General features: G+C 47.9%; 1 protein-coding gene, 1 non-coding gene and 1 pseudogene across 7 annotated transcripts; 2 read left to right on the top strand and 1 right to left on the bottom strand.

Annotated features, from left to right (window-relative positions):
* Positions 1 to 44,653: 44,653 nt before the first annotated feature.
* On the top strand, positions 44,654 to 234,788 carry ARNT2 (aryl hydrocarbon receptor nuclear translocator 2). Of its 6 annotated transcripts, none has more exons than XM_047795780.1 (19): positions 44,654 to 44,856; positions 89,559 to 89,673; positions 97,090 to 97,137; positions 111,131 to 111,344; positions 115,632 to 115,845; positions 151,882 to 151,984; positions 157,153 to 157,218; positions 157,833 to 157,918; positions 188,745 to 188,821; positions 190,423 to 190,557; positions 192,889 to 192,963; positions 199,192 to 199,343; positions 208,865 to 208,937; positions 210,269 to 210,392; positions 214,101 to 214,200; positions 217,070 to 217,208; positions 217,926 to 218,091; positions 231,246 to 231,411; positions 232,961 to 234,788. In XM_047795780.1, the coding sequence occupies exons 1-19, from the start codon at positions 44,826 to 44,828 to the stop codon at positions 233,223 to 233,225; spliced, it is 2,349 nt and encodes a 782-aa protein (XP_047651736.1). In that variant the 5' UTR covers positions 44,654 to 44,825; the 3' UTR covers positions 233,226 to 234,788. The 6 variants fall into 6 exon arrangements, with proteins under 6 accessions (XP_047651736.1, XP_047651739.1, XP_047651738.1 ...); XM_047795783.1 differs by having other exon boundaries at positions 231,246 to 231,382; XM_047795782.1 differs by having other exon boundaries at positions 44,771 to 44,856; positions 217,941 to 218,091.
* Positions 161,208 to 161,314, bottom strand: LOC125137075 (U6 spliceosomal RNA). The gene has a single exon (XR_007137381.1). It is a non-coding gene; the product is annotated as a U6 spliceosomal RNA (small nuclear RNA).
* A 37,828-nt stretch (positions 234,789 to 272,616) lies between the features above and the next one.
* LOC125135638 (40S ribosomal protein S24-like) lies at positions 272,617 to 273,361 on the top strand (annotated as a pseudogene).
* Positions 273,362 to 288,358: the final 14,997 nt, after the last annotated feature.

The following is a 288,358-nucleotide window of genomic DNA, read 5'->3' on the forward strand; positions in this document are numbered from 1 at the left end:
CACAACAGGAAAAAAAATCAGTGTTGGTTCAGAAATGTAGCAGAAATGCCCCATTGGTCTCATCCTCTCTCCGCAGGCTTTTCTCTGTCTATGCCACCCTCACCTGCACTGGCCCACAGAACACTTGGAGATTCCTGAATGACCAGAACATGACCCACATCCTCGCCCCCTCATATTTCCAAATTTGGTTCAAGTATTCCTTCCTAGTTGAATCCTTTCCTGACCAACCCCTAGTATAACTTCCCACCCCTGTTGGGTATCCCATTGTATTCAAGAAATGCTTTGCTATAGCTTAGAACACATCTGATTACAATTGTGAAAATAGCTACACATTCTCCCTCTCTCTGTATCCAGAGAGAGGATACAGTCATCCCTGTGTGATGACTTTGACTTTACATCTTTCTTCAAGAGCATGATTCTTCCTCCATCCCTTGAATAGGAACTGTGCCCACGGACAGTGGCGAACCTGATATAAGCAGAGACATGACATGGTCTTCCACCTTGGACATATCCTCCTGACCCCCTTCAAATCCTGAAACCCCCCATGAGAAGCAACCCAGGTCTGCCTGCTGGATGATGAGCCATCTTGTAGAGGTGATCCTGCTGGTGTTGCTGGGCTACTTTAGGAGAAGTTGGCCTCCTGCTGATCTGGCAGCTGGTGGCAGACACATGAGCAAGTCTAGCTGAGAACAGCTGAGCCAGCCCACACCACCAGAACCCCAGTGGAAACCAGCAAAATCATGAACTAATTGAACAGTGGTTGTTTTCAGTCACTACATTTCTGGGTCATTTGCTAACTGATACACCTGTCAACTTGGCTGTTTCTCTTGCCTGACAGTGAGGAAGCTTTTCTTAGTCATTTCTGAATCAAGAGCATCTGTCATAGGGTCTATCATGTAGACATTATCCAGTAAATCTATGTGGACAGAAGGGATGAAGGGATGATGTATACTGTGTGTGTAAGTGTGAATTTGTGCAGAACTTGTTATTTATTTATTGCTTTTTAGGGCCTCACCCGAGGCATATGGAGGTTCCCAGGCTAGGGGTTAAATTGGAACTACAGCCGCTGGCTTATACAGCCACAGCAACTCGGGATCCAAGTCGCATCTGCAACCTACACCACAGCCCAAGGCAACGCTGAATCCTCAACCCACTGAGCGAGGCCAGGGATTAAACCCACATCCTCATGGTTCCTAGTTGGATTCGTTTCTGCAGCGCCATGATGGGAACTCCCTGAGCTGAGGCTTTCACAGCAGACCCTGAGAGCCAGGCCCTTTGGGCAGCATCTGCCTTGCAGAGCTCAGCTTCTCCTTGAAATGAGGTAGGGCAGGAAGAAAATATAGGCTTTCTGTGCAGTTTAATGTTTCCACAAATTATCTCTCTGTGCGTGTTCAATGGCCCCAAAGAACAATCCCTTCAAGCTTCTTAGAAGTTACTAGATGATGGAAACAGAATCTTTAACTGCATTGGTATCTGTACAGAAGGACTCAAAGAGCAGAGGCAGCAGTACAAGGAAGTGGTGACATAAGCAGGTGGGGAGAGGAATAACCCCATTCTTTCTTGGTGGCATCCTCACCATCAAACCCCGACGCCTTGGAAGTCACTGGAAGGATTTTATCCTCAGACCTCCACAAAGAGCACCTTTCAGAGTCCCCCAGGAGTCCCCCAGGCAGTAATGCCTTAGGGTTCCAGTCTCAGCTGCAAATGATGTTAAAAATATAAAAGCCCCCAGAGCTGTCAAGATAGGAAGTAAAAAACGATAAAATGAAACAGATTTTCTTTTACCGCTGAGTGTTTTTAAGGGCTTTGTTTACAGTGGGTTCACAGTGAATAGAGGATTCTTAGACAAAACTTGGGAGACTCCTTGATAATAGTATATATAGGAGTTCCCTTCAGGGCTCGGTGGGTTAAAAACCCAACTAGTATCCATGAAGGTGCAGGTTTGATTCCTGGCCTCAATCAGTGGGTTAAGGATTGAGTGATGATATGAGCTGTGGTATAGGTCGAAGACAAGGCTTGGATCTGGTGTTGCCGTGGCTGTGGTGTAGGCCAGCAGCTGTAGCTCCTATTCAGCCCCTAGCCTGGGAACCTCCATATGCTGCGAATGCAACCCTAAAAAGACAAAACAATAATTTAATATATATATATGCATAAATACACACACACGCACACACACACATATATATTATATTCACAGAAATGGAAGCTCCCTGAGGACAGAATTGTCAGTTCAGTTTCTTAGTATATCCTTGGTATCTGGAACTGTGCCCAGCACCTAGAAAGTGCTAAAAAATGTGTGTTGAATGAATGAATATGAGTGTCAGGCTGGTTAACTTTGTACTGATCTCTTAATTTAGATTTGCAGCAACATGGATGGACCTAGGATATATCATACTAAATGAAGCAAGTCAGAGAAAGTTAAATATTATATGAGATCACTTATATGTGGCATCTAAAAAATAATACAAGTGAATCTGTATACGAAACAGACTCACAGACACAGGAAACAAACTTAGGGTTACCAAAGGGGAAAGGGAGCCATGAGGGATAAATTAGGGGTATGGAATTAATATATACACACTACTATATATAAAAGACACAAGCAAGAATGATTTACTATGTAGCATAGTGAACTAGATTCCGTATCTTATAGTTAACCTATAATGCAAAATAATCTGGAAAAAAAAAGCAAAACTAAATCACTTTGTTGTACCCTAAGACTGACACAATATTGAAAATCAACTGTACTGCAATTAAGAAAAGATCATACACAACTCTGTAATCTACCAAACTTTCATTTCAACCTGGAGCATTCCTTTTAGCATTTATTGTAAGGCAGGGCAGGTCTGCTAGTGATTAATTCCTTTTTCATTTTTTGCTGGGATTGTAATAATTTAAAGGATAGTTTTTATTTGAAGAAGAGTTTTGCTGGACATAGAATATTTGTCTGGCAGTTTGGTCTTTTCTTTCAGCACTTTAAATGAGTTATCATCCTTCCTTCTGGCCTTCGTAGTTTCTAATGAAAAATGGGCGATTAAAGTTATTGAGGATCCCTTGTCCATGACGAGTTGCTTCTCTCAGAGGGGTTTTATGGTTTCAGATCTTACATTCAAGTCTTTAACCCATTTCGACTTGATTTTTTGGTCTATGGTAAGAGATGGTGGTCTGTTTTCATTCTTTTGCATGTGGCTGTCCAGTTCTCCCACCACCATTTATTGAAGAGACTTTCCTTTCTCTATTGTATGTTCTTGGTTCACTGGTTCTAGTTAGTGGTCCATAAAGTGAGTTTATTTCTGGGCTCTCACTTCTGTTCCACTGATCAGTGTATCTATTTTATTGCCAATACGATGCTGTTTTATGGGGTGTTGTTGTTGGTGGTGGTTTTTTTCTTTTTAGGGCCATACCCATGGCATATGGAAGTTCCTAGGGGTTGAATCGGAACTGTAGCTGCCAGCCTATGCCATAGCCACAGCAACATGGAATTCAAGCCTTGTCTGTGACTTATACCACAGCTCGTGGCACTGCCAGACTTCCAACCCACTGAGTGAGGCCAGGGATCAAACCTGCATCCCCATGGATACTAGTTGGATTCGTTTCCACTGCACCACAATGGAAACCCCCTAATACCATGCTGTTTTGATTACTGTAGCTTTGAGGTATAACTTGAAATCAGGGAATGTGAGATTTCCAGCTTTGTTCTTTTTTTCTCAGAATTGTTTTTGCTGTTCAGGGTCTTTTGTGGTTCCATACAAATTTTAGGATTTTTTTGTTTTTTTTTCTCTGAAAATTGTTACAGGGATTTGATTAGGGATTGCACTGAATCTGTAGATTGCTTCAATTAACATGGATATTTAAACAATGTTAATCTTTCCAATCCAAGAGCATCAATATCTTCCCATTTCTGTGTCTTCTTCAATTTATTTCAGCAACATCTTATAGTTTTCAGTGTACAAGTAGTCTTTTACCTCCTTGGTTAAATTTATTCCTAGATATTTTACTCTTTTCGTTGTGATTATAAGTGGGATTGTTTTCTTAATTTATCTTTCTGAAGTTTATGTTTAATAAATAGAAATGCACAGATTTTTGTATATTACTTTTGTACACTGCAACTTTATTGTATTCATTTATTATTTTTAATAAGTTTTGGCAGAGGCTTTAGGGTTTTCTAAATACATACAATCATATCATCTGCAAATAGAGACAATTTTCTCAAAGTTTTGTGCACTTTTTTTTTTGGTTTTTTTTTTTTAGGGCTGCACCTGTGGCATATGGAGTTTCCCAAGCTAGGAGTCGAACTGGGGCTACAGCTGCCAGCTTACATCACAGCCACAGCAGTGCCAGATTTTGAGCTACATCTGTGACCTATGCCACAGCTTGTGGCAACTCTGGATCCTTAACCCACTGTGCAAGGCCAAGAATCGAACCCACATCCTGATGGATATTAGTTGGGTTTGTAGCCCACTGAGCAACAAGAACTCCAGTTTTGTGTACTTTTGTCTTCATTTCAAGTAGAAGGGCTCCTTTCAACAGATCTTGTAAGTCATGTTTATGGGTAAAAAATTCCCTCAGCTTTTGTTTTTCTGGAAAAGCCTTTATTTCTCCCAGAACAACTTTGCTGAATACAGTAGTCTTGGCTGATAGTTTTTATCTTTCAATATTTTGAGTATGTCATTCGACTCTCCTGGCCTGCAATTTCTGCTGAGAAATCTACTGAGGGGCTCATGGGCATTCCTTTGTGTTTCCTTTACTGCCCTTTTTTCCCTGACTGCCTTTGAAGTTCTTTCTTTATTATTGACTTTTGATGATTTTAATATAATGTGTCTTGGAGAAGGTCTTTTTACACTGAGATAATTAGGTATTCTATTAGTTTTATGGATGTGTATGGGATGCTTTCAGCTATTATTTCTTTAAATGAGTTCTCTGCTCCCTTCTCCTTCTCTTCTCCTGGGATACCCATTATCCTTTTGGATGAAGTCGGATAATTCTTCTAGCGTTTCTTCATTTTAAAAACATTTTATTCTCTCTCCTTTTTTTGTTTTGTTTCCTTTTGTCTTTTTAGGGCTGCACTCGAGGCATATGGAGGTTCCCAGGCTAGGGGTCTCATCGGAGCTACAGCTGCCAGCCTATGCCACAGCCACAGCAACGCCAGATCCAAGCTGCATCTGTGACCTACACCACAGCTCATGGCAATACTGGATCTTTAACCCATTGAGCGAGGCCAAGAATTGAACCCGCAACCTCATGGTTCCCAGTCGGATTTGTTTCCGCTATATTTGTTTCGGGCTATATCTGAGAATTGGCACTTAACTGAGCTGACTCTGGCTCTATCTGAGAATCAGCACCCCCACTGCCTCTGCTAGAGGTGTTGCTGGTGCCTTGCTGCTGCTGGTGTCCCTGCCAGGGGCACCAGGATGGTGGCTGCCTCACTGTGTCCTGGGTTGCAGGCAGCTGTTACAGGGGTGGAGAGGTAGCAGAGGTGGTAGGCATCTCCACCACACCTGGGGTTCTTGAGCTTGTGGATGTCACTGCTGTGAGCTCGAGGGCTGAAGCCGAAGTGCTGCTGCAGGTGGAGGGACCAGGATTTCTGCTGCCCAGTTCCCTGTGGCCATGTGTACTCACAGTGACCACTATGGAGACACAAATATACTTTCAGTAATATCACCAAATTTCAGAGTCTGGCCCTATTCTTGCTGGCTCAGAAACACCTGGAATGGACCAGATACAGACAAACATGAATGTAACTGAGGTCACCGGGGAAGCATGTGGATAAACCTGGTTGGACTAGATGTTCACATTGTCACATTGAACAATGTATTCTGACCCAACAAATGAAATGTGTAAAGCATGTTACCGGAACACTACTCTTTTAACTGTGTTACTTGGAAAGTAAACTCTTTCCAAGGAGTGTGCAGGTGTAGATAACCTTAAGGTATTCCATGTCCACATGCTCACGTCCCACTTCTCTCCTAGAAACTTATCTGCCCGAGAACTTTCCTACCTTCCCAATACCTCTTTTCCATCTTAAAAAAGAAAGGTTTATTCATTACCCAGCCCAATTCTTACCATGGCACTTGTTCAGCAGAATTAGAGATTAACAAATTGTCTTCAAGTGATTTCACTAATTTATACTTCCACCTAAGAACTGGTCTTGCCAGTCTTTAAAAAATTTTTAACATGATAGGTATGACATGATAACACAATATCATTGTTTTAATATGTATGTCCCTGATTATCTGAGATACTCAGAAAATTTTCACGTCTGCTGACATTCAGTTTTCTTCTGTAAAATTCTTTTTATATTATTGGCCCAATTTTCTTCTGGATTGATGCTGTTCTCTCTTCGACAGTAAGAATTCCTTCTTGTTAGTATTCCTTTGTTGATTACACATATTTGAACATCTGCTCCTAGCATTTGTGATGTCTTTCTTTGCTCATGGAAGATTTTGATGTTCTAAAGTTTTAATGGACTCAAGTTTACCAGAGTTTTCCTTTCTGGTTTATGCTATTTAGTCCTTAGAAATTATTTCCCATACATGGGGAACAAATATATTCCCCTTTATTTATGCCTGAAAATTTTTTGCTTGTTTTTCATATCATTAGGTCTTTACTCTTCCTATCTTTGAGTGTGATGTGAGAGAGAAAAGATAATTGGATTACAGTAGTCTCATCATCAATTTAGTGGTCCTTCTTTTCCTCACTGATTTGTCATGAATCCTCTATCACAAATCTAGTTTTTCTATCCTGTGGGTCTAGTTCTAAGTTTTCTCTCTCTCTCTCTTTTTTTTTTTGTCATTTTGCCTTTTCTAGGGCCACACCCACGGCATATGGAGGTTCCCAGGCTAAGGGTCTAATCAGAGCTGTACCCTCTGGCCTACACCTCAGCCACAGCAAACAGGATCTGAGCCGAGTCTGCGACCTACGCCACAGCCCATGGCAATGCCGGATCCTTAACCCACTGAGCAAGGCCAGGGATCAAACCTGCAACCTCATGGTTCCTAGTCAGATTCGTTAACCACTGAGCCACGATGGGAACTCCCCTTCTAAGTTTTCTATTCTGTTTAATTTGTCTACTCCTATTCCAATACTATAATTTCTTCATTATTGAAGCTTAAAATAAATTTTGACTTTGAGTTGGGCATATCAAAACATCTTTTTTCTCTAAAATTTTTGAGGATCATTTGGTCCTTTGTTTTTCCATATACATATTTTTCCCCTTTTTAAAGTTTTATTGAAGTATACTTGCTTTACAATGTTGTGACAATTCCTGCTGTACCACACAATGATTCAGTTTACACATATACACATCCATTCCTTTTCAGATTCTTGTCTCATACAGATTATCACAGAATATTGGGTAGAGTTCCCTGTGCTATATAGCGGGTTCCCCATTCATATGTGTATATATATATATATATATATATATATATATATATATATATTTTTTTTTTTTTTTAAGAGTTAGTTTTTTTAGAGTTACTGAAACAGCTCTACTGGAATTCTGATTGGTACTGCTTTGAGTTTCCAGATGAATCTGAGCAAATGTGTCATCTTTAAATCATTGAACTTAAGGAGTTCCTGCCGTGGTGCAGCGGAAACAAATCTGACTAGGAACTATGAGGTTTCGGGTTCAATCCCTCGCCTCGCTCAATGGGTTAAGAATCTGGTGTTGCTGTGAGCTGTCGTGTAGGCTGCAGACGAGGCTCAGATCTGGCGTTGCTGTGGCTGTGGCATAGGCCGGCAACTGTAACTCCGATTAGACTCCTAGCCTGGGAACCTCCATATGCCAAGAGTGTAGCCTTAAAAAGCAAAAATAAATAAATAAATAAATAATTGAACTTTTTCCCACCCAAGGATAAGATCTAATTCTCTATTTACTAAGAATATCTTTAACATTTTCCAATGAAGATAGAGTTTTCTAAAAGGTCTTAAGCATCTTTATATCTAAAGAAGAGTTTCTTTTTGCTATAATCAAAAGTTCTTAGGTTTGTTTCTTTGTGCCAGTTTTTAAAAAATGATCACAGGACTTCCCATCGTGGCTCAGTGGTTAATGAATCTGACTATGAGCCATGAGTTTGCGGGGTTGATCTGGCCTTGCTCAGTGGGTTAAGGATCCAGGGTTGCCGTGAGCTGTGGTGTAGGTCTCAGATGCAGCTCAGATCCTGAATTGCTGTAGCTCTGGCGTAGGCCGGCGGCTACAGCTCCGATTGGACCCCTAGCCTGGGAACCTCCATATGCCAAGGGAGCAGCCCTAGAAAAGACAAAAAAAAAAAATCACAAATTCTTCTGCATACCTCCTGTTATGAGGTGGAGTCAGATTCCTTTTGTCTTGACTCTGGGATGAGTTATGCCTTGCTTGTAACCAATAGGTTATGGCAAAAGTGACACCATGTGACTTCTGGGGCTGAGTCAGAAAAGGCCATGGGGCTTCCTCCTGGTTTTCTTGGAATGCTCATTTTCTGAAGGCTGCCTCCTGAGATGTTCTATCTCAGAATCTAGCCACTATGCCGTGAGAAGTGCAAACCTCATGGAGAAGCCATTTAGGTGCTCCAGTCCACAGTCCCAGCTGAACCTGTCCCCCAACCATCTCAGCCCAGACATATGAGTGAAGAGACCACCTTGAAAATACATCCTCCTGATCCAGCTCTTCTAGCCACTCAGGTCACCTTCTGCTGATTGAGACTTCACGGTCAAGTCCCCAGACTTCATGGAGCAGAGAAAAACAATCCTCTCTGAGCCCTTTCCAAAAGTCTGACCCCCAGAATCCATAAGCATAAAAAAGTTTTGTTCTTTTACATGACTCAGTTTGGATGATTTGTTTTACAGCTTCAAGAGACAGAGCAAATGGTCAGGCAGCTTAATTTTATATGCTTACCTTGAATTCAGCAATGGCGCCTTAATACAGTCTCGCAGTTGGTTTGGGTGTCTGTCATCAGAAGTCAGAATGCTTTTTCTCAAAGAATCAGACAGGAAGTATTTCAGGCTTATAGGCCATGTTGTTGTTATTACCACCACTTGGATCTGCTGTTGTAGTGTGAAAGCAGACAGTATGTACAGTGGGCATGGCTGCGGTCCAATCGACCTTCACACAAACAGGTGCTGGCCAGGGACTGTCATTTGACAGCCCGGTTCTGTGTCCATAATCATTTGTTGGTGATTAATGACAGCACCGTTTCTTCCTTTCCAGTACTCAGTCTGAAATTAAGGCATCCATCCTGATTGAGGGCCAAAATTTGTCCTTGGGGGATAAAAAGAATCTAGACACAATAATAATTTGGGGCCTTTTAAAGATCCACAGTACAGGAGTTCCGGCTGTGGCACAGTAGCATCAACAGGGGCTCTGCGGTGCTCGGATGCAGGTTTGATCCCTGACCCAGCACAGTGCCTGAAGGATCCAGTGTTGCTGCAGCATAGTTAGCAAATGCAGCTCAGATCTGATCCCTGGCCTGGGAACTTCATATGCCACAGGGTGGCAAGAAAAGAAAAGAAAGAAAGAAAAAAGAAATAGAAAAAAGATCCACAGGAGGGGGAGGGAGTGGGATGGGCTGGGAATTTGGGGTGAATAGATGCAAACTACTGCCTTTGGAATGGATAAGCAATGGGATCCTGCTGTATAGCACTGGGAACTATGTCTAGTCACTTATGATGGAGCATGATAATGTGAGAAAAAAGAATGTATACATGTATGTGTGACTGGGTCACCTTGCTGTGCAGTAGAAAATTGACAGAACACTGTAAACCAGCTATAATGGAAAAAATAAAAATCATTATAAAATTAAAAAAGAATAGAAAAAGAAAAAAGATCTGCAGTACATAAGCAGATATTCAATTTTCTATGATATAAAAACATGAGTGGTTATTATAGGAAAAGAAAGGTCTTCAGAAGCTCCTTAGGAAAACAATAAAAAAGGAAAAATTTTAGGAATCACTGCTGTAAGGCTAAAAATCTCCAGTGCAATATTGATAGGCTAAGAAAAGCAAGCCACTCTGCCTTGTTACTAATGTTAAACAGGAAGCTTTCATTTGGCCATAGTGGACTCACTAATAGCACACAAACTCCAATAAAGAACAACTATAAAAATGGTATAAAATAATAATATTTTTACAAACCGTTTCAAGGCACGAGAGAACTATCAAGGCAGTGAGGATGTGGAATTGGGGTACTCAGAGAGGTGACATACAGCTGAACTATCTATAGCTCATGTTTTCCCACTGAGTCCTAAGCAACAGCCATGGTAAGAAGCAGAGCTGTGCTGTCAGCACTCACCAAGGGCCGAGGAGACAAAGATAGGAGTCCTTCCAGGGCCAGTAAACATCTCAGACTTTCAGCTGGGATGCTGAAGGACCATACTGTAGGAAAAAGGGCAAACTGGAAACAGACCAGACTAAACAAAGACTGAAACACAGGAATTCCGTCTGTGGTGCAGTGGGTTAAGGATCTGCAGTTGTCTTTGCGGTGGCTTGGGTCACTGCTGAGACACAGGTTGGATCCCCTGGCCCTGTGCAGTGAGTTAAAGATCTAGCATTGCCACAGCCGTGGCATAGGTCACAGCTGTGGCTGGGTTTGCATCCCTGACTGGGGAACTTCATATGCCACAAGCTTGGCCATTTAAAAAAAAAAAAAAAAAGACTGAGAGCTTCTAATTGTAGGGAAACAGCTCTGCCCTGTGCCCTGTAACCTTGCCTGCTTCCACAAAAGCCATCAATATGAGGCTCAACACCAGAGTGGTCCAAGCCTTGGCCAATGACCTTGTGCTCCTCCCAGGACCACATAACATGGGCAGGCTGGTGAGGGGCTGTCACGAGGCTTTTCCCATTTTCCTCTCTGTCGTCTGGGAGACTGGGAGACCACAGGCCGGGTCTCATTGGTCTCTCTGATTCTGAGGACACACATAGCACTTTCCGCCTCTTCCTTTGGGCACAGCTGCAGGCTATAAACTGCCATGCCGCAGGACGGGCTTGGCTCTTCGGCAACGAAGCCCCCCACATGCTGCCTGTCATCTGGTCCCAGAGGGATGCAGGGAACTGACAGATGCAGTCCTGCTCTGAGTAATAAACTAGCTCATCCACTTGGATAGTGTTAAGTCTTCTTATTGCTATGTAACTAATTACCGCAAATCTGGCTTGAAGCAACACAGACTTGTTTTCTCAAAGTGTTTGTGGGGCTGGACTCTGGCACATCTAAACTAGGTCCTCTGCCCAGGGCCTCACAAGGCTGAAATCAGGGTGTTAGCCAGGTTAATTCTTATCTAGAAGCCTCAGAAGGGAGATACCCATTTCCAAGTTCCCTCAGGTTGTTGGCAGAAATCATTTTATTGCAGCCGTGTGACTGAGGTCCCTCTTTCTTGATAGCTGTCAGCCAGACACTGCTCTTAGCCCCTGGGGGCCAGTCTCTGGTTCCTGTCACATGACCCTCTCTGCTGGACCTCTAACACTTCCAATGTCAGATTGGAAAGAAAGTCATTTCTGGAAGGGCCCAGACCTTTGAAGGTATCACCTGATTAGATAAGACCCTCTCAGACAATCTTCCTTTTAACTCAAAAGTCAACACAGTAACCTTTGGAAGGAGAGAATCTGTTACATTCCTAGGTTCTGCCCACACAAAGTATGTTCTCTGATCACAGTAGGATGAGATGGCAAACCAATGACTACTGGGAAATTCACAAATACGTGTTAATTTAACAGTGCACCCCTAAATAACCAATACCCGAAGGAAGAAATCAAAAGGGAAGTCAGAGAATACTTTTGAGGTGAATGAAAATGAAAATACAGCATACCAAAACATACAGGGTGCAGTTAAAGAAATGCTTGGATGGAGATTAGTAGCTGTAAATGCCTATAGCTTAAAAAAAAAAAAAATTAGACGGGGATTCTCAAAACAGCAATCTAACATCTCACCTTAAAACACAGGAAAAAGTAGAGGAAACTAAACTGAAAATATGAATAGCAAGAAAGATAATAAAGATGGGAGGAAATAAATGAAATGGAAAATAGGAAAACAACAGAGAGGATCAATAGAACTGAAAGGTGTTTTTTTGGTTTTTTTTGAAAAGCTCAACAAAGCTTTAGGTAGACTGACCAAAGGAAAAAGAAAGATGACTCAAATAAATAAGAAATAAAAGAGGGGACCTTACTACCAACTGTAAAGAAATAAAAAAGATTACATGAATTATTATGAACAATTGTATGCCCCCCAGATTAGATAACCTAGGTGAAGTGAATAAATAACTAGAAAAATATAAACTATCAAAATTCACTCAAAAGAAAAACTCTGAATTAACCTGTAACAAGTAAAGAGATTAAAGTCGTAATAATAATTTAAAAAAAGCTTTCCACAAGGAAAAGCTCAGAACCGGATGGCTTCGCTTGTGAACCCTACCAAACATTTAAAGAAGAATTAATACCAACCCTTCGTGTCTTATTCAAAAATAGAAGAAGGAGGAACAGTTCTTAACTGAGGTACCTGATTACCCTGATACCCAAATCAGACAAAGACCTCACAAGAAAAAAAATTATAGACCAATATCCATTATGAATATAGATGCAAAAGTCCTTCTCAAAATATTAACACATTGAATCCAGCAACAAACATATAAAACATGATCTACTTGGGTTTGTCTTAGGAATTTAAGGTTGTTTCAACTTATGAAAATCAATGAATGTAAGAAGGCATATTAATAGAAGATGAAAAATAGATGATTATCTCAACTGATGCAGAAGAAAGCATTTGACAAACGTGAACACTCAACAAACGAGAGGTAGAAGGGAACTTAACCTGATAAAGGGCATCTATGGAAAACACCCATAGTGAACATCATCCTTAATGCTGAAAAGTCGAAAGCTTTCCTCATGATGTTAGGAGCAAGGCAAAGATGGCTTTTGCCATTTCTACTTAACATTGTACTGGAGGTTTGAGCAGAGCAATTAGGCAAGGGAAAGAAATAAAGGGCATCCTGATTGGAAAGGAAGACAAGAAGTCTCTGTTAGCAAATGGTATGATCTTTCATATAGAAAATCCTAAAGAATCCACAAAAAATACTCTTAGAGCTAACAAATTCAGAAAGATTGCAGAATACAAAATCAATATACGTCTAAACACTTGCGGTTTGGAGGGCTGAAAATTTCTGATTTCACATGTGCTACAAACCTACAGTAATCAAGACAATTTTGTGTTGGCATAAGGATAGACCTATAGGTCAAGAGTAGAGAACTGAGAGTTCAGAAATAAACCCATACATTTTTGGTCAATTAAATTTTGACAAGGGTGCTATCTTGGGGTTCTTCAGAGCAAAGAACTGATAGGAGATAGATAGATAGATGATAGATAGATAGATAGATAGATAGATAGATAGATAGATAGATAGATAGGGATTTATTAGAAGGAGTTGGTCCTACAATTATGGAGGTTGACAAACCCCAAAGTCTGCAGGGTGAATCAGCAAGCTGCAGACCAAGGAAAGCTGATGGTGGAGGTCCTGTCTGAAGGCCAGCAGGCTAAAGAACAAGGAAGAGCTGGTATTTCAACAGGAGTCCAAAGGTGGGACAAAACCAATGTCCTCATTCAAAAAAAAAAAAAAAAAGGCCATCATTAATAAGTCCACAAATAACAAGTGCTGAAGGGGATATGGAGAAAAGGGAACCCTCCAACACTGTTGGTGGGAATGTAAGCTGGTACAGCTACTATGGAGAACAGTATGGAGGTACCTTAGAAATCTATACATAAAACTACCATATGATCCAACAATCCCACTCTTGGGCATATATCTGGACAAAACTTTCCCTAAAAAAGACACACGCACCTGCATGTTCACTGTAGCTCTGTTCACAATAGCCAAGAGCTGGAAACAACCCAAATGTCAATCGACAGATTAGGAAGATGTGGTATATATACACAATGGAATACAACTCGGCCATAAAAAAGAATGACATAATGCCATTTGCAGCAACATGGATGGAACTGAAGACTCTCATACTAAGTGAGATAAGTCAGAAAGAGAAAGGTAAATACCATATGATATCACTTAACTGGAATTTAATATACAGCACAAATGAACGTTTCCACAGAAAACAAAATCATAGACTTGGAGAATAGACTATTGGCTGCTCTGGGGGAGAGGGAGGGAGTGGGAGGGATCGGGAGCTTGGGGCTAATGGATGCAAACTATTGCTCTTGGAATGGATTTACAAGGAGATCTGCTGTGTAGCACTGAGAACTATGTCTAGATACATCGCAATACAACAATGGGAGGAAAGAGTATGTATACGTGTATGTGTAACTTGGTCCCTATGCTGTACAGCAGAAAAAAAAATAAAAAGATAATAAAATTAAAAAATAGGCAAGAGGAACGTTCTCTCTCTTGGGAGAGGGTGAGCCTTTCTTTGTTCTACTTGGACCTTCAATGAATCAGATGGATGAGAGCAGTCAGCCAGAGGAAATGTTAATCTCATCCAAAAACACCCTCCCAGGAACACCCCTAATAATATTTGATCAAATAACTGGGCACCCCGTCAAGTTGACACATAAACCATCACATGTGCCAAGAAAATTCAATGAGGAATGAATAATCTTTTTGACAAATAATGCTGGGACAATTGGCTATCTACCCACTAAAGTATGTGCTTCATGGCATTCAATTAATGTAATGGATATAATCTATTTACTTTCCTATTTATTTATGTATCTGTTTTCTTAAGTTACATTTTTCTAGAAAGTTTTATTATCTAATCCATGTTTCATTGGCTAAAAAATTTAGATTATCTATATTATAATCTAATCTTATGGTTCCAACTGTCTTATTGTTCTTCATTGCATTTATTTGTGTCGGTTTTTTTCCTTTTCATGTTGTTCAATCTTTCCAATAGTTTGCCTTGTTTCAAAGAACCAAGTTTTGGCTTTGCTGACCCTCTTCCTTTTTTCTATTTAATTTACTCTTTCTTTCTATTATCTTTGGGCTTATTTTGTTGTCATTGCTGCTGTTGTTCTCTGGCTTTATTTGGATGCTTAGTTCATTAATATGAGGGACATTTCCCCCCAACAATTTCATTTCAGGCTATAAAATTTCCTCTAAATACTTTAGTCACATCCCAGAAATACAGCTCTAATTATTGTCCAGTGTTTGTTATCCATTATTTTAAAATGGATTTTCAAATTTTCAATGTTTATTTCTTTTAACCTTGGAAATGTGGATATAACATACATACAGAAAAATGCCAAGGATATTGACAAATTAGCACAAAACTACCAGCCAGGTCAAGACTTAGGACTTGGCCACTTCCCCAAAAGCTCTCCTCAGGTCACTTCTCAATCCCAGCTCTTCTGTCCTCCCCAAAGAGAACCATGATCTTGACCTCTAGCACTGCAATTTAGCGTTTAGCCTGTTTTCCGACTTTATGTAAATGGAATTATTCAATATGCACTATTTTGTAGCTATTGTCTGTGAATTTAATACATAGTTCAGGTTTGTATATTTCTGAATTTTATATAAATGGAATCATACAGTATGTATTTTTTTTGGTATCTATTGTATTTTGGTCCACATTATGTGGGATTCATACACATTATGGCACTTGCCTATAACTCGTTTTCATTTCTTTCTCTTTTTTTCTTCTCTTTTTTGGCCACCCCACAGCATATGGAATTCCCAGGCCAGGGATCAGATGTGAGCCACAGTTGAAACTTATATATACCACAGCTGCAGCAGATCCTTAACCCACTGTGCTGGCCTGGGTATCGAACTTGCATCCCTGGACTCCAAAGATGCCACCGATCCTGTTGTGCCACAGCAAGAATTCCATTCATTTTTATTTCTGTTTAGTATTCTGTTATATGGAAACAGTGCTTTTTTTTAAATCAGTTCTAGCCTTGTTGGACATTAAGTTGTCTTCAGCTTGGTTATTAGCTCTTGCTAAAACTGCTAGTATGAACATTCTTGTCCATGCCTTTCAGTGTAAACCGAATCCCTGCCAATAGCTGACTTTGATCCTCTCTCCTTACTTGCTAGGAATGAGAGGGATGAAGTTAACACTTACTTGAACTGACCAACACATAGATGATTGAAGCCACTCTAAATGGCAGCCTTCTGGGTCCACAAAAACTAAAATAATGGGCCACACGAAGAAGTGGTTGAAGTATCTGGAATCAGGGCTTTGGACCACGTCCCCTCAGCTCCAGAGCAGTGAATAGCCTTGGCAGTCTTTCGGCCACACTGGGACTGGATCCCCATCAACACTGTGCAGCATCAACAGGCTGGGTACACCTGTGGGGTATCTCTCCAGAACAAGGGTCTTCTTTGTGAAAAGAAATACATCTCCTGTTTCTGATAGGAGGCTGGAGTTTGAACTTTAACTTTTGGCCTGGTTTTGAGGGGCTGCAATGAACAAAGAAGGAAGGGGTACTTCTTTTGTTGTTTGCTTGTTTTGTTTCATTTCTAGGGCCATACTTGCAGCACATGGAGGTTCCCAAGCCAGGGGTCGAATCAGAGCTGCAGTTGCCAACCTATACCACAGCCACAGCAGTGTGGAATCTGAGCCAGGTCTGTAATCTACAGCACAGCTCATGGCAACACTGGATCCTTAACCCACTGAGCGAGGCCAGGGATGGAACCCATATCCTCTTGGATACTAGTCGGGTTCTTTACCACTGAGCCACAACAGGAAGTCTGGAAAGGGTACTCCTTTTTCCCAGTTCTCACCTACAGGATGTTATTCTTAACATCTGGGTGTGTTGGAAGGTGGATGGGCTGGCAAAAAAAGCATTGGTAGTAAAAATTGCTCTCATGAGCTATAGCTTGTCACACCTCTGCCAGAAGTGAGGAGTCTAGGAGTCACCTGGAGAAGGGATCATGATGCTACTCTGTGTATCCAGGTCCCAGACTTTATCTTTTTTTTGCCAAATTAAAAAAAAAAAAAAAAGGGTGCTCCTCCTGATTACACCAGTAAAGCATTTTCTTTTTATTTCCTACACTTCTGCAGACTCCCTTGTTAGAAATCTGGCTCAGTCCTGACTAGCATATCAAATGTGTCCAGCTAACAGAAATCTAAAAGACATGAGGAAAGAAAGAAAAACGTACCTCTGAAACAATCTCTCTAAAAAGGCACTTTCTAAATATCTTCAGCTTGGAATTCCTGCTGTGGTACAGTGGGTTGAGAATCTGGCTACAGTGGCTCTGGTCGCCGTGGAGGTGCTGATTCAATCCCTGGCCCAGCACAGCGGGTTAAAGGATCTAATATTTCCACAGCTGTGGCGTAGGTCACAGCTATGGCTTGGATTCAGTCCTTGGCTTGGGAACTTCCCTGTGCTGTGGGCGCAGCCATAAAAAGGAAAAAAAAAAAATCTTCAGCGTCACTCGTTTTCTGAAAGAGAGATTTTCATGGTATAATTCGTAGGCGATTCTCCATGTCAGCAGCCAGGCATTCTTGCAATTGGTTGCTTTTAGGTTGTTAAATCAGTTGCCTGCGTCCTACCGTAATTATCAGAAGATGTGGGACAAAAGCAAAAATCAAATGTTATTTAATAGTTTGGAGCCCGTGATGGCTAATTTTATGTGTTAATTTGGTTAGGCTGTGGTGTCTATATATTTGGTCAAGTAGCAGTCTAATGTTGCTGTGAAGGTATTTTTTAGATGTGATTAGCCTGTAAATTATGCAGATTACGCTCCCTAATGTGGGTGAGCCTCATGCAATCAGTCAAAGACCTTAAGAGAAAAAGACTGAGGTCACCCAGGAAAGAGGGGATGCCGCTGGCAGACAACCTTCAGAGTGGAGACTTCAGCATCAACACATCCTTAGGTCTCCAGCCTGCAGCCCACCCAGCAAATTTTGGACTTGCCGGCCTCCACAATCACACAAGCCAGTTCTTTAAAATAAATCTCTCATATGTGGTCCACAAAGCCTAAGCCATCTTCTCTCTGGCTCCCTACAGAAAATATTGGCTGACTCCTGAATAGTGTACATCTCTCATTCCCAGGAAGGCAAGGACCATTAGCGATTCATTCTCCTCCTGACCCTCTCATCTGTGTTTATTTTGTTGCTACGTCTGAGCTGATGCCGGGACCATGGAACACTGCTATGTCAGCAGCAATATCATACCAGGGTTCCTTGAAACCTTAGTGATCCCTCAGAACCCAACTGGAGGCCGCAGTTCTAGGAGCTTCCTGCAGGAGCATGACTAGCTAGCAATTCACAACAAACTAGAGAAACCAGAAGAGAAATGGCGACAGTACCTAGAGCCAAACGCAGTGACAGAACATCATGAATGGCCTACCTCTCAGGCTTAGGTTCTCCTTGGCAGGATGGAGTGTCAATTCAAGAGTAATGGGGAGTTCTCTCATGGTCTAGTGGTTAGGACCCAGCACTTTGACTGCTGCAGCCCAGGTTCAGTCCCTGGTCTGGGAACTGAGATTCCACATGATGCTGCTGCACACCATAGCTTAAATAATAATAATAATAACAATTACAGATGTATCCCAACTCCTTGGGTGAGATTTGGGTTAAGATCTTTCTCCAGTAATAGGAACCAGGCAGATAGCATGGTTTCCCTGGAAAAGAGAATCAGACAGAAGAAAAACATGAAATGATGTATGAGCTACTCAGCATGTTCCCAACCCCAGAGGAACGAATGCATACACAAATGAAAGAAAGAGCGAAAGAAAGCATAAATATGGAAAACACAGATATATGAATCTTTTTTTTACTTTTTGTGGGTTTTTTTTTTGGTTTTTTGTTTTTTTTTTTTACTAAAGTATAGTTGATTTACAATGTTGTGCCAGTTTCTGCAGTACAGCAAAGTTTTACCTTGAGGGTTTTTTTTTTTTTTTTTTTTCAGGGCTGCACCTGCAGCATATGGAAGTTCCCAGGCTAGGGGTTGAATCAGAGTGGCAGCTGCTGGCCTATGCCACAGCCATAGCAATCCTATGTTAATATCAAGGAGAAGCAGTTAGGCTGTGTCTTTGTCCAATATAAAAATTACATCATGGGGATTCTCTTATGGCACAGTGGCTTAAGGATCCAGCATCCAGCTTGGGTCTCACTACTGTGCTGCAGGTTTGATCTCTGGCCCAGGAATTTTCATAAAAGTAAAAAATGAAATAAAATTTAAAAATTACAGGAGTTCCCGTTGTGGCGCAGTGGTTAACGAATCCGACTAGGAACCATGAGGTTGCGGGTTCGGTCCCTGACCTTGCTCAATGGGTTAAGGATCCGGCATTGCCGTGAGCTGTGGTGTAGGTCGCAGATGCGGCTTGGATCCTGTGTTGCTGTGGCTCTGGCGTAGGCTGGTGACTGCAGCTCTGATTAGACCCCTAGCCTGGGAACCTCCATATGCTGCGGGAGCAGCCCTAGAAAAGGCAAAAAGACAAAAAAAAATTACATAATGCTGAGCATTCATAATGAAAATTTTTAATTTGGAACTTAATTTCTGCTAGTATTCAAGACTCAGAGAAATTGTAAAAGAAAGAAGGGAATATTAATGGCCACTACTGATAGTATAAGCTGCTATGTTTGTTCCCCCTTTAGAAACTTCCCACTATTTCTCCCTCAGCTTCCTCGTATTCTGTCAAAGCACACTCAAATTTTTGGTATTTTAAACTTTAAGCACTGAGTCCACAAATACAACTCTGTTATTAGAAGTGTATCATTCTAATGACAGTGTACAAAATATAGTCATTTTTTTTTCCTATTCTCATCATGCCCCAAAGCCTATTCACTAAAAAATTTCCTCGCTGAATAACTGAGAAACTATGGTAATAAGCAGAAAGACACACACACACACACACACACACACACACAATCTTATCTGAGAATGAAGAACACAAGACATAAATGTTTCTCCAAAATAAAACCAGACATTTTGGGCACAGGTTTAGGAAAGATATGAGAGTGACCCTCCATTCATTGTATATAAACAAAGACACATTTGGGGGCACAACTTAGTATGTGGTAGATTCAACCCTGCAGGTACAGTTTTGAATACACAAGTGATGTGGTAAGGAGAGCAGAAAATAACTTTAGAAAATGCCCTGAAGTTTAGAAGAACCTTTTGTGAGTGACATATTTGCTAATTTGTGGGTTCATAGCAAAATGAAGGTCTGATGACATGACATGATGCATCTTTAGATGCCTCTTTCCCAAAGCCAGCCTGCCACATCCCTCTGGGCAGCCTTCCCCAGCTGAGCTGGGCTATCTCCTGCATCGCTTGGTTACCCATCAAATGCATCCAACCTGTGTCACTAACAATCCTCCACAATAAAGATTCATTCATTTGTTTATAGCAGAGTGTGGCTTTATTTTGAATTGGACCATTGATTAATCCCATCCAGCTACTGTTACTGATAAGATCATTTTCCTTTTTTTTTCTTTTTTTTTTTGCCATTTCTTGGGCTGCTCCAGTGGCATATGGAGGTTCTCAGGCTAGGGGTCTAATCAGAGCTATAGTTGCCCTCCGACGCCAGAACTACAGCAACTCAGGATCTGAGCCGAGTCTGCGACCTACACCACAGCTCATGGCAACGCCGGATCGTTAACCCACTGAGCAAGGTCAGGGACCGAACCCGCAACCTCATGGTTCCTAGTCAGATTTGTTAACCACTGTGCCACGAGGGGAACTCCAAGATCATTTTCTTTCCTCACCCCTTCTGAGACCATCTTTACACATGGGCTGAAGACTTAACATTTCCTCTGCCAGCCAAATCTATTTTCCTTGGGAGTCACAGATTCTCACTTTGTTTCAGGCCTATTATGGACCAAATGTTTGTGCCCCCCAGAATTCTTATGTTGAAATCCTACCCCCACCCAATGTGATGGTATTAGCAGCTGGTACCTTTGGGAGGCAGTTAAGCTTAGAGGCGGTCATGAGGGTGGAGCCCTCATGAATGGGGTTAGTGCCCTCGTAAGAGTCATGAGAGCACTTACTTCTCTCTGCTCACTGCCATGTGAGGATACAAAGAGAAGCCACTGCCTGCAGCTGGAAGAGGGCTGTCACCACGTTCATCCCCAATCTCAGACTCCCAGCCTCCAGAACAGTGAGAAGTAAATTTCTGGGTTTCTTTTCTTTTCTTTTCTTTTCTTTAAATTTCTGGACCTTGGTTCATATTCATTGTTTTGGTCCTTACTTTTTTTGGGGGGGGGCAGTCACACCCATGCCATGTGGAATTCCCGGGCCAGGGATTGAACCCCAGCCACAGCAGTGATAATGCCAAATCCTTAACTGCTAAGATACCAGGGAAAGCTGTAAGTTTCTGTTTTTTAAGCTACTCAGTCTACAGTATTTTTTGTTATAGCCATCTGGACAGATGAAGGTAAAGCTCTGCAAAAAAGTTCCCTCCCATTTGTCCCAACTGCATATCTGGTCTCCCAGAAAATAGCCAGCCTGTGTCACATCCACCAGGGCTTCTCAGAAGAGGAGGTGGCTAGGAAGTAGGGGCAGTGGTGGGGGGGATTAGTTTGTACTTCTTACTTGGTATCTATGATATGCATCCACATGCATAACTTCTTCACTCTCATTGCTGAATATTCATGTATCACAAACTAATTATCTATTTGCCTATTCATCTATTAGGTATTTCTGGGTTTTAGGTGTTATATATAATGTTACTAGGAATGCTTATATATCCTCCCAGTGCACTCCTATAAAGATTTCTCCAGGTTACATACCTTTGAGTGAAGTTGCTGGGTTGTAAGTCATGCACATTTTCAGCTTTGCTGGATACTGCTGAACTGCTTTTGGAATGGTTTGCTTCATGGTCTCAAGCAAGGTGGCTGCAACAGTTCCAGACATCACGTCCAAATGCTACAAAAGCCACAAGAAAAAATATAGTCTCTTCTGGTTCCTCTTCTTAGGAATGAAAGACTCTTTCTCGGAGACCTTACAGCAGACTTTACCTTAGTTCTTTTTTGTTTTGTTTTGTCTTTTTGCCTTTTCTAGGGCCGTTTCCCGTGGCATATTGGAGGTTCCTAGGCTAGGGGTCTAATCGGAGCTGTAGCCACCGTCCTACGCCACAGCCACAGCAACATGGGATCTGAGCCACGTCTGCCACCTACACCACAGCTCACGGCAACACTGGATGCTTAACCCACTGAGCAAGGCCAGGGATCAAACCTGAAACCTCATGGTTCCTAGTCAGATTCATTAACCACTGAGCCACGACGGGAACTCCCACCTTGGTTCTAATAAACTGGTATTAATCACATTTCCTGTTTCTAAACCAAGCATTGGCTAATGGAACCCATTAGGCCAGAGCTTCTTAACCTCTGCATTATTATTGTCATTTGGGGCCAGACTCTTCTTTGTTGTGAGAGGTCTTATAGGATGTTTAGCAGAACTCTCTGGCCCCTTCCCATCAGATGCCAGTAGCACCTTCCCAGATACAACAACCAAAAATGTGGCCAAGGTATTGCTGAATGTCCCCTGGGGGTGGGGGTGGGGGCAAAAGAGCCTCTGGTCGCGAAGCCCTGGCTTAACTTGGAGTGGGATTGGTGCTGGGAGTTCAGCTACCGTGACCACCCTGGCCACTCGTCTTTACTTCTTCTCTCACATCTTCCTCCACCACAGGTCCTGGTGGCCAAGAGGAGCAGTGGAAGATGCTGTGGCATCTTCCCCATAGCCAAAGACCCCCTAGAATGGGAAGGGTTGCATAAAATCTAGGAGCCCAGGAAGCAACTTTCCTGTCCATTTTCTTCAAGGCCAGCTATCTTGGAAGAAGCACAAAGCTCATAGTGAGATATTGTCTTCCTCCAGATCTAGGTTTTTTCTTTATTTAGGAAGAAGTTCAAACCTACTCAGGATTTGGAAGGAAAATGCTCCCACCAGCATCTTCCGGTCTCCCAATCTGGTCTATGGTGCTAAAATCGGAGGAGCAAATAGTAGAAGGAATACGTCTTCCATCCTGCCCTGGCTCTAAAACAGCTTTTTGTGTTTTCTATAAATGTATTCACTCTATTCATTGGATGGCCATGGATACCGATAGCAAAGGCATTTTTATTAAGTTCTAATTCCAAAAGCTTAATCACATTTTGGCGGCTTTTCTCTATGACACAGAAGCGAAAGCTCTGTCCTCCCGATCTTGCCCCCATCCCCAGGTCTGAGGATGAGGCGTGTCTTATGTAACATCTCAGCAGTGAAGAAAGGAGAAATCAGTGTCCTGACCCTCGGTCAGCTCTGCTTCCACTCTTTGTGCCGACTCCTCAGCAGACACTCTCCATGGATCAGTATCTCCCTCTGAATTAGGAAAACAGTAAGGGAGAGGACCAGTGAAACATAATTCCTGAATAGACTATGGAAAAGAACCTCCTGCATGGTGGAGGGATGCTGGGGCTGCAATGGGCAGAGGAGGCCTGGGCAGAGAAGCAGGGAGGCTGGCAGACAGTGGAGGAATCAGAGCGGAGCCTCAGGCTTACAGAGACGTCGGCAGAGACCCAGAGGGTGCAGCTGCTCAGGCCATGCCGAGTGCTAAGACCAGAAGGATGCCTGGGATGGGGAATGGCACAGGAGGCCAGACCAGAGATGGTGGAGGGACAGAGCTGGGCCAGGTCACTATATTCCTGTGGAAGCAACAAGAAATAAAGGGAAGAGAGGGCTACCCATGAGAACAGGGGCAGCAGGAAGAATATAAAGAAGCAATAGGCTGGCGTGCTGCACAGCGGGATGCTAAAATCCCCTCGGACTGGCTTGTGAGAGCTCCTTGCTAAGTGTTCAGGACATTTGTGAGCCTGTTGACCTCACGTGCCTAAGGAGCAGCTAAAATGTTGAAGCTGGGCTTTACCAACAGGCTCCTTCCGGTCTTGCCTAACACACCTCTTGGGCCAGTGACCAGACAAGGATGTTATTTTGCATAAACTCTTCGGATTGCTGTTTCCTTTAGGGTCTCAGGGATCCAGCCAGGGTTTTTTATTATAAACAGATAAGTCATCTAAACCCATAACCAAGGCTGGGGTGCTGTCAGAATCCCTCATCATCCCCCGCCAACATCACCAAGAGTAAGCTTCAAACTTTGATGAATACCGCCAACCAGCTTTACCCAATGTTTTTATTTGTGTGTTTATTTAATTTTTTTTTTTTTTTTGCTTTTTGCTTTTTAGGGCCACACCCATGGCATATGGAGGTTCCCAGGCTAGGGGTCAAATTGGAGCTGTAGCTGCTGATCTAACACCACAGCCATACCAATGCGGGATCCAAGCCGCGTCTGCAACCTACACCACAGCTCATGGCAACACCAGATCCTTAACCCACCAAGCAAGGACAGGGATCAAACCAAATCCTCATGGATACTAGTAGGGTTTGCTACCACTGAGCCACAATGGGAACCCCTCTTTTTTTTTTTTTTTTTTTTTTAAACCATGGCACTTGCAGCACATGGAAGTTCCCAGGCTAGGGGTCGAATTGGAGCTGCAGCTGCTGGCCTAGGCCATGGCCACAGCAACACTGGATCCAAAGTGATCTGTGTGACCTATGCTGCAGCTTATGGCAATGCTGGATCCTTAACACACTGAGCAAGGCCAAGGGTCAAATCTGCATCCTCATGGAGACTATGTCGGGTCCTTAACCCACTTAGCTGCAATGGAATCTCCTATCCAGTGTTTTTGTTTTAATGAAGGTTGTAGCAGTAATGTGAATAGATATCAAATAAGACCACCCTGGGTCAGTCTGGCATACCCCAGCCCCAACCACAGTGCCTCACCACAGAAATTTCAACAGAATAAAATTATCTCATATGTCAAAATAAATATACAATTCTGATGTTCACGTATACCACTGTGTATTTAAAAGGAAAAGTTTGGGGAGTTCCTGTCGTAGCTCAGTGGTTAACAAACCCAACTAGTATCCATGAGGATGCAGGTTTGATCCCTGGCCTCGCTCAGTGGGTTAAGGACCCGGTGTTGCTGTGAGCTGTGGTGTAGGTCACAGATGCAGCTTGGATCCCATGTGGCTGTGGCTGTGGCTGTGGCGTAGGCTGGTGGCTTTAGCTCTGATTCAACCCCTAACTGGGAACATCCATATGCTGCAGGTGTGGCCCTAAAAAGACCAAATAACAAAAACAAAAAGAGAGAGAGAGAACATTTCTCTTTATCTTGGTCCAGAAAACACTAAAAAAAAAAAAAAAAAGTACAGATAGAAGGGGATCCCTGGCTTTATAGAAAGATCAAGTCCAAGGAATGAATGCCGGCTATTGGAAAGCGTGTCAGAGGAGGAAATTTTCACTTAAAAATGTGGCAAAGCAAATCGAGGTGTGATTTAATACCTTTTCATTTAAGCTTGACTGCAATCAGTTTATTGAAAACACTTGTCTTGTGTGAGCTTTTGGCTTAGACTACTTCCTTATTACACACCCACATCCTGTAGGCATGTGCATCTATATTTTCAAGAGTCTCCAGCTGAGATGCAGTATTTCCTCCCATTATGATTGCAGACAACAGATCACACAGTAGTGTGACTTCAGGACCTATGACCTCATCCCCACAGACGTCTACCTCTTTTCACAGTTACTGCAGGATCATGTAAGTATTTCATGTGTTAGGGAAGCACAGGTGTATACTAAGTGTCACAAATCTCCCCCTCCCCCTTTTTTGGCCATACCTGCTGCATGCACAAGTTCCGGAACCAGGAATCAACCCTGAACCACAGCAGTGACAATGCTGTATTCTTAACCCCTAGACCAACAAGGAACTCCCTCCTGTCTTACTATTTTGAGAGCTGAATTTCAATATAATTAGTTTCCTTAAAAAACAAAAAACAAGCAAACAAACAAACAAAACAGTGAGGAAGTTCCCACTGTGGCTCAGCAGTAACGAGCCCAACTAGTATCCACGAAGATGCTGGTTCGATCCCTGGCCTCGCTCAGTGTTAAGGATTCGGTGTTGCCATGAACTGTGGTGTAGGTTGCAGATGCGGCTCGGATCCTGAGTTGCTGTGGCTGTGGTGTAGGCCAGCAGCTGTAGCTCTGATTAGACCCCTAGCCTGGGAAATTCCACGTGCCAAAGGTTCGGCCCTAAAAAGCAAAACAAACAAACAAACAAACAAAAAACCAATGGGATACCACTTCATACCAAATAATATGATGATAATGATGATGATGGTGATAATAATGAAAAATAGGAGATGTTAATTAGGATGAGAAGGAAGGGCAAGACTCCATCCATTCTTGTATGTGTTATGTGCCTGTAAGATGATGCAGCTACTGTGGAAAAGTGCTTGTCACTTCCCCAAGAAGCTAAACATAGATTTACTATATAACCCAGCAATAAGAAAGAAAATGTAATTTAATCTTGAAAGACAAGTCCCATTCTTTGCACTTCTGAAGAAGTGGACTGCTGCTTTAAGAAGCCACGGCAGTGCTGTTCTTCCAAATGTTGCTCAAACAGAAACGAACAGCTTGGCACGGTCTCATTTGCTGTCTGTTAATAATAATGCCACAAACTGCAGAAGAACACTGTGCAAAGGCCCTGGCTGCACAGAGAAGTGGGCACTGGACGTAGCTTTGGAAAATGTGCACTCACATCTGGCCCTGTTATTTAAGAGTTGTGTGGCCTTAGAGAAGTTATTTTACCCCCCTGGGCTTTTGTTTCATCCTCTGTGTGATGAAAGCTTGTGGGGTTTTTATAAGAAGTAGATGGTATAACTTAAATGAACGCTTTCCGATAGGTGAGTGGCTCCTTGTCTCTGCGTTCAGGTGGTGCTTCTTAGTCACAAGTCTGTTTCTGATGCCGCTGCATCCTCATTATATTTTGCCTGATTATTTCCCCCTCCAGCGCATGAGGTGTTTGAGTAGGGGAACTGCTTATTCACCTCTGCTTTTCCTGTACACAAAACACTCCAATCATAGTAGTGCCTCCGGTTGATTGTTCAACGAATGAAGAATCAGTGAACAGGTGGGTGGGGTCATGTCACACACTTCAGCATGTACACGGAGCTGAGTCATGTGTGGGGATGAATGAGGTCCGGTACAGGCATTAGTCATCTCCTCCCTAAACCCAGGATCTTCACCTCAGCCAGTCCTTCACAGAATTCCAAACTTGCTGCCCACCCCCCCCGGCACATCTGTCTCCTTTAAATCCAGACAACAGCGGCCACCTAGCACAGGCTTCCAGAGCAGCATGGCAGCTGCAGGACACCCTGCTGGCGAAGGGGGCATTCTCGGGGAAAATGGGTCATGCCCTGGGCAAGGCAGCTGCATGGTGTCAATCGTCAGGTTGGGACATAAATGGGGAATGCAGCCTTTGCCCTCAAGCTTACTGTCCAGTGAGTGGAAAAAGCTCAAGTTGCACAGACGGCAATGGGGATGGTGAAACATCACCAGGACTGCAAGAGCAGTGCCGCTAAGTGCTTGGCGGAGGTGGACAAGGTGTGACTTCTTGGGAAGGGAGGGAAGAGATGGAAATAAACGGAGCCATGAAGGAATATTTCAACCAGGGTAGGAACTGGAAGGAACCTCAAGGGTGAAGGAGTCTAAGAGATAATCAAACAGCAACCAAGGAGACTGAGAACAAGATCAAGGGAGGTGCCGGAATTCACAGAGGCAAGCAGTTCAGATGACAGGCTGGGACTGAACTTGCCCTGATGTTTTCCTTTGGTGATGTGCAAAGGAACGCCATCATCTTCAGAGGAGGTGGGCCGTTCCCTCCGTGGCTCAGCGGTTAGCAAACCCAACTAGGATCCATGAGGATGAGGGTTCGATCCCTAGCCTCGATCAGTGGGTTAAGGACCCAGCATTGTCGTGAGCTGTGGTGTAGGTCACAGATGGCGCTCAGATCTGGCGTGGCTGTGGTGTAGGCTAGTGGCTACAGCTCCTATTTGACCCCTAGCCTGGGAACCTCCGTATGCCACAGGGGCGGCCCTAAAAAGCAAAATAAAGGGGGGGGGGCGGCTCTGCAAAGCTACTCAGTGCTCATCCCTGGGGTCCATCTTTAAAGAACTGTTTACATTTTATCCCATAATGACCATCTCATTCTTGTTCTGGCTAGTCAACATCTGTGGATTAGTTTACCAAGTGCCAGGCCATGTGTTACCTCTACTTTGTCAACGGACTCCCATAGTAGTGCAGTGACCTGGGTGTCATTATTCCCATTTTATGTACGAAGAAACTGAGGCTTGGAAAGGTTAAGCAAATTGCTTAGGGTGACTCAGCGACTAAGTGGCCGATCCCGGTCTGTGTGATCCTATCACCTGTGTTTGTCATCACTCTGTGTCTGTCCTCTGTGTGTTCTGTCTCTTACCTGTCTTCTCAGTTGTCATCAACATAGCATCTGATGTGTCACATTTTTTCTGCCTCCGTGAGAAAATGACCTGTGATTGCAGATGGCCTAAATAGGTTGGGAAGCAGCAGCTGAGAGTGGTAAATCCATGTGAATTTCTGGGAAATGCCTGGTGCAAAATACAAGCAAGCCCCACCTAGAAAATTCCCACCAGGTTTCTGCTCACTTTCTGCCTTTTGGGTCCAGAGTTCTTGCAATCTGCATGACAACTGTTTTCAATACAAAACTCCTCACAATAGCATTATAGCGCCAGTGGTGGATGCTGTTGAAAGCAGAAGAGCATGTACGCTTAGCATAGAAGGTCAAAAGGAAGTCTCTAAGTAGGAAAATATGTGTGCTTAAACTTTTGACTTATTTGAATATGAAGATAAATTTAAGTACTCTTTTGGTGTCAACAACTCCAACCTCATCAATTAGGAACAACGATAGTAAACGCATCTGACAGCGTTTACGCTATTCTTTTTTTTTTTTTTGTCTAATTATAAAGCATGGGGCTGAAATCATTTGTTTTCATTTACCCAATTTCCTATTGTCAAGTGCTATGTCTATGCTTGATGTGATTATGTTAATGTGCTAATTAAGTTCGATGTCCTTTATTGTACATTCTGCTTCCAGCAAAATAAGAAAGTTATTCTAGAAGTATGTTTTCTTTGATTGTGTTCTGGGATAAATAGGGTACATGCCTTGTGAGAACAGGAAATGTTGCCTTTTGGGTTGAGCTGCTTAGATACAACTTAATTTGAATAATGGAACATATCTGTGAGATGCAAGAAGCAATAAAAAAGAGCAGTCAAGCTGTTTTTTGTGCCTTGCCTTCACCACTTGAGCTGCAATAATGGTGATTGTGCTGCCGCGTGGGTCACAATGTTTTGAAGGGGACACTGTGGGGAACACAAGCCAAGAATATTCTGCTTATGTTCCCCCAAAGCCACCTTAAATTTGAATTTATATCTTGTTCTGTGTTTTTCCTGACTCAATTTACACTGACATTTTCATTATCTTGCTTGTTGATATGGCCTCTAATTTTCATTTTGAATTGTGTGTGTGTGTGTGTGTGTGTGTGTCTTTTTAGGGCTGTACCTTTGACATATGGAGGTTCCCAGGCTAGGGGTCCAATAGGAGTTGTAGCCTGCTTACCCACAGCCACAGCAATGCCAGATCCAAGCCGCGTCTTCGGCCTACACCACAGCTCACGGCAATGCCGGATCCTTAACCCACTGAGGCAGGCCAGGAATCGAACCTGATACCTCATGGTTCCCAATCAGATGTGTTTCTGCTGCACTACAACGGGAACTCCCATAAACACCATCAATTAATTTGTAAAAGACATCATTGATTTCTGTACCACAGCAAAAACACACATGCACAAGAAACAGTGCAATTAAACCGACGAGATACTTTCTTAGCATTTAAATTTGTATTTCATATCATTGAGAGAGATCATTTAGTTTAGACAGAGACTTTTTAGAAAATCATACATCACTCTTATGCATACATTAGTTACTCTTTTCCTAAAACTTGGTCACATTCAGAGTCCTTTTCTGAATTGCTTTCAGCTGAGTCAGTGTCCATGTTTTTCTTTATAATGCAATCCTCTGGACCATCGGCAGCGTGGGAGATGAAGCATTTCTTACAAGAATGGCCCACTGTTGTCTACTGTCTTCAGGACATCCTGCAAGTCTTGATGCTATGCTTTCTTGTTCTTACCAGAAAGATTTAAACAAAAGGTTTTTTGTCCCAGTTGTATGTGGTTAGAGAGTAACAATTGTGTGGATGTGACATGGACTGTGAAACTCCACAGACTGCGAGACAAATCTCAGTTTCAGAAACATGCATTCTAGGATCCATGAGATACTGTAGCAGAACTTTCCTCTCAGGGTGGTTGTGAGAAAAAATTCAAATGTAACCCTAGCATAGTGCCTGGCACCTATTAAACACTCAATAAAAGATAGCTATTAGTAATGCTGCTATAATGTTTTGTGATGGTTCTGTACATGTAAATTATCAAATAATTAAGGTAATAAATTATACCTAGGCTTCAGTTCTAAGAATATTTTAAGAATATGTGTATGTTTGGTCTCAAATAAATGGAAAATTGAGGCCAACGTTTATATGAAGTTATGTAGATAATTTATTTGTACTAGAGCCCAACTTAGAATAAAGATTCAGTTATTCATGATTAATTAAGTTCACCCCATGAGCAATGAGTTCATTATACAACTTCATTATGACACAGTCACTTTTGCAGCCAGTCCAGACATAGAGATATGATCTATGGATCAAGCGCTAAAGAACTAGAGTTCCTGCTGTGGCACAACAGGATCAGGGATGTCTCTGGAGCGCTGGGACACAAGTTTAATCCCTGGCCCAGCACAGGGGGTTAAGGATCCAGCATTGCTACAGCTTTGCAGGTTGCTGCTGCACCTCAGATCTGATCCTTGGCCTGGGAACTCCATGTGCTGCAAGGTGGCCAGAAAAGAAAAAGAAAGGAAAAAAAAATCTAAAGAACTAAAACACAGACTTTAAAAAATGTATTACAATTGAGTTACAATGTTCTATCAATTCCTGCTATACAGAAAAGTGATCCAGTTATACATATCATATATACATATACATACACATTCAGACTTATGTTTTAAAAACAAGTAGAAACATTTTACCACGACACACCTGCTACAATGGTAAAAACCCAAAGCGCTAACAACACCAAGTGCTGGCAAGGATGTGGAACAATGGGAACTCTCAGCTGCTGGTGGACTGCAGCGTGGCACAGCCACGTTAGAACAGTGTGGCAGTTTCTTCCTAACTTAAAGATGCTTGTGCTATCTCTTACCATATTGATCCAACAATGGAGCCTCTTGGTCTTTACCCAAAGGTATTGGAAACCATGTTTATACAAAAGCCTGCACACGGATATTTGTAGTGGTTTTATTCATATTTGCCAAAACTTGGAAGCAACCGAAATGTCCTTCAGCAGACTAATAAATATATAAACTGCAGTACATCATGGAATATTACGGAATATTATGGATAAAATGATGGAATATTATGCAGTGCTAAAAGAAAAAAAAAAAAAGAGCTATCATGGGAGTTCCTGTTGAGGCACAGTGGAAACGAATCTGACTAGGAACCATGAGGTTTCGGGTTCAATCCCTGGCCTCACTCAGTGGGTTAAGGATCCAGCGTTGCCATGAGCTGTAGTGTAGGTCGCAGACGCAGATTGGATCCTGCGTTACTGTGACTGTGGCATAGGCCAGCAGCTACAGCTCCGATTGGACCCCTAGCCTGGGAACCTCCATATGCTGCGGGTGCGGCCCTAAAAAGACAAAAAAAAGAAAAAAAAAGCTATCAAGTCATCTAAAGACTGGAGGAAACCTATTACTACGTGAAAGCCAATCTGAAAAGGCTGCACGCAGTTGTCTCTCAGTGTCTGCAGGGACGGGTTCTATGATGCCCCTTGGATACCAAAATCTACAGATGCTCAAGTCCTTAATATAAAATAAAGCAGTATTTGCATATAACCGACACACATCCTCCTATATACTTTAACTTATCTCTAGCTTACATGTAATACCTAGTACAATGCAAATCCTATGGAAATAGTTGTCAGTCAAGCAGCTTTCTGGAATTTTTTTTCCCAAATATTTTCCATCGGAGGTTGGCTGAATCCATGGCTGCAGAACCCATGGATATGGCAAGCCGACCGTATCATATGATTCTAACTACGTGATGTTCTGCAAAAGGCAAAGCTATGGAGAGAGTAAACTAATCAATCATTGTCAGAGTTCTGGGCAAGGGGTTGAGGGTTACAGCCAAAAACTAGTTAAAACAGTCTCCATAAGGGGATGCCTGCCTTGGCCCACTCCCTTGCGCTAATTGGTTTTTGATTTCTTCCTTGCTTCATTGCTTTCTTTTACTAGTGATTACTTTCTAGTTAGAGTTACATTGTGCACCTGGTCTTTTCTTTCCCTTTGAAATACTCCCTAAGGCTCCCTTCCTTTGTGAGCAAACTTCAATCCAGAGAGAAAGTCAAGGTGTGCTAACCCCAGAGACCCCCAGAAGCCATCACTGGACCACCTGATGCCGGCCTTGACCACTTTGAAATGATCTATGGAGGGAGAAGAATGCAGGCACCCTAATCCTTATCAACTGCCCTGTTTTTCAAGCTAAAGAGGGCATTAGCCTGCTATGGCCTCCTTTGCCTGGCGAAGCACTAGAACTGTTCTTTCTGCTTCACCCCCAAATCTGTTTCTGAGGCTTCGCTGGTGCAGGTGTACAGAAGCAGGGTTTTGGCTACAAGAGGATGGAGAGATGAATAGGTGAAGCACCGGAGATTTTTAGGATAGAGAAATGACCCTGTATGATACTATAACTCTAAGATCAATGCTGTTATATATTTGATAAAACCCATAGATGTAGTACACCATCAAGAGAGAACCACGATGTCAACTACGGACTTTGGGCGATTATGAGGTGTCAGTGTAGGTAACAAAGACACCGATGGGTGCATGGCACTGATAGCAGGGAGGCTGTGCTTATGTGGGCACGTGTCTGTGGGGATGCTCTGTGCTTTCTGCTCAGTTTTTCTGTGACTCCTAAACTGTTCCAACAAAATAAAGTCTACTAAAGAAAGGAGTTCCTGTCATGGCTCGGTGGTTAACCAAACGGACTGGTATCCATGAGGACGTGGGTTCGATCCCTGGCCTTGCTCAGTGGGTTAAGGATCCGGTGTTGCCGTGAGCTGTGCTGTAGGTCCCAGACGCGGCTCAGATCCTGCATTACTGTGACTGTGGTGTAGGCCAGCAGCTCCGATTCAGCTCCCAGCATGGGAACCTCCATATGCTGGGGGCGCAGCACTAAAATGACAAAAAGCAAATAAATGAATAAATAAAGTCTACTAAAGAAAAAAATGGAAACATTTCTAGATCAAAGGAGACTAAAGGGACACAGTAACACGTGATCCCGGACTGGACTCTTAAGCCAGAATTTCTTTTTTTTTTTCTATATGGAACACTTTTTAGGTAATTGGAAAAAAATGAAGTATGTAGCTTAGATAATTATGTCTCATCAGTGATAATTCCTTGATTTTAATATTTATAATGTGGCTATGTAAGGGAGAGCCCTTGTTCTTAGGAAATACACACTCAAGTATTTAGCATAAAGGGTTATATACTATCTCCAAGTATTCTTACATGATTCAGAAAAAAATAGTACCAAAAAAGTGCTGTGAAATGTTAACAACCCAGGTGAAAGGTATAGGACAGTTCTTTCTTATATTTTACCATGAGCCTAAAATGATTTCAAAATGAAAGAGTATAGAAAATTGGGAAAATAAATCCCTTCAAAGGAAGTAAAAAGGACGTAAATATTATTAATCCCATCTTGGACCAATTCTAAATTCTAAATCCCCCCTTTCTGACTTTTTCATTTTTGATGGGCCCATTCTTAGAACTGTTACCACAGTGTTTGTTTCTTTCTTCCTGCCTCTTTGTGTTTTGGACCCAGCATTACTGCACATAAGCAATGCCCTGTGTGGGCAGAGTGTAGATACCTGCCACAGTCTAAGGGTAGCTCAGAATCCCATCGTGTACCAGAGTTCATGTGGAGCAGCAGAAACGAATCCTACTAGGAACCATGAGGTTGTGGGTTCAATCCCTGGCTTAGCCCAGTGGGTTAAGGATCTGGCGTTGCCATGAGTTATGGTGTAGGTTGCAGACGTGGCTCAGATCTGGCATTGCTCTGGCTGTGGTGTAGGCCGGCAGCTGCAGCTCCTTTAGACCTCTAGCCCAGGATATATGCTGCAAGTGCGGCCCCAAAAAGCAAAAAAAAAAAAAAAAAAAGGATCCTACCTGTGCCTTGGTGGCTGAGTTGCCTTACTTTTGTCGGGAATTGTAGTTATTTCTCAGTCATTTATTGAGAGCAATATAAGAGATCTATGGGATAATATTGATTCCCTAATGCTTGTATTTTATTGGCTCTAGATAGCTAGCTAGCTAGCTGACCAAATAATCCTGTTACGTCAGCAAATGCCAGGGGACTGTAGGGACAAAAGCAGAATGGTTCTCACAATGAATATAAGGATTGTCAGTATTACTTTTCCATTCAAAGATAATATAAGACAAATAGGACTTGATGAATGAATAGTCCATTTAAGTTATACTGTTAGAAGCTCAAGCGATGAAATGGAGACCACATGAGGCTCTGTGCTTTCTCCTAAGAATTTCCCTGCTCATTTTTCCCTCCGTCCTGCAAGGTGTTATAAATGCTCGGTGACATGAGGATGAGGAGACCCAGCCCTACCCTTGCTGTCATCCTATGATGTCATCCTGATTTGTCTCTGTAACGGCATGGGTAAGATTGAGAAATCTGTGCTTCAGGAAGTGTGCCATTATCAGTCTCATCACTGTCTTATCAAGCCCACAGGAACAGTGGGGAGAAACCCACATTCTGATTGGTCAAGAAAGGAAAGCTTGTTCCCACTTTCAGTTCTCTAGGGAAGTTGGAAATCTGAAGCCAGGAATCGAGGTGGGCTCTGAATTAGCTGAGAGAGGGATGGTCCCAGCTCTTTGGGAGATAGAAGAACCTGGAACTGTGGACTTTAAGGAGGAGAGGAGGCTAGAGCACTGGTGGTGAGGGGTGTGCACATGGAGTGGAGCCAGTCAGGTGGTACCAACGTGCCTCTTTTTGCTTTGTCTGGTTTAGCTTGGTTTTCAGTTGATAGGAAGCTGGTGTTCAGTGCAAGTGGCAGGTGAATTAGCAGCACAGAGAATGGTCAGTTCCTGGAGCACTCAGTTTGAGGGCCAATAGCAGGAGATACTACTGGGGTCTGGCCCAATCCATGGGTAACAGGAAGGGACAGGAGTGGTCCTTTGTAAACGAGGAGAGCTGAAGCCTGCCCTAGAGCCAATGTGGGGTGGCAGCCACGGCACTGGCAGCAGTGCCCAGCAGAACAGGAGTCTAGCAGGGTCACTCGAAGAGACAGGCACTGACCAGGAGAGAAGCCGGGACTCAGATGCTGAAGGGAGGTGGCCACCCAAGGTGGCAAGAGGCAACCAAGACAGATTCATGAGAAATTCAAATTCCTTGGGGACCTGCAGAGATGCCTGGGTGTGGGAGACCTGGTGAAAGACTAGACTTCTTGCTAATGGGGGGTGGTGGTTATGTTGTACTTTGAGGCACAAAAATGGTGTAATAGCGACTGCTTTCCCTTCAAAAGCACCCACTTTGCCCAGGATGCTAAAATGGTACCCATCTGTGCCATCACTAATCTTTACTTGCCTAACAGCTACAATAAGCAAGGAGAACTGGAAAGTTTCAAAGGCTTACCTCAAATTACATACTAGATGGTTTTGAAAGGTCACCTCTAAAATTCTAGGACTGTGTTTAAAACCAGAAGGTAGTCAAAAGACCAAAATCTAACCTCTCAATGAAGGAGACTAAGCATTCTCAAAATAAATGTTCTTAACCAGAAACATCCTTGATTTCCCTCTAACAGTGTGACCTGCAGGAAGGGAAGTCATTGTCACCTGTCCTTTATTTGTGGTAATTTGCATGCTAATGACGGAACAGTTGCAGACCGGTTGGTTGGATAATGAATTTGGTCTAGACGTGTTGTATCAGAGTAACCAGTGTGGACGCCAACAGAATGTCGAAAATCACTTGGAAAGTGAGAGTAATCATTAACCCCATTAATTCACTTGGCATTTTAAAGCAAAAATTACCTCCATAAATACATAACACGGGAAAAGACCAAATGCACATAGCTAGTATTACCTTCTAAAATGTCCAGATTCTGCGAGGTAATTTCCAAACGGATTAATACAAAACAGGAAAGTGGTTATCTATTAAAATCTGAATAATTCCACACATGGAGTATTTCGTCACTAATAAGGCCAAGTCAAAAATGCCCAAGCCTGTGAAATAGAGTTACTGAAATTGTTCTTAGGCACTTGGAGAAAATGAAGATTTACTCTGCATAGAGCGCTGAGCACTGGGTAGAATATAGGTTTTCATACTCATTTCCCTCTTGTTTTCCAAAAGGAACTGAGATCATTTTTACTGTGAGTCAGAACTGTAGCTGTGAATTAAAAATAAACACCCATCCCAGAGGAGTTAAAAGATGGAGGGGTTAGGGTTTCCTACCACTGAAAATGTGTGAGATGTCAGAAGCAACATTTAGGAGTTCCTGTCGTGGCACAGCGGAAGCAAATCCGACTAGGAAACATGAGGTTGCAGGTTCAATCCCTGGCTTCGTTCAGTGGGTTAAGGATCCAGAATTCCTGTGAGTTGTGGTGTAGATGGCAGATTCAGCTCGGATCTGATGTGGCCGTGGCGTAGGCTGGCAGCCGTAGCTCTGATTAGACCCCTAGCTGGGAACTTCCATATGCCGCAGGTGTGGCTCTAAAAAGCAAAAAAAAAAAAAAAAAAAAGAAGAAGAAGAAGCAGCAGCAACATTTAGTTCTGTGTATCCTATCAAGAGGGGTCACAGTGGGTATATGATCAAACACTCACCCCACAAATATTAGAATACTTCATATGGGTCAGGATATGAGCTAACCAGGTACAAAAGGAGGGGGAAAAATGAGGGCAGCATCTCACAGCTTAATGAAACAAACAAACAAAAAGTAAAAAACCAATCCCAATTCAGTGAGACATGTGCTAAAATAAAGGAAAAGGAGGGACATGGAGCCCTTACATGGAAGAAGTCACACAGTCACTGCCTGGGAGGGAGAAGGCAACCAATAAATAGTGACTGCGATTTGGGCAAAGAAAGCATCATGGTGCATGTGTAAGCAATGACAATAGCTGGACTTCACTGGAGCATAGTTGGGGGTGGTGGAGTGAGCATCACGAAAATCATTTCCCAAGGCTCAGCCCTGGAGTTTCCATTGTGGCTCATCGGGTTAAGAACCTAACTAGTATCCATGAGGGTGCGGGTTCGATCCCTGGCCTCGCTCAGTGAGTTAAGGATCCAGCATTGTTGCAAGCTGTGGCATAGGTTGCAGATGTGCCTGGGATCCCATGTTGCTGTGGCTCTGATTCAACCCCTAGCCTGCAAACTTCCATAGGCTACATGTGCTGCTCTAAAAAGACCAAAAAAACCCAGAAAAACCCAAGGCTCAGCCCTGTCCTAATTGAACAGTGCTTCTTTGTGTGCTTGCTAAATCGCTTTCTGCATTTCTCTTTGTTGATTTTTCTCCTGCTTTAGATGCCCCCCACTATGTATCGGCCGTCCATGGAAACATCCTCCTAGCCTTTCCATCCTTCTCTTGGAACCACATCCCCATGTTTTTGAGCACTGCTTCTTTGGGACTCCAGCCACAGGGTTTCATCTGGAGCTGCGTTCTGCTCACATGATCAGGTCCCCTGCCTCAAGATGGGACAGTCATGGTCACCTGCCTCCTGGACATGGCTGGGCTAGAGTAGGCATCTAAGCCAGGGCCAGCCCCAGCCCCTGCCCCTCTGTGTCCATGGGAGCCAAAGATAGCTTCATCTCTACCTGTCAGGAGCTCTGCTCTGCACCACGCGAAGGAAGACAATGTGTAGTGAGAAAGAAGGACCCTATATTTGGGGCATATATGTTGACGATAGTAACATCCTCTCCTTGGATGGATCCCTTAATCATTAAGTAGTATCATTCTTTGTCTTTCTTTATGTCTTTTATTTTAAAGTCTATTTTGTCTGATATGAGTGTTGCAACTCCTGCTTTTCTGTCATGTCTATTGGTGTGAAATATTTTAACAAACAATCCAAAAATTTATATGGAACAACAAAAGACCCAGAATCGCCAAAGCAATCCTGAGAAACAAAAACCAAGCAGGAGGCATAACTCTCCCAGACTTCAAGAAATACTACAAAGCCACAGTCATCAAAACAGTGTGGTACTGGTATCAAAACAGACAGACAGACCAAGGGAACAGAATAGAGAATCCGGAAATAAACCCTGACACCTATGGTCAATTCATCTTCGACAAGGGAGACAAGAACATAAAATGGGAAAAAGAAAGTCTCTTCAGCAAGCATTGCTGGGAAACCCGGACAGCTGCATGCAAAGCAATGAAACTAGAACACACCCTCACACCATGCACAAAAATAAACTCCAAATGGCTGAAAGACTTAAATATATGACAGGACACCATCAAACTCCTGGAAGAAAACATAGGCAAAACACTCTCTGACATCAACATCATGAATATTTTCTCAGGTCAGTCTCCCAAAGCAATAGAAATTAGAGCAAAAATAAACCCATGGGACCTCATCAAACTGAAAAGCTTTTGCACAGCAAAGGAAACCCAAAAGAAAACAAAAAGACAACTTACAGAATGGGAGAAAACAGTTTCAAATGATGCAACCGACAAGGGCTTAATCTCTAGAATATATAAACAACTTATACAATCCAACAGCAAAAAAGCCAATCAATCAATGGAAAAATGGGCAAAAGACCTGAATAGACATTTCTCCAAGGAAGATATACAGATGGCCAACAAACACATGAAAAAATGCTCAGCATCGCTGATTATAAGAGAAATGCAAATCAAAACTACCATGAGATACCACCTCACACCAGTCAGAATGGCCATCATTAATAAATCCACAAATAACAAGTGCTGGAGGGGCTGTGGAGAAAAGGGAACCCTCCTGCACTGTTGGTGGGAATGTAAACTGGTACAGCCACTATGGAGAACAGTTTGGAGATATTTTAGAAATCTATACACAGAACTTCCATATGACCCCACAATCCCACTCTTGGGCATCTATCCGGACAAAACTCTCCTTAAAAGAGACACATGCACCCGCATGTTCATTGCAGCACTATTCACAATAGCCAGGACATGGAAACAACCCAAATATCCATCAACAGATGATTGGATTCGGAAGAGGTGGTATATATACACAATGGACTACTACTCAGCCATAAAAACGAATGACATAATGCCATTTGCAGCAACATGGATGGAAATAGAGACTCTCATACTGAGTGAAATGAGCCAGAAAGACAAAGACAAATACCATATGATATCACTTGTAACTGGAATCTAATATCCAGCACAAATGAACATCTCCTCAGAAAAGAAAATCATGGACTTGGAGAAGAGACTTGTGGCTGCCTGATGGGAGGGGGAGGGAGTGGGAGGGATCGGGAGCTTGGGCTTATCAGACACAACTTGGAATAGATTTACAAGGAGATCCTGCTGAGTAGCATTGAGAACTTTGTCTAGATACTCATGTTGCAACAGAACAAAGGGTGGGGGAAAAAAAAACATAAATGTAATGTATACATGTAAGGATAACTTGATTCCCTTGCTGTACAGTGGGAAAATAAAATAAAATAAAATAAAAATTAAAAAATTAAAAAAAAAAAGAATGACCCACAAGAGGAGGAGAAGAGAAAAATATGCCAAGTGAATCGGGTGATGTTTGGACGCTTGGATCCGGTTTTCCTGATCTAACTCTCTCCCTGCCCTCTGTGTTTCATTCAGTTCTTTCTTTGGATTACTTGGGCTTACATACCACCTCACCAAAAAGCTCTCTCCTTTGAGCCAGTTTGAGCTGAGGAGTTGCTATGGTTTTGAATTCCTTTTTTTTTTTTCTTTTTCTTTTCCAATTTGCCCCATCTCATCCTTGGCTATTGAACCTTACCTCTCTGATAAGAGCAATAACATCAATGAATACATCATACCAACCACATGTCAGAGGATGTTCTAAGCTTTCTGCAAATATTAACTCTAATTCTCTCAAAATTCCTCTGAGGTTAGTACTATTATTATCTTTTATTTCATCAGTGAGGAAACTGAGGTACAGTTTAAACCCACATAGTAGGTAAGTAGAGCTGCTGAGATCTGAACACTGACTGTCTGGCTTTTGAGGCCATCCTTTGAGGGAAGCCTAGAGTCTTCACTGCTAGGCCGCCATTGCTCTACTTGAAGACAAGGTAAATCCAGATACCACCAGCAACTGAGACAGCCAGAAGAAGGGCGGGGGCCAGCATGTGCTGTCCGAGTATCTGAAGATGCTCAGGCCTTAGGACACTGGGTTCTTTTGCATAGAGCAACTCCAGAGAGACAAATATCTCCAGGGATGAAGATTATGCCTGTCCTGTACAACCACTATGGAACACAGTATGGAGGCACCTCAGAAAACTAAATATAGAACTACCATTTGACACAGCAATCCCACTCCTGGGCATATACCTGGACAAAACTTTCATTGAAAAAGATACACGCACCCATATGTTCGTTGCAGCACTATCCACAATAGCCAAGACATGTAAACGACCTAAATGTCCATTGATAGATAGATGAATGGATTAAGAAGATGTGCTACATATACACAATGGACTACTACTCAGCCATAAAAAAGAACAAAATAATGCCATTTGCAGCAACATGGATGGAACTAGAGACTCTAACACTAAATGAAGGAAGTCAGAAAGAGAAAGACAAATACCATATGGTATCGCTTATATGTGGAATCTAAAATATGACACAGATGAACCTATCTACAGAACAGAAACTGACTCACAGACAAGGAGAACAGACTTGTGGTTGCCGAGGGGGAGGGAGTGGGATGGACTGGGAGTTTGGGCTTAGTAGATGCAACTATTGCATTTGGAGTGGGTAAGCAATGAGATCCCACTGTATAGCACAGGGAACTATATCTAGTCACTTATGATGGCACATGATGGAGGATAATGTAAAAAAATAATGTAGATAAATGCATAACTGGGTCACTTTGCTGTACAGCAGAAATTGACAGAACATTGTAAATCAACTATAAGAAACATTTTTTAAAAAAGATTACGCCTGTCCCATTATGGTCCAAACCCACTCAATCACAGCCACGTGCTTTGCCCTTGAGGCCAGATGACTTTGACCCATGCTAAGAGGAAGAGTTGCCAGGTAAGTGAAGCAGAATCTTATGGTCTCACACTATGGCCAAGAATGAACAACAAACCCCAACTCAACATATCTTAGCATTTATCAGGTGTTGTTGCTCTATCCAAAAGCAGGAAAAGCTGAGCTAAAGGCTGTACTGCCTTTGTGACTTCTGTCAGTTCCTTCCTGGGTTCCTGGTAGCGTTTTTTCACACCATGTGTCCATTCCTGATCTCTTGCTCCCTTAAAGTTAAAAGAAGATAACAACTCCTGGGATTGTTACACATTATAAATGGAAGTCGCATCTCTCGTGGCAAAGGGATACGAGGCAGAGGGGAGGTGATGGCTATCCCCCCCCAGGGGATATTTGTACTGTGACTGGCAACCGGAAACATTTCAGGGAGAACCTACCCAGAATCATGTGCTATGGGCCCTGTGGGTCTAAGTTAGTTTTTTGGTTTTTGTTTTTTTTTTTTTTTAAATGCAAGTCTCAGCTTCAAATGCAATAGCCTCCTTTGGAATTTAAAAGAGTTCTAGGTTGTTTAGAGGTTGAGTGGAATTCTGAGCCTGTTAACTGGTCACGGTCTACTAGCTCTCCTAATTAGCACAAGGCTGCTGTATTGTGCAAGCGCCATTCGGTTTTCAGTAATGACTAACCGCTCTGGCTCAGGCTGTTTCCTTGAGAGTGGAGGCTTCCACCCCCATTCCATGTCTCTGGGTAGGTACCTATTTCACACTGAGAGATGAGGACCCAAATCACTCATTCTTCTATTTCTTCACAACACTCTCTCCATCCCACCCCCACCATCCAATCCCAGCACTGTGGGTGACTCAGTTCCAAGTCTTGTCTGGCTACTGAGCTGTGTGACCTTGAAAAAGTCACTTCCCGGAGTTCCCTTTGTGGCTCAGTGGTAATGAACCAGACCAATATCCATGAGGATATGGGTTCGGTCCCTGGCCTCACTCAGTGCGTTAAGGATCTGGCATTGCTGTGAGCTGTGGTATAGGTCACTGATGCAGCTGGGATCTGGCATTGCTGTGGTTGTGGTGTAGGCCAGCAGCTGCAGTTCCCTAGCCTGGGAACTTCCATATGCCTCAGGTTTGGCCCTAAAAAGACCAAAAAAAAAAAGTTGCTTTCCCACTCTAAGCTTCAGTCTCCTTATCTTTGACCTTTGGGGGCTAAATTGGCTGATGTCAAAGCTGGAGTGATTGGGGGAGGAGAAGAAATGTCTCCTCTGTTAAAACTCAGATGTATTTATTACCTGTTGAGAACCACAGCACAACAGACTCCAAGCAGACTACAGCAAGGGTCCCAACCTCTTGTAGGTGTCCACATCCTACCTTTTATTGCCATGGACAAATGCAAGAAGAAGGATTGAAGATATTTGCAGAGTAACATTTTAGAAAAATGACAGAAGGCAACACCACAGTTAAAGATGGGTGTGCATGCATGTATAATGGTCATGTTCACTACAATTTTATCTTTTAGGGAGATTATTAAAAATGTATTTGTTTGAAGGCAATACTCAAATGAGCTACATATGGAGGCTGACTGTGAATGCCAAGGAGGGGAACTTGCTTACCTCTAAAGGGTGTAAAGTTGGAGAGTGGAAAGAGCTTGGTGGGAGCAGGGGTGCGGGGATGCTGGGTGCGATGTGAGGATGTGCTGCCAGAAACAAAACTGCCAGTTGGTGGGAGGGGGTGCAGTTTGCGGGGGCCCAAAAGGGGATTGTTCTGAGTAGCGAAAGCATTTAAGATGGGTTTCTTTTTGGCTGCACCCACAGCATGTGGAAGTTCTGGGCCACGGGATCGAACCCACACCTCAGCAGCAAACCAAGCTGCTGCAGAGAAAATGCCAGATCCTTAACATACTGTGCCAAGCAGGAACTCCACCTGAGATGGATTTCTACCTTGTTTGAGGTGGAGTAAGTGAAGTGAGACTCCTCTTCCACTTACCCTAACGAATCTTCCGTCAAGTATACTGTGTGTTTATTAAGTGCATGTGGGTATTTGAGTGCGTGGACGTGAGCTGGGCTCTCATGTGGTTGATGTTGGGGAAATCAGGAGCAGCCCCTTGAAACAAGCATGGAGTGGTCCCAGCTGATACCTGAGTTGTCCTCTCTCTACCCTAGCCTGACCATCTTGACACCAGATCCACACATGCCTTGGTCCTCCCTTGAAGTGTCTTTCTTTCCCACCTCTTCATATCCTGCTCATTTCTGCAAAGCCTGCTTTGCATTTCCCCACTCACTCTACCCTCTCTCCGCCCTCAGTCGTTCACCAGGGACCACAATGCCTCCTCAGGCAGCTGTGCGCTTCTTGATGCAAATACCTTATTTTGCTCTTCTCGTGGCCACCCCAGACTAGAGAACCACAGATCCCCCGTGGTTCTCTTTCCATGGTGCACCCAATACCTAGCTTTGTGCCTGGTACACAGCAGACATTCAACTTCGTGGAATCGATAAACAAATGAATATCATTAAGCGCCTATTAGTCAAATCAATAGTGACAAATACTCCCCGGAAGACAGTGCTTATTTGAAAATACATCCCAAGCATTTTTTCTCTATGAGTCTCTCCACTCCCTAAAGGCTTCTTTGGAAGGATTTAAGACAAACTGATGTTTTTGGCAAACATGTCTACATTTAGGGGCCATCTTGCCCTTGGCGGCTCTCACCTGGGATGTGTTCATTCTTCCATGGGCCCTTTGCAGGGCGCCACTATAGTGTCGTTTTTTTTCCTAAGAGCCAAGATCTCCCCACAGGCATCCTAGGGTCTGGCAGAGAAACAATCCCTTCGAGCTTAACTTCACCAGGATATGCAGACAAAAGCCATTTAAAGAATCTTATGAGGTGGCTGCATAAATAAGGCTCTTGCAACAACTTCGGGTAATAACCAATGACGGTCACCATGCAAGAAGGAAAGCAGAGGTGACAGCCTTTCTCAAAGCCAAGTCATTCTCTATTTCCCCGGGCCGGTGGCCTCTGCCTGGGTGTTTACGTAGTGTACTTGGAAGCTGTCTGAGGCGGTGGCCTTGGAGGTGTCCGTGGCCTTAGGAGTTCCTGAGCGCGGGGGCCACGGCTCTGGCCCAGGGAGCCCAGCAGCGCAGCCCTGGCATGCTAAGTGGGCAGCACTGGGGCGCCTTTGTTCCTCGCCACCGGCTCTGAGGACCCGCTTCGCTCTGCATCTTAATGGGCTGCGCATCCACGCCGCCCCCCTCCCCGCCCCCGCCCTGGCCCTTCTGGCCTAGGGACAGCGCCCTCCGTGATGCATCCCGGACACCTGGGGTGGGGGACCCAGTCAGTAGGGAAGAGGGGCGCCTCGAGTCCCAGCTGGGGCAGACCAAGCACCTGCGCGGGCTCAAGGGGGCGGACCCCCGACTCGGGGGTCCCGCCACCCACGGCCCCAAGTCTCGCGGTGCTGCGGCCTGGTCCGGGGAGCCGCGAACCCGCGCCCCCCGCCGCGTGACAAAGACAGGAGCGGGAGGAGGCGGCGGCCGGGGAGGGGGCGGAGGCGATAAAGGCGGGGGCGGCGGGCGGCCGCGGCGGCGGGAGAGCGCGGAGGCAGCGCCCGCCAGCGCCGTCCTTTGTGTGGCGGCGGCGGTGGTGGCGGCGGCGCCTGGGCCTGCGCTGGCCGCGCCTGCCCCGGGGGGCGCCGGGCTCCGCGCCGCCCCTCCGCGCCCCGCCCGGCGCGCGCCCAGCCTTCCGAGCAAGATGGCAACCCCGGCGGCGGTCAACCCTCCGGGTGAGTAGCGGCCGCGGGCCCCGCCGCCCGGCGCAGCCCGCAGGCCCCGCCTGGGGCCGGAGCGGGCCGGAGGCGCTGGTCGCGCCAAGCGTCCCTGGGAGCGCGGAGCCGGGTGCTCACCGCCCCCCGGGTTGGGTGGGGGAGCGGCTGTCATTTGGCGCGGCAGCATCAGCACCAGCACCAGCAGCGGCATCTTCATCCAGTCTCTGCCCCATCTCGGTCTCCAAGATGTGCCGGACGCTGGCCGCGCATCCCTGGAAACCAGAAGGGCCGGTCGAGGATCCCCTTAAGTTCCGAAAATAACTACCTTTGCCTTCCCCATCCGACACATTTTTCTCTTCCGGTCCCGGCCCCTGTCGCATCAGGGCGGGTAGGAGGGTGCCGCGCTGACGGAGGGAAAAGTTTGGAGCCAGGATTCAACAGGGTGGATTCTCCCCAATTCTCCCTTGACCGCCTCGCCCCGCCAGCGCAGGTCCTTTGAGCCTTTTTCGACCAGCTACTGTGTACCCTCATCTTTAATACCCACCCACCCACACACACCCGTAGAAACGTGGAGTGGAGAAGCCCGGACCAATTCAGCATCCTCTGCTTTTTAGGGCTGACCTGTTGGCAGGGTGCGATCTATAACAACTGTGCCCATTGGGAATATTTCAGAAATGGGAAGACATCATGATCAAGGGAGAATATTGAATTGTTTGGGGACTGTAGCCGGGAAATTCTATTTTCGTTGCGAAAAGGCCCTACCTTTTGAGTAGGACAACCTGAAGGGTGTCCGAGCATGGAGAGGGAGACACCTAGGCTGACTGATACCAAGTTTTGGGTGTTGTGTAGTGACTGCTGCGGCCATGGCATGGTGCTCGGTCCCTGCGAAGGATACAGGGAGGTCAGGCAGAGGCCAGCCCTCAGGGAGTTCCCGGTACAGGGAGGTGGGGGCGGGGGGGGGGGTGTTGAACACCTACAATGCCTAGCAAAGGAAAAAACATGTATCACAGAGTTAAGAGTGAAGGATCCTTTCCATCTAAAGTGGTAAGGGAGGGCGTTTAGAGATCTGGACTTTTGAAGAATGGAAGATTTGAATACACGGAGCCAGGTGCTGAAGGGGCTTGCAGGAAGAAGGGATGGTGCAGTGATAGTGGACTTCCTCTGAGCATGTGCAGGTGCCAGCCAGGGGTGGGGGCACTGGGGGTTTAAGAGGGAGCAGCGGGATTTCACAAAGAGTGAATTGGCAGTGGCCAGGCTTTAGAGGGCTTTGAAGGACAGGCTAAGGAGTGTGAACTCTCTCCCTCCACAGTAAGAGAGAATTCTCCATGGTGTCAGACAGGGAAGTCACATGATCCCAGCACTTTTGGAAGATTAGCAATGTGAGGTGGCCTAGAACAGGGGAGCAAGACTGGAGGCAGGGAGGCCGGGTTGAAATGAGGCAGGTGCTGGGAAGGCGAGAGTTAGCAGCACCATCTTGGAATAGAGAGAGGAAGGATAGCACCACTGGGCTGGTGGAGGAGCACAGAATTTGCTTAGATTTGGAGTAAGGGTAAAGGAAGAGACCACAGATACACAGAGGTGAGATGTCCGTGGAGACACAGAGGTGCAGAGCCTGAGTTCGGAGGAAGGAGGTTCTGTTGGTCTGAGCAGGGAGTCTTGGAAGAACAGTTGAGTTCTCTGTCCAGAATGCTGAGTGGGAACGTGGCTGGTTTGAAAGCAGTTGTGCCAGTTTGCTTGCACCTGAAGCCTCCCATTGCAACCTGTTCAGCTGCTTAAAAATCAAGAGCAAATTAATCAACTTAAATGTTAGGACATTAAAAAAAAGTAAAAGAAGTTAAACAAAGGTATTTTAGTTTGATATAGGTTTACATTGGGAAGTAGGAATAACATCAGAGGCAATGTCCACTCTCTCTCTCTCTCTCTCTCTCTCTCTCACACACACACACACACACACACACACACACATACACACACATTTAAGGCATTTTGTCCATTACATTGTTCTGTGAACTGAATGGTAGAAATACAGGGCAGCTGCCCAGCTTGGTGGTGCTGAACATTAATGCCTGTGCCTGTGCCTGTGCCTTGGGCTGTAGGACACCTGAATTGTGCAGGTGCAAGGGATTGTTTCTATTATTTGTAAACACCTCGGCCCGCTTGATAGACAGTGATGCCATTTCTTTTCTCTGTTGGCATAGATGCCAGAGATCTTGAGCGTGGTGAGACCTTCTCGAGGGGAAATTCCCTGAGGGGGTCACCTTTCCTCTTTATCCACTGTCTTTCCTTTGATCGGTCCTCTGTGAGAACACTCAGATCCGTGGGGCATGTAGTTCTCACACCATGTCAGTTTCTAACCTCTTTGGTGATAGGATCTAGTTTCAGGGAATTCAGCTAAAAGTTAAAGCCTGGAGAGATTTCAGATTTGACTGGCAGTTTACAATCGAGAGAGAGAGAGGGCTCCCCAGCTTGGTACCGAGTCCACCTCTCACAGGTAGGAGTCAGGCGAGACTTCTTTGAATGCTTCTTCCTCTTCCTCACCCCTCTCCCCACATGTTGTTGCTTTGCAGAGAATAAGAGCTTAGTAAACACAGGCAAATGGGCTGGGAGGCGCCAAGATTTATTTCTGCTGCAAGTCTGTGTCCAGGGAACAGAAGTAACAGGCCATCCCTTCCGTACTCCACCCACTTCCCCCTTTGCACTTTTTTTTTTTTAACCACTGCTCCCCAGCAGGCCCATGTGCAGTGACACCTGTCTCTGCTGCATGGTGGGGGCACTCTGGGGTCTCAGTGATGACAGGTGATGGTGAAATCTTCACACTCTCATGTTCTGAGCCAGGTTCAAACCTCTAACCTGAGTCTTCTAGGTCCTCTGTTTGGGTTTTAGGATTCGACAAGTTACTCAGGAGGAGAGGTCTTTGGAGAAGGAAGGATGCGGATCTCAGATGTTCTCCTCGTGGCATCTGCCACACAGTGGTCCTGGGTCTGGTTCCCACCTCCTGGCGCCTCTGACCCCTTCCTACTTCCAGGCCATTTGCTGTCCCCACCTTGGTTGCTGATACTGTTGTGGTGTATATTTTCACTCTTCTTTCTGGACAGAAACAAATATGTCCTCTAGAGAATGGAGTCCTAGAATCTTCTGTTCCATGTATATGTATTATTTGTTTCCCTTCCTTTCAGTGACATGTAAGCATTTCTGATTTGTATGGAATAGTGAAGTTTGAATTGGTTTCATGCATGAAAGGGTATCTGCAAAAGAAATGGCACAATAGAGAAGGGACTGTTTTCCCAACTCCATTGTTTCCACTTTAATTTTTAAGCATGAAGGAATCAGGTATAAATTCAGACCAGTGATCATTAGAAATTATGCATTATTTGTCCACCCTTGGAAATGAGTAGTTGCAGAGTATTAATAAGGCTTGCATATTTTTGAAATTTCAAAGGTATGTGTTAAGAGATTTCGAATTTCTACTTTTTTCTGAAATCAGTTATTAGATTTGTTTTCCCTCCTGGTTTCTAGTCTTTGGCATTTTAATTTAGAATTGATTGTATAATACAGAAGATTCTTGGCTCAAATTGCCTTAGAGGGAGGGATAGTTGGATCAGTTCAACAAACACATTGAACATTCGTGACGTACTGAACACTTGCAGGGTACGGGGCAGTGTGAAGATACGTCCCTCCACCTCAGGGAGTTCGGAGTCTTAACAGGGGAGGCACCGAAAGACTAAGTTTATAAGAAAAGCTAGAAGGAAATGAACTTGACTAGGTGTGTTTGTGTGGTGATGGGAACCCAAAGGAAGCCTTGTAGGGAGGCAGCTTCTGAAATTGGGCTTTTCAAAAAGAGAGATTTTGGGTTTATAAAAAATCAGCAAGGGGGAGTTTCCATTGTAGCTCAGTGGTAATGAACCCAACTAATATCCGTGAGGAGGCAGGTTCGATCCCTGGCCTTGCTCAGTGGGTTAAGGATCTGGCTTTGCTGTGAGCTGTGGTGTGGGTTGCAGACACAGCTTGGATCCTGAGTTGCTGTGGCTGTGGTGTAGGCTAGGGGCTACTGCTCTGATTTGACCCCTAGCCTGGGAACCTCCATATGCTGTGGGTGTGGCCCAAAAAAAAAAAGAGAGAGAATTAGGAAGGGTCACTTAGAGATGGGGGTGGGTGAGTGGGCAGATTTTTGAAAAATATGGGGAACTGCAAGTGGTTGTGTCCTCAGTGCTCTCGGGTGGGGTTAGAGCTTTGGAGGCTGGGAAGAGCCACGCTGGTTTGAGGACCTGGAGAAGGTCGGTGTGGCTGGAGAACACTGGGTGAGCAGGGGTGACAGTGGAGCAGGAGGCTGGAGAAGGGGTGGGGCATGGATTGGGCCAGGTGCTCCCGTTTGAGTCTAAGAGCAGTGAGCACTCCGGGAGGGTCTTGAGCAGTGGAGGGCTGTGATCCGACCTGCACTGGCTGCCGTCTGGAGAACAGATGCAACGGAGGCTAGGGGAGAAGCAAGAGTCCCATTAGATGTTGCTGATGTGGGCCCTGGCTGGCAGTGGAGATGGAGGTGAGATGTATTGGGGGCCAGGACGCCCTGCTGAGCAGCTCCCGTGGTACCAGTTACATCCTTGGCCATCTTTGCAACTAGGTTGGTGCCTTCTGCTTAGCCGCACATGGCAGCCCTTTTTTGAGGGTAGACACCTAGCTCTCTGGCACCAGGTTGGGAGAAGATGCTAGGGGCTGGGGGGAAGAGTCACGGATGAGTCTTAGCTTTCTGTCCTCACGCCTGAGTGGGTGGAGGTGGTGGGAAGCTAGAGAGACCCTTCCCTCCACTCCCCACCCTGCAGGAGGCACCCACACGGTCCTGGGAAAAAGTGTTGAATGCTGCAGGCTCCGGGGTTGGGAGCCAGGCCCTTTGAAGATAAGCAGAGTCTCTGTGGCTTTCAAGACCATTTTCAGACAAATCCACAAAGAAGCAAAAGTAGGAGTTCCCGTCGTGGCACAGCGGAAACGAATCCAACTAGGAACTATGGGGTTTCGGATTCAATCCCTGGCCCCTCTCAGTGGGTTAAGGATCCGGCATTGCTGTGAGCTGTGGTGTAGGTCACAGATGCGGCTCAGATCTGATGTTGTTGTGGCTGTGGGGTAGGCCAGCCGCTACAGCTTGGATTCGACCCCTAGCCTGGGAACCTCCATATGCCACAGGTGCAGCCCTAAAAAAAAAAAAAAAAAGCAAAAGGAAAAGAAAAGAAACAAACAAAAAGAAAAAGTAGGTAGTTCTTGCTTTTGTCATTGTACAGAAACACGGGGCATCTTTCACTGCTCAGGGTCATGTGAGAGCAGCTGAGCAGAGCTTGGGGGTCTTCTCCTGGCCCCGTCCAAGGAGTTGGCTTCTTTCTTCTCCATAATCGCTCTTCCCCCTGAATCTAACAAGAAAGATGCATGTGGATTATTAAAAAATTTGGAAAACGTATAAAAATGCTAAGATAGTCTACTACCTACTAGCTAACATTTTTTTGCATATGTGGTTACATATTTTTTTCCTAAATATGATGCATATCTATACAAAGTAGCATCATTCTGAAGATAGTATTTTATTTTCATCCCCCACACACCCAAACATGCACCCTTGTAGTGTATCTTTCCAGAGATACTGAAGTATCAGTTTTATGGGCATGTCATTATTTATTAACTCAGTCACTTGTATTTAGGCATGTCATATTTGGTGTGCTGTTCCATTTGTCAGGATTATAGACAACGTTGTAGTGTATAGCCCTGTGTGTGAATATATAATTACCTGATTTTTTTTTCCTTTGGGGTGACTTCCTAGAAGTGGAATTAAATAGTCAAGGGGGTTGATGTGTTCTTATTTTACATTGCGTTCCACAGAGGGTAAGCCAGAGGCTCAGAGAGGTTCAGAGACCTGCCCGGGGTCCCCCGTGCATAAGCGGCAAAGCAGGACATGAGCCCAGATGCCGGTGGTGATCCCTGCTCCGGGCGGTGCCCTGCAGTCCCCGCCATGCTCCCGCCCTGCCTGCTAGGTTCTGTCTGCACCCCGGCCCCCCTGTTCTCCCTCCGCCCCACCCTTACCGATGGCCTTTCCAAACACACGTGCCATTAACTGTCTTGAACACCTTTGCTCCCTGTCTTGTCCACACATCCTCCTTGGATTGAGCTGCACGCCTCTACCCACGGCACCTGGCTGACCCCCCCCCCGCCCCCGCCCCGAGGCTGTGGAATTTAGTCCTGCGTCAGATGCAGATTCAGGAGGTTTTAATAGCTGAGGGTAAACGTGTTTGCTTTTGACTTGGGTTCCTGCTGCTTTTCTTCCACAATTCTAAAAAAATAGACAGCAGCTGCAGGCACCTCTGTACCCAAGCTCAGTTGGAAAGGGAAGGCTTGGGTGTTGGGGGGCCTGGGAGGGGTCTGGGGTGCTGTGTCCAGGGTAGAGAGTGCAGGGGAGATGGCTCAAGCCAAAACCGAGCTCCCTGGGTGGATGCAGGGCTTTCCGGGAGCCAGGTCCATGGAGGACCTTGCTGGTAGCCGAGGGAGGGAGGCTTGCGTAGGCCAGACACTTGTTGGGACCCTGCAGGGACCCACCCTTGGCCATGGGAGGCTCTCTGCCTGTTGAGGAAGGCAGCTTCCTGCTTGGGTTTGCCTGGCCTGCCAAATGCCCTAACAGCAGTTAAGGAGAAAGCCACTAAAATCGATGAATGACTGGGGAGAGGCCAGGAAGGCAACACAGTTGCTCCTTGTAGACGTCAATAGATGAGCTGGGTACCAGACTTTGAGGCAACAGGAAGCCCCATTTACTTCATTCATAGCCATCACCAAACACTCTTCTCTTATCTTGGGGAGACCCTGAGCCGAGTGGCAGAGCGTCTAAGAACCCTGGCATGGGGGTCAGAGATGTGTCCACGTAGGGGTTATCAACTGGGGGACATTCCTGGTTGTCACAACACCAGGGTGGGTGGGAAGGGAGGACGGGGGTGGCATCTTGGAGGTAGAGACCAGGGATGCTGCTAAACGTCCTACGGAGCACAGGGCGGCCTCCACAACAAGAGCGGTCCAGCCCCAACTGTCACCAGGGCCATATTGAGGAATCCCAATTTGAGGGGCCTCACGGCAGTGGCAACTGCGAAAGGAACCCAGGGGTTCTGTGGGGTGCATGGCTTGGCAGAAATGAAGGGACTGGCCCTGTGATGACCACTTCAGACTGAGAAAACACAGTGGCTTTAAAAACAAGATGGTGCTTCTCAGATAATTACGATATCCGTAATGGAAGTTAATTTAAATGTGAAATAACAGAACTGTGCGGATTTTTTTTTATTATTATTTTTAGAACAGCATTGATGTTTCTGTCACATCAGCAAGTTTGAAATGAGGCATAGTCTGGAGTCATTTGCCATAATTTGATATGCTTGATGGATTCCAAGTCCCCCAAAGAATGAGATGAATGAATGTGATCAAGGATCACAGCTGTGTTCTCTCTCTTTGAAAGCGTCTCACACCAGAAAACTTCTAATTCGGTTCAGCCAGCCTTCCCCAGGCACCCTCTGCCCTCCCGCACAAAGGGCACTGTGCCCAGGGCTGGGGGGATAGAAGGAGGCTCCACATGCTTTCAGCCTGTCTCTCCTCCAGGCAGCGATGGGACAGTTGTATGCCAGTGACCGGTCCCTGGCTAGAGGGACAGCTCCCCCCAGGTCCCTCCTGAAGGGCAGAAGGAAAATGCTCTGGGAGTGGTTTAGGGCCACATAGCTCATTTTAGGACTAACGTGTGTGCCTTTTCCTAAAGTCAGTCTCACCGACCACAGGTCTGTATTTCCCACTGCCCACCTGGCATCTCTGTCCACATGTCCCCCCCCCCATATTCTGCAAAGCCAACACCTCCTACCTGTCCCCCTCCTCCAGGTCCCCTGTGGCAGTGAATGGCCCCACTCTCCATTCACTGGCCCAAGCCCCACATTAATTAATTGCTCATCCACCTAATTAAACAAACATTAATTGAATGCCAACTGTGTGCTCACAGCGGTGTGCAAAGCCAGGCGCCGTCCCGGCCTTCACAGAGCTCACTGTGGGGCGAGTCGGTCATTCGTGAAACAGTCTTGTGGGGGACGGTGTCCTTAAAGTGAGTATTCACAAAGAAAGGCATCTTTGTGCCCAGGTGCAACCGGGAGCCATTCAAGTGTGAGCAGGGCCATGATGTGCCGGGAGGTGGGTTTTGAAAAGACCTCTGGCTGTTGCATCAAGCCAGCCAGGAAAGGGCAGCCACCCCACAGTCCAGGGAGGGGACCGTGGAGGCCTGCTCTGGGTGGCAGTGGGCCTGGGGAGAAGCAGGTGGATGCCTGGGGAATTCAGGAGGTATAGCCAGTGGAACCAGATGACGGGTTGGATACAAGTGACAGAGGGTGGGAGTGGCAGGTTGCTGACTCAGTCAGGGGGTGGGGACAGGGCCATTGTTCCAAGATGGGTAACACGGATGAGACCCCGGTATTTGGGGGCACTTTGGTGGACGTGGCAGGGAGATGACGAGCTTGGTCTCAGACATGTTGACTTTAAGGCGTTGTGAATTCAAGGCGTCCAAGTGGGATGGGGCTTTGCCAGCAACCTCGAGCTGCCTCACAGCCCCTAGAGTTGGAACTTGTTTTTTTTCGCTGCAGTTATCCCCAGTGCCTTGAATGAGGCCTGGCACATCCTTGGTGTTCAGTAAATATTATTGACTGAACGGATGGATGAATGAATGTGTCTCTAGGCCCCCCAAGTTGCAGATCAGTAAAAACGAGGGTGACCACCACGAGGTTCTCATTTTACTTTTAGTAAAAATCAGGAAGGTGGCATTTACTTTTTATGCTGACGTAAACTCAGGTTTCCAGGGAAGTTGCAAGAGTAGTACAAGAGAATTCCTTTATGCCTGTCACCCGGATTCCCCAGGTATTAACATCTCCCACATTTGCTTTATCCGTTTCTTCGGTTTTTCTCTCTGTCCCCCTGAACAATTTGAGAATACATGGTGGACACCATACCCCCTTTAATGCTAAGTACTTCAGTGTGTGTCTCCTAAGAATCAGGCCATCCTAGAACTAAAATTTGTGACAAAAATCAGGAAGGTGGCATTAACTGTACTTTGTAAGCTGCAGACCTTATTTGTATTTTACCAATTTTCTTCAGAGCCAGACTATTATTTTCTGGATCTAGGTTTAATTCAGGATGATAAATTATGATGTCTCTTTCATCTCCTTTAATTCCGGAATGATTGCTCTTTTTTTTTTTTCCCTTCCCCTTTTAGGGCCTGAACATTTTTGCAGCATAAGGGCTAGTCACTTTGAAATCTCCCTCAATTTGGTTTTGTTTGACATTGTCTCACGATTACATGGGACTGTAACTTTTAACATTTTTATCAAAACACGGCAAAAGTGATGTGTTATCACGGGGCTGCTTTTAGCAGGCATTACTTAAAAGGGAGTCTCTTAGCTGATGAAGTCCGAGTCCTGTGCAGCCAAGGCCAGGGACAGGTGACTAGCCATCCCACATGCCATTGCGCACGTGTTTGGCACACCTTTTCTTTGGGTTCTGTACACCCTACATAGGCAGCGTCAGATGCTTCTTCTCAAGTACAGGCCCCAGGGTTTGTTGTTGTTGTTTAAAGACTGTAAGGCTGATGCTTTCCTAACTAAATATCAACTTCATTTGACAAATAAAATAATTATAATCGAACTCTGTAAGGATTATCATATCTCTACCAAAGTCAATAGGGAGTTGAAGTGTTTAATTACCAACTTTCCTGACATACAAATTGGAAAGCTTTTCAGGTAAGTTGCTCATGTGGAATGCCTGAAACGTGTTGTAATTAGCAGTCAGATCTTCATTCAAACAGTAATTAGCATGTGGTTTGTCCTGTTTTGGGTTGCTGGTGCCTATCCAGGGTATTTGCGTTCATTTTCGGAAGTGGATTTGCTACTCCTGCGTTTGTTCCACTTAAAAACAAGTTTGCATTTTACTGTGACTTCGTAAAGAAAGACCTAGGGACTTTAAAATCAGATGGGGGGTGTGCATGTATGCATAATTTGCCTGCAGAAACTTGCTGAGGTTTTCTGTAGTCTGAGAACCTCCCTTCCCACCCCTCCCTCTCTCCCTCTCCCTCCTTCTCCCCTCCCTCTCTCCCTCCCTCCCTCATCTCCCCTCCTTCCTCTCCCCTCCCTCCCTCCCTCTTTCCTTCCTTCTGCTCCCTAACTTGTTTTCTCCCTCCACCTCCTCCTCCTCCAGCTTCTCCTATTTGTCCTCCCTCCCTTCCCCACTTCCCTCTCCCTTCCCTCCCTCCCCGCCTTCTTTCATCAAGACCCACAGGAACCAGAACAGGACAGTGGAAATGTTCAGTCCGCCCCAGGAGGTAATGGTGATTCATCTTGCTAGGCAGGTATCTGGAAACCCAGCCTCCTTTTCTGTGTACATGGTGACAGTGTCATCTACCAGGAGCCAGTACAGGCCAGGGCCTCAGTTTTCCCATCTATAAAATGCAGCGATTCCTTTCCTGGGCACTGACTGGGCAGTAGAACCTGTTCTGTGGGCTCAGGATTCAGAGATGAGCAGGACACTGCCCCCGGGGTCAAGGTAGGTCACTAGTGACCATGGCTCCTGGGCTGGCCAGTTACCCTCTCATTGTCACTGCTTCCCTTACGTGTACAGTGGGGTGCCTCACTTGGTCATGGTGAGGGTTAGATGGTTATATTTAGCAATGACTTGGATGGGACTGTAATTGTCTCTGCCAGGGGCAGGGCCACGACGCAGGGTTCAGAAGGGCAGGGCATCTGTCCAGCTGGGCAGGGAAAACTCGGGGAGCAAATTACCAAATGTGTTTATGGAAGAGAGGGAGGCTCTTGTGCAGCAGGCAGTCCGGTGTTGCTGGGGCTCCTCTGCACAGCCGCCCAGGATGGTCCCCTCCCCACCTTGCTGGACTCCAGGCTTTTTCCTCGGGTTGTGCTGTGACTCTCCTTCTCACCACCCCTCCTAGACCTTCTGCCCCAGTCCTGCCCCTCAGTGCACATCAGTACATAATGCCTTGTTACCCACTCCTCCCCTATAGTTGAGGGCGAGGGAAGGTTCCCATTGTCTTAGGAAGCGTCTCCCTCCTGGCGCCCTATGCTCAGGGGAGACAGCAGGTGGGCTGATCCCCCAGCAGAGTCCTGTGGATTGTCTAGGGCTGCTGTGGTCTGGGACACTGTGCCTGGACTCCTGCAAGTTGCCTCTGCAGGTGGCAACTCCTTTCACCTCTTTAACTGACCCCACTGGGCTTCAGGCTGCATCCCAGGACAATTTAGTTTTGTACAACAGGTTAGAAATGCGACTTTTTAATTCAGGTTTATTCATTCATCTCCATTCATCCATTCAACAAATATTCATTAATTGTCCTTTACTAATTGTGGTGCTTCAATGCTGGGAGTATACTGACTAGAAAGAACAGCATAGTCTGTTGTGCCTTTTAAGCATTTGCAGTTTTCTGGGGGTCAGCTTCTGCGCTGGGTCATCCAGGCTGAAAATTCGGGAGCTGAGGACAAACCCTTTCCCAGCGCGCTGGATCGACCAGCCCTCTCTACCACTAGGTGGCGCAGTCACACAGGCGGCTAGGTCACTCAAACTTGACCTGCCTCAGAACAGTGTGGTCCTGTCCCAGAGGCTCTCCTGGAGTGGTCAGGATGGCAGGGGAGGGGTTTGACATTTGCATTTCTGGCAGGTTCGTAGGTGATGCCAATGCTGCTGGACCACCCTTCAGGTCCACAGAAGCAGAGGCAGCTAAGGCAGTATCATTCCCACTGCCAGCTACCTCACCTGTCTCAGGGCTTCTGGGTCCATGAACTTACTGGATCTTTCTGATGGTTTGACTTAATAGCTGCATTTCACAGATGAGGAAATGGGCAGTCGACAGCTAGTGAGTGGCAGGGCTGAGACTGAGCACGGGGTTCTGATCCCAAGTGCGCCCTTTTTCCACTGTCACACTGGCTCTCCCTGGGTGGACTGGGTGAATGAGTGAAACTAGCTTGGGGAGGTGTGAACTATTGGTGTGAACGAGGCATTCCAGGCGCTCTGAGAGTGAGAAGAGTGCTGTATTGAGCCCAATCCTGGCTCTGTCCAGCACTGGCCTGGATCTATACTCTTGGGAACTCCACTTTTTCACTTTGGACTTTTATTTTCTCATCTATAAAATAAAGGATTGGGTCTTGGTGTGGGGACTTACTTCATTTATTGGCTGGGTATTCAGTGGGCCCTTTCAATCAATCTAGAGAATCTGACTTTAGCGCTGCATAAATTTTTAAAATAAATTCTTTCTCTCTAGCCTCTCTTTCTGGAAATTCTGTTAGTTGGATACAGACATCCTGGATTGACCCTTTGTGTCTTCTCTCATTCCCTAGATCCTTGATTGTTTTCATCAGATTTATATTTCTTTTTTTTTTCTTTTTCTTTTTCAGCCACACCCACAGCACATGGAAGTTCCTGGGCCAGGGATCGAATCTGAGCGGAAGTTGCAACCTACACCACAGCTGCAGCAACACCAGGTCTTTAACCCACCACTGTACCACAGTGGGAACTCCTCTCGTTTATATTTCTTTGGAAAACAAATCTGTTGGGTTTTTTTTTTTTTTCCTGTCTTTTTAGGGCTGCACCTGCTGCATGTGGAAGGCTAGGGGTGGAATCAAAGCTGCAGCTGCCTGCCTATGGTGTAGCCACTGAGGTGCTAGATCCGAGCTGCATCTATAGCCTATACTGCAGCTCACAGCAATGCTGGATCCTTAACCTCCTGAGCAAGGCCAGGGATTCAACCTGTGTCCTCATGGATACTGGTAGAGTTCTTTACCGCTGAGCTACAACAGTAACTCCTGGAAAACAAATCTTTAGTCTCATTCCTTGGGGAAAATGCCAGCCTGTTGGCATTAGGGGTTAAGTTCCTTACTGTCTTTAATGGGGTGTCTGGAAGAGGAGAGTGCAAGTCATGGGCTCACTGTGCCGCCTTTAGCTGGAAAACAGTGGCTTTTAAAAGAAACATCTAAAAAAGAGTGTATATGTATGTGTGTGACTGGACCACTTTGCTGTACAGCAGAAACTGACACAACATTGTAAATCAACTACACTTTAATTAACAAGACAGACAAAAAGAAACACCTAAGATTCGCTTTTTCTTTTAAAATAAAAAGATTCTCTAATTGGGTAAAACAACAGAAGCCAAATTATATCATCATATACTTCTATTTTCAACTTGAAAAAAGTGGTTAAAAGGTTTGAAAATGAAAGGATTGGCCGTGATCTTGTTAGGTCAGTGCAGACAAATGACCCTGTCATTTATTGCTTTTGAACCCTAATGCACCAAACAATATTGTGTAACTTGTATGAATTTCTTATGATAACTTGAGTGGAAATGCCATCTTATTGCTTTGTTTTTACCCATCCAATTAAACCTGCCTCATCCCTTCCAGCTGGGCTGTTGGAATATCCAGTCTCATTTTTCCCGGGGAAGATGCACCCTTTGGTTATTTATGACGCCTTGGGCCTTACACAGCTCAGGAAAATTGGAAACAGGCCTCCAGTCATTAGTCAATTGTAATTCCCAGGGAGGTACTCATTACCCAGATCCTCGGGGTCTGATTGAAAGCAGCCTGCCGGCTAGCTGTCATTTAGTCCAAGTGGGCTGTTGGGAAATTACAGCATTGAAAAATAAAGAAAATTAGAAAATTGATGGATGAATTCAGTAGCTACTAAACACAGATGAATAGGGAATTCACGAATTAGAAAGTAGAATGAAAGAAATGACAGAGCCTTCAGCATAGAGACAGTTAGAACATATGAAGGAGTGGCCGTGAAGCATCTGGCTGGGCTTCCTACTCGCTGCGTGCATGAATTGGAATCCCAGTCAGAGAGAGTAGGGAGAAAAGGGCAGTGTTGAAAGAGAAGAGCCTGATACCCTTCCAGAACTAACCAAAGACGTTGAGCCTGAGATTCAGAAGCCATAACACAAACCCGGCAAGATAAGTTTAAAAAAAAAAATCCAAATCTAAACAAAATGTGTTGAAAACAGAGCACACCGAGGACACAGAGGAGATACTATGCACAGTAACAAAAAACAGACAGGTCATCTCCCAGGAGTGGCGGTAATCATTGATCTTTGCACAGTAAGGGGGAGCAGGTTTTACCTGCGTATACCTTGCAGTCGGCCCTCCATAGCCCTGTTCCTGTGATCCATGGATTTAACCAACCGACTGTATAGTTCTATAGTATTTACTATTGAAAAACATCTGCGTATCAGGGGACCCATGCAATTCAAATCTGCATTGTTCGAGGGTCAGCTGTAGATGGATGAGTGATTCTCAACATCAGTAACTCAAGCCAGACGAGGATAGGATAAATTTTCAACAAGCCGGTTGAAAATAATTGTAAGCCTAGAATTCTAAACTTTACAAGATTTGTCTTTTAAGAATGAGAGGAAGATAAAAACATTTCAAGAAAAACAAAAGAGCGAGTTAGAGACTTCATCAAAGAAGCCTCTAAAGGATCTGCTTCTGGGAAGACCATTAAGTGACCCCAAATGGAGGTTCTCAGGCACAAGGAGGAATGCTGAGCAAGGAAAGTAATGAGTACAGAATAAATATAAATATGCATTGACTGTACATAATAACAACATGTGCTTTATGGGGTGACCGGAGGTAGAGCTATGCCATTCATGATCACTAAACTCTAAGTGTGCAAAATAATATTTCTAGAGTAGTAACTAATGCATGTAGAGTATGTCACCTCCAAACTGGCAGAGCAGCAAAGAACAGATGGTGAATATAAGCCCCCTCTCCAATAAAGCAGTAACAAAGGAGGGGAAAAGAAACAGAAAAAGTGGGACAGGAGTTCCCGTCGTGGTCGTGGCGCAGTGGTTAACGAATCCGACTAGGAACCATGAGGTTGCAGGTTTGATCCCTGCCCTTGCTCAGTGGGTTAAGGATCCGGCGTTGCCGCGAGCTGTAGTGTAGGTTGCAGACACGGCTCGGATCCCGCGTTGCTGTGGCTCTGGCGTAGGCCGGTGGCTACAGCTCCGATTCGACCCCTAGCCTGGGAACCTCCATATGCCGCGGGATCGGCCCAAGAAATGACAAAAAGACCAAAAAAAAAAAAAAAGTGGGACACATAGAAGCCAAAAAAAAAGTAGAAATAAATCTGTATATATAAATGCTTCCAATAAATGGATCAGATTTTCTGTATTAGGAAACAAAGATTGTCAAACAATATTTAAATATATTTAGCCATATGTCTTTTACAAGGAACATAGTTAATATATGTAATACAGAGAAGTGGGAAACTTTCCATTGGGAAAGTTTATAGCTGCAACAGGAAATGTTTCCTCCTTCCTTCCTTCCTCTCTTCTTTTTTTTTTTTTGCTTTTTTTAGGGCCACAACAATGGCATATGGAAGTGCCTAGGCTAGAGGTCCAATTGGAACTGTAGCTACAAGCCTATGCCACAGCTCTAGCAACGGGGGATCTGAGCTGTGTCTGTGATCTACACCACAGCTCATCACAGCAACTCTGGATCCGTAACCCACTGAGTGAGGCCAGGGATCAAACCTGCAGCCTCATGGATGCTAGTTGGGTTCGTTACTGCTGAGCCATGACAGGAACTCCCATGAATGTTTTATTTCTTAAGAATGTAAATTTGTATACATTTCATTCCCTTTTGTATGTCATAACATTTTCCATAAATTAAAATTTAAAGGAGTTCCTGTTGTGGCTCAACAGTAATGAATCCGACTAGTATCCATGAGGACACAGGTTTAATCCCTGGCCTTGCTCAGCGGGTTAAGGATCTGGTATTGCCATGAGCTGTGGTGTAGGTTGCAGATGTGGCTTGGATCTGGGATTGCTGTGGCTGTGGTGTAGACTGGCAGCTGAAGCTCCAACTCCTACTTAAGCTCTTAATAGATTTCCTAATGTTGAATTAACTTCATCTTCCTAAATGAAAGGTACGTGGTAACACCGCATGGTTCTCCTAATATTATTGTCGAAAGGTCTGCTGGATTTGATTTGCTAAGATTTTATTTAGGGCTTTTCCATTCATATTAATGAGTATGATTTTTCTGCAAACAGAGGATTTGTAGTATAGTCAGGGAAGCATTGTGCTTGTCAAATAATCCATCATGTATACACATAACAAATATTTATTGTGTGTGTGAGAAAGATGAAGACGAAAGAGGAAGTGGAGGGGGAAAGAAGGTAGGGGAGGAAGGGGAGGAGACGCGCAGAAAATAAAATCACAAAATATTTGTCAGGATTCTTTCATTCTCCAAAGATAGACAGCCCAGTTCAGTGTAGCTTAAACAAACCATACAGGAATTGTTCATAAAATTAGGATAACCAGGTGGGCATTTGGCTTCAGGTAAGTAAAGATCTACAGATGCTAGCTTTGTACCTGCGGCGTTGTGAATCTTCCCTTCGGTCCTTTGGTCCTTGAGCCCTTCCCCCTGGTCCTGGCTTTCATCTCAGGCAGGCTCCCTCCCCCAAGTGGTGGTCCAGTGACATGTCTCATCCATGGAAGCCGGGCACAAGTCAGAGGATATCACTGAGCCAGTGTCTGTCGCCAGGGCATGCACTGTTCTGACTGAGCCGCTCTGGGCATGGTCCCACTTACCTGAGCCCCACGGACGGTGTGTGGGAGACGGGACGTGTCTCAAATAATGTTCTTGGCACTGTCACCAAAGAAAGGGACGGGACAGCCAGTACAGCAGATGAGTATCCCTGGATGATCAGGTGCTTGTGTGTGTCCCAGGTTTTGGTTGTGTCATTTGGCTTGCACACCACTCCCTCGAAGTTCGATTTTGTATCATCTTGCTCCCATTTTTATTGAGATGTTGAGAAGTTTGCCCACCCGGGCAGGACGATTGAGGGGTAAAGTCAGTTTGAGTTGAGGACTCCTCTCTCTCGGGGGAGGGGGGGCTGCTTCTCCAGGACAGCCTCTGCCGCTTCTTTCAAAGCACCCCCATGGGGCAGCATCATTGTCAGTGTCCACTTGGCTTTACTCTGGCATTCTCTTAGCTAATAATCGGGGAAACTCTACCAGAGTGATTGTGCCCTTACTGCATCACTGTCACCTAGAGCATTTTCTTTTCAGTCATCTGAGTCATAATTTTTCTTTGTTTTTTTTGTTGTTGTTGCTCTTTGTTTTTTGGTTTTTGTCTTTTTGCCTTTTCTAGGGCTGCTCCCTCGGCATATGGAGGTTCCCAGGCTAGGGGTCTAATCGGAGCTGTAGCCACCAGCCTAGGCCAGAGCCACAGTAACACGGGATCCAAGCCGAGTCTGCGACCTACACCATAGCTCACAGCAACACCTGATCCTTAACCCACTGAGCAAGGCCAGGGATCGAACCCTCAATCTCATGGTTCCTAGTCGGATTTGTTAACCACTGCGCCACAATGGGAACTCCATTCTTTGGTTTTGACAAAACAGCTTTTACTGTTTTCCTCCCAAACAGCCCCCCCCCCCCAAAAGCCAGTAGAGAATGGATTTCTGTTTTGTTTCGCAAACTCAGGCTTCCAGGTGCAACTGAAACCCTGAATCCTTCCTTCAAAGGTGTAAAAGTGGGGCCCTCTCTATCTATGGTTGCTTCCAAGATTCTGACATGAATTTTGTAAACTTCCTCATGAAAAAATAAATCTTATGTTGTCGCACAAAGTGCTGAAATGGAAGCATCCTGTGAGATAGACGACAAATGAGTTGTTTAAATTAAAAACAAATCATGAAGCTGTTTTTGCAAGGTAACTTGGGATGACAGGCCATATCCAACCTTTCTGTTCCAGGTCTTGGCAGGTTGGCTTTTTGGCTTTGCAGTATGAACAGTCTGCTCCAAGTAGCCTGTTTCTGTCGAGATGAACATAAATGAGATGCTCAAGATGAGGGCAAACAGGGGACTCCAGTGTCTTTAAATAGCTCGAGGCAAGCATGCCCTCCCCAGGAGCCTGAAGTGCCGTGTAATCTTTGACTTCTTAACTGTATAGCAGACGTCCTGTTTTTGCCACCGTGGCTCTCTAGCTGTTTTAAAATTTAAAATCCGAATGGGCATGTTTCTGTTCCACTCTCTTTGATGAAGACGGTGTTTCACTAGCGTTTCCACAGGCCACTCTCCGAGGGTCATGATCCGCGTCTGCTCCCTGTTTCAGGGTCCCGAGTCTGTCCACAAGGCTCGATTGAATTCAGTACTCCTTAGAACTGGAGATTTAAAAAAGAAAAGTATAGCGTTTGTTTGGTGTATGGGTTAAAGAGAAACGATGAAAATGTGATTGATTGCCTAGCTCCTTCTGTGGCTGGGGAGGAAGATTTTTGAGGTCTGTGCTTCTTCTCAAGCTAAATATGGTTTATATTTATTTATTTAGTCTTTTTAGGGCCACACCCGCAGCATGTTCCCAGGCTAGGGGTCAAATTGGAGCTGTAGCCACTGGCCTATGCCACAGCCACAGCCGCAGATCCGAGCTGAGTCTGCGACCTACACCACAGCTGATGGCAGCATCAGATCCTTAACCCACTGAGCAAGGCCAGGGATCGAATTTGCATCCTCATGGATGCTAGTCAGATTCGTTTCTGCTGAGCCACGACGGGAACTCCTGAATATGGTTTATTTGCAGCTCCTCACCTGTACCTTGGTCAGGCTGATGCCCGCATTTTCTCCTCTGAACAGAGCTGGACAAATAGAGTTGGGCTTTAGGATGTCATCATAACAGAATGCATAGACCCGCAATCACAGGAGCCCTAGGCTGCCACCAGAATTCAGTTCCTCTTGACCTTCTTTCCATGGAAGCCAAACCCAGCTTCTTCAGCCCCTTTCTTTCAAGGCTACTACCTAGGAGGGGGCAGGGCCAAAGGAAGGGAAGACTTGCTTCACTCGGGTGTGATCGTCAGTCATTGGGTTGCTTCCTCTTGGTGTCCACAAAGAGGAAAAGGGCGTCACTACTCTTCACCTGGTTAAATTATCTTAGTTTGGAACACGTTTCACAAACAAAGGACTTTCTTTTGGACTAGGTGCTCTCTGCCCACTGTATTAGTTGGCTTAGGGGCCTTAACAAAATACCCTAGACCACATGGCTTCAACAGCAGACATTGATTTTCTCACAGTTTAGAGGCTGGGAAGTCCAAGGTCAAGGTGCCAGCCCTTTGGGTTCTTGATGAGAGCTCACTTTCTGGCTTGTCGAGGGCCACCTTCTTGCCATGTCCTCACATGGTGGAGAGAAGGGGGACACAAGCTCGCTGGTGTCTCTTCTCCTAAGGGCACCCATCCCATCATGAGGCCTTTCCCTCAGCATCTCCCCTAAACCTAATCACCTCCCAAAGGCCAGCTTCCAAATACTCTCACATTTGGGTTTTTGGGCTTCAATGTATGACTTCGGACAGGGTACCATTCCATCCACAGCACGAGCACATTACTTTTTTAAAAACTAATTTTTATTTTTTCCATCATAGTTAATTTAAAGTGTTCTGTCAATTTCTTTCGGTGCAGCAAAGTGACCCAGTCGTATATATACACATTCTTTTCCTCACATTATCCTCCATCATGTTCCATCACAAGTGACTGAATATAGTTCCCTGTGCTAGACAGCAGGATCTCATTGCCTATCCACTCCAAAGGCAATAGTTTGCATCTATCAACCCCACTCAGTTTTGAGTTCACGGGCCGGGACTGATATGCTGCCTGATACATGATGCGGGCCTAGAAAACCTTAGCGGAAGAGAAGCAGGGGAGTTTTGAGTCTCAAGATGGAAAACAAGTGAGGTTCTGCTGGGAGAGAATAGAAGTTATCTTACCAGATGGTTTGGGAAGGAAAAACTGAGTTCAGGGTTAACATATAGAGGTTGAGGTTAACTGGGAAACCTCTGGGCCACACATGCATGCCAAGTAGTTGAAGGTCATATGGTCATCCCTCTTAGCAAGGTAAGGTCATTTGTCTCAACCCTGTAGTCACAGCAGGGATCCCTGTGATAAAGCCGAGGCCTGGCCAGGGGCTTGCTTGGTCCACTCTTGGTGACTTATTCCTTTGTAAGGCATTTAGGCAGACCCGTCCCAGCTTTTGGAAAGTTCTCTGCTACTGCTCAGTTCTACTATAATTCCTCCTTATTCCTCAATCTGTTATCTGGGGATGACAGTCACAGCTATAGCTTCTCTTCCTCCTGCCTGTCCCACCCCAGCCTTGCCTCCTACGGTCTCTCCAGCGTTCGGTGTGAGGTCACCCACCCTCACCAGCTGGCCCTCGCCGTGCTGAGGGGTAGTCTCTGTTTGCCTGGGGTTAGGACAGCGACTTAAACACCACTGGTAGGTGCATAACAAAAACTGGGCTTGTCGAAGGACCGAGTGGAATATTCAGTGTCAGCCAGAGGCCCAAGATTCAGGCGTTTCCTCCAGCCCTGCAGGTGGCAGTGCCATGGAGTCATTCATCCTGCCCACGTCCGCGTATGAACTCCACGGGCACCAGGGGAACTGCTGAGCAGCGTGATCCGTACGCACCTGTGCGTTGCCATTTTGACCCATTACTGTTTCTTGGACCTTAACCCATGAGGCATGAGTACATGGGATGCATCGTTACGGATGGGGGGGTCAGAGCGGCTCCCCCAGCTCCACAGGGGAGCAGCGAAGGCTGCCCTTCTGTGTCCTACGGCGACAAATGGGGAAGTGACACTGAGGGAGGGTCAGGGTCACACGGGGGAGGAACTGACGGAGCTGAGACCACAAGCGTTGTGTTCCATCCCTGACACGTGCCTTCGCCAAGCAGATTCCTTAGTTTAATGGGAGCGAGTTCTGTTCTCCTCCGGAAAGAGATGAAAGGATTCTGAGGAAGCAGAGAACCACTGTTGGTTCAGAGAAAACATCATCCCTTTAATATACATCCCCTCTCCGTCATCTGCTCACATCCACAGCTGGCCTCTGCGTCTAGAAATAGACAGAAATAATGTTGTGATGTGTAATGAGCCGAACCCTCACTATTTATTTGGCGCATACTTCATGCCAGGAAGTGGTTTGGAAAAGATGCAGGCTTTACTTGTCCCCAGAAGGTTCTTTCTTCTCAGAAGGCCTCTCCTGAATTCCAGACCTCCTCCGTGTAGCACAGAAAGCAGAGGAGATGAACTTGACTGACACAGCTTTGCAGAACAAAGAAAGGTGGTGGCCTAATACTGCTCAGCCTCTGCGCAACCAAGAATGCCAGGCCCTTTCTCTGTGCCACCAGGGGTCATGACCACCTTTCTGTCCTAGGATGCAGCAGATACCCTCCTGCACCCCCTGCCCGGCACCCCCTTTTCCCCGGCGCTGCCCCCCCTCGGAGTCACTTCCACAGGACAGCATTGTCCCTGAGAGGAGACAACAGGGCAGCAGGTGAGAGACCGCCAGCCATCATCAGGCTCTTTCCACCCACTCAGAAGGCTTCTCATGCTACTCAGGTGTCTACCCCAGCACGGGAGTTGCGGTTCCTAGTGCCACCATGGCTTCCTGGGCCTTCTGAGGTGATACCATAGCTGCGACTGGGCTTTCTGGGGTTGCCTTCTAAGATGAGTCAACAGGCCGTGTGACGCCCTGTGTGGTCCCGGCTTGAGACCTGTCCCAACTGAGATCTGTGTGGTCTCCCCACTTCCCAGGCCCAGGCAGCCCTTCTCCCCCCACCCCCGCCCCGTTCCCCAGCCGCCATGCCAGCCAGTTTCCTTCCGCACTTCAGATCTAAGGTAAAACCGCAAGAAAATGGAAAGATCAGCTATGCGTCATTTGTATGATCGAACCAGTCAAACCCATAGCAAAGCTCATGAGTCAGAAGCTTTCCCATTAGGAAGCTCCTTGGATGTGTTCCGTCTTGGGTACCCCAGAGCTAGGAAGACAAGCCCAAAGGAGACAAAGCCCAGAGGGACCCTAGAGGCTGCCGTGCAGCCTTAAATATGACATGTACATAGCGTCAGCTCTGCTTCCTGGCTTCTTCATCCCCTCCTCCTATTGTCTCTGAAGGACTGGGGTCTGCCTTATCCTTTAGGGATATTGGATGTGACTTTGGGTTTTTTCTCTGCTCTGGTGGTCTCTTTTGCTTTAGGGACACAGAGAAATAATCCGAATCAGGAGTGTGGGAATGAAGGGCCATAATCTCACCTCCACCAGAAACTGGAAAGCAGTCAGGCAGCCCGTCTAGGCCCAGGGTTGGGGGAAGGGGGCACGGGTGTGCATCTTTTGTCTCTCTCTCTCTCTTTTTTTTTTTTTTTAACAATTTTAAAAACAGTTTATTTATTCTGTAGGAATGTACCCCTTGTCCAAAGTTAACTATGTTTAAAAAAATTTTGGCCAAAAAAATTTACAAAAACCTTTTCAGTTCAACTAATAAAAGTGGTATCAATAAAATATTCCACATCATTAGGCCTGTCTTAAAAAGTTTAGATTCCAAAGTGTTCCTAAGGCACAGTGTTCTGGAAGACAAATGTGCTTCTGTCGGTGCTGCATGTTGTATGAAGCATCCGTGACAGGTGCCTTCCTCCTGATGCTGCAGGGCTATGAGTGTAGAGTCAGACATAGGCCCCCAGGGCAGCACGGAACTCCAGGAGACACTGTACCAGCTGCTAGAACTTGGGCTGCTCCTCTGGATCTAAGGCCCAGCAACAAGCCGTCACCGCAAATAGTTCATCAGGACAGTTGATTGGCTGGGCTGTTCGGTCACCGTTTTTCAGGTATGCGGCCATCTCAAAGGGGTTGATGTCCACGTAGGGTGTTTGACCTAGTGCATCTCTGTCTGGTCAGCTCATCTGTGAGCTCAGTCTACCCTGCTCGGTGTGAGCCCTGCCCTGGGTGGTGCTGTATGGGCATGAATCTCACCTTCTCCAGCCGTAGGCCATGTCCTAGGGGAGTGTCCCACCAGCTGGCACTCTGCCCATCTTCATTCATATCCATCACCAGTATCATGATCCCCACCACCACCCCACCCTGCATGGGGCAGTGGGCAGCAGTCAGGGGAGCCGGCACAGGGGGATTTTCCTGAGGAAAAGCCACCTGTCACCACCATCCCATCCCCCCCCCCAAATAAAGGCAACAAAAAAACCAGAACCTGAACCTTGAATCGTCCTTGCCAAGTCAGCAGCACAAGTCCTGTGATTAGCTAGTCCTCGGTCTGCCATGCACGGTCTCCTCCTGGAGGCCCTGGCTCTCTTCAGAGCAGGTGGGTTGCAGGAACGACAGCCCTGTGACGGGGGTTGAATGGAGCGTCTATGTCGTTCCCGCCCATGTCTTGGTCATGAGAGGACCAGATCTGGCCCCACCTCCTCATCTCCAGGACAGGAGATGCCTCATCTCTGAGGCGCTCCTCCCACCAGCTGCTTCCCTCTGAAAGCCCCTCGCCCTCTCCTTTCCCAGGTAACACTGAGGCTTCATTCTGGATCCTGAAAGCAGCGTGGAGGGCACGCTGCCTGCACTGAGCTTGCCCTGGTCTCTGAGGCCAGCAGTTCTAAGCCTCCTCCCCGAACCCTGTTAGAGGCACAGCCCCCTGCTGGGGGCCTGGGTGGGGACATGTGGAAGCAGCTTGACTGACCTTTCTTGCAGGCCAGGCCCAAAGCCTCTCTGTCACTGCACTTTCTCTTGTCCTCATGCTTGTACATTGTCCCCCACAAGCCTCATGGCTGGGACACTCCCATTTCTTATCATAAGGCCCCCAGCTCTGCAGCCTGTCCAGGCGTTTTCTCATGTCCCAAGGGCTTGTTCCTAGCCGCTTCTGCAGGTTTCTGCCACCTTCCTCATCTGCCTGCACTGCTGTCGCAGTTCTTCCTGGCCCACCAGCCCTCTGGTGCCGAGGGCAGGCTGTGTGTCCCCCATCCTTCTTGAATGATCCCCTGGAGATTGAAGCTTTCTCTGTCCATGCTTGGGGGGCCTGCTGGGGGGGAACATCTGGCAGGAGGCCAAGCAGTAGAAGCTGGCTCTCTGAAGTGACCAGCCACCCCTAGATCTCTGCCTGGACAAGCCCAGGTGTGGCAGCCCCAGTCCCTTTCTCAGGTGGTCTGATGGAACTGACCACAGACCTCATGAGGGTTTGACTTGGTCGAGATCCTAATTCCTGGGAGCTCAGCATCGCAAAGCTATTGGGGTTCTTCTCAATAGGTAAACCTGCGACATCTTTCCCATCTAACTGCTGCTCTTGTAGGGTGTGGAAATACACGCTCACAGCTGTTCACCTCTGTCTCTGGGGGCACAGCAGGAGGGCCATGCCTTGCCCTCCAGTCAGCTAAATTGAGATAGAAGATTCCTCAGCTTCTCCTGGGCCCTTCTCGGGCAGAATATTTAGGCCTATCTGCTTAGACCAGAGCTTGCAAATAATGGCTGATAGACCCCATCTGGCTTGCCTCCTATTTTTCTGTGGCCCACAAGCTAAGAACGTTTTAGGGTTTTTTTTTTTTTGCGCATTTTTTTTTTTTTAGGGCTGCACCTGCGGCATAGGGACGTTGCTAGGCTAAGGATCTAATTGGAGCTGCAGCTGCCAGCCTACGCCACAGCCACAGCAACACCAGATCCAAGCCATGTCTGCGACCTACACCACAGCTCACAGCAATGCCAGATCCTTAATCCACTGAGCGAGGCCAAGGTTCAAACCTGCATCCTCATGGATGCTAGTCGGTTCATTACCACTGAGCAATGATGGGAACTCCCTAGAATGAGTTTTACGTTTTTAAGTGGTTGGGTGAAAACATCCACAGAATATTTCAAGATGTGAAAATTATATGAAATTCAAATGTCAGTTGATAACTTGGCATACAGCCAAACCCACTCATTTCCATACCATCTATGGCTGTTTTGGGACCATAACCACAGATCCCAGGCGTTGCCACAGAAACCATGGCCTACAAAGCCGAAAATGGGTCCCATCACAGAAAAAGTGTGCCGGCCTCTGACCCGGATGGACCAGACTGGGGGCGACTTTCTGTGCGGGCCAGAGTCTCCGAGACACAAAGTGATGTTGCCATGAGCTCTGGGCGCTAGGGTCTTCGTCTGTAGCTGGAGAGTGTGGGTCCCCTGGTGACTGAGGGCCACACCCCAGCAGCTGCCTCCAGGGGCTCACCCATTCCTCCCTTCAAATATCAGGGTCCCAGCAGAAATGGGACCACAGGGAACAAATCCCATTTGGTTTTTGGTACCAAAGAGCACAGGCAGAAGCGATGTGATAGTCCCTTTGAAAACAGATTTTAATGTGTTGCATATAAACATTGTTACCCTTTTGCATAGTTTGTATTTGTAGACTAACTCACTGTTTAAAACTGAACACAAAATGTATTTCTTGAATGACGGATGATTTACATTCATCAAGGAGTATATTCAACAAGCAAACCACTTTGTGTCATAAAACTTTTTCAAGGGAATTTTATATCTCTGGAAGGACACATGATTTCCTTAATTAGTTTTTTTGTGGGCCATGTTTCCATGTTTTTCTTCTCTTTTGAGAAAAGACATTTTATAGAAAGAAGTGCAGCTAAGGAATCAGAAGGGTTTGTGTCTTTTTTGTTCATGTTTGACAAGCTTTCCTGCACGAGAAGGGCTCGCCCTTGCCCCGTTGACAGTGTGACATGGGGCATCCATGGACTTGAGGCTGTGTAACAACATTCTCTTCTGTGTTCCCCTGTGGAAAAGTGACCTCATTGACATGAACCTCCAGGTGGAGCCAAGCAGTCACATGTGACCACACCTGAAAACCTAAAGCTGGAGGCAGAGTCCTCAGGGACAAAACCAGGGCAGAGAGACCTCAGAGAGTGTTTGGGTGATGGTGTACATGGGTGTTCATCTGTGATTTTGCATCAGGGAGAAGCAGAACGTTGGCAGGAATCAGAGATGACCAAGGGCTGAGAAGTGGACCCAGAAAGCAAGAGACAGAGGGAAGGGTCAGGAGGAAACTGACGCAGGGTGCGAGAGCCGGCAGGCTGGAGATGGAGCAGGGGGATGGAGGAAGGCAGGGTGGGGTGGGGGTGGAAGAGAGGGAGAAGGTGGGGTGGGAAGAATGTTCTGGAGCAGGACAGTGGAGGTGAGGAGGGGAAAGATCAAAAGTGTTACCCTCGAGGGAGTTCCCGTCGTGACGCAGTGGTTAACGAATCCGACTAGGAACCATGAGGTTGCGGGTTCGCTCCCTAGCCTCACTCAGAGGGTTAAGGATCCGGCGTTGTCATGAGCTGTGGTGTAGGTTGCAGATGCAGCTCAGATCTGGCGTTGCTGTGACTGTGGTATATGCCAGCAGCTTTAGCTGCGATTGGACCCCTAGCCTGGCAACCTCAATTATGCCACTGGGTGTAGCCCTAAAAAGACAAAAAAAAAAAAAAAAAGGCGTTACCCTCTTGGAGGTTTTTCGTGGCTTTTTCTTAAGTCCTGGGTGCAAGGTGGGAACATCCAAGGCCAAGGCCACCTTCTCATTTATTATTTCCGAGTCCTGCTCCTGTGAGGCCGCACTTGGATTCCACTTCCAGGTGAGCGACTGGGACCCCTGGAGTTTGCACCCGCATTCATGGTCATCAGGGAGCCACATGTCCCTTGATGTCTACAGCAGGTGACCAGCACTGGTCCTCCTGGCCCTCTGTGGCCTCCCTCCTTTTGCCTCCCGGCCATTTGTCTGCGATGCCCCCCCCCTGCCTCCCCGGCTCCCAGCTCTCCCTCTGGGGTTCCCTCCTTCTCTGGGCTAGAAAGCCCAGCAATCCAGAAAACTTGCTCCTTTATACGTTGGTTTCCACTGTTCAGGAGCCCTCAGGGTCCAGGCTTCAGGGCATAGGAGCCCCCAACAAGAGCCACTATCTGCCTCTTGCTTCAGAGGTGGCAGAACCCAGTGCTGCTGAGCCGAGGCCATTCAGTGCTTTGAACGGACCTCCCTTCACGGCGGATCCCTGTCCTCTCTTCCTCCTCTTCCCATGGGTTCCCTTTCCCTCCTGGTGCAAACAGCAGCATCTCCTGTGCACCTCTGACCACATTCATCCCAGGCAGTCTCGGATCAGCTTTCTCCCCTGTCTCCCTCCACATGCAGCAGGCAGTCAGAAGGATACTCTATCCAAGGCCATTACTAGGTTGGACGTGGTGGAGGGTGGACTCCATAGATAGTTTCCAAACTGCCATTGGCCACTTGGTGCTGATTTTGCACCTGAATAATTGAGACCCTTTTATGTGCCCCTTTGGGCCGCCTTCAGAGTAAAATTAATTCATCTGCCCATTCATTCATTCATTCATGTGAAAAGTATGTGTTGAGTGCCCAGGGCATCCTACTATGATGCCCTGCAGACGCAAGCAGCAACGGGCACGCGCTCTCCATCCTCTGTATGGGAAACCTCCACTCACTTCACCCAGTCACCCCCCTCCTTCTTCTTTCCGTCTCCTTGCCCAACTCTCATCATTGTAGAGCTGCCCCCTCCCATCTTTACCGAGGACATGGGTGTGGGGCTTCATCCCGCCTGGGTGAGCCAGCCATGGGTCAAGTCCCAACTTCTCACCAGACAGGCACCCTGTTTCTTGCTGGCTTTCAGGCCAGAGGTGGTGTCTTTGTCTGTTCAGACAGCTGTAACACGAAGACCACAGGCTGTTGGCTTATACCACAAATGTTTATTTCTCACAGTTCTGGAGGCTGGGAAGTCCTCGATCAAGGCGCTGGCAGGTTTGGTGTCTGGTGAGAGTCCTCTTCCTGGTTGGCAGATGCAACCAGGACACCCTCTTGCTGTGTCCTCATGTGGCCAGGAGCAGAGGGGCAGGGAGAGGAAGCACACCTGTCTCTACTGAAAAAGCCCTCCTATCACAAGGGCTCCATCCTTGAGACTTAATCACATCCCAAAGGCCCCACCTCCAAATACCATTCCTTTAGGGGTTAAGATTTCCACATATGAATTTGAGGAGGACACAAATATGTAGTCTGCAACAAGTGGGTAAAGCCCTCTTGCTCAAAAGAGCAGTTGGGATCTGAGCGTTCACCAGGGCTTCCAGGAGCCCCGTCCTAAGGGACCCAGTTCATCTCGAACAGGGCAACAAGGAAAACGTGACAGTCGTGAAAGGAGGTTATGATTGCATGAGAAAAATGAGTAGACTCTGCTCCCTGCCCTCAGGGAATAGAGACTTGTATTCCACTAATAGCAGATTGTAACCACGTGGTCTTGCTTCCACCATGTCTCCCCGAGGGTCTCTGTCACAGTGCCACCTCCTTAGCGCTTGAGTGAAATGTATCAGAAGTCTTGGTTGCCCAGTGGTTCAGAAAGTCTAAATTAGACAGTGGTATTCCCAGGTGACCCACATCCACCAGATTTTTAACCATCCAGTGTCCTGGTGGGGTTGTGTTTGCTTTTCACGGCATGTGGATCCTGGTATCAAAGATGGTAGTTTGCCCCTCTCCCTGGGGCTGGGCCAGCGGTCCTGCAAGTAGAGCACGTGCTGTCTGCCCACCGTTGTGTGCTGTCTGATTTCATCCTTGTCCCCTCTCCCGTCAGAGGTGTCCTTGTTTGGATGACACTGATAAGGCCACAGTGTGTCTGAGATTCCAGCCTGACTCGCTTTATCTATTGCTTATTGGTTCAGCAGTGTTCACCCCAAACGCTCTCATTTACCGCCCCCAAAGCCTCTGGGCCCTTCCGGCTGATTGCTGTCCAGGTTTGGGTGTGCCAACACCGGTAGCTCTCTGAACTTACCTGTGTGTCCCTTTTCACAGAGCCACCTGTCCTTGGTCTGCTGGTCCTCCTTTCCTCACCTTAGCGGCTCCATCTTTCCTTCTCTCTATTCAGAGCTCAGCACTGTGCCTGGCACCTAGTAAGTGCTGGGTAAGTGTGGGGTCATGTCTGAGAGGAGGGCACGGCCAAGAGCAGTTCAGGACCAAGTCAGATTTCTCAGCAGATGAACTGGTCCCCTCCCTGCAGGGAAGTGGGCTTGCCTTCTCCCCTCCCGTCCCCTTCCCCTCCCCCAGGGTAGACTTGCTTAGCTCTGGGTGGCTGCACGACTCTGAGCCCTTTGTTCTCAGCTCCCAAGCAACCTGCTCACAGGGTCCAGTATCTTGTGTCTGGTCTCTTACTTTCGATTCCACCACTTGCCTTGTATTCCTGATCATAAGAGTCTTCTATCCTGAGTTTTAATAGCTTAGCTATGTAGAAAATGGTGGAGTTCCAGTTAAGGATCTGGCATTGTCTCTGTGGTGGCGAGGGTTCGAACCTCAGCCCAGCACAGTGGCTGCCGCTGCTATGGTGTAGGTCACAGCTGTGATTTGGGTTCTATCCCTGGCTGGGTAAGTTCCATATGCCATGGGAGTGGTCTGAAAAAAAGTAAAATAAAAAAAAAAAGAAAATGGTAAGTGGGAAATAAAAATCACAGGTCGCCTTACCATTCAGGTATTAGCTTTGTCCCCTTTTTAGTGTCTTTACCTCAAGACACACACAGAGTCTGTCTCTGCGGTATGTATGTATGTGCATTGAATTAAATCAGGCGGCCCTGATGCTGGATGTCTGGCCGTCAATATTTGGCTGTGATTGAGGCTGGAGCTGAATGTCACCATTGCTAAATGGAAATTGGACCTTTTAACAAAAGTAGGTCTTATGACTATTTTATTATTATTTATTAGTAGTGGTCACATGGTGCAAGTTTGACATCGAGGTCAGAAAGAAGCGTACCTGGGCTCCGTCCGCTGCTGATGTGCTCCTGTGTTCATTGTGCTGCAGCCAGAGATATTAAATAGATGTTTGTTTGCAGTTGAGTTTGGTGGAAGAGCAAGAGATACTGGGGGGACCTCGTCTTTCCCTAGCATTTTCTTCTCATCTTTTTTCTCAACTGCATTTATGTCATTGATGATTTACTATAAATCATCTCAATGTACTTGATTTTGAAGGTTTTCTCCTTTGTGCATTTTTGAGGTAGCAAAGTTGACAGAGTTGGCTCTTAGTTCATCCTTGTACAGATGTGAACATCTCCAAATAAGAATTTTTCTTGAAAGTTACATGGCCTAAACAAGTAGATTTAAAAAATTTAAAATCCTGGTAATTGTTTATTGCTACAAAGGCCAGGACCTATACCAAAAAACTCCACAAAGATATTAATTCCAACATACTCTAATAATCTCTTTTATGCTGCTTTGTATTATTATTATGGCTCTATGGACATCTTGGCTCAAAAACAATATAATGGTCTTTCTAAAGGCAGCAAGCTCATGCGTTGACCCTTAATATTTGCATTATTTCCCCTTCCTTTTGAGTATTTGAAAATTCTTAATAATCGGTTCTGCACATAAAAGTCATAGCTCACCATATGGCAGTGAATTATCACACATTATACTCCTACAGTGATGTATTTCCTAACCATCTGAATGGGAGAATTGAGACATTTATCTTACATCCAAGGAGATGGTCAACGTTAGTTCATCTAGAGTGCCTGTTTATATCTGAATGAGTATTTGAACTTAAATAATAACGTGGCCCGTCTCATCTGTGGTATTGATGATCTAATATAGATGTAGAGACAAGGGTGACCTGTGTGATCACAGGGTCATTGATTACCCACATGTTCGCGGATGCCAGCCACGAGCCTGAGACAGATATTCCACCGCTTGTCCTTTCAAAGGTCAAGGCATTCGTTCAGAAGCCAAGACAAATGGTAGAGCAGGTGTTGTGGCTGAAGCGGCATTTTGGTGGATCCCTGACAAATAGGTTTGCCTATAAGATTTTGGATCCTACTCTACTAATGTGTCCTTAGCATTTTCCGGTAACATTATTCTTTGGCGTTGTGATATTAAATGGCTGAGTGATCTTTGTCTGTGTGGGTATTCCATAATTTATTAGCTTTTCGCTTTGTGTCAGACATTTTTCATGCATTTGGTTTCTGTTCAACTTCAAATAGTGTTTGGACAGTTAACACGCATCTGAGTGATTCATTTTTTTCCTTACCCTCCATATCCTTGGCCACCACGCCAAGGCCTCGGCAATAATCAAGAACCGGCCTCTCCCATTTTACACAGGAAGGTCTCTCACACGTATTTGAAGAGAGTTTCTTTTCGCCTCCTGCCTCAAGGACTGTCCTTCATGCAGACAAGTCTGGCTGGCTGGCAGGTTCCCCTCAGTGTAGTGTTTGAACTCTTCCCATCCCATGACCCTTCTTTCTTGTACGTCCCAATGTGGGGAGTCAGAGCTTTGAGCCCACCTCAGGATCTCCCACCACCAGCCCATTACTCTGCATTTTCTTTTGGAGCTTTTTTTCTTTTTCTTTTTTTTTAGAGCCGCACCTGCGGTATATGGAAGCTCCCAGGCTAGGGGTAGAATCAGAGCTGTAGCTGCCAGCCTACACCACAGCCACAGCAACGTGGGATCCAAGCCATGTCTGGGACCTACACCATAACTCATGACAACGCCAGGTCCTTGACACACTGAGCAAGGCCAGGGATTGAACCTGCATCCTCGTGGATACTAGTCGAATACCCTGCACTTTCTCTTTGAGGTCTGTCCTGCTGCAATGAGCTTCTGATGCTGAAGACTCTGGCCTCTGAGGGCCACACCCTGGGCCTCTAGACCCCTCTTGGGGGCAGCCTGTCTGCTGATAGACGGCAAGCCTTCAACCCCGGTGTTCTGGCCTGCCTTCTGCCTGAATGATGAGACCCACCGTCTGCTGATGGTCTGCGGCTATTGCGTTTGACTCAAGCCTGAGACAAGTTGTGGGTGGAGCCCCCACTGTGGTTAGATATGTGGGTTCTTGTTTGTTATCTCACCGGGGGGGCCCAGGCCACGTGTGGAGTTCACTCTTACTGTCTCCTCCAGAATCATAGCCTAGACAGTAGCCTCCCTACCTTTCTTCCTCTGGAATTACTGGTTGCCCATCTTCTTCCTGGTCTGTAGGTTTTTCCCTTTTCATAAAGTTCCATGCAGGGCTGCAGGGACATCGGCCAGCAGGGTGGGCTTGGATACTAGTGGGCGTATGGGTGCTAACACCCTGGTGGGCTCTGGTGCCGTGTGTTCCAAAGGCCACAGCCCTGCCCACTCGGGCCAGGGAGCAGGGCTCTGCCCACACCAGCATTGTTAGCCGAGGTGGGAGGGTGTCTTCCCAGGCTGCCTTGGGTCTGGCACCGGATCCCTGATGCCAAACCTGCCAGCCGGCTGGGAGTGGCTCAAACCCACAGCCAGGGCTCCGCGTCCAGGCAGGAGACACCAGAGGGTGGAGGCAGGACCTGGCCTCTGCCTCCTTTCCGGGGTCCATTGGTCCTCTCCTCCCATGTGTCCCCGCTTCTGCCTGCTGCAGAGACCCCTGCCCAGCCTGCCTTTGGATGAGAGCTGCCAACCAGAGGCTGCACAGCTGGTTCAAGTCCAGCAAGGACCTGGAGTCAGAATCCCCCGGCTCTCAGTCTCAGGATTTTTCTCTACATTGTGCTACAAACATCCCACCCTAAGGAGGGCCTTTGGGAGTCATGTGCTGGGGGCCTTCCTTCCGGAAGTGGAAGGGACCCTCCCTCATTTGCCCATCAGGAGGAGGCATCCTTTTGGATGGCTCCCTGAACTGTTTTGATAACAGCCTAGGGATTTCAAATGTGTGTTGTGGCTGCCCATGAAATCCAAGTCACCGATGTTTCAGAACCTAAGCAGTTAACATTAGAAATTTTGCTGCAAATAAATTGATCAGTATGCAAGACAGTTGTCACGGCTGAATCATGGTCCACAGTTAAGGTAAACAGATCTGTGATGACATTTTCTGAGCGGAATACAAATGCGGCTCATTTCCTCCCAGAGGTTTCTGACATTTCTTCTGCACGGATAACAGAGTCTCCCAAGAAGGTGCTGGTCACAAGGAAGAAAGATCTTTGTTTAATCCCTCTGAAAAGGTATGGCTGTGATATTTGATGTGCCTTCTGTGAAAAGAATTATTCTGAGAGATGAATAGTGAGGAGAGCGTTTTTCTTAGCTTAGCTACCTCCCCTCATTCCCTCCAAACCATGCAGAGAAGAGACCCTTTTGGGGGCTTTTTTGTTTGTTTTTTTGTTTTTGTTTGTTTTTCTTTATTGGAATGGTTATTAATATTATGTTGTATCATGAAACTTTGCATGTCATTAAGATTTTTAGTGTGACGATGAAGAGATTTCTTTAGATTCCCATGAAACCTTGCCAGGGGTGGGGTGGACAAAACGGTGGTTTTGCATTTTCTCATGTTTTCTTCCTCTGTAATGCTCTCATGTTTCACATTTTTCCAGGTTTTCGCTGCCTCTACTGTATTTTAGGAATTCTACACAATATGTCTGCATGTGAAATGTGAAGTAGTCTTTAGCTAGAGGCTGTATCAGAAGCAGCATAATCTGTATTAGGGTGAAGCTTTCAGAATCCTCGGCTCGTAGTGATGTTGCGGTGAGCTGAAAACCTGCAACTTTGTGTGAGGGCAGGCGGTCCTTCCATCCCTGTGTCTAATGGAAAAGAGCCTTTCCCTGGGGCGGGGGAGATTAACATTTGGGGCGGGGCTGCTGTAGATGAGATATTTCTGTCTATTGGTATATTTGTCATTGGTGATGACCAGGGGTCCTGTGCAAGGATCTATACAAGAGAGCTGTGTGTGAGGTGGGGAATAATTCTGTGTCCTGTTTGGAGGTGCCATGGGGGGTAAAAGGCCAGAAAGCTTCAATGACTGGATGTGAACAAGAGGGTATGCCCCGCAGGGCAGCTGCTCAGAAGTTCTGGCACCATCAAAGGGATACATTTAGGAAAAGCGTATTTTTTCTGTTACACTTCATTCCTCCCTGAAGCATTTCTGCTGTCTGTTGCCAGGATAGCACAGGTGTGGCCTCCTCCAGGAAGCCTTCTCGGATCTCCCCAGTCATGCCCACAACCCAGAGTCCAGTCTCTTTCACAGCACCCAGCTCTTTGTATGAAATTACCTGGCTATGTGTCTCCCTCACACTCCAGGTGGAACCTGTCAGAGGCAGGATGGGTCCTTTCACCTCTGACTGTCCAGCTTCTAGCACAGCTGCTGGCTCAAAATCTGAGCGTGGCAAATGCTGCTTGTAATTGAAACAGGCCCCATTTTCTCACGGCACCTTCTGCAGAAGGAAGGGAGGTGCTGCTTAACCCCATTTTCCAGTTGGAGAATAGATGGAGAGACTGCGTTGTGTAGCGATAAAGACAGAACTAGAACCAGACGCCTACTCAGCGTGCGACCTCCAAATAGGTGGATGGAGGAAGGTGTAAAGGCACACGCCTCTACTTTGTGGCAGAGTCCCTGTGTACCAAGTATGTGCTGTGGGAGATATAAATATGCAACCGACCCAACCATATTTCTCTTCCTTCTCCAGAAATTTTTTGCCCCATGCAGTCTCAGTGTAGGAGGATCAGGTGACCAAGGCTTTTAGAATCTTCCCTTTCTGGGCTCTGCTGGTGACACATCATGTATTTTGAGGCATTGACATCATCTCCTTCCTTCGGAATGCCCTCTTTGTGGCTCCATTGTTCAGGTCCTGCCAGCTTTCACCTGGACCCCTGTGACCTTCATTCATTCACAGAAGTACAGGTACAATGAGAGTGAATCACCAGGGACCAGACCTAGATTGGAGGGAAAGGTCCTGGCCCAGGACAGGCTTCCTTGGAAAAGTGATGCTGGAGCTGAATCTTAAAGGAGTTAACTTGGTGGAGAGAGGGAAGAAAGCTTTCTGGCCACAGAACACAGCATATGCAAAGGCCCTGGGGTGAGAGGGAAGGTGGTGTGTATATAGAGCTGATAGGGCACTGTGGCCAGAGCCAAAGAGGTGGACAGGAAGGGTGGACCCCACAGGAACTCACCACATTTGTGCCAAGAGCAAAGGGAACCTGCTAGTTGGTGGAAGCAAGGGCTGGACCAGTCAGCTCAGGCTCCCCTATGAATAATGGGAGGGGGTTGCCGAGAGACCGGGAGGTCCTATGGTGGGCCAGCCGCAGAACCCAGGGGATGGAGAGACCCTTAGGAGGTGACTTGCTGATTGGATTGGGGAATCATCAGCCAAGAAATGGCATAGATGCCAGTGCCTGAGTGAGGTCACCTGGAGAGAGAATAGATGGAGAAGAGGGAGCTGTGTGAGTGCCCTGAGGTCTGGTAGAGGAGCTGAGATGGGGGGATCGGCCCGGTGTCAGGGAGGACAGGCATGTGGCCCCTCGCGACCCAGGACGGGGAGCTGGTGACAGGGGCCAGAGCTGCATCCACACTGAAGGTCAGGGCAGAGAGGCAACTGTTTGCCTTGATAAGATGAGACCCTGTGATGACGGCCACTCCCCAGTGGGCTGACAGGGACAAAGTCCTGATTGCCCGGGGCTGAAGGGAGAGTGGGAGGTGAGGAGATCCTGAGGTGAGGCCCGAAGGGGAGCAGTGACTCTGCCTTTACTTGTACAGCTGTCACTTCCTCATCTGCTCTTAGGATGGGTGTGCCTGCGGGTAAGTGGTGTTCTGGTCAGTAGGAGGCATCCACGCTCCCGGCGGCACCAGCCTCTCATTTTTAAGTGTGGTCAGCCCTCGACCGCATGGGAACATCAAGGCAAGGACCATGACCTTCGCACTCCTCTCAGTTGAGTTCCTTGCCAGTGACTGCTTGGGTTGCCCAGAGGGAAGCAGAGAGGGCATGGGTGATTCGTCCTGGATGTCCAGGCTCCCTTGCTGGCCCTTGTCAACCCTCTGAAGGCTCCATGGGGATGTGGGTCCCCCGGCTGCGATGGGATGAAGGTGACAGCTTCTGGGCAGGTGCACCTGCTCAGACGAAGCTCTCCTGGGTGACAGCAGGGTGTAGTGAGGAGGGAGCTGTGTCCGCGTCCATCCGGGTGGGAGTGGGGGATGTGTGCATGAAGCTCTGCAGGGACGTGGGTGGGAGTGGCGTTCGGGTGGAGGGTAGAGGCACACTCGGGGCCCATCTGCTGACCCCCTTGGGATATAAGGCGGACCAGCCAGTTTAAAGGCAGAACTCTGCAGAGGGAGGCAGCATGGGGTCAGCACAGGCCGAGAACCATGGCTCAGGCAGCCCCGGGTTGGAGCAACCCCTTTGCCTCCCTATGCGGCAGCATCTCCCTGGGGAATGTTTTAGGAGTGGGGGCTACTGAGGAGTCAGTCATATGGCCACACCCCCTTCTGTGGCCCTCTGTTCCCATTTCCTGCCCTTCTGTGAGACAGACCCTTAAAAATAAAGTCATAGGAGTTCCCATCGTGGCTCAGCAGAAATGAATCTGGCTAGTAACCATTAGAACACAGGTTCAGGAGTTCCCGTCGTGGCGCAGTGGTTAACGAACCCGACTAGGAACCATGAGGTTGTGGGTTCGGTCCCTGCCCTTGCTCAGTGGGTAAAGGATCCGGCGTTGCCGTGAGCTGTGGTGTAGGTTGCAGACGCGGCTTGGATCCCACGTTGCTGTGGCTCTGGCGTAGGCCAGTGGCTACAGCTCCGATTCAACCCCTAGCCTGGGAACCTCCACATGCCGCAGGAGCGGCCCAAAGAAATAGCAAAAAGACAAAAAAAAAAAAAAAAAGAACACAGGTTCGATCCCTGGCCTCACTCAGTGGGTTAAGGATCTGGCGTTGCCATGAGCTGTGGTGTAGGTTGAAGATGTGGCTGGGATCCATGTTGCTGTGGCTGTGGTGTAGGCTTGCAGCTACAGCTCCGATTTGACCCCTAGCCTGGGAACTTCCATATGCCATGAGTGCAGCCCTAAGAAGACAAAAATAAAGACATAGAAGTGACCTAATTCCTTACAATGAAAAAAAAAAAGGTCATCAGGTTTCTATGTGTGTGTGTGTTTAACCTAACACTCAGAAGTACTTGCTGTGTGTCAGGGATCATTCTCAGAGCTTTATAGATACTCGCTTTTTTAATCCTCATAGCAACTTCATGAAGTATTTAGTATTTAGTATTATGCTCATTTTATAGATAAGATGACTGAGGTTATTTGCTCAAAGGTTGTGTAAAAATACGCACACAGGAGTTCCCGTCGTGGCTCAGTGGTTAACGAATCCGACTAGGAACCATGAGGTTGCGGGTTTGATTCCTGGCCTCGCTCGGTGGCTTAAGTATCTGATGTTGCTGTGAGCTGTGGTGTAGGTCACAGATGGGTCTCGGATCTTGCGTGGCTGTGGCTGTGGTGTAGGCCGGCAGCTGTAGCTCCGATTTGACCCCTAGCCTGGGAAGCTCCATATGCCGCAGGTGTGGCCCTAAAAAGACAAAATATAGATAGATAGATAGATAGATAGATAGATAGGTAGATAGATAGATAGATACACACACACACACACATCTCCTTTTAAAAAACATTCTTGGGGAGAACTAAAAGGGGAGAGGGAAAATAACTTCTGCAAGACATCTTTTTTTTTTTTCCTCGTTATAGCTGCACCTGCAGCATGTGGAAGTTCTTGGGCCAGGGGTTGAATCAGAGCTGCAGCTGCAGCCTAGGCCACAACTCGAGGCAACACTGGATCCTTAACCCACTGAGCAAGGCCAGGGATCCAACCCACATCCTCACAGAGACAAGGGTGGGTCCTTAACACTGAGTCACAGCAGGAACTCCTGAAAGGCATCTTAAGTAAGTGATCTTCCTTAATCCCCACAGTAACTATGAACAATCTGGGTATTTTCCTTATTTTATAGCTGAGGAGTCTGAAGCTTAGGGGTGATAAATAGTTTGCCTGTGACCCCAAATCGTGAACATTTCCTGCACATTGCACAACCTCCACCTGGGCCTGTGATTTGCAGTTGCCCCCATCCCCACCCAGGGACGGGGTCCTATGCCTGAGGACTGTGGAGCCGAGGGCCCTGCGGTGGGTGGCCGAGTGGTGAGATCCTGCCCCGCCACTTCATAGCCATGTGGTCAGGCCATGGCACTGACCTCTCTCTGCCCAAATTCCCTGACTGTAAAATGGGTTGGCTTTATGCCAATCTTGTAGACGGGATATAATGCATGCGTGAAGGGCTTGGAACATGGTTAGCACCCAACACAGATCTTATTATCTTTTTTTTTTTTCTTTTTAGGTCTGCACCTGCAGCATATGGAAGTTCCCAGGCTAGGGGTCAAATTGGAGCTGCAGCTGTCAGTTTACACCACAGCCACAGCAATGCCAGATCTGAGCCACGTCTGCAACCTACACCACAGATCACGGCAACGCTGGATCCTTAACCAGCTGATCGAGTCCAGGGATGGAACCTGCATCCTCATGGATACTAGTTGGGTTCATTACCACTGAGCCATGATGGGAACTCCAAATCCTACTACTTTTATACAAAGTAATTTAATTTAATTAATTAATTTATTTATTTGTCTTTTGGGGGCTGCACCCACAGCATGTGGAGGTTCCCAGGCTAGTGGTTGAATCAGAGCTGCAGCCACTGGCCTACGCCACAACCATAGCCATAACAACTCAGGATCCGAGCCACATCTGCGACCTACACCACAGCTCCCAGCAACACCGGATCCTTAACCCACTGAGCGAGGCCAGGGATCGAACCCGCAACCTCATGGTTCCTAGTCAGATTTGTTTCTGCTGTGCCATGACCGGAACTCCCAATACAAAGTATTTTAAATATTTTTATGCAGAATGTTTATCATCGTTATTAAGACAATCCATTCCATTGTTGGACACTCATTATTTTTTTCAATTTTGCTGTGAATTTTATTTTATTTTATTATATTATAATGATTTTTATTTTTTCCACGATAGCTGGTTTACAGTGGTCTGTCAATTTTCTACCTCACAGCAAGGTGACCCAGTCACACGTACATGTATACATTCTATTTTCTCACATTATCATGCTCCATCGCAAGTGACCAGACATAGCTCCCAGTGCTACACAGCAGGATCCCCTTGTGACACTCGTATTATTGTAAAAAGTGCCCCCTTCCTTTATCTCTGTCTCGATCATTCATTGCTTCTATCTCTCCAGGCATACATGCTTTGTACTGTGTCTTACAGTGAAACCCTTTAAAAATATTTATTTCTCTCTTTGTGGTCATTAAATTAGCCCATCATTAGATTGACATCAAATGAACACATGTTCATAGAAACAAAACCTAGTGTAATCAACAACTGAAAGAGCTTTTAAGAGAAAATAAAACCCACCTCTAAGTCCCACAACAGAAATAGCCAAGCTTAACACATTGATGGACCTGTATCTGCCTTCTATCTTTTTCTGTGCATGTAGCGTGCGCGCCCGCACATGCGCACACACACACACACACACACACAGAGCTCTGGGACCCTCTCGTCACATACCACCAGGTCATCCTCCAAAAATGCTGTGTTCGTGTGTACTTCCAAGGGTAGGGCATGACCTCGGCTGCATCGTCACCAGTAGGTAACTGAGCTGATTTCCTCTCTGCCCGGAGCTGTGGTCAGGATTCCACTTTTCTTCCTTTTGGGGTGAAATTCAAAGACCCTGGAGCGAATCCACAACATGCTCACAGGGCTGTCTTCCATCCAAATGTAGGCTTCTGTACTCCCTTTAACACCAGAATCTGCTTTGGGGACCCTCACCTCTGACCTGCTGAGTGACCTTCCTCTGGCCACCTTTTCTGGATGGGTGTCCCAGGAGCTTTGCTAACTTACATTCGAGTCATATGGAAAAGTTGCTAGATTTGGGGAGCAGGCTGTCACTTTTCAAGGGAGGCTGACTGCTGATCACACAGTAGATACGGATGTAGATTACAGAGAAGAGAGACATTGTTTATATTTTTATTTGAGTGTGTTAAGAGGGGCTCCTAAAAGATACTAGAGAAGGAGTTCTTTTCATGGCTCAGTGATTAACGAATCTAACTAGGATCCATGAGGATACAGGTTCAGTCCCTGGCCTCGCTCAGTGGTTCGGGGATCCAGTGTTGCCATGAGCTGTGGTGTAGGTCACAGACATGGCTGGGATCCCCAGTTGCTGTGGCTGGCAGCTGTAGCTCTGATTCAGCCCTTAGCCTGGGGACCTCCATATGCCAAGGGTGTGGCCCTAAAAAGCAAAAAAAAAAAAAAAATTTTTTTTTTAAGATACTAGAGAAAAGCTTAACCTATAAAGTGAATTTTAGTTTCACTGACTGCATCTTTCACTTGGCTTATTTGGTATCTAACACACTATCTTAGTTACCAAAATGGCATTTGGTAAAATGAGATATCTGTTCCTTAAATAGACCAAGGCACAGGGAGAGGAGCAGTTTCCCTTGATGTCATAAAGCATAGTTAGCCTAACCAGCAGGTCATTACAATTAAATTCAAGGACCAAGCAAGTTTGCTTATCATCACCATAATCATGATAATTTTAATCATTTTTGCTCAAGCATGCCTCCCAGGCCCTGTGTTAGGCTCTTCACATCCATTCTCTCTCATCTTAAAAATGATCCTTTAAAGTAGATGATTGCTAGGGAGTGTTTGAGTTGTGATTTGAAACCAAGTAGGTTTCACTGCAAAGCGCTATGGCTTTTCTGTTACCTAATTATGGGTCATTATTACTGAATATTCTGGAAGTTCTGGTCGGTGACACAAGACATGAAGAGAAATTAAACATTTAACTAGTTGAAGTGAGAAAATAGTATCATTATTTGTAGACCATAGAATTTGTAAAATTAGAAAATTCAGGAGAATTAATGGCAAATTATTAGAACAATTTTTTTAATGGTGAAACGATAGAATACATGGTAATAGTCCTAGAAACTCTTTAAACTGGGTATGCAAATTTTGAAAGGAAACTAGATACACAGAACAGCAAGGGTGGGGAAGGCAGCACCTGCCTTAGCTGCGGGTCAAATCAGTTGACCTCAGTTATGACAGAGTTGTCCTAACACAATCGTTGTAGCTGCTAACAAGTTAGGGAATAATCTGGGAAATGCAATGATACAATACACAATGCAATATCACATCATAATAACAATGTATCCAGAACTAAGCAATGTGGGAAATTTGGGGGACCTGTATGATGAAAATGAAAAACTTTATTGAGCTAGAAAGGAAGTCTTGAGTGAATTATAGGCATGTGTCTATTCTTGATCGAAAATTCTCATTATTGGAGTTCCCGTCGTGGCTCAGTGGAAAGGAATCTGACTAGGAACCATGAGGTTTTGGGTTCAGTCCCTGGCTTTGATGAGTGGGTTAGGAATCTGGCGTTGCCATGAGCTGTGATGTAGGTGGCAGACTCAGCTCGGATCCTGCACTGCTGCGGCTGTGGTGTAGGCTGGCAGCTGTAGCTCCAATTGGACCCCTAGCCTGGGAACCTCCATATGCCGCAGGTGTGGCTCTAAAAGCCAAAAAAAAAAAAAAAAAAAAAGAAAGAAAGAAAAGAAAAGAAAAGAAAGAAAAAAGAAAATTCTCATTGTTGCAAAAATGTCATTTTCCCCCCAAATTAATTTGTAGGTTCAAGATAATACAATTAATTCCCGAAGGTTAAATTTTATTTATTTTTCAAATTACTCTAAAATTTAAGTGGAAGAATAAACCAGAAGAAGAACAGAGATAAATCTGAAAGGTAAGAATAGTGTGAGAAACTTGCATCACTACATATGTTATAATGGTGCAGTGTAGATAACTGGGTAGTTGACAAAAAAGATAGTTATTCTAGAAACAGACACATTTTCTATGTTCAGGTAAAATAAAGGGGAGTTCTCTTGTGGCTCAGTGGGTTAAGGATCCAGTCTGGTCACCGCTGTGGTGCAGGTTCCATCCCTGGCCTGGGAACTTCCACATACAGTGAGTGCAACCAAAAAAAAAAAGAAAGAAAGAAAAAAGAAAAAAAAATAGGACAGAAGGAGCATCAAAAAGTTTCAGGGGAAAAGGAAGAACTCCCCAATTAATGAGGTTGCAACAATTCATCTTTTCCTCTGCTGTGAATTGAATTGTATCTCCCCAAACGCCCAATGTGACTTATTCGAAGATAGAGCTTGTAGGAGGTAATTGAGGTTAAACGAGGTGGTGAGAGTAAGGCCCTAGGATCATTGTGGCCTCACAGCAAGGGAACATGTGACAACACAGAGGGAAGATGGATGTCTGTAAGCCAAGAAGAGAATTCTCACCGGCAGCGGGACTGGCTGGCACCTTGACCTTGGGCTTCCCAGGCCCCAGACTGTGAGAAAATTCATTTCTCTTGTTTAGCCCACCCGGTCTATAGTGTTTTGTTATGGCAACCCAAGCCGACCAACCCCTCTTCTTAAAAGTCTGCAGCATAATGCCGTCTCTAGTATTAAAAAATCTTTCAACCTAAAAAGCAAGCAACAGAGCAGGGAAATAGCATGAAGTATTTTCAGAAAACATGACAAAGCTCTAATTTCTTTATTAGAAAAGAGAGAGCAAGAGTTTCTATGGTGGCGCCGTGGAAACGAATCCGACTAGGAACCATGAGGTTGCGGGTTCGATCCCTGGCCTCGCTCAGTGGGTTAAGGATCTGGTGTTGCCGTGAGCTGTGGTGTAGGTCACAGGTGCGGCTTGGATCTGGCATGGCTATGGCTGTGGCTGTGGTGTAGGCCAGCGGCTACAGCTCCGATTAGACGCATAGCCTTGGAACTTCCATATGGTGCAGGTGCGGCTCTATAAAGACAAAAAGACCAAAAAAAAAAAGAAAGAAAGAAAGAAAAGAAAAGAAAAGAGAGATCATGCAAATAAATAAGAACCTCCGAATCTCAGTAGAGAAATGGGTACAAGATACACAAATGCAGATGCCAAGAGAAGAACTAGAACTGGAATGTGTCAGGTGTTCTTAGCAATGCTTCTTGGGTGAGGGTAGTTTGGGACATTGAAGATGGTGAGCCGCCATCTTTCTGTATTTGTGTGGGATGCATTCTGTAGGAGCGATCCCTGGACTTGCTCAGTGGGTTAAGGATCCAGCGTTGCCATGAGCTGTGGTGTAGGTTGCAGACACGGCTCGGATCCCGAGTTGCTGTGACTGTGGCTATGGTGTAGGCCGGCAGCTGTAGCTCTGACTCACCCACTAGCCTGGGAACCTCTATGTGCTGTGGGTGCGTCCCTAAAAAGACAAAATAAAATAAAATCATAAAATACATAAACTAATGTTGCATGGAATATTAGCTGTGGAGATTAACACATTTTAACGAGTTTTCACAAGGAAAGACCATTATGATATGCAGTGTTAATTAAACAAACTGTGACTAACAAACCGTATATTGGGACTTCTCAGTATGTTTTTAGTGGACATCGGCATCTCCGAGAAGGGGGATAGGTATGTGGCTTTTCCCTAACCTGTTGGACCATGAAACCCCATGGTCCTTGGAGAATCTTTAGGGCTTGATGTCCTTTGGGACTTCCTTTGGGAAGTGGTGACTTTCTTTTTTGTCCATGTTTGTGCTGGCAGTGATTCAGCCATTCACTTTGGGGACTTAATGGACTCAACATGCTTTTTTTAGCCTTCATTTCAGAAAAAAAAATTGCAGATTTCTTATCAGAAGCAGGCAGATGATACGGTTATTAAGTCGTTGCTGTTCATGTTGTCTAAATGTCTCAGGTCCACTACATTGATTGTCTAAAGGGGAGAGCATTATTTTAAGAAAGGGACTTTTTTTTTTTTTTCCTGGAGTACCTTCCAGTGTGTACATTGGTTTAAAAAAAATTGTAATAGCTTTCCAATTTTTATGAACACAGTAGAGTAGCTAAATTAAGACTTTGTTTATTAGTACTATAGAATTCTTCTTCAGAAGTTTTGAGTGGAATAGGTCAAGCTGCCCTTGGCGTATGTTTATTAAACACAGTGTCTTTGGACGGAACTGTGGGTCAGCTGTCTGATGCCGCTGCAGGTTCTGAGAGGAGGCAGAGGGCAGTCAGGCTTCAGAGCATCACCAGCATTGCTTCACCAACAGGGGCTCGGGGCTCGCATTTATCCCCACCTGTCTTTCTGAAATATGTTGTCGTAGACTCTTGCTTTCCTTCTGCCCCTGCGGAGGAGAGCGAGCCCTGGGGAAGGCCTTCCCAGGAACAATAAACAGGATCAGAGAGACTGCTGGAGTATTACTCTTGCCGTTTAGTGGTCTGAAGAGAGGGTGCCCTGAGTTCTGGAACTTTCCACAAAGTGAGAAGGAGAAACTCTGTAACTCTGTGGTTTCTTTGAGCCTAGGGATGCTTACCATGGCCTTAAGCAGCGTCCAAAAATTTCCCACTCCTAAGAGATAATATATTATGGTAATGATGCACAGGAAAGGTACTCTCATCTCATGCCAGACCTTCTTTTTGTTTATATTAATACTTCTTCCTGGAAAGGGCCTGCCTGTGGAAAGCCCTTGTCACTGGCTCATGGTGCAGCCTGAGGTGATGCTTTTCAGGGCTTTGGACGTCACTGTCCTTCTCATGAATGGAGGGCCAGGCAGGGGCTCTGTATCCAGGAGTTCTGAGTCCAGATTTAGGGTAGAGAACCATCTTTCCACTTGAACACAGATGCCCGGAGTTCAGACCGATTATCAGCAGCAGCGTGGCCACAGGGTTTGGCTCTCTTGGCTCTCTGGGTTTGCCCCACGTGGACTCCCAGGATTTGGGACCAGCAGTGGTTCTATGCACCTAGATTCTTGGATGTCTTACCTGCCTCCAGGTGACAGGAGACAGGAGTCCTTTATGAAAGCGGCTAAGTTAGTTGCATGAACTCTGTTTTCCCATCTAAACTAAACATGGACATCCTGCCCAGGGATACCCTTTTCCGGAGGAGAAAGGCACCCCCCAGATGGAATGGGCTCACCTGCGTCACGTGACCAGTGATGGGCCCAGGACGCAGGTCCCTGAGCTCTCCTCCCAGGTGGTGCTTTTGGTCCACCGGACAATTTTCTTGCTTGTTCCCAGACTTTTCTGGCATTAACCAAGCCTCTCCCCTTTGCTGAATTCCAGAAATGGCTTCAGACATCCCTGGATCGGTGACATTGCCCGTTGCCCCCATGGCAGCCACTGGACAGGTGAGGATGGCTGGGGCCATGCCTGCCCGAGGAGGAAAACGGCGTTCCGGGTAAGCAATCTCGGCGTTTCCAGGAACTGGGCTTCTCACATGTTGAGCAACACTCTTGACCTGTTAGGAAAATATTGTCTCTCCCCCTCCTGGAGACTAAAAGCTCAGCAGTGCACATCCTGTTTAGATTGTGCAAAATTCCTAACTATGCATGTGATTTGCCTCTAAGTGTTTTCAGGCCTTGGCACCCAGCTGGAGACTTCTGCTTGCTTGTCCTCCTGGTGAGAAGGACTCTGGATCCTGCTGGGCCTCGCTCAGGCCATCTCTCCAAGGGAGGGGACTCACTCTCCCCCCAACCCCAGCCTCTCAGCTGGAGGGCAGCCCTGCAGGTGGAGCGCCAGCTCCTGTAGGCAGCAAGGATCCCTCTGGCGCCTTCTCTCCTTTGCTTGGGCTACCAGTCATCGCTAGGTGGTGTTCAGGAATTCCTTTCCAAAACACTGGCTCTAGCCCATGTTCCTGAAGCTTACATTGTAACCTGCTCTGCAGGCGACGTTGGTAACCATGATGACTTCCGGTAGGACCAGAAACACCATCACTCTTGAGAAGGTGGAATCTGAAAACAGTCATCTACTCATAATGTATAGTGTCTGCAGCAGATCTAAGGAACAAACCATCCAACACAGATCCCTGCAGGAAAAACATAAAGGATATTTTCAGATAGACTCTGTTTAGCCACCCACCCCTTTCCTTAATGAATCAATTTTATTTTCAATGAAATATTTGATATACAAAGTTACTCATGAAGCGGAATCAATTTGTCCTACTAAGGCAATTTCCCATAACACCGGTCTCCCCAGGAAGACAAGGATCCGTCTCATTTGTAAAATGGTCCAGCATTTTAAATCTGAGCATTTCCTCTAAACCAGTGTGATTCTTAAAGGGGGCAGGACAGGGGTGGGGTGGGGGGCAGGTGGGTATGAGGATCTGGAATGGAATAGGGTTGGATGAAAAAGCATCCTCAGCATCATAATTTCAGTTGGTAAAAAGACCGCTGCTGTGTAGAGCAGTCGTCTTCAAAAGAGGGGCTAAGATTTGGGGGATTATTGAGAGGGTCAGCCAGGGTGGTTACCCAGCTTTCTCTTGGTCCCACTCTGTCCCTCCCAGGGTGTGGATGCAGCCAGTTCTCTGTCCACAGCTGCCATCCGTTTTACAGCAGGACCAGCAGAGCTATAAGGAGCAGTGTGATGTCTGGGGACAAAACTCTTCAGATCAGCTTTGTAATAAAGCAGCAGCCTGCCTCTGGGGCTTACTGCAAATCCAGCCTGTCCTACTTTAACCAACTATTCTTGCTAACTAGGTGCTAAGCTCAGTGGACTCCGGGTTGTTAAAAGAATGCACTTGCTGTCAACATATCAACTTACTGTTTTTGAGGTTTTTTTTTTTAAGATTCCAGCTCTTTTAAAAATGTTTAAAATATCCATGCTAACTTCCATTCCCTGGGGCCAGAGTCCTACTGGTTGGCCCATCCTTTTAAGAAGAGGCTGGCTAGGGACTCTTTGATGAAGGAAAGAAGGCTGGGCCAGGGCCAAGGGCAGGCAGAGACAGCCCAGGATTTACAGGACAAGGAGCCCTCTCCTTGGTGCAGGGGAGTTGTCTCTGTCTCCAAGCCTCTGCCAGGGGTTTCTGCTACCCGACCCCTCCCGCAGAGTGTGTGCTGGGTCTGCTGGGGACGGGGCTGCAGTGCACCAAGGCTACTTCCCTCCTTTGCCTTCCTATTCCTGACACGAGCCTGGCATCCAGACCTGACTTCTGCTTGCCCTCTGAGCTGATGGCGGAGGGTGGGCTCAGTCTCTTTTCTGAAGAAGTCCTCCAAGCTGCCCCCTTTCTGACCAGATCACACAGACGCCAAGTAACAACAGAGCTGGAGGGGGACCCAGGGGGGCCGAGACAGAGCCTCAAGTTAGTTCCACTTAAGCTCAGGAGTCACAACAGCAAGAAAAGAAATGAGATTCAAGGGGCCGAACAGCAACTGCCAACACACCACTGGCCCTCTGAGGGCTCCAGCCTCCCAAGGCAGGTCAGGGACCTCCTCCCAAGGCTTGCACTCCATTGTCAGTTCCTGGAGCCTGTGTGTCTGCTTCCTTTTTCCCCATCAGCAGGAGGAGAAAGCAAACCTTGCTTCCCTCTGCTCAGCCCCTACGATTTAGGGGCGCATCCTCTGTGTCTAAGCAGGGAGATCTCCATCTTTACAGGGCCGTCTCCATAGTCCTTTTTGTTTTGTTTGTTTGTTTATTTGTTTGCTTTTTAGGGCCACACCTGCAGCATATGGAAGTTCCCAGGCTGGGGGTCAAATCGGAGCTGCAGCTGCCAGCCTCCACCACAGCCACAGCAACGCCAGATCCTCAACCCACTGAGCGAGGCCAGGGATGGAACCCGCATCCATCGTCATGGATACCAGTCGGGTTCATGGAGCCGTAACAGAAACTCGCTCCATAGTAATGTTTACATCTGATATTTTTACATGTTTTGCTGGAATTCTGTGATGGAGGCCACCGCCGTTCTAGAACAGCCACAACGGTGCTAACATGCTTCTGACCACAGCCCATACACTGAGCACCAAGGAGACCCTGATGATGGACAGTGCATTCAGCAAAAAACAGGCCACCCCAAGGCAGAGCCCCTGCTCCTGCACAGGGCATGTCTGTGCACACGCCCTGGTCACCGCCTCGCTGCTTTTCTTCCTCTCCGCGAGCAAATGTGGGGCGCAGTTGGAGACACATGGAGGGAGAGGAGGAGAGACAAAGTGGGGGTGGAGGGAGAGGGGAAACAGGAGGAGGCACACACCTTCCACCCCCCACCCCCCCAGTCCCTGCCTAGGTCCTCCCACTCTGACCTGGTTATTTTGGCGGAGGGAACGTGTCCCAGCTTCCCAGGATAACCACCCAGGCCGCCCCAGTGTCTCCGAGCCGAGTAGAACTGACCCCTCGTGGGGTTTGGATCCCCGGCCACATGCCTGGCCCGATGCCCTGGATCCTCTGGGCTGAATGTTCTTTCCACTCCCCGGACAGCCTTCCCCAGTTGGCGTCTTAGCCAGCTGCGTGCTCTGCTAGCAGTGGGGACACAAGGTGAAGGTTCAGAAGTTTCAGATTCTTTGAAAAGTGATTCCACATGTGTGAGAGAAAAGAGCAGAAGCAAGTCACCTGGACTGCATCTTTGTCGAGAATGCCCTTATCTCAGGGAGGGAATGGGGGGGGGGCATCCACAGGGCCCATGGGTGCCTTTTTTTCCCTTTTTTTTTTGCCTTTTTAGGGCCGAACCCACAGCATATGGAGGTTCCAAGGCTAGGGGTCGAATCAGACCTGCAGCTGCCAGCCTACACCACAGCCACAGCAACACCAGTTCCGAGCTGCATCTGCGACCTACATCACAGCTCATGGCAGCGCTGGATCTGTAACCCACTGAGTGAGGCCAGGGATTGGACCTGCGTCCTCATGGATGCTAGTCGGGTTCATTAACCGCTGAGCCATGAAGGGAACTCGCACATGGGTGCTTTTACAGTGACTGGGAAGTGGCTGTGATTAGATTAGACAGTGGCTGTGCCCCAGAGCCATCCCTTAAGGAGGGAGGAGGGAGGCTGTGGTACCTGGATATACCAGCACCTTCCCACTGCCTTGGAATCAAATGCTGGGCTTCTCAAATATCATTCTTGAGGCAGACGGTTTCCAAAGTGTGCACAGCCAGCAGACTGGTATCGCCCTCCAGTGTAACCCCACGGCTGCTGGACTGTGGTTAAATACAGTTCACAGCACATAAGCAGGTATTCGGCTAGGTTTGCATTTATGCCGTGATGTCGCTATAGCCCCAGCCGCCTGGTCCAGGCTCTGAAGAAAGGACATTTGCTGGCACCCATGTCACTTCCCTTTTTGTCAGCAGATATTATGAGCTGGCCCGGGGTCACTCCCTTGCTGCTGCTCTAGAGCCAGCCTCACTGGCACGGCCTCACATCCTTTCTCATGAGAACACAAGTGAATCGCTTGGTGACTCATCGTTTGATGATGCATCATTATTATTATGACACAATCACTGTAGGGCAGATTCACATCCCTCACTCTTAACCGGGGCAGGCTCCGAAGTGACTTGCACAGCTTTTTATTCATGTAAATTGACGGGCAAAACGCACTTCAAACCACCGTTGGAGGACTCTTTTGTTATCCACTTATTGTACCGAATTCTTTAAGGTGAATACAATGGGACTTAAAAGTCATATTTTGATTTTTCCTTTTTATTATCCAGATGTTTCAGTGTAGTTGAGACACAGAAAAGACATAAAATAAGAGATGATTTACTCAGAGGTTTTATAGCAGAAGAAATAAACATAGCTATTGCGGTCATGTTCACAGCGGCGCATTTGCCGTGGTGGCAGAAGACCCGGAGGCAGCCTTTTGCAAGCACTCCTCCAAAAGCTCCTTTGTCCTCAGAAGTTGATTTTCTCTGTGTGGCCTGTGAGCAGTGAGCCTGCTTTGGGGGTCAAGTGAGTGACCCTGAGGATTTGAATGGGGGGGGGGCATCCACAGGGCCCATGGGTGTCTCTTATGTCCTGACTTCTCTCCTGAGTCCATCTCCATGTCACACTTTTCAGAAGGACGAGATGTGACTGCAGCTTCTGCACAGCCGGGAAGGCACAGTTTTGTGGTCCCTAATTTTTCACAGACAAATCCTGCTACGTTTTCCACAGCCCCTAGAAAACTCTGGCTCCAGAGCCCAGCCATCCTCTCTTATACCTTCTGCTCAGGTGGGCTGACCTGGTCCCAGCTGGGACCAGTTGCCCTGTGGCTCACCTCCCCATCTGCCTGCTGCATGAGGACCGGGCACAGACCTGAGCTGTCCTTACGGAAACCACGGGGACCAACTATCTGTGTAGTTGGCCCGGGACTTTCCCAGGTTTAACACTGAGGTCCTGTACCTCACGAATCCCTCAGTCGGGGAAAATCAGGACGGTTGGTCACCCTAAATGCCCCAAAGATCATGCAGGCTGAGGAGGAATCGCTGACTAATAAATGGCGTCTCGCAGGAGCCAGATTATCACACTCATATCAATTTGAGCTGAAAGGCATTTTAAAGATAACTGTACATCTCACACCCACTTGAGGTTTTGCTCAAGGCTTGCATAAATCCATTGGAATTTTGAAAATGCGATTTCTTTTTCTTCACATGCAACTGTTGACAGCCCAGGGTATTATTAAGCCTCGTGTCCACAGCAGAGTCGCTCTTACCCATGATGAACACTGGGTGGCAGTGTGGTTCTGCGGCTCCGCAAAGGCCCAGTGCTCCCCGAGCAGATGCTTTGGTGCTTATCTCCCAGGTGTCATTTTCAGGAAAGGTGAGGCAGTGGCTTAGTAACTAAGCAGAAAACTGATGACTTGACTTCATTTAGAAATTCATGTGTTCAGCCCACATCTTCCCACAACACAGACAATTGTGCAGCTGCTGTCTGGTGCCTGGTCGCCCTGTCTGTATTGTAGGAGGTGCATGGTTGTCTCCCAGTAATGGGCGGATGGTCTTTTAACTCTATTTTCCCTTTCTTGTCACTTTTCTTCCCTGCCTCCCCTTCTCTTTGTGCAGAGGTATTTTTGTTATCCTTGTGACCATCTCTCTCAGTTATCTAACTCCATTTGTTCTTTCATTCCCAGCAGCTAGTTCGAGCCCCCATGGAAATCAGGGATCCCAAACTGGCAGTGAATTTCATCAGGTCCTCCCCCACAGACTGATGCCCAGATGAGAACTCTGGCCACACTGCACATAAAACACTTTTAAAAGGATAGCATTTTAAAGAAGAAAGTGTTCTTCTGCCCTGTGTAATACCAGTCCCTAGGTCCCCCATGTTACTCCAAAGCCTAGAGAATATGCTGTATCTTATTAGGGGCTTCTCACAGGTGCTTATGCAGGAACGGTTCTTCCTGTACAGTGTGCGTGGCCTTTCCTGGTGGCCTGGGTGCCCTGTGCCTTCCCCTTGTCACCCATTAGCCAGTGGGGTCCCACCCTTAGAGCTGAGGATGGGGAGCACCCTCCCTATGGAGCCGACAGCCCGGGCATGGGTAGCTCTGGCCCTTGAGCACACCTGCCATTCTTGTGCTGGGGGTTCTGAGAAGGGACTTCTCCACCCTGGCTGCCAGGCAGGCTGGCCTCTCTTCTGCTCAGAGTTCGTGGGAACAGCGCCCCCTCTGTCCATCAGTCGCACGAAGAACAAGATTGGGAACGCCTTGGCTGTGAGACCCGCACTCCCCCTCAATGTCCAGGACAGCCCGGACATCTGTCCTGTTTCTCATTTTGTTCCCAAAGACTCTGGGGACACTTTATCCTAATTAAGTACCCGGTCTGCTCCAGAGTCCCCAAGGGTAAAATTAGTTGACCTTAGCGAGGACTGGGTTTCTGAGAAGGAGAGGCTGGGATATCAGTTAAACAAATATCTACTAAGACTTTTTGTTTTATGTTTATTTTGAGGGGCCCGGTAAGGTAAGCATCTGAGTCTTTCTTTGGTGAGTTTCAATAAGCAGACAGCCACATTGAGCCGCTTAGGCTTCGAACAGCTGTTTTCCCCTCCCACACCCATATACTCGGACCTGGAGTTTATAAGATGATGGCCTGAAATGCCTTTATCACTTGGACTCAACAAGACCAGCCAAATCCTTACATGGGCCACCAGTAGTGTGTCTTCTTTCCCTCATGATCCCTTTATTGTCCTTAAAACGTTCTGGTTTTGACACACACACACACCCCCCCTCCCCGAGCTTTGCTAGGTAATGTAGGAAGGAAGTCTCGGGGTAGAATAAATGAACTGGAGGGGAGCAGATATCCCCAAAGATGATGGGAGATCAGGGGTGTTGACTTTTCCAGCACAGCCTAAGCAACCCATTGGCGGCCCGTGTAGGGTTCTCGAGGGGTCGAGTTGACATTTCTGCACTTCGGCAAAAGTCCCCAACCACATACATAAAGGCACTCGTCTTTTTTTTTTTGTCTTTTTGCCATTTCTTGGGCCGCTCCCACGGCATATGGAGGTTCCCAGGCTAGGGGTCTAATCGGAGCTGTAGCTGTCAGCCTACACCACAGCCACAGCAACGTGGGATCTGAGCCGTGTCTGCGACCTACACCACAGCTCATGGCAACGCCAGATCCTTAACCCACTGAGCAAGGCCAGGGATCGAACCCGCACCCTCATGGTTCCTAGTCGGATTCGTTAACCACTGTGCCACGATGGAACTCCCATAAAGGCATTCGTATTGAAGACCTTTCATGTCATCTTTCTTGTCCCGAAGCTGTCCAGGGACTGTGCAGAGACACTGTGTTTCTGCAGCGCCAGGCGTGGGGACGGTGGGACAGCAGTCTGACGGGATAAAGCCCGCTCTGTGCCAGCGGCTCGTGTTACCAGTTAAATGTTCTACCTGACGTGAATGCTCACTGGTGACCTTGACTTTTCAGAATGGACTTTGATGATGAAGATGGCGAAGGTCCCAGCAAATTTTCAAGGTGAGTTTGTGTTCCTTAGACCTAAACCAATAGCCAGCTATCACCTTACTGGGATATAGAGAGATCGAAATGCCTTTTGTCATTGAAAAACAGCTGTTGCCTGGAGTGGGACTCCCTTCCCTGTCCCTCATTCTTTGTCAGTATTTGGCCCAGAGACAGGGAACTGGTAGTGTACTTGCTATATCCCAGCCTAGATGATCAAGAGTTAAGTAACAAGGTATTAACTCTGCTGGCTTTCTGCATGAAACACGGACTGCCAACTTTAATGGATTCCTTTGTTTTAAATGACAGACCTAGATTTCAAGTTCAGAAAAACAATCAGGATAAAGCTTCTTCTCCTACCACGGAAAATAAGGAGAAATATAAGAAACCTGGGTGGTCCTGTTCTGGATGTAGGTTAGAAAACTGGACCTTGAGTTCTTTAGAGCTGTATCACTTTCTGGCCACATGACAGCATCTCTAAGTAGGCTCTGTGGGCTGTCCGAGGTACAGACCGCCTCACAGAAGGATGCTGGACCATGGATGTTGCTGGTGGTAGAGTATTACGTACTTGAAGGATAAGGCAGGTCCAGCTGCATGGCTCTTTTTGTTTTGTTTGAAGTTAGGGTAGGAAGTTTGGCCATGTCGAGAGAACAGCAAAGATCATTCCATCAGTCTTAGCAAGATTCCCATCCGTACTCAATTTCCTTATGGAAGGGCCTGGCTTGACATTCCTCCCCAGCACCAAAGCCTTGCTAAGTCTTGGTTGTTGATGGATTTGAAAACCTACCCTAGGTGACGGGTCCCTTTCTCTGCATGTGCAGTGCACCTTTTGGATCGTCAGCCTCAGTTATTTTATCAAAGTTTTTAGAGGAACGATGTGCATCTTGAGCCCTGGATGAGCAAACTGGATCCCCCCAGTTTGCTCATCCCCAGGGCAGTTGTTTTGGGTGGGCTTCTTTTTACCCATGTTGTGGGTGTGAATCATGCACCCTCTCCCCAAATCCAAGAGGAACATGCATCTTGTCCCTCTTCCTGGGCTTCCCAGAGCCTCCAAGTCCATAGGAAGTCTGGTCATTTGATACACTTTCCTCTCAGGGAACTTTGCCGCTCAGCCTCCCGCTTCAGCTCGGGCAAGACAGAGAGGAGGGGGAGCACGCTTTGATCTCTAACGACCCTGGAGCTGCCAACCAAAACAAGACACGCGTTTCAACAGCAAAGGCGTGTATTGTTTTTCCCTTGGTGCAGGCAGAGCCCCTCCTTGCATGTCCACCCATCTCTTGGGATAAGTTTTAATAGCAGGGGGTACTTTGTTCCTAAAAGGGAGCTAGCCTCGGGACTTTGGGCACACATCTCCCCATCCTAGTTTGCTCTTGCCTTACACAGCCTCTCTTTTATAAGGAAACAATGACTTCTAATTTCTCTGGGTCAGAATTCCCCTTGAGATAGCATTCTGTGCTGTCGTGACCTCAGGAAATGATGGTTCCTGGGTCTCAGAAGAGGAGGAGGAAGAGAGAGATGAGAAATGACATTTGTTTGACATGGACGATCAGCGTCAGTGATGAAATAACAGTGCAGGGATACAGAGAGCGCATTGTCTTGGGCCCCATCAGTAAAAAGCAGAAACCTTAGACGCTGTGCACCTGTCTCCTGAGCCCATCAGTGAGGCAGGTTTTCAAACCTAGGCTTCTGTGAACCACATCCTTTCCCCCATGTGTTAAAAATCAGAGGAAGAGATGGGATGTGCTTCCAACATACGCTGGTCCTTGTGGAGCTGAGTCCTTGGGAGCCTGGGGCCACTGCAGTCTGTGCTGGTAGAAGAGCTGATGGCCCTGGCAGCCTGTGGGTGTATCCGGGCTGCTCCTGGCCGGAGAGATGACTGAGTCCACCCACCCCCACTTTGCTGGCTGCTCTGGCTGCTGCCCAGAGGAGGGTTGGACGGGCTGCTCCATCCAGGCTGTCTCCTTCCAGGGGTGGGCATGACGCTGTTTCCTGCTCCCCTACTTAACAGTCAGCCAAGGGAGCGCTTGGAGGGAGGCCCTGGAAGGGAGGGTGGCTGAGATGCAGGCATCTCACCAGTGGCGTTGGCTGTCTCAGAATCCGGCCAGGGTGCTCTGCCGTGATTCTGTCCCCTGATGTTTGTGCAGCCAGCTTTCCCAGCTTTTGGTGAGAGCAGTCCCAAGTTCAAAGGCCTGATCTATCCTCAGATGTCACATCTCAGTTCTGTATGGTCACCGTCACACAGGTAAATCATAGCCAGTTTGGCTAGGTTCCTGCCTTAGCACAGCTGGTCTCAGGGAGAACAAAGGGGCAGATATGAAGCTACCCACTGCCTCCTGATTGCACACATGCACACGCACATGCGTGTTTCCAGCTACTGCACACAGGCACACCCACAGACAAGCACACATATTCCTGGGTCCCAGGGCTAGAAGTGCTCTGAGGGCCGCTTCACCACATCCTGGAGGCTCCAGCCTCCCCCACACGCAGTTCATGCCCCGCTGGGAGCAGAGATGCAGGATGTGGCTCTGCTGACTAGCTGGTTCCCTCCTCCCACACAAAGGGACCGACGACTGGGTGGGCAGAAGCCAGACTTTAGGGGGTGAGGATTTGGATGAGGAATTGAGGACCAGTGGGGACAGATCACTGAGCAATTTGGATGTAGATAAAAAGAGGGCATTCGGGATTGCAGGGTGGGAGGGAGTCCCTTTTAAGGGAAGAATGAGTATATCTAGAGATCTGGAAGGTTCTGGAGTGAGGATGAGGAGAGAGGGATCCAGGAGAGTGGGGAAGGGGACGGAAAGACCAAGGGCCTCAAGAGGACCTCCCCTGCTCAGAGGCAGAAGTGGGGGAGTGCAGGTGCAGCTGGGTGTGCCGTCGCTGCCGGTCAGCGGGGAGTTGAGGGTTCATTCTGCTGGCAGATCCTGTCTGGTTAAGCAGGGTGTGGGGCTGGGTGTTTTGGGGACAGAGGCTTAATGGTGTGCCTGACAGACGTTTGGGATGACTGGGTTGAAAGGATGCACAGGCTGTATCCCCCAAACACTAAGACACGGTCTTGGCGTGCAGCTTTGTTCCAGCAGTGCCCAGGCGAATGGAGATGGGAGAATACAGAAGGCGCATGCGCCTAGGGCTGGGGGCTCAGCAGGTGCAGTCGGGGGACGGGTGGTGGGGGTGAGGGGTTGATGTCGAGGAGAGGGCCTTAGAAGATGTCAAGCTCTGCAAAGTCCAACATCCATTCATGATCAAGACCCTCGCCAAAGTGGGTATAGAGGGAACATTCCTGAATATAATCAAAGCCATTTATGATAAACCCACAGCAAATATAATACTCAATGGGGAAAAACTGAAAGCCTTCTCACTCAAATCCGGAACAAGACAGGGATGCCCACTCTCACCACTGCTCTTCAACATAGTTTTGGAAGTCCTAGCCACAGCAATTAGACAAACAAAAGAAATAAAAGGCATCCATATAGGAAGAGAAGAGATAAAACTGTCACTGTATGCAGATGACATGATACTATACATAGAAAACCCTAAGGACTCAACCCCAAAACTACTTGAACTGATTAATAAATTCAGCAAAGTAGCAGGATATAAGATTAACATTCAGAAGTCAGTTGCATTTCTGTATACCAGCAATGAAACATTAGAAAAGGAATACAAAAATACGATACCTTTTAAAATTGCACCTCACAAAATCAAATACCTCGGAATACACCTGACCAAGGAGGTAAAGTACCTATATGCCGAGAACTATAAAACTTTAATCAAAGAAATCAAAGAAGATGTAAAGAAATGGAAAGATATCCCATGTCCCTGGGTTGGGAAAATCAATATTGTAAAAATGGCCATACTACCCAAAGCAATCTACAGATTCAATGCAATCCCTATCAAATTACCCAGGACATTTTTCACAGAAGTAGAACAAACAATCCAAACATTTATATGGAACCACAAAAGACCCAGAATCGCCAAAGCAATCCTGAGAAACAAAAACCAAGCAGGAGGCATAACTCTCCCAGACTTCAAGAAATACTACAAAGCCACAGTCATCAAAACAGTGTGGTACTGGTATCAAAACAGACAGACAGACCAAGGGAACAGAATAGAGAATCCGGAAATAAACCCTGACACCTATGGTCAATTCATCTTTGACAAGGGAGGCAAGAACATCAAATGGGAAAAAGAAAGTCTCTTCAGCAAGCATTGCTGGGAAACCTGGACAGCTGCATGCAAAGCAATGAAACTAGAACACACCCTCACACCATGCACAAAAATAAACTCCAAATGGCTGAAAGACTTAAATATACAACAGGACACCATCAAACTCCTAGAAGAAAACATAGGCAAAACACTCTCTGACATCAACATCATGAATATTTTCTCAGGTCGGTCTCCCAAAGCAATAGAAATTAGAGCAAAAATAAACCCATGGGAACTCATCAAACTGAAAAGCTTTTGCACAGCAAAGGAAACCCAAAAGAAAACAAAAAGACAACTTACAGAATGGGAGAAAATAGTTTCAAATGATGCAACCGACAAGGGCTTAATCTCTAGAATATATAAACAACTTATACAATCCAACAGCAAAAAAGCCAACCAATCAATGGAAAAATGGGCAAAAGACCTGAATAGACATTTCTCCAAGGAAGATATACAGATGGCCAACAAACACATGAAAAAATGCTCAGCATCACTGATTATAAGAGAAATGCAAATCAAAACTACCATGAGATATCACCTCACACCAGTCAAAATGGCCATCATTAATAAATCCACAAATAGCAAGTGCTGGAGGGGCTGTGGAGAAAAGGGAACCCTCCTGCACTGTTGGTGGGAATGGAAACTGGTACAGCCACTATGGAGAACAGTTTGGAGATATTTTAGAAATCTATACACAGAACTTCCATATGACCCCACAATCCCACTCTTGGGCATCTATCCGGACAAAACTCTCCTTAAAAGAGACACATGCACCCGCATGTTCATTGCAGCACTATTCACAATAGCCAGGACATGGAAACAACCCAAATGTCCATCAACAGATGATTGGATTCAGAAGAGGTGGTATATATACACAATGGACTACTACTCAGCCATAAAAAAGAATGACATAATGCCACTTGCAGCAACATGGATGGAACTAGAGAATCTCATACTGAGTGAAACGAGCCAGAAAGACAAAGACAAATACCATATGATATCACTTATAACTGGAATCTAATATCCAGCACAAATGAACATCTCCTCAGAAAAGAAAATCATGGACTTGGAGAAGAGACTTGTGGCTGCCTGATGGGAGGGGGAGGGAGTGGGAGGGATCGGGAGCTTGGGCTTATCAGACACAATTTAGAATAGATTTACAAGGAGATCCTGCTGAATAACATTGAGAACTTTGTCTAGATACTCATGTTGCAACAGAAGAAAGGGTGGGGGAAAAATGTAATTGTAATGTATACATGTAAGAATAACCTGACCCCCTTGCTGTACAGTGGGAAAATAAAAAAAATTATTAAAAAAAAAAAGAAGATGTCAAGCTCTAGGTCCAGCTGCAGAGGGAAGAAAGTGAGACCAGGAGCCAGGAAGGAGTGAGAGTTGATGACAGGGGAGAAAATGAAGGGAAACTACATACTAATACAGCGGGTGCAGCCCACAATTGTGGGCTGCAGGGCTGCAGTTTCTTTTTTTTTTTTTCCATTACAGAACACTAGATTAATGAGCATCCTAGACCATTATCTACTCTTACTTTTTCCTTTGTTTCCTGTCATTTATTTTTTTAATTACTCAATGAATTTTATTACATTTATAGTGGTACCATCATCACAACCCAGTTTTACAGCATTTCCATCCCAAACCCTCAGCGCCTCCCCTCACCTCCCAACCTATCTCCCTTGGAAACCGTAAGTTTTTCAAAGTCTGTGAGTCAGTATCTGTTCTGCAAAGAAGTTCATTGTGTCCTTTTTTTAGATTCCACATGTCAGTGATAGCATTTGATGTTGGTGTATCACTGTCTGACTTCACTTAGGATGATAATTTCTAGGTCCATCCACATTGCTGCAAATGCCGTTATTTCTTTCCTTTTCATGGCTGAGTAATATTCCATTGTGTATATGTACCATATCTTCTTTATCTACTCCTCTGTTAATGGACATTTAGGTTGTTTCCATGTCTTGGCTATTGTATATAGTGCTGCAATGAACACTGGAGTATGTGTATCTTGGAGTCATGGTTTTCTCTGGATAGATGCAGGAGTTGGATTGCTGGATCAAACGGTAATTCTATATTTAGTTTTCTGAGGAATCTCCATACTGTTTTCCACAGTGGTTGCACCAATTTACATTCTGTGGGCTGCAGTTTCAATCGGAGCCTAACATTTGTACATCCCTTCCTCCCCTGGCCAGCCTCCTTGGAATTCCCCCTTGGGTGTCCCAACTTCCCTCCCCGGCACACCTGTAAGCCTCCGCCCCCTACAGGCCAGCAGGGGAATGTTCTGATTTTGTGGGAAATCTGAGGGAGCTGAAGACGCAGAGGTTGCGTTGCGTTCAGTGTTCAGACCGTGGGGGATCGCTGCTCTGGGAGAGGTTGGCCGAGGCTTGGCGGGGAGGGGATGGCTGCTAGAGAAGGGGTGCAGGGACAGGCAGGCTGCCCACCTGGTGCTGAGTCTGCTGAGCGGGATAGTGCTGGTCCTGCTGTCTGCCAGCATCAAGGAGCCTGGATTTTCATGGAGAGAGATGTGTGAGCGTCAGAGGAGGAGACATTTTTGCCAAAGAGCACAGAGAAGCCAGGGTTTGGAGCCGTTTTTCTTGCTAGGCTGGACCTGAAGAGGCAGCGGGGCTCCACCTCATGCTTCTGGGAACTCCAGTTATCAGTGCATGGTGGCAAGCTCTCCACCACTGGGAAAAGTGATTACACACCAGAAAGTGTTCCCTGGAAGGTGGCACTGGGGCCGGACCCGCCTTCCAGGGAGGCTGGAGTGAGCACCCCTTGAGCTGGTCCCTGCTCTGCCTACCCTGGTCTCCCAGGAGGTGACGCCCATTCTTCCCAGCAGATCCTGCTTCCCCACACTCAAAACCCTTTCATTATGCTGAGCTGTTCGAGGTTCTTCCTACTTTAATGGCCACCTGCTTGATCATCTGGTAAGTTCGAGGATTTCTCCCTGTGCCTGCAGCTGAGCTCAGTGGCATCTTGAATACTGTTTCACAAGTAGGACAGCTGACATACCAGAGCTGTCATCAATAGTCCACATTACACACCACGTGCTGCATGTGACCTTACATATATGTCCATTCACCTGTGTGTGTATGTGCATAATGTTCATGAAAACATAAGAAACATGAAAAACAAATATTTTAAGTGTTAGATTTGTAACTTAAGATCAAGGGAGTATTTACTCCCAAACCTTTAATTTTTTGTCACAGCATGCTATCAACCTGATTTTTACCGTGTTCACACTCATTCTGCATCCTCTCTCAGAAGACTCAGGAGGTCTTGCAAGGAGATCTCATACCTGTTACTGTGAATTCAGCCACAGTGCATGGGGGTTGTCTGCGAACCTGGAGTCGAAAGTTTGTCGATGGTTTTGTTGTTGTTGTTGTTGTTGTTGTTTGTCTTTTTGCCTTTTCTAAGGCCGCTCCTGCGGCATATGGAGGTTCCCAGGCTAGGGGTCGAATTGGAGCTGTAGCCACTGGCCTACGCCACAGCCACAGCAACGTGGGATCCGAGCCGCGTCTGCAACCTACACCACAGCTCACAGCAACGCCGGATCCTTAACCCACTGAGCAAGGGCAGGGACCGAACCCCCAACCTCATGGTTCCTAGTCGGATTCATTAACCATTGCGCCACAATGCGAACTCCGGTCAGTAGGTTTTTTAGCCTTATCTTTGAACCTTCCTTCACCTTTCACCTTTCATTCTTCAAGGACCAGCTGACCCTCCCGAGGTCCCATCCATCATCTGTAGGACTCTTACCTATTTCTCTAGGGACAACAGGTCACACCTGATTGCATCAGTCCTGAAGAAGTCTGTATATTTTTCAGGGTTTCACCAGTGACCCTCTAACCTAATCTAAACATGAAGATATCCGTGATAGCAAAGTCTCTGGCTCAGTCATCTCTTTGTAGACATTTTTGGTTGTCATGTCATTGACTTGTGATTTCGAGGCCCCCTCTTTCCTTGGTCAGCAACCCCAGCCCGTTCTGTTTTTCTCCTGCAGAATTAACCATGATTTGAAATGACAGTACCCAGTAACACCAGGACTTTGTGGAGGAGGGGAGGAAATTGTTTCTGGGGTCATCAGTCGTTCTGAGCAGTGTCTCTCTGCAAGCTGCCAGGCCTTTCCTTTCTGCATAGAGCCCTAGGTAGTGGTACCCGCCAGTCTCGCTGGGCATTCCGGCTCTGACTTCAGGACCTGTTAACACCCTGCTGAGGAGCCTAGTAAGTCCTGGTAAGTCAGTTCCTCTCGGAGCCCCAGGGTCCTCTTCCATAAAAGGGCATTGCCAGCACCAGTGCAGTGATGGCTGAGAGAGTACTTGGGAGCTGGGAGCTGTGCAGACGTGGAGGAGGTGGTCCTGCTGGGGACAGGGATCATCAGAGGCTGGTCTGGCTCCCTCCTGGGGCTTTCCCGGACCCCATCTCCCGTGTTTGGCTTGAGTCTTATCTTCAGCCTAAACACATGGGTACCTTGCAGCTGCTTTGCAGAAAGCCACGCCCTGGATGGCTTCTGGGACCGGGGCGCCTCCCTCCTTCCCAAGGAGGAGCATCCTTTGTTTCTTCTGCGGAGGCCTCGGAAACTGGGGAAATCGCCTCCGTGGGTCCCCTCTGCAGGGCCTGTGGCCAGCCTCATTGCGGGGCTGCACAAAATGCACTCCTTAGGCATTTGCAGCCCTCACAGTGCCCTGCCCTGCTGCCCAGGAAGGGCTGGCCAGGACAGGAAGGGTGTTCCCTGAAAGCCTGCAAGATACAGTCTCCTTCCTGGTGTCAGGGAGGAGGGGCTGGGACCTGCCTGAGGGTGACCCTTTCAGAGGCTGCTGCCAGCCAGGAAGGAAGGCTGCCCCCACGCCTGCAAGAACCCCTCCTTGGGCAGGTTGCCCAGCCCAACCCCGGAGGCCAGATGGTCTGTGCCTCTGCAAAGGGCCTCTTCCCATGGTCTGCACCCCCTGCTGGGGAGCCAGACCCTTCTTTGGTCTGAGATGTGTCCCCCACCTTTACTGAATGTGACCTGTGCTGCTGCTTGGCCGTGTGTGTATCCAAGTGGACGGGAGGGGCATTTGCTTGTTTGGGGTCCGTTGTTGGTCTGCGGAGCAGTGTGCTTGTCAGGAGGTGGCCGTGGAAGCTGAGTTGACATCGAGGAACGTGGCCCTGTCCCCACCTGGAGCAGCACCGCTCTGCCAACGGTCCTGTGTCACCTGTGGAGCAACTAAGCTGCCAGTGAAGGGAGGGCTCTGTGTCCGCACTGGCTTTTCAGGGTTGGAACCTGGCGGTGTGAGTGACCGGGCAGAGAGGGAGCTGGTGGTGTCCCTGATGGGGTGTGTGTCAGCCTGCCAGCACCGCCGGGGCTGACAGCTAGTGACGTGGGGCAGCTGGAGGCCTTGAGTTTACCACACTCCTCCTCTCTGCCCAGCTGCCCTGGGGCGTGCAGGGTCTCGGGCCCTCGGGTTCCTGGAGACATCGCAGGACTTCTATCGGGTCTCAGCTTAAACGGCACTTTCTCAGGGCACTCTCCGTGTCACACACACTCACGACACCTGCACCTCACCCTGTAGATGCGCAGGAATGGTGTCCTCACCTCTCACTCTGTTGCCCCTGCTGTGAGTGTCCCGTCCACCTGTGACCAGCACCCAGACTCCTCGGCACCCCGGGTGTCTTGGGCCTGCGGTGACCGGGAGACGCCATCCCACCCCATCAGTCTGCCTGTGTGGGGCTGCTGTTCCCTTCCCACCGGAGATGGGGGACCACTGCCATTGCAGAGTTGAAGGGGATCTTTGTTGAGATTTCTCAAAACTCTCCTTTTTTGGACTTAATCAGGATGACCTTGTGCCTTGCTGCTCTGATTACCCTTAGGAGGTCCCTTTTAGGAGCTGAGTTGGAGGAAAAACCCAAGGCCAAGTGCAGCTACAGCTCCTCCTTCTGGCTCTTGGTTTCCGCAGCCATGTCCCCGGGGCCAGGCTGTGGGCCCTCTTGATCCAGCAGAACTGTCATAACTGACGCTGTGCCCGCGTCCCCAGCAGTGATTGGGGAAGGGGCTCATTTTTTTATGCTGCACATGGGGCCCATGCAACTCCAATGCCAAGTTCAGAGGCTGCCCCTGTAGCTCCGCCAAGCAGACCCCACATTGCCCCTCAGCCTGTGGAGATTGCTTTGGTCCTGGATATAGTCCTCTGTTTTCACAAAATGGCATTTTTTCCTGTTTCTTGCTTCTGTGGTCTTTCAAAATGAAACTGCATATACATATATATTAATAGGGTCAATAGCTGTACTCACTTATTTATCAAATCTTGTTGCTAGGGAACTGGCGGCGCTCCATCATTTGGGCTTCTGTTAGTAGCTCTTTCGGTCTTACTTCACTGGAGCATTTTCTGCACTAGTCAGTCAGTAGAGTCAGTTTTAAACAGTTTCCCTCACGTCTTCTCCAAGCACCTGCTCTCATGAGTTGGGTTTATCGAGCACGGTGATAAGACTGCTCTAGATCCAGGTTTAAGAACTTCACAAAGACTCTTTCCCCCGCCCCATGTTGGTAAAGATGGTCTGTGGCTCTTTTGGAACTAGTATCAGAAGCAGTGTGCCCTGGCCCTGCCTTGGATCAGCCACCATGATAACTAGCATGGGCTTGGGCTCGGCCCTGTAGGTTTAAGGCAGCACTGAAGGGGTGGAAGGGAAGGGCTGGGTTTGCGTTATTAAACATATCCGTCTGAAATACTGTATGATATCACTTATATTGAATCTAATACATGGCACAAAGGAACCTTTCCACAGAAAAACTCACGGCCTTGGAGAACAGACTTGTGTTTGCCAAGGAGGAGGGAGAGGGAGTGGGATGGACTGGGAGTCTGGGGTTAATAGACGCAAACTATCGCATCTGGAGTGGATAAGCACTGAGATCCTGCTGTGTAACACGGGGAACTATATCCAGTGACTTGTGATGGAACATGATGGCAGATAAGGTGAGAAAAAGAATGTATGTCTGTATATGTGTGAATGGGTCACTTTGCTGTACAGTAGAAAATTGACAAAACACGGTAAACCAACTATAATGGAAAAAATAAAAATCATTATAAGAAAATATCCGTCTGGCCGCAGAAGTGCAGACTGAACCGGGTGGGACCGGAAAGGCAGTGGGAGACCGGTGGCACCAAGGTGAGAAGCGGTGCCAGGCAGGGGTATGGCCCAGGAGAAGGTGGATGAGAACCAGGAGAGGCCTAGGAGAAATCGGATCTGGATCCGGACCAGGTGGGAGGGGAAGAAGCAGCTCACTGTGTGCTGTCCTGAGGGTGAGGAGGAGATGCGGGTTCCTGTGCTGTGAGGGCCGTGGAGGAGCCGAGTGGCTGCTGGAACACCACCGAGGGTGGGGGCAGTGGGTGGGGCAGAGTCTGGCCGAGGAAACGGGACTTAGACCACATCAAGCGTGAGATGGGGCGAAGCACGGCCAGGGTCCCCCCTGCAGAGGTGTGCAGGGTGGGTGAAGCGGGCACGCTGCATCTTGCGTCCTCATATATGGTCTTTGAGTGGCCAGAGCTGCTGCCAACACCCTGTAAAGCAGCCCCAGGCGGTGTTCTCTGTACACCACCTCCCCTCCTGTCTGCCTGGGTGAGGTGCTTGCTGGTGGGGTGGGGAACATGCGCCTGAGCAAGCTCACCCAGCCTTTCCAGTGCCTGGTGGGCCAGGGCCTCCAGGCCGCCTGTGACAGGTACATGCGGAGGAGGGCACAGCTGGGGGTGGTGATGAAGACAGGTGCGCAGAAACTCCCTGACCTAATGCCCCCCGTTGCTTGGTCCCGTCTCTGTGATCGCCCTTCTCTTCTCGGTTGCCTTTTTCTCCCCATAGTAAATAAACCCCTGCCCAGTTACCAAGAGCAATTTCCCTAAACGGTGTGTCCTCCCTGGCCCAGGAGCTCTCCCACTGCCTCTGGATGTTTCCTGCACTCTTGAGTCAGCGGAAGGGTCCTCGCCATGTGGGGCGCGGGGGAGAGCACCCTGCCCCGGGAGTCCCCTCGCTGACCCCGGCTGCCCTCCATCCTGCCCCCACAGCAGGACTCACCACCTCGGAACTGCTCCCCAGAAGCCCTCTGAGGGCCGTGGTAGACCCAGGCCCTGTTATCAGCCCGCCTCCACAGTAGCTTTCTCTGCGGTCTGGCAACTCGTCCCACTTCTTGTGCTCGTGGCTCCTTCAATCCCCGGGTCTGCCTCTCCATCCAGGCCTGTCTGCTCCTGGCCACGGAGGAGTCTTCTTCCCAGTTCCAGCTGATCCTCTTCCCCCTCTGCCCCCTGCTGGATCAGGGCCAGCTTCCTCCCAGCTCCGCCCCCGCCCCTTTGAGCTTCCATCGCCCCCAGGAGCACCTTCTCCTCTCCCCTCTTATTCTCTGCGGTGGTTTTTACTTTCCATGTGCCTCTTGGAGGAGCATCTGGGTTCGTTCTGCCTTCCTTCCCACTATGCAAGTGATGTTTTACCTTCCCAGCTAAACGACCGGCTGCCTGAGGACAGGAGTGGGACATTCCTTGTTTCCTTCACCCCCTCCCCTTGCAGGCCTGGCTCAGTGCTTTTTGGCCACACCAGGCTGCCCAGGTCAGCTCACCGCAGCGGGATCCCCCTCAGTCCTGCTTCCCCCCCAGGTTTGTGCATTTGCAGAGGGCCTTAGTGCTGCCACCTGCCTGTGATTAGACAGCCTGTCCTCTGCTCCCAGCCTGGGTGTGAAGCTTCATGAATACATGCAGTGTGAGAGGCAGCCTTGCCAAGGTTGGTTCTGTCTTGCTTTTAGTGTCACCCTCATACTTGGAGCACCTGTGAAACCCTAAATCCTACCACAGATGTGTGATGTATTTTTAGATGGTTCTTTTATCCCGAATAACAGCTTTGTCTCATTGTTGTTGAACTGGGTTGGCTGTTACTCCCTTTCAAGCCCAGAGGTGATAATCCCAAGGCAGAAACATGCTACCACCCCTTTTGCTAGTTTTTCATCTTAACATATCACCAAAGGCTGCCTTTGGAATTCCTGGAAATGCTTGTTTTTCTAATTGGCTCCTGTTGTTTAGTAAGTGGTATGCACCTGTTCTGTCATTCTGCTGTAGAGAATTAATTCACTGGGTATAGAACAAAGCCTTATTCACAACTTTATGTGGAGTAAGTCTGTCTATGGCATGGCTGTCTGCTCAGTGACACAGTGAATGGCAAGGATGGACATGTTTCTCACTGTAGGTCAAAGTAAATCACATATTCAAGCAGATGGTAACTACCTTTGGGGTGCGTGTGTGCGTGCATGTGTGTGTGCGAGCATGCACGCCCAGTGGGCGTGGATTCCTGGGTGCATGAATGGATTCCCTTTGGAGACCTGAAAGATAGTGTCTTATTCTTTATGTTTATTAAAAAGCACTTACAGGAGTTTCCCAGTGGCCTATAGGTTAAGGATCCAGCATGGTCACTGCAGCAGCTCAGGTCACTGCTTTGGCTAGGATTCGATTCCTGGCCTAGGAACATATGCATGCCACAGGCATGGCCAAAAATTTTTTTAAAAATTAAATAAAAAGTACTTAAGTACCTGGGAACAGTGGGAAGCTTTCAGTCCATATTTAGAGGCAAGACGTGAGGTGTCTGTGGAAACCTGTGCCCCCATCACACAGAGCCAGAAGCTCGCTAAGGTGTCCGGGGGCTGGTCTGAGCAGGGTGTGGTTCAGAGCATTGAATTAGCCTGTCTCCTGGTTACTTGATGTTAAGGACGTGCCCTTTTGCCCCATCAGACAGTAACCCCTGGTCTGATCCTTCTCTCTCCCCCCCCGCCCCGTCCTGACCTCGTGCTTTCGGGAAGAGAGAACCACAGTGAGATCGAGAGGCGCCGGCGGAACAAGATGACACAGTACATCACCGAGCTCTCGGACATGGTCCCCACGTGCAGCGCTCTGGCCCGGAAGCCGGACAAGCTCACCATCCTGCGCATGGCCGTCTCGCACATGAAGTCCATGCGGGGCACAGGGAACAAGTCCACAGACGGCGCCTACAAGCCTTCGTTCCTGACGGAGCAGGTACCTCCTCTGTGCTTTGTTCTCCCCCGGCGACAGCATCTTCGGGAGGCGGGAGAATGACGGTGTCCCTGAGATGAGATGAGCCACTCAGGGAAATAGGCTTGAAGGCTGCGGGGGATGGAAACCAAGTGATTTTGCCTCCATGCTTCACTAGGAAACTCTCTTCCAGGGAGTGGGCCTCCGATTTTGCATCTTCTGTTTTTTCTATTTCCCATGTAGTTTCATGAGGCATCACTCAAAAAAAAAAAAAAAAAGAAAGAAAAAAAAAGACATCGAGCATCTGAACAATGTGCTGAGCATGCTGACCCAGGGGAAAGTCAGCAAAACCATTGTTCCTTTGTGCCAGAATAGCGGTGGTGACAATCATGATGAAATTTTGGTAGCTGGCGCAATAATCATAGTGACAGGGATCCAAACAGCCACTCTTAGCCAGCCTTGGTCCTGAGCCCAGTCGAAGTCATATCTTTTTGGGTGGGATTTCATCCATTCCTGATTTCTGGTCTGAGGAAGGAGGCTTGCTTTGGAGATAAGGAAGTGGAGGCTTAGAAAGCATTCAGTCAGCTGCTCGGTGGCGGAGCCAAGGGTTGACACAGGCTGATCAGACGCCAAAGCCATATTTTCAGTCTTCGCATAGTTGCAAAGAGTGAACTCACGAAACGGTTGGGGTATTTTATCCCTTGACCATTCCATGAGCTGGCAGGCCTGTGCCCTGGGTCCTCGTGCCTGTCGGTCGTAGGACAGATACAGGAACGCGCTCAACCGCTGTTTGCTTGTCTGTGGATGAGCACGAGCTTTCTGCCTTCCTGACTCTGAGGGCTTCTGCAGGATTAAAGGAATGAAGGGCTTGGAAGCACTTTGAAATGGTGCACACGGGGGAAGGGAAAGTGATGTTGTCAGGGATGCAGACAGAAAGTGTGAGGTGTCGTTGGGGGCGTCCCAGGAGAGATCCAGCCTCGGGAGGCCATGAGGGCCCCCGCTTGTGCACAGAGAGAGAGGAGCAGTGAGCACAGAGCCTCAGAGGAAGGGCTCATTTGTTCTGCTGGAGCGAGGGATCTATTCGTGTCCTGGGAGGCAGGTTTAGAAAAAGAGCAGGGGAAGAGGACTTAACATTTGCTCCCACGGGCAGACGTCATTCCAGTGCCACCTGTGCCTCACCTCTAGGTGTGAGGCGGTGGGACAGCGCAGTGACCATCCGTGGAAGCCACGGAGCGCAGTGCCCAGCCTCGTTTCCACCTCTGTCAAAGGAAAGCAGGGGCTCCCGCCTCAAGGGGTCGTGGTGACAGGTGAGGGAGGCAGCAGAGCAGGATGTTTAACCCGGGGCTGGGGTCCGAGGAAGGGTGAAGGGCTGGTGGGTGAGCAGGCAGAAATGGACCATGCACCTGCTAATCGCCAGGGTCAGTAAAAAAGCTGTTCTCTACATTTCTTTAATCCTTACAAAAATCCTGCTGGATCAGTATTGGAAATTAATCTCCTTAAATGACTGAGGATTAAGAAAGCAGAGTGAAGAGAGAACGGTTATGCAAGTTACAGGGGTCCTCCCCACATTTCTCTCTGGTTCCTTGGTTTCTTTTCCTTTCTTTCTTTCCTTTTCTTTTTCTTTCTTTTGTGTGTGTGTGTGTGTGTGTGTTTGTGTGTGTGTGTGTGTTTGTGTGTGTGTGTGTGTGTGTGTACATTTTAGGGCTGCACTTCGGCATATGGAGGTTCCCAGGCTAGGGGTTGAATCAGAGCTGCAGGTCTACACCACAGCCACAGCCATGTGGGATCCAAGCTGCGTCTGAGACCTGCAGCACAGCTCAGGCCAGCGCCGGATCCCTGACCCACTGAAGGAGGCCAAGGATGGAACCCGCATCCTCATGGATACTAGTCAGGTTCGTTACTGCTGAAACGTGACGTAAACTCCCCTTGGTAGGTTCTTGATGACAACAACTATGTGTGTTAAGCATCTACTCTGTGCCAAGCGTCTACCCTTACTAAGTCCTTCACATGCAAAATCTAATGTAATCTCACAAAAATCTCACTGGAAAAGAAGGTGTGAAAACATGGAAGTTAAAAGATATTGAGTAAGGAGCCCAAAGTTCTACGCAGTTCTACACAGTGAAGTAGAAGGGCCCTTTTGACTCCACAATCCACCCTTGTTGTCTTCCCCCGGCTCAGCCTTCGGCATGCAGAAGTTCCCGAGCCAGGGATCAAACCTGTGCCACAGCAGTGACAACGCTGGATCCTTAACCCACTAAGCCACCAAAGAACTCCCCACAATCTGTGCTGTTAAGTCTAACGGTTGGTTTAGGCAGAGAGGGGAGGCCAGGCTGGTTCTGGATTCAGGACACAGGACCTTGATAACCAGTGATGTTCTCCCAGAAGATAAAAACCAGGGAGGAGAGTATAGAAAGAGGGGCCGGAGAAGGGTGAGGCTCTGTGCCCTCAGCCTTCCCACAGTCCTTGCAAAAGGCAGAAAACATACATGAAGTTGTGGGCGTCTACTTCCTCTCCTCCAGAGACAGGGCTTCCCTGCTTTCCCAGACAGCCTGTTTGATTTTTTTAGTCCTTTCTATAGGGAAGATCTCAGAGCTGAAAATAAAACTGCTGACCCCATCTTCTGAACTAAGTTAGCATTTTAGAGATGTGGCCCAGCAGAAGTGTCAAGCAAGAGAAATGGCACAGTCAACTTTTCCTTAGCAAAGGCTGGTATAGTCTGCTTCTGCCCTAGCTTCCCAGGCAGAGGATGTTCAAATTCTGACTCATCCATGACGCATCCAAAAACTCAGAGATCCTTGCAGATCTCCCCAGGTTCTGCTCCCCAGCAGTTTCAGGTTCTCTTTCTTTTTTCTTTCTTCTTGTCTTTTTAGGGCTGCACCTGTGGCATATGGGACCTCCCAGGTTAGGAGTCTAATTGGAGCTGTAGCCACTGGCCTACACCACAGCCACAGCAATGCCACATCCGAGCTGCGTCCTCGACCCACCCCACAGCTCACGGCAATGCCAGATCCTTAACCCACTGAGCAAGGCTAGGGATTGAACCCATGTCCTCATGAATACTAGTTGGATTCTTCACTGCTGAGCCACAGCAGGAACTCCAGATCCATGTTTTCTAATCTTTAGGTCCTTGGACTGAGTCCCTTCAGGACTGGTACTGAGGGTGGGGCCAAATGCTTCAGACTCACCTACAGGTGGCCCTCAGTCTGTGTGACAGCGGGGCTGCCACATAAGATGACACATGAACAAAAGATTCCCAGCAAAATATGCTTGCCGACCACTGACCCAAAAGATCCCTTGGTTCTTTGGGGCCTGAGCGCTGAGCTGGGTGGCGTGGTAGCCGTGGCCTCTGGCAAACGTGGAAGAGAGAGTTTCCCAACTCCTGCAGGAATGGAGCCCTTTCATTCAGCGGGGAGGGGCTCCTGAGCTGGAGGGGAGGATGGCAGAGTAGGCAGCCACACTTGAGCTGCCTTCAGGCACTGCCAAGAAAAGACACCTCTTTTTAACAAAGTTGATGTTGCCCCATCGGGATGATGGCAAGGCTTCCTGCCGCCCATTCATTGACCCCAAGCAGCTTCCTTCCTGCCATCACTGACAGCTGTGAGCTCTGTGCATCAGCAGGACTCCAGGGCAGGTGCAGCTCACCTCTCTTCTCACCGTAAAGTGACACGGATAACGCAAGGCGCCCTGTCACCCCCTGGGATTACTCTGAGAGTCTGTTGAGACGTCAGCTGTCAAAGAGTTCCGGAAGCTTGACAGGCATGCAGATGTTAGGTGTTACACTCATCGCCACCACCAGCATTCAGCTCGGAAAGTCCAGGAAGAGAAGAGGACTAAGAAGGCACTGGCAGTGTGGCAAGGGGTGGCTGAAGGGACATCTAATGCCTTTGCGTCTCCGTCTCACTTTCCCATTGTCCTGCCCTTCCTTCCACCAGCACTGGGTGTACCGAGCCCTTCTACTCTAATGCCAAGACTGCAGTTTAAATATATAGGTGAGGCCACCTACACCTGTCTCTGGCAACCCAGCACCTTCTGGTGATCACATCGTGCTCTGTCATTTCCCTGAGCTGGGGCGTTCCTCTCTCCCCTAGAGACGGCTGGCTAAGGCAGGGCCAACAGGGTTGGAATAGCTGTATTTTAGGGCTAGTATAAGGTTTGTGTTCTTTTAAAGCTCATTTTCCAATAACAAGAAAATTTCCCAAGCTTTTTGTGTATCACAGTGAATAGCTGAATAATTGAAGGTTGTTAATAAGACTATATCCCTGGCCTGGATTTGTCCATGCTTGGTCCTAATTGTGATATTTTCCTTCCCAGGAACTGAAGCATCTCATCCTTGAAGCAGCTGATGGATTTCTGTTTGTAGTGGCGGCTGAGACGGGGAGAGTGATTTATGTGTCTGACTCTGTGACCCCCGTGCTGAACCAGCCCCAGTCGGAGTGGTTTGGAAGCACTCTCTATGAACAGGTGCATCCTGACGATGTGGAGAAGCTGAGAGAGCAGCTGTGCACCTCAGAAAACTCAATGACAGGTCAGTGTTGCTCTGTGAAGCTCCTTGACCCTAGAGAGAAATTTTGTAATTAAAACAGATCAGGAATCTGGATCACAAAAAATTGCCTAAATATGAGGGATCTATTTGACTAAGCTGGTGTAATAGCTTTATTTATCCTGTAACATTTTAAAAATTCATTTTTAATGCATTTTTTTTCCTATATTTACCTGCAATTAGGGGATATTGCCACTAGGAGGCATTGTTGACACATTAGTCACAACCACGTGCTCTGTAATGAAGATGATGTTTCAAGTGTGTGATTATTTGTGAACCTGAACATAGGCATTTATTTCCCAGGCCTTACTTACCTGAAATGAAGTTTCTTATTGAAACATTTGAATACAGTCAGCTGTGCTCTAACACAAAATACATGTTATAAAAACCCCTAGAATATACAGAGTCATGAAAAAAACCTACAGGGCTTATAGGGGGGAAATGGGCTGTGAACACAACACTCAAAAATTTGTCAGTGACAGATGAGAACACAAATGGGAATCTGATAAAAATGGGAGCACAGCTTTACACATTAAATGGTTAAGAAGTTTATAAATATTTCCATAAATATGGCACTTGACTTTGAAACTGACTTGAAGTTTCCTTGTGGACGTGAGATTCAGAAGGGCTGGCACTTGCATGTTATTGTGAAATGGTGCAGAGAAGTCATGCAAAATCAGGCAGAAATCAAAAACTGTCACACCAGGTAAGATGGATGTGGCTCGTAGCACACACAGTAAAGTGAGGGAGCTGGTGTGTGCCTGAGTGTGTGCATTTCGTGTGTCCCTGCATGCTTGGTTCAGCTGGGTGTGGTTTACCTGTGTTCACCTAATAGTTTTTTGTTTTTTGGGTTTTTGGTTTTTTTTGTTTTGTTTTGTCTTTTAGGGCCGTACCCACAGCATTAGGGAGATTCCCAGGCTAGAGGTCAAATCAGAGCTACAGCTGCCGGCGTACACCACAGCCACAGCAACTCAGGATTCAAGCCAGATCTGCAACCTACATCACAACTCACAGGAACACCAGATCCTTAACCCACTGAGCCGAGGCCAGGGATCAAACCTGCATCCTCATGGATACTAGTCAGATTCGTTTCTGCTGAGCCATGACAGGAACTCCTCATCCAATATTTCTTATAGACCAAGTCAGGCATAAGGAAGCACAAAATTTGCATTCTTCTCCAATTGTCTCCAGTCTATCAGTGGCATTGGGACATTGGAAGGATGCAAAAGGGACAAGTACATCAGCCAGGAAGTGTGGGTGTGACAGCTGAAATCACCTTCCCTGCAAAGAGCTATCTTTTCGCAGACTTCAGGATTTGAACAGAGGATGTGGGTTTTTGAAACAAGTCAGGAGACCCGCTGGGCAGTTGGTCTGGCGAGTGATGGTCAAGGGCAGGTCAGGCTCTGGCTCCAGCCAAGGGTTTTGCTAGCCAGCTCGCCAGGGCTGGGTGGACACTTCTGTCTGAGGGAAGCTTTCATGTGTCTGCAGCATTTAAAGGGGCAGCGGTAACCCCATTTGGACAGAAATGTCCTTGGAGTGGACATTGGATGGTGGCCCCGGCAGCCAGAGCTAGTGGAGCAGAGAAGTCCTCCAGGCTGCCAGAGAGCCCTTGGGACTAGCCAGGCCCCTGAGCCCTTGTGGCCAGGCTCCTTGTAGGAGGAACGCGGTGGGGTGGAGAAGTGGGTCCTCCCCTGAGGGTGTAGGGGGGAAAGCGAGAGAGTGATGTCCCTCGGCCAGGACATATGACATAAAAGCTTACTGATCCAATGGGGGGAGCTCGGAACAGCCCGTGGCGGCAGGGCTGCCACTAGGACAAACCTCAGGGATTTGCTGCCCATAGGACTGGGTAGGAGCTGGGCTTTGTCACCAGCCAAAGTGTAGACATAATAAAAACTTGTAATAAAAAAATCTCAGGGGAGTTCCCATCGTGACTCAGTAGTTAACGAACCCGATTAGTATCCATGAGGACGAGGGTTCGGTCCCTGGCTTGCTCCGTGGACTAAGGATCCATCGTTGCCATGAGCTGCAGTGTAGGTCGCAGATGCAGCTTGGATCCTGTGTTGTTGTGGCTGTGGTGTAGGCCGGTGGCTAGAGCTCCAGTTTGACCCCTAGCCTGGCAAAAAGACGAAAGACAAAAAACAAAACAAAACCCCTCAGAGATGATTGGATGCTTTCGATTATTGGACGACAGTGTCTCAACCCTTCTGTCCAGAGGCATGTTTGGTTTTAGGCCCAGAGAGCGGTGACATGGCCCACTCGGTGGGGAGCCCAGGTGGGAGGGAGGGCATGGGGGTGGGGCGGGGGGTTGGCGAGGCACTATGTGCTGGGTTGGGATGGTTGAACTAGGGCAGCCTGGTCCACTTGGCCCAGTGGCGCTCCCCTTCTCTGAGCCTCTCTGTCAGCACTGAGTCCGGCCCATCCAGGGGTCCTGCAGGGTGGCCCGTAGGGAGCGTGTGGGGCACCGCGTGAGCACAGAAGGTGGGAACGCACCTAACAGCAGTGGGGCTGGCACCCGCCCATGCTGACCTGGGGATCCCGGAAAAGCGATGCTTGCACAGAGTAACCGGGCTGGTGGTGATGATGGCGTTTTTCTTTGTGGAATTAAAGTTTTCTCCAAGCTGGAGAGGCAGTGACAAAGAGCGGGTCAGAAGACACATAAAATCTCCTTAGAATGGACCCAGGCATCAAGCATCATGCAATGGCGTGGGCCAGGGCAATGATTTGATTTGTCTGTGGGTAAAAACTGGGATGTATTGACGTGAGGAGGGAATAGGTGGAGCCCTCAGCTGGCAGCCGCGTCAAGGCAACAGCAGTGCCGTCGGTAGAGAAGCTACCAGAAGGGCATTGGGAGCCCCATTGTGGTTTTCGCTTTGCAATCATGGCAAGTTCCTTTCTTGGCTGACCCTCATTCCCCTTATCTCAGCCAAGGGAATTTCCTAAGACCCTTCTAGCTCAGATGCTAGCCTTGCCCAGGGCCCCAGTGTAGAATTTAATCCATTGATTTGAGAAATGCTGGGAGGTGGGAGGAGAGGCACAAAAAGCTGGCATCAGGCCCCTGCTGGGTCTGCTTCCTGTGAAGCCTTCTTGTGGGCTGGCACCGCCTGGGGGACAGGGAGGCAGCCTTGGCCCTGGAAACTCGAGAGCGGTGCCGAAAGCACGTTCATTCTCCAGGACTCAGTGGCTGTAGCTTGAGACAGTGTCTTCACTCACAAGAAGAACCCAGCTCTTTTCAAGGACTTATTTTGGTGGGAGGGGAAAAGGGATCTGTCATCTCAAGCTGATGGACTCTGGATATAAACCTGGAAAATCTCCCCACAAGCAATGCCTGGGGAGGACTAAATTTTCCTCCACAGAGGTGAGGGGGACTCAGCAGATTTCAGAGGATCCTAAGGGCTGGTTAGAGAACGCAGGGCGTCCGCCCGCCAGAGACCTCCGTGTTTGTAGGATAGAGCAGCTGTGGAACCAGCCTGGTTCAGGCAGTAGAAAACCCACCTCGGAAGTTCCCATGGTGGCTCAGCGGTAACAAAGCCGACTAGGACCCACAAGGTTGCAGGCTCAATCCCTGGCCTCACTCAGTGGGTTAAGGATTTGGCATTGCTGTGAGCTGTGGTATAGGTTGCAGACTCAGTTCGGATCCTGTGTTGCTGTGGCTGTGGTGTAGGCCGGCAGCTGCAGCTCTGATTCGACCCCTAGCCCGGGAACTTCCATATGCCGCAGGTGCGGCCCTGAAAGGTGAAGAAGGAAAATTCATTGTAAGTGAAGGGAAATTCAAAGTGAGCAAAGTAGGAAATTCATTGGCTCATGTAATTGAAAGGAGTTTTGCTGGCTTCAGGCTCAGAAAGTTCCCTGGTCAAACACTGAACAAAAGTACAGTCAATCCTCGTTATTCGCAGATTCAGTGTTTGTGAATTTTCCTACTAGCAAAATTTCCTTTTCACCCCCAGATCAATATCTGCAGTCTTCGAGGTCATTTGCAGATGTGCACAGAGTGGTCAGAGATGTGAGTTGCTTGATACACACAGACCTGCTGAGGTCACCCAGGATGACACGGTGCCTTCTGGTTGCAGCCTTCAGAACGGGAACCACGTGTTCTTCTTGCAGTATATTTTGTGCCGTGTTGTTCAGTCTCTTCGTGCTTTTTGCGGGTGGTTCTGCTGTTTAAAATGACCCCCTAGAGCAGCGCGGAAGTGCTCTTCAGTGCCAGGCTGTGATGTGACCTACGGAGAGACGATGTGTGTTGGACAGACTTCACTCAGGCGTGACTCATGGTGCTGCTGGCTGTGAGTTCAGTGTTAGTGGATAAATACGTGTTCAATAAGGTGTCTTTTAACAGAAACACACAGCAGCATGATCATGGGTCCATTGGTTGATTGGAACGTTGTGACTAGCGGCTGACGGAGCCTAACCCTGATTTTCCCGTGGGGGCAGTGGGTTCAGCGTGTGCTAATTCGGTAGAAAAGAATTACTGTGAATAATGAGAATCAACTGTGTGTGTTTCTCCATCTCCCACCTTTGTTTTCATTTCGAAGCTTTATCGAGGTATCACTGATATACCAAAAATTTGCACATATTTAATGTATGCAATTTGATGAGTTTGTTTTCCTTTCCTCTCTTTCTTTCTTCCTCTCTTCCTCTCTCTCCTTATCTCTCCTTTCTTTTCTGTAAGAACACTGAACATGACATCTATTCTTTTTGTTATTGTTGTTGTTGTTGTTGTTGCTATTTCTTGGGCGGCTCCCGTGGCATATGGAGGTTCCCAGGCTAGGGGTCGAATCGGAGCTGTAGCCACCGGCCTACGCCAGAGCCACAGCAACGCGGGATCCGAGCCGCATCTGCAACCTACACCACAGCTCACAGCAACGCCGGATCGTTAACCCACTGAGCAAGGGCAGGGACCGAACCCGCAACCTCATGGTTCCTAGTCGGATTCGTTAACCACTGCGCCACAATGGGAACTCCAACATCTATTCTTAACCTGTTTTAAGGGCACCTCCCTGTATGGTTAACTATAGGTTCAGTGTTATAAGCAGGATCCCTAGAATTTCTCTTGGGTAACTGCAACCCTGTACCTGTAACGCACCAACTCCCCACTACCCCCCCCTCCCCGCAGCCCTTGGCAACCACCATTCTCCTCTCACTTTCTGAGTCTGACTACTTTATTTATTTATTTACAGCAGACAAGGCTGTATTATTTGACTAGATTGAGACATACTGGGGATCTCAAGATCTAGTTTGGAATCACCAGGGTTTTTATAGATACAGGTGCTTAGGCTTGAGCACAACAGTTCAGGAAATGGGGCGGGGGCCCAGGAGAATTTTTAAAACCCCCAATAAAAAAATCTGATGTGCAGTGAGATTGATAACCACTGTTTTATGGAGGGTTCCCAGGCTAGAGATTGAATTGGATCTGTAGCCGCCAGCCTCCGTCACAGCCACAGCCACAGCCACACGGGATCCGAGCCATGTCTGTGACCTACACCACAGCTCACCGCACTGCCGGATCCTTAACCTACTGAGTGAGGCCAGGGATTGAACCTGCCTCCTCATGGATACTAGTCAGATTCATTTCCGCTGAGTCACAACGGGAACTCCCCAGAGTTTGACTACTTTAGATTCCTCAGATAAGTGAGATCATGCAGTATTTGTCCTTCTGTGACTGCCTAATTTCACATAGCATGCTGTCATCTAGGTTCATCCATATTGTCACAAATGATAAAACGAACTTCTTTTTTAAGACTGGATAATATTCCATTGTGTAAATGGAGTATATATATATATATATATATATACACACACACACATATGTATATGTATCACATTTTCTTTATCCATTCATCTGTCCGTGGGCATTTGAAATGTTTTTGTATCTTGGTGATTGTCAACAACGCTGCAATGAAAATCGCAGGGCAGGGCAGGAGTTCCCATTGCGGCTCAGCAGTTAACGAACCCAACTAGCATCCATGAGGACTCAGGTTTGATCCCTGGCCTCGCTCATTGGGTTAAGGACCTGGTGTTGCTGTGAGCTGTGGTGTAGGTCACAGACGTGGCTTGGATGTTGTGTTGCTGTGGCTGTGGTATAGACCGGCAGCTGTAGCTCCAATTGGACCCCTAGCCTGGGAACTTCCATATGCTGCGCGTGTGGCCCTAAAAAAAAAGACAAAAAGAAAAAAGAAAAAGAAAAGAAAATGACAGTGCAGATATCTCTGTGAGATCCTGCTGACTACTCTTTTGGATATACGCAATAGCTAGGAGTGGGATACTCCTGGGCAGGATTGATTCTCACACAGGCTCTCCTCATGGGCAACAGAAGTGTTTTAGCATCTCTGGGTTGCTTTGCTACTAGCTTGGCCACAGTAACAGAAACAAAGTGTCTTCCCAGCACTCCCAGCAAATGTCCCAGGACTGGCTCTCTTGCCTCAGCTTGGGCCACCTGCCCTGCTCAGTTCCAGTGGCTAGGGCATCTGAGCCAGTGTTCTCCACCCAAGACACTCAGACTCAAGATCTGGGGAGACAGGCAAACCGCAAGTTTGCTCTGGCTGGGAGAGCCAGCCCTGGGGGTGTTTGGGGTGATCCTTATGGGGAACGATAGGTGCTCTCCCAGGAAGTGGGGAGCATGTTCTCCTCTTACTGGGAGTTCTACGGGCATCTGGGTTACAGGATTCTGAGCTGAAGATGGAGCCGAGATCAGGTACAAAGGAGAGCAGCCATCAGGTAAAATTTGGTGGAAGGAGGGGCTGCAGAAATCATTACTGTGGATCTCTGAGTGACCTGAGCCCCAGCTCACTAAGTGGAAGGAGAGGAAACCAGGAGAGGGTCAGGGCTTTTAGAGGGTACCAGAGTCTCTGACTGTGTGCCCAAGGGGTGGGGTTCAGAGGCAGCACAGCAGCCACCCGGGGCAGTGCAGAGGGAACGAGTCCCCTGTCTTCTGTGGCCTGTCCTAAGATCCATCCCGTGGTGGCCGAACTCTGGAAAGCCTTGATCCTGACGATTGCTGATGCCTTGCCAGTGACCTTGAGCACCGTACTGCGTAGAAAGTGCCCAGTGTCCCTGGCTAGGAAGCAGATGTGGACGCGGATAACCCAAAACAAGGTTCACTTGGCCCATTTCCCCCCTTTGCTTTTCTGCAAGCTCTGTTTCTGCTGGACTCCCTTCTTTCAGAGACTTGGGTCAGCCTGTTGGTTCGGTGTAGGGAAGAACTTTGCGAGAGTCAGAACTTTCCAGGGAGTTCCCGTGAGGCTCAGCGGGTTAAGGGTCTGAGATTGTCACTGCAGTGGCTTGGGTTGCTTCAGTGGCAAGAGTTCAGTCCCTGGCCCAGGAACTTCCACATGCTGCAGGTGAGGCGAAAAAAAAGAAAAGAAAAGAAGAAAGAGTCAGAATAGTCCAAAAGCACAGAGTGTAAGTGAAAGCTACATTCATCTTTCTTCCTCCTTTCCATCCATTTTTCCTTCCTTCCTTCGTTTTTTTCTTTCTTTCCCTTCCTGCTTCCCTCCCTCCCTCTCTTTATTCTATCACTACTTTTAAAAAATTATTTATTCATCCCAACAAATACCTGTTTTGCAAGGTCATCCAGGATGCAGCCTCTCCTTTCCTGGTCAGACAGGAGTTTCCAGCTGTTGTTGAATGAATGGATCCCCCATTTGCTAACTGTTCCAGACCAGATTCTTTGTGATCACTTGAGGACAGCTCCGGCCAGGATGGCCCCTGTGGACTTTGGCCGGAAAGCCCTTGTGCATGATTCTCATGTTCCAATCAGCTGTGATTAAACCTCCCTATCTTCCCAAGTCCAGAGATGCCTTCAGCCTTGGATCACAGGATTTGGCCGGGCCGTGGTCTGGGCACAGACAGCAGCTCACCAGAGAGCTGTGCTCAGCTGACTCTACTCACTGACCTGTCATCACGCAGCTTAAAGATGGTGTGAGAGCTTAAAGATGGTGCGTTTGCTCTGCAGTCTCCATGCTTGTCCCCAGAGGGGACGCCTGCGTGATCCTGGGCCCACTTTGCCTTTGTTGTCTCATCCCACTCCAACAGTGAGATGTTAACAACTCTAAAAAATGCCCTTTTTTTTTTTTTTTTTTTTAAGGACCACACTGGCAGCATGTGGAGGTTCCCAGGGTAGGGGTTGAATTGGAGCTGCAACCGCCAGCTTATGCCACAGCCACAGCAACACCAGATCCAAGCCACATCTGTGACCTATACCGCAGCTCACGTCAATGCCAGATCCTTAACCCATTGAGTGAGGCCAGGGATCAAGCCCACAACCTCATGGTTCCTAGTCGGATTCGTTTCTGCTGTGCCATGACGGAAACTCCAACACCCTTACATTTTTATAGCACTTTTTTACCACTTTAGTGGATATGAACCTGGGCTGCACATTAGAATCAGTCATGTGGGGAGATGTGGCAAATACACCTGCCCAGGATTCGGGGAGGGTGTTGGGTACCGGTACTCTGTGAAAGCTTCCAGGGTGACTCTGATGCACAGGTGATGTTGGGAACCTTCACTCCTCTGGGCTGCATTACAGTTCTGTGTGTGTGTGTGTGTGTGTTGGGGGGGGTGATCCCATTTCACAGGTGAGAAGCGAGAAGCTTCGTGTCACTGAGAGGGTCCCAGGGCCATGCAGATAAGGCCCAGTAGCTGCCATACATGGAGCTCGTCCTCAGTGAAATCCTTCATGCCTGACCTTGGCTCCATCTTCAGCTCAGAATCCTGTAACCCAGATGCCCCCAGCACTCCTGGTAAGAGGAGAACATGCTCCCCATTCTGCGGGAGAGCACCCACAAGGATCACCCCAAACACCCCCGGGGCTGGCTCTCCCCACCAGAGCGAACTTGTGGTTTGTCTGCCCCGCATCCCTTGCCTTATGTCTCCTTTGGGGGCATCTGAATCCTGAGAAGCCTCGAAAGCCTTGGCGTGGCCCGATGTAGCAAGTGCAGTCAGAGTGGCCCCTCCCTGGGCTTTGGGGGCCCTGACTCATGGCGGGTGAATGAAATGCTGTCGGTGGAGTTCAGGGGCACGTGTCTGGTAAATGGTGTCAAAGCCTCAAGACTGAAGTCGGATGCCCCAGGGGTCTCCGGGGCTGCAGTGGTTCTCAAAGTGTGATCCCTGGTCCAGCTGTATGAGCATCACTTGGGAACTTGTTAGAGATGCAGATCCTTGGCTAAACCCTGAGCCTGCTGCATCAGAAGCTGTGGGGGCCAGGTAATCTGTATTTTTCCCCACCTTCCACATCATTCTGATGCCCTCGGAAGTTAGCGAATTACTGGTTTCAGGAAATCATCCTGGAACTTGATATCAGGTTGCCTGGATTGAGCCCACCTCTACTTTGACCTCGTCAGGCTCTTTTATATCTCGAGTTTAATTTTCCCTCCTAGAAAGATGGGGAATACATGGTTTTATGAAATGTCTTCTTAACTGTGAAGCTCAAGACACATGTTTACTTGGAGGGTAAACCCTGATCAGACCTAGCGACTGTGCTTTTGTGCTTTGTGACCTGGCAGCGCCTGCATCTCCTGGGAGCTTCTTTGAAAGGCAGAGTCACAGATCTCACCCTAGGCCTCCTGACTCAGCATCTACATTTTCATGAGCTCCCCCCGGGGGGAGGGAGGGTGGTAGATTGAGAAGCCTTGCACTGAAGACTTTAGCAAGTTGTGGCTGGGGGCTTGTGGCAGCTGGCATCCAGGATATCTTCCAGTGGCTGGGACTGAAGTGGTGGGATTGGCCCCCGAGACTTCTGCTGCCCGGCTGGTATTTGCCCAGCTCTTGGTCCAAGGCCAGGCCTTTGGAGAGAGACATCAGAAGAGCAGCCTTTGGAAGTTTGCTGCCCTCTTCTTGCTGCCAGGCCGGGAGGGTGGGGGGGTGGCGTGCAGGCACAGAACAGCCTGCAGCCCTGGGACCTGGCTCTGTGGTCCACACACCAGAGAGTCTCCACCAGGTTTGCAGGTTGGCAGTTGGCATCCTCCGCTGCAGAACAGGAGGAGAGCAGGGACCTGAGAGGAGGCCCACACGGTGCCCCGTGAGGACCAGGCTAGAGCAGAAGTGAACCCAGTTATGCTTGACGCCACAGAAGACAGCAGGCATGTCGTGGGTGTGCCTGGGAACAGAAGTGACGGTTGTCAGAATTCAGCCTCAGCCCACCAAAGGCAGCTGACCTCCTTCGTAACCCTTTGCAGAGAAGGGCTAGGCAAGAGTTGTGTCGAGCTCAGCCTGCAGTTGGCTGCTTCAGCAAAGATTATCAGGCCTATAATTGGTGCCACAAGGGTCCCAGGAACTATGAAGTCTACCCCTGCAGTATCAGTTCTGGAAAAAACGAGGTCTGTTTCCAAATATCAGTCACGAAGGTAACTTCATGAAAACCATACTTGCAAACATATAGCTTATTTTCTTTGGAATGCCCCAACTTTGTCTTTGGACCAATGCCAGACTCTGAAATCCTAAACACATTCAGCCGTTCATTTCATGCCATATTAGGTAATGTAGATAAATGTGGCAAAAGGAAAAAAACAATCCTGATGTTATCCGCATCAACTATTAACACTATTATTGGGTTTCTGTTGTTGGAAATTGAAATAAAGTGTTTCGGTGGCAAGAAAAGCATGTTTATTTGAGTTAGGCTCCTTAGAAATTGCCCAATTGTGTCGTCAACATTTAGGCCACTGGAAAAAAGCCCTTAGAGATGGGTTGCTAGAAGTGTTTGGTAAAGGCACATGAGAGTGAAATCTGAGAGTCACGGGCTGGTTATTTTCATGTCTTCACCGTGACTTTCCCACTAGAAACTGCAGCCTACTTAGGTCTCATCCCAGATGGTTCTTTGGCGCCAGTTCAGTTCTTTCTCATTGTTAAATATTTATACAACCTGCCTTGTTTTGCTTCGCTACATGCATAGCATGCTGATGCTGCTGGACTGTTTGTATTTTTCTCTCGTACTTTGTGGTGAAAGATATTTCATGAATCCGGACAGATATCCAGCTCAGGCTGCTGGGTTCATTATCATTCTGGTGTCACAGCAGATACAGGAGTTGGAGCAATATTTTCACACACATTGCAGATTCTGGCTGCAGGGCTGGCTTCCTTGCACGCAGAGAGAGCTCACACTGACCTGCGTGTGTGTGTGTGTGTGTGTGTGTGTGTGTGTGTGTGTGTGTGTGTACTAACCAGGGCAGCTGAGGGCTGAAGGTGGGCTGGGCAGAGTGCTGAGCGGAGGCCACTGCGGGTAGTGGAAGGATCCCTGCTCTTGGAGTCAGGCAGACTTGGTGCCAGCACGGGTCATGGCCCTTTACTTTGGGTGGGTGACTTCACCTCCCTGGGCTCAGTTTCCCAACCTATAAATGCAGACAATAATCAGTCCCCTCCAGGACCGCGTGGAAGCATGCAGAACATGACACGTGGGATAGTATTAATAGTGGTGTTTTGGGAACTGGAGAGATTTCACTCAGTTTTAAATCACTGGACATTATATCTAAACACTGATACAGATCCGTGGTTTTCCCAGCTATCCATCTTGCTGGGCTTTTCCCCCTTCTTAGCCCTCTAAAACATGACTTAGGATATTGGCACTGCTGACGAGGGAAGGTGGGGAGACGTTGGCCTTTCTGAGTTGTGCCCAGTTGTCAAAGGATGGCGTCCCCTCTTCCACCCTGTGCTCCACGACATCCATCGCACATTCAGAGGGAGGAGGGGGTGAAGATGCGCTTACTGTCTTTCTCTCTCTGTTCTGTTCATTCATTCATTCGTCTAGCACGTAGTGATGGAGTACTAACTCACTTTGAGCAAGATGCTGTGCTGTGTGTTGGGGATAGTGAGGGACAAAACCCATGCGGTCTGGCTCTCGTGGAGACATCCGTAACACACCACGACAAGTGTTAAGGAAGAAAAGTCCTTGCAGGGCAATGAAAACAAGTAACATAGGATCCGGCTTGTCCTGGGCAGGTTGGAGAGGGCTCTTGTGGGTGAATGATGCTTAGTGAGACCCCGGAAGGGAGTTAAAGGTTGCCTGGTGAAGAGATGGCAGAGGATGAGGGAAGTGGATGCGTATTCCCAGAGCACTAAGTACCCTCTGCAGGCTTTTAACCAGAGGGGTCCCTGGATGTGAGAAGTGCACTCTGTCTCCGGAGTGGGGAGCACATTGCTGCGGCGTCAGACTGGGTGGGGGGAGTCAGGATAGGGAGGGGGTTGGAATTAGCCAGAGGTAGCGATGCAGGCAGGGAGTGGGATGGTGTACTGGTTTCCTCCAGCTGCAGTCACAAATTAGCACAAACCGGTCAGCTTAAAACAGCAGGAATTTGCTGTCACAGTTCTGGGGGGTCAGAAGTCAGGAACGAAGATGTCAGCAGGGTTGATTGCTTCTGTGGGTTCTGGAGAGGCTCCGTTCCAGGCCTCTCTTCGAGCTTCTGGTGGTGGCCAGCAGTCCCTGATGTTGCTCAGCTTCTTGACACAGTGCTTCCAGCTCTGCCTCTGTCATCACTCGGCGTGGGTCTCTCTCTCTACATTTCCCGCTTCTAATAAGGATGCCAGTTGTGTTGGGTAGGGGGCTGCCCTAGCCCAGTACGAGCTCATTTCAACCTGCTTATATCTACAAAGACCCTATTTCCAAAGAAGCTAACATTCATGAGTTCTAGGTAGACACACCTTTGGGGACACACCCCTCAATCCCGTGCAAGTGGTGAGAGGGGACATGGAAGGGAGTGGGAAATTCAAGAGATTCATAGGCAGCAAAACTAACAGGGGCAGTTGGTCCATTCACTCGAGTTCTAGTTCTTTCTCTACCCAAATCACAATTTAAAAGCTGATTATCCAAGGCCTTTGGCGACCCTGTGTTGCTGCCCTGTATTGTCATTAACAAATTTCTCCCACCGAAAGTGAGTTCGGCTGGAAAGCGCGGGAGGCACCCCCTCAGTGGCCCCCGACTTGTCGTGCTGAATCGAGTCACAAAACACATTCCTTCCTTTCATGCATTTGCATCCCCGGTGGACCCCTCTGGACCCATGAGCCTCCTTTCATGATCCGCCATCCTCAGTGTTCACTGCTGGGAAGTAAAGAGACTCCGTGTTGTTTCGTTTGCATCCTTGTGACTCGCCCTATACCAGGAGTCGACAATGTCACAACCCCAGGACTGGGTCTTGCAGCCCTGCGGGTAGGGTGGATTTGACTTGCCCCTTTCCAGTCTTTGCCCCTTCAGGTCTCAGCATCCGGAGAGGCTGAGCTGTGCTCTCTCAGTGCCTCTGCTTCATCCTCCTCCCCCTCCCCTTCATCTCCTTCCAGCTGGACCTGCTGATGCTCACCCCTCATCCACGGGAAGTGGGCTCAGGCCTGCCTGAAGGGGGGGATACAGGGCGCCCCTTCTCCTCTTCCTCTCCATGCATCTCAGGGCCAGAGGGGCCTGGAATTCGGTGTCCCCCCGCCCCATCCCTGCCCCAACACGGACGGCAGTCTCCTTCCTCAGGAGTGCCCCAGAGGTTTTCCCTGCTTCTCACGCTGGCTCCAGCTCCTGGCCTGGGCTCCCTTCTCTCTCCGCCTGCCCTCGTTCTGACTTGACTCACTGTCTGATATCTGAGTCCTGCCCACCCCTCGTCCCTCAATACCCGCCCCCTCTCCCCCCACGCCTTGGGCCAGACTTACCACTTGGTACTTTCTTTCTTCAGGGACAGAAGCAGAGTTGGACCCTGAAACTGGGCAGGGCATCCATTCCCTCATGGGACCCAAGTTCTTTTCTCTTCTTGTCCTTGCCTCCCACGTCTGAGGACCCATCATGCATTGTGCAGAGTGGCAGCTTATTAGGGAAAGGGTCTAAAAGTGACGTGTGCCCGGCTTTGTAAATCTTGAAGAGACCTTCCCAGCAGTGGTGCCAAATGCCTGGTCTTTCCATTCATTATGGACCTCACTTTTCAAGAGAAGTTACAGGTGCACAGACCTCCTGCACGGGGGCTTCCGGAGGAGGGAGGTAGCCAGGGATGCAGGTGAAACAGCCGCCACCGTGAGTCTTGTGTCCAGTGTATTTATATACAACCAAGTGGCTCCGTCCTTTTGGTGTTAGAGAACCAGCTGCCTCCCTCGCTGGGTAAGTCAAGGGAGCCCTCAGCCCCATGCCCTCAGTCAATCAGGAAGCCAAGTTTGAGAAGAAGCGGGTGTGTGGCTGCAATGTCCAGGGGGAGAAGTGAGAGCAGTGAGTCTGTCCTGATAAAGGGAGAGCAGGAGGTTACAGTTCTCCTGAATGGGTCGGCATACGCGTTTTCCATCCCATTATAAAGGTATGTGAATTAGACTAGAGAATTCTAAAACTTTTTTCATTTTTTATAGTTATAGTTGATTTACAGTGTTGTGCCAATTTCTGCTGTAGAGCAAGGTGACTGTCATACGTATATATGTATATACACATACACATATATATACATTCTTTTGTTTCATATTATTTTCTTTTTAAAAATTAATTTTATTTTTTATGTTTTTTTTTCTTTTTCCTTTTAGGGCCACACCTATGGCATTTGGAAGTTCCCAGGGTAGGGGTTAGATTGGAGCTGCAGCTACTGGCCTGTAGCACAGCTGCACCAGATCTGAGCCACATCTGCAACCTACGCTGCAGCTTTCAGCAACACTGGATCCTTAACCCACTGAGCAAGGTCAGGGATCAAACCTGCATCTAATGGATACTACTCGGGTTCTTAACCCACTGAGCCGCAGTGGGAGCTCCTTTATGTATTTTTCTTTATTAAAGTATAGTTGATTTACAGTGTTGTGCTAATTTCTGTTGAACAACATAGTGACCCAGTTATGCATATATATACATTCTTTGTTTCAAACTATTGTCCATCATGTTATATCCCGAGATTGGGTATAGTTCCCTGTGCTATACAGTAGGACCTCATTGCTTAACCACTATAAATGGAATCATTCGGATCTGCCAACCCCAAAATCCCAGTCCATCCCACTCACCCCCCAACTCCTTGGCAAACACAAGTCTCCATATTTGCGAGTCTGTTTCTCCATGTCTGTGAATCTGTTTCTGTTCTGTAGATAGGTTCATTTGTGCCGTATTTTAGATTCCACATATAACTGATATCATATAGTATTTGTCTTTCTCTGTCTGACTTACTTCACTTAGTATGAGAATCTCTAGTTCCATCCATATTGCTGCAAATGCCATTATTTTTTAGGGCTGTGTACTATTCTGTTGTATATATGTACCACATATTCTGAATCCATTCCTCTGCTGGTGGACATTTAGGTTGTTTCCATGTTTTGGCTATTGCAGTAAACATAGGGGTGTATGTATCTTTTTGAATGAATGTTTTTTCCAGATATATGCCCAGGACTGAGGTTGCTGAATCACGTGGTGGTTCTATATTTAGTTTTCTGAGGAACCTCCAGACTGTATTCCATAGTGGTTGTATTAATTTACATTCCTGAACAAAATATTTTAAAATTTGTATGGAAACACAAAAGACCCTGAATAGCCAAAGCAATCCTGAGAAGGAAAAATGGAGCTGGAGGATTCAGGCTCCCCGACTTCAGACTATACTACAAAGCTATAGTAATCAAAACAGTATGGTAATGGCACACAAAAAGAACTATAGATCACTGGAACAGGATAGAAAGCCCAAAATTAAACCCAAGCAGCTATGGTCAACTAAGCTGTGACAAAGGAGGCAAAAATATGCAGTGAGGAAAGATGGTCTCTTCTTCAATAAGTGGTGCTGGGAAAAAATGGACAGCTACATGTGAAAGAATGAGATTAGAACATTCTCCAACACCATACACAAAAATAAACTCAAAATATATTAAAGACCTAACTAAACCTAAGGCCAGAAACTATAAAACTCCTAGAGGAAAACATAAGCAGAATGCCCTTTGACATAAATTGCAATAGCATCTTGTTTGATCCATCTCCTAGAGTAATGACAATAAAAACGAAAACCAATGGAACCTAATTAAACTCAAAAGCTTTTGCCCAGCAAAGGAAAGCATAAGAAAAAAAGAAAGGACAACCCACAGGGTGGGAGAAAATCTTTGTAAACAATATAGACAACAGGGGTTTAATCTCCAAAATGTATAAACAACTTGTACAACTCACCAACAAAAAAACGACCCAATCAAAAAATGGGCAGAAGACGTAAATAGACATTTCTCCAAAGAAGACATATGGGTGACTAATAGGCACACAAAAAGGACGCTCAGCATCATTAATTGTTAGAGAAAGGCACATCAGAGCTACAATGAGGTAACACCTCACACCGTTCAGAATGGCCATCATTAATAAGTCTACAGATAACAAATGCTGGAGAGGGTGTGGAGAGAAGGGAACCGTTCTAAATTGTTTAATAATATTTCCATCATGGCTTATCCTAAGAGATTGTATATAGTTCCCTGTGCTGTGCTGCAGTAGGACCTCATTGACTATCCATTCTAAATGTAATAATTTGCATGCATCAACTCCAAACTCTCAGTCCATCCCACTCCCTCCCCCCTCCCGCTTGGCAACCACAAGTCTGTTGAGAACTCTAAATCTCGCTTCAGATTCATGCAGAGATGTAACCATATAAAAGAACCACTGGTGTGTTTCTCTGTGATGTGAAAATCACCTCTTAAAGATCTGTTCTCTGCCAAGGTGATTTTTGTATCCTGGCTTTTCTTAAGGTGAGGAATATCCAAGTGGCACTTGAAACACGGCATGGATGTAAGTTTTTTAAACACCCAGCCCCTAAAGCAGTGGTTATCAACCTCATTGCACATCACATTTTTTATTGGGGGTTTTAAAAATTCTCCTGGGCTCCCACCCCATTTCCTGAACTATGTTGTGCTCAAGCCTAAGCACCTGTATTTGTAAAAACCCTTGTGATTCCAAACTAGACCTTGAGATCCCCGTATGTCTCAATCTAGTCAAATAATACAGCCTCATCTGCTTTACAGTAGGAGAGAAATTTGCACAAGATCAAAATAACCAAGAGACAGAATGTTAAAAATGTAATCAGTTAGTAACACCGTTGAAAAATGAGCAGCGTCAGCATTTTAGAACCTCTTTGCAAGAGTCTTGATTTCTTAAGGAAGCATCTTCTGTCCTAATATTGATGTTCGAGAAGCAAATAGACATAGACCACTTTTTTCTCCATCTATAATAGGAAACTGTAACAAAAAATAACCTAGAAGTATAGTAGCATTGTTTTCAGGAAGATAAGATGATTTGGAATTACTTTGGGACTTTTGAAAAGACACACGGAGTCATTGCTTCCTGCTGCTATGATTTTAGTTTCAGTAATATTCTCACGTGATAGTCATACTTTGTAATACTTTGGTTAAAAATAACTTAATTGCAAAAATCCCAGCGTGATCAAGGAAATTAAAATAGTTTCCTTTCACTTCACTAAAAATAGACATGTTTCCCTCTGAAATGCTGTGACTCACACCAAATGGTTAAATAAAAATGCTCGTATAGCGCTGATCTTTGCTGTTTATTGCTTTCTCAGTACAAGCTAAGTGAGGAAAACATTTGCAATCGGTTTTTCCCTTTATTTTTGTAGATTCTTTTCTTATCCTCCAGCGAAGGCCTTGTCTGCCAGTTGCTCAAGCAGCAGTTCCTCTCTGGTGATGACATGAATCACCCTCCAGTGAGCTATTTCCAGCGTTGTTCTTTAACCTTGAGTTGAAGGTACAGATTCTGGAGACCTAGAATCTTAAGAGCTCTGCCTTGTGGGGACCTCAGAGGTCACACAGGCGGACTCTTCTCTGGGTCACCCAGCTCCCTCCAGGCTGCACCTGTGAAGTGGGCACCTGGCTCCTTTGGGACTGACCTGATGGCCTCAGCAGCTTTGAACTAAGATCCTGGTGTTCGGGTGAAAGCCCCTCCCATGGTCACCCCTGCGCCCCTCCTAAACAGCATAGCTCATGTGTCTGATGGGACTGGGAGTCTGTGCACGTGCACACATGCGTGTGCACACACACACGGACTTGCCCACAGCCAGGCAGTAGTGAAGAGGCAATCTTGAACAAGGGATGGGTTCTGTATGGGTCTCTGTTTCCTCCCCAGGGCTGGCGTATGGCTGGCACCTAAGACAAGTGCCTGATGTGTGCTACATGCTCAGTCAAAGCTTGTTGCCCTCCTCTCCCTGCAGCCGGCAGCCTTGGACTTAGGTGGAATCCCCAGACATGTACCTCTTGGGGATTTGTGCATGTACCTCTTGGAAGAGCTCCCTAGGGGGACTGGTGACAGAGCAGCAGTAGGTCAGCCTGATGCCACAGGGAGCTTGGGAATATAAATTGCACCAGAGTTTGTCCCACCTGGAGGAAAGCAAGCAGGCTGCCGCGGGTCTCAGACCTTGAGGGATGGGTGTGATTCCCAGGCAACTTTAAGCCAGGTGGCTTCAAAGTGGCTCCAAGGCCTCTGAGAAGATGCACGTGTGAACCATTAATTGAAGCATCTTTGGCAAATAAAGGAGGGATCTGCGGATTGTACAAGAGATCCAGGGGATTTGGCTGGGACATCAGCAGTGGCCAGGACAGCCCTTGAAGTAAGGAAACCCATGGGTGGAGTTGGTGATCCTCAGGCTTGCCCACAAGAGCAGCTGAGGTTTGTCCCAAGACAGCCTGACATGGCTCTGGACACACACACACGCACCTGCTCACTGCCCCAGCCCTCTAGGCCTGGCAACACCCAGGCCCGAGACTGAGGCCAGTTCCCAGAGCTTGACCACTTCATGGATGAAGGGGAGACCTCTTTGTGGGAGACAAATTGCATGTCTTTATTTAATCCAACAGATACTTATTTCGCACGTGTCGCTGGGCTAGAAACTGACAATACAGCAGTGGGTGAAACAAACAGGGTCATCGTGTATGATGGAACTTTTGGTGTGTGTGGGAAAAGAGCACACAGATGCTTATGCAATGAGTGTAGGACTAAAATGGTGCTATGTTCTCAAGGGGAAATAAAGGAGGACATATAAATATAAAATAAAGGGACCCTGAGTCCCACATTACAAGTGGCAGGGAGTGGAGCAGGGAAAAGCCTCTCCAAGGAAATGATTGTTACCTTCAGAACTGAAGGATATTGGCGTTTCCATTGTGGCTCAGCGGTTAATGAAGCTGACTAGCATCCATGAGGACGCGGGTTGGATCCCTGGCCTCGATCAGTGGGTTAAGGATCTGGCATTGCTGTGAGCTGTGGTGTAGGTCGCAGACACAGCTCAGGTCTGGTGTTGCTGTGGCTGTGGTGGAGGCCAGCAGCTGCAGCCCTGATTCAACCCCTACCCTGGGAACTTCTATATGCCGCTAGTACAAACCTAAAAAGAAAAAAAAAAAAAAAGGAGTTATCTGTGTGTGCATGTACCTGTTTCTGGACTCTCTGTGTGGATCTGTTGATCTCTGTGTATTTATGCATGGTGTCCTGATTAACTGCAGCTCTATCATGAGATCAGCCAGTGTTAGTCTTCCAACTCTGTTCTTCTCCAGAGGCCTTTTGGTTCTTCTAGGTCCTTTGCATTTCCATGTGAACTTCAGAGTCATCTTGTCTGATCCTACAAAAGAATGAGATGGGATTTTTTATTTTATTGTATTTTTTTTTTTTAGGGCTGCCCCCACAGCATATGGAGGTTCCCCGGCTAGGAGTCTAATCAGAGCTACAGCTGCCGGCCTACACCACAGCCACAGCAACGCCGGATCCGAGCTGTGTCTGCAACCTACACCACAGCTCATGGCAACGCCGGATCCCCATCCCACTGAGCGAGGCCAGGGATCGAACCCGCAACTTCATGGTTCCTAGTCGGATTCATTTCCACTGCACCACGACGGGAACTCCTGTGATAGGATTTTGATTGAGGTTGCGTTGAATCTATAGATCAGTTTGGGGAGAATTAAGGTCTTAATAATAGTGCGTCTTCTGACCCCAGAGTACTGTACATATGTCTCCATTTATTTACTTCTTCATTAATTTCTTTCAGCATGATTTTATTGCCAGTATACAGATCTTGCACATCTGTCAGATTTATCTCTGAGTATTTTGTATTTTATGCTATTGTAAATGATATTTTTTTCAAGTTCTAACTGACAGAATATAGAAGTAGAATTCTTCTTGTTAGTTGTTTTGATTGTTTCAAAGGGGAAGATAAATCTGGCCCCTGTTACTGTCTTTGTTGGAAGCAGGGATCCTTTCAGTGTTCATTTGAGTGCCTCTCCTGTGTCTCCTCTGTCAGCTCAGTTTTGCAATATCTGTGATAAATCTCCTGACTCTGTTCCCTCAGAATATTAGCTCTTTGCTTATTGCATTCACCTCCTTTTTCTGTGATTTCTGGGAGAATTTCTCAGTGATTTCTAGCTCAGCAATTGAGCTGTCAGCGGTATCCCTTTTCTTTTTCTTTTAAGGGCCACACGCGAGTCATATGGAAGTTCCCAGGCTAGGGGTCGGGCTCTAATCAGAGCTGCAACTGGCCTGTGCCACAGACATAGCTACATGGATTCTGAGCCATACCTGTGGGCTACACTGCAACTTGCAGTAATGCCAGATCCTTAACGCCCTAAGCAAGGCCAGGGATCTAACCCACATTCTCATGGATACTAGTCAAGGTCATAACCCACTGAGCCACAATGGGAACTCCCAGCAGTATCACCTTTTACTGCCTCCATTTGGGTTTTCAATCCTGAAATCATGTTTTTTCACATCAAAACAATTTTTCCTGATCTCAATTTGTTCTTTTATTTATTTATTTTATCTTTTTAGGGCAACACCCATGGCAAATGGAGGTTCCCAGGCTAGGGGTCTAATCGGAGCTGTAGCCGCCGGCCACAGCCACAGCCACAGCAATGCCAGATCCTCAACCCAATGAGTGAGGCCAGGGATTGAACCCACATCCTCATGGTTCCTAGTCGGGTTTGTTAGCCACTGAGCCACAACAGGAACTCCTGTTATCTTTTTTATTTACGTAAAATCTCCTCAGGTGTCACTGCCGAGTCTGTGACCTATACCACATCTCACGGCAACGCTGGATCCTTAACCCACTGAGCGAGGCCAGGCTCGAACCAACACCCTCGTGGTTCCTCGTCGGATTAGCTTCCGCTGTGCCATGACAGGAACTTGCCCTTTCGTGTCTTTAAGTGGACCTTCCCACCTCACCTTTTTATTCATCTTCTGTCCCTAACATTTCAAGACTTGAAATGGTTTCAGTCATTGTATATTTCCTTGAAACTTAGTTTTTCTAGATTGAGGCTCCAGTTGTCTAGGAGAGGCTATGAGGTTGTGCAGGCAGGGGCAGCCGTGTGCACTGGGCATGGCAGCTTCGAGTTGGCAGGGGCATCACCTACTCCTCCAACTAGAAAGCTGCCCCTCAGAGGCAGCCTTTCTTCCTCCTTGTGGGGCAGATTGGCTGCTGTAAGTCAAGGTAATGTGACAGCTCTGTCCTTGGTCGCTCTGTGTCCAGACCCTGGGCCACTTCTCCTCTGCTTCCTGACTCCCTGGTCTCCTTCCTGCTTGCAGATTTGGGGACTTCTGTTAGGGGATTCTTTCCCTTCCTTCTGAGGCAGCCCACTCCTTTGCATTTGCTGAGCCAAAAGGCTGCTCTTATTCATTCCCATCCCATCCTAGATGTGCTATTTCTTGCAGAAATTGTTCTTTTCTCATCCATTCAAGGCCCCTTCTACTGTTTTTCTGCATGGGTGCAGATTTTCCTGGCCACTCTTTGTGTTTCTTTGATCATTTCATTAGCCATTTGCAGGGGAGGCGAGGCACGACCTGAAATTGCCTTCTTGAACTGCATGTCAGCCTGGCCTCTTTCCATACACCAGGCGGCCTTTTTCCAGCAGGGACAGAGAGGAGGGTTAATCATTTACCCCCAGGCAGGCATTTCTGGCATTTTTGTAGCATGATACCCCAAGAGGAATGTATTTCTTTAAATCACACTCCAGCATATTCTAAACAGGATGAAGAATTTGTACTGTTGTCTCAGATTAAATAGCAGAAGAGGTGCCGGCCACAGGGGGGACTGTGGGGTGATGATTTTATAATGAATAGCAGAGCCCCAGGCTGCAGCAGGCAGTGCTCCTGTGATTCCACGTCATATTTGGAATGCGAGTGCTGTAGAAGGTTGTGAGGTTCTGGGGCTTTTCAGAGAGCATGAGGCTGTTGTTCTGGTGGTAGGGGTGGTGTGGCCTGTCACCCATCTTGGAGCTCTCTGCCCCTTGGTATGGATTTGCCCCAAGTGTTCCAGTCCTGGGCTTGTCATTGCACAGAGGGGATGATCCCTTTGATGCTCTAGGCAGACTTTTGCTGCCCTCCTCTTGAAGAGCTGCTGCCTGCTCTTTGCCTAGTTAGCGGCTCATTAGCACCTTCCCCAGATGGTAGGGTGGGGAGACAGAAGGATTGACACGAAAACCAGACTGCTTGGCAAGGAGGCTCCTTCTGAGTGTCTGCAGGCCTGTGAGTCACCATGCTCAGCCCCTTTCACCAGCCTGGTGAGGGGTCCCTGGAAGCCCTTTTGCTTATTGTGTTATTCCACAGCCACAGGCTAGAGTCCCAACCCAAACCCCAGCCACCGGCTTCCTTGGGCAGAAAAGCACACGGGCTCAGAGGAGAGCTGTCTCCCTCAAACCTGTCCCTGCTCCCTGAAAACGCTTCCCCCTGTGGGGCAGCTGGGAGCACCATTCTGCTCAGAGAACACAATTCCCATTGCCAGCAGTCACTTCTTTCCTGTGTTGACTTAGACAAAAAGCACAACCTCAAAGTTGAGAGTTGGTTTTATTCAGGGCACCTTACTGGGGACTAAAGCCTGGGAGACAGGCTCTCAGACAGCAACGAGGAGCTGTTCCAAACAGGTAACAGAGGAGTCAGGAAACAGAGGCGTTTTTGCTAAAACAAACGAACAAACAATAAATATAAATACAAGCCAGATGGTCACCCATGAAGAACTTAACTGTTGGGAGTTGCCGTCGCGGCTCAGTGGTAACAAACCCAACTAGCATCCATGAGGACATGGGTTCAATCCCCAGCCTCACTCAGTGGGTTAAAGACCTGGTGTTGCTGTGAGCTGTGGTGTAGGTCACAGAGGCAGCTCGGATCATGCATTGCTGTGGCTGTGGTGTAGGCCAGCAGCTGAAGCTCTGATTCGACCCCTCGCCTGGGAACCTCCATATGCTGCAGGTGTGGCCCTAAAAAGACGGACAACAAAACTTAGCTGTTACTCACAAAAACCAGACATCTCAAGTTAATTATTTTAATTCTTTTCTGTGTATGGGAAGATGCAAGAGTCTGGGTTTATGGAAATCATTCCTTGGATATGCATCTTAACTACCTAGGGCCAGTATCCTGTTTTTCTCCATCCTGAACGCCCCTCAGGGCACACAGTGGCTGGTGGCTTGATGACAGGCAACCTCTGTTGTGTACTTGAAAGGCAGGCAACCATTTTTTGTCCACACCAGCAGGCTCATTTTGCTGCAGACCACGTGCTCTCCCCAGGTGACTGGGACAGTGACACCTCAAGGCTGGTATCTCTTTCTCTGGGTGTCAGAGGTAGATGCAATGGGTATTAACACTAGTCTTACACGTTTTTGTTTCTGAAATTGAAATTGTTGTTATTCTTACACTTAAAATACAAGTCATATGAGTTTCCCCAGGCAGTTCTGGGGCAGTTGAAAGTTTTGCTTTTGCAATATGACGTGGCCTTTGCAAAGCACATTCTCTGTTGCCAACAATATCAAGGGACGGATGGGTCTGTTGGAAGCACATTTCCTAAACATCTGGAGGCTCTGGCTCTCCTGCCTCTGTGAGAGACAGCGGAATAGCCCCGAAGGCTGGACTCCTCTGTTTGCTCCTGTTCATGCCTTCCTGGCCTTCTGGCCCTGAGGTTGGGCCCTGTCCTCTTGCCTGCTGAGCTCCAGCTGGACAGGACTGTGTCCCGTTCACAGACCCCTCCCTCCACTGTCCCACACCATGCTCTGATCCCTTGGCCAGCTCCCCTCCAGCTCCACCTCCCTGGACCTCCAGGGCTCCTTTCAACACCACCTCTTACAGGAAGCCCCCCTTGATACCCTTTTGTGCTCTCTGACACGAAGCACTCCCTTTTAGCTCTGGGCCGCCTTATTACCTGTCTGGAGTTCTCCTGCAGACCTCAACTGAGCTGGTTGAATAGCTGGGTGAGGACAGGGTCTCGTTCCCCCCTAACTGGGAGCTTTCTCTAACGTGCACTTTGAAGTTTCTTTTGCATAGAGCCGATTAAAAGATCCCTGCTCCCTACCAGCCTTCAGATGTTCCAGAGCTTCTATGTACCCTCTTTTGAAAATATTATTTTGACCAAAAAATATATATATATATCTATTGCTCTGTATGGTTTAGTTCCATCCCAGGGTAACTGGGCTGCCTGTTGTAGTTCATTCTTGTCTAGATTTGCTATAAGCGCACCACCCTGCCCTCCCCTCCCAGCCCAAATCGTGAGCACCGTATGTGACGCGATATGGGGAACCCTGTCCACCACAGCGTCCTGGTGGGTTGATTTTAGCATAGCCTTTAACTCTCACTGGTAAGGAAACATCCCTCTGTGGCTGCCGTGAAATCATGTGTTCTTTCTTTTCTTTCTTTTTTTTTTTTTTTTAATCTCAGCTCTTTCAGTTCCCTTCAAATTTTGTTGTTGTTGTTGTTGTTGCTATTTCTTGGGCGGCTCCCGCGGCATATGGAGGTTCCCAGGCTAGGGGTCGAATCGGAGCTGTAGCCACCGGCCTACGCCAGAGCCACAGCAATGCGAGATCCGAGCCGCGTCTGCAACCTACACCACAGCTCACGGCAACGCTGGATCGTTAACCCACTGAGCAAGGGCAGGGACTGAACCCGCAACCTCATGGTTCCTAGTCGGATTCGTTAACCACTGCGCCACGACGGGAACTCCCATGTGTTCTTTCTTAACAAAACCCCTTCCAGAGTCAAGCGCCAGTGTCCCCAGTGGATAAATAGCTATGAGCTGGCTAGTGGGATACACACAGCCTGCCATTCAATGGATGTCACCAGGCTTTCCCTGCCTGGATAGAAGACCCGGATAAAAGATGTATTCATTGATCAGGCGCCCAGGTTGCTAGGGTAGGGCTCGTGTTTACAGTCTCTGTGTTTTTGAGGAGATGTCAGGAGCTCAGCCTCCAGGGTTCCTACTGACCAAGGAAAACGCTGTTGGGCTTGAGGTGGGCGAGGGAAAGAAGCTCTAGTCCCAAATCCTTAGGGACCTCTCAGGGAAGAGAGCCCGGGGGACATTCACTGGAGCATGAGGACTGCAGTTGGACAGCTGTACAGTCATGACTCTTTAACCTCCCCAGTAGGTTGGGTACCAACCATGTGGGAAGCACTCTGGTCTGAGGGACCCGAAGAGAGGCATGTCACCTGCCCAGGTAGCAGTTATGTTAGGGACAATGGGAGGGAGGACTAAAATCCCAAGGTTCCTCAAGCTTCCCGTATTGCCTGATTATCTAGTCACACATGAGTCTAGGTTCTGCTGGGAAGGGATGTGATGGATGTGGTTAAAGTCCCAAGTTAGCCGACCTTAAAAAATGAAGATTGGAGGTCGCCAGTGGCCTAGCAGGTTAAGGATCCGGCATTGGCACTGCTGTGGCTCAGGAACTTCTGTATGCTGTGGGTGCAACCCCCACCCCCACAAAATGAAGGTTACACGAGTAGGTTTGACCCAATTAGATAAGCCATGTAAAAGCAAATAATTTAGAGTTCCCATCATGGCTCAGTGATTAATGAACCCGACTAGCACCCTGGCCTCGCTCAAGTGGGTTAAGGCTCCAGCGTTGCCGTGAGCTGGGGTGTAGGTTGCAGATGTGGCTCAGATCTGGCGTTGCTATGGCTGTGGTGTAGGCCAGCAGCTCCAGCTCCAATTCAACCTCTAGCCTGGGAACCTCCATATGCCACAGTACAACCCTAAAAAAAAAGACAAAATATAAAATAAAATAAAATAAAATAAAAGCAAATAATTTAATCTGGCTGGTGACAAAAGGGAAAGCCAGAGAGATTGGAAGCACAAAAAGGATTCATTGTGCCACTCCTAGCTTTGATGGTGAGAAATGATCTGGGAATGGCCACTTGAGAGTGAACCCCCCCCAAAAAAAACATAAAGAAAATGGGCATTTCAGTCCAACAGCTGCAAGGAAATGGATCTGCCAGGAACTTGAATGATTCAGAGGTGACTTCTGCCCAAGAATCTCCAGACAAGAGCCCAGCCCAGCCAACACCTTGATTTTGGCCTCGTGGGACCCCAAGCAGAAAACCCAGTCAAGCCCACACAGACTGGGACCTAAAGAACATGAGCTAGTACATGGGTGTTGTTTTAAATCTCTGGGTCTGTGCTAATTTGCTACAGGGCAATAGAAAGCAACACAGGTACTGTTTGGTTGAGGGGGCGGGCGGAGCGGTCCCTGGGCCATGGGGAATCCCCAGAGGAATAACACAGGGTCCCTCCCCCGAGAAGCTCCCAGCCTATCATCACCATTAAATGCTTGCAGGTGGATTTGAAATAGTAGAGCAGTGTTGCAGACAAGATGATCGTGAATGGATTCGTGATGAAGAAAAGCTAAGGAAGAAAGGTCTTCTTTCTCGAGCAAGAGCTTTAGAAGGAGGAGGAAAAGGGAAGCCCTTTCGAGGACATTTCATCTCTAGTTTTCTTCACGGTCATCGCCAAGCGTGTGCAACAAGTCCAACCCCCGAATAGGACTCAGGCAGTGGTCCTGCTGCAGTGGGACCCCGTGCAGCGCAGGCCGGTGCGGCGTGAGCTCAGCCCAGCAGCTCCACTCAGGCCCCTAGAGGGCTTCTTTAGAGTGGAGCTTCCCACACTCCGCCCGCCCGAGCGTTCACTCCTGCTTCCCAAACTCGAAAGAACTTTCACTCTTGTGAACGTGTCCCACTGAGTCAGGGACTGCACTGCTAGCATTCTCTGTTCTTCTCAGGGGCTTCCCTCTTGGAGACCCTGGAGAACCGCCCCCTTGCCCCTGAAGACAAGACAGAGAGGAGCCCAAGGGAGGGGCAGGGGGCCAGGGGGCCTCGAGTCAAGTCAGGTTCCTCACCCTTTATGAGGTGGGACCCATCTCTCACTCCGCTTCCCTCTGCTATCGCCTTTATTTTATTTTATTATTTATTAATTTATTTTTAGGGCCGCACCTGCAGCACATGGAGGTTCCCAGGCTAGGGGTCGAATCAGAGCTGTAGCTGCCGGCCTACACCACAGCCACAGCAACGCAGGATCCAAGCCGCGTCTACGACCTACACCACAGCTCACAGCAATGCCAGATCCTTAACGCACTGAGCGAGGCCACGGACCAAACCTGTGCCCTCATGGGTCCTAAATGGATTCATTTCTGCTGAGCCGCAATGGGGACTCCTGCTATCACCTTTAAAGAGTGACCATATGTATAGAGTCTCTCATCCAAACCTGGGCACTTTGAGCGTGAAAAGAAGCGCTACTAGCAACTATGCTGGGACATTAGGCAAAAGCCAGGACTGGCCCAGGCAAAACCAGCATGTGTGGTCACTCTAACCATGCCTGTCCTGAGGGGTCCTGCTCCTTGCATAACTCCGTCCAGATAAAGATGTAAGCCCATTTCAGCAAGTGTTTTAGGAATGGCTGCGACAGGCTAGCGTAATCTATAGATCTCAACTCAATCAGAAGGAAAAATTGAAAAGCAATAAACACGCAATGAGAATGACAAGAATGGGAGTTCCATTGTGGCTCAGTGGAAACAAATCTGACTGGCATCCATGAGGACACAGGTTCTACCCCTGGCCTCGCTCAGTGGGTTAAGGATCTGGCATTGCCGTGAGCTATGGTGTGGGTCGAAGATGCAGCTCAGATCCAGCATTGCTACGGCTGTGGTATAAGCTGACAGCTATAGCTCTAATTCAACCCCTAACCTGGGAACTTCCGTATGTCACGGGTGCGACCCTAAAAAGACAAAAGAAAAAAAAAAAGAATGACAAGAATGACACCTCTCATTTTCCCAGTCTAGGGTTCTGACCCTGAAGCAGCCACAGGCTGGCGACAGTCCCCTGTGGATGGCTGACCCCCGTCCCTCTCACAGCCCATTTGCTTCTCTCTGGTGGGTGCCGTCTTCTTTTCTGCTGAGGGGAGTGGCCTTCTGGCTCCCTGGAGCCGTCAGTGTTGAGAAGAACATAGGCTCTTGTTCAGATCCTGACTCCCCACTCGCCTGCAATGAGACCCACCTTGGCTGAGTTATTTAGTATCTCTGGGCTTCTGTTTCCTCATGGGACCAATGCAGCCTACCCAGGGGCTAGCACAGAGAGGGTGTTGTTGGGAGTTTCTGCCAGGAATAAAGGGCTACATTGTTTACAAAGATTTAAAAGGGAATACTAAAGCTGACTAAAACTTCATCTGTTTTTTAGTATCACCCTGTACCAGCAGTCCTTGGCAATATCAGTAATAAAATATTTCTTCCCTCTGAGGTCGATGGCTCCAAAGCCCTTCTCCCTTTCCTTGCTCTACCTCGGTAAACCACCATGACCTACTTCCCAGGATTGCAATGTTGATCAAACAAATAATGCAGAGAAAGTGTTTAATAATATTTGATGATAATAACTGGCTGTTAGTAAAATCCTCAGTGAACTACAAGTTAATCCTTTGTCCTTCCTCTTCTGTCAAAGGCAATTGTATTAGTCTGGGCTATTTTGTTGCAAGTGACAGAAACAAAAAGTGAAATAGTTTAGGTATTAAAAAGGCGAACTTATTGGCACCAAAGAGTTGAACACTGTGAAGTTACTCTTCCACTGGTTTATGTTTTCACTGCTTTCCTAGAGTCAGCCTCAATGTCTTAGACCCAGTTCTCCATGAAACTAGAATCATTGCTGCTGAAAAAGTCATGCTCAGATTCCTAAAGAAAAAGAGAGAAGAAGTAGAAATGGTTACAAATTGCCTGTGGACGATTCTGATTGGCCTGGCTGAATCAGTCCTAGTCTTGGGACTGATCACTTTGGATAGAGGAGGAGTGAGGTACAATGATTGGCCCAGCTCAAGTCAGGTTGCCCAGCTCTTAACCAGTCACCGTGGACATAAGGTGAATGAGGTGCTGTGATTGGCCTAGCTTGCGTAGGATGCTCAACTCTCAACCAAAGGGTGAATGAGGTACTGTAATTGGCTCAGCTCTGTCAGGTGCCCGACATTCAACCAGTCACCACAGCCAGGGAGGTGGGATCTTAGAAGATGGCAACTTCCTGCTTGACTTTCATAATGAGGAAATAGAACAAGAGTACCATGGGTTACTCTGGGTGGGTAGAACAACAGATGTCCCTAGTAACTCTGCTGCCCATCCAGATACCTATATTCTGGTTTGAGAAGAAAATAATTTGGTTACAACTTGAAAATTGGTATATTTGTATCCTTAGCTATGTCCAAACACCCACCAGAGATAATGAAATACAAGGAAAATGCCCCCACCCTCAGTAGCAGAGGGCCGGTCCTCTCCCGGGCTCTGTACGTAGCTCACGCTCTGGACTTTTTCTGGAGCAGACCTCGTGCACGCTGCCTGGATTCCTGTGCTGTGGGCGGTGTTTGTTCCTGTGTGCACAGCTGCTGTAATGGCTGGGCTCAGCCTTTTGAGAATGAGAACACATTGTCACTGGAACAGCAATCACAGTCTCTTCCAACCCCTGGGCTCCCATTTCAGGGGCCACACATTTTTGGAACAACATCAAATATTGTCCATCATGGGACCATGGCTTTGTTTTTGTTGCTAATCATTTTCTCTTGTGTTCCTCCTTTTTAAACCAAGATAAGATGTTTCTAGTTTTCTTAAGGATTCTTTTGATGAAATAATTCTAATTTGTATTTGTATTTCTCCTATAGCCTGGGGAGCAGTTTTATGAGCACAAAACCTTCTTTTGTGATCTTATCCAAGACAAACTTCTGATTCTTGTTTTTTAAAAAACTTACTACTGACTAAAAGGATACTTAAAAAATCAGATAACTGAAAACAATTACAGAAGGGCCCCTCTGCCCATAAAAAAAGGGGGTCTGTTGTTGGAGTCTTTATAATCAGTCTTCTTCTAAAGTAGGATCAGCAAATGTTTTTCGTAAAGGGCCAGATAGTAAATGTTCTTGGCCTTGTGGGCCATATAGTCTCTTTCACAACTACTTCATTCTACTGTTGTAGCAGGGAAGTAGCCATAGCCAGTAAATAAGTGAATGACCTTGGCAGTGTTCCAATAAATATTAAAAAACCAGAGTGTGAACCAGCTTTGGGTCATAGGTTAGAGTTGGCCAACTCCTGTCCTAAAGCAGTTTATGCTTTTCAACTATCTCTTAAAAATTATAGTTAAAAACCCTGAGAGAGTTCCCATCATGGCTCAGCAGAAACAAATCCAGCTAGTATCCATGGGGATGCAGGTTCAATCCCTGGCCTCACTCAGTGGATTAAGGATCCGATGTTGCCATGAGTTGTGGAATAGGTCACAGACATGGCTCAGGCCTGGCATTGCTGTGGCTGTGGTGTAGGCCAGCAGCTGAAGCTCCAATTTGACCCCTAGCCTGGGAACTTCCATATACAGCCCTAAAAAGACAAAAAAATAAAAATAAAAAAATAAGTAACCCTGGGATGCATCATAATTCTTCTCCCCATTTTGTAGAATGGAGACACTGAATATTGGTCAACATGTTGACTGCAGGGTTCGCTAGGAGCTGGTATTAAGAGCCTTAAGAATTTTCATTTCATGCATTAACTCTATTTTTTAGGAATCTGTCCTAAGACGGTATGGCTATTTTTTTTCTGCATAGGTATTTACATGGCATTGTTTGCCATAGGAAAAACCTGGAAACAACTTAATGTTTGATGATAAATTGTCTACTCAAAATAATTCACAGAGCCTTTCAAATAATGTTTATAATTAAATCCTTACAAATTTATGTTGTGATATAAAGTGAAAAAAATAGATACCATGAAACCTTGTTTAATTAAAAGAAAAGAGCAGTCATGCATAAAAGATTGTCAGTAAATATGCTTGAATGTTAGTAGTATTTTTGTCTAGAGAGGAAGATTATCTGTGCGTGTGTGTGTGTGCGCACACGCGTGCACGCTAACACACACATTTGATTTTTCTACAAACACCATTTTAGTTTTAGAATTTTTTGAAAGTATTTTAAGGAGAAAAATAAGTAGTTCTTCAACTTTTTATCCTGAGACAATGTTGTGTGCATTATTCTAGAACCTTCCTCAGAGAAGCCAAGGGGCAGGGGAGGCAGAAGCTGGGCTGACTCTAGGAGGGCCTCTCAGACCTGTGCTCTCTAGTCCAGGACAGTCATCTTAGGACTCACAAAGTGGCTGCCCAGAGCCTGCAGTCACTTATACTCCAATTCTCTAAAGGGGTTATTGAGTTCCTATGTGTAAGTCTTCGGATCCACACAGAACCTTCCAAGTAGGCACCTCTGAGCCTGTTGAGACACAGAGACGGGAAGCGACCTGCCTCTCCCTCACAGCCACACATGCAAGAGCCAGGTCTCCCATCCCTGCTGCCCCTCGCACTTTGAAATAACATGCCTCAGGTTCGGAATATGTTATTACATGTTACTACATCAAATCCAGAAAAAAGTCTGCCTCCACAGCTGCTGGTTGTGTTGGAAGATTTCTGGGGCCTCTTTGCAAAACGGGCCATTGTGTAACGGGAGCCCTGCCTGCTCTGATGACAGGACGCCACTGCTCAGAGAGAAGCTCCTGGCTCCTGTACTGAATGAAAAGAGGAAGCGGATGGGGTGGGAGGCTTCGGGCACTGGACTCACTGCATTCAAAGAACTAGTGAAGTGGGAGGGCCAGAGCGAAGGGACAATCAGAGTGAAAGTCGCGGTCCAGAAGGATGGAAGGGGCTTGAATGTAAAATCTCCATGGCAACAGCTATAGATGCATGTGAGTTCCAGAAAATAACTCTAGGGGCGGTGTCTGCCCTGGAGAGGGAGCAATGTGCTCGGAGTTGAGGAGGGCAGGTACTGAGGCAGGGGTGTGGGGCGGGTCCTCCACGCGGATGCTGAGACCATGGAGGATGATTGGTCTTGGAATGAAGAGAAAGACTATGAGTAACGTGCTCAAGTCAAATGAGGAGGAGGAGGAATGACCGGAGGTAAGGAGACTAGAGAGGGTGAGCCTGACGTCATACGTCTGGAAGGAGCTGGGGGTTGTATGAGAGGGGTGCTGGTTTGGAAGGGCCCTGGGGGCCAGGGGAGATGGCGAACCTACCCCTGACCCCGTGGCATATACAGGATGTGGGAGAACAAGCTCCTTCTCCAGAAGAACTTCTGCCGAGGAAGCAGCAGGTCAGCATGGTCTGTTCGTGCAGGAGGTTTGGGGAATTTCTGAAGGGAGTGGAGAATGTAGGAGTTTGTTTATTGCTGAGTGGGCATTGCAGAGGGCGCCCTAGAGGAGATGAAGAAGGAGGAGAGCAGGGGCTTGGATCATGGGTGAGGAGGACAGAGAGGAGAGAGGACCAGGTGGCCAAAGGAGAGCAGGATGGGATCCATGGTGGGACGAGCCCAGTGACAGGACTGCAAAGGAATGAGTCCTCCTGACCCAGTGGGTCAGTTTGGGGGTCGGGAGAGACTCTGCAAAAGGTCTGCATTGGCCTGGTTGGTTGTGCTTTTAGGGATCCACAGGGAACCAGCCCTAGAAAGCCAGACCCATGGTTCTAAGCAGACGCAAAGCTTCCATGGGTCAGGAAAGAAGCTGACGTATTTATAGCAGCTACATCTCCATGCTTGCTTCTCTTCTAGGAAGCCCTTCATAAGGAAACCCTACCCCCAGCTGCCCGTGCAATGGTGACTCCCAGCCCATCACACGGGCACTCACTGCCCAGGGCTAGGCACCTGTCTCCCCTGCTGTTCAATTTGCCAAAAGTCCAATGTCCACAAGCCTTTCAGGAACACACCTACCATATATAAAGCAGGCATGCTTTCCATCCCCGAAGAGCCTCAGAGGGGTCTCATTGTGCCCAAGGAAACCGGAGAAGCACACGGAGAAATAAACGCTGAAGCGGTTGCCTCTCAGGGTCATGACAGCAGACCGTGCAAATGTGTTTTTTCATTTCCTCATGTTCCAGGGCTCCTGTGCTTCGCAGCTGTGATTTATTTTCAGAGCATACTTTGGAATTTGACAGACTCTCTGGCTGGCCTGCTTCACAGCTGAAACTATTTGCCATTTGGTAGATGATAAAGCAAGTGACAATTGACACTAAAAGAGCCATTACAAAGAAGATGTCTGCGCATGAGACAGACAGGTGTCAAACCCGGGACACAAACAGAGGGCAGAGCACCTGCAGACGCCCGGGCAGTGCCATAGCTCCCAGCAGACTGGGTCAGGCCCTTGATGGGGTTGAACTCTGGGCTACGCATCCTGCTTAAGGATGTGAGGGTCCATTGTGGGCATGATGGTGATCACAAGTGGAGATTATGGAGGGCTGTGCACCCTCCAGAGACCTGGTCCACGCGGGGAGTGAAGGCTGCAGGGTCCCAAATGCTGCTGTGGGTTTTAGTGCTGACACTGTGCCAGACGCTTGGGTACAGAGAGAAGGAGCCGGTTTCAAGGACAGCACAGGGGGCCTCAGGAGCGTAGACCACCCTGTGCTGCACAGGCTTTCACCCCCGCCCCCCCCCCTTTGGAGCAGTGAGAGACAGCTTGGATGAGGGGGTGTCTTCTTTGAGACCCTTTTGAAATTTCAAGTAATAGAAAGCCATATGATTTTTTTGCAACAGGGCGGGTTTCTCGCCACTTTTCTTTTCTTTTCTTTTCTTTTCTTTTCTTTGTCTTTTGTCTTTTTAGGGCCACACCCAAGGCATATGGAGATTCCCCAGCTAGGGATCAAATCGGAGCTATAGCTGCCAGTCTACACCACAGTCACAGCAACACGGGATCTGAGCCTCGTCTGCGACCTACACCACAGCTCACAGCAATGCTGGATCCTTGACCCCAGAGCAAGGCCAGGGATCGAACCCGGATCCTCATGGATACTGGTTGAGTTTGTTACTGCTGCACCACAACGGGAACTCCCCATTTTTGTGTTTTAAGTAAAGACTTCCAGTACCAGTGCAGAAGGTGGCTTGAAAGGGCCAAGAGTGTTGCAACCCCCCATCAGGCAAGCGGTGAGGGCATCTAAGATGGATGTGCATTGGCCAGGGGTGCACAGGAGGTAGAGCTGACAGATGTGAGTGATTGAGCAGATATTTGAGTGAGTTTTTCCATATTCTTTATTTAATAAGCATTTATAAAACACTCTCTGTGAGCCATGTTCACTTTATAATAGTAACCTCATTTAATCCTCAGAACCATCTGGGGGACATGCTATTATTATCCTGTTTTACAGATGATGAAGCTGAAGCACAGAGATGTTAGGTAACTTGCCCAGGGCCACACAGTAAATAAGGGATGCAGGACTGAAAGCTAGGTCCATGCTTTTAGCTACAAGATTTCTACGTTGAACGGCTGAGCAGTGGTGGTACCAATGACCAAGGCAGGGACCTTTGGAGAAAGGGCAGCTCTGGGCACTTTGGACAGGAGGACAGATTTGGTTCTGGACCTGTGGAGTGTACGGTGTCCAGGAGATGCCAAGAGACAGTTGGGCAAAGAGGAGCTTCTCAGAGTTCTGGCTGATGGCATCTTGGTGTCATTGGCATACTGGGAGGGTCCTGCGGGAGTGAGAGAGAAAAGGGCCGAGCCCCACCGATAGTGCCAACACCGAGGGGCTGGGCTGGGAGGAAGAGCCACCACGAGAGCCGAGAACCAGCAAAGGAGAGGCAGGAGAAAGTGGTGTCCTGGAGTAAGACTGTTCCCAGAAGGCGGGCCTGGTCAAAGTCAGGGATGAAACTGAGAGGGACTGAATAGTGTGTGTTAAATGTGGCAACACACAGGGACCCTGTGGTCTAGGCTTGAGCAGTGTTGTGAGCTGTGGAGAAAGCAGAGAGCAGGGGCTGAGCCAGCAGGAGGAGCAGGGTGTGCAGACTTGTGTGTGGACAGGACATCCGACTGCAGGTGGCGAGAGGGCCGGAAATTCAGATGTCTTTTTATCCCACCCCCCACTCCCCCAACTCATGATGAAAGAGATTCGGTGGTGTTTGAATATTGGAAGGAGCCAAATCATGAAGGACCCTGTAAGGAGTTCCTATAAGCAGTTCAGCTCTAAGCCAAGAGGGGGCACAGAAGATATGTGTGTCTAGACATCTGTCGGCTGTGTGAAAGATGGGACCGAGGAGAAAGGATGCTGGGAGTGGGAAGTGAGTGAGTCTCCTCTGAGGGATAATGAGCCAGCAGCAATGTACAAGGCAGTTGAGCTGGAGAGGCAGACAGTGCAAGAGGTGAGGGATAGGAAGGTGAGATGACATCTAGGATTCTGACTTCTTTTTCTGTTTGATGGAGATGCGATTGCTTGTATCCGGGGAGCAATGGGTGATGCTGCCTTTGAGGTGTAGAGTCAGCTGCTGGTGGTTTAGTTCTTGGCGCTGGAGGTGTAGATGTAGGGTCATGGCATACAGAGGTGATCATCATAACCTTGGAATGGATAAAATTGCAAAGGGGATGCGTGGGATGAGAAGAGAAGGTGGCTGAGGTCAGAGCCTCTGGGAGATGGAGGGACAGGCAGGAGGAGAGTGGAGAGTGCTTGTTAGAAGCTAAGGGGAGCAGGGGCTTGAGAATCACTGGGCCATTGTGTAAAAGTTCAGCAAAGCAGTCAGATAAGACAAAGGGGCACGTGTTTTGGATTTGGCAATGAGAAAGTTGTTGGCAATGTTGATGAACACCGTTTCCACGAACTAATGGGGGAGAAAATCAAATTGGAGTGACCTGAAGTGATGGAATTGGACAAAACAGAGAAGTCAAGGGTCGACCACTCTTTGAAGAAAACAAGGTCTTTAGAATTGAGAGGATTTCCTTGTTCCGTGTGTTTCCTGCCAAAGAATGTTGGAAATACCAAGAAACAAATGCTGTGCATGGCCCCACTTGTCCTCATTTGCAGAGCTCTCCTCCCACCTGCACCACCCCCCCCCCCCGCCCCCGAAGTCAAAGGCAGAGGCTCAGCAAATGCCCTTCTGTCTCTCTCAGGCCGGATCTTGGACCTGAAGACTGGGACGGTCAAGAAAGAAGGGCAGCAGTCGTCCATGAGGATGTGCATGGGCTCCCGGAGGTCCTTCATCTGCAGGATGAGGTCTGTTTGGGGAGCAGTGGGCTGGGCTGTGGTTGGATGGCCTCTTCTCACCTGCCATTAAGATTCCCAATGGGCTCTGCTAAGATCACACCTTCACTCTGGCGGTGTTGTCCCCTGACTGCAGCACATGAACCTGCAGACTCCTTGGTCCACCTGGGGAGAACCTCCCCCTTCTTTCTCACCTTCCACCTTGTCTCACCTCCCACCATCTTCTACCCATTCCGGGGCTGGCTTCCCCTTGTCCTCTCTGCCTCAACATTCCACCTGTCTTTCAAGGCCCTTTTCAACTCCAGCCTCTCCCAGTTCCTTATTTCTCAATGGATTTTATTTAAGACCTATGGATTGCATACTCACATTTCCTTATGCCAATTCCTACAATTTGAATTGGTCTTCTTTTTTTTTTTTTTTTTTTTTTTTGCTTTTTAGGGCTGTACCTGTGGCATATGGAAGTTCCCAGGCTAGGCATTGGATCAGAGCTGCAGCTTCCAGTCTGTGCTACAACCACAGCAATGCAGGATCCGAGCTGCATCTGCGACATACTCCACAGTTCATGGCACTTAATCCACCTTAATCCACTGAGCAAGGCCAGAGGTCAAATGTGTGTCCTCATGGATACCAGCTGGGTTTGTTACCGCTGAGCCACAATGGGAACTCCTAAATTAGTCTTTAATTACTGTATTGTTGATTGATATTTTAAGTGTGAGTATTTTGGCTCCATAGGTAAATTATAATCCCCTGAGGATGGGGGCTTCGATTTCTCTTTACCTCTTTGAGTCTCCCATGAATCTCGCAGTGTTCTGTGCATATCTGCTTAATGCATGGTTATTGAAGGAATGCAGGAGTGACTGAACTTTGGAGTCCTCAGGGAATTTCTCTGTCCCTGAGTAAAAAAGAACTAGATCTTGAATCCTCGAATCCAAATTGGACTTCCCTATGTCTTCAACCATGTGGCCCCAGAGGGATAGATGGTTTTAGCTGTAAGGCAGTGGGACAGGATGGAGTCAGTTCTGTTTGGGGTGTGGAATTCCTGAGGCAATAACATGAGGCAACACTTATTCTTTTATTCTTTCACTGAGTTATTCAACACATTTCTATTGAGGGTCCGCCTGTGCCAGGTGCTCTTCAGGGTTCTGGGAATTCCACACTGAAGAGAGCAGACAACCTCCCTGACTTGGAGAACTTCATTTTAGGTGGAGAGATGCACGAAAGACAAAAGTACCAAATAAACGCATGGCATGTCAAATGGTAATTAGTGCTACAGAGGAAAGTAAAGCCAATTTAAGGAGTAGGAAGTACTAGGAGTCATTAATGTACATGTCGTTATATGGGGTGGTTGAGGGAAGCCCTCATTGATAAGGTGGCATTTGACTAGAGACCCAAAAGAGGTAAGTGATGAGACCTAGGGTATCTGGAGAGAGAGAACTTTTGGTAGAGAATAGCAAGTGCAAAGGTCCTGAGGCAGGAATGTTCTTGGCCTGTTCAAGGAACAGTAAGGCTGCTACCTCAGGAGCAGGGTGAGTGGGGTGAGGTATGGATGGAATGATAGGAGATGAAGCCGAGAAGTAGAGGGCTTAGGTCAAGTCATCAGCATAAAACCTCAGCTCTTACTCTGAATGAGGTTGGAGTTTGATCATAAGAGTAATGTGTTTTGTTTGTTTGTTTGTTTTGTTTTGTCTTTTTGCCTTTTCTAGGGCCGCTTCCTGCAGCATATGGAGGTTCCCAGGCTAGGGGTCTAATCAGAGCTGTAGCCACCCATCCTACGCCAGAGCCACAGCAACTAGGGATTTGAGCTACGTCTGCGACCTACACCACAGCTCACAGCAACGCCAGATCCTTAACCCATTGAGCAAGGTCAGAGATCGAACCTGCAACCTCATGGTTCCTAGTCAGATTCGTTAACCACTGCGCCATGAAGGGAACTCCAAGAGTAATATGTTTTAAATTACCTTAAAAAGTCACTCTGGCCTTGTGTGGTGAATAAACTTGAAGGGGGAGAAAAAATGAGGAAGTTACTGTTAAAAAAAAAAAAATCCATGTAAGGAGTTCCCACTGTGGCTCAGCAGTAAGGAGTTCAACTAGTATCCATGAGGACGCAGGTTCGATGCCTGGCCTTGCTCAGTGGGTTGAGGATCCAGCATTGCTGTGAGCTGTGGTGTAGGTCACAGATGTGGCTTGGGTCCTGCATTGCTGTGGCTGTGGCCTAAGCTGGCAGCTGCAGCTCCATTTCCACCCCTAGCCTGGGAACTTCCATATGCCACAAGTGCAGGCCTAAAAAAACAAAAAAACAAAAAAATCCAGATGAGAAAATAGTGACGGTGGTGCAAAGTGCTCAGATTTTGGATATACTTCAAAGATAGAGCCAGCCTTCGTGTAGGGTATGAGAGAAAAGGAATTCCAAGGCAAATCTAAAAAGTTTGCCTGCCCAATCAGAGAAGTGGCATCACCATGTAATAAGATGGAGAAGATTGTCAGGGGAGTTGGTTTGGGGGCGGAGGGAATTTCAAGCATTTGAAGAGTGAGAAATGCCTGGCAGACCTGTAAATGGAGACGATGAGTAGGCAGTTGGATGTCTAATTCTGGAATTCAGGGGGCAGATGCGGCCGAAGTTGTGGACGTGAGGACTGACATTGGTGAGACAGTGTCTAACGTGCTGAGCCACGTGAGAGCATCTGGGAAAGGAGTGTGGACACACAAGCGGTCCGAGCTCTGGGCCCAGGCCCCTGCTGCATCTGGGAGATGAGGTGGAGACAGAAGGAGAGGCTGGGCAGGGAGCAGGAGAGGGGGAAGGAGGTTTCTAGCAGGAAGGTGTGACCCAGTGCCAAATGCAGCTGCTGAGACCCAAATACAAGAACTGAGGAGCAAACCCTGGACCTCATAGGGGGAAGCAGCAGCAGCTGAAGCTGCAGGCAGGTGACCAAGGCGGGCTTCCTCTTCTCCTCCAAGGAAGAACCCAGTCTCGCCATCCTGGGCTTACGGCTCCCAGGCTCTCCTCAACCTCCTCTCCCGACAGGTCCACCCAATTCCCCACAATCCTGTTTCACCTTTGGCGTCTCCTGCCCTCTCTGATCATCTTCCCGCCCTGCCAAGCCATCCCCCGCTCCCATCTCAGGGCCTGACTTAGTGGAGCGACTGACCAGTGTCACCTCCCTGCATTTGTTTGCTGCTGGCACTGGGACTTGCCACTTGAGTGTCTTTTGGGGACCATGAAGTTCTAAATAATCGATACTCTAAATTAAGTATATATTTTCACTAATTCAAAGTCACCTTTCAAAGCAACTGTACTTCTTCAATGAAACCTGTTAATACAGACTGGTCCAGCTCAGATCCCCCGTGTTGAGAGGAGACCTGCCTCTCTAACCTCTTACGGGGCCCCGAGAGCCAGCAGAGGATTTGAGTATGGCCATCCTTCCTCCAGGTCAGCTTCTCTCTAGGTGGAGCTTCTGGAACTCTTCCAGAAGACACGGATGGAACCCCCTTCACCACCTGCCTCAGGTCCTAAGGAGGTGCTGGAGTGACAACCCATGAACATCTCCATGCAGCTTAGGCTTGAGTCTGTGCGGAGGCATCAACTCAAAACAAGGGCAAGCTGGGTGGCTTGACTCACATGCATTAGTGTCCACCCAGGGACAAAGTGCCATCAGCCGCCACAGCAAGGGCTCTCCTCAGTGCTTTGGCCAATGGAGTAAATGCATATCCTGGCTTGGTGGGCATTTGGTCTTGTACCTGCAAGATCAGTTCTTTTTTTTTTTTTAATATTGATTTTTTTTTTTTTTTTGGCCACCCCAGGGCATATGGAGCTCCTGGGCCAGGGATCAGATCTGAGCTGCAGCCAGGAACTAAGCCACAGTAATGCCAGATCCGCTGTGCCAGGCCAGGGATCGAACCCGCATCTCAGCACTGCCAAGCCATTGCCGATCTTGTTGCACCACAGCAGGAGCTCCAAGATCCATTCTTAATTGCACCATCTAAGCAGTACTCTTGTGAACACATTTATTGGAAGCATCAGGTACACCATTTCAGTGAGGGGCCTCCAGGGCCCTTATCACTGCCCATCCACCTGATTCAGGCAGTCCCCTCCCTGCCCTGTGCCTCTTGAGGTATGCTCTAGGTAGCTTTCCCCAGCACCAGGCCTACCTACGCTACCTGGGTTTACCTGGAAGGTGAGCAGCACTGCCATCTGCTGAGAGCATGACCTTCTCCTCCAAATAAAGCAGCTTAGATTCAGGCAGACACTGGGCACAATCTGCCAGAGGGCAGAGGACCACGGCAGCATTCCCAGGCAGCAGTGTCTTCGATGGACCCTGCTGTGAAAATATGCTCATGCTGGCAGCTTCCCCAGGTCTCAGAGTCTAATTGGACTCTCATCTTTGCTGTATTGAATATTGAGGGTCTGGCTTACTGTGTAGTTAGGAAATGAAAGCACGTGTAAAGAATGGACGTACTGAGAGCGGAGGTCAGAGCATGGCCACAGGGCAGGCTTTGGCTGTTCAGAGCCTGGGATGCTGAGAAGGTTATGGAAAAGAGAGGCAGAGAAGATGCTGCCAGAGTGGGGAGTGGGGCACCTCACACCCCCTGCCTCCCAGAGAAGGATACACAGAAAGACCTGATCCAAGACTCATCCCTCCCTCTGTGCCCACTCTGTCCTTCGGTCCCCGCAGGCCTGCAGCTGTATGCATGTTCCTAGAGCCAGGATGCTGCATGGGAGGAGGGAGTTTGCACACTGTGAAGTCAAGCCAGAGAAGATGCTTCTGTTCATCAACTGGCAACATCTGTTTTGAGTTGATGCCTCTGCTCAAGCCTGAAGAGACACTGTTGCTGTCATCACCCTCTTCCCTTGTTTCTTGAAAGCCACCCAGTTACACTGAAATGATCTGCAAGACAGAGCATGGCCAGGATCCTCCTGGCATCTTTCTGTAGATCGCCAGCTCCTGGGCTGGGCCCTGTGACAATGTCTGCGTGCTTTGCAAAGTGGGGCACGTGCCTCTTGCCTTCGGTGACAGTCAAAACCCACAGGCATGCAGCCCTGCTACTGCACTTTGGAAAGAAATTGTGCGCACCTGAGTAAGGGTGCACACAGCAGATCAGGCCCTTCTACTTGCCCGCAGCGCTGTGTGTTTTATAACCTTGCCTAGGTCTTCACTCATTCTAATATGTTTATCACATCTTAGGTGTGGAAATGCTCCTTTGGACCACCTTCCTCTAAACAGAATAACCACCATGAGGAAAAGGTTCAGGTCAGTACGTCTTCCTGATGAATGTCCTTGGACGCTGCTGGTGGACTGCGAAAATGCACTAAGCCGAGGAGTAGCTGAACTTGAAGGTGGGGCTGAGTGGAGGGAGGACCCAGAGGCCTGTACATCAGGGTTGCGGTGGCTGAGATGAGAAAGGGAGTTGGGTGGATTTATTTTGGACCTTCAGCCCACGTAGGAGAAAGAACAGGATGGTGGGAAGTTACTATTTTAAAGACACAAGGCCGGAGTTCCCGTCGTGGCTCAGCGGTTAATGAACCCAACTGGAATCCTTGAGGACGAGGGTTCGATCCCTGGCCTCGTTCGAGGGTCAAGGATCCGGCGTTGCCGTGAGCTGTGATGTAGGTCACAGATGCTGCTCGGATCCCGCATTGCCGTAGCTCTGATTCAACCCCTAGCCCGGGAATTTCCATATGCTAAGGGCACAGCCCTAAAAAAGCCAAATAAATAAATATTTTTTAAATTAAAAAAATAAATAAATAAAACCCCAAGGGCGACAAGTGGCTTAGAACCCAGTAGCTTAGATACCAAAGAAGTCATGGACATCCTTGCCCTATCTCCAGGTGCTGAAAGCAAGCTCACAAGCCTTCTTTCTCTAGGAATGGCCTTGGCCCTGTCAAAGAAGGAGAAGCTCAGTATGCTGTGGTCCATTGCACAGGCTACATCAAGGCTTGGCCTCCAGCAGGTAAGTGGCAATTGCATATTCATTTCAAAGGGATTGGATGCTGTTTCACCTCACCATGGTGTCCTGTTGGAAATGCATTCTTTTTTGTTTGTTTGTTTGTTTTTAAGGCCATAGCTAGCGGCATATGGAAGTTCCCAGCCTAGGGGTGGAATCAGAGCTATCGCTGCCAGCCTACACCACAGCCACAGCAACACCAGATCGGAGCCCTGTCTTCAACCTACACCACAGCTCATAGCAATGCCGGCTTCTTAACACACTGAGCAACACCAGGGATCAAAGCCATGTCCTCGCGGATACTAGTCCGGTTCAGTACTGCGGAGCCACAAGAGGAACTCCCAGAAAGGCATTTTTATAAAAAGAGACAGGAAAATATTCTTATTTTCCCTACCACTTAGAATGCAATGAACTTTGTCACTGAAAAAAAGTCCTGCACCTTGAAACAAGGGTTTCTAAAACGAGCAGTCCTACGAAGGGGATAGGAGCCTCAGTGGACCCTTCTATGGTCTGTCACCCAGAGCCCCTGTAAAGTCAGAGTGACATGTGAAATGATAACTGTATTCAGTCAGTAGAGAAATGCAAGTCCAAACCATGATGAAAGGCCTCTCACACTCACTAGAATGGTTAAAATAGACAGTAAAATAAAATAAAATAAAATAAAATAGACAGACAGTAACAAGTGTTGGTGAGGATGCGGAGGAGCAGTTGGAATCCTCATACTTGGCTAATGGGGACATAAAATGGTGCTGTTGCTTTGGAAAACAGTCTGGAGGTTCCTTAAAATGTTAAACACAGAGTTACCATGTGTAACTCAGCAGTTTCACCCCTCGGTATATACTCAAGCGAATTCGAAGCATATGTCCACAAAGAAAATTGTACCTGAATGTTCAAACCAGCATTTTTCACAGTGGCCAAGACGTAGAAACAAGTCACTCGTGTACATCAGTGGATAAATAAAAAGCAGTATCGCCATATGATACAATATTATGCAGCAATAAGAAAGCAATGAAGTATTGGAGTTCCTGCTGTGGTGCAGTGGGTTAAGAGTCTGACTGCAGTGGCTAGGGTCACTGTGGAGGGGCAGGTTCAATCCCCAGCCTGGCACAGTAGGTTAAAGGATCCAGAATTGCTGCTGCACCAGTGGTGTAGGTCGTGGCTGTAGCTCTGATTAAGTCCCTGGCCACAATTTTTCCCTCTCCCGCCTCCATGCCCCCCCCCCCAGCACCTAAAAACCACAGTTCTACTTTTGTTTCAATGAATTTGCCTATTCTGGATATTTCGCATATATGGAGTCATGTAACGTGGTCTTTTGCATCTGGCTCCTGTCACTTAGCATACTTAGCATGATGTTTTCAAGGGTTACCTACATTACAGCAGGAATCAACACTCCATTGCTTTTTTATTTATTTTTTAATTATGGCCATCCTCATGGCACATGAAAGGTCCCAGGCCAGGGACTGTGTGTAAGGTCACTACCCCTAACCCTTGTGCTGTTCAATTTTATGGTTATTATTTTGAACAAACAAAAAATCTGTTAGCTCAATTAAGAATAATAAAAATAAAAGATTTTGTTTTACTTAATTTATTCCTTCTCTGGGGAGCATCCTTTCCTGGTGTAGATTTTGAGTTTTTGATCTATATCATTTTTTTCTTCATGAAGAACTTCTGTAAACATTTCTTATAGGACAGCTGTACTGGTGATGCATTCTTACCATTTTTGTTTTTCAGAGAAAAACCATTATTTCTCTTTCGCACTTGGTGTATTTTTGTTTTGTTTTGTTTTGTTTGCTTTTTAGGGCTGCACCGGCAGCATATGGCTGTTCCCAGGCTAGGGGTCAAATTGGAGCTGCAGCTGCTGGCCTACAGCGTAGCCAGAGCAACATGGGATCCAAGCCATGTCTGTGACCACAGACACTACAGCTCGTGGCAATGCCAGATCCCCGACCCACTGAGTGAGGCCGGGGATCAAACCTGCATCCTTGTGGATACTCATTGGATTCATTTCTGATGTGCCACAATGGGAACTCCCTCTTCTGCAGGTGAAGGATAATTTTACTGGGTATAGAATTTTAGGTTGGTCGTTATTTTCTTTCTGTGCTTTAAGTATTCACTTCACATTCTTCTTGTTTCTGATACGTCCACATAATTCTTATTCTTGCTTTTCTATACACACTGTGAGACTTTTTTCCTCACATCTTTCAAGATTTTTTCCTTTGTCTTTGGTTTTCTGCAGTTTGAATATGATAGTGTAATTTGTTTAGTTTTGTTTTGGGTTATTGTACTGGCTGGTATTTTCTGAGCTTCCTGGGTCTGTAGTTTGGGGTCTGTCATTAATTTTGGGAAATTCTTGGACATGATTTCTTCAAATATTTCTTTCAGTATTCCAATTACCTGTACATCTTTTGAAATTAGGCTAGAGTGTGGGGGTCTTTTTTTTCTTTTTAGGGCCACACAGGCAGCATATGGAAGTTCCCAGGCTAGGGGTCAAGTTGGAGCTGCAGCTGCTGGCCTACACTATAGCCACAGTAACACAGGATCCAAGCTGCATCTGCAACCTACACCACAACTCACAGCAATGCTGGATCCTTAACCCACTGAGCAAGGCCAGGGATTGAATCTGCATTCTCATGGACGCTAGTCGAGCTTGTTTCCAATAAGCCACAACAGGAACATCCTGGGGTTTTCTGTTCTGGGTTTTTTAGTCTTTTTTTTTCTCTTTGCCTTTCAGTTTTGGAAATTTCAGTTGACATATCTTCAAGGTCATTTAGTCTTTCCTTGGCTGTGTCCAGTCTCCTGATGAATCTATTAAAGGCATTTATTTTTGTTAGTAATTTTTTTTATTTCTAGCATTTCCTTTTGATTCTTCCTTAGAGTTTCCATCTCTCTGCTTACACTACCCATCTATTCTTGCTTTTGCCTGCTTCTTCCATTAGTGCTTTTAACATATTAATGATAGTTGTTTTAAATTCTCAGTCTAGTCATTTCAAAATCCATGCCATATCTGAGTCTTGTTCTGATGTTTGTCTCCAAGATGTGTTTTTTTTCTTGCCCTTTAACATGCCTTGTAAATCTTTGTTGAAGTCTACACATGATGTATCAGGCAATAGGAGCTGAGGTAAACAGGCTTTTAGTGTGAGGTTTTTTTGATGTTTTTTTATTAATTAATTTATTTTTCCACTGTACAGCATGGGGGCCAAGTTACATTTACATGTATACATTTTTTCCACCCTTTGTTCTGTTGCAATATAAGTACCTAGACATAGTTCTCAATGCTACTCAGCAGGATCTCATTAAAAATATGGAATGCTTCATGCATTTGCGTGTCATCCTTGCTCAGGGGCCATGATAATCTTCTCTGTATCATTCCAATGTTAGTATATGTGCTGCTGAACCAAGCACTAGTGTGAGGTTTTATGTTAATCTTGTTCAAAGTTGGCTGTGTTTTATTTATATCTTATTTGTAAATATTTTTCTACTTAAACCATAATGCACAAAATTGTCAAGGTAGTGCTTGCTTAAAGGCTGGGACTCAGAAGGCCTTGATAACCTTCACAGGGTCCAGAGCCTGAACCTCAGCTTTGTAGTTCCATAAATAGTCTTGAAGGTATGATAGAACTGATCAGACCCAGGGTTTTCAGGAAGAGTTCTCAGAAGCCAATGTGTTAGGTGCAATTCTTTAATTCCCTGGGATGGCCTCATCACTGGCTTAGATGCCCATGTCCATTGTCCAGGGGAATCTATGAGGTTTCAAAGCACCCGAGACAACAGATTTGTTATTGGAAGGTGTTCAGTGAGAAACGAATAAGAGCAAAGGGACATGGACAGCCTGGAGAGGGATTTCCAGCTGCAGCTCAGTTCACCGAGTACATGTGATGGCCCATTCTTCAGGAAGCACAGGCGTGTTGGTGGGGAACCAACATCAACATGTATGCAGATGACTCCTGGAGAATGTGGGCAGGCAGTGGACCCTGGGGACGGAGGAAAGGTCCCTAACCTGCCCTGAGGTCAGGAGAGGCTTCCTGGATGAGGCCCACAATAGAGCCACTGCTGAATTTAGCCCCTTGAGATGAGAGACCATGCCCCCGATGCTTTCCTCATTGGAACTGAGCATTCTCATTATACCAGGCAAATCCTTCTTCCTGTTTCTGGCCTCAAAGTGCTCTTTTTCTACCACTTTACTTGAGCTCCAACTCTGCATCACAAGAATCTCCAATTCTGTGTCACAAGAAATGCCACCATCTTGGTAAGACTGACTCACTCCTGTTATCCTTGGGATGGGCAAGAGAAAGGAGGCTGAGACTCAAGGTGTGGGCAAGTGGCTGCATGCAGAGAGTCCGCCAGGGTGATTCAGGGCCAGCTTTGCTGGGGCCACATGGAGTTCTGTGCCCGAGAGTACTGAGTGTACAGGGTAAGAGGGGCCATAGGACTTGTTATGCATTAAGTCTTCATCACCCGTCCTTGAAACTTTGCCACATGAGAAATGGTTGAAGGAACCAGGAGTGTTTATCTTGGAAAAAGCAAGACATGATTTCTGTCTTCAAGTATTTGAGGGGGTGTCATATGAAGGAGGGATTATACTTGCTTAGTTCCAGAAGGCACAGTTTGGACCAAAAGAAGCAAGTTACCAAAAGGCAGATTTTAACTTAATAGGGAGAAATGAGCAAAAGCTGTGAATAGGGCTTTAAGTATATATACAAATATGAATACATACACACACTAAGCATGTGGAAAAAATTCAGCCTCCTGTTAATCAGAACTGCCAGTTAAAATAATTTTATTTCATCCTATCAAAGGGCAAAAAAATGAAGCAAATACACAATATTTGTAAGGTTCAGAAAAATGGACACTTTTATCCTCTCCTGATAGGAATATAAGTCAACACAAATAGGAGTTCCCATCATGGCGCAGTGGAAGCAAATCTGAGTAGGAACCATGAGGTTGTGGGTTCAATCCCTGGCCTCACTTATTGAGTTAAAGATCTGGCGTCGCTGTGAGCTTTGGTGTAGGTTGAAGACGCCCAGATCCCTCATTGCTATAGTTGTGGTGTAAGCCGGCAGCTGTAGCTCTGATTCAACCCCTAGCCTGAGAACCTCCATATGCCACTGGTGCAGCCCTAAAAAGACAAAAATAAATAAATAAATCAGTACGAATAACTTGGGAGGAAATATTAAGTGTCTTAAACTGTGCATTCCTTAATATATAGGAATTATACTTCCTGGAAGTTGCTGTAAGGAATTAATTAGAGGAGTTCCCATTGTGGCTCAGCAAGTGAAGAACCCAACTAGTATCGGTCAGGATGTGGGTTCAATTCCTGGCCTCACTCAGTGGTTTAAGGATCTGGTATTGCCATGAGCTGTGGTGTGGGTCACAGATGTGGCTTGGATCCTGTGTTGCTGTGGCTGTGGTATAGGCCGGCAGTGGTAGCTCTAATTAGACCCCTAGCGTGGGTACTTCCATATGCTGCAGGTGTGGCCCTGAAAAAAAAAAGAAAAAACCAGAGATGTGTGTATAATTAAATAGTATTTATTTATTTATTTATTTGTCTTTTTGTCTTTTTAGGGCCGCACCAGCTGCATATGGAGGTTCCCAGGCTAGGGGTCTAATCAGAGCCACAGCTGCCAGTCTACACCACATCCATAGCAATGCCAGACCTAAGCCGCGTCTGGGACCTACACTGCAGCTCATGGCAACACCAGATCCTTAACCCACTGAGCAAGGCCAGGGATTGAACCTGCAACCTCATGGTTCCTAGTGGGATTCATTTCTGCTGCGCCATGACGGGAATTCCTAAACATTATTTACAATTGTGAAAATGAATTATTTGAAATTTCAATAACAAAGAATTGGCTAAAAATAGCATGAAACCTCTGTATGATAGAATATTGGACAACTGATAAATGGGCATGCTTTCAAAAGACTTTTAAGAATGAAGCAAAGTGCAAAGAAGTGTTGGAAAGAAAGACAGGTTATACAACGTAAACGTCATGACCCCAATTGTATTTTTAAATTATAAATGAGCGGTGTATCTGTGCATTGAAAAATTGTACGTAGAATATTAATAATGTAGAATATTATAAAATGTTAATCATTGTTATTTCTGTTTAGTAGATTATTGGTTACCTTTTTCTTCTCTATTCGCTGTTGCCTTTTAAAGTTTTTTTTTTACTGTGCCTGTGATATGCAGAATTTCCTGAGACAGGGATCAAACCTGAGCCACGGCAGGGCCAATGCTGAATCCTTAACTGCAAGGCCACTGGGAAACTGCACGTTTTCCAAATTTTTACATGACTTTCATAATCAGAAAAAATGACATTTTTAGGAAATCAATCTGAATTTTCTAAACAGCATTCCAGACAATTGGATTGAGTGGTTTGCACTGAATTCAGAAATTTGTGCCATTTTTGTTTGGATTTGGGTTTGGTTTGGTTTGGTTTGGTTCTGTTGTTGTACTAGTTGTGACTCTGTGAAGATAGAGGTTCTGGAAAACAAGCCTGTATCCACACATGATGATAATATCGTGCCTCTGGGATCCTGACCTGACGTGCCTTGTTCCCTGGCTATTAATGCTGTTTATTGATGCATAACTCCATTCTTTGCGCATGTATCACAACACATTGATTTGCAGTTACATTTAGATCTCAAGACCAAGTGCATGTTTCATTTTTCTCAATGAAAAAATTCTTAGCTCAGACCTGGCACATAGAATGTATTTCATGCACATCAGATGGATGGATGGATGGATGGATGGATGGATGGATGGAAGAAAGGAAAGAAAGAAGGAGTCTTGCCTACACAAAAGAAATAGTTGACCTGAGGGGATGAGTATGTGAAAGAACTTCTTGCCAGAATTTCCAAAGATGTTTATAGAATCCCCTTTTCCCAGAAATCTTTTGAGATGGTGGAGACAGTCATCTGGCCTAGATGAGGTGGCTGAAATGAGGTCATTGGCACTCTTACCCTATAATAAGGTCATGGAACTGGAGCATTGGGACAGCAACTCCCTTAATGTCTAAATGATGCCTCGTAAATGTTCGCGAGGAATGCTGCCCCTGCTTGCTCTTGGGCTCAAGCTCCTTAGTTATAAACAATGACTTGGTTAGAAAGTATGAAGATGCCTAATCACCAAAGTTGCTAAAAATATCTACAGGCGACCTTGGAAGTCTCTAAAGATGAGACTTTGTACAGCAAACAAGGGCCTCATAAAAAATTCTTTCACAACCTGCTTGCAACACGTGTGCTTATTCCTGAACCGATGAGTTGTGAACTCAAGGTTCGACCTGGTGCCTGCTGACTCTGCACCAGACCATCATGTCGCAAGAAATTCTGTCGTATTCCAGAAGTCCTTTCTAGTATACAGTGGCCTTCCCAATTAGTCTCAGAGCATTTTATACTGTACAGATGTCATTTAAGAAATTTGAAGGTGTGGAGTTTCCATGTGGCTCAGCAGGTTAAGTAAGGAACTGGCATTGTCACTGCAGCAGCTCGGGTCGCTGCTGTGAGGGTTCGACCCCTGGCCCAGGATTTTCCGCATGCCATGGGTGTGACCAAAAATAAACAAAAGTAAAATATTTAGGGGCGTGACTAAAGAGTAAAACAGAGTTCCAAAGTTTCCTTGTCTAAGCCTTCAGTCCAAAGAAGCAGACACTGTGTGTGAAACATAGTAAAGAAGAAATCCCTACAGATGAGGAAGGAATCACCCATGATGGGTTGCATTTTACATTTTGGGAGGTATGTCCGGGGCCCAAGGGAAACTTTGAAATTCTGAAGATGTGACAGTGACCCCACTGTCATCACCCTGGCACCTTGCATGTCACAGACCGGCATTCAGCATTGAGCCAGAAGCCATTTCTTTGACAGAGGCCTCTTTTCCAGTACTCATCATCTGATGTGCTTCATTCATCATCGAACAATCCATGGAAAAATCTCTGATTAACTGGCAGTGTGTCTGCACAGGAGAGCCAAGGTCTGCCCCAGCAGAGGGGGCGCTTGGCCAAGATCCGGTTCCCTCCCACCGGACCATCCTGGTCAGGAAGGGGCTCGGTTCTTGGCACCTCCCGTGCTTTCTCATGGGTGAGGTGATGCTTCTCTTCACCGCTCTGCTAGACTTTCAGTAAGCCTCAGCCACAGCATGCCAGAGGCCTGAGGTTATTTGGGGGTTTTGGCACGAACGAGCAGTGGTCAGGCCAGCGTTGTCACTTCGGCAGACAGCTCAGCCCTGCCAGGAGCTCATCTACAACAGCCTGCGCTTCTTGAAGTTTGACTATTGAACAGAGTATGTGTGTTTTTTTCCTTCATTTGAAAATCTCCAAAAGCTGCATGTCTGTATTGAAGCCATCCACCCACCGCAAGGCAAGGGCTGGATCCCTGCGCTCTCCCGCCCTCAGCCATTCTGTCCTGCCCAGGGTTGCCTGTGCACATTGGACTCGGGCTCCTGCTCAGGACCTCACTCTGACATCCTACTCAGATAGCAAAGCCCTGCACGTAGCTTGTGAGATGGAAAATTGCGGGAGGCAGAGTCTTCTGTCCTCCTCCTCAGGCAGGGCAAAGCCACTCTTCTATTTCCTACAGTAAACACTTTCTGAGCACCTGCCTTTGCTAAGTCCTGAGGACCCCAGGGTGAGTCTTATATAGTGCCCACCCTTAAGGAGCTCACAGTGCAGTGGAGAAGTCGGATAGGCTGCAGGTCATTGCAAAGCCCAGGATCAGGGGTCCCCAGAAACATCCACAGGGGAAGCACGTAGGAGGGAGAACCCACCTGCTAGCACCGTCAAGGTCAGCTTCTCTCTCCAAAGCCTAAAGGGCAAAGAGAGAGTGACATTTAGCGGAAACAGAAGCATAAGGGAGAGGTCAGAGTTCGCTAGTTGAAAAAAATGCCTTGGGAGTTCCTGTTGTGGCTCAGTGGTTAACGCATCTGGCTAGGAACCATGAGGTTGTGGGTTCGATTCCTGGCCTTGCTCAGTGGGTTAAGGATCTGGCGTTGCCATGAGCTGTGGTGTAGGTCACGGACGTGGCTTGGATCCCATATTGCTGTGGCTCTGGTGTAGGGTGGCAGCTATAGCTCCGATTAGTACTCCTAGCCTGGGAACCTCCATATGCCATGAGTACGGCCCTCAAGAGATGAAAAAAAAAAAAAATGCTTTATAGGCATAGGGAGTAGGGTGGATGAGGGCAGAGCTGAACTGATTGCCATTTTCATTTGTGAGTGCTCACTGTGTCCAAAGTCCTTTACCTGCCTTATGCTTCCATTTTCAAAACACCCCCGATGAGGCCCAGGCACTGTGATCACCTCCATTCTACAGATGAGACACAGGAGAGACTTTGTCCAGGCAGCTCACCTCAGAGAGGTCGCTGTGTGGTTGCCCATTGTTGAGAGTTGGAGTTGGTTCCATTTGAGCATGTGGATTCTAGGAGGAGCTTTCAGGCCCTGCAAAAGGGCAGAGAGGACTGTTCTGCTTTGCTCATACCTGACCAGGAGTTCACTTTTCTGCGGATGGGGGTCAGTGGCGGCGTGGGGAGATGACTAAAGTCATAGGCAACCCTGATGGGACACCCTGGCGTTCTGCCACCCTGCTGCCTCCCGGGAGGTATGGAGTTGACATTTGCTCTCTCTTGAGACTTGTCCCCATTCTGTCAAGCCAGAGTAGCTCCAAGCTTATAAGTCAGTCCTGCTGGGGGCCTTGTACATACTCCCTTTTCTTTTTTTGCTTTTTTTTTTAGGGCCACATCCATGGCATATGGAGGTCCCCAGGCTAGGGGTCAAATTGGAGCTGTAGCTGCCGGCCTACACCACAGCCACAGGAACACAGGATCCAAGCTGCATCTGTGACCTACACCACAGCTCACAGCAACACCCGATCCTCAACCCACTGAACGAGGCCAGGGATCAAACCCGCACCCTCATGGATCCTAGTCGGGTGCATTACTGCTGAGCCACAACAGGAACTCCCACAGTCCATTTTCCTTCATGTACAGAGAATTGTAGCTGAGTCAGTTCTACCCTCCATCCCATTTTTGCCCAAAAGTTTCCCACAGTTGCTACTCTGTTAAGGTCGCTCTTCCTGGGTTCCAGTATTGACGTCCCCTTCTCCTATCTCAGACGCTGGTCATTTCCAGAGAGATCTGAGAGGGTCGGGGAGTTCCTCAAGCAGTCTGTTTGCTCTTTGAGCCAAACGCAGTAGGTGTGCTTCTCAGCTCTGCTTCGCAAAGCGGGGGATCCAGCTCATTAAGATCACCCGCAGGAACCCTGCAAGGCAAAATACCTGCAGGACAGCCTTGAGCAAAGTATATTCCAAGATCACGGTCCCCAGGGATACACCATGAAAAAAGCATTTTCTGGTCAATAATTTGGGTGCCCTTCTCTCCCCTAGAGACTCGTCCTCCAAAGTTGCATGTTTTCTGAGAAGCCCTGCGGTGATGAAACCTGTTTATCTTTGTTTAAACTGTTTCCCAAATGCATTTGGCCAGAGAATCTTTTTTTTCCCTGAAACATACTAATTTTCCTCAGAGAACCCTTTGAAAACACGCTGTGAACGAGTGGCCTGAGTGGCACGCAGCACGAAGTGGCTGTTTTATTCCCTTCCCCCACTCCGTGTGCGGTCAAATGGAAAACTGTGTCTTAATTCCCATGGGAAGTTGCGAGTCCCGGGACAGACTCCACCCGGTGTTACTGACAAGCAGCCCGGCTTCCCGTGAGTGTTTGCACAGGGTTAATGCAACCCTTGGTAGGAAGCCTCTCGACCCAATGCCACGTTCTATCCCAAACAGCAGTTTCCAGTTACACTTGCGTGTTGTTGATATTCCTCAGGATTTATTTATACCTGGCATTGGTGAAGAGCGTTTCCAAAGAGAAGGTAATTTAACGTAGTGCAAAATGGGCTTGTGAAACCAATTAGGAAATCATTGAAATCTGTTGGAATGGCTGGAATTATCCTGTTCCTATTAAAAACCACTTTGATAAATGTTGCAGTTCCTGCCAGGAAGCGCTGCCTTCTGACACCGTTCCTCCTGGCCCTGGCATCCAGCCTTGGCCACGCGCCCTTCCACAAAGCAGCATGTTCTCTTCTCTGTTCTAACACTAACCACATGGCACTGTAACGATCTGGTTCTCTCTCTTCCCCTACCAGCCAGTGAACTCCTTGAGGGGAGGACCTGGTCTCATGCAGGCTGAATCCCAAGTCTGTCAGGCATTTAGCAGGTGCTCAGAAAGTACCTCAATCTTGATGGGTTGCATGGCCAAACTCTCACCTGATGTTTGAACCCAAAATGTCAGAGTCAAACAGCACCTTGAGCGTTACCCCGAGCCAGCCCCTCCTCTCTGCAGAGGGAGCTGCTACCCTGGAGGGCCCTGCTCTCTGCTGAACCCAGCATCTCTCCCATGACCTTGATCACAGCCCAAACCCAGCATGGGAAGCCTGCAGCCTGGCGGAGCTCAGCTGCCACAAGAGGCTAATTCAGAAAGGGGATGATTCTGCGTCTTTTGACCAATGCCAGGGACGGCATTTGCAGCATCACAGCAAAAACAAGAGCTGGACGTATTGGGCCCGACAGTGCCAGGCACTGTGCCAAATGCTGGTTCTCTCTTTTCTCATCTGATGCCCACAGAGCCCCATAGAGGACGAGCTGCACTTGTCCCTCTTTCACAGATCATAACGATGACTATTCCCGTTTCCTGATGCTTAGATGCCTCAGGCTCTGTGGTCAGTAAACAGTAGAGTCAGGGTTCCTGAGGTGGGACTCCTCCAGCCACTTCACTGCAGTTCTGGAGCCCGTAATCCCCCGCAGGCCACTCAAGCCCATAGGCTTGTCATCTGTCAGTGTTGGTGCCGTGACCACCATGTTCCCTTTAAAGCGTTCTCTCCTGGAGCCACTTTTGCCACTCATTGAACTCACTGTGAGGCCTTCATAGTGACATCTGTGTCTCTAATTCCCAGAAAGTCTTGTAACCCTCATTTCAAGTATTAAAAGAATGTGGGGGAGTTCCCATTGTGGCTTAGCGGGTTAAGAACCTGACTAGTATCCGTGACGGTCGGGAGAGGCAGGAAGGAGCGGTCAGCCAATCTGTAGCAGAAAGTTATTTTATTCTCCCATCAGAAAGCTGTGCCCTTTGTATCACATCTCTTTGCCATGTCCAGATTCTTACCTGGATGAGCTGCACCAAAACGGGTTCTGAGATGTGCCTTCGAGGGAGTATTCACTAGAACTCAGTTTCCCCAATGGAATGAACAGCCCTGAAACTGGTGACCCATGGGAGGCCTTGGAGGTTTTGGGAAAAAGGGGCTTGAAGTATGGTCCAGGCTGTGCTTTGGCCAGAAGAAAGTAGCCATAGGGTAGACACAGTCAGGGGGAGGCAGGGCCGAAGAAGAAAAAGTGGCAGGAGTACATGCTGGAAGAAGAGATGGCTGAGCACCTGTAATGGGAAGGCCGTGCGAAGGCAGCATCAGGAGGCCCGAGGGCCCGTGATCGTGGGCCCATCGCGGACCAGGGGCCAGTGACCAGGGCTGAGGGAGAAAGGGAGCAGCCTCTCTTGTGGAGGAGTCACAGTCAGGGAGGCGCCACAGAAGCAGCTGGATCACAGAGTCCTTGAGAGGTAGTCGCCCAGGGGTACCAGTCTTCAGTTACAAAGAATACAGTTCCCAGGAAATGTCAGGAACTTATTTGGGAGCTGTTGGGAAAAATGATCAAGGGCACGTGGAGGCTGATCTTCATCGGGGGAGACCTGATATGGAGCAGGAATTAGCCAGATTCTGAGGGTGGTAGGAGGTGACAGCAGAATAGGGACACGGGGCTGCTGGGGGCACAGGCTATGGTGAGTGATGAACTGGCAGAATATAAGTCATGGAGAAACTCTGGGTGCCAGCCAGGTCAGAAGGATGGTGATGGGAAGTCGGTGATGGGAAGTGGGAGCGACCCAGTAGCCCTGGAGCAGGGATGGGTGGCAGGTAGACTGCTGTGGGATGGCAGCCCCCCCTCCCAGATGCCCATTCTGCACAGGAGGATTTGTAGCTTCTAGATGCTGGAAATGGGGGGTGGGGGCTGCAAAGGGAGCCAGCCCATGGAGCATGTCATGTATCTCCAAACTTTTATAACCAAAAGCTAAAAATAGCAGTGCAGCGCCACAGCTAAGCCACAGAGAGGAGGAGAGGCTCAGCGTAATTTCCCTTGCCTTGGAACACAGCCCACTGCTTTCTGCTGAAGTCCGCCTCCTCTGTCAGGGAAGATAACACGGACTCAAGGGTCCCACTGTGGGTGGGGTTGCTGGGGGCCTCATGGCCCATCCTCTCCATACCCGTGGTGAGGTCGAAGGCTAGAGAGGGGCGGCTGCCGTGGCCCCTGCCGTCCCCGCTGCATCTCAGTGTGGCTTTATTGTTGCAGCCCCTTAGCTAACTTTGTTTACAGATTATGATTTGAAATGAAGCTCTGTCTTCTGAGTCCAAGTTTATACAGAAAATATTCATTTACAGCTTTCCCTTTAGGCCAAAGAAGATGCATGTTAATTTTCATGATTTGATGGCTGTTAATTTGAAAAGAAGTGCTGCCTCTCAGCCAGATTTTTGAGAATTAAATTTCCAGCATCGTTGTGCACATTTTCCCCTCAATTTGGTAATCAGAGGCAGAGTTCGAAGATCTGAATCGGAGAACACCACGCTTATGTTTCTGACAGTGTTGGAGAAGCAAACGGAGAACCTTTCCCAGGTAGACGAAGCCTAGCTTTTTAAATGCCTTACATCATGGTCCAGACTTTTTTTTCTACCATCTTTTTATTATTATTACAATAAAAATAGCCCATCTTTATTAAAGAAATTTAGATCTGTAAAATCTTGAAAAACAAAGTAAAATGCTTCTGTAAACCCGTTATTAAAATTTTAATAGGTTATGAAGGAAAAAATAAGTCTCTCTTTCCATCCTTGGTTCTTCCCCCAAAAACCAGTGGATAACACTCCAGTGTCTCTTATTCTAGACATTTTTCTATGCTGAATAAAAGTGGTGAAAGTAGGCATCCTTGTCTTGTTCCAGATTTTAGTGGGAAGGCTTTCAGCTTTTCTCCATTGAGTATTACATTTGCTGTGGGTTTGTCATAAATGGCTTTTATTACATTAAGATATGTTCCCTCTATACCCACTTTGGTAAGAGTTCTTATCATGAATGGATGTTGGACTTTGTCAAATGCTTTTTCTGCATCTATTGAGATGCCCATGTGGTTTTTGACTTTTCTTTTGTTAATGTGGTGTATGATGTTGATTGATTTGCATATGTTGAACCACTCTTGTGAACCTGGGATGGATCCCACTTGGTCATGGGTGTTCGATATTTTTCTATACATTAAAAAAAATGGAGCTCATGTTGTATGTATAATTTGCTACACAGCCTGGGTTATTTTTAGAACTTTTCATGGACATCATCTGGGTTAGTACATACAGCACTACTTCATGCTTTTAAATGGCTGTGTAATATTCCATCCGTTATTTCCACAAGTGGGAACCTTAAGATTGTTTTCAGGTTGGGGCTCTTGCAAAGGGTACCAAAGTGGATGTCTTTGCACGTGATTCTTTACTCATGAGGGCTGGTGTTTCTGCAGAACAATCTGAGAAGTGGAATAGGGACGATGCAAGTACATTTTAATAGATATTATCAAATTCCCTACAAGGCAGGGTGTGTGTCCATTTTCCCATTCTCCTACCAACTCTGAATATTTTTATTCTTTTGTAAGTTTATCCAATCTCTTAGTTTTAGGGGGAAATGAGGCATTTTAAATTGGATTGTCTTCATTAATGAACTTGAGACACTCTCTCCTGGGTGCATCGACTCTGTATTTCACTGTGAGCTGCTTGTTCATGGTATATGCCCATTTTCCTGTGGGATGACTTGTGCTTTTCTTACTTACTTATAGGAGGTCTTTAAGTGTTACAAGTATTCATCCTCTGTCTATTATATATTGCAAATATTCTCTTCTGGCTGCTGTTCATCATCTAATTTTGTTTGCCTTATCTTTCATCCCAGAGAATTTTTGTCTGCTTAAATGAGAGGCTCATCTTTCCTTGATGGTTCAGAGCTGGCCTGACAGAGGACCAGGGCTGGACAGGCATTGAAAGGACAATGCAAAGATGTCCTCAGGGCTTTTCGGCCCACTGCTGCCTCCCCTGCGGCTGTTGTTGCTGGTTGCTTGCTTGTTTGGGCTGTTGTTTGTTTCTTTTTATGCGCTGTAAGGATTCACTGTCCTCTAGTCCACCTGCTGGGGGCTGACACTGTTTCTTTCCATGTGCCTGTTTGTAATTGCTCCTGTCCCATCACAGATTGCTGTTGCACATCCTGCACGGTCTACATAACCAAACTGCACAACGTGTCATATCACGGGTAAAGGGACTATCCTGAGTAAAGGGAATAAAAGTGAGCTGGGAACTGATAGCCCTTCTGGAGAGTCAAGTGTCCAGGCTATAGCGAGTGGCCTTTGGGACAGCTGTCAGGGCTACATAGAGACTTTGTTCTGATTTACTGGGATTGAAAACCTATAATTTGCTGATGGGCGAGGTGCTTTTATCAGCTTTTTTCTTACAAGAGAAATAATTATTTGGAGCCTCTGCCCTGATTGTGTGGACTCGGAGCCTTGGTGTTATACGTGACGGTGCCAGACTCTTTAAGACAAGATGCTTCATCCTCCTGCCCCCTGATGCCCATCATCCCCAGAGACATCTCTCTCCCCAGATTCTTCTGGTCCCAACTCACAGACATGCCCAGTTCTGGTGCATCCTTCTCTACACAGTCTTGGCCAGGACGCCACCAACAACTCTCCAGCCAAGTTATTTGTGTTGAGTTGTATTTTTTGTTATATCTTTCCTGCATCTCTTTGTCTCCTGCTTCTAACAGTGCTGCTGGAAGGCAAGGACCAGGTCATATGCATTTCTGTATTATTTAAGCTGCTGAGTATAGGGCTTAGAACATAGAGGGGGCCTGGTGAGTGTTTGGTGACTAAATTTCTCTTTGCCTCTTCCACTTATGCACCCTGCAGTACCTACCCAGAAGGAACCCAGATTTACCAGTATCACTATTTAAAATTGTTATTTAGGGAGTTCCTGTTGTGGCTCAGTAGTAATGAACCTGACTGGTATCCATGAGGACGAGGGATTGATCCCTGGTCTCAATCAGTGGGTCAAGGATCTGGTGTTGCCATGAACTCTGGTGTAGGTTGCAGACGCGGCTCGGATTTTGTGTTGCTATGGCTGTAGCGTAGGCGGGCAGCTGCAGCTCCAATTCGACCCCTAGCCTGGGAACTTCCATTTGCCTCACATGCATCCCTGAAAAGCAAAAAAATAATAATGATAAAAGAAAAGAAAATTATTCTTTAATCATGAACATCGAAAGAATTTATACCACTTTATAATAAGACACTAAGAGAACAAAAAAGACAAAAGGTTTCATTTTAAGGCCCTTCTTGATGACCTGTTTGGGGTCTGTTTCAGTAGCTAGTGAGAAAGTATGCCGTGATCAGTAGGGACCCTTGTCATGGGCATAAGGGGCTCTCCCAGTTGGTGCGCTATATTTGTCTTATGCCTAACCTACTAAAAAGGCCAAGAATACACACAGAGAGTTCACAGAGGTGTTTTGGTTTGAATTGTGTCCCCCTGCAGAATTCGTGTGTTGAAGCCCTAACCTCTCATGCTTTAGAATGTGACCTTATTTGGAAATAGAGGCCTTGCAGATGTAATTAAGTTAAAATGAGATCATACTGGAGGAGCGTGGGCCCCTAATCCAACATGACTGGTGTCCTTATGAAAGGGTAAACCAGATACAGGATTCGTACAAAGGCACCTCTCCTGGCTAACTTTTGAAAAGGATGGAAATCAAAATTAAACTCTCATTACAGACTATTTTGTAATTAAGAGCCATGGCCTCAATCCATATCAAGGCTTAGGGGATGAGGCCGAAACAGTGTTTAGAGGAAAGCTGTGGCTTGAAATGCTTTTCTTATTAAATGTGGGAAGGCTGGAAATTTAACTTAAGAATCAGGAATTTAACGTATGAAAATAGAACTTATTTAGCTTACGAGCATAGAAAAAGAATAACAAAATACCATGTGCAAACTGAGAGGATAGAAGTCATGAAAAATATAAGTGAGAAAGATTAAATTAGAAAACAAAAGTATTATCCTATTGATAAATAGTTATTCATCAAGACTGGTAAAAGAGAAAAACTCTGACAAGTCTAATCCTAATTTTTTTTTGTAAAAATAAAGAACACGAATGCATGTTAAGAGTGAAGAGATTTATCAGAGAAAGTTTAAAAACTTACAAACATAGTGTGCATAATTTATATTGATGAATGTTAAAATCATTGGGAAGAAAGCTAATTTCTAGGAAAATAGAATCAAGGAGAGGGTATTTTTTTTTTTTAATGAGAGAAGATCAAAACAAGGCAAGAAAATTAAAATCTAACAAAAACTGCTCTCCCATTGGTACGAGGCCTAGAGGTTTTATGGGAAAATTATTTGAAAACTTACAGAGCATAAGAAGAGACAGCAAGTATACTGCCTTGTTTCTTCAACTGTGCACAACTTTGATATAGAAACTGACAAAGGCATTTCAGAAAAGAAAACAGTGAACCCAACTTCATGTATGAGTACACAGATGCTAAATTCAGTGTTAGCAGATCAAAGTAATAGTTAATATACAGGAGTTCCCATCATGGCTCAGTGATTAACGAATCCGACTAGGAACCATGAGGTTGTGGGTTTGATCTCTGGCCTTGCTCAGTGGGTTAAGGATCTGGCATTGCCATGAGCTATGGTGTAAGTCAAAGACACAGCTTGGATCCTGTGTTGCTGTGGCTGTGGTGTAGGCCGGTAGCTGCAACTCTGATAAGACCCCTAGCAAAAAAAAAAAAAAAAGAGAGAGAGAGAGAAAGAAAGAAATGTCTTTGTAAACCAATAATAGAAATATGTTTCCTTAATGCAAATAAAACAAATATCTGAGACCAATAATCGATATCTTACAGAATGGTGGAATGTTAGAAGGGTCCTAATAATTAAAATATGAGAGGATTATGCTCACTGTCACCTCTCTTAATCAACATTGTTTTGGGATCTCTGCTCCAGGCAATAAAATAAGAAGAAATAAAGCATAATTACTTGAAAGGAAGACAAGAAAGAAAAGGATGATAGAATTAACATTACTTGCAGATGATATATATGATTGCCCGAAAAATCAGATTCAACCTACTGAAAAATCTTTTAGAAAAAAGAGTATAAACCCATCTGGGAAATAATAAAAAAGTAGTAACACATTAGAAAATACAATATGAAAAATACCCATGTATATAAATAACAACAACTTAAAATACATGTTAATAGTATTAATATGAAATAAATAAGATTTATTTACTGGGAACTCTATCTAGTCACTTATGATGGAGCATGACAAAGGATAATATGAGAAAAAGAATGTATATATGATATATGTATGTGTGACTAGGTCACCTTGCTGTACAGTAGACAATTGACAGAACTCTGTAAACCAGCTATAATGGAAAAAGTAAAAAATCATTTAAAAAAAGATTTATTTACTTAAACTACAAAGTAATGTTGGGGAATATGAATATAGCTAATGTACCAATTATATATGAATACAGCAAGGTGGAGAGTCCTATGTATTCTTTGATGTGAAGGTTTAGTATTACTAAAGATTTCAGTTTTTTCTAAAACAATATACAGATTTAATACAATTTTAATAATCATCCCAATGGGATTTCTTTTAAATGAAAATTAATTCTGAAATTCATAGGTCAAATAAATATAAAAGTAGCTAATAAAATTTTGATTAACAGAGTACTAGGAGGTAATTGACTTACTATATGTGAAAATATTTTTTAAATGATCCTAAATAATTAAGACGTGATAAATAAACCTTATAACTCCAATACTGAACAGCTATCAGAGACCTGAAATATACCCAAGTATCTTTAGAAGTATGCTGTGTGATGGAGGAAACGTTTTTAGTTAGTGTAAAAGGAAAAAAAAATTAGTATATAGTTTGAGGCCAGCTGAATTATCATTTGGAAAAGCATGAAATATAGCATATAAAAATAAATTTCAGATTTATTAAAGGTAAATATGGGAGTTCCCTGGTGGCTCCGTGGTTAAGGACTTGGCATTGTTATTGCTGTGGTTCTGGTTACTTCTGTGGTATAGGTTTGATCCCTGACCCAGAACTTCCTCATGCCACAGGTACAGCCAAAAATAAAAGGTAAATATGAAACTACAAAAGTACTGTCTGAAAATATGGCTAAAAATCTTACATATTCTTAGGGGAGAAGTTATACTTTTCAAAGAAAGAACACCAAAGGCAAAAACTACAGAGTAAAAGTTAACAGTTTTGATTATCTATATTTTAATAATACTCTCTGTAAAAATAAACAAAACACTTCAGGAGTTCCCATAGTGGGGCTGCAGAAACAAATCCAACTAGTAACCATGAGGTTGTGGGTTTGATCCCTGGCCTCGCTCAGTGGGTTAAGGATCTGATGTTGCCATGAGCTGTGATGTAGGTCACAGATGCAGCTCAGATCCCACGTTGCTGTAGCTGCGGTGTAGGTCAGCAACTGCAGCTCCGATTAGACCCCCAGCCCAGGAACTTCCATATGCCGCAGGGATGCGGCCTTAAAAAGCAAGAAAGCAAAAACAAACAAAAAAACATCTTTACAAATGCTTGGCCCCTCTGGTTTAGACACCATCCCTTCCATGGGGAGGCTGAGTCCAGTGTCCTAAGGAGAACCTTCAGACAGGCACAGAGGACATTCCTTTAAGGAAGTTTGGACTTACTAAAGATTTTCTGGAAATTAAACAAACACATACTTGGATCTTATTAGCAACTAAGGATGACTTGCCCACATTAAGGCCAAAATCAGTTGCAATTTTCCACTTTATTTCTGCAATGCCAAGGGATTATTTTAACCTAATTTTAGTTGGTGGATTAAAATGCATTCTTACAAATGAGGCTGTTTATACATTTAAAGGACTGAGAATTTAGGGCCCCATCAAGTCTCTTCCTCTACACTTCTAAGCTCAGGTACCTTCTAATTGAGACCTTTTATTTTGCTCTATCTTATTGATAGACATAAAACCACCACTATTTTATTATACTCGCAGATCCTGTGGGTTAGGAATTCAGACAGGATGTGGTAAAGATGACCTGTATCTGCTCCATCATGTCTGGGGCCCCTTATTCAAAGCCCAACACTTTTCTACTGTAATTTATGGTCAAAATACCCACAAGGGAATCTAACTTCACTTCTTGATGGAAGGTACATAAAGAGCATGGGTGTGGCTAGTTTATTTTATTTTTTTATTTTATTTTATTTTTGCTTTTTAGGGCCACACCCACGGCCCATGGAAGTTCCCAGGCTGGGGGTCCAGTTGGAACTGCAGCTGCCGGCCTACAGCACAGCCACAGCAGTGCTGCATCTGAGCTGCATCTGTGACCTGCACCACAGCTCACAGCAGTGCCAGATCCTTAACCCACTGAGTGAGGCCAGGAAGCAAACCCACAACTTCATGGTCAGATTCGTTTCCGCTGTGCCACAGCAGGAACTCCTGTGGCTAGTTTTTAAAACCCACAAAAGTTCTCAGTCATCACGGCGGGATAAAGAAGGCACCGACAAATGGATTGTGATATCTCTGGGCAGACGGTCTCAAGTATCAGCCAGTTAAAGCCTTCTCCTGCAGGATCCCTCCAAAGGATAGGACAGAAAAATAGGTTGTCTTGGAGTTCCCTTCTTGGCACAGTGGAAACGAATCTGTCTAGGAACCATGAAGATGTGGGTTCGATCCCTGGCCTTGGTCAGTGGGTTAAGGATCCGGTGTAGCCATGAGCTGTGGTGTAGGTGGCAGACACAGCTCGTACCCTGAGTTGCTGTGGCTGTGGTGTAGGCCTGCAGCTGTAACTCCAATTAGACCCCTAGCATGGGAACCTCCATATGCTGCAGGTACAGCCCTAAAAAGCGGGGGAAAAAAAAAAAAAAGATGTGTTGTCTTTCTCCTTTGCACCAGAGACTTCCCTCAAGGGGTCACCCTGGGCCCAGTTACAGGTAAAGCCCAGAGTCTGGAGGAGATTCCCCCGATCCTGGTTTTCTTCCTTTTCTCTCTCGCTCTCCTTGCTTACCTGCCCCTTCTTCCTTAGCTCACCTCCCATGTAAACTATCCACACTGAAGTCCTGGTCTCAGGCTCTGCTTTGGTTGAGCCTAAACCACAATACCCATTTGTCTAGTTGCTGGAAAAGCTATGGTTTGAAAAACTCAGATCTGAACTCAGTTTAGTCCACAGAACCTGAGAAATGGTGAGTCAAGTGGCCCCTTGAGACTTTTTCCACGGACAGCCAAAACCAGTGGAAAAAGGTGAACTTCCCTCTCAAGTGATCTTTGGAACTCCGATCATTGGCAGCAGATGATGTACCACTCCAATCATTGGCAGGAGATGCTGTACCACTCATGAGCATGGGAGCATGTAGTGGTCTCTCCCAGACTGGATGTGGCCACGTCACCTGAACCACTGTTTGAATGCAGGCTCAGATGGAGGTCCAGCGTGGCTCCTTCCAGTGGCCCTTCTTTCTTGTGTCACTTACTGTCGGTGGCATATACCCCTATGCTAGAGTACTTCCCACTAAGTGAAATTGAAGTGTGTGGATCCTGCCCCCACAAAGATTTAAAAACCATCTCTGCAAACAAGCTTGAATTTATGTCTTTATATTTAAAATGCATTTTTTTCTTTTTGTCTTTTTAGGGCCATACCCACAGCATATGGAGGTTCCCAGGCTAGGGATCAAATTGGAGCTGTAGCCACCGGCCTACACCACAGCCAGGGCAATGCCAGATCCGAGCCATGTCTGCAACCTACACCACAGCTCACGGCAACGTCGGATCCTTAACCCACTGAGCGAGGCCCAGGATCAAACCTTCGTCCTCATTGATGCTAGTCAGATTCATTTCCACTGAGCCATGACCGGAACTCCATAAAATATATTCTTTCTAAGAAGCATATGGTTAGGTCTTGCTTTTTTATCCAATCTGATAAACTTGGCCTTTTGATCGGGGCATTTAAACCATTTATATTTAATGTGATTATTGATATGATTCCTTTATGTTATTTGTTTTTTGTTTTCCTGTTTGTTCTTTGTTCCTTTTTCCTCTTTTCCTGCCTTCATTTGGAATTTTTTATGATTTCATTTTACCTCCTTTCTTAAATTATTGCTGTAACTATTTTGGTACCTTAATGGATGCTGTAGGGATTATGATAATATGCATCTTAACTCATCACAGTCTGTCTTCAAGCAACACTTCCAGGGTTCCTATGTGGTGCAGCAGTTTAAGGACCTGGCATTGTCACTGTAGTGTCTCCAGTTGCTGCTGTGGTGTGGGTTCCATCCCTGGCCCGGGAATTTCCACATGTCATGGATGCAGCCAAAAAAAACAAAAACAAAAACAAAACAAAAAAATATATATATACTACTTCATGTACAGTATAAAAAACTCTCAATAGTGTGCACCCATTTTTCTCCTCAATAAGAAAATAATCTTTTCTATTTACTCATGTAGTTACCATTTCCAGTGGTTTTCATGCTTTTGTGTAGAGCTGTATTTTCAATGGGTGTTGTTTCTCTTCTGCCCTAAAGATGGTTTTAACATTTCTAATAGTGATGGTCAATTGGAGCTGAATTATTTCAGCTTTCGTGTGTGCAAAGCTTGAAAAAGTCTCTATTTCACCTATATTTTTGAAAGATATTTTCACTTAGTATAGAATTCCAGGTAGACAGGTTTTTTTCTTTCAATATATTACTACCCTCTCACTTGCATTGTTTCTGGCAAGAAATCAGCTGCCATATGTCTCCCTATTCCTATGTGTATAAACATGTCTTTTTTTTTTTTCCTTTGGGGTCTTTGAAGATGTTCTCTTTATCACAGGTTGTGAGACACTTATGATGGGTCCTGCTGAAATTTTCACACTTCTCCTGCTTGGGGTTTGTTCGGCCCCTTGTATCTGCAGATTTATACTTTGCATCAAATTTGAAAATTTTTCCATGGTTATTTCTTCAAATATTTTTTCTGTTTCCCTTCTCTCTCTTCTCCTTCAGAGACTCCAATTGCACATGCTGAGGCCACTTCAAATTTCCAACAACTTGTGGAGGCTCTTTTTTTAAAAAAAATTTTATTTTGCTCTGTTGTTAACCTTGGATTATTTCCATTGCTATGTCTTCAGATTCACTAATCTTTTCTTTTTTCTGTTATGCCATTAATGTGATATAGTACACTTTTTATCTCAGATATTATAGGTTTCGTCTATATAAGTTTGATTGAGGTCTTTTTTTATATCTCCCATGGCTCTGTTTAACTGTTTGAACACATACAGTGCAGTTATAACAATTTTAATATCTTTATTTGCTAATTCCAAGATGTTTATCCGTTCTGAGTGAGTTTTGACTGGTTGGGTTTTTTTTTTTTTTTTCTTATTGTGGGTTGTATTTTCCCAATCTATTACATACCTGGTAATTTTTTTAATTGGATGCCAGCCGTTGTGCAATTTAAGTTGCTGGCTTGGAAACTCTCTTTAAGGCAGGAAGTTGGGACAATCACAACGCTTACTTATTTCCTATTTCTCAGGGATTGCTTTTGTTCAATGCCTGATTACCAGGGTCTTGGAAACCATTGTTTATTCTGTTTTGTTTGTTGTTTTCTTTTTTTTTTCCAAGAAGGTAAACTTGATCTCTGTTATTCCATCTTGGCTAGAAGCATACCTTCCACTGTGATTTTTTAAAAAATACAGACTCAAGGGTGCTTTGGTTATGGAGAGCTGTCAGCACAATTCACACCTTGCTTCCTGAACATACTTCTTTTGGTGCCACTACGCCAACTTCTGTGGTCTCCAGAATAGAGGCAGTGAGGGGCCTGAGTAATGACCACGCCTGGTGCTCGTGTCCTAAGTAATTAGTATACTAATAAGTGATTGAGTTTGGCTGCATATAACAGAAAACTCAAGAGAGAGTGCCTTAAACAATTTATTTGATGAATCTTCCTCTCATACAGGAAATCCAAAGGTAGGCAGTCCAGAGTTGGTTTAGGGGCTCTGTGACGTAATTAGGGACCCACTCTCCTTGCGTTCTATTGTGTGGCGGTGGCCTTCCTGCCTTCAAGACAGCTGCTATGTTCCATCATCATGTGTGCATTTAACTGAAAAGGAGCTTTCCGGAAAGCCTCATTCATTGACTTCTGCTTACATCTCATAGACCAGAGCTTGTCCCCTGACCCACCTCTAACTCTCACAGAGAGAAGACACTGCTGCTCTGAATAACGCATTCTTTTAGTATGAAAGGGAAGACAGTGTGTGTGAGTCTGGTCATTAGCTGTCTTCTCCACAGGAGAGAAGAAAAAGGAGCGGGTTTGGGTGGGAAGATTGGAGCAATAGTGAGTTTGAAGAGCCTGTGAGACGGTGGTAGATATTTTTAGTAAACAAGTGGAATCAGGGTCTAGAATTCCAGAAGTCGGCATACACTGAGTCTCCTTAATGTGTGGTCAGCAACATAGGCAATGAGGGAAGGATCAAAAGCAATGAGGGTAGGAGGACCCTCCTCAAACTCTGAAGAATGGCAACACCTAAAGCAGTAGTTCCCAAGCTTGGTCCCTGGCAATGGGAGTCCTTGAGATGGTTTCAGGGGCATCCAAAGTTAAAACTATTTTCTCTTTTTTCCCTTTTTTTTTTTTTTTTTTTGGTCTTTTTGTCTTTTCAGGGCCTCACCCACATCATATGGAGGTTCCCATGCTAGAGGTCTTATCGGAGCTGCAGCTGCCGGCCTACGCCACAGCCACAGCCATGCCAGATCCAAGCCGCGTCTGTGACCTACACCACAGCTCACAGCAACACTGGATCCTTAACCCACCGAGCAAGGCCAGGGATTGAACCTGAAACCTCATGGTTCCTAGTCGGATTTGTTTCCCCTGTGCCATGACGGGAACTCCTAAAACTATTTTCATAAAAGCAAGTTATTTTCCCTTTTCACTGTGTTAGTATTGGGACTAATGGTGCAAAAACATTGGTGGGTGAAAACTGCCATAGCCTTAGCATCTATCAAAGCAGGGGTACCAAACCGTCGTAGTAGTCATTGTATTTTTAGCACCATGCACTTGCAGTAAAAAGTAATTTCGAAATTTAAAAAATGTTGGTTTCATTTGACAGGGTCCTTAGCGAAAAAGTGAAAATGTTAGTAATGTTAATTTTATTAAACTCTGAAATGTAAGTATGTCTAAAATGACCTCTGCTGCAGACCAGAGCGTGGTGCTTGTGTCAAGGAGAAGCATTTGTGCAGTTGTTTGAGCTGTGAGCTGAACTAGCTGCTTTTTTCATAAACACCATTTTTTTAGTTAAAAGAATGACTAACTATGGTTATTCGAACTTGTGTTTTGGTAATATCTTCCTTAAAAAGTTAGAATGAGTACAATTGACAGTACTGGTTGTCAGTGATAAAATTCAAGCTTTCTAGTGAAAATTTGAATTTTGAAAAACTTGTAACCACGACCATAATCACAGCCAATATCTAGAACTGTTCCTGATGACGTACATGGTGATATTGTGTGATTTTTTTTATATTGTATAATGTTATATGTCAGCATTTAAAATATTTATATAGGAGTTCCTGTTGTGGTACAGCGGAGACAAATCTGACTAGGAACTATGAGGTTGCAGGTTCGATTCCTGGCCTCACTCAGTGGGTTAAGGATCCTGCTTGGTGTGGCTATGGTGTAGGCCGGCAGCTGTAGGTCTGACTTGACCCCTAGCCTGGGAACCTCCATATGCCTCAAGTGCAGCCCTAAAAAGCAAAATAATAATAATAATAAAATAAAAATAAAAGATTTATGTAATTTGGTGAACCAGTATTTTCCAAATGACCAATACATGATGTTCGAAATCATGCATGGGTAAAAGATCCAGTCAGTGTGTTGGCTCAATTTATTTTAATATAATAGGGTCTAAAAAATTCATTGATATAGTCAATGGCACTGCAGTTAACCTTTAAGAAGCTACCATTTGTCAAGGTTTAGGAAAATATCAAAGAAGAATATCAATAATTATCTTTAAAAAAACTTCTCCTCCCTCCAACTAGATATCTATGTGAGGATATATTTTCTTCATATGCCTCAAGTAAAACAATGTACTGTAATAGACTTCATGCACAGCAGATAATAGAATCTAGCTGTCTATTGTTAACCAAGGCATTAAAGATATTTGCAAAAACACCAAACAGTAATTCAGGGATAATTTTTTAAAAGTATCTTATTTAGTGGAGACATGTCCACTAACATCAGAAACAAGGCAAGAGTGCACCCTATACCTATTCAACATTGTAATTGGGATGTTAGCCCATGTAATTCAATAAGAAAAATCAGGGGAGTTCCTGATGTGGTGCAGTGGAAATGAATCCGACTGGGAACCATGAGGTTTCGGGTTCGATCCCTGGCCTCGCTCAGTGGGTTAAGATACAAAGATGATTTTCAGACATATAAAATAATGCTCAAACTCACTCATAGTTAGAGAAATGCAAAGTTAGACAACAGTGAAATACCATTTCTAAGCTACCAAACTAACAAAAATTAAATAATATGACAGCCTATTCTGTTGGCCAAGACCAGGGAAACGGGCCTCCCATACCTTGGTGGAGAGGCATATCGGGACACCCCTTCTGGAAGGACATCTAGCAACACTTAACTAAACGACATACACGAACCCTTAGCTTGACACCTGGCAATCCTACTTCTACGATAGGTGTATCTTCTGTGTGTATCTACATCTCCAATTATTTTTTTCTTTATATTTATTTTTTTAATTTTTAAATTTATTTAAATTATTTATTTATTTATTTTGCTTTTTAGGGCTGTTACCCACAGCATATGGAGGTTCCTAGTCTAGGGGTGGAATTGGAGCTGTAGCTGCTGGCCTACGCCAGAGACACAGCCACACCAGATCCGAGCCATGTCTGTGACCTGCACCACAGCTCATGGCAATGCCGGATCCTTAACACACTGAGCAAGGCCAGCAATCAGACCTGCGTCTTCATGGATGCTAGCCAGATTCGTTTCTGCTGAGCCAGGACAGGAACTCCTTTTTTCTTTATCTTTAAAAATTTTTTATTTAATTGAAATCTAGTAAATTCACAATGCTGTGGTGATTTCTGCTGTACCACAAGGTGATTTAATTATACATATATACGTGTGTGTGTGTGTGTATATATATATATGTATGCATATATGCATTCTTTTTCATATTCTTTTCCATTATAGTTTATCACAGGATATTGAATGTAAGTTCCCTGTACACAGTAGGACCTTGTTGTTTACCCAGTCTGTATATAATAGTTTGTCGTAATTAGGTATCTTAATTTTTTAGAGTATAGTTGATTTAGAGTGTTTCTTCAATTTCTTTTGTACAGCAAAGTGACCCAGTCATACACAGTTCCCATGCTGTACGGTAGGACCCCATTGCCCACCCATTCCAAATGTAACAGTTTGCGTCCACCAACCCCAAAACTCCCCATTCATCCCACTCCCTGGCAACCACAAGTCTGCTCTCCATAGTTGTGATCTGTCTCATTTTTGCCATATTTTAGATTCCACATATAAGTGATATCATATGGTATTTGTCTTTGATTTACTTCACTTAGTATGAAACTCTCTAGTTGCATCCATGTTGTTGCAAATGGTATTATCTTGTCCTTTTTATGGCTGAGTAGTATTCCATTATATGCATTTCCACATCTTCTTAATCTGTCGATGGACATTTAGGTTGTTTCCATGTCCTGGCTATTGTGAATAGTGCTGCGGTGAACATGGCAGGGGTGCATGTATCTTTTTGATTAAATGTTTTGTCCAAATGTATGCCCAGGAGTGGGATTGCTGGGTCATATGGTAGTTCCATATTTAGTTTTCTAAGGTACCTCCAGACTGGTTTCCATAGTGGTTGTACCAATTTACATTCCCGCCAATAGTGCAGGAGGGGACCCTTTTCTCCAGACCCTCTCCAGCATTTATTATTTGTTGACTTGTTAATAACAGCCATTCTGGGAGTTCCCGTCATGGCGCAGTGGTTAACGAATCCGCCTAGGAACCATGAGGTTGCGGGTTTGATCCCTGCCCTTGCTAAGTGGGTTAACGCTCTTTGACATAAATCACAGCAACACCTTGTTTGATCCACCTCCTAGAATAAGGTCGGTAAAAACAAAAATAAACCAATGGGACCTAATTAAACTCAAAAGCTTCTGCACAGCATTAAAAAACCCTTTAAAAAAAAAAAAAAAAACAGGAGTTCCCGTCGTGGCTCAGTGGTTAACGAATCTGACTAGGAACTATGAGGTTGTGGGTTCGGTCCCTGCCCTTGCTCAGTGGGTTAACGATCCGGCGTTGCCGTGAGCTGTGGTGTAGGTTGCAGACACGGCTCGGATCCTGCGTTGTTGTAGCTCTGGCGTAGGCCAGTAGCTACAGCTCCGATTCAACCCCTAGCCTGGGAACCTCCATATGCTGCGGGAGCGGCCCAAAGAAATAGCAAAAAGGCAAAAAAAAAAAAAAAAGAGGGAATTCCCGTTGTGGCTCAGTGGTTAGCAAACCCAACTGGCATCCATGAAGACACAGGTTTGATCCCTGGCCTTGTTCAGTGGGTTAAGGATCTGGTGTTGCTGTGAGCTATGGTGTAGGTCGCAGTCGCATCTTGGATTCTGTGTTGCTGTGTCTGTGGTGTAAGTTAGTGGCTACAACTCTGATTCAATCCCTAGTTGGGGAACCTCCTCGGTGCAGCCCTCAAAAGACAGACAGACAGACAGACAGAAAGAAGGAAGGAAGGAAGGAAGGAAGGAAAGAAAAAGAAATAAAGAAAGAAGGAAAGAAAGAAAAGAAAGAGAGACAGAAAGAAGGGAAGGAAGGAAGGAAAGAAGGAAGGAAAGAAAAAGAAAGAAAGAAGGAAGGAAAGAAAGAAAAGAAAGAGAGACAGAAAGAAGGAAGGAAGGAAGGAAGGAAGGAAAGAAAAAGAAAGAAGAAGGAAAGAAAGAAAGAAAGAAAGAAAGAACGATAAGAAGAAAGAAGAAGAAAGCAAGAAGAAAGGAAGGAAGGCAAGGTACTTAGGCAGTGAACTTGAAGGAAGAACAACCCACAGAATGGGAGAAAATCTTTGCAAATGATGCAACAGACAAGGTTCTAATACACCTCCAGTTCTTAAGAAAATACATATGCACAGGATTATTCTATGCAGCCTTGTTTGTAATTGCAAAATATTGGAAACACCTAAACATTCTTATATAGGAAAGTGGTTGTATACAGCCTTGGTCAGTCCACATAATACAGTAGTAAGAGATTATAGGAAAGGATGAGGAAGAGCTCTGTGAATGTTTATGGAGTGAATTCCAGAACATTCTGTTAGGTGAAATAAACAAAGCCCCAAAGAGTATCTACAGTACACGGCTCTCCTAGAAGTAGAGGAGATAAGAAAATACACATGTATATGTTCATTTATGCAAAAGAAATACAGCAAGGATAAAGCAGAAACCTGAGAGGCTGGCTGCCTGCAGGGGGTGGATGTGAAAGGGGCAGAAAGCCGAGGGGAGTGTCAAGAGGGAGGTGGGATGAGGACGGAGTGACATTTCTCTGGCTCTTAGAACCACAGGCAGGATAACACTCCCGTCCCAGTCTGTAGCGACGGGCTGTCACAGTGCTGGTGTGAGTCTATCACTGGGAACCTTTGGTCCGACCTAGTGGGGGAATATTTACGTCGAGTGTTATGCAGTATGAAAGGGAATTGTCTACGTAACAGCTCTTGCCTCGGAGATAACAGAACGGAGTGCTTGTTTTTCTACAACAGTCCTAACCAACTACAGCTGCTTGGGAACCTGTACCCTGAGTGACCCCAGAGGCCAGACTCCCACTGGACCAAACAGCGGATACTTTTCCAACCAAAGAACAAGGAGGATTGTTCTAACCAACTCCTCTCTATCCAGAGCACTGGTTTTCCCCTCACCCTCACCAGTTTCTCCTTTCTAGCCCTCCAAAACCCTGACTTGACCCCAGAAGGGGGAACACTGGTTGTGTTCGCTTGCCTGGCAAGTTAGTAACTTTGGTTTTGGGGAGCTTTATTATTTATTTATTTTTAATGATTCTGCCTCGCATGGTCTTTGATTTTTGGCAATAAATAAGTAAAATATGTACATAATTTGAAATGCCCATATATACTTCTTACTGAAATTTCTCATGCAACCAAATATTTTAGCCAAGTTTTGCAAATGTGTAAATGAATTTCATCTTCCCTAAATTCCCCTGCAGGAGTTCCCGTCGTGGCTCAGTGGTTAACAAACCTGACTAGTATCCAAGAGGATGCGGGTTCAATCCCTGGCGTCTCTCAGTGGGTTAAGGATCCAGCATTGCCATGAGCTGTAGCGCAGATTGCAGACACGGCTCGGATCCTGAGTTATTGTGGCTGTGGTGTAGGCTGGCAGCTATAGCTCCGACTTGACCCCTAGCCTGGGAACCTCCACATGCCATGGGTACGGCCCTAAAAAGACGAAAGACAAAAAAAAAAAATTCCTCTGCATCATCCACACATGCAGATGATAACGTACCCTGAAATTATCAAAAGACACCAAGGAGAAAGAGGGACACAAAATGAGCAAGGAGCTGGCTAATTCATTGGCTAGCTTCCCAGACCCCCCCGTGTACAGCAGCGGATCTGTACTTTTGATTGGGTAAATAAATTCATGGACACTTTTGGCCCTTTTCTAGTCATCTTGGGCATGTTGTTGACAACGCTGGCATTTCTCATTTCAGGAATGACTATACCTGAAGAAGATGCTGATGTGGGACAAGGCAGCAAATACTGCCTTGTGGCAATTGGGAGACTTCAGGTAGGAAAAGGCTCATGGCCCTTTTAGTCTCCAAGGAGGGCTCACTAGTATACACTGCAGCAAGAGCCTGCAGGTTTGGATGCCTGTTTGGATCTCCTGTGTCCTCAGTATTGTTGGGGTCTGTGTCTCGCTGTGTATGAGAAGGATGAGACGGAATCTGGGAGAAGGGGAGCTGTGAGCCATGAGTTCTTGCTTCCTTGAGGACCTGAGTCAGTCCATCCCCCACACAGGGACCAGTTCCTCCAAAGTCAAGTTCTGCTCACATCACAGCCCTGGGGTTTGTTTTTTTTTTTAATGTTATTGGAGTATAGTTGATTTAGTGTTGTGTTGGTTTCAGGTGTACAGCAGAGTGATTCCGTTATCCATATGTATGTGTGTATTCTTTTTCAGATTCTTTTCTGTTACAGGTTATTCCGGTTATTCCAAGATATTGCGTGTAGTTGCCAGTGCTCTACAGGTGGTCCTTATTGTCTCACACCCCTGTTGGATCACTCGAATGTGTCCCCTTGGGCTGCAGGATAAAGCACTTGCTCATCTCACAGCCTCGTCTCCCCCCTCCCCTCTCTCCTGCCCTATTCGCAAACCACATCATTCCCTTTTCCGCAAACCCACCATGCATTTCCCCACCTATGGGGGTGTCCACAGGCTGTTGCTTCTGCCTGGCCTTCCCTAGTTTCCCTTCTCCTTTCAGAAGCCCTTCTCCCGGTTTTTTCCTATTTCCCCCTCCTTCAAGAGCCAGTCAAATGCCTCCTTTGCCTGCCTGGTCAAAAGGAGCCATTCCCTCTTCCCTGCTGAGTGTTGAGGTCACATGTCAGTTACAGCTTTTCACTGTGTGTTTTGTATGGCTAGTGGAATGCAAGCTCCTCCAGGGCAGGGAATCTGCCCTTTTAACTTTGTGAAAATTAGATATGCTAAATAATGTATATAAAGCCCACGGACTCCATGTCCAGCATACACAGTAGCGACTCAGTCTTTCTCCCTGTGGCCTCAAGGGCCTTCCTTGTACTGGTGATGGGGACATGGTAGATGTAGGCAGAGGACACTAAGCTTTCACATCCCCGATGTCCTAAGCCCTGTCATTTGCAGACAAATGAATAAGTCATTCCATTCACATAGAGAAGTATTGGTTATTCCTTGCAAAGGGGAAGAGCGCACACTTGGGTAAATTCAATTCATAGGTGTAGGCTTGCCACATATTTTGACCAGTTCCTTAGACAGGTTTGCCATCCTTAGCAAAGGAAAGATGGGGAAGGGGAGGGTATTAACATTTCTGAGCACCAACCACGTGCCAGACGGTGTGCCAGGGTTTAACGTTCAGTGTTTCTTTGAACCTCACAACCACCCTCTGAGGTTACAGGCGTCCTTATTCCCAGTGACTGATAAGGAAACTGAGACTCAGAAATGTCGTGAAAGTGATCCAGTGTTCCAGTTAGCCCACGGTGTGATCGGGGCAATCTGAGACACTCTAGACTCATTGTACTCATGACCTCGAAGGATCTGTGACCGTAAATGCACATGGATCCTCCCCATCCTGTAACTCAGGTGCCACCTCCGTCTCCATCTCTGTGAACACCACCTCCCTGTGGGTTTCTCCACTGCAGGTGACCAGCTCTCCTGTATGCATGGACATGAGCGGGATGTCAGTGCCCACGGAATTCCTATCCCGGCATAACTCTGACGGGATCATCACATTTGTGGACCCAAGATGCATCAGTGTGATCGGCTACCAACCCCAGGTAGGCAGTTCTGAGCTCACGGCAATGGGTTAGAGACTTCGTGTTACGTAAAATACGCCTACCTCATTTGTTTGAGATACAACAGAATGACCATACAGGGAAACACAGCGTAAAAATCCATCTCCCCACCAGGGCAGAGCAGTGTCCCTCCAAAGCAAGGAAGAATATTGTACGCGACTGAGCCACTTACAATTAACTCTTCATTTTTTTGCCCTAGCCATTCAGTTTATCTAGCTGACTTTTCATAAAGTAGTTAAGATGTTCTATGAAAGGGGCGCTCTCTGATCAATTAATTTTAATTAACAGGAAATAGCCTTCTTGGAAACGTAAAAAGTATATTGATGTGAAAGACTCGGAAAAGTCTTAAAGATGTTCACTGAATTTTGCCGAACCACTTGTTTCTCAGATGCATATGGAACCCCTTTGTACAGCGGGCACATATTCAGATCTTGTCCTCCAGATGTTTTTTTAAATAAGTGGGTAAGAAACACGAAAGTCATGAGACATACCAAAAGACAGGAGAGATTGTTCCAAATTAAAATAAACCTGGAGTTCCCATTGTGGCTCAGAAAGTTAAGAACCCTACTAATATCCATGAGGATGCAGGTTTGATTCCTGGCCTCGCTCAGTGGGTTAAGGACCTGGCGTTGCCGTGAGCTGTGGTGTAGGTCACAGATGCAGCTCAGATCCTGCATTGCTGTGGCTGTAGTGTAGGCCGGCAGCTGCAGCTCCCATTTGACCCCAAGCCTGGGAACATCCATATGCCATGGGTGTGGCTCTAAAAAGAAAAAAAGAAAAGGAAAGAAAAAGAAATAAGATAAAATCAAATAAACCAAAGAGGTAAAATAATAATATGCAGTGTAAGAGCCTTAACCGGGTTCTCAGCCTGAAGACATATAGCTATAAAGGACCTATGGGAGACTATTGAGGAAATGCTAATACATACGGAGTAATGAGTGATTTTATCACATTATTATTGATTTTTTAGTTGTAATACGGTATAAGTTTGTAAAATAATGGCATTTTTATAAGATACGTACTTCAGGGAGAAGTGTCATGATTTCTGCTACTTATTTTCAAATGATTCAAGAAATGTTTAAAAATATGTGTGTGTCTGTAGGTGTGAAAGATCTTTCATTTACATGCTTGTATATTTATATTTACATATGTATGAAAGAAAGAGAAAAATGCTAAGGTGGCAAAATATTGACATGATATTTGGATATAAAGGATGCACAGGTATTTATTATGCTACCCTTTCAGCTTTTCTATAGATCTGAGTTTCTTTCAAAATAAAGGCACTTAAACAAAATGAAAGAAAAAATGATCTTTGTTCTGAGAAACAAAGTTTGAGGTAGGTTGGTATGAGTATTTTAATTACCTGTGTATTTTAGAACTAGGAGCAGACCAAATTGAAATAAAAATAGCCCATTTGTAGAATTCTACATCTCTAGATTCATGCAAACTTGAGATTCTGGGGTGGAGTGAAGGGGAAAATTAATCTATTTCCAAGTTCATGGTACCTTCTGATGGCGGTCTATTTCTAGCCAGATCCATTTATCCTCTGGCACCTGCCGTGAGCGTCTAGATGCTTCTTGGAACACATATAAGCCTTCCTTTCCACAAACAAGTATCACCTCCCGCGGAGGCCTTTTGCTGATTTGGGTTCTGACTGATGACTTAGATGAAATCCTTTGCCATTTAAGACACTTCCAACTGGATCACTTTCCTATAACTCATTCGGAGTTGCCTTTTGACAGTTTATCTTATTCCAGTTGGTTTCATTGCAAAACACACTTTTGTTTGGGGTTAGTGCTAGGTCCTCTGAATAAAACATAGATGAGGGAAGGTAGGCTGTAAACAGCCTTTCAGCACGTACAGTTATTTTATGATAATACCATTTCTCTGGGCACAAGAGAACTACAGTTTCCCCAATTAAACAGTTCTGGTTTTCGTAGACAACACGTCTGTCCCCATGCTAGCATTTGCATTCTTTTTATGCTCATTAAAATATGTTTATTACAGTTGGCCTGTACAGTTTGCCTCTCCAAGGCAAACAAAAATTAAATTGCATCCTGAAGCTGCTGATCTAATGCCTTAGCAAAATTAGAAGTTGGCATTGAAGGTGCCAAAGGAACTGAGGATAGGGGACCAGACGCCTGCTCCATGATGCCTCCAAGGGAACATTTGCATCGACTTATTCCACCTTATGATGGAGTGAGCTAAAGGAGATGGATTGAAGGCGATGCCTGTGTGCACTCTTGTCGAACAGTGAGACAGCAATGATGAAACGTGGGCTTGGGGATTATTAATGCTTGTCTCTTTATTTAGGATCTTCTAGGAAAGGACATTTTGGAGTTCTGCCACTCTGAGGATCAGAGCCATCTGCGGGAGAGCTTCCAGCAGGTACCACCAGTGCTCATTTACAGCTGATGTAGAAGCCGGGTACACACAGATATAGTCCTATGATGTGCTGGGCCGGCTGCAGGGTCCCACCCAAGGCACCAGTCAGGGCGCCTGCCATGAAGGAGCTCGCAGTCCAGCGGGGAAGGCAGACCCTCGGGGAAGAGCTTCTGTGTCATGGGAGAGGAGCAGAGGATGGAGAGGTTACAGTGTGGAGAAGAGGCAGGAACAGTCCTGAGGAGAGGTACCAACCGGGATGGGACTTAAAAGATAAGCAGAGAAGAGATGAAAGAACATTCCAGGCAGAGGGGGCCAGCACCAGAGATCCAAAAGAGCCTGGCCTGTTGGGAGAGTTATAAGTAGTTCCTTAGGGCTGGAGTGACACTGACCAGCTTTTAGCGAGGAGGTGGGTGGTGGTCAAAAATGAGACCAGTGAAGCCAAGTGCTGAAGGGCCTCATGTGCCGCGGCTGAGGAATTTCTCTCTGAGTCTTTTAACTGGGGACTCCTTTGAGGATTTAAAGCAGAGCAGTGTTGGAGTTCCCATCGTGGTGCAGCGGAAACAAATCTGACTAGGAACCATGAGGTCGCGGGTTTGATCCCTGGCCTCGCTCAGTGGGTTAAGGATCAGGCGTTGCCGTGAGCTGTGGTGTAGGTCACAGATGAGGCTCAGATCCCGAGTTGCCGTGGCTGTGGTGTAGGCCGGCGGCTATAGCTCCAATTCGACCCCTAGCCTGGGAACCTCCACATGCTGTCAGTGCAGCCCTAAAAAGAAGAAGAAAAAAAAAAGCAGAGCAGTGTTTTTGAAAAACAAGTTTGGTGGCGTTCCTGTCATTGCCCAGCGGTTAATGAACCCAACTAGTATCCATGAGGACACAGGTTCGATCCCTAGCCTCGCTTGGTGAGTTAAGGATACGGCGTTGCCGTGAGCTGTGGTGTTGGTCACAGATGTGGCTCGGATGGATTCTGTGTTGCTGTGGTGTAGGCCAGCGGCTACAGCTCTGATGTGACCCCTAGCCTGGGAACCTCCATATGCCACGGGTGCGGCCCTAAAAGGACAAAAAAAAAAAAAAGAAAGAAAGAAAAGAAGAAGGCAAAACAATGTTGGCAGCCCAGGTATGCAGAAGAGATAAAGGTGCAAAATAACTGGAACAAGAGACAAATCCGGATGCAGTCAGTCAGGTAAGAGGGGTGCGACCACAGGTGGGGCACGAGCAGGGGACTCCCAAGAGGAGGTCACATGAGAAGGTGGTCATTGGCTTACTGATGCCCTGGATAGGAAAGAGACAGATCGAGAGTGACCATAGGGCCCCGAGAGGAAGGCCACTCTGCCGCCTGCAGCCCAAGCATCACTACGAGCAGCTGCTGTTTATTGAGCACCTACTATGTGCCAGGCGCTATGGAAACCCCTTTTGCACACACTGCTTTCCTGAATCCCCACGACAGTCATGGGAGGTGGGCCTCATTATCATTCTGCTCAGGTGAGTGGCAGGAAGCTCAGTGAGGGAAGAGCACCTTAAGGCCACGTGGGTGTGAGTGGAGAGCCACGGTGCTGAGGGCCTGCCACCTCCTGAGCCCAGGGCCACCTGGGAGGAGAGAGAGCCAGCTCCTCAAGGGGCTCTGGAGACTCGCTTCCACCACTGCAGGGAAAAGAACGTGCAATGTTACAGCACGGGGGCCTTTGAATGACTTCTTAAGGGGAAATAATAGTTTGTCATTCAGCTGGGAGAGTAAATCCTTGACGGTCCGCTTAACACGGGTCTCAGAAGGAGCCTATGTGACAGCCGAGCCCTCCCACTGCAGGCCTGGCTCTGGCCGCACAAAGAGATGTAGTGTGCCAACTGGATGCCACCTGTATGGGAAGGTCGCAGGGCCCTCCTGCACCCTGCTCTGTCCTTCCAGAATGTCACCTGCTCCTGGTTTACTTCCCACCCGCCAAACCCCTTTGTCGGCCCTCCTCTGCTGCCTGCGAGCCCCAGCCGCGATGACCTGGGCTCCGTTCCTGACTGCCTTCCCCTCCTCTCTAAAGTCCCCCAGGCCGTTTCATCCACGGGGTGACTTCAGCCCAGACCATCCCTCAAGCTCCACACCTGCTGACATCCAGGCACCTGTCCCGCACCTGCGCTTAAATGCCCTTAACCTTCCAGCACGGAATGCTCAAGTCCCTTCTCCCAGCCCCCAGCCTCCCTTGTGCCGCTGGCCTTCTGGTTGCAAAGGTCAGAACCCAAGAAACAGTCTTCACTCGTCCTTGATCCCCCACTCCCCACATCCAGCCCATCGAGTCCTCCTGCTACACCTAAAAAGACGTCTGTAACCACTCCCTCCTCCCTCTTCCTCCTGCTCTTCCAGACCGCCCATCTGTACCTCTCCTTTGGACCATTGCAACAGCCTCCTCACTGGTGTCCCTGCTTTCACTCCTGTCCCAGGCCAAACCACTCGGAAAACATAGATTCTGTTATATCTTCACTTTCTGAAGTGCCAATAGGAAGTTCCCATCGTGGTTCAGCGGTCACAAACCCGACTAGGAACCATGAGGTTGCAGGTTTGATCCCTGGCCCCGCTCAGTGGGTTAAAGATCTGGCGTTGCCGTGAGCTGTGATGTAGGTTGCAGACACAGCTTGGATCCTGAGACCGGCAGCTGCAGCTCCTATTTCCACCCCTAGCCTGGGAACTTCCATGTGCTGCAGGTGTGGCCCTAAATGAATAAATAAAGTGCCAGTAGCTTTCCAGTGCATCTAGAAGTAAATCCAAACTCCCTACTCACTATGGCTGAGTGCGCAGCAGGAACCCCGCCCTGCAAGTCCCTCCTCCTTTGCTCACTGCACATGAGCTTGGCTGGCTTCCAGATCCTTGGACACCTCATGGTGTTTCCTGCCTCAGGGCCTTTGCACATGTTCCCTGTGACTGAATACTCTTCCCTCACTCTTCACTTGACTGACACTTCCTCCTTATCTTTTAGGTTTTAACTCCTCTCACCTCAGAGATACCACCAGTGACCACACCAGCTGAGAAAGACCCCCTAACCTCTTCTCGGCCCCTCACTTCTCCTCCACAATTACTCCAGTTTTCAGTTGTCTTATTTGTTTGTCCATTGATTTTCTCTTTGCTGTCTTCTCTACAAAGACATAAGCTCTCTGTGGGTGGACTCTGCATCTGCGCCTTTCATCATCGTCTCCACCCCTGGGTGTGGAGTTTGCTTGAGGGTGGGTGGCTCTTAATCAAGTAGCCTAAATGGATCATCACCCACTGCAGGTGACTTTCATTTTGGAAAGAAAAAAAATGTGAAATCAGAATGGTTAAACATTGCAATCGTGTTATCTCTTAGGCCAGATCTTTGCTAAATATGTGGAAATTATTATATACTTTGCATCATCAAGCATCATCCTGTTTGGACTGGGTTAGCTGGGCTTTCACATGGAAATGAAGCCCTAACAGAGACAGAACTTTCCATCCCTGTTAGGAACCAGCCAGGCCCTTTGTCATACATGATCCTGTGTAATCCTCAAGGCTTCACAGTATATTATCATCCCCACTTTTTTGCAGTGGAAATCAGGACTCAGAGAAGCTCAGTCACCTACTCCAAGTCACACAGCAAGGTGATAACAGCGCTAGGGCAGGAGCCTGCCTCCTTCCAAAGCATCCATCTCTATTGCCACATCCTACACAGAGACCTCTCCCTCTGACAGCACAACTGAGTTTTTAAGCTGCTGGTTGGTTTTGAAAAGAAAGAATTTAATATCTGATCCTGCCTCCATATCTGGCTTGAGTAGCCCTCGCTCTGAGCAGCCACCTTATTCCTCAGGCAGGAGGCAAAGCCAAGGCAGCAACCCCGAGAGCCGGCAGGCAGGCCCAGTCACAAAGCTCAGCAGGCAGCGGCAGCGGCCACACGGATGTCCTGGACTGCGCCGGGCTTGGGCCCCTCACTTGTGTTCTTTGGGCTCCAGCCACCTGCAGCCAGGGTGGGGGACAAATGTTGATAAAGGGAAGTGGCTTATTTTTGCAAAAGCACGGAGGAGGCTGTCAGTTAGGGGTCAGCCCTTGAACTCTGGGTTTAAACAAAAGGATTTGAATGGCCCAGACCTGAGACCTCAGAGTGGGATCGAATTTGTGAGGAATTCGAGGTTCGTGGGGTGACAGCGTGCCAGTCCAGGGGCTGGGAAACCTGAGTCCACCCTTGACTCTGCTCTTGGATTCCCTCTCTGGATCCCAGCTGACCTCAAAGTCCGAAGGATGGGTGGAACCCAGTGAAATTTAAGGCAGGATCCTGCCGCCACATCCCTCTTCTCTCTGCTCAGAAGCCTTCCACGATGATGGTCATGATTTAAGATGTTTTCAGCAAGAGCTGGCTGGGCTGGGTGTGTGCCCGGCCTTCCTGATCTCAGGTGTTAGCGTCACACCTGCTTCTAGCACAGCAGTTGAACTGTCTCCAATTCTGGACAGTGGTACCCACACTGCCTCCGGGCTGAGGGTGGGGGAGACTTGGTGACCAAGGGGTCCCTGCCCCCCAGGCTGCCTGCTGACATCCCACCCAGAATAACCTGCAAGTGCCAACAGTTCAGAGACAGGGACACCGGTCTCCCCAACCCTTGGGATTGGGTCCCCATTCTTTTCTTTTCTTTTCTTTTCTTTTTTTTTTTTTTTTGTCATTTTAGGGCTTGTCACACCTGTGGCATATGAAGGTTCCCAGGCTAGGGGTCAAAGCAGAGCTATAGCCGCCAGCCTACTCCACAGCCACAGCAACACGGGATCTGAGCTGCATCTGCAACCTACACCACAGCTCAACAGCAGTGCCAGATCCTTAACCCTCTGAGCAAGGCCAGGGATCCAACCTGCATCCTCATGGATATTAATTGGGTTTATTTCCACTGAGCCACAACGGGAACTCCAGGTCCATCCTTATCTCTGCTCACACTGTGGTCCATAGTCAGGCAGGCCTGCTGCACTGGGGCCCCTGGGCCTTCTGGTTTTGGCCAGCTCCGGGACTGGGGAGCACAGGCCAGGAGGGGGCGCTCCTGTTCGCCTTGCTTTGTCCTGGAGGCATAATCGTACCCAGGCCCAGACCCACCAGCCGTTGTGGCCTTTGTAGCTGTTCTCCTTTCCTTCATGCTTCAGCAGAACTGCCCCCAGTGCCACCTTCCCCACTCGTGCACGCCCACCCACACGTCTTCAGGTCTCTGCACATGATAGACTGTGTGTGTCTACACAGAGCAAGAGAGCCCACCGTGTGTCCACTGAAATACATTTGTGGCGTGGAAACGAGAGCCGGGTTCCTGGGGCAGCTTTTCCGCCGAAGTTGTCTGATCTTGGACAAGTTATTTCCTTTCTCTGAGACTCAGCATTCTCCTCTGGAAACAGTAAAGCCCACCTCACCAAACTCTGGCAAGGTTTGGGAAACCATACTGCAACATAAAAGTAATAATAGATACATGCATATGAAGAGATAATGCATAGACATTTGTTATTTGATTATATCTCCTCCCAGAGAGTATATTTAATCCAGTTTACATGTTAAACAGAGTTTAAGAATTTTTTATTTTTTATTTTTTTTGCTTTTTAGAGCCGCGTGTGCGGCATATGGAGTTTCCCAGGCCAGGGGTCAAATCGGAGCTACAGCTGCCAGCCACAGCCACAGCCACAGCCACAGCAACAAAGGATCCGAGCTGTGTCTGTGACCTACACCACAGCTTACGGCAACGCCAGATCCTTAACCCACTGGGCAACACCAGGGATCGAACCTGCAACCTCACGGTTCCTAATTGGATTCCTTTCTGCTGCGCCGTGATGGGAATGCCAAGAATTTCTTAATGTGAGGTCTGAAGAAATAAACCCATGGTGACAATGTCACTACCTACCTGAGTGAGCATCATTTCATGAAGGTACCAGCACCAGACCCAGAGTGTCCTGGCAGCCAAGGCAAAAAGGGAAACCCTCAGGTGTATAGAGTTTTCATGATCTGATTTGTAAAAGCTGCAATGTTCGGATATAAACTGGCCACTGACTAGTTGGTTTCTCCCACTGTGGTGGCACAAAATGACCCAAATGCAGGGCCCTGTCTCAGAGGAAGTGGACAGAGGGCGACAGCCCTCTCTCCCTCTTGCGCTCCCTCTGGTCCCGTCCTTGGCCACAGTGCCCCCGTCCTGAGCTCCTGCTGGCCCTCCAGAACCTGTGCTGCCCGGCACCTCACCCCCTCTGTCCTTGCTCCCACTGACTTCCTTCTCCAAATGTTTTCCCAGGTGGTCAAACTGAAAGGCCAAGTGCTGTCGGTCATGTATCGGTTCCGAACCAAGAACCGGGAGTGGGTGCTGATCCGCACCAGCAGCTTCACCTTCCAGAACCCCTACTCTGATGAGATCGAGTACATCATCTGCACCAACACCAATGTCAAGTACGTGCCCCCCCCTCTGTGATTGCAACTTGGGGCTCTTTTCACCCCATGTGGACGTTCTGGCTCTACCTGCAGCTGGAAATCCCTGCAGGGACGAAGGCGCAGGAGGAGGGACACTGTCTCCCCATCACTGCTTCCCTCCCAGGTGCCCCCTCTCATCTCCCTCCAGGTTTGTAAGAACCCAGGGCTGAGCGATGACCCCCACGGCACTCCCTCTCTGTCAGCACAGTCGGTCACATGCTCTGGTGGCCCATGAGCTTTTGTCACCTGCACACAGAGTCCAGCAGGGCAGAGCTGGCTGCTTCCTGTCCGCTCCTTAATGTGCCTGCCGCGTGTGCCTGGTTTCTTGGTCCTGCTAAAGCTGGGGGCAGAGGAGTGAGCTGAGTCTCTTGGCATCTCTAGGGTGTGGCAGGCAGGCGGCGTGGGGGTAGACACCTCAGGGACACGTGGTTTCTCTGTTGCCCAGTCACTGACGCATTCCTGCTGGCTTCACCGCAGCTGTATCCCACGCGGGCTGGCCCGCAGACCTGGGCTCCGGTCTGGCCCCCGCACCCCTTCCTGGCTGTGTGACGTTGACCTGGTGTGCCCCTTCATCCCTTAGCCTTTATTCCTCAGCTGGAAGGGTGACAATGCCGCCTTCTCGGGGTCCCATGAGGGTTAAATGAAGTCCAGCTCCCAGCTATAGACAGGTCATGCCTCCTCTCTGGACTTATCCTCGAGGAAATGCAAGTCCAAAGGACCGACCCAAACAAAATGATGTCCAAGTATCTGGAAGCACATAGAAGCCATGCTGGGTGTGCTGGGGGGACTACAGCCCCGGCAGCTGACAGGGGCATGAGAGGAGCTGACATGATGAGAACGGTCCCCATGTCTCCCTGTACTGGTCAGTGGCACCGCCATCCTCCGTTTTCCCAGGTTCTACACTGAGTCGGTGGCCACCTCTCCCTCCTCATCTGCTGACAGCCCCCAGGGCGCTGACGCCTCCAGGCAGTCACCATGGCCTCCTGGCTTGCCTCAGGGCTCTCAGGGGCCATATCCCAGCTCCCTGGTCCCAGGAAGCAGCCTCTTTTCCAGGCAGCACCACCCTCTATATCTAAGCCTCGGTCCCTGACCCACAAGACACAGAGCTAGACAGATGGGTCCATGCAGGATCCCTCAGAGGGTAGGTGACCTAGGCTTCAATCCCAGCTCCCAAATGGACAAGTCACCTGCCCTTTCTAAGCCTCAGTCACCTCACCTATAAAATGAGAATAACAGGAACCCCACCACCACCAAAATTCTGCCCATAGACGGTGTGTGTAAATCACTCTGGCAGAGCAGCAGGCTCAGTGGTGTGTCTGCGGCAGTCATTGCTGATGCTCTGGCAGCAGTGGCATCACCTCTGCCACCTGCTGCAGCGGCTGGGCACTTTCCTGGCTCGTCTCTACGAGCTGCCCCGGATCTGCTGAGTACATGTTTCTTCTAACTCTGTACACAGCATGTTCCCTTCCAGCAAGTGGAGAAGCCAGGGCCTCCGTGTGAACCTCTCCCTGTTCGCGAGTTCTGTCTCTGTCCCCTCCTCTCCTCCAGTGCTGGTCCCTCTAGGGCCAAGCCCTCCACCTTCTTTCTAGCTCCCAGTACATCCTCTGTCTCCCGTGGCCCAAGTTCTCATCCAGTCCCTTGCCCCAGGCTCCCTCCCACAGCTTGACCCCTGGAAAACCTTGGAAAATCCCTGTCCAGCCAGTGCTTGCTTTCCTCCCAGCTGGCCCTGCCACACGTCTCCGTGGACCATTCACCATTCATCTCTTCTTGACCCCTGACAGCCTGGCTTTGGCACCAAATACCCTAACTTGCTTTCCAGCAGCCACTAGGGACCCGCATCAATAGCTCATCCTCACTCGTCATTCTCTCCAAACTGTCCGACCGGCTCTTCTCTCTTTATATCGTACCCCTTGGCTGGCTTCCTCCTGTGGTTCTTCTTAGACCTCTGCCTTCTAGTAAGAATAGCAGGAGCAAATATAATAAGTTGTTGTAGATCCAGGGATATGAAAGATACCTTTTTTTTTTTTTAACACGATCTGACTTTGTTTAGTCACTACTTGGTAAACTCTGTCAAGTGGAAGGTTTTTCTCTTCTTTGCCTTCCCCCAACAGGGGCAGAAGAAGGAGCAGAGCAGCGCCCCCTAGTGCCAGGCCTGTGTCCCGCCCTAGCCTTGGGAAAGTGATAAAGCTTGAAAAACAAGAGGGAGAGGCAGACAGGCAGGGCTCAGGACTCTGTGACTCCTTCTTGCTCCACAGATGGGCTGTGGGGGTGAGATACAGGCTTGACCTGCAGGGCTCCTAGGATGGAGGTAACAGGTGTGCTTATTGACCTAGAGCCAGGTATGGCCCGTGGGAGCCCCAGGGGACGAGGCCGAAGTCAGCGGAAGAGCAGCAGATCTGCTCGGCATCTGTTTAAGCTACTACTTGTTCACAGGCTCACATTTCCCATCACAACCCCTCTCCAGCCCCATCAGCTCCTGTGCCCGAAGCTGTGGAAATGGACAAGGCCGCCATACATTCCGAGCCATGGGTGCCATCCTAGAACTTTCCCTCTTTTGATGCCAGCATATTGACTGGCTCTTAGTGAGAGCCGCCTCCTCCTATGATCCTGTTCCCTCCTTCTCTTCCATGCATCCCTGTCTGCCTCTTTTCCTTCTTCCCCACACCTGTGCTCTCTTTCCAAGGCCTCCCACAGCCGTGTGTGTGGTGCCTGTTGTCTATTGCCTGTTGCTGAGAGAAGCTTTCAGACTGTGGTGGGAACAGCCCACGCCCTGCTCTCAAACCCACGTCCCGCCTGTTCCTGAAGCCGTTCCTACAGCAGCAAGTGCAGGCCACCCTCTGCGGTGCAGAGGGTGGTCCCCGGCTGGGAATCAGGCAGAGTCCTCTATCTAGAGTTGGATCAGAAGAGCAGACCGAAGCTCCCCTTTTGGGGAGTTTTAGTATTTTTGCATTTTTCACCGTTTCTCGTCACTTCCAACATGACTACGAACATTAGCCATCAAAGTCGCAGGCTTTGTTGCAACTCAGTTCAATGCAGCAGAGAGTCGCTGCACACCTGTGCCAGGTGTCTGAGAAATTCAAGGTCTCTGTTATGGTCACTACCATCCAGGAAGGCTCTGGTGACATGGAGAGTGTGAGGAGTGGCTGGAGGGAGGGACAAATAAAATGCCACCAGGGACCAGGGGAGGCAAGAGAATTAATGCTTCTACCCGAGCATCTGAGAAAGTGTCCTGGTGGGTAGCACTGCAGCAGCCGGTCCCGGAAGGAAATATCCTCCTCTTAAAAGCAGAGGCTTAGGAGTTCCCGTCGTGGCGCAGTGGTTAACGAATCCAACTAGGAACCATGAGGTTGCGGGTTCGGTCCCTGCCCTTGCTCAGTGGATTAACGATTGCCGTGAGCTGTGGTGTAGGTTGCAGACACAGCTTGGATCCCGTGTTGCTGTGGCTCTGGTGTAGGCCGGTGGCTACAAGCTCTGATTCGACCCCTAGCCTGGGAACCTCCATATGCCGTGGGATTGGCCCAAGAAATAGCAAAAAGACAAGAAAAAAAAAAAAAGCAGAGGCTTACATTTCTTGTCCTGAAAGACAGGCAGAATTGACAAAACAGAACACTCTTCCCAGAGGGGTGTTCCTGTGTCTCTTCTGAGGATGATTGCTCCTGGCCGCTCGTTAAGGTTGGATGGGGTGAGAATGGCCTCGTGGCAGAAACCTGAAGTGGTGTCTGCTGGACTGCAAGGTCTCCCATGGGTGAAGATGGTGGAAAGTGTTTATTGTCGACAGCAGGGGGCAGTGACAGCCTGAGGTGAACAGTCCGCCCTGCTTCAGATTGGTGATTAGCCATCGCCAGTGGTAGGCAGGCTCCTTAGGGCAAGATGCTTTCATGCTCTGTGCTTGGGGGGAAAGTTGCAGACAAGCCCAGTTGCACTGAGTCGGGAGCATCCAGGAGGAACTTTCCGTGGAAATAGAGTGTTACTGGTTAGCGTTTGTGCTAAGGTGCTGAAAAGCCCTCTTTCACATCTGCATTTTTTCCTGTTCCATCGATGCAGAAAAAAGGAAGGAAATCCAGAAAATACAGACTCCTGTTTTACACGCTGGCAGCACAACTTTGAAAGGTGCCCAATTCTTGGTGTCTAGGGGTCTCTCTTTCAGGGAGACAAGCCATACGCCCCAGGTTCTGTATTTTCCCATGTCCCACACCTCTTTAAGGAGGGCCGAAGTCACCCTTTGCATTTACTGGGGCCACGCCATTTGTGTGGTACAGCCCATCCCAGGCATTGTGGTTCTTCGTGACCACAACCGAGTGGTGTCGTGCAGGGGTGTGTGTGTGTCCTTGGAGCTCCACCCCGCCCACGGTCACAGTGGGTGTCTCAGAGCCTGCTGTCCGTCCCCACGGATTCCAGGGTGGCTGCCTGGGGCCCAGCCCACCTGGTCCGGAGTTGGCAGGATGTGGGGGCAGGGAGTAAAAGGAAGTGAAGAAGACCTGCAAGGAAGGTCTCATTCATTCTTGGTCTCGGCAGAGCTGAGAGTCAGGAAGGGGCCGAAACAGTCTGTCACCAAACCCCATCCTCAGACTTCACTTGGGTCCTGCCCTCTTGTCCACAACCTGCTAGAGAACCGGGGCCCACAGGTTCTATCTGGGGTTCTCTCTGCACATCTCCGCATCCTCTGCCTCTTCTCTTATGCCCCCATCAAGACCATCTCCATCTCCCAGGTAATCGTCCTGACCAGCTTCCCCTGCCTTCCATCTGGCCTCTATTGAGCCAACCCGTGTGTACCCAGAAGCCATCTCTCTAAAGCCACACTCGTGCTATTCCCTATCCCCAAGCAGACCAGTTCCAAACCCCTTAACAGGCATCCAGAGTCCTACACAAGGGGGGTGCAGGGGGCCCCCTCTTAGTAGGCATGCAGATGGCGTGCTTTCAGTGGTGGGCGGGGATGCAGACGGCACCCTTTCAGTTGTGGGCATTATCAGCCTCATTGTGGTCAGCTGAGCTTGCTGAGCCCCCAGATGCCTCCAAGCTGGATTCCGGTTACTCCCAGGGGTACAATCACACGCTGCCTCTGAATGCCCCCCTAATGGCTGCTCGATCGCTTACTCAGGCTGAGTAAAAACCTCTGTCCTGGGAGCGTCTGAGATAATTGACGGCATCTGCCCTGCATCCTGCACCTCCTGACACAGGGCGGCCACACTGACAGGAAGCCCGGCTTGATGTGTCTGGTTTCTAACCATCAGCTCTTGTCCACCAGCTAATGGGAGGGCAGGGGCAGCAGTCTGCTGTAGTGGGAGCCCGGTTCCCTCATGTGTGCTGTCAGCCAGCTTTCAACTGAGCTGCCGTGTTCCTCCCTCTCTGGAATTTGCAAGCACACCAGGGTTTATTTTTATTCCCATTGCCGTGAAATGTCCGGGAAAGCTCCTTAGGTCTCTTCTCAGGATGGGGCGGCCTGCAGGTCAGCACTTCTTCCACATGCGCTCAGCTACAGAAGCGGAAACCAAAGGCCAGGACAGAGGGTCTGATGTCCGGACCACAAAGGGAGTGAGGTTAGCATCCTGGCGATCTACCAGCCAAGCCTGAGACTTTATTTTCTTTCTACATCCCTGTGCAAGCTGCTTTCTAAAGTCTAAAAGCCCCCAGAGCAACAGAGCTGAGAGCAAAGTCCCATCTCAGACCTGCCCCAGGGTGCACAGCTGGCCAGGTCGGTGGAGAGGGCTAGGTTTCTGCCCCTTCACCCCGAGGCCAGGCACCCGGCACAGCAGCACAACTGCCCCCTCGCCAAGGTTTTGTCTTTGGACTGGACCCCAAGGCTGAGGCACGAGGTAGGAGTGGTCGTTATTTCCCGGAAAAAATACTTGTTGAAGGTTAGGCGCTGGGCAACTTGCGAAAGGGAGAGAGGGTGGCCCATGGCTTCCTGCCACGGAGGGGCATTCACACCTCCAATCCCACAAAAATCTCCAACCACAATTTTTTTCTCCCACCTGGTAACTCAAGGTGATACCTTGGAGGTGGGGAATGATGGTTGCTATTACACTGTGGACAGAGTGCAGGGTTTGCAGACAGACAGACTTGACCTTGAGTCCTACCTATGTGTGCCATACAGAGCACTGTCACCCTGGGCACATCACTGAAACTCCCTAAGCCTCAATTTCTTTATCTGCAAAAAGAGAAGTTTGCAGAGATGTGAGAAACGTTGGTGGCATCCTGGCTCTGAGGATGGTGCTCAGATTTTAGAGGCCCTGAGACCAAAGATGATGCTGCCCTCGAGATGGAAATTGAAATAAAGCAGAACTGAAAATATGGAACATTGTGATTTTTCTGTGAAACATTATATTCCTTAAATTTTTTTGAAATACCAGGTTTCTGGAAAGTTATTTTTAGGCCTTCTGTTTCCTGGTGTTAACACATATGAGCTTGGCCGGCCTCATGGACAAATCATGTGTTGCTGGTCTTAGTCCAGTGTTCGAACCTTGTTCTTCCCACATCATGGCCCTTAATTCCCATACTACAGTTGCTTGCTGGCCTGTCCATCTTCCCCTGGAGGCTGTCACCTCCCTGAGGTCGGGGACCACATGGGTTCTGATCTGTCATGCTCTCCCCGGTACCTGGTATGGAGGTATTTCAGCACATTTCACTGAAGGAATGACTCCTCTGGGCTTAGTTCCAAATTCAGATTCACCAGGTCCTCCAACTGGGGTGCGCTTCTAGGACATTCTCTCTTGTGAGAGACACACACACCAGAGGCACCAGGTGAAAGGCATGGCAGGACCGGTCCATCATGTTCAGATTATGCATCTCTTTGCATGCTAAGAAAAAGAGTTTAGAAGCAGAATTCAACATTGCGTCTCTCCAGGGTGGAGTTGGAACCCACACTGGGAGCTGTGAGAAGATAGATTTGGGCTGTTTGGGGAACAGACTTTTTCTCCTGTTTCTGTCTGCAAATGGAGCCAGCTGCCTGGAAAAGTAGCAAGCTCCCCAGGACATTGGGGGTGGTGGTGGGGGGGGTTGGGCAGAGACCAGCCAGTGACGCATTAGAGGAGATGGAGCAGCAGGATTGATCCAGCAGGGGGCTGCGGACCAGGTCCCTCTGTGCACTCTGTTCCCAGGAGCTGCGAATAGTCAGTGGAAGGAATGCTCCACTCCTCGGAGTTAAAAAATCTCTTCTTGCTCAGTCCTCACCACCGACCAGCCTGGTCGTTGTGTTGACATTTGGGTTTGTCCTGTGAGGACTTCTCTCCACACGCTGCCTTAGATGTGCTTGGGAGGGGCCGGTGTTGAACTTACGGACAGGACCAAGTGGGCTCCCTGGCTCTCTGGCTTCCAGTTGTCTGGCCAGTAGAGGGGACTGGCTGCAGACAGCCAGGGTAGATAGAGGAGGCTGGGAAGGAGTGTGTGGCCGCTTCCCGAGGTTGGGCATGGACTGCGTCGCCATCAAACCAGGCTCCATCTGTCATCAGGCAGCGGATCCCGCTTGCCCCTTCAGCCGTGGGGAACGTGCGGCTCCCCCACTGCTGCTAGCCCAGGGTTCCTCAGCATCCATGCTCTTTCCCTTCCTGCCCACACCTGCTAAGTAACCCCTTCCCTACCCCCGCCTTCATCTCCCCTCCCGAGAGCAGCATCTATTCTCTGCCGCTCCGTAGCCTCTCTGGGCCTCACTTCGCTCACGTGTAAAGGGAGCTGTACGATACCAGCAGGGCTGTGAGCTCACACGATGAGGCTCGCGTGCGTTGCAGGGAGCGCGGACTCCCAGCAGAGGGCAGGACAGAGGCACACTGGATGCTGGCATCCTTCTCACCTTCCTCCTGGCTCGACCACACCGCTCCTCCTGTGTCCCCCAGACTCTGGCCATGATCACAGCGTACAGAACGTTTTGTGCTGAGCTTCTCCACGTGCTCTTAGATCATCTTCAGGTGTTTCTAGATCATCTTCCTGGTAGCCCCTGTGGATGACCGTAGAGGGTTTACTCAGCAAATTAATATACATAGGTGACAAAAGTCACTCCCCTATGATGGCCATAGAGATGTGCGTAGATAGCTCTTCTTTCCTGCCCCTGAATCATTTCCTTAGCACAACCTCCAGCGGCAGGATGGCCACCTGGAAGGGTGTGACCGTCGCCATGCTTCCTATGAGGTCGACAGTGCTTTCCAGGAAGATGGTGTCCACACACGCCTCTCCTGCAGAGTGGGGCCAGAGTAGTTTCGACACCAAGCTACCAGGCTAAGCAGATTTTTACCAACTTAGTAGGTGAAAAATTGTACTTTGAGGTTATTTTAATTTGCACTTATGTTGAATATTTTTATGGTGAAATGTTTCCCTAATGACTTGCTTATTATATGTATATACATATTATATGTATACATATTGCATATTACATGGTTGTTTGTTTATACTTGAATGGTCTCTTCATATCCTCAATTTAAGGATTCATGGGCAGGAGGTCAGATTGAGATGGTTTTTGTCAGTAATTTGCCAGTAATTTTTTTGCCTGCCATTCTTTTTTTTTCTTTTTTTTTTTCTGTCTTTTTAGGGCCGCTCCCGTGGCATACGGAGGTTCCCAGGCTAGAAGTCATATCATAGCTGTAGCCACTGGCCTAACACCACAGCCACAGCAACACCAGATCCGAGCTGCATCTGCAACCTACACCACAGCTCATGGCAACGCTGGATTCTTAACCCACTGAGCAAGGCCAGGGATCGAACCTGCATCCTCATGGATGCTAGTCAGACTCGTTTCCGCTGCACCACAACAGGAACTCCTTGCCTGCCGTTCTTATTGGTATTTAGGGTTGAAGTCATCCTGCCTAATTTTTAGGCTCCAAGCTGCAGGTCTCACTGTACCTTAAAAGTAACCCAGTTTCCATAACTTTAAAACATAAAAAAGTCATCTCCTCAGGGTGTCTTTTCCTTTCCCAAGTCGAGCAGCCTGCTGCCATGCAGAGAGCAGAACAAGGTCAGAAGTATTAGGTCAGATCCTGGCTCTGCTGTGTCGCAGCCACTTACTGGTCAGCCAACTGGAACAACCACTTGGCCTCTTTAAATTCCAGTCTCTTAATTTTAGTGCCGGATAAAGTAACCACTATGAAAATTTAGTGTGAAAGTTGAATGGAATGATGTCACGTCCTGCCAGCTTACAGGAAAGCAAGTGTTAGCTGAAACCGCTAGCATCATTCGGCTTTGCTGAATTTCACCTTCATTTTTTTGTTTGTTTTTTTAATTTTCTAGTGTGATGTCTTTTACCCTGCATAAAGTGAAGTTCTAAGTCAAAACTTATTTCCTAAATATTGACAGCCTAAATTTAAAAAACAAAGCTTAAGAGTCTTGATGTGGGGCATTAAGAGAGAGAAAAAATAGAGCAAAGTTAAATAAATAAAATAAAAAACGGAGACCAATTTAGAGATCCATTTAGTGATCCACTGTGTCTTTGGGGAGCAGGGAGAGTTCTAGCTCAGCCCTGTCTGTCTCCATCACTTCTGTTCTCTGTGACTCTCCGCTGACTTCTTGTTTCCTAGGCAACTTCAGCAGCAGCAGGCAGAGCTGGAAGTGCACCAGAGAGATGGGTTGTCGTCATATGACTTATCGCAGGTGAACTTCTGGAAAACTCTCTCCCAGTCGAAGCTGTCTCCAACCCAAGGCCTGGGGACTAAATTTAACCCTTAGTTAGAGGCCCTCAGCCCAAGAGATGCTGTGGCTCCCTCCCCCCACAGCATAAAGAGCACTTTGGTCCCCAGGTTGGGGGTGGGGGCGGGGGTCTGCTGGGGCTCTTCCATGCAGAACCGAGCCGTGAAGAGTATAAAACATGCTTAGACCAGTGCCTCGCCATGTACTGAGATGCAGAGGCTGCACGGGAACTCGAGGGCCCACCTGCTTAGAGGCCCACCAGTACGACTCTGAACCTTGCCAGGTCCCCCGCCTCCTCACTGTGGCTCCTGCCTTGGTCTGAGTCCCTCTCTTTTTCGGCACACCTCTTCTCCCACTCCACGTGCACAGTCTGGCTCCTTTCCTTCTCCCACCTCCCCAGGTCCCCTGCCCTTCCCCTCTTCCTCTTCTTGCTGCTTTTTTTTTTTTTTTTGGCCTTTTTAGGACCTCACTCACGACATATGGAGGTTCCCAGGCTAGGGGTCCAATCGGAGCTGTAGTTGCCGGCCTCTTCCACAGGCACAGCCACACAGCGTCTGTGACCTACACCACAGCTCATGGCAACGCCCTATCCTTAACCCACTGAGGGAAGCCAGAGATCAAACCTGCGTCCTCATGGTTGCTAGTCAGATTCATTTCCACTGAGCCACAACGGGAACTGCTTCTCACTGCTTCTGGCTATAGAGAAACCGCAGCTTGTGTGGTATTTGGCCTCTCTCTTGGATACTTTTGTGTGTGTGTGTCTTTTTAGAGCCACACTCATAGCATATGATGGTTCCCAGGCTAGGGGTCGAATTGGAGCTACAGCTGCCTCCCACAGCCACAGCCACGTCAGATCTGAGCCTTATCTTCAACCTACACCACAGCTCACAGCAACACCGGGTCCTTAATCCACTGAGCGAAGCCAGGGATCGAACCTGCGTCCTTATGGATGCCAGTCAGGTTCATTACCGCTGAGCCACGATGGGAACTCCTGGCCTTTCTCTTAAGTTAAACTTTATGGTCACCTTTCCTGAGGTTTAGACCAAGTTGATTATTTTATTTCTTTCTCCGCAAGTGATCACGGTGACCCCAGTGACCTTTCTGTGACCTCCCCTTCACACCCCCACCCCATTCTTGACCTTTGTAGGTAGAAAAGCTCCCACCCTACCAAACAGCCAAGGCTGAAATGACAGCAGTTCCAAGGGAGGGGTTCAGGTGGAGGAGACGAGGAACTGCTCTGAGGGTCGGTTCTGTGCCTCACAGGCCAGATGCTGTTGTTTCTCCTGTGCACACAGGTTCCTGTCCCCAACCTACCAGCCGGTGTGCACGAGGCTGGGAAATCTGTGGAAAAGGCAGACGCAATCTTTTCCCAGGAAAGAGACCCGCGGTTTGCTGAGATGTTTGCAGGAATCAGCGCGTGTAAGTTTCTGAAGCGTGCCGAGGTGGTGAGACTCTGGGGCTTCGAGCCGCTCTCTGGCCATCTGGGGGCAGCCACCCCTCAGGGAGAGCCCCACGGAGGGTGGGTTTGCCGTGATGCTGCAGGATATAAAAGGAGCGCCGAATGCAGGGGTCCTGCTGGATCCTCTCTAGTCCCCGCTTTCCTCTCATGTACCCGTTACCTAGGGCAACCAGCCTGGGGCCTCTGACATCTCAGCTTCAAAATTTGAGCAGCTGGAATAAAGGAGCTCTGCTAATCATGGTGCCACTTAGTTCTATCAAGCCAAAGACATGTCCCTGGGAAAAAAAAAAAAAAATCTCAACATAATCGCTAATGGAGAAAGGACCACATTTTACATTTAAAATATGCAGGAAAAGGAAAGGAAAAATTATCCAGTATCCCACCCAGATTTAATATCTTTTCTTTTCTTTTTTTTTTTTTGCTGTTTAAGGTCAGCACCCGCGGCATATTGAGGTTCCCAGGCTAGGGGTTGAGTCAGAGCTACAGCTCCTGGCCTACACCACAGCTCACTGCAATGCTGGATCCTTAACCCACTGAGTGAGGCCAGGGATCGAACCTGCATCCTCATGGATCCTAGTTGGGTTCTTTAACTGCTAAGCCAAGAAGGGAACTCCTCTTTTCACTTTTTAAAGGTTGTCCTTTTTGTCTTTTTCTACACATATGAATTCTTTTTAGGTACATATTTTTTGGTTACCTTTTTCATGTGACATCTTATTATGAACATCTTCTAGATCATGAAATAATCGAAGTCATTTTTATCGCTTCCCTAGCATTCCATTGTATGGGTATTCCACAGTTAATGGTGGTCCCGAGGGTGTCCACCTGTTAGCTTTGCTGTTAGAGAAAAATGCGATTCAAAGTTCAGGTGTCACACGGAACCCACGTGGGTGGCTGCCTCCCTCCCCCACTCAGACAACCACTACGATTAGCAACATATAAACCTTGGAAACATCCTTGTCCGTTCCAAAATTCAGGGCAAAGCGTCCATTTTCACGTGATCCACAAGATACAGTGAAATCAGGGAGAAGCCAGCCGACCCTTGCAACGGAAGCGTGGGAAATGCTGTAACCAAAAGGGAACCCCAGCAGTGTCCTCCTCGTTCTGACGAGCTGGGGACAGAGAGGCCCAGGGCAGCTGGAAGAGAGCAGATCTCCTCCTCCCACTGCCAGCACCAGCAGTGGAGGAAGACCCCCGCCCTCGTTCCCACGGGGCTGTGGACCAGACGCTGAGAATGCAGGGCCGGCACTGGAGCTGCCTGCACGGAGGGCGGTAGGTGCCCACTCAGCACGACGTCCAGCTGCCCACACAACAGACTTGTCAGCACGACAGGGAGGCTCCCTGCTGTTGGTTTGCACTGGCCATCCAGCTGTGCCACCCACCCACATCAGCACTTCCTCGCCCATCACCAAGAAGTGTCATTCCTTCTAACAAGAGGAAGCACCAGCACAGCTCAGGGGCTTCTTCCTCTTCCTCTCAGAGGGGCCTGAAGTAGTTGGCCAGATACCCACAGCATTTCTGGGAAATCCTTTTAGAATTTTAATATTTTACAAACATAGGATACCTTCCCATAGAGATGACAAAAGAGGGGGGAAAAATTAACAGACAAGGGGGAAAAAGGGAAGGAAAATAAGTAACCCGGAATTTTAGCCTCATCTCTTCCCATCCAAGATCCAGGGCCTTATGGTTAGAAATACACACCCAGGAGTTCCCATCATGGCTCAGTGGTTAATAAATCCGACTAGGAACCATGAGGTTGCGGATTCGATCCCTGGCCTCACTCAGTGGGTTAAGGATCTGGCATTGCCGTGAGCTGAGGTGTAGGTCACAGACGCCACCCAGATCCCGTGTTGCTGTGGCTGTGGTGTACGCCGGCAGCTAAGACTCTGATTCGACCCCTAGACTGGGAACCTCCATGTGCCAAGGGTGCGGCCCTAGAAAAGACCAAAAAAAAAAAAAAAGGAAATACACACCGAAGATTTTTTTTTTTTGTCTTTTTAGGGCCACACCTGTGGCACATGGAGGTTCCCAGGCTAGGAGTCCAATCAGAGCCTTAGCTGCCGGCCTACACCACAGCCACAGCAAAGCGGGTTCTGAGCCATGTCTGTGACTTACCCCACAGCACATGGCAACTAGATCCCCAATCCACTGAGGCCAGAGATCGAGCCCGCGTCCTCATGGATACTAGTCGGGTTCCTTGCTGCTGAACCACGATGGGAACTCCTACACCCAAAATTCTGTTCTCTTTCCATCCTGTAAGGATTTCCCAATGAGCACCGCATTACCACAGCAAAAGAAAAGGGACCAGGAAAATGGCTCAGTGCCTTCAGGTTACTAAGACATCATGGAGGTTGTTTTCACCTGGGGGAGATTTGGCACAAGGCCCCTGAAGCCCATGAGCCTGAATGTCCATCACTGCTCATATCCACCCATTGGAAGAGACCCCCCACTGTGCCCATCCCCACCCCCACCCCGCCCCAAGGCAGGTGCAGAGGTGGGCTCTGGGTAGGCACAAAGGAATTACCTTGGGACTCACCTTTATATCCTTTATTCCAGTATTTTTGGGATTGTACGGATAGGATGTGTAGGGATTTTGAGATCCTAGGGAAATGGGACGGTGCTTCGGGGAGCCCTGGGCCCCTCGGTTACCAGAAGTAAGAGCACTCCTGTTCCCATTCCTGTTTCTCAAGCTGCCACCTCTCCCTCATGTAAGATCTAAACAGCCCAGCTGGAATTTAGACTCATTTCTTCAGCCCCTCTCTGGGGGTGAGATGCTGAGCTGAGTTTTCTAGGTATCATTCTGTGGTGGCAGAAGAGCACCCGTTATTACACACCCTAGATGGGCCCAGCTTCTTCACTTGTATGAGGGGCCCAGCCTCACACCCTTGCAGGTTAGGGGCTGTCCAGTCGGTACCTGGCCCATGTCAGCACCTGCTGGTCGAGGGCAGTGGGGACGGGCAGGGGTCTGGACCTCGGGGAGGAGCACTGGGCTTGGATTCAGGTCCCGGGACCATCCTTGCTGGCTCATGACCTTGGACAAACCGAGCCTCAGTTTTCACACCAGCAAGTGACAGCAAACACATAGAGGCTGTTTGCTCTGCTGTTGGCCCCTGTGCTAAGTGCTTTGGTTAACTCCTTGGATTCCCACCACAGCCCTGTGAGGAAGCCGCTGTTATCATCAGCGTCTTTCAGTCGGGGGCCACCAAGGCACAGGGAGGTTAGATAGGATGACCAAAGTCACACCTCCGATCAGTGGGGCAGAGCTGAGTGCTAGAGCATATCCCCTTCGCCATCGCTCTGGTCCTCCTCACGCAGAAACTGAGATGCGCCTTACCTGCCCGGGGGCGAGGTGGACTCCGTAATGTAGAGTCTGAGGAAGAATCCTCGTTAGTTCTGTGCTTCTTCCCAACTCTCCAAAAGGGCTGCCTTCGGGTGGCTTGTGGCCCAGCCGAGGCTTCAGAGAGCACCCTGGGGCCCTCACGAGCAGGGAGGGCCCTGGAGGTGATCATGCAGAGGCCAGGGCGGAGCAGGCTGCATGCGGATGGGCTGCCCTGGCTGTGTAGCCTCCTGCTTTTGCCCACGCCACCTTCGCTCCTGTTCTTGGGACGCCCCACCCTGGGGCCTGTAGGCCAGGAACCCCTCGAACGTAACCCTTGCCCTGCTTTTCCCAGCGGAGAAGAAGATGATGAGCTCAGCCTCTGCAGCAGGATCTCAGCAGATCTATTCCCAAGGGAGCCCATTCCCCGCTGGACACTCGGGGAAGGCCTTCAGGTAGGTGCTGGGGGTGCGGGCAGGGGCAAGAGGACAGTGGACAGACTTCCTGGGGAGACAGCGGGCAGCTCAGCCGCTGTCCCCCGAAGTAGCAGCCCCTGTGGTCTCAGAGTGGCTCTGACCAGCCCTGCGCTGGGCCTCGCTGGACTGCAGGCTGTTATGGGTCTCAGGTAGTGACTCTCTGGTCTGGGGACAGGAGGACAAGTTGGCAGCCCCCAGTGAGCTTCTCCTGAACCATCATCATGGCCGCTCACCCTGCTCTGCTGAGCACTGGCCAAGGCTCCGGACATCCCCCTGCTGCTGTGTTACTCAGCCACTCAGCACACAGTGACTGGTGTAGCTCCGTGCCAGCCCCTGCCCAGGCCCGCGTTCATCAAGTCCTCAGAACACTGGCTGCTCACCCCCTCCCCTTCCCCTAGTCCCCCGGTCCAGACAAAGGGCAGCAGGGGTGGGGCAGAGGTCAGAGGAGAGAAAGGACAGCTCAAGGCAGCCTGGCAGGGGGAGACGGGGGGCAGGGCACACAGGCATCAGGGATGTGCTGAGCAAAGCCCAGGAGGCAGAAGCGACCAGAAGTCTGGAAGAAGCAGAACGAAACCACAGGGGCCCTGAGGACTGTGCTCGTGCTGGCAGTTCGGACTCCATCATTGATGATCCGTGGGAGGAGGAGTCCTGGAGAAAGTTCCAGGTGGCAGGGGTAGAGGGGGCAGGAGTGAGGCTGCAGGCAGGTGCTTAGGACAGAAACAGATGAGTGGGATGGGTTGGAGGGCAGATACGACGAAGAAAAGGCAGGCAGGTGTCCCATGGCTGTGTGTAAGGATGGCTTCAAGCAGGATGCCAGCCCCTGTGCGGAGCCTGGCACAGGGGAGGCACTCCCGACATTACTGGTCTATAGAATTAATGAGTTAATTAACTAGTTAAAGAACGCTGAGGCCTTAAGCCTCTGGGTGGGCAGTTACCAGTAAATCTGAAGGGTCCAAACTGGTTGGAGCAGGAAGAGGTGTGGGATGACTGACAGCCGGAGCCCCCAGGAGCACAGCACGGCTGTAGCTGTGCTGCGTAAGTATGTCCTCCCCCCAGGCCTGCTGTGGTCCCGAGGGACCCCGTGTGTGCTTTAGCCAGGGCGCCTTTCCTGGGGCCCACAACTCCACTGCCAGCTCTCCTCGATCATTGCTGCCAGGGCACTGAGGGCTAAGGGGGTAGAGGAGAGCCCCCCCAACAGGGAACGGTGATGAAAAAGGCCCCCTGAGGTCACACATTCATCGGGAGGGAGACTGGGAAACCCCGTGGTTAAAGGAGGGCGTGATTTCAGGAGGATGGCAGTGGACTTCACCTCTAGGATGGTTAGTGTAGGAAAGTCTCAGCATCCTTGAGTTATCTCTTTTTTTTGGTCTTTTTGCCTTTTCTAGGGCTGCTCCCGTGGCAAATGGAGGTTCCCAGGCCAGGAGTCGAATCGGAGCTGTAGCCACCGGCCTATGCCAGAGCGTAGCAGCCACAGCAAAGATCTGAGCCACATCTGGTACCTACACTACAGCTTACGGCAATGCCGGATCCTTAACCTGCTGAGCGAGGCCAGGGATCAAACCCGCAACCTCATGGTGCCTAGTCGGATTCGTTAACCACTGCGCCACAACCGGAACTCCGAGTTCTCTCTATTTTAAGAGGGACTTACCTGGTAGCGTATTTTATTGTATTGTGATACAATTAGTAAGATTGTATCCATTCGTCTCTACTGATCCATCACCTGCCTTTCTTCAAAACCCAGCTGAAAACCCACCTCCACCAAAGCCTTCCGTGAACAGCCCCCTTCCTCCCGCTTGATCCACTTGTGGATCAAGCGCTCTGCCTGTGCAGAGCTAGTCCTGGGGAGGCAGGAGGGAGGGCCTGGGACGAAATGGCAGTCTTCCTCCACCTCCCCATCTTTCATAAGCTTGTGGTCTAATTGGCGTAGCTGGAAAAACCTCCCGGAAGATGTGCCCAGCAACGCAGCCAGTGCAGGCCTGGGGCAGAGACGGCGTTTAGGGGGACAGGCAAAGAGCATGAGTAATGCATGCAGTGGGTATCTAATAAAAACTTGTTGCACTCAATTAAACATTAACTGAAGGGGACAAAAGAAGCAAACAGCCATATGCTCTGGGGGCAGGACCCAGCCCCATCCATTAGGCTTCCGCTGACAGGTTCTTTTTTTTTTGAAAGCCCTCACTTAGCCTATTTCCTGAATGCTTAAGCTTTGTAGGTGCCCCAAAGGAACAAATTAACCAGAGACAAAGAGTAGGTTAGCACCAAGACTCATTTTTACTTTAAGAAGCTTCTCTTGGAGTTCCCGTTGTGGCTCAGTGGTTAATGAATCCACTAGGAACCATGAGGTTGCGGGTTCGATCCCTGGCCTTACTCAGTGGGTTAAGGATCCAGCATTGCCGTGAGCTGTAGTGTAGGTCACAGACGTGGCTTGGATCCTGCGTTGCTGTGGCTCTGGCAAAGGCCAGCAACTACAGCTCCGATTAGACCCTTGGCCTCGGAACCTCCATATACCAAGGGCACAGCCCTAGAAAAAACAAAAAGACAAAAAAAAAAAAGAAGCTTCTCTCTTCCTGGGCATCATCTGTTGAAAGCAAAAGACACACAGGGGTGGGATTGGGCTGCATAGAGGAGAATGGGGGAGACCATGTGGGGAGCAAGGCAGCAGTGATGAGTAGAGGGAGCTCTGGCGGGGGCGGTGGGAAAGCTGGGGGCTCCCACCCTGGGCCTTTTGTCCAGGGATGCACTGTCCCGGCAGAGAGAGGGCGTGCTTGCTCAGGGAGAGGCGGCCCAAGGCAGGGTGCATGGCAGGTGAGGCATCTCCTGGGAGCAAATACATTTTCTTCTCGTGCAGCTCTTCAGTGGTTCACGTCCCTGGCGTGAATGATATCCAGTCCTCCTCCTCAACGAGCCAGAACATGTCCCAAATCTCCCGGCAGCTGAACCAGAGTCAGGTGGCCTGGACGGGGAGTCGGCCGCCCTTTCCCGGACAGGTATGGGCGTCAGGGGGGGCACTGTCCCCAGGTGCCCAGAGGGTGCAGAGCATCTGGAATATGCCTTCTTGGGATCCCAGCTCTGAGAATGGGTCAGCGCTCAGGAGCTAGAGTGGACCCCTGGACCCCCCAGACCACACAGCCCGGCTCCCAGGAGGACCTGCCACCCTAATGGTGCTGTGAGAACTGGGCCCCCAGCAGTGGTACCCAGTCTGGTTTCGGCAACTTTTTCCCCTGCAGTCAGGGGAGGTCCCAGGGAAGCTGAGGGAGGGGGCGGGCGCACAGAGACCCCCCCCTTCAGGAGCAAGACCCTCACCACTCTGGATCTCCATTTCCCCGGCCCAGGAGCGGACATGCCCAGCTCCCCATAGTCACTGTGAGGAGGCTGTCCACCAAGCTGGGGGAGTTCTTGGTTTCATAGCGCCAAGGTCAAGTGTAACTGGAAGGCAGAGGACCCAAATCCTTGTAGCCCTGGGAGTTAACTTCAATGCCATCTGTCCCAAAGACCTGGGGTCCGCATCCTATGGTTCTTGGGCCCACCCATGTTGGCCTGGTCCTGGGCCTGTGCCTGGCAGGCCAGGAGGGCCACTAGAGTCGCTGTCAGCCCAGAGCAGGACTGCCACTGCCAGCTGTACCTGCAGGTGGCAGTGACCAGCCTGGGCCACGGGGTGGGGCCTGCTGGTGATGCTGGCCGTCTCTGCTTTATCCTGATTATAGCAAATCCCCTCTCAGTCCAGCAAGACTCAGTCTTCCCCGTTTGGAATTGGAACAAGCCACACCTACCCGGCGGACCCTTCCTCCTACAGTCCTCTCTCCAGCCCAGCTACCTCCTCGCCCAGCGGGAACGCCTACTCCAGTCTTGCCAACAGGACTCCAGGGTTCGGTAGGTGGGGAATGAGGGAAAGACTTCCTGGGAGAGCCAGCAAAGATGCTTTCTGAACATCCTGATTTTGGGGGTCTGAGCTCAAGCTCCCAGAATCCTGGGCCCAGGTCTGGAGGTTTCCAAACACCTCTTCTCTCTGGCTGTAAAGAGGCCAGTGGGGTCTCTAAGAGACTGGTTGCTTAGACCCTGGCTTTGTGGATTGTCTTTATCAGGTTCAAGGCCCTGGGGCTCTACTGTGTGGCTGATGTCATCAGAATGTTCTTTTAACCCTTTATGGCCCTTGGCAAGGACTTTGAGGTTGCCCAAGTCAAAAACTCCATGGTCTTGTTTCAAAAAACTAGAGAATTGGAGTTCCCAATGTGGATCCGTGGTAATGAACCGGAGTAGTATCCATGAGGATGCAGGTTCTCGCCATGACCTTGCTCATTGGGTTAAGGATCCAGCGTTGCCGTGAGCTGTGGTGTAGGTCGCAGATGCAGCTCGGATCCCACATGACTGTGGCTGTGGAGTAGGCCAGGGGCTACAGCTCCGATTGGACCCCTAGCCTGGGAACCTCCATATGCTGCAGGGGCAGCCCTTAAAAGACAAATAAACAAACAAACAAACAAAAACTACAGAATTAGAGGCTAGAGGGATGACCAATTGCGTAAAATAATTGTGTAAATAATAAACATTGTAAAGTTCTCTCCCTTTTTTAATACTAAAAGAGGGATCCTGTCCCATATAAGAACATCTCGCCTAGCTTTGTTCAGGCCATAAAGGGTTAAGTAATCACCCCTTCTGGTGCACTTCCCGGGAGCCCTTGCCATTGCTCACTCTGCAGGTGTTTAATGACCCCCCAGCACATCTGCCAGGGCCAGGGTTCCGTATCACACAGCAGGGGCTCAGAAGGGACCGTGACTCTGGCAAAAAGTCTGAGCAGGTGACCCTCTTCCCTCAGCGCCGTTCCCAGGGACAGCCCGTAGTGTGGCTCATAGGGCGTTTCTCTGCAGGATGGCTCCTTCTCAGGCCAGCAAGAAGCTGAGCTCAAGCATCTGAATTTCCATTTCCAAGCAGCCCTTTAGGCTGCTTCAGCCTTAGGAAAAAGGCTGCCCCTTGTCCCTAGCCCATACCGGGAGTTGTCAGCCGCTCCCACCCCCTCTCCGCCCCATCACTAATAGCAGCACTTCTGCCCCCCTCCCAACCCAATGTCTTGGGGCACAGCATTTCCCACACTCCTTATCTGTCACTCCCCCTTGGATTCAGCTGTCCCTTCAGCACTGATCCATGTACTTACAGCAGATTCTCCTCTTCAGCCTCTAAATATCCTTGCCAGACTATTCCGTGACTTAAGAAGCACAGCGCCCTATTGCAGGAAGGAGAAGCCCTGAGGCAGTTGCTTTTAAGTCAGCCAGGAGCTCCACTTAGAAACCAGCCTGAGGTTGGAGTCTCAGCTTGGGGGCGGTGGGGAGCGCCCCCACCTCCCTGCAGTATCTGCTCCCTCGCCTGGATGTGGAGCAAAGTGACCCACCCCCCACCCCCCCACCCTGCCTTCTCCTAAAGGGACACTGGCAAGCAGGTACCTAGCCCTCCCTGGAAGCACAGGACCCACCTGGACCTGACCCTCCAGGGTCACCACACCCTTCTGAGTGCTGAGCCCTGGGGAACAGAGGAGAGGCGATGCAGTTCCACCAGAGATCACAGCACAGACACTGAGGATGGGGAGAACGAAGCAAGGTCTGCTCAAGGCAAGAGAGGGTCTAGCAGGGCCAGGAGAGGCTCAGAGACCTGGCCCTCACCCTACGGAGGCCTGGAAGCATCTCAGTGCGGCTCTAACAAGAAAGGAATGCATGCCACCCCCTGCCCCGACGGCCCCTGCCTGGTCTCCACTTAGCAAATGCCAGGCCCTGAAGTGCAAATGGAAATGGGACACAGGAGGCCACTGCACATCTTGATGACCAAGGACAGGGTCACAGGAAGGAGGCTCCAGGCTTAGCAGCCATTGTTACAGCTACTTCCAGCGTTCTCATGCTCGGAAGATAATAATAATTATGACAACAGCTAACTCTTACCTGACACTTACTATGTACTCAGCACTTTACACATTTGAATTCATTTAAAACTCACTATAGCCCTCAGAGGGAGAAACCAGGATTGTGCCCATTGCACAGATAAATACACTGAGGCCAACAGTGAGGTCAGATAACACACCCAAGGCCCCACAGCTGGCAAGTGGAGCCAGGATCTGTGCTCTCCCCATGACCCTGTACTTGCCATTTTCTCTGATCCATCCTTCAGAGCTTCTTAGAATTAAGCGGGAATTGGCTGTGTCCTGGTTTATATTCATGAGAAAGGGGCTGGCACCCGTTCATTGAGTGCATGGAAAAGACTCTAAAATGGAGAAATTAAGGATTGAGAGGTGTCATGGGGACTTACATTCATTTGTTAACATTACCCAAGCAGTTGGTGCTGGACGAGGATGCCGCTGATATGTGTTCAGAAGCCAGATGGTGGTGGGATGGGCAGGTGACATGGTGCAGACGAGGAGAGAGTGAAGGGAGGCTTGGCTGGGGATGAGGAGGAGGTGCAGGGGCCGGGCAGGATCTTCTGTGACTCAAAGGCTCCCAGTGCAGGCAGGGGATGCCCAGTCCCCATCAGGATGGAGAACCACGGTGTGCACATGGCCTGGAGAGCGGGCGGCACGTGGGATCTGGGGAGTGTGGGTAAAACAAGCAGGGCCTCCCCCCCCCCCGCCGATGGAAGCCTTCAAGGGTGGGGAGGGGGCAAGCCCAGGTGTGGTCAGAGCAGGGAGGGGTGGGATACAGGGAGGAGAACCGACGGGGATGGGTGAGCGGGTGAGCAGAGAGGGAACAGGCGCAGTCTCTGTTAAAGGTCAGTCTCATTAATTATTACATAGATATGAAACGATTAGCAAAACCGGCAGTGTTTGTATTTGCAGCGGACACGCCCTGGCCCAGTGGGGGCAGATCTGAGTGGCTTTCCAGGGCCTCCCTGAGGTCATGGCTGAGACAGCTGTACCCCTAGGTCCTGGGTCCTGAAGGTTCCAAGCACGGCCACACCCCAGGACCTGGCTCAACTAGTTGTCCTTGGCCAGATACCTGAGGCCCAGGAGGTAGCCAGGTCAATCTTGACCTCCCCCTTCTCACTGGCTGGAGCAGACAGAGGTTTGGGCGTGCCTGCTGAGCAGACTGGCTGGACCTCACCCACTGATGGCCGAGGGGGTGACATCAGGGGGCAACAGCTCTTGAACAACGCTTCCCCTTCAGCTGTACGTCTCGGGGTTCGCCTTGTGGATTGAGTTTATACACTGAGCGCTGAGTTCCAGCCCCTTCTGTGAACCCCGTGCTGGTTTGGCTCCAGGAGCTTTCAGGAGTCAACCCAGAGTGTTCCTTCCATGTCAGTTCTATTGAGTTATCTTGAACTACTATTGCGTTCGCGTTTCCAGACTTCGTTTCCATTGCTGTCTGGCTCAGGTTTATTCTCTGGTCTCATTTGAAATGCAGCATCCAGAAGCAGAACTGGGAAGCCACACAACCCAGGGGTTGCAGCACTGACCACTCCAAGCACTCATGTCCTTAACTAGCCAGGCGGGAAAGATGCCGTGTCAGTCAGGGCCCCAGAAAGACACAGGAGCCACCCCAGTGACTGGAATGGAGAAGGTCTGATTTTTCACTAATAAAAGGTGATAAAGGAGGACCCCCAGGAAGACAGAAATAGTGAATGTGGGCGGCAGCTTCCTCCTCGAAGGCTGAGGCAAAGGAAAAGTGGAAGGAACTGAGAACTTGAAGGAGACCCCACCCCACCAAGCCTGACAGTCAACCTTGTTGAAGGTGTGTCCACCACTGGACACACAACCTACTGGGGATAAGCAGACTTGCCAGAGGCTGTGGGCTGCAGCTGGGCTGCAGAAGCAACCTGCCAGCTGGCAGAGAAACTCGCTAGACGGTGCAGGTGAACCAGAACTGCTGGAACCCCCGCGAGGTGACTGGCTGAGGTTTCCCTGAAGAGTTCTGGCAGTGGAGCTGGTTCACAGCCCTCTGGGTAATAGAGGCACTTGCTGAAGAGTGAATGCCAGTGGACCTCCTGCACACCGCTGGCAGACACAGCTAGGCAGAGACGCAGCTTCCTGTGCGATGCCTGGCCTCTCTTTAGCGCCCTCTATGGACAGAGCCTAACACTGCACCAGCTGACAAAGGAGAAATGGTTATACAGGGTCCAGGTCCCTGCGGGCAAGGCGGGGCGAAGAAGGGGGATTTTGATGTAGGTGGCATTCAGGAAGATGTGTGTGATGCAAACCCCTGAACTGATTAGTTCTCTGTTTCAACTGTCTCCAGGTGTCTGCTCATTGATATTACCATGTTTCTTGGAGAAATGCAGGGCGCCAGGCAGACAAGTTGCTCCATGAAAGTGGCTCAAAGGTGCAGTGGCAGGCCAGGCTTTCATTCCCTGACTGGCTCTGAGGGCTGCATATATGCCCTTTCAATGCCGGGGCTGAATGACCTTCTTGTCTTATCACTCTGCTTCCGTATGTGATGACGTGGCAGGCACAAGCGTGTCCATTGCTCCCCATATGCTTTTCCGTTTAGGCAGAGGCAGCTGAAGCATCTCATTCACTTTACATGTAACACAAGTCACAGCAGGTCAATGCAGATCAAGTGGGGTCACAACAGGAAACACCGCCCACTGAAGGTGAGCGTTCTCTCAATAAGCTCAAGAAACACGCCTGTAGCGTAATCACCCTTGAAAGAACCATGTCCATCTCAGGCTGCCCCAGCTGGCCCTGCAGCCTTACTTTGGAGAGGAAGATTGAAAGAATATATCATTCCAGAAATGTCTGAAGATTCTTTCCGTGAAAAATAGGACAGATAATTAGAGATAGAGGAGCAGGGGAGGATAAGCACTGTGAGGGAGGGTTTATGTAATAAATAACTTGAAATCTTGGCAGACACCCTGGCCCTCTTACGCCCCAACTCCTGCCCCCAAAACTCAGTCCTGGGAATTGTAACAGGTAAATTTTAGGGACTTTTAGACCTTTTCACCCCCACACATTAGTGATTGAAAAGACACGATCTTAACTGGAAATCTTGCAAAATGTGTGATCCTTGTTGTGAGCTGCAGTTCTTGGCTGAGAACCACCAGGAGCCTGGAAGGCATTTATAAGAGAAGTTTCCCCTTTGCTCTTTGCTGGCTTTGTTCAGCAGGGCCTCTCGGTTGCCACCCTGTTGACGCTTGGCACCAGGTGATTCTTTGTTCATGTAGGGTGTTTAGCAGCATCTCTGGCCTCTACTTACCAGTGCTCCTCCATCTGTGACAATGACAAATGTCTCTAGACTTTGCCCAGTGTTCCTCGCGGTGGGGGTGGGGTGGAAGGCCAGATCACCCCACTTGAGAACTATTGAGTAAAATCCAATGACATAGGACCCCCGAGCAGGACTTCAAGTGAACCTTGACTCTTAGGGCAATTTCTTCCTTTTTTTTTTTTTTGTCTTTTTAGGCATGCGGAGGTTCCCAGGCTAGGGGTCGAATCGGAGCTCTAGCTGCTGGCCTACACTGTAGCCACAGCAACACAGGATCCGAGCTGAGTTTGCAGCCTACACCACAGTTCATGGCAATGTCAGATCCTTAACCCACCGAGTGAGGCCAGGAATCAAACCTGCATCCTCATAGATGCTAGTCAGATTCGTTTCCGCTGAGCCATGACGGGAACTCCTTAGGGCAATTTCTGAATCAGATGAATCTCACAGAAAAATGTTAGCAAGACTGAAATTATACCATTGAAGCCAATAATTTTTTTTTTTTTTAAGGAAAAGGGCATCCCCTTTCCTCTACAACCTGGGAATCTACAGACTCAAGATTCGACCTTTGGTCCTCAAGCCCACCCAGGTGGCCCATATGGTGGCAGCTCAATAATGCCTTCTGTTTGGACCCCTGGACTGGCACATGGCCCCTGTATCTGGCCAGGACTTATAGCAGCCTAGGCTTTGCTCCGGAAGCCCATAGAACAAAAGGAACACAGCATGACTAGAACCCAGCTCACAATTTGCAGCTGTAACCATGGCTTTGGGAACAATAAAGCCACACAGGATGTTGGTGACCACTGGGGCTTTTTCCAGAAAGAGGTTTTTGGGTACATCGGAGGTGCAGGCTATGGAAATTTCCTCTTCACCATCTGTGTGTAGTGTAGGTCAGCCAGGGCCAGGGTTTATGCTAAGACCCAACATGGCTTTGTCATCCTGAAGAGGTTATGTTGTAGTTATTACTCATTCTTTAATCAGAGAGGTCACTTATGCAATTCCGACGCTAAACAGAGGGCTTTCCCCTATAACTCTCCCACCACGTGGCTGGTGAACTCATCCTACAGATAATCTTTGTATGTAACTTCCTCCAGGGAGATACAAGTTGATTACATCTCACTTCCTTGTCCTTCTAAGCACTCAACAGTTCCAGTTGGGAGTTCCCAATGTGGCTCAGCAGTAACAAACCCAACTAGTATCCATGAGGACACAGGTTCCTTCCCTGGTCTTGCTCAGTGGGTTAAGGATTCGGTGTTGCCATGAGCTGTGGTGTAGGTGGCAGATGTGGCTCAGATCCAGCATTGCTGTGGTTGTGGTGTAGGTCAGCAGCTACAGCTCCAGTTCGACCCCTAGCCTGGGAACTTCCATATGCCACAGGTATAGCCCTGAAGACAAAACAAAACAAAACATTCCAAATGCCTTGTTACTCAGCTGTCTTTCTTAATGGATGGGGCCATAGCAGTCCATTGTATCCCCAGCCTGCTGCACAGTGTCAGGTTCATGGGAAGCATTCAGTATAAACACCATATTTACTGAATGAATGCACATGGGCTTCAGCTTCAGAGGATCTAGGTTCGAGCCCTGGCTTTGGCGTGTATAAGCTAAATGAGTTGGGTGAATTTCTTGACATCTTTGATCCCCAGTTTCCTTTTCTGAAAAACGTGGATAATGGCCTCATCTCAGAGTCAGAGAGAAGAGGAGATGAAATGAAATAATGTCTAGAAAGTGTCTAGCACAATGCCAAGCATACAGACAGTACTCCAAAAATGCTAAATCCCTTCTCTCCTTCCTGAACTTCTTGATACCGTTTCTAAAAGAATCCAGTGAGTTTCTCTCTCTCTCTCTCTCTCTCTCTCTCTCTCTCTCTCTCTCTCTCTCTCTTTTTTTTTTGGCTATTGCACACATTTAAGAAGACATCCTTCCCAGAAGTTTAAGAATCTTTATTCCAAAATCTTGTGTCTGTAATGAATAGAGCCACCCCCAGATACAAACAGAGAGCTAATCTTCCTCTAATTTTCACCCCCGCCCACACTACCTTGTCTCTGGCTGTCACCGAGGAAGAGTGATGAGAGGATGTGTGTTTGTTTCATTACAAATTGACTGTCCCTAAGAAGCCTCAAATGTGAATAGAGAGAAAAGGTTGGGGTCGTAAATCTTTCTTCTCTCCTCTCTCTCTGCCCTTATCCCTTCTTTTATTCCTTCCTTCAGCAGGTAACTTCTGGGTGCCTCCTCTATTCCAGGCGCTATACTCAGAAAGGCCTAGGACAGACATAGATATGCTCCCTGGCCTTAAGTTGCTCACATCTAGGGGTAGGTCAGCATAGTGTGGTGGCCACCATCCCCATCCGGAGAGGCAACGCAAGTGCCGCAGGCAAGCTGAGCATGCATGACCCAGGGAGTCCGTCGTCCAAGGGCACGACCCATCAGGGCCTTGAGTGTGAGTAGAATCCCGCAGGCACAGAGAAGGGGAAGGATGCGCAGGACACGAGGAACACACGAGGCATTCCCATCGCGGCTCAGCAGTTAACGAACCTGACTGGCATCTATGAGGACTGGGGTCTGATCCCTGACCTCACTTAGTGGGCTAAGGATCCAGCGTTGCCGTGAGCTGTGGTGTAGGTTGCAGACACAGCTTGGATCCCACATTGCTGTGGCTGTGGATTAGGCCAGCAATTATAGCTCCGATTAGACTCCTAGCCTGGGAACTTCCATGTGCCACGGATACAGCCCTAAAAAGACAAATAGACAAGAGGAGAGGAAGGAAGGTAGGAAGGAAGGAAGGAAGGAAGAAAGAAAGGAGTTGCCACCGTGGTTCAGTGGTTAATGAATCCAACTAGGAACCATGAGGTTGCGGGTTCGATCCCTGGCCTTGCTCAGTGGGTTAAGGATCCGGCATTGCCATGAGCTGTGGTGTAGGTTGCAGACGTGGCTCAGATCCCAAGTTGCTGTGGCTCTGGTGTAGGCCAGCAGCTAGAGCTCCGATTCGACCCCTAGCCTGGGAACCTCCATGTGCAGCGGGAAGCGGCCCTAGAAAAGGCAAAAAAAGACAAAAAAAGAGAAAGAAAGAAACAAACAAACAAACAAACACATGTACAACGGCACAGAGACCGAACGGTGTGCGGCGTCTGGGGGAAGTTCAAGCCCTGCATGTGACTAGGGCAAGAGGGGCTGGGGTCACCGAGAAAAGAAGTGGGAGGTGGGGTTGATAAAGCAGGAACCAGATGGCGGAGGTTCCAGTGTGTTCACGGATGGGGGGGCCCATGTTGGTTTCTAGGCTGTGGCCACTCTTTTAGGAAGACAAGCCCAGAGGCCATGCGCACGCTGGGGGCAGCGCGGCTCGGAGCACGGGCGGTGGCTGTGGGGATGGAGGGAAGGAGGCAGGTTGGAGGGGGTGTTAGGGGAGCCGAGGACTCAGCAGAACCCCGTGAGCGACTGGACTTGGGGGTGGGTGAGAGCAGAACCAACACGTCTGGACTGGATGAGATGAGATGATTGTTTTAGGCAGGAGGACAAGAAGGTGTCTTTCATAGTATTTAGACACAAGTATTTAGAGTATTTAGACTAAGCCTAGATAGATGCACCCAAAGCTTAGGAGAGAAGCTGGGCTGTGAACACCACCAAAGATGTGGCTCTGTCACCATCAGCCCCTCCTGTCACGCCCCTCAGCACGGCTGGACATCAGTCCCGTCCCCCCCGCCCCGGTCTGTGCTCTTCCTTCTCTAGAATATCGCCAATCCCTCCACTCCTCTCCACTTCACGTTTGGGGCCACGGCTCGGGCCACCGTCATCTCCTGCAAGGATCACTGCTACAGCCTCGTCCCAACTGGGCTCCTTCCTCCCCTCCCCCGTCTTGTCCCCTGGCCTACAGACAGAGTGACTGCCCCACATGTGCAGACACCTGCAGATCTGTGCGTGCACAGCAAAGTGTAAGAGCCTTCAGCACTTCTCTGCTGCCCTTAGAATCCGTCACCCTGGTGATGCCAGACCTGACCTCTGCTTTGCCCTCTGGCCAGGTCACACTCTCTGGGCCCTTAGGCATCCCGAGCCTCCTACAGGTCTGTGGGGGGAACGCGCCCTCCCCGCTGCCAGGTCTTATACAGACCAAGCCTTGTGTCTGAGATGCTTTTCAAGCCCACTTCCAAGCCCTGAGCCTGGTTAATTACTAACCATTCCCCTTCTAGTCTCAAGTGAAGTCTCTGAAAAGTATTTTCTACCTGCCCTAACTAGGTTAGGAATCCCTCCAAAGAGGTTTCATTCGAGCTCTGCTCACCCCTCTTACTGGATGGACATATTGCTCACTCCTCTCTCCCACCCATGCTGGAAGCTTCTGAAGATAGGACCTGCCTTGTCTCCAGTGTGTGTACAGTACTGCACAGAGCCTGGGTCAGAGTAGGAGCTTGGAAATGCCTGCCCAATGCATATATGAATCGCTTGGTTCATGGGAATAGAAGGGTTGCCCCCATCTCGTCCGCTGATAAAAGGGAAGGCCTAACTCAGATCTCTGCTGCCAGCCTGTGTCAAAGGATGAAAGCGTCCATAAGAACCAGGGGCTTCTGACAAGGGGTAGCAGAGGAGATGCTGCTATGATGCTACTGGAGCCAGAATCAAATGCAGTCCGAGGAGTCAACCAGTTTCAAGGAGGTTGTGGTCATGGCTGTTGATACCCAAGAGAGCTTAGCAGTGAGAACTCTGAATTTCTGTGGAGTGGGGCTCGGCTACACGGACCTGGCTATAGAGTGATTGCAGAGGGTTGAGGAGAGAAGGAAGCTTAAGATGCTGTGTGTGTGGAGCCACAGGAAGGAGAGGTAGGCGTGGAGCTTGAGGGGAGTGTGTCAGTCTGCTGACCGCAGACTGGGCAGCTTAAACAACAGCAAGGCTTTCTCACTGTTCCAGAGGCTGGAAGTCTAAGATCAAGGTAGCAGGGTTGGTTTCTTCTGAGGCCTCTCTCCATGGCTTGTAGACAGGCACTTTCTCCCTGTGTGGGCACATGGCCTGCCCTTTGGGTGTGCCGGGGTCCAAGTTTCTTCTTCCTGTAAGAACACCTGTGAGGAGTTCCCGTTGTGGCTCAGCGGGAATGGACTAGACTAGCATCCATGAGAACACTGGTTCAATCCCTGGCCTCACTCAGTGGGTTAAGGATCCAGCATTGCCACAAGCTGCAGTGTAGGCAGTGTAGGTCACTGATGTGGCTCGGATCTGGCATTGCTGTGGCTGTGGTGGAGGCTGGCAGCTGCTCTTCCAATTCAACCCCTAACTGGGAACTTCCATATGCTGCAGGTGCTGCCCTAAAAAGCAAAAAAAAAGGCACTGGTCATACTGGATTTAAGGCTCACCCTTTTGAGCTCATTTCACCCTGACTGCCTCTTTAAAGGCCCCCTCTCCAAATATGCAGTCATTGTCTGAGATACTGACGGTTGGACCTCCAACAGTGAATGAATTTGGGGGCACAATCCAGGCCATAGAGGAAGGAAGGATTGAGGGAATGAACTGATGATGGGCAGGACTCCAGCAGGGAACCCCTCTGGTGCAAGGTCCTGCAGGAGGCTGGAGGACTCCCGAAAGGCAGTCACCCGTCTCTGAGAATAGGAAGACCGTCCCCACAGTCTGCCCGGCCTTGGCCACAGCAAAGGGGCTGTGTCCATCCATCCTGCTTCCTGGCAACAGGTGGCCCAGCTCATGCCCTGCCTCCTGGGCCTCCAGGCCAGGGGGTCTGCCCAGTGGGCCCTCCGTCACTGCTCCAGCAGGGCAGCTACACCTTTGACATGGCCACAGTTCTGAACTAGGCCCACTCTAGATGGTTCCACTCCTAGATCAGGCCGGGGGACGTGGTTGTGAAAGACACCCTCTTGGCCCAGGGAGTGTCATGCAGGATTGTTACGAAAGAGCATTTCAGCAAAGCCAGATGCATTTTTTTAAAGCAGAATCTTATGTGCCTAATAGATGTAAATCCCTCTTGCGCTAAAATAGAGAACCGTATCCTTCCGTGATTTCATAGCGCCCTTTACCACCTGTTATCATTCAGCAGAGCTTGAAAAGCACCAATGGCAAGGCAGTAAAGGGAGTGTGTGTGTTTTATTAAAACCCTTTATGTCTCAGGTAGTGTGTGTGAGAGAGAGGGAATTGATTCTTATCCCTGAACACTTTGCAGTCGTCCCCCCCAAGTTAACCCAGTGCCCACTCATCAGGTAGGAAGTGGGATTGCTGTGGTCAGCGTGGCCGTTGAAAGAGCAAGAGGGGCCAAGATGAGGCCTATCCTGCCACCCAGAGCTTAGCCGTCAGCCCACTGCCTTCAAATGATTAGTTTGGAACAAGGAAAAAATTCCTGTGTTTGTTTTGTTGTTGTTGTTGTTGTTCTTTGTTTGTTTGGGGTTGTGTGTGTGTGTGTGTGTGTGTGTGTGTGTGTGTGTCTTTTTTTGTCTTTTTGCCTTTTCTAGGGCCGCTTCCTGCAGCATATGGAGCTTCCCAGGCGAGGGGTCAAATCAGAGCTGTCGTCGCTGGCCTACACCAGAGCTACAGCAACACTAGATCCTTAACCCTTCTGAGCAAGGCCAGGGATCAAACCCGCAACCTCATGGTTCCCAGTCGGATTTGTTAGCCACTGCGCCACGACGGGAACTCCTGTTGTTGTTGTTTTTAATGCTCCTCAAGATAAACTAAGCTCCTTGGGTTGAATCTTTAAAATGTTTGAGACGAAGCTCTGCTCCTTGTTTCCTAGTTTCTATTTGTCCACCGGGTGTCTTCGGTAAAGTGTAGACGGAAGCAAGGTTGCTCTCGTTTACAAATTAAGTTGCCGATTCCCACAAAGAGACCTATCATCTTGTCTGAGCTGCACTCAAACGCCTTTCGTCCCACGTCAGCTGGTCCTAAGAAACACTCGGCTATGGAGACAGGCAGGAAGGGCCGTGGCTCTTGGCCCCCATGAAGGGCCCTGTGGAATATGACACATGGGGCTTCAGCCAGGCAGTAGGCTGGAGGAGGTCAGGGCCGGCCGAGTGAGGCTCTTCCTCTGGTGGGGTCAGATTCCTTTAAAGAGCAGCCTGTGCAGAGTTCCTTTCATGGCTCAGTGGTTAACAAATCCAACTAGGTTCCATGAGGTTGCGGATTCAATCCTTGCTCAGCAGGTCAGGGGTCCAGCGTTGCCATGAGCTGTGGTGTAGGTTGCAGACACGGCTCCGATCCCGCGTTGCTGTGGCTCTGGTGTAGGCTGGCGGCTACAGCTCCGATTCGACCCCTAGCCTGGGAACCTCCATATGCCACAGGAGCGGCCCAAGAAATGGCAAAAAGACAAAAAAAAAAAAAAAAAAGATACATTCTGGAGTTCCCGTCATGGCTCAGTGGTTAACGAATCCGACTAGGAACCATGAGGTGGCAGGTTTGATCCCTGGCCTTGCTCAGTGGGTTAAGGATCCGGCATTGCCATGAGCTGTGGTGTAGGTCGCAGACACAGCTCGGATCCTGCATTGCTGTGGCTGTGGCGTAGGCCGGCAGCTGTAGCTCCAATTCAACCCCTAGCCTGGGAACTTCCATATGCCACAGCTGTGGCCCTAAAAAAATGCTCAAGGGCGTCTAGACTGCACGACGGCCTCTCCCTTCTTGAGCATGTTGGGGAGCGGGCTTCTCTCAGCCACAGATGTGCCCCATGGATGGACCCTTTAGTAATCACGAGGGCCTGGAAGGCTTGTCAAAGGTCCAGGTCACCTATCAGTCGGTGTGACAAGGAGGGGGACAGCGAACACCGCCAGCTCTGGATGGAATGTGCCTTTCAAAAATGTGGGGCTCTCTGGGCTGCAGTGGTTCTTAGGTCTCAGGGAGCCACGGGATGGCTTTTAAAGAAAGTGTCCTGTACGTCGGCTCTTTCAGCTGAAAGTGGACAAAGTAGCGGGCAGTTCCAGGGGCGGCCCTCGGAAGTCTGGTCGCAGTGGCAAAGCCAGCACCACGGACAGCAGAGCGGTGAGCAGCACTCCCACCAGCAGCCCGGTCAGACTGAAGTGTTCCAGGTAAATCAGCGAGCACCACCTTCTCGTAGGTACCGGCGCCTTCTCTCTGCTTCCTTTCCCCCTCGGTCTCTGCCGCAGCACCAACTGCTGATAGCGATTGTGAGTTCTGGCCCCTCCTGGGGCAGGTCGTAGCCCCGTCTCCAGGGGGTCCAGGCATTAGAAGGCTCAGCTACTTCTCGCGGGTTAAGCACATGTGCTGGGAGGGGCTGCCTGGGTGCCTTGCAGCTCTCCGTTGTGTGAGCCATTCCTGGCCCTTCCCTGGCACCTTGGGCAACGCTGACCTAAGTGTGCAGCAGGAAATGGACACTGCTGGCAGCTCCACGGTGTAGGACTCCGCCCCTTCTAGGTGTTTATGGCTCCGCTTTTCAGCAGAAAACTTCTCACTGCTCAGGAGGAGGCTCCAAATGGGGGATGTTGATGCGCCATCCCTCCCCCCAGGTGTTCATGAGGGAGAAGCACCTTGTAACATGAGCCCAGGCATCTTCTATCATGTTCCAGAGCCAAGCAAAGATGGGGCAGGAGGCACATGGTGGGGGGGGGGTGTCTGAGACTCAAGGGACGGCTTTCCGTTTACCCACTGTCATCCCAAGCCCCTTCCCCATAGGTCAAACAGCATCTTCACAGACACAGGGTCTAGAACCCAAATGTCACTCCAGGTCCCCTGGAGGCAGAATCCTTTTACATATGCAGAGAGGTGCCTCCTCCAGGCCCTTGCCTGACCTCCCCTGACCTATGATTGTTGCCCCTTCCTCCATCCATAAGTATGGGCCCTGGCCCAACCTTCTGCCTCACAGTTGCCACGCAAAGCAGAATTCCCTAATCTGGCTCTTCATGGTCACAATGGTAAAAAGAATTCTTGGTCTGATAAGTTTGTGAAACACTGATTTAACAAAGTTGTCAGTTTCTTGACTGCAGGACTTATCAGAACCTTTATTATACTCATGAGGACTAAAGTTTTCTAGGAAGTAGGCAAGGTACACCTTATTTCCCAAACTTACTTGTCCACAGAATTCGTTCCTCCCAGAGTACCTCATGGGCCAAGAATTTGACACAGCACACTTTGGAAAATTTGCCATCAAGGATTGAAATATTGCTATTCCCATTTTCTGGTTGGGTAGTCTGAGGCCCAGAGAACTGGAAAGACTTGTTTAAAGGGAAGGGTAACCATGCAGGGATGGCCACACAGATCTCCTCGCTGTACGGTGCCCTCCGTCTGCCCCTCCCCACACCACAATGCTGTTGCATTTCCATTAGCGGTTGTGTGTACTTTGTTGGGTGCCAAGCTGGATTATTCCACCACTGGGGCTCTTGTCTACCCAGTAGACAAAGCTTGTGTCCTGCAGTTGTGCTTACCTGCTGGAATGACAGCTCACAGGAGGGGACAACTTCCCAGGGTCTCTGACATCTGAGGACCTCCACAGAGCACCCCTCAGATGGTGGGGGTGTATCCCTGCTCCTGCCCCACCACCAGTTTGAGAGATGACCACAAGGGTGACTGGCAGGCTGGGCTCCTGGGATGCACCAGTGCCCAGGAGGATGAGCCGACTCCTCTGCCTGTTCTTTTCTTCTCTCCTGCAGGACATGCTGCCCATGCCAGGAGATCCAACCCAGGGGACTGGCAACTATAACATCGAAGACTTTGCCGACCTGGGCATGTTCCCACCGTTTTCTGAGTAGCTGCAGGCAGAGCGAGGCTGCCACTGTGTGGTGCCCCCAGGGCTGTGATACCAACACCCACGTGAACGGGGCCCACCCTTGCCCTACTTGCCTAGCCACAGGACCCCTCAGCAGAAGGCATCCCACCCCCTGCATTTCCCTGGCCACAGCATTGCTCAGCTTCTAACCCACAGCCGTGGCTGCTCGGGCCCTGACCAGGAGCCTGGCCGACGGGGATGGTGGTGTTATTTGTATTTTATCTGTATGTGCTTGGGGGGCCAGCCCATTGGGTCCTTAAACTCTCATTATGAATAATCTCATATTAGACAATTTTCACCTGTAAAAATTCAGTTATAGCCCAGAGAGCCCAAGCAGGACCCTCAGGCCTGCCCAGGAAGCTGGAATCTGGTCCCTTCTGTGGACAGACGGGGGCTCAGGCGGTGTTGGGGAAAGAAGCGGGCACGAAGCGCAGCCTTTGCTGTTGGAGCTGGGGGTGAGGAGCCCAGGGATGTCAGGGTGGACGCTGGCTCCTCTGTCCCCTGGCTTAGTCCCGTCTGTCTGTGCGTCCGTTGTACTGTGGGACATGTGTGCTTCGTCAGTGTGCCGTGAATCCCTGTGCCCATGTCTGTCGTGTGGAGCCAGAGTGAGTGTCTAGAATCCCAGGTGTGAGACTAGAGGGACAGCCCGGATATGCAACCCCGTCCAAGCTAAGTGGCCCTGGGGCCAGAGGAAGCTGAGCTCGGGGCCTGGGTGCTGGGCTGATGGGCGGAGCTGAGCATCACCAATGGTCCTGGCCGGGAACCCCTCAACTTGATAGGTCGATTCTTTGGTCCAAGCCCCCTGATGCAGATCGAGTCCTCCTCTGAGAGGCACCGCCCCTTCCTATGAAGGAGACTCCACGAGACCACCCGCCCTTCTCTCACTGGGTCTGAAGAGCCACCCCTCCTGGTTCTCCCAGGGGGTTCTCATCCTTGCCCTGTTGGTGAGAGATGGGCTTTGTCCCTGCCCGACACCCGCAAGGGGGCCCTGTGAGCTGACAGCTACCCCAGTCCGCTGTGGAGCTGTGCGGGGGAGGGCAGGGGGCTTCTTCTGTGCCAGGCACAGTGCTTCCCCAGGACCAGCCGCCAGAGATGGGGAGGAGTGAACCCATGCATGGACCTGGCATCTCTGAGACACCCCGCCAGGCCACCTGAGCCTTCTTTCTTCAACCAGCTGGAGCCGTGGCGTCTCTGAGGCAGAAGACGCAGGCTGCCGTTCTGGTCCCAGTTCTGATTCTAGCCCCATGCTCACCAGGGCCTTGAATTCCTCAGGTGGTCTCAAATGGAGTGAGAGCTAGCTTCTAGCAGCTTCTGCCTGGCTGACCTCTGAGCCCCTGGTCCCTGACCTCTGAGCCCCTGGTCCCTGGCTTGCCGTGTTGCCCTCAGATGTGAGTTTAAGAATCCACCCCCCTGTTTTCGCTTTCCTCTGCCTCCTCCCACGCCCTTTATCCCAAGGAAAGAAATTCCCTGTTCTGCTCTTTTCCTGGCGGCCACCCTCCTGTCCTGCATCCCCATTCCACCTGCTCACCAAGGAGGCGTCCACCATGGGAAAGCCCTCCCTTCGGGCAGACCCCCTCCAGCACCTGGCTGGGAAACAACCCATGGGTCCCCGTCCCCCAGATTCCAGAGGGCCGAGCAGAGTAGTGGTGTTCTAGGCCGCCTGTGTGTGGCATGAGCCCAGCCTGCAGGAAGGAGCCTGTGGGGGGCGGGCGTGGGTGGGTGGGTGGGTGGGAGTGTTTATTTGCTCCGACCCTCTGGAAGCTCAGGCCTGACTGGCCTGCAGAGGGGACCATGTGCCCAGCCTTGCCTGGGGAGCTCTGGCTATAAAAGTCCAACGTGGTTCAGGAGAATTCCTTTGGCCAGTAGCCAGCTTTGTGTGAGCCCAGTTCCTTGGGTCTCAACGCTGACTTGACAGTTTCTAGAGTGGCTCCTCACCCTTTTGTATATAGCTGTGATTGGATCTGGGGTTTAGGCACACATGATGTCGTTTTATCTTCTGGAGCCTTTTGGCTTCTGGAAAAGTGGCAGGTGGCTGAAACTCCACTCAGTCTGACAGCATCAGGCCCTGAGGGGCTTTTCCGGGCTGCCTTGCCCCGGGGCCACCTCTGCTTTGCAGCCTTGAGCTTGCCCCAGGCAGTGGACTTCATTATTTCCAAAAAAAAAAAAAAAAAAAAAAAGGCACAAAAATAGCTTTGGAATCAAAGGCTGGTTTCTCAGTGAAATGAAAATGGACTTTTTTTGTGGGTCTGAGTCTGTGAGTTTGGAAGTTTAGGGGAGGTTATGTTTGTCTTTCTGGTTTGGGAGGGAACTTGGGGATTTTCTTAGGCGCACACACTGGGGTCAGCACACTGCCTGTGAGCCCGCCGCACCCCCGGGCTGTGCTGGGTGCCAAGAGGTTGCAAAAGGACACAGGAGAACAGCCTGGCTCCCGTTGACCTTTCACCTACTTTGCCCAATTACACGAGCTTCTAGGGGGCAGAGCACTCCATTCTCGGTCCTGGAAGGCAGGGAGACGTGGGTGACTGAAAGCCAGCCGTCATGGGGAGCATTGTGACTAAATAACCCCACCTCCACCTTCTGGCTTTGTCCCCCGAGGGCAGGCAGGGAGTCTGACTGCAGTCAGCGCAGTGGCTCCGATTCTTTTTTCTCTCTTCCCCACTCGGCTTTGTGGCTGTGATCCTTAGAAGCTACCGTGTGGCCATTAAGAAAACAGACAGGGTCCCACACCGGAGGGATGCCCTTCCCCCGAAATGTTGAGCCCAATTGGAGTAAGAGTTAAAGCCCCAGAGGGTCTGATCATAACGCTTTGCAAAAGAACCTCCCTGCATCCAGTCATGTGCAGCCAGGAGGCCAGGACACACACGCACCCCGGGTCAGCGGGTTTGGTCTTTAGGAGGTGGAGTCCATGCAGGCCTCTGGCTCTGGGACACTCTTCCTCGGCCACCCCTCATTTCACGTCTCCTAGACCTTCGGCTGGCTTTCCTTAGGCTGAACAAGCAGAGAGCTTTCCACCCAAAACGGCCATGTGGCAGCTGCCGGAACCACGGGTGAGGACGCAAAGGCAGCCACACTGAGGTTCAGCCAGGCCTTGGTTAGTGACCATGACAATGCCTACGGAGGTTCTAAAACACTCTATCTGTAAGTCCCTGCCCACTCGTTTTGTCCTTCGTTTTGGTTTCAGGGAGCGATAAAGCCATCACAGCCGCGTTCTTCTCTGCTTCCCAGCATAGCAAGTGCAGCCCTTTGGTGGTTTCATGAATACTTTTGGCAGGTGGTAGGAGGATGCTGATGGTTGATAGAACTGACATCAGGGAGGGTAAATCCTGGGCTAATAGAGAGACCCTGTCCCCCACACAAGCCCCATGTGACAGTATCAGCGCTCCATCCAGGCTTGACCAAGAAACGAGTCAGACCCCAGGGGACAGGGGCACGAGTGGCGATCCCTTCCCACCAGGTCAGCACTGGGCCAGCGGATGAGCTCTGCCAGGACAGTGACCTCTCATCCCCAGGCCCACCTGCTCCCTCACGGTTATGCCCTGTCACGTAAGCCGATCCACGGTTACCTGAAAGCGCTGGCCAGTGACAAGCCAGGAGGGAAATGCTCCAGTCTTACTAGGAAGTCAGGGTTTGTCATGAGGTCACCATGTCCTGACTTGTCAGAAAGCCCACCCTGTCCACTTCCCTTTTCTGACCAGATCCTCATGGTCATGTGCTAAGGGACCTGGCTGTCCGGCTGCCTGGCGCCTGGGGCCACATGAAGCGGCACCACAACACAGCAGACATATTTTCACGTTTGCACACGTAGGTGTGCCAGGTGTTGGGGTCACAGCCCGTGGGGCACTGAGTGTGCAGGTGGCCAACGGACAGGGCAGCTTGCTTCCCGTAACAGCATCATTTCCCCTCGGAAACCAGAGATTTCGCAGACGCGCTTCCGTGGACAGTTTCAGCACTTCATCCTTTCTCTGTGAACCCCTCTTCTTATGGATGTGAACCGTGCTGTGGATAAATCATCATTTGTATTTCTTGAATGTTCTCTATGACTAACAGTTAAGTCGATTGTGTATATGTGTAACTAATGTAACTGCCTTTTAAAATTTCAGTACAATAAAAATGACTTTGCTCTGAACACTGAAGAGCGCAGCTCTGTAATTGAACCACGTGTAGAATCTTGGAGTTTGGCAGACGTCTCATTGTTCCTCTTCCTAAGGGCAGTGCTGTGTTATAGCCAGGGAGCAGTGTAGAGGACACGCGTGCTAAAGAGGGACACTGCCAGAGCTCTAGCTACCTAAAGTAGAAAAGGAAATTGGAGTTCCCATGGTGGTGCAGTGGAAACGAGCCGACAACTATCCGTGAGGTTGCAGGTTTGATCTCTGGCCTCACTCAGTGGGTCAGGGATCCAGCATTGCAGTGAACTGTGGTGTAGGTCACAGATGTGGCTCGGATCTGGCATTGCTGTGGCTGCGGCATAGGCCAGCAGCTGCAGCTCCAATTCAACCCCCTAGCCTGGAAACTTCCACATGTCACAGATTTGGCACTAAAAAGCAAAAAAAAAAAAGGAAACTAATCTTTCTTGGCTTTGTATGTTAGGCGAGCCTCTCTAGAAGGCTCTTGGCAAATGCTCGTTTTGCTGATCATTATAAACCTATGCTATGTGGATGTTATTCTTGTTTATAGATTAAGAACCTGTGACTCAGAGAAGTTAAGTGACTTGTCTAAGAACACACAGGAAGGAAATAACAGAACCAGGCTTTGATCTCAGGTCTTGTTACAAAATCCTGTAGATACTGTCCTCTTCAAATACTTATTTCTTTCTTAAATTCTTCCAAAATTAAATTACTATTTTAAGGAGTTCCCACTGTGGCTCAGCAGTAATAAACTTGACTAGTATCCACGAGAACATGGGTTCAATCCCTGGCCCTGCTCAGTGGGTTAAGGATCTGATTGCCGTGAGCTGTGGTATATAGATTGCAGACACTTCTCAGATCCTGTGTTGCTATGGCCGTGGTTTAGGCTGGCAGCTGCAGCTCCAATTAGACCCCTAGCCTGGAAAATTCCATATGCTGCGGGTACGGCCCTAAAAAGACAAAAGAAATTATCATTTTAATATGCTCAAACCTCTAATAAATGTTTATTCTAACCTTCTCTGTTAAAAGAAGACCATTTAGATTCTAGCAAAATGGCAGACCAAAATCACTTGGAAATTCTTTTCCATCAAACATTCAGCATTGCTTTTTTTTTTTTTACAGCTTTACTGAACTATTACTTAAATAAACTACATATTTTTAAAAAAATTTTATTGGAGTACAGTTGACTTACAATGTTGTATTTGTTTCAGGTGTACAGCAAAGTAAGCCAGTCACATTTATCCATTTTTTTTCCCATATAGGTTATTACAGAATATTGAGTAGATTTCCCTATGCTATGTGTGTATGTATTATTCTCATCCTTCTAATCTATCCCTTCCCCTAAAAAAACTATACATATTTAAAGTGTACATGGGAGAAAGTGTTACGTCCTTGAGTTAGGCATAGATTTCTTGACTACTAATCCAAACGCAGGACTATAAAAATAATCAAATGACAAATTGGACTTGAAAAATTCAAAGGTCACAAAGGTGTATTCAAATGACAAAACTCACGAAAACTGTTCAATTAAGATGTGGTTTTGCAGGAGTTCCTGTCGTGGCTCAGTGGTTAACGAATCCCACTAGGAACCATGAGGTTGTGGGTTCGATCCCTGGCCTTGCTCAGTGGGTTAAGGATCTGGTGTTGCCGTGAGCTGTGGTTGTAGGTCACAGACGCGGCTCCGATCCGCATTGCTGTGTCTCTGGTGTAGGCCGGTGGCTACAGCTCCAATTAGACCCCTAGCCTGGGAACCTCCATATGCCCCGGGAGCGGCCCTAGAAAAGGCAAAAAGACCAAAAAAAAAATTATATATATATATATGGTTTTTCAGCCCCACCCATGGTATATGGCAGTTCCCAGGCCAGGGATTAAACCCATACCACAGCAGGGACCCAGGCCCCTGTAGTGACAATGACAGATCCTTAACCCGCTGCTCCACAAGGGAAAACCAAGACGGCTTCTGTAAATTACATTTTGCATAAATTATCTTTAAGTTGATGTAAAAGTAATTACAGGAGAGGTTGTTTTTTTTTTTTTTGCATAATTCGACAAGGTGATCCCCAGTTTCCTATGGAAGAAAAAAAATTTTTTTTTATTTGTTTGTTTCTTTCTTTGGTTTTCTTTTTTGGCTGCCCCTCGGACTATGTAATTCCCGGGCAGATCCAAGCTGCAGTCGCCAGGTTTCAAACCTGTGTCCTGGCATTGCAAAGATGCCCCCGATCCTGTTGTGCCTCAGAGGGAACACCTACATTTTGTTTAATGTGATTTTTTTTAAAAAAGAAGAGAAAGAAGGAGGAAGAAGAAGAGAAGGAGGAGAAAGAGGGACCCTTCAACCCATCAGAGCATCTGGAAACACTAATTAAAAGTGTGGGATTGGCATAGAGATAGAAACCTAGATCGATAGAACATCCGAGAGAACCTAGAAATACACACAGGTTCAGAAAGAAGAATATTTGGTCCATGTGCCACCAAAATGAGCCAGAGACTGTTATTTACAAGAGTCAGCATTACAGATCATGGGACCAGACACACTTCCGATAAATGATGCTAGGGAAAGCACAAGGAAAAGAGGTAATTGTACCCTTATCTTACACAATGTGCAAAAAGATACATTCCGCTCAGATGAAAGCATCTGAGTGTTAAAACGAATATATGTAAAATATTCAGAAAAAATCTAGGAAAATATATTTATGAGATCAAATCAGGGAAGGAGTTTTTGAAACCAGATACAAAGACCACAAACCAGAGGAAAAGATTGTTAGGTTTGAAATGACCCAAAAATCATCATCTTAAACAAATGGAGGAGTTCCCTGGTGGCCTAGAGGTTAAGGAATCGGCATTGTCCCAAACCTCCGGCTCAGGGTGGATCCCTGGCCTCAGAGTTTTTGCATGCCGTGGGTGAAGGAAAAAAACAATGGAAAAGATAACCAATAAACTGGTAGAAATATTTGCAATTTATATACCAAAAGAATATTCAGAGCGAATATTCAGATTGTACGAAAGGCTCATAAAAATCAATAAGAAAAATACAACTCAGGAGATAAAAAGTCCAAAGAGTTTGAACCGCCAACTCAAATGGCATTAGGTATATAAGAGAAGCCTGAACCTCACTGGTTATTAAGGGAAATAAAGCAAGATTACATCGGTCACTCTGATTTTTCTGGGTCTGATAACGCAATTGTTATGAGCATATGGGGAAACAGTAACTCTTGCTGGTGGGAACCAGGACATCTGCTCTGGAGAGTGTTAGGCAATATCCCATCACGTCAAAGATATACGAAGCCCGTGACTCAGTGAACCCAGCTCTGTCTGCTCTAGAAAACCTCCCCCATGTGTACCAAGGGGCAGGTGAAAGGGCAGTCTCTGCACTGCTTGTTGTAGTGAAAAAGTGGGAACTGGTGTAACCATTCTTCAGTAGAGAAGTGAATAAACTGATTTAGTCACACGCAAAAACATTTTGCACCCTTTGCAATGATCTTGTTGCAGCATGTCCAAATTCTGACACCATACTATTGAATTTGAGACTGTGTATATTTCTATGACTCAAGGCAATGACATATTCTGTTTGTGTATAGGCAGATATGTAGCAAAAGTGTTAAAAAGGGCATCTCACAGGCTGATGGGTAGAGCTGTGGTTAGAGAAGGGGGGAGGTATAGGAGTGGTTTGTATGGTTGCATGCCTTAAAACAGATTAAGGAAGAAAAAGAGAGAGCGATGTTGATTGAAAATAAAGGGAAGAAAAGGATCTGGAGTTCCTGTTCATGGCACAGGGGAAACAAATCCGACTGGGAACCATGAGGTTGCAGGTTTGATCCCTGGCCTTGCTCAGTGGGTTAAGGATCCGGTGTTGCTGTGAGCTATGGTGTAGGCCGGCAGCTGTAGCTCCGATTTGGCCCCTAGCCTGGGAACCTCCATATGCCACAAGTGTAGCCCTAAAAGGACACAAAAAAAAAAGAAAGAAGAAGAGTTCCCGTCGTGGCGCAGTGGTTAACGAATCCGACTAGGAACCATGAGGTTGCGGGTTCGGTCCCTGCCCTTGCTCAGTGGGTTAACGATCCGGCATTGCTGTGAGCTGTGGTGTAGGTTGCAGACGCGGCTCAGATCTCACGTTGCTGTAGCTCTGGCGTAGGCCAGAGGCTACAGCTCCGATCTGACCCCTAGCCTGGGAACCTCCATATGCCGCGGGGGCGGCCCAAGAAATAGCAAAAAGACAAAAAATAAATAAATAAATAAACTTGATTTAAGAAAAAAAAAGAAGAAGAAGAAGAAAAGTGTCTGAAGCATTTATGGCAAAATGTTAAAACAGCTGTTTCATCTTGGTGATGAGCATATAAGAATATGTTATTCTTTACTCAAATTTGCTATATAGTGAATATTTAATAATGAAACAGAAATCACTAAATGAAAATACAGCTACTTAACCTCACTACTAAAGTCAGGGAAATGCAAATTAAAGTAATAATGGGAGTCCTCCCATCATGGCTCAACGGTTAATGAACCCAACTAGGATCCATGAAGACACGAGTTCAATCCCTGGCTTTGCTCAGTGGGTAAGGATCCAGTGTTGTCATGAGCTGTGGTGTAGGTCGCAGACTCGGCTCAATCTGATGTTGCTGTGGCTGTCGAGTAGGCCGGAGGCTACAGCTCCGATTTGACCCCTAGCCTGGGAACCTCCATGTGCTGCGGGTGTGCCCTAAAAAGCAAAATAAATAAATAAATAAATAAATAAATCTTTTTCTATTTCATTGATTTTTTTAAAAAAAAAGCAATCATCAGAAAAACATAAATAATTTTAATCCATTCTGATAAAAAAATCATTAGCAATAGCTCATTGTGTAGGTTTGCTTGCGAGTACATGATTGTGTGTGTGTGTGCGTGTGTGTGTACATGTACAGGTAGAACATGTAAAAATAGTCCCATTAGGCTGTATTTGGAGGGGAAAGGATGGTCACAGGACTTGTAGAAGTGAAGAGACTTAGCAAAAATGAAAATAAATACATTACGTATAGCTGGGAAATTGTTCTGATCCTTCTCCATTTATATAAAATTCTGTGTGCATTTATATGCAGAAGAGATTATGAAAATGCAGTAACCTAGCTCAACATGACAGAATCTAAGGTGAATTTACCCTTTATCCTTGTAATTTGTACTATTATTTGTTCTGCAACGAATATACAGTACTTATAAAATCATGAAAAATAATCAAAAGCAAATTACCTTTCAGAATAAGAAATAAATGACTAACCACACCTCCTCGAAATCATGAAATGCTGAGGAATTCAGATGCTAAGTGGCGCAAAGGAGCAGCATGTGCTTGTGCTGTGGTTAGAAAGCCACAGCTGGGCACACCTGTGACGGACCGGAAGCGGAGAGACATGCCAGGCAGGAACAGGGAGCAGAAATAGTGAATAAAGCCCAAAGAGTGACCAGGACCTGGGCTGGTACCCCGCCTGTAGCCTATCTTGAATCTCCCCCCAATAGACAATTGAACAAAAATATACTCTATCTAGACAGAGCAGTAGTAATCCTCTTCCTGATGTTACGAAGGCTCATTGTTTTGAAAGTAGAGAGTAGAGGCAAGTATGAGGAATGGATGATTTTATTCCACTTCTTGCTGTTAATGATGGGATCCAGGGAACAGGGAGAGGAGAAAGGGAGCCAGGGTGTGAGGTGCAGGGAGGGCCCACTCAGGATTCCAGGCTGGAATAAAGCCACAGAGGCACCAGCCTGTGATCTTGTGGTGCCCCTACACATCCATCCCTCACCGCTTAACCTCGCCTCCTAACAGCTCCTCACCTTCCACCAAGAAGAAAATAAGATTGACTTCCCTGTTGTGATTTTGAAACCTAACGGTTGTGAACTTGCTTCTCCCACAAACCCTCTCTAACGATTATGTGGTCCCTGCCACTTGCCAGGCGGAGCACTGGGGCTGCATAGCAAAGACCTGGCCCCGACTCCAGGAGAGAGAGACAAGCAAACAGAATATGACTTTCCAGGAGCTCCCATTGTGGCTCAGAAGTTAACAAACACGACCACTATCCACGAGCCCGCGGGTTCAACCCTAGCCTTGTTCAGTGGGCTAAGGATCTGGGGTTGCCATGAGTTGTGGTACAGGTGGCAGACATGGCTCATATCCCACGTTGCTGTGGTGCTACAGCTCCCATTCAACTCCTAGCCTGGGAACCTCCATGTGCCTCGAGTATGGCCCTAAAAAGACCAAAAAAAAAAAAGACATGCCAGAATGTGCTAAGGGTTTGAGTGGAAGGGATTCATCCTGCACTAACACTGATGGGCGAGTGTGGCTCCGGAAGGGCCATATAGCTGGGAAGGTTGCAATTAGCACGACTTAACCAACAGGTCCCAGATGGGACCCAACAGAGCCTCCCCACTGGGATCACAGCTTGTTGGCTCAGCTTTTGCAGAAAGCACTAAATGGGTTTGAAGCCCAAGACCCTTATAAATCATGAAATAGGTATGCCACCGCTCAGCCGAACACGAGATTAAAATGACTGGAATGCAGCCTGCCTCTGGTCCTACAGCCCAACTCCCGATTCTTCCCACACATGCCACTGAAGTGTCAAATAAAAATGCCCCAAACAAAGAAATGTGCCCTGGCATTGATGAGAAAGAGAAAAACAACATTTCATCACAGCCGTTTATCAGCGTGTTGGTACTTCTCTTTCCCAAGGTTCTTTGCTGGTAAAAGCCATGTCTACTCATATTTCTCATGAAATGTCCACATTCTTAAACAGTCAGCATGTTTTCATCATGGCTGTGCTGGAGCATTGGCTGGGCCCACAGAGGTGAGCCTGTCACCGAAGATGTCACATAAGGGTAACTGGACATCTTGGTGACCCCTTAGACCCCCTAATGACTCCGTTGAGAGGTGTGGTTCTGAGAGCCGCCTGCATGAGACACGGAGATTCACCTTGTCACACCAACTCAGCGAGAAGCCAGGATCCCAAATGCTCAGAAGATGCTAGAGACCTGGGAGGTATTTTCTAGATTCATGTCCCACTGGCAGAATGAAGTGTTAATCCTGGAGTTCCCATCGTGGTGCAGCGGAAACAAACCCAACTAGGACCCATGAGGATGTGGGTTCGATCCCTGGCCTCGCTCAGTGGGTTAAGGATCCAGCGTTGCTGTGAGCTGTGGGGTAGGTCACAGACATGGTTTGGATCTGGCGTTGCTGTGGTTGTGGTACAGGCTGGCAGCTGCAGCTCTGACTCGATGCCTAGCCTGGGAACCTCCATACATCATAGGTGCAGCCCTAAAAAAAAGCCAAAAAAAAAAAGCGTTAATCCACTTCAAGTCATCAGGTAAGGGTGGAAGAGAGACTTTTGTCTAAGAAGGGATCCTCGCGGAGGGAGAGGGGCCAGCTCTCAGGGAGGAGGGACAGAGGAGACCTGGGGAGTGGTGCTAAGAAGGCTCTCAGCAGAGGCTGCCCCGGGGGTTTTATCAGTCTCTGCTCTGGGCATTGACCCCTACATGGTATTCAGTGAATGCTCTTTGCATGATAAGGAATTGGTGGTGGTCTATGTCACAGGCATTTGACAGAACAGACAGGCAGGTCTCTCAGTTGTCCAGACCCACAGTGAGTTCATAATGGCAAGTTGAGAGGCCTCTGGCCAGGGCTCAGGCCCCGCCTCTATCTGTGCTGGTGATGGGCACCGACATTTGCACGTTTGCTCCTGTCTGCTTCCAGGAGCTGGAGAGGAAGGAAGGCAGGAGAGAGCTGGGGTGGAGATGTTGTTGGCCCTTGGGCATGATGAAAACGGGCTGAACTCAAGGGAAAGGGATGGGCTGGGGGGCGGGAGATGAGGACCACCCTCGGGAGGATTTGGGAAAAAGGAGCCTCTCCTCTGGGATCAAGCTTTGCCCCTGATTTTATTGTAGGAATTATCCCGAGACCCCCTTTTCCTTTTGTGCATAGGTGGTGGGGCAGGAAGTGTGAGGACATGCAAATAGTAGGCAGCAGATGGTAGCATTTAGCCTAAAGCGAATCAGGCTCAGCAAGGACTTCTAAAGAGACAAGCAGGGAACACTCGAGAACCTATGAGTCAAGCACTTCCCATCACCCTAGACAACCCCGTGGCACCAGGGGCAGGTGATAGAGAGAAGGCAAGTTCCAGGCAGATAACCTGATGATAAAGAGGAAGTGGGAGGAGTCCCCTCGGTGGCTCAGCAGGCAAAGGATCCGGCGTTGTCACTGCTGTGGCTTGGGTCACAGCCAGGTCTCGGGTTCAGTCACTGGCCCCAGAACTTCTACGTGCTGCATATACACCACTCCCCCCCCCCCCCGCCCCCGCCCCTGCCCAAGGAAGAAGAAGCAGAAGAAGAAGAGGAAGAAGAAATGGGAAAGGAGATCCCGTCATGGCTCAGCAGTTAGTGAACCTGACTAGCATCCATGCGAACACAGGTTCAACCCCTGGCCTCACTCAGTGTGTTAGGGATCCGGCGTTGTCGTGAGCTGTGGTATAGGTCGCAGACTTGGCTCGGATCTGGCGTTGCTGTGGCTGTGGTGTAGGCCGGTGGCTACAGTTGAGATTCAACCTCTAGCCTGGGAACCTCCATATGCCACAGGTGTGGCCCCAAAAAGACAAAAAAAAAAAAAGAGAGGAAATGGGAAAGAAGCAGAAGGTGAGGCCGTGGAGCAGGGGCCGAGATGGGAATGCTGGTCCCCAGTGTGCCCGGGCCCCAAGGATCCCGGAGACATCGCAGGCCCAGGGTCCGAGGGAACCGAGCTTCAGCATGACGTCAGAGGCTAACAAGAAAGTCAGGTCACTTGATGGAGTGGAGGGAGCACAGCTCTTCTGAGCAGACCCCAGAGCTTCCTGCGGCTCCGTTACCCTGCCTGGCAGACAAAAGCTGCTGCCAGCCGATCTCTGCCCATTTCCACACACCCCAGCTCTCAATGTTCACTCTCTGGCACTGGAATCTGGGTCTCCTTGTCAAAGGGCTGTCCTCAGGCTGCTGCATCCTACTTTGCCGAAGCACACGAAGCCTCAGATGCTTACATCTCACCAAGAGCAGCCCTCGACCCAACACCAAGAGGTGCAGGGGTAGCAACAGCCCGGCTCCCCTGCGGATGGGCTGTCTCTACGTTGCACCTTACATTTTCGCTGGAGCATCCCTGAGAGATGGCCATACACTTACCTCTATGGAAACTTGATGTGCTTGATGTTGTAGCTTGCCGAGTGGTCTTCCTCTTCAGTCCCACTTCCTGGGGCGAGGTGTCCCTGGAGCCCGCCCTGGTGTGTGAGGCCAGCTGTCCCAACTCTCCTGTGAATGCTCTACCTTCTAGAGCAGGTGTGCAGTGCAGGTGGGGCCACAGGGAAGGGCCACATCCGGACCAGCCTTTCCTGGGAACCCTCCTTCCATAAATCCCTTTCATAGCATGTTTTTCTAAGAATATACCGCTGAAGAAGTACTTCTGAAGAAGCCAACGGCAGCCATTCGGTGACAAACCTCTAAACTGCAGCAAAGTACAACAACAACAACAAAGACAAAAGACAAAAAAAATAAAAAATAAAAAAATAAAAAAAATGGAGTTCCTGTCGTGGCGCAGTGGTTAACAAATCCGACTAGGAACCATGAGGTTGTGGGTTCGGTCCCTGCCCTTGTTCAGTGGGTTGACGATCCAGCGTTGCCATGAGCTGTGGTGTAGGTTGCAGACGCGGCTCGGATCCCGTGTTGCTGTGGCTCTGGCGTAGGCCGGTGGCTACAGCTCCGATTCAACCCCTAGCCTGGGAACCTCCATATGCCGCGGGAGCGGCCCAAGAAATAGCAACAACAACAACAACAAAGACAAAAGACAAAAAAAAAACTGCAGCAAAGTAAAAAATCAGAAAATTCACACTTCATTACTCTGTAAGAAAAAAAAGAAAAGAAATTCAAAAATACTTTAAAAGCTATGCCTATAGGAGTTCCTGTTGTAGCTCAGCAGGTTAAAAACCCACCTAGTATTCATGAGGGTGCAGATACAATCCCTGGCCTCACTCAAGCGGGGTAAGGATCTGGCATTGCCATGAGCTGTGGTGTAGGTTGAAGATGAGGCTCGGATCTGATGTGGCTGTGGCTGTGGTGTAGGCTGGCAGCTGAAGCTCCAATTGGACCCCTAGCCTGGGAACCTCCATATGCCGTGGTGCGGCCCTAAAAAGACAAAAAAGAAAAGGGAATGCTTTCAAAGAATTTTGTCTTTACTTTTAATAAACAATAAATTAAAGATTTTAGTCATATTTGATATGGTAGCTGTGGAAAGGACTTTGTCCTCAAAGAAACCTGTCTTTCCCAGCACTAGGGAAAGTAATTTCTCCTGGTGTACCTGGGACTTTCCCAAAGTCCTATGTCCCCAAATGAAGATAACCAGGACATGTGGCCATCCACCCAGGACCCCAGCTCTTCCAAACAAGGAAGGCCCCTCTAAGAGGAAGGAAGAGACTGACAGGATTTTGTGGCGCCACAGAAGGTCAGAGCTGGAGGGACTTTCAGTGACAACAGAGACCGACATTTTCAGCTAACGGATGAGGGGAAAGGTCCAGAAGTTCAGATCAGAAAAACCTTGTTTTGTTTCCCAGAAGCTTTGGCAATAGAGAAAATCTCCTCTCAGCCCGGACCTTCTCGATGAACAAGGCCAAGAATCAGACCCACAAAGATCCCGTCAGAATCTGGGGAATGTTCTACATCACATTCAACTCACCAGACGTGGAGAATAACCCTTCCACTCTGACCCAAGGAGGCCTGACCCGGTCAAAGGCGCATGTTCTACCCAAGTCCACACCACAAAGGCAGTAGCCCCTGAATGTAAACCCGGCCTGACCGCTTGGCTCCCGGAAGAAAACCCTGCATCTTTGAGGCTAAATTCTCTGAGGAGAACAAATTTGTTTCTCCCCTGAGGAAACCCAACACAAAAGCTCTGGTAAGTCAGAAAGAGAAAGACAAATACCCTATGAGATCACTTATATCTGGAACCTAATATATGCCACAAATAAACTTTTCCACAGAAGAGAAACTCATGGACTTGGAGAACAGACTTGTGGTTGCCAAGGGGGAGGGGAGTGGGATCGACTAGGAATCTGGGGTTAATAGATGCAAACTATTGCATTTGGAGTGGCTAAGCAATGAGGTGCTGCTGTAGAGCACAGGGAACTCGATCTAGTCATTTGTGATGGAACATGATGGAGGATAATGTGAGAGAAATATATATGTGTGTGTGTGTGTGTGTGTGTGTGTGTGTGTGTGACTGGGTCACTTTGCTGTACAGCAGAAATTGACAGAACATTATAAATCAAGTATAATAAAAAATAAATTATGGGAGTTCCCGTCGTGGCACAGTGGTTAAAGAATCCGACTAGGAACCATGAGGTTGCGGGTTCGGTCCCTGCCCTTGCTCAGTGGGTTGACGATCCAGCGTTGCCGAGAGCTGTGGTGTAGGTCGCAGATGCAGCTCGGATCCTGCGTTGCTGTGGCTCTGGCTTAGGCTGGGGCTACAGCTCCGATTCGACCCCTAGCCTGAGAACCTCCATATGCCGTGGGAGCAGCCCAAAGAAATAGCAAAGACAAAAAATTTAAAAATTAAATAAATAAATAAATAAATTATGGAGTTTAGTTAATAAAAAAATTTTTCTAATAAAATTAAAAAGCTCTCATAGTCTCACTGGACCCTCTGGAGGCTCTGAGGAGGATGGAGTGGCTTGTCCCTGGAGAAGAGAAGTGAAGAGGCCCAAGGCAGGACCTCTGGAGTGGGGGCCACCACGGAGCTCAGGGCTCAATGCTCAGCCTGCCACGGGGCTCCCAAGATTGAGGCCATTTAGGAGCAAGCCCGTGTCCTAGTTTCCTGGGGCTGCTGTGACAAATTACCAGAGTTTGCCTGGCTTACAACATCAGAAATTAATTTTCTCACGATTTAGGAGACCAGAGGTCAGAAATCAAAGTGTTGGCAGGGTTGGGTCCTTCTAGAGGCTCCAAGGGAGAGCCGGTTCTGTGCCTCTTTCAAGCCTCAGCTGGCTGCCGGCAATCCTTGGTGCCCTTTGGCTTAGAGCCACATACTCCCAGCCTCTGTCTCCATCTTTACCTGGACTTTCTGTCTTTCTGTGTCTCAAGTCTTCCCTCCTTTGTCTCACTCTCTCTCTCTATTTTTTTTTCTTGGTTTGGTTTGTTTTGTTTTGGTTTGGTTTCTTTTTGGGGGGCTGAACCCATGGCATATGGAAGTTTCCAGTCCAGGGGTTAAATGGGAGTTAAATGGGAGCTACAGTTGCAATGCGGGGTCCAAGCAGAGTCTGCAACCTACACCACAGCTCATGGCAACGCCAGATCCTTAACCCGCTGAGCAAGGCCAGGGATCAAACCCTCATCCTCATGGATCCTAGTCGGGTCTGTTCTCGCCGAGCCACGACAGAAACTCCTCCCCTTCCTTAGTCTTATAAGGACACCAGTCCTCAGATTTAGGACCCACCCTAACTCTAAGGCCATCTCATCTCAGGATCCTCAGCCTAATACATCTGCAAAGGCCTAATTTCCAAGTCAGCTCACATTCAGAGGTACCAGGGGTTAGGACTTGGGTGTGTTTGGGGGGGGGCATAATCAAACCATTACACAGGGCAAGGGGCGATCAAGAGTTCCAGTTGCCTGGTCTGCCACAGAAATACACAGGAATCTAAATACTCTGTCTCAGAAGAATGGTAGCCCAAACAGAAGATCCAGAATTTTGTGGAGCAGCTAAAAGTATTCCTGTGACAGAGGCAGAGGCCAGGGGAAATGAATGGGTGTTGGTACCTGAAGAAGCATTCAGATGAGCCGAGACAACAGTCACGTGACCTGGAACAACAGAGGGACGGGATGCAGAAACAGCAACCCTGGGAGAGACAACCAACCACTGGGCATCCCCCATGCCAGACAGTGAGAAGCCCAAGGGAGCCTATCCTTGTATTCTTGGACTCCTGGACTCCTGGAGGGCACTAAGGAAATGGAGTTTCACCTCTGTGCCCTAAGACCCTCCTTTGAGGCATCTCCATCTGCCACCACCACCACCACGACTACACAGAGCTAGAAGATGCAGTGCTTACAGAAGGCTTGGGAAGCCGACCTCAGACCCCAGGGGACAGACATCTTGCCCCAGGAGGAGGGAAGGGAGGCAGGACCTCCATTGGAGAGCAAGGTTTTCAGGATGCTGACAGCCAGGTGCACTGCTCCTGAGGAACAGAATGGGCTTCATGGGAAATGGAAGATGGAAGAAAAGACAGTTTCAGGAAAGGCAGCCTCCAGCTCTGTAATTTGCTGGTGCTGAAGGAAGGAGCATGGGGTAGGGCAGGAATTATGGCGTTGTTAAGGACATAGGGTAGGAGGAAAGCTTTTGTAAATTCCTCACACCAGCACTGCCTTCTTGCCCAGAAACCCCCATCAGAGAAGAGAGCGGCGCTTGTGTAAAGCAAATCTCATGCAGGAGTTCCCCAGGGGTTCAGCTGATTAAGGATCCAGCCTTATCACAGTGGTAGTGCAGGTTTACTTCCTGGCCGGGGAACTTCTGCATGACGCAGGCAAAGCCAAAAAAGGGGGAAAAAGAAAAGAAAAAAAAATCATCCAACAAAGACCAACTGTTTGCAAAAATGTGAATCCACACAGTTTGAGAATAAGTTCGCTGACAAAAGTTGCAGGTTTTTTCCTTTTTCTCTTGTTGTTTATGTTTTGTATTAAAAATATTGCATTCTCTCTGGAATCTATTTCTTAAGAGGACAAGCGTATGCTCCAGAAATACGCTGGAATGGAAATATCTCCTGGGATATAGCATGGCTAAAGTCATCTCTGTATCTCACATGATGTCTGGAAAAGCAATCAAAGCGTGTTGTTAGGTTGATGGACTATCAGGAGATTTATCAAAGGGCGGGGATGGCTTTGCCCACTGGGGTTAGGTGCCCTCAATTTGTATGCCCCTCCTTGGCCTGGAGATAATGGGGATACATCTCAAAAAACACACAGGGCTGCGGGGCGGTGACCTAAATTTCCAATTATGACTTTGACTCTTGGGGGTATCGTTAATTCAAAAGAGTGGAACGAATCCTAGAGAATGTTTCCAATGGACCCTGGAGGCTCCCAGATGATTACAGATAAATGGAGGATGTTGGAATAGGAAGAGGTCCAGAAGAGGGCCTGGATCACCCCACGTTTGTATACAGGACACAATGTCATCTCTAGTTCCTTTAGTCCCTGCTGCCTGACCCCATCTCTCAGTCTGCTGGGATGCTCAATTCTAGGCTCTTGCAGGAGAACCAAACACAGGAAGCCCTGGTCATGGGCAAGGGTTAGACTTGGAAGTCTTATTCAGGGATTCAGTATCTGTGTGCGGATCTGTTAAGTCACAGATGGTAGATCCTCTCTAGGTATTTTCTGCTTCCATGTGGGCCTACCTGATTGGTGTTGAGGTCTGAAGATTATAAAAAGAAAGGGCTACAGTTTGGGGAGGAAGAGTAGGACGAGGAGGCTGATTGAGCCTAGAAAGAGAGCATCCACTCAGATGGCAGTGATAATGTTCTTTGTTCTTTATCCAGCATAAAGCGTGTTTGGGGAAAGCTAGGTCGCCCTTCAACACCGAGTCTGGAGCTCAGAGCATCTGCTAAGATGAGCTGAGCGTGGTGTGGGAGGAGGAAGGCACCCACAGGGCAGAGGGCCATGTGTGTGCCTGGAGAGGGTTTAGCTCCAATTCAGAAACATGCAGCCACAGCTGCCATGTTTGCATTTCTCAGCAGCAGTGCGGTCCTGTGACGGAGCTTCTCTCGTGGGATGGACAGAGGGCAGAAAAGGGCACTTCCAGCTCAAACGAGATGAAGATGGACACGTTCCGGAGCATCGCAGGAAGTGTCCACGCTGACCCAACATAGAGAAAGGGCTGGCATTCCGGGTGTGGGCAAGAGGCTGTGTTGGCAACAGCAACTGTGCCAGAAGCATGGAGCTAGAAGATGCCACCTTTTTGGAAGAGGTGCCACAGCCAGTGTATCTTCCCTCTTTTTGCTGTTCACAAACAAAAACAGGAGTTCCCGTCATGGCGCAGCAGAAAGGAATCTGACGAGGAACCATGAGGTCGTAGGTTCGATTCCTGGCTTCACTCAGTGGGTTAAGAATCTGGCATTGCTGTAGCTCTGATTGGACTGCTAGCCTGGGAACCTCCATATGCCAAGGGTGTGGCCCTAAAAAGCAAAAAACAAACAAACACGTAAGAAACCCATAGGAGGAAGTGTGTTTTAGGAGGATTATTCTGGAAAGAGGATGGTAGTTACATTTGTTGAAATTCCTCCAATGACACATGTTGCATTTTTCAAACTGAGATAAAAGTTCACATACCATAAAACTCTCCATGATAAACTGTACGGTGCAGCGGTTGCAGTCTATACACAAGGTTGTGCAACCATCATGACTAATTCCAGAACACTTCATCACCCTGCAAGGAAACCCCATACCCATCAGCCGTCGCTCCCTGTCCCCTCCTCCCTTCAACCCCTGCAACCGCTAATCTGCTTTCTGTCTGGATGGATTTGCCTATTCTGAACATTTCATATAAATGGAATCCTGCTAAATGTGGCCTTTGGGGTCTGGCTTCTGTCATTTAACATAAGGTTTTCAAAGTTCATCCGTATTGTGGCAGATGCATCACATGCCTTTTATCGCCAAACAACGTTCCCTTGTATTAATTTGCCCCCTCATTCTCTTAACAGCCTTTCAAAGAGCCAAGGTTTTTAATTTTGCCAAAGCCCCAATTTTTTTCTTTCTTTTTTTTTTTTTAAGGGCTGTACCTGAGGCATGTGGAGCTGGGGGTTGAATTGGAACTGTAGCTGCCGGCCTACACCACAGCCACAGCAACACCAGATCTGAGCCGTGTCTGCAACCTACACCACAGCTCACGGCAATGCCGGATCCTTAACCCACTGAGCGAGGCCAGAGATTGAACCTGTGTCCTCATGGATGCTAGTCAGGTTCGTTTCTGCTGAGCCACGACAGGAACTCCCCAAAGTCCAAATTATTAACGCTTGCTTTTGTGGCCACGCTTTTGGTGCTCCGAGCTAAGAAGTCTCTGTCTAACCCAAGGTCACCATGGTTACCTCTGTATTTATCTTCTGGGTACTTTGTCGTTTTAAGTTTTATCCTATTCTTGGAGACTCTCTCCCCATATTTGTTGCTTCGAGTGGTTTATTTCACGTTTTGTTTTTGTTTCCTTTTGCCTAGTTTTGGGTGAGGGCAGCATTCTCAGCGCCATGAGGTCAGGCCCTCTGTTTTGTGCACAGATACAGCCCAACAGACGGGAGTATTGCCTGGCACATGGTGGATACACGATCTTTGATGAATGAATGAATGATTTCCGAATTTCCCTCTCCCACCTGCAAGAAGCACCTCTGCTTCCTCATCGCACTTGGTAAGAACATCTCCTACTTCATATTCTCCTTCCTGCACAATGGGCTGCGTTGTTCTACGTGGTAGCCACCCTCTCCTTCCTTGAGGTTGTAACAGCAGAAAGGCCTACGGAGGAAGGCACATGTCCAGATTAGGAGGCATTATATCAAAAATACTTTCTGGAAGTTCTCATTGTGGCGCAGCGGGTTAAGACACTGACTAGTATCCATGAGGATTCAGGTTCGATCCCTAGCCTTGCTCAGTGGGTTAAGGATCCGGCGTTGCCGCAAGCTGCATTGTAGGTCATAAATGAGGCTCATATTTGGCATAGCTGTGGCTGTGGCTGTGGTGCAGGCCTGCCGCTGCCGCTCCAATTCCACTCCTTACCTGGGAACTTCCGCATGCCACAGGTATAGCCCTAAAAAAACAAAACAAAACAAACAAAAAAAAAGAATTCCATGCTACTTCAAGCATTGTGGTTGTTGCAACAGACTTCTTTGATCCGGATTGTTTCCGAGTTATAAGCTAAGCCTTTCTTATTAATAGTACAAGGCCTTTGGGCATTAGAGAATTACTTAATTAAAACTGAAATCAGATGTCACTCCCCACCCATCAGAATGGCCGAAATGAAAAATAGTGACATCAAAAGGATGGCGAGGATGTGGAGACGACAAATTGCTCAGACATTGCTGGTAGGGAGGCCACATGGCACAGCTAGTGTGAAAAGTAGTTTGGTAGTTCCTTTCAAAACTGAAAAGGTAGACTTGCCATAGTACCCAGCAACTGCACTCCTGAGCATTTATTTTAAGGAAATGAAGACTTACTTTTCACTGAAGAAATTGTAAATTTTAGAGCTCCCATCATGACTCAGTAGTAACAAACCCGACTAGTATCCAGGAGGACACGGCTCAATCCCTGGCCTCACTCAGTGGGTTAAAGATCGTGTGTTGCCACGAGCTGTGGTGTAGGTCGCATATGTGGCTCGGATCTGGCACTGCTGTGGCTTTGGCGTAGGCTGGCAGCTGCAACTCCAATTTGACCCCTAGCCTGGGAACCTCCATATGCCTCTGGTGCAGCCCTAAAAAGCAAAAAATAAGGGGTGGGGGGGATAACATGAGGGAGTCTTGTGGTGGAGACGGTGCAGTGTGAGTCTTCACTGGGGTGCTGGTTCTGCAAGGCCATGTACGCAGATGTATTGCACAAAGCTATATACACACACACGCTTGCACACATACACAAGCTTATGTATACATCCGGATATCCAGGGATATCCGAATAAGCTCCATGGAGAGCACCAAGGTCAGTTTCATGGTTTTGATGTCATCTACAGCAGTGAAGGATGTGAAAGGGGGGCAGAGGAGACAGGAGAAGGCTGCCTGGGGCCTCCCTGTACCTTTCTTCGCAATTTCCTGTGAATCTACCATTATTTCAAAATAAGTGTTTTAAAAGTGAGGTTTTAGTATAGTACATTTATAAATTACGAAATGCTTTTCCAGTTATGCTGATGTGAACTTGTGTCCAACACCCAAGACAGCCAAAAGGGCACCATAATTTTTTGTTAACAGACATGTATTAAGGAAGTAGCATCAGCAGTGTCAAATGACACAGCTGTCAAGTAGTGTCCGGCCTGGAATATGCCCACTGACCTTGGAGCTTAGGCGTCACCAGGGACCCAGCAAGAGCAAGTGCAGTGGTAAAACAAGAAGCCAAGTGCTGATTCTGTGAGGACCAACCCCCCTGGCGCAGACACCAGGAAAAAGGTACAAGCTTGGTCCCCTGCTCTCCATCCCAAGGTGACACGTAGGTTTCAGAAAAGTTCAGTGAATAAAACAAGCAGTGAGTTGAGCTGATGGTTCTGGGAAGAGCCTGAAGGTAAGATCAAGAGGTCCCAGCAGTGGACAGTGAGCTGGGAGGCAAGGAGCTGAGAGGCCCTGATGGACACTTCTTCTTTTACAACCACATGTTCAAGGTCGTATAAGGATCCTGATTCAAGAACTCGTGCTTATACATGCTGGCATTATGCAACAATCTTAATAAAAAATGAGACCTACAGACACTCTCCTTCTTCCAATAAGTGGCCATTATTGATCTCAGTGATACAGCATTGGTCCCGTGAGACCTAGAAAAGACCATTGCAAGTTTCTGACTGTCATTTAGTAATAGATCATTAGCCATGCAGACCAATGTATGTACCCTCTGATCCATTCATTCAGGAGCTGGGAATCTATTATATCAAATTTACTCAATGGAAGGAGAAGCTAAACACACAAAATTCTTCTTTTCAGTTATATTGTATAATAAATGATGATTTAATATTAAACTGTGGGAAAAAATATTAAAATATTAAAATATTTAATATTAAATAAAATTTAATATTAAAATATTAAAATATTAAAAATATTAAAAAATATTAAAATTCCATTCCCTATATTCTAGCCTTCCCTACACGCCCTCCATCAGGAAGCAGGAAGAGCCTATATGAATCCTGATTCTAGGAGGGAATAGAAAAACCCTTTAAGAAGAGGTACATAAAGAGTTCCTGTCATGGCTCAATGGTTAAAAAGCCTGACTAATATCCATATGGACACGGGTTCGATCCCTGTCCTCGCTCAGTGGGTTAAGGATCCAGTGTTGCTGTGAGCTGTGGTGTAGGCTGGTGGCTACAGCTCTGATTCGACCCCTAGCCCGGGAACCTCAATATGCCATGGGTGAAGCCCTAAAAGACAAAAAAAAAAAGAGGGAGACAGAGACAGAGACAGCGAGGTATACATAAATACAAAAACTATGATGAAGGGACTTTGCAAGATTCAGCCTTTACCAAAAGTTTAATTCTCTAGGTATTCTAGACTCTAGACTACAAAAATACAAAGCCAATCTTGAGGAGCTGAGGGGAGTTTTTACGCCCCACTGGGTGCAAAAGATTCATGATGACCTAATCATGATCCTTTTACCTGCAAGGGTTCAGAATGTCACCCCCAAATATAGAACTTCGGTGTGTATTGATTACTTTTAATTAAAGGTACTTGAGAAACAGCCAGGACAAGAAGACGGTCTGACCTCTTTTGCTCCCTGAACGCAAAGATAAATCTTCCATATAAAAGCCACCCTCCTGGGCCAGGAATGTAGAAGGTACAGAGAGTTTAGGGTCAAAAAGGTTGTGTAAAAATACCTTGACTTTTTCACCATCTTACTATTCCAAGCCCCCACCTTCTTTGCTTTGTCAGTTCTTGGCAAATTTATTATTTATCTAAAAGAATTAAAGCTTCCTGGAGTTCCCCTGTGGCCCAGGATATTAATGACCCAGTGTCGTCATTGCAGCGGCTCACGATGCTGCAAGGTGCGAATTCAGTCCCTGGCCTGGGATCTTCCACATGCCAAGAGTGCAGCCAAAAAGAGAAGAAGCAAAGCTTTCTGCTCTGGTCACTCCTTTGAGCCCTGTATTTTGTGGGGCTCCCGTGAGTTTCATTTTTTGCCTGTTAATCGGCTTTTAATTACAACAGTTGAAGGGGAGGGGAAAGAGACTTAGTTAAGAACCTAGAAAAGCAAAGGGAAAATTATTTTTCCTCCTCTACTCCCTGAAAAAGGCAGTGAGAATTTGGCCAGCAGAGCAGCAGAGACTCATGTGTGGATGTAGCTGGGTGCTTGGCCATCTCTCGGAATCTGCCTCTGGTGTGGTGATGAACAGTCCCCTGTGTGGGCATCCAGACCGGGCACCTATGCCTCCTTTACAGCCAAGCAGTTCAGCACCTAAACAGAAAGTCAGCCATGGTCAGGCTGGTGCTAAGGGAGCAGCAAGAGCCCCCCACTTCCCAGGGGGGATGCAGAAACACCAAGAGAACTGGTGGCTGTAAGAGGTATGGGGTCAGAACAAGGATGTTCCTGGGAGACTTTGTAACCAAAGAGGGGGGCCGGAGATGTGAGCAGCCAATACCTGCACCCAGAGTCTGATCCAGGTCAGGACCAGCACCCGGGGTCTGATGCAGGTCAGGGCCAACACCCAGGGTCTGATGCAGGTTTGCCAACTCAACACAACAGAAGCTGGTCAGGACAGATGATGACAGGATAGGAGCATCATCCCCTCACCGAGATATCCCTTGATCCTCTAGAAATCACACCACTTTCAAGGAGCCAGAAAGTGGAGCAAAATGGGGAGAGTCCCAGATTTTATCCAAAAGATGCTTTTTATTTTTTGGCTGTGCCCACAGCATACACAAGTTCCCAAATGGGGGATTGAACCCACACCACAGGGATGACCCAAGCCTCTGCAGTGATAATGCCAGATCCTTAGCCCACATCATCACAAGAGAACGCCCCAAAGATACTTTTATTTTTTTATTTTTTATTTTTTGTTGGTCTTTTTGCCATTTCTTGGGCCGCTCCCGCGGCATATGGAGGTTCCCAGGCTAGGGGTCCAATCGGAGCTGTAGCCACCGGCCTACGCCGGAGCCACAGCAACGTGAGATCCGAGCCGCGTCTGCAACCTACACCACAGCTCACGGCAATGCCGGGTCCTTAACCCACTGAGCAAGGCCAGGGATCAAACCCACAACCTCGTGGTTCCTAGTCGGATTCGTTAACCACTGAGCCATGACGGGAACTCCCCCAAAGATACTTTTAAAGCAGAATTGAGTAAAGGAACAAGAAGAGTTTTCTACCCTCAGTGGAACTAAGCTGAGTCCAGTCACAGAAAAATTAAGTTGTGTTCACCTGCAAAAGAGGCGTGGCCCTACTTGGTTCATGGGCAGCAGTGACAGCGCTGGAAAGTTGACCATGAGGAACTGATTGGCGGCCACACAAATAATCTACACGCAAAGGCTGGAGCAGCCTGCCTGAGTGTGGGTGTGGCTGTGAGGTGAGCGAAGAACTCAAAATTACCCGATCATTTTGGATACAAGGCTGTGTGGTCTTGTGTGCATAGAGCCCACAAGTACAAGGGAGGTATGGATTGGAAATTAGGGAACACTGGATTTCTGGGGTTTCCTAAAGGGGCGATGCTAAGTTCAAGGGTGTCTCTAGGAATAAGAGGACGTTCTAAACGGACTCTTGTCGTGTACTATCTCTTTCAAGTCCCCCATCACCAAACAGACCAGTGACACCCTTTCAGATCTCCAGCCCTTGAGAAATCTGTCCCACTGTTTGATCACCAAGGCAAAGCAATGGAGATGTCACCCTGGAGCCCGTGAAGCCATGTCCAGGGTGTGCAAAGTCCCTCTTGGGAAACAGGGAAAGCAAGACCAGACTTAGATGCCTGCTTATCCCTCTGTGTTCTAAGCATCTCTAAGATCACATCTGGATTAACAGCACAGGCACAGGGTGTTGGGTTGTCCAGGGAGGCAGGTGACCCAAGTCCAAACACAGAGCCCTGGGGGAGTTGACAGGTGTGTGTGGGTGTGTGTGGGGGTGTGTGTGTGTGTGTGTGTATCAGGGGGCTGGAGGTTGGGAAGCAGAGGACTCCCCGCCCCCATCTTCCATGCTGCCCACCCCTCTTCTAAAGACAGCCCAGCATTGAGCTGGACCTTGCTGCTCCCGACCGGTCCATTGCTGGAAGGAGAAAAGAGAAGAGTTCTTTGCACTGTGCTCCAGAAACACTAGACTTGCAGCTTGGCCCTTTTTTTGGTCTTTTTGCCATTTCTTGGGCCGCTCCCACAGCACATGGAGGTTCCCAGGCTAGGGGTCTAATCGGAGCTCTAGCTGCCGGCCTACACCACAGCCACAGCAACACAGGATCCGAGCCGAGTCTGCAACCTACACCACAGCTCACGGCAATGTCAGATCCTTAACCCACTGAGCAAGGCCAGGGATCGAACCCTCAATCTCATGGTTCCTACTTGGATTCGTTAACCACTGCGCCACAACGGGAACACCCCCCCCTTTTTTTTTACTAGATACACCATCAGAATGGCCACCCTTCAGTGCTGGCTCCACACGATCCCACACCACCCCTCGCTCGTCTTCTTTACTAGGTTGACCGCTGAAGGATGCTGGATTTTCTCTAAAGTTCCAATCAAATATTTTAGCTGTTGTACAGCGTGGCCCTGCTTATTTGTCATTCCTTCTCCTCTATGTCATCCTATTCTCTAATCCCACGGGACTGCTGGTGGCTAGCTGTGCTCCTGGGCGCTGCTGCTGTATCAGAACGCCACCAGCTGGGTGACTTCAACAGCAGAAACTGATGATCTCACAGCTCTGGAGGCTGGAAAGCCAAGGCCAAGGTGCCGTGACTGTCTTCTGTGGTGACCTCATGTGACCTTCCCTCGGGGTTTCCACAGGAAGAAGAAACTCTGGTGGCCCTTCCTCCTTTTACAAGGGCCCCTGTCCTAGGGGATTAGAGCCCTACCCTAGGATCTCATTTAACCATAGTTACCGCCTTGAGGGTCTCTCTCCAGATACAGTCACGTTGAGAGTTAGGGCTTCACCAGATGAATTGTCACCCCTGATGCTGAATGCATTTTGGCTTCCTTGCCTTTGCTCATCCCAAGCCTCCATCTGCCCTCTGAACCCCCATTCCCACCCTCTAGCTGCCAAAATCCAGACCCATTTCCACTGGTTGCCTGATCCTCTTGACCCAGGTGATGTCTCCCTTTTTCTCCCTCCACTGAATGGAGCATGCATTTGCCTCAATTCCTGAAATCTGTGAACTTATGTTTGTTTTCTTCCTAGACTGGGAGTTACATGCCAGGAATGCACATGCTTTACTGCCTTTTTAACCATCACAGCACCTGACATTGGTTGCTTAATATTTATTGAACTTAATCAAAAAGGGGGAGCCATGCTAATCACTGAAGATATTTATTCAAAAGAACGAGTGTATCGGAAGTTCCTGTTGTGGGTCAGTGGTAAGGAACCCGAGGGGATGGGTTCGATCCCTGGCCTTGCTCATTGGGTTAAGGATCTGGCGTTGCTGTGAGCTGGGGTCTAGGTTGCAGACAAGGCTCAGATCCCGTGTTGCTGTGACTGTGGTGCAGGCTGGCAGATGCAGCTCCAATTTGACCCCTAGCCTGGAAACTTCCATAAGCCATGGATGTGGCCCTAAACAGCAAAAAGGAAAGAGGGAAAGACAGAAAGGAAGAAAGGAAGGGAGGGAGGGAGGAAAAAAGAAAAAAAAAGAATGAGTGCATCATCATTTCCATTTTCCATTCCTAAGTCCATTTCTTCAAGATGCTTTGAGCCAGTGGAGCTATGTTGGGATGTGTATCTAATACTCTGAGTTTCCTACGGCTACTGTAACATTATCATAAATTATCATAATTGTAGTGAAATTTAAAACAACACACATTTATTCTCTTATAGTCCTGGAGGTCAGAAGTCCAAATCCAGTCTCACTGGACTAAAACCAAGGAGTCTGCAAATAGGTTTCTTCAGGAGGTTCCAAAGGAGAATCTGTTCCCTGCCTTTATTTATTTATTTATTTATTTATTGTCATTTTGCCATTTCTAGGGCTGCTGCTGCGGCACAGGGAGGTTCCCAGGCTAGGGGTAGAATCAGAGCTATAGCCGCCAGCCTACATCAGAGCCACAGCAACGTGGGATCTGAGCCACATCTGTGACCTACACCACAGCTCACGGCAACGCTGGATCCTTAACCCACTGAGCAAGGCCAGGGATCGAACCCCCAACATCGTGGTTCCCAGTCAGATTCGTTAACCACTGAGCCACGATGGGAACTCTTCCCTGCCCTTTTTTAACCTCTACAGTCTGCCTGCACTCCTTGGCTCAAGACTCTTTCCTCAAGTAACTCCAACCTCTTATTTCCACTGTCATATCTTCGACTACCCATTCTGATCCTCCAGACTCCCTCATATAGGGTTTGTGATTCCCATGGGGTCCACTCTGAAAATCCAGGCTCATCGCCCATCTCAAGATCCTTAACTTCATCACATCTGTAGAGTCTTTTCTGCCACGTAAGGTGACATAGTCACAGGATCCAGGGATGAGGATGTGGACATCTTCGGGTGGTCACCCATCACACCTATCAAGGGGAAAATGGTCTCATTCAGATGCCAGTGCTGTGGTTACCAGAACTCAGTTGTGGAGTTCCCTTTATGGCTCAGTGGGTTAAGAACCTGACTAGTATCTATGAGGAAGCAGGTTTGATCCCTGGTCTCTCTCAGTAGGTTAAGGATCCGGGGTTGCCTCGAGCTGCGGTGTTAGGTTACAGGTGTAGCTCGGATCTGGTGTTCCGGGGCTCTCGCAAGGCTAACGCAGAGCTGCTCTGAGCTGACGCCTGTGGGAATTCTCCATACGCCTGGGAATCTGGCTCCTGTCATGCATGTGCCCCTCCCTCTGCCAGCCCTGGTGTTTAACGCGTCCTCCTCTCTCTGACCTATGACACCTGCAAGAGCTAAATTTGATCATGTTTAAGTAGGCTCCGTGATGGAAGCAATTTTTCCTCCCCTGGCAGAATTCAATGAGGGCCTCTTGAATTCAAAATGCAAATGGCTCACCTCTGACTGATGTGCAGCACAACGCAAGCATGTCTGGTTTCCCTGTCATTGTCAAGGTTGATGGAAACTCCTGTTAAATAGACACACACACTCGCACACACACAGACCCCAGGGCACTTGGGTCTGCTGATACAATTTCCTGCTGAATCAGCAAACACTGAGTGACCCCCTCTTCCCATGAGGACATGCTGGGGCAGAGGGTGAGGGCTCAGAGGGAGAGGAGACGGGGTCTTTGCTGTCCTTTGTGCCTCATCAGCCTCTCAGCAGCCCCCAAGCCCAGACTCATCTCTTCTAGCTGGTCTTCCACATTCTGGCTCTCAAAATACAGTGCAAATCTGGAGTTCCCTTCGTGGTTCAGGGGTTAACAAACCCGACTAGGATCCATGAGAATGTGGGTTCCATCTCTGGCCTTGCTCAGTGGGTTAAGGATCCGGCATTGCCATGAGCTGTGGTTTAGGTCACAGGCGCCGCTTGGATCCAGCATCGCTATTGCTGTGGCATGGGCTGGGCTGGCAGCTGTAGCTCTGATTCGACCCCTAGCCTGGGGACCTCCATATGCCGAGGATGGGGCCCTAAAAAGAAAAAAAAAAAAAAAGGTGCAAATCTGATTGATTCCTATCTTCCTAAATCCCTTCATGTTTCCTGAATAAGAGCATAGGAGAGGCTTTCTGTTTCACAGGGCATTCAAGGCCTCCTGTAAGGTTCCACCCATCCCTCCCTCCAGCTCCAATGCCAGCTATTCCAGCCTTCAGGCCTTTGACTCTGCAGCAGCTCTGCTGCTGACGACCTTAACTATTGATCCTACCAAACTTAGTTCAGGAGTGACCCCCCCCCAGGAAGCCTTCTCTGCTCACCCCCCCAATGAGGCTTAATGCACAAGGCATTCCTGTTCCATGCTCAGTGTGGGGCAGGTGACACTTTGTATGGACACAACCACGGGCATTTCTCACCAGATGGTCCCCTCAAGGACAGCGCCTTTGTCCCACTCATTTCTGTATCTCTAAAGCCTCATACAGTGTTTGGCATCCAGTAGGAGAACTAGGTTAAAATGAATTCAAGAAACATGCATCTCAGAGTTCCATGGTGGCCTAGACATTAAAGATCTGGTGTTGTCGCTGCTATGGCGAGGGCTCAGTCCTCGGCCTGGGCACTTGAGCATGCTCAAGGCACGGCCAAAAAAAAAAAAGAGAGAGAGAGACAGAAAAGAAATGTGCATCCTTGCAGACCGTGTTAAGCTGCCCTGCCTTATGCTCTTTTAAACGTGGGCTCAGCTCCTGACGGTAAAACAGCCCATAGATGCTGCAATTTGTAAAAATCTCCCTTGGTGGCAGTAAACTGTCAAGCCAGCAAGCCCCAAACTTCAGAAACTCCCAGAAAAGGGCAAATATGACGGAAGCTGGTACTCATTACTCACCGCCAGCGTTTGTTTTTCAACCAAATGGGATTCTTGATTAATGGTTTTGTAAAATATTTGGGGAAAATATAAAAACAAATTAATGTGATGTTTTCTGATTCCCAAATCCCTGGAAACCAGCATCGGTAATATATTACCATCAGGCATCTGACCAGCATGTCTCATCTTTGACCCAGGCTTTGGAAACATGGGAAGAAAACCCAACAACCCAATTTGAAGCATTAGTCTCCGTGAAATACACACTGATGTCACCGACCCCAGGAAGGCACACAGGGGACAGTCACCATCTCCTACCTAAAGGCTGACATGTAATCCAAGAGAGCTGTTTTATTTATTTCCACATGTCCTCTATTCCCTGCCCTCAAATGGCTTTGAAATTGAGGATACTTTGCAAAAGAAAGATAAATTTTCCTACCAAGATTTGGACTCAGCTGATGTATAAGTCACTGATGAAGATCTCTTGGGCATAATAGCTACTACGTGTTGACACTGAACGTGCTACAATTTATCCGTATCTCGACGAGGCAAGGACCTCATTGGCATTTTACAGAGGTGGCAGCTGACGCTCATCTTAACTCGCTTTACCAAATGACACGGAAGTGACGGATTTGAACTAAGGACAGCTCTGACTTCGAAGCTCATGCTCTGAGCTACTGCATTCAGGGTCCGAGTCCTCTGCCCCTTCATCCATGAGGTCTCTGATACATAGAATCCTAGCACCCAGCGGTCACCTGACATGGCCATCTTGCTCAACCCACAGCCCTCCTGCTAAAGCAGAAAGCTCATGGGCTCCCAGGGCAGCAGCTTCCAGCTCGGCTGAGCACATGTTGTGAAGCGAACCTTCCCCAGCTTGAGTTCAAATCTGCTATGACTCCACCATTAGGACTAGTTCTGACCTCTGGGACCTTGCAAGCATCCTGGGAAGTCTGAGGCTTTTATTTTGTTTTGTTTCGTTTTTGTTTTTTTTCCTTTCTTTTTAGGAAAAGACCCATATGCCACACCCTAGCCATATGGAAGTTCCCAGGCTAGAGGTTGAATTGGAGCTGCAGCTGCTGGCCTACACCACAGCCGCAGCAATGCAGGATCCGAGCTGTGTCTGCGACCTACACCACAGCTCACAGCAATGCCAGATCCTTAACCCACTGAACAAGGTCAGGGATCGAACCTGGTGTCCACATGGAGACCAACTGGGTTCATTTCCGCTGAGCTACTGTCTGAAGACTTTATCCCCTCCCTCAGGCTGTACCGGGACACAGGACTGAGCCCAGCGACTGGAAAAGGAGCCAGGACCAGAGCTGAATTTAGAGAAGGGACTGATCAGGAGTATGTCCGTGGCACCCAGCATTGCTTCTAATCCAGGTCTTTCTTGAACCCACATCCAAATTCTCCATCTGCAAGATGGAGCTGAACTTAGACTTTTCCTCCCCTGGGGACTAGAACAGGAATGGCTGTTCTCATAACGGCCATCCAGAGGCACACAGAGTGACAAGGAAGGGCCCTAGAGGGGTGGGACACTACCACACAGGTTCAGCAGGGACAGTCACTGGGCCTGGACCACCCTCAATGCATGCAGGAGTTCCCGATGTGGCTCAGCAGTTAAGAACCCGACTAGTATCCATGAGGACATGGGTTCGATCCCTGGCCCCACTCAATGGGTTAAGGATCCGGTGTTGCCATGAGCTGTGGTATAGGTTGCAGTTGAGGCTCGGATCTGGCGTTGCTGTGTTTGTGTTGCAGACTGGCAGCTCCAGCTCCGATTCGACCCCTAGTCTGAGAACTTCCATATGCTGCAGGTGTGGCCCTAAAAAGACAAGAAGAAGGAGGAGGAGACAGAAGATACATCATGGAAACACTGTGGCCAGACCTAATCAATGATTCCTAAACAGTACTCCTATCTGACACGGTGAAGCTCCCCATCTCAGAAGTGATGGTTATGGCTTGACTCTTTCCCTGCTCCTTTCCCTTTTTAATTTTTTTTTTATCTTTTTTATTTTTTGGCTGTGGAGTGCATCAGCTTGACATGGGGTCTCAGTCCACAGATCAGGGATGGAACCCAGGCAGCAGTGGTGAAAGTGCTGTGTCCTAACCACTAGACCACCAGGAACTCCCTCCTACTCCTTTCTCCTCTCTTGCTGCTGTGGTTTGCAAAAAAAAAGTTTAATACAGGAGACAGCAAATGCTTTCCGCCAAGGGCCAGAGAGGAACTATTTTAGCCTTTGGGGGCCATGCAGTCTCTGCCACAACTACTCAGCTCTTCTCGTGTAGCAAGGAAGCAGCCAGAGGCACTGGCATCGGTAAATGGATGTGGTGGTGTTCGCTAACACTTTCATTTAGACACGGAAACTTTAACTGTATAAATTCTAATGTCAACAATATTAATTTTTTTCAGTGATTTAAAAGTGTAAAAATCACTCAGAGCATGCCAGCCATACAAAAATAGGCAGAGGATCATATAGCTGGCCCAGGAGCCACAGTTTTCAGACCCTTGGTCTACAATGTTTACCGATCCCCAGTGTCAGCTGGGGTGAGGGCCTCTGGACCGTGTGATCTCCCGTGAGCTTTGACCCCTGGCCTCTGAGTTCGGGCCATGTGCAGTTGGTATCCTGCTGACTCTTCTGGAAGTCAAGTGCATCCTGGCTCTGGCTGGATCCTCCCCTGCAGCTCCATTTCTCTGCCCAGGGCTGTGCCAAGTCCAACATCAATGGCCTCGTCACATCCGCTTGTGTCTTTACTTCGTGGTGTCACTCCTTTGGAAGCTTGGCTGCACGAGAGGAATATGTGACAGCTGCCTCGAGCTTTGACTCATTATTGCCAAAGGGCCTAGGGGAAGAAATATGATTAAGAGGAAATGTGAAGGTTTAGGGACAACAGCCATTTGACAGGAAACCGTGCACTTGGGGAAGCAGGAATGAACTCAAAGCGTTGGGATGAGCCATTGAGGTGGATCCGCTGAGGACTCAGCCATTTTTCCTGAAGCTGGAAACTGACCTTTTCCCATCTTCAAAACATTTCTTAATGTACCTCCTTTGGTGCCGTGATGAGAGAGTTTGGGGTCAAAAGTAGACCTAATTTTAAATGTCTTAAGTTGTTTGCAGCATGGTGTTTTCTTCATCTGGAAGTGGGAGTTTTGAGTTCTGCTAAATATTGTTATTCCTTCTAAATCCTTTGTTTATCTTAGGAAAGTCCCAGGGCTCTTGTTCCCGTTTGCGTGTTGACTCGTTGGCCAAAGCTGCTGCATTGAGTTCTGTTCTGTCCTGCCTGGGGAGAGGAAGACCACATGGTTAGGGCAGAAAAAGCCTAACCATCAGAAGACAGAGGGTATCACAGCAGCTGGACGATCTCCCCTTTGCTGTTGAACACCCAGGGATGGTATAACCCTCCCCCAGTACTGCAGCATGAAGGTGGGGTGAGAGGTACAGATTAGACACAAGTATCAGGCTCTACTGCTCACAGAAAAAAGCCCAGAGTACTTAGACCCATCGTGTTGGAACTGACCTGCAAGTCTGAGGAAGGAAATGAGACAAGATTCCAAGCTGTCAACAAAGTGATTCCATGCATGACACATTGGCTCCACTGTCAATACGTATTAGTTCACTGATGATGGGAAATGTTGACGGACTCCCAGAACGTATGATTTCACTTATGTACGTATCAAGGATAATCAAATTCATAGGGACAGAAAGCAGGATGGTGAAGATCAAGCTTTGCGTGAAGGGGGAAATGGGGAGTTATTTTTTCATGGATGTAGAGTTTCACTTTGGGAAAATGAAGTTCTGGAGATGGGTGGTGATGCACAGTAAGGTGAATGAACTTAATGCTGTTGAACTGCACACTTAAAAATGGACAAAATGGTAAATTTTTTCTTATGTACATTTTATGGCAATAAAAAATTACCCATTAACAAAAGTCCAAAACTTATACTCCAAAACCTATAAAACTTTGTAGAGGAGTTCCCATCGTGGCTCAGTAGAAATGAATCTGACTTGCACCCATGAGGACGACAGTTTGATCTCTAGCCTTGCTCAGTGGGTTAAGGATCCGGCTTTGCTTGAGCTGTGGTGTAGGCCTGCAGCTGTAGCTCCCATTCGACCCCTAGCCTGGAAACTTCCATATGCCTTGGGTGTGGCCCTAAAAAGACACACACAAATAAAGACGGCAGTACAAATTGATCTACAGATTCAACATAGTCCCAATCAAAATTCCAATTGGGTTCTTTACAGAAATTGACAAGCTTATTCTAAAATTTATATAAAAATTCAAAGGACTCAGATTAGTTAAAACATCTTTTAAAAGGATAGAATTAGGAGTTCCCATCGTGGCGCAGTGGTTAACGAATCTGACTAGGAACCATGAGGTTGCAGGTTCGATCCCTGGCCTCACTCAGTGGGTTAAGGATCTGGCTTTGCCGTGAGCTGTGGTGTAGGTCACAGACAAGGCTTGAATCCCGAGTTGCTGTGGCTGTGGTGTAGGCCGGCAGCTACAGCTCCGATTGGACCCCTAGCTTGGGAACCTTCATATGCCATGGGAGCGGCCCTGGAAAAGACACACACACACACAAAAGTTAGAATTGGAGGACTTATATTTCCCAATTCAAACTTACTGTAGAACTATAATAATGGAGAAACCAGTGTGGCGCTAGCATAAGGACAGACACAGAGATAAATAAAATTGAACTGAAAATCCAGAAGCAAACCCTCACACTTACAGTCAACTGATTTTCCACAAGAGTGCCAAGAAAATTCAATAGAGAATAAATAGTGTTTTCAACAATTAGTACTGGACAACTGTATATCCTCATGCAAAAGAAAGAAGTTGGACCCTCTACCTCACTCCATATCCATATCCACATTAACATGGATCAAAGAAATAAATGTAAGAGCTAAACTAAAACTCCATACCATGCTGGTGGGATTATTAAATGGTGCAGACACTTAGGAAACCAGTTTGGCAGTTCTTCAAAAGACACACAGCAATTCCACTCCTTCAAATGTATTCAAGAGAATTGCAAACATGTAGCTACACAAAAACGTCACAAGAATATTCATAGGAGAAACACAAATCAAAACTACAGTGAGGTACCACCTCACACTGGTCAGAATGGCCATCATTAAAAATCTACAAATAACAAATGCTGGAGAGGGTGTAGAGAAAAGGGAACCTTCCTACATGCTTGGTGGGAGTGTACCTTGGTACAGCCACTATGGAACACAGTATGGAGGTTCCTCAGAAAACTAAGGATAGAGTTACCATATGATCCAGCAATCCCACTCCTGGGCATATATCTGGATAAAACTATAATTCAAAAAGATTCATGCACCCCTAGTTCATAGCAGCACCATTTCTAATAGCCAAGTCATGGAAGCAACATTAATGTCCATTGATAGATGAATGGATAAAGAAGATGTGTGGACTACTGCTCAGTCATAAAAAAGAATGAAATAATGCCATTTGCAGCAACATGGATGCAATGAAAGATTATCATACTAAATGAAGTAAGTCAGAAGGAGAAAGATGAATGCCATATGTTATCGCTTATATGTGGAATCTCAAGTACGGCACAAACAAACCTATCTACAAAATAGAAACAGACTCACAGACATGAAGAGCAGACTTGGGGTTGCCAAGGGGTAGGGGGGTGGCGGGGGAGGGACGGACTGTGGGGTTGAGATTAGCAGAGGTAAACTGAAAGACATGGAGGGGATAATGGACAAGATTCCATTGTACAGCACAGAGAAATATATTCACTGTCCTATGATAAACCATAATGGAAAAGAATATAAAAAAGAGTGTGTGTGTGTAACTGAATCACTGTGCTGTACAGTAGAAATGAACACTACTGGAAATCAACAATACTTAAATTGAAAAAAGGATGGTCATAGCAGTATTATTCATAACAGCAAAAAGTGAAAACAAGCCAAATGTCCATCACCTGGTGGATGGATAAATAAAATTATGTGATATACCTACGCAATATAATATTACTCAGTCATAAAAGGAATGAGGAAGTACTGTTGCAAGCTACCACAGGGATGAAAAAGTATTATTCTAAGTCTATTGTATTCTCAAGACAAAAGACCACACAGGAGTTCCGGTCAAGGCTCAGCTGTTTACGAACCTGACTAGGATCCATGGGATGCGGGTTCAATCCCTGGCCTCGCTCAGTGGATTAAGGATCCAGCGTCGCCGTGAGCTGTGGTGAGGGTCGCAGACATGGCTCGGATCTGATGTTGCTGTGGCTGGGAACTTCCACATGCCACCAGTGCAGCCCTAAAAAGACAGGGGAAAAAAACATATATTTTATTTCATTTGCATGAAATATACAGAATAGACACACCTAGAGAGACAAGCCGATCAGTGGTTGCCTAGGGCTGGGAGGCGGTAACCGCTAATTGGCACAGTTTCTCTCTGGGGTGATGCCAATGTTCTAAAATGGGTCATGGTGATGATTGTACAGCTTTGTGAATATACATAAACCACTGAACTGTATGTTTTAAATGGGTGGATTTTGTAGTATGTGAGTGATATTGCAAAAAAAAGCTGCTACCAAAAAAAAAGCATCCCTAATCATGGTTAGCATTTTGGTATATACCTTTCCAGCATCGTTATGGCCCTTCCCCCCCATACATTTATACATTTAAAAAATTAGGATTGTAGGAGTTCCCGTCATGGCTCAGCTGTTAACGAATCTGACTGGGAACCATGAGGTTGCGGGTTCGATCCCTGGCCTTGCTCAGTGGGTTAAGGATCCAGCGTTGCCTCGAGCTGTGGTGTAGGTTGCAGATGCGGCTCGGATCCCACGTTGCTGTGTCTCTGGCGTAGGCCGGTGGCTACAGCTCCGATTCGACCCCTAGCCTGGGAGCCTCCATATGCCTCGGGAGCGGCCCTAGAAAAGGCAAAAATACCAAAAAAAAAAAATTAGGATTGTAATGTGCTATAGCCTGGCTTTTGAAATTAACTATTCATGTCCATGTTTTTAGTCTGCTATAGAATCATTTTAAATAATTTTACTGTATTCTATTTTATGCCATGGATGGACTGTCGCTTCTCTAATTGATCCTATAGTTAGACATTTGCAGCCCCTAAGTTTTCATGGCATGTTTTCACCATAGGATGTGAAGGGGGCACTGCCCATCACTGGGGTCGTTGGGAGGGTGGGGGCTTCTGCTCCTCATACACAGCTCCCCGGATGTTCTACAGATACTTTAGAAGCACTGGGGCAGGGTAGGGGGTGCCAACTTCAGTCCATTTGTGCTTCCCAGCTCTTTGTGTCACAACAGTGAATGTTGATTGCCTGTGGGTCACTGCTCTGTACTTTGTGATGAATCACTTAAGTTTCCATCAGTCCCACATGATAGACCCCATTATACCATCTCCATTTTATGGATGAAGGAACGAAAGCTTAGGAAGCTGAAGTCTCTGTCTTGAGAGAACACAGAAATCTGTCACGAACCCCTGCCTTCTCAGATCGTGCTATGAAGGGGGAACCTAGAACCCAGAGGGGGCGGCTCCATCGGACTCTGAGATGCACGGCGTACATCATTCGATTCCCCCGTGGGCAAGCCTATGTTGAAATCCTGCTCTGCTCTCCGCAAGCCCTGCTTTGGGGCAGAGGATAGGACAAAGCCCCAGTCTCCAGGGAGGTCACTGTTTGCTTAGCCCCTTCGAGAATGCACGCAGCATCATTATGTCTGCTTCCAACCTGATGAATCCTCTGTCGATCAAAAAAATACAACCTGGAAGTTGAGAGTTAAGTTTTGTTTGGGGTGAAATTAGGACTTAAGCCCAGGAGACAGCATCTCAAGGAGCCCCGAGAAACCTCTCCAAGGAGATGAGGGGGGAAGCTAGGACCTATGAGTTTTTGTAACAGTGGGAGGTGGCAGGAACAAAAGATGTACAGACAACCAGGTTTACAGAAGATTTACAGAAACCATTGCTATGGGAAGAGGTACATGTCTGGGCTTCTTGAGTTCCCTCAAGGGGTCATTGGCCCACCCTTGGGAGTAGCTGTTCTCACAGGTGACCATGACATCTTTTGTTTTGCCCACTAACTACAGCCCAGGAGGCAGTATTTCAGAGGAAATGGGCAAATATCAAGATATGTCATAAAGGTGAAGGGGGAAGTGTCTGCAGCCAGACACACATTTCACAGTTGTCTTCTGGTCTCGTGAAGGTTACTACTCATGACAGACAGCAGTCATCATGGACAAATTTTAGTTTTTTTCTAGATAGGAAGAGATTCAAGAATTGGGGCTCATAAAATCTTCTCCTGAAAATCTCTAACTATCTGAAGTCCTGTTCTTCCAGTTTTCCCAGAGCACAGAGCGCCTCATTCCTGGTCTCCGCCCAGGGAGTGCTGCAGGTCTGCAGCTGCAGTGGCTCATGTTGTGTTGTTGGTTTTTGTTTATTTGGGTGTTTTTGTCCTTTTATCTTTTTAGGGCCGCACCTAGGCACATGCAGCTTCCCAGGCTAGGGGTCAAATTGGAGCTACAGCTGCCAGCCTACACCACAGCCCCGGCAACTTGGAATCCAAGCCTTGGATGCAAGCACAGCACAGCTCAGGGCAACGCCAGGGATCGAACCCGCAACCTCATGGTTCCTAGCTAGATTCATTTCCTCTGTGCCACGACAGGAACTCCTGCAGTGGCTCATGTTTTACTCCATGTAGAGGCTGATGGCAGGTGCCAAACTTCAGGTCACACTTCCTGTTCCTCTTCTCACCTAATGTAGCAGAGAGATTGATGGGCTTTTCTTAAACCTCTCAAGAGGCCCACAACAAAAAGCCTCTGATTCCCCTTAGCCTCTGGACCTGAAGGGCTAAGGCAGCCTTCCACCTTTGCCTAGACTCAGTCCTCACTCCTCTGGATCCCAGCCCACCAGTAACCAGTCTGTCTCCATGGTGACGGGGTCAGGCACTTGAGACTGCCCCCAGGGAGCTGGTAATGGCCTTTCCAAGTGAGAGCTTTGCTGCTTGCTCCCCACCCCCACCCACTTACCCTTGGCCCTGGGAGCAGGAATGAGTGTGTGCTGGGGGAGGGGAAGAAATGCCCAGGGCATCCACAAGGTTGGAGCAACTCACCCAGGCATCTGACCTTCACCATGCCTGCCACCCTCTGCTATAGGAATTGCTACCTGAAGAAGTTAGGCTCTTTTCCTTCCTGGCTGTTTGCAGACTAGTCTCCATCATGAACGACACAGTAACTCTCCGGACCAGGAAGTTCATGGCCAACTGACTGCTTCAGCAGAAATAAATGGTCATTGCTGCCCTTCACCCTGGGTAGGCAACAGTACCTGAGACCGAAATTCGGGAAAAACTAGCCAAAATGTACAAGACTCCACCAGATGTCATCTTTGTCTTTGGATTCAGAACCCATTTTGGTGGTGGCAAGACAACTGGCTTTGGCATCATTTATGATTCCTTGGATTACGCAAAGAAAAATGAGCCCAAACACAGGCTTGCAAGACATGGCTTGTATGAGAAGAAAAAGACCTCAAGAAAACAGAGAAAAGAATGCAAGAACGGGGAGTTCCCATCATGGCGCAGTGGTTAACGAATCTGACTGGGAACCATGAAGTTGCGGGTTCGATCCCTGGCCTTGCTCAGTGGGTTAAGGATCCCACGTTGCCGTGAGCTGTGGTGTAGGTCACAGACGCGGCTCGGATCCCACATTGCTGTGGCTCTGGTGTAGGCCGGTGGCTACAGCTCTGATTGGACCCCTAGCCTGGGAAACTCCATGTGCTGCAGGAGCGGCTGTAGAAAAGGCAAAAAAGAAGACAAGAAGACAAGAACAGGATGAAGAAAGTCAGGGGACCTGCAAAGGCCAATGTTGGTGCTGGCAAAAAGTGAGCTGGAGATTGGACAACAGAAGGAGCAAAGATTCTGCAGTGACTGTGTCTGTGGGGATTGTGCATAATTTTCATGAGGGGCCTAATAAACTAAGAACTTTTACAAAAAAAAAAAAAAGAAAAAAAGAAAAGAAAGAAAGAAGTTGGAGTTCCCATCGTGGCGCAGTGGAAACGAATCTGACTGGGAACCATGAGATTGCGGGTTCAGTCGATAGCCTCACTCAGTGGGTTAAGGATCCGATGTTGCCATGAGCTGTGGTATAGGTTGCAGATGCCCCTCGGACCCTGCATTGCTGTGGCTGTGGCATAGGCTGGCAGCTATAGCTCCAATTGGACCCCTAGCCTGGGAACTCCTATATGCTGCAGGTGCAGACCTAGAAAGCAAAAGGGGGGGCGTCAAATTCCTACCCCCCCAAGATGGACCTACAAAGTCAGAAACTGGAGGAGGGGTGGGCACAGCAGTCTGTTTTATCAAGCCCTCCAGGCGATCCCGAAGCCTGTTAAAATTTGAGGGCCATTGTTCGAAATCAGCAGACTCCAAATTTATTGCACTTTGGGATCAAGCTTTACGAAAATGACTAAAGCTTGTTCCAGTAGTGGGCTGCAGCCGGCTTGTACAAGGCATATGGAAGTTTCCAGGTTAGGGATCAAATCAGGGCTATAGCCACTGGCCTACCCCACAGCCACAGCAACGTGGGATCTGAACCACGTCTGCAACTTACACCACAGCTCACGGCAACACCGGATCTTTATTTAACCCACTGAGCAAGGCCAGGGATCAAACCTGAGTCCTCATGGCTGCTAGTCAGATTCGTCTCCACTGAGCCATGACGGAAACTCCCAAGAGCTGATTTTTTAAATTTCAGAAAATGTATCACCTAAGTATTTAACGCAGCCATTATTTAAAATTAAATTTTATATGAACTTGCATTTAATATATTTTGTTGGATATTCCCTTGTGACGCAGTGGGTTAAAAATCTGTCTTTGCCATTGCAGCTGTAACCACAGAGATGGTTCGAGCCCTGGCCCAGGAACTTCTACACACCAAAAAAAAAAAATTTTTAAGGAAAAAATAAACAAATGCATTTTATTAAAAATAAAGATAATAATATTCAAAACTCATCGATACTTTTCTTAGTTTACGCAGAATGGCAACACCCCAATGTTCTAAGTCACCTTACTATATTTTACTATGATCTATAGTCTTGAGAGTATATCCGTTTTTGTCTGTATGGTGAAAATAGTATGTAATGGTTTGCTTCTCTTTTGCACTTAGAGAAGGCACATTGGTGAAACCGACATTAATGAGAATATATCAAGCATAGAAATCAGCAAAATCTAGGAGTTCCTGTCGTGGCTCAGTGGTTAACGAATCTGACTAGGAACCATGAGGTTGTGGGTTCGATCCCTGGCCTTGCTCAGTGGGTTAAGGATCCCACGTTGCCGTGAGCTGTGGTGTAGATTGCAGACGCAGCTCAGGTCCCACGCTGCTGTGGCTCTGGCGTAGGCCAGTAACTACAGCTCCGATTCGACCCCTAGCCTGGGAACCTCCATGTGCCGAGGGAGCAGCCCTAAAAAAGACAAAAAGACAAAAAAAAAGAAAAGAAAATCACCAAAGTCTACAGATCTGGGCTTTTTTCCCCCCAGAGGACCTGTGGTTACACATTGACCAGCGTACTACTGCCTCTGTCCTACCCCTGAGACTGGGATTTAACCAGTCTGGAATGTAGCCAGGCTTTGGAACTTTTTTTTTAAATCTGCAGGTGATTTTAATGTGTAGGCAAGTTTGGGGACCACTGTTCTAAAGAAGGATGGCTCGGAGTTCCCGTCATGGTGCAGTGGTTAACGAATCTGACTAGGAACCTCGAGGTTGAAGTTTCAATCCCTGGCCTTGCTCAGTAGGTTAAGGATCCATCGTTGCCATGGGTTAAGGATCCGGTGTTGCCGTGAGCTGCAGTGAGCTGTGGTATGGGTCACAGACGTGGCTCGGATCCCACATTGCTGTGGCTCTGGTGTAGGCCAGTGGCTACAGCTCCAATTCAACCCCTAGCCTGGGAACCTCCATATGCCGTGGGAAGCGGCCCTAGAAAAGGCAAAAAGACAAAAAATAAAAATAAATAAAAAATAAACCAAGAAGGCACTTTGCCTCCTTTAAAAAATAAAGACGGACGGCTCCCTGAAGCCCTTAGCGGAAGTGCTTAAGGTTTAGTTCATCCAAAGGCTGGGCACCCTACAGGCAGGGCGGTGCTATATGAAGATAGGAGAAGTGTCTCTTTGGGGCCAAGCAGGTAAAATAAATGAATGAAGAGAAGCAGGGGTGGGGGTGGGGGTGGAGGCAGGGGGTGTAACACAGCCGGAAACTGAAGCATTCACACTCCCTTCAAACCACATCCCAGGAGGCAACGGCTCCAGCCAAGTGTTACCATATGTGGAAACTGGCCCAGGGCTGCCAGAGCTTTGGTTTTTTTCAGGTAAACTGAAAATCTGGATTTCTTAGTGAAAACTCCCAATCTTTAGGAAACCATGCCGGCTAAGCAAAACATATTCACAGTCCAGCTTCAGCCAGCAAGCTTCTGATTTGAAACCTCTTATCTGGCGAGACTGTACCTAACACGGACTGTGTGAAAATACGGCCACCTCACAGGCAAGTCAGACCCGGTCCTGATGGGGGTGGGGGTGGAGGTGGGGGAGGGGAAGATGGAGAGGTTGGGGTTAGCAGAGGCAGACTAGCCTACACAGGATGGGTAAAGGATGAGGTCCTACCGTGTAGCACAGGGAACTCTATTCGGTATCCTGTGACACACCATGATGGAAAAGAATATGAAAAGGAATATATATGCACATAATTGAGTCACCTTGAAAGACAGTGGAAATTAAACACGACATTGTAAATCCACTATACTTCAATACATTTTCTTTTTTAGAAGCCACTCCTGATAGCTACTGGAGCCCACTGCTTCAGCTGCCTCCCATCAGAAGTGTGGATCCTGGAGTTCCCATCGTGGCTCAGTGGAAACGAATCTGACTAGGATCCATGAGGATGCAGGTACAATCCTAGCCCTCACTCAGTGGGTTAAGGATCCAGCATTGTGGTGAGCTGTGGTGTAGGTCACAGACATGGCTTGGATCTGGCGTGGCTGTGGCTGTGGTGTAGGCCAGCGGCTACAGCTCTGATTTGACCCCTAGCCTGGGAACTTCCATATGCTGTGGGCGTGGCCCTAAAAAGCAAAAAAAAAAAAAAAGAAGAAGTATGGATCTTGCACAGCCTCCAGAATCTTCCTCAGAGTCCATATTGCAGGGCAATTCCAGGGATCCTGGGGAAGCAAATGGGTGGCATTTTTCAGATTTTGCCTCATACGATACAGTCATCTCCAAATATGTGTGTGTGTGTGTGCGCATACATATGTATATATGTGTGTGTGTACATATATATGTATGTGTGTGTGTGTGTGTATGAAGAGTTTAAATACTCCAAAGACAAAAAAATAACAAATGTTTATTCATAATCATCCTACTCAAGGACATTCTGTAAACTGACATGTAATCATTGAAAATAATTACATGGAGGTGAATGTGGCCATATACCTCCCGCAGCCGTGGGCAGTGGTCAGAAAAACAGACCTCCAGGGCCATGTTGCTTCTAGGTGAGACCCTGGAAACCTCACCTCACTGCCAATCCTGGTCTTGAGTTTTCCATCAAAATATTTCTGATCCTGAGTACATTAGGGAGAGGTACAAAACAAATTACTGTCAAATTGTAGCCACAAAGAAAATGAGAATCTTCACACTTTCCTGGTGGGAATGCAAAATGGTGCAGCAACTTTGGAAAACCCTCTAACTGTTCCTCAATAAGTTAAATATAGAGTTACCATATGACCTCGCAAATCTACTCCTAGATGTATGCCCAAGAATGAAAGTGCTCACACAAAAAACTTACACATGGGAGTTCCCGTTGTGGCTCATCAGGTTAAGAACCTGACTGGTATCTCTGAGGATGTGGGTTCGACCTCTAGCCTCGCTCGGTGGGTTAAAGGATCTGGCATTGCCATGAGCTGTGATGTAGGTCGCAGATGCAGCTTGGATCTGACGTTGCTGTGGCTGTGGTGTAGGCTGGCAGCTGCAGCTCCAGTTCCACCCTTAGCCTGGGAACTTCCATATTGCCACAGGTGCGGCCCTAAAAAGAAAAAAACAAAAGTTGCTCTGATACCAACTGTTATTACAGATACCAAAACCCACAGACTTTCAACAAGGTTTATTCCCCAACAGCCAGGGATAAAATGGGTCTGAAGACACATTGTTTGGAATCCAAGCACCCTGCAAATTCAGGATGTGAAAATGCAGAGGAAAAGCCAACTAACCAGGACACTCGCGTTTAGAATCCCGCTCAGCCAGTCCCACGGGGGGAAGCTCAGCTCCCCACAGGCCCTCTCCAGGAGATCTCCCTGCTTTGCTGCATGACAGCCATTGGTTCCATGCAACTGAGCTCCAACTGGGACCCTAGTGACATGACCTGAAATTGGCAAGTCTAATTTTCCAAGCCATGAAGGGCTTTATTTATTATTGGTTTACAGGGTTGACCCTGCAGAGGGGTGGCTGACTGTGCTATGAAAACGCAGTGGGGATCACCCTAGCCAACCATCCATCTTCCCTGAGTTCACGCAGAATGGCAACACCCCAATGTCCTTTAACCCCAGAATCTGTTTCAGAAGCAAACGTATGAGAATAAGGTTAGGCAAGTGCTTAGTGTACTTTTTGATCTACAGAGGGAAGAGGTGTCTATTGATGACTAGCCAGGAAAACAGAAGTTGCTCTGTGGGTTCCCAACAGTGGGAAGTGAATACAGGGAAACGATTACAAACGCACAGGAAAGGCTGGAGGAGCAGAGAAAAGGAGACGAGCGTAGGGAGCATCTGAGGACCCCTAGAGGAGAGATCCCACAGGGAGATGGTGCTACCTAGAATCTGGAATCTACGTGACCTGAGGTTGGGCTCGCACACCCCTGCCCCCTGCCAACACTTTGGTGCCCCAGAAAGAGCCCGCATTCCTCTGCTGCCATTGGAGCCAGACAGCTTGACCACCCCTGCTGGCCCCTTTACCCTGAGCCACAGCCCCCGAGCGCCTTTCTGTAGAACCTGTTGACATCACTGAGCCTGAGCTGGATCCCAGGTGTCCACCCTCCCCACGGCTGCTGCAGGAACAATCGCTAGGCAGGCTTTCTCCTCCCCATCTTCCAACCTTCTACCAGTTGCCCCCAAGGCCATAATCCAACCAGTGCACAGAATCTAAATGCAGTGCCCAGGGCCCAGCCCCCTGCCACACAGGGCAGCACACAGAGCAATGGAAAGGGGACCAAGGGCCAAAATGACCAGCATAGACTGAGTGGCAGAGCCTTTCATGGCCTAAGGTCACTAAATAGGCCAGGAAGCATCTCATTTCGATCCCAGGTAGAGCACAAGCTGGGAGAAAATGGGCCTTACAAATGCAGCTTTGTTTAATCCATTCTTCTCGAATGTGCATTCGTTCACACATGACATACATAACGTTTGGTTATTCGCCAATCCAGCCAACACTGAGTGCCAGTGATGGAAGCTTCCTTCCTTTCCTCTTTTGCCACCTACTGATCCCGAGGTTCTGTGTGGGCTTCTGCTGTTCCCTGTAATCACTAGTCCTGCACAGAGACAGAGCCAACAGCAACAGAGAAGGGGGCAGTGGCGCTGAGCGGCTCTGTTCACAAGCCCACAGACAGCCCCCCACCCCCAGGGACTCTGTGAATGGACCACAAATTTCATGCTGGAACTCCTCCAATTTTGTCAAAACTCCTGGGTCAGTGTACCCAGGGGAGAACAAAGATGGCTTTCACATCTTTGTTTGTATTAAAGAGGCAGAAGCACATTCTCCCTCCCTCCTTGAGGGAATGGGAGCTGCTCTGGCACTGAAGTCTAAGTGGAATTTGTTGTATGGAGATTTCTGAGACATATTTGCACAGCAAAATCTATCTGGCCAGAGTTCCCGTCGTGGCTCAGTGGTTAACGAATCCAACTAGGAACCATGAGGTTGTGGGTTCGATCTCTGGCCTTGCTCAGTGGGTTAGGGACCCGGCCATGAGCTGTGGTGTAGGTTGCAAACGCGGCTCGGATCCCGCATTGCTGTGGCTCTGGCGTAGGCCGGTGGCTACAACTCCGATTAGACCCCTAGCCTGGGAACCTCCATATGCTCCAGGTGTTTGGGAGCTTGGAGGAAGAACGTGTGTTCTGGGGATGAGACGAGGCCCCCTAGTGCCCTCGGACTTCAGCTTCTGTGCATCACAGCCACCTATAAGAGTCATCGGCTGGCCGTGGAGATGGGTTCTGGATGGGTGGGCCAGGGAGGGGCCTGGCTCTGCTGGGTTGTTTCCTGCAGTTCCCATCGCATCCTGCTGGGGGAAAGGGAGACTGATGGTGGCGAACGATGGCCCTCGCCCCTGTCCAAGGAAATCCTTCTCCTTCAAAATCACCCTTCCAGCACCTCTGGCAAAGGCCTTCAACAGAGTCAGCACAGACCTCTGTGTGAGCTGAGCAGGGCAACACTGAGGGGAAGGAAGAAGGCAGCTGAAGAAGAGGTCGCTCCGAAGGTCAGAGTGGACCCCGTGAATGGAGGTTCTAGCATAGCTGAGGGGGGTTGGTGGTCTGTCCCAGGTGGGGTAGGCATGGGAACAAGGCGGGATGCAAGGATGAGTCTCAAGGAGAAAGCAAAAGACAGAAGAAGGACCTGGCATGACAGGTTAACAGAGTGAATAAGCAATACCAAGAGAGAGGGTTCAGAAGGCAGACTATGAAAAGATTCCTGGGGTAAGAGAGGGAGGAGAGGGGATGTAATGCAGAGAAGCGGGTACAAGACCCCTAGTTAATTTCCACCTAACCCTTTCTTTCATTTTTCTCACGGTTGTGGTGAGACTGGAGTTTCTCCAGTTCAGTTGGTAGGAAGATGCTTCCCTATGGAGATTTTCAGATGCTCTAGGCAGGTTCTCATGACCACTCATCAGGTGAACTCTCCCGGGGACCTGAGCGTGCAGTTGGCTGTGGTCCCCTGAGGAACACCTGCCTTCTTACTCCCATCTCTGGCATCTGAATCTGCAGAGCAGGCTGCTGGAAGGCAAGGGGCGGGTGTCCGTGGGAGCAGAACAAGGAATAGGAAAGGAGGGGGGGTTAATGCTCATGAAAAGAAGGTGGAATTGAAACTTTGCCGGGTTTACGACCACTGGCTCCCTTCTGCGTGAGCCAGACACGTGCATGTCCTAGAGGAGAACCAGTGGGTGTCGCCCACCCAGAGGGACCAAAGACTGGTCAGCACATTTCTACTATTCTTGGCTACCGTGTTCTCTGGCCAGAGTGATCATGATGCAGAGACTCAGCAGGAAAAGGAAAGCTCTAATTGTGTGCAACATGACATTCTGACGGGAGGAAGTCAATAAGCGGTATGAGAATTCTCTAGAGGTCAAGTTGACAGACTCATTGTGTTCTGTAGATACAGCAAGGGAAATATTTCATTTCCTGTTTGGTATATGTCATTCTGCCATCTGGAGTTAATATTGACTTAGTGGCCCCTTGGTGGCGTCTTCTTCCAAAACCAGGAGGCAAATAGCCTATCAGAGAGCACATGTCAGTGGTCAGTGTGTGGAAGGAAGGACATCTCAGTGACCGTGAAGCCGAGCCTACACGGAGGAGCCTCTCCGCACTAGGAATGAACCACTCTGGTAAAGGGAACTCCCAGAAGGTCATGAGCATGGAGAGATGGTTGAGCCAGGTGGGAGATAAAAGCCAGGGGAGTCATGTCCCAAAGGGTCTTACCCTCCCTGTGTGTACTTCTTGTGCCCCTGGGGTCTTACCCTTCTGTGTGCTACTTAGAGACCCGCCCTTTCATTGCTGACTTAACAGAGCCGGGGTGGCAACTCTGCAAACTACACTTCCCAGAACCGCTTGCCGGATGGCCCCCGTTTAGATTTTGCCAGACAGAGGCATTAGAGAGAAACTGAAAAGAGAGAGAGACAGGGAGGAGGGACTGCCTTCCTGTTCTTCCTGTTCCCGTTGGAATCACTCCAGCTTCCAGAGCCAGCCTCCTGTGGGACGCCAGGCCTGGGGGGGACTAGAAGGTACTGTTTTAAGAAGGTCTAGAATGTCATCCAAAATGTGTCCACCAGTTCTTGGAGTTCCCATCGTGGTGCAGTGGTTAACGAATCCGACTAGGAACCATGAGGTTGCAGGTTCGATCCCTGGCCTTGCTCAGTGGGTTAAGGATCCGGTGTTGCCGTGAGCTGTGGTGTAGGTTGCAGATGCAGCTCAGATCCCATGTGGCTATGGCTGTGGTGCAGGCCAGTGGCTACAGCTCCAATTAGACCCCTAGCCTGGGAACCTCCATATGCCGTAGTGCAGCCCTAGAAAAGAAAAAAAAAAAATGTAATACGACCATGCATATACACAAATGTTCAACTCCTCCAGTAATTTTTTTAAGAGGAACAAGAAAAAAATCAATATTGAAACACCATTTGCTATGCGTGTTAACAAAGTTTAATGTGGATGATAGCCATTGATTCTCAGGAAATAATTATTGTTGGGCACAAAATAAATGCTGTAATGGACGGTTTACTAACGTGTTATTTACGAGAGTGAAAAGGCTAAAGTCAACTATAAATCTAATAGATGTTAGATAATTCGTGGAAATCCACAATATAAAATAGTATTAAGATGTTGAAAGGTCTAAATAATTCATTCAAAATGTACGGAACATACTATTTACACTAAGTATAACAGCACATTTTAAATGTATAAGTTAAAATAATCCTGTAAGAGTTTCTGTTGTGGCTCAGTGGGTTAAGGATCTGACATTGTCTCTGTGAGAATGCAGGTTCGATCCCTGACCTTGATCAATGGGTTAAGGATCCAGTGTTGCTGCAAGCTGCAGCATAGATCACAGATGCAGCTTGGATCCAGCATTGCTGTGGCTTCAGTGTAGGGCAGAAGCTGCAGCTCCAATTCGACCCCTAGCCCGGGAACTTCCATGTGCTCAGGTGCATCTGTAAAACAAAACAAAACCTGTAAACAAGAACATATAGACATATAAAAATGTTTGTGGAATAATATTACTTAATAAAGTAGAAAAAAATAAAATTTAGGACTTCCCTGGTGGCCTAGCAGTTTAAGGCTTGGGCTGCAGCTGTGGCGTGAGTTCAGTTCCTGACCCAGGAACTTTTGCCTGCCATGGGCACAGCCAAAAAAAAAAAAAAAAGAAGGAAGGAGAGATGGAAAGAAGGAAGGAAGGGGGGAGAGAGGGAGGAAAGAGGAAAGAAAGAAAAAAGTAAATTTAAAAAAGCAAATACATACATTTAGCATGATCCCACTGCATTATGCATGCATGTGCATATATGTAAGAGATAATTTTTAAAAGGGAAGTTTTTTTATTTTTCTTATTTTTTCTTTATAGGGCCACACCTGTGACATATGGGAGTTCCCAAGCTAGGGGTAAGTAGAATCGGAGATGCAGCTGCCAGATCCAAGCTGTGTCTGTGTCTGTGCCTCAGCTCATGGCAACACCAGATCCTTAACCTACTGATGAAGGACAGGGATCAAACGTGCATCCTCATGGATGCTAATCAGATTTTTAACCCACTGAGCCACAGTGGGAACTCCCTAAAGGGAAGTTTTTAAAGGCCCTCTTGCCACAGTCACACCCCAAACCAATTCGACCATCATAATAATTGATTGGGCAGGACTCAGGCCTCGCAGCACTTCAGAATTTCACGACACACAGACAGGGTTGCAAAACACTGCTCTAGACACATCCTGTCTTAATGTATACTCTCGCTTCTATACCTCCAAAATTAAAGTGCTATTTAAACATTTTGAGCAAATTGGCCCAATTTAATTTAATCAAAATTTGGCTGGTTTTGATTAAATTGGCTGTTTTTTAAATGTGGTTTTTAAGTCCGTTGATTTGTTGGGTGAACAGTTGGTCTTCAAGAAAACAGAGAATCCCCGTTTCAGGCTTGTGGCAAAGACACCTGGCGTATTGTGCCAGGGTGGGGGTGTCTGCGATGTCTCCCCCACCCGTCTCCCTCACCTGAGGAAGCCATCCCCGGTGTCAGAAGAGCGAAGGCTTTATCTTAGTTTATCCCCCCCCCCTTTTTCTTTTGTCTTTTTAGTGTCACACCTTTGGCATTTGGAGGTTCCCAGGCTAGGGGTCAAATCAGAAATGCAGCTGCCAGCCTACACCACAGCCACAGCAACCAGGGATCCAAGCCTGTGTAGGTCTGTGACCTACACCGCAGCTCAAGGCAACGCCAGATCCTTAACCCACTGAACAAGGGCAAGGATCGAACCAGAATCCTCATGGATACTAGTCGGGTTTTGAACCCACTGAGTCACAACGGGAACTCCCATCACGCTTTTTAAAAATGAGTAAGGAGTCAGGAGGATCACAGCATAGAAGAGGAGACTGAGCCATCCAGCTGACTCTAATAATTTGAGCCTGGAGGGGGCACATATGTTTTCAAACCTCAAAATGGAATTGCGCGTGTAACTGAGCAGGACCCTGGGAGGGCTTCCCAGGGTGAACCCCTACGTGTGTCCTCCACCTGCCTGTTTATTTATAGAAAAACTTTAGTCCAAGAACCAATTTAATCTGGGAAGTGAAAAAATACATAGAAAAAAAAAACCAGTAATAATAATTCAGCCATTCAACAAAGTCAAGGACCTTCAGTTCTTCAAAGACTATAGATAATATTCTGAGCCATGTCCTTGCAGCTCTTTTGCAGGTGCTGAAGCCCCCACTGGGTAGAAGAAGTCAACTTTTTTTATGCTGCCCACAAGCACGCGCGGGAACCAGAAGGCTGACGATGCTGACTCCAATTATCTCACCACCCACGGATCAGAAAAATGTCCATGAGCTGATCACGCCCTGCTCCTCAAATACCATAAGACTCCTCACTACCCCCTCTGGGGGGGGCACAGACCTGGAGGCACTAGCCTGCTGTGTTCCCTCTTTGCCTGGCAATTAAAGCTTCTAGTTCTGTTTCCCCCAACTCTTGTCTCCGTGTTTCTAGGTGGCATCGGTGGACAGACGCAGCTGAGATTTCAGCAACACGTACCTCAACGAATTCAACATGTAGGTAGTTTTGAGCAGAATCCTCTAGAAGGAACACACACACACACACACACACACACACACACACACACAGCGGAAGCCCAGGACTGTTTCTCCAGCTGGTTGTGAAGAGTTGCAGAATCTCTAATGTTTCTAACGTGATTGAATTCGTCTCTTTCGTTAAGTGACCTTTGGTTCGGTTGAATCATTTCCTTTGGAAAGAAGAGAAAATGCCTCCATTGTTTTTAACAAGTTCGCTTCGTCTTTGAAAATATTTTGCAAAACAACTTTTCTCCGATTTGGAAGCCTCAAACTTCCTCTAGATCTGTCTCTACTGACCTACACAAACCACCACATAGTGTCAGTGGGAAAACTCTTGATTTCAGGGGGACGTTTTTCACATTGGAATTGAAGCCTCTCAAACTTCACCCGCTGCGACTTCTCCACCCCCGCCCCCACCCCAATTTACACCCAGGATGCCAAGACCCAGACTGCTTCCAGATGCCTTGTTGGGATTTGAGTGGAACATTAATAGCTGAGTTGGGAGTAGGACCAGACTCTTGCCACCTCCTCCAGCTCTATTTTTGCCAGATGATACTACGTGGGTGAGAAACATTTTGTGGGAACTTTCCCTGGGGTCACCAGATCGCTGCCTGGTGCAACAGTAAAGCGCAGGGCCTCTTGGCGTCAGCGTGCCCAGGTTCAAGTCCTGGCTCAAGCAGGTGCTAGCTGTGAAAATTCTGACAAGTTACTTACCCTCTCTGTGCCTGTTTCCTCATCTGTAAAATGGGGGTGCAGAGTTCTCATGAGGATTAAATGTAAAGCATACAGGATAAAGCCTGCACATAGTGACAGTTTATAGTCCATGAGGTGCTTTGCCCTCCTCGTTTTTTTTTTGTTTTTGTTTTTGTTTTTTTTGTCTTTTTGCTATTTCTTTGGCTACTCCCGCGGCATATGGAGGTTCCCAGGCTAGGGGTCGAATCGGAGCTGTAGCCACCAGCCTACGCCAGAGCCACAGCAACTCGGGATCGGAGCCGTGTCTGCAAACTACACCAAAATTCACGGCAATGCCGGATCCTTAACCCACTGAGCAAGGCCAGGGATCGAACCCCCAACATCGTGGTTCCTAGTCGGATCGTTAACACTGCACCACGACAGGAACTCCCTTCCCCACTTTTTTTTAAGGGCCTCACCCATGGCATATGGAAGTTCCCAACCGAGGGGCTGAATCAGAGCTGTAGCTGCCAGCCTACACCACAGGCATAGCAACGCTAGATCTGAGCCAGGTCTGTGACCTACACCACAGCTCATGGCAACGCCAGATCTTTAACCCACTGAGCAAGGCCAGGGATCGAACCTGTGTCCTCATGGATGCTATTCAGATTCGTTTCCGCTGAGCTGCAATGGGATCTCCTGCCCCGTTGCTTTCGCACAAACCTCCAGCTCTCCTTTCACTTTGGCTTCACATCCTCCTCCTGGTGCTCCGTTTCCCACCCTGTGTCCTGGAGTCTGTGTGCCGAGCCAGAAGGAACTGGGCCCTTCTACCCACAGAGCACGGGAAATGCTGCTCAGTCTACAGTGAAGCAGAAGGATGGACATTTGGGACCTGGAAGCAGAAGGACGGCTCTCGAGATCAGCAATTTCTAGGCACAGACCTGCATCCAGCACATCAGCAAACCTTGCTGCCTGGACCACTTGGGATGATTGCCTTGGTCCAGTATGAACCATGAGCACTTTGGCAGTTATCTGAGAACTTCCCATCGTCAGACACTTGGACTGGAGTCTGGAGATGGTTGTGGCCACAGGTGGGCCCCTGATGTGCCATGTGCCATTGGGCTGGACATGGGTCTTCTCTGGCCCGGCCAGCACCGGATGGCTTTCACCTTGTAAAGTGCTATGACCTTGTCTCCTTTGACCCTCTCAATTGTTGGGAGTGAGGGCAGGTGTTGTTACCCTATTTTATGAAAAGGGAAACCAATTCTCAGAAAGACTTGCCCAAGATTGCACTTTAGAATGTCAACTCAAAAAAGTACACAACATGAGGAGTTCCTGCTGTGGCACAACAGGATCAGTGGTGTCTTGACACCAAGGTTCAATCCCCAGCCTGGCACAGCTGCGGCTTAGGTGGCACCTGTGGCTCAAATCTGATCCCTGGCCTGGGAACTCCATATGCTATGGGGCAGCCAAAAAAAAAAAAAAAAGTATACAATGTGAGAGCTATGAATTAAGATTTATCTGGAGCAAAATGAGGACTATAGCCCAGGAGACAGCATTTCTGAGAGCTCCGGAAAAAAAAAACACCCCAAAGAGAGGGGAGCTCAATATATGTGATTTGGGTGAAGCAAGGAGGTACGTGTAATCAAGCATGCATTTTGCAGAAGGTCGCTGCTAGTCTCGTTAAGGTAACTGCTAATCACGAGGAGCAGACGTCACCATGAAAGATTTCAGTGCTTTTCTAGATGTGAGGAGATGCAAGGATTGGGCTCATAAAATCTTCTGAAAATACTTAACTCTCTGAAGACCTGTCCTGCCAGTTTTCCCAGAGTCCCTCACTCCTGATCCCCACCCTGAGCCCCTTTCAGGGGCTGTTGAGAGTCAGCAGCTGCAGTGGCTCAGGAGTCAATCCTTGTAGAGGCAGATGGCAAGTGCCCGTCTCCAGTTCATAAGAACAAGGAAGAGACGCCTGGGGTGTGCCCCCCAGCCCCACGCCCACTCTGTCTTCTTGCACCCACAACCATGGGCTGATCCCAACATCCGCATCCCTCCCCTCTAGCGTCTGTGTCCAGCCACCCTGGGCTTCTCTCCCTGGTCCCTCCTTGGCCATCAAAATCTATCCTTTCTTTGTCCACATCTCCGCCAGGGCCTAGTTTATGGCTAGACCTTTAGACAAAGTGATCCAGCCTGGCCAGCAGTGAGTTCCTGAGTTACCGCTTTCAGGAAATTGAACTACTATTTAGCTCGACTTCCTCAGATCAGAATGCCACTCCCAAAGAGAATGGCTGACTCATGCATGACAGAAATTTCCGTCCCTTTGGCAGGCCAGAGAGACAGCTGCGGCTGCTGAAGCTGGCCTGTGCGGGGTGGAGAAACCCAGGCCTGAGCCGGCACCAGGACTAACAACTTGCAGCGGGTGTGTCATTTCACTCCCTGACCTCAGTTTCTCTGGCTGTACAATGGAAGGTTGAGCTAGAGGCTGGCAGATGTAACATCCAAACCTGGGGTTTCCGTCTTCCCTCCCCACAGCTGGCAGGACATACTGGTATTTTGTCCTCCTCTCTCCTATCTCCCTTATGAGGTACCAGATTACCTAGAAAATTACCTACCTCGTCATCTCTGTTCCAATAATTTTATTTTTTAATTAATTAATTAACTGTCTTTTTAAAGTTGCACCCACAGCATATGGAGGTTCCCAGGCTAGGGGTGGAATCAGAGCTGCAGCTGCCAACCTACACCACAGCCACAGCCACGCAGGACCTAAGCCACATCCGAGACCTACACCACAGCCCACGGCAACGCTGGATCCTTAACCTGATGAGCGAGGCCGTGGATCGAACCCGCATCCTCATGGATACTAGCCAGGTTCATAACCTGCTGAGCCACAACAGGGACTCCCTCTCTTCCAATAGTTTTAGGCAGTTCAGGCCTCTTGAACCTCACCCAGGCTGCCATTGCCCTGTTGGCCTCTTGCAGAGAAACTAGAAAGAGGAAATCAAAGTGCTGGATTCAAAATCTTGCTTTCGTGGCAACTGGCTGTCAGGCACGTGGAGTGAGCACCCAGCCTGATGGGTCCTGTTCTCCCCCTCAAGGCCCCGCACTACGACCCCAGTCGGATGGTGGAGGCAGATGAGGGACCACGACCCCAGTTGGCTGGTGGAGGCAGATGAGGGACCACGGGAGGGAGGGGAGGAACCCAGCGCGGGGTGGGGCTCGCGGGAAGGAGACTGGCTCAGTCCCCAGCCGCCCCA

Source organism: Phacochoerus africanus, chromosome 9 (assembly GCF_016906955.1).
Source record: "Phacochoerus africanus isolate WHEZ1 chromosome 9, ROS_Pafr_v1, whole genome shotgun sequence".
Taxonomy (NCBI): Eukaryota; Metazoa; Chordata; class Mammalia; order Artiodactyla; family Suidae; genus Phacochoerus; species Phacochoerus africanus.

What these genes read in the sequence shown, in the direction of transcription:
- ARNT2 (XM_047795780.1), top strand. Translation starts at nt 44,826, where the DNA reads ATGGCAACCCCGGCGGCGGTCAACCCTCCGG. An exon ending in CTTCGTTCCTGACGGAGCAG is followed by an intron (nt 111,345 to 115,631) that starts GTACCTCCTCTG and finishes TTTCCTTCCCAG; the next exon opens with GAACTGAAGCATCTCATCCT. An exon ending in CAAGGCTTGGCCTCCAGCAG is followed by an intron (nt 157,919 to 188,744) that starts GTAAGTGGCAAT and finishes TTCTCATTTCAG; the next exon opens with GAATGACTATACCTGAAGAA.